This window comes from Salvelinus namaycush, chromosome 3 (genome assembly GCF_016432855.1).
Source record: "Salvelinus namaycush isolate Seneca chromosome 3, SaNama_1.0, whole genome shotgun sequence".
NCBI lineage: Eukaryota > Metazoa > Chordata > Actinopteri > Salmoniformes > Salmonidae > Salvelinus > Salvelinus namaycush.
The window spans coordinates 60,437,127-60,725,484 of record NC_052309.1 but is presented as its reverse complement, the minus strand read 5'-3'; the positions used below and the strand labels follow the sequence as shown (position 1 = coordinate 60,725,484).

Here is a 288,358-nt window from a genome sequence, read left to right as displayed (position 1 = left end):
CCCCGGGACTCCCTCCAGTCCTCCCGGGAAGAGCTGAAGCTCTCCTCTTCCAACAGCATCATGTCTGTGTGACGCCCCCTCGCCCCTATCCCCCACCATTACCCCTTCCTGCCCACCGTATCCCACCCACCACTGGCATTTACCATACACAAATAAATCCACTACTGTATGTCCCAGAAGAAATCCCATATGCATATATAAATTTCTATATTTCTTATTGCATCTGCAAGGGTGATTGTATTATTATTTTCTGACTGTGTTAGTAGAAGGGAAGATTGACTGTACTGAATGTGTTACTGTATTTGGCTCATGCCCAATGACTCTGTGCATAGTACAGTTTGATGTCCACGTGTATGTATGTAGCTTAGTTCCATAGAAAATGATAGAGGCCTCTAGTGGCCAAAAGACTGTTTTAGCATTGGCAGCAACATTGAGGGCTTCCAACATTTTGATGTTGTCAACTGGGTGGGACTTCCAAATTTATTGGCTGATCCCTCATGGTCATCAGGAGGGATCAGCCAATTGCGAAGAAGAAAATGGATTACTTCAAAATGGAGATTGCCTCAATGACACTGCCAATGCTCTCACAGATGCCATAATGGGAACTATATAGGGATGCTTTCTCTATCATTCTCTATGCTTTGTAAATAGAGTTGTTTATAGAGCTAGTCTTGAAAACTGACCAATAATATTGGCCAAAATGACATTCAGAATTTAGATAACCCCTTACACAAGATAGATGGGAAACCAAGGTTATATAAAAAAAATTGACATTTTAATTGCAAATGATGACATCAGCAATATATATTTTTTTACATCCAATATATTGACACAATGCCAGACTGCCACATGCAAAGCAAAATATATATTGCCGACATATGTCAATAATATTATTTCAAATGCTATGCAAGAGAAACAAAACTGAGGAAATACACTTGCATTGCATTCTCAAAATCATAGTGCTTTATGTTATAAATTAGCTTCAGGGATAGTGCTTATAACAATCAATGAACTCTTGAAGTCAATGGCAACACATTCACCTTGATATGGTCATTCCGCTCAGTAACATAAGGATACCCTCTAGTCTATACCAGTGGTTCACAACCTTTTTTGGTTACCGTACCACCAACTGAATTTTGCTCTGCCTGGAGTACCCCTGAAGTACCCCCCCCCCATGTGCATTTTACCACTAACCCTATGGACTCAGTCTTTTCAAGTACCCACTGTGGATAGGCCAAGTACCCCCCAGGGGTCTTAGTTCCCCTGGTTGGGAACCACTGGTCTATACATCTGACTGTCTTTGGAGGGTGAGGAGAACATGCAACTGGATCTCTCAGATGAACCCCTGAATAAGCCTGAGGTACAGCAACAGGGCTCCCTCACACTTCACATTCATTTTCGATTACTAAGCAAATCACTGCAGTGTACATATTTTCTCACATGGGAACAGAATAGATTATCGGCTGGAGTTGGATTAAATTATAGATTAAAAGAAAAAATAAGAAAAATTGGCCAAATATGACAGGTAAACCCACTCGGACATAAATATTACTAACTGATTAGCGGTAGACAAGTGCACTACTAGGCATGCTTTTCACCAGCTTTGCCAAGCATTCTTACCCTACTCAAGACACACACGTTAGCAAGTCCTCCACTGGAACTACACCCCTCCAGCCATTAAACTCAATAAAACCAATGCAGACAAAATAAGAAGAGAAACATTCACAAACTCCCACCTAAGTCCTTCTACACAATGTTTCCTACCAACAGGAATGTGACGAGCAGAAGACTGAAGAATAATTCAATGGTTGATGGAATTTCAAAATGATCAATGGAATGTTACCATGTTAAGACTGTTTCCTTAAGGGGCCTCCCGAGTGGTGCTGTGGTCTAAGGCACTGCATCGCAGTGCTAGCCGTGCCACTAGAGATTCTGGGTTCGAGTCCAGGCTCTGTCGCAAGTTGTCCACTCTTGGACCGTAGATCTGATAATAAATATGAATGAGACTATTCTCCTTTCATTCATGTTGAGCTACTGTATCAAAACTATAATAACAAGAAGCAGAGCCATTCAGAAGAAGCTAATATAAAGCACACCAAAGCCATCAGGCATTGGTAAGGGTTTGATCCGACTGACTGGTAGGGCCAGCATGACACCAGGATCGTAATACTTTCTCCATGGAAAAAATGAAAACACTGCTGCATGTAAAATAGTGTGTGCTATAGCCTGGAAAAATAAACGTGACTCCGGATGAAAACATGAAGTGTTTGTTTTCCTGAAGAAGTTAAATCTGCTCCGTGTTACGTTCACTTGCCACGACACTTTACAAGTATCGCGATACTGGTATTGTCCCGACCCTACAGCTGGACAGAGTGTGTGTATGTAAGTGTGTGTGTCTGTGATATTTGCATGGAGAGACTGTCACGTGTCCTGATGGAATGTCATGGAGAGCGACTGACTTCACTAAGCACATTGGATTGGAGGAATGTAAATTCTGCCGTACTTAAGTGTCACATTGCCTACATCATATAAGCATAAAAAGGGGGACACAAAATATTTATATATAATAAAAGTATACATATACAACTATATACTATATGCATGTATAAAAAGACAAACATCACCTGTGCCTGACGTACATACGTAGTGTAGTCCGATGTTGGTCACTGTACAACACTCTATTCACAATTGTAACATTCAGCCTGTCCTCCCCACATAGACAAACACCTGGTCAGAGTCACATCATTCCCACACCTCCCAGCCTTGAACACCACAGTCACTACTAACACCAATATCTCAACCTGATGATCTGGCACAGAGTTCTCTTGACAAAGAACCAGCATGAGAGCAACATAGGAGCCACTGCTACAGCAGGTTATGGGTGGGGGTTGATGACGATGGCTGCCAGGGGATGTTTGGGGCTTGGAGCTGGACTGGGCTGCTCCCCCTCTGGGGCGGATGTGATGGACAGACAGGGGTTGCGATAGCTCAGCACTCGATCTGAGACTGTAGCTGCCTGCGCAGGGTGAGGGTGCGCCGGTGTAGCTGCTGCATCTGCTGCATGCGGTCCCGCTGGCGGGCCAGGTTCTGGGGCATGGGGTAGCGCTGGCAGCCGTACAGGAAGCGGTAGGGGATGCGCACGTGGCAGGCGGTGGCGCGGCAGCGCGGCTGGGGCATGGGCGGCAGCAACATCCAGCGCTTCCTTTCGGCAGAGTAGCGGTAGGCCTCTTTGCGGTACTGCTTGTCCACGTCGTCGCTGTTCTTCCAGCCGCCGATCACAAAGACGTCCTCGTCGAAGTGGCAGATGGCGGCGCCCTCGACGCTGGTGACCTCGGGCGGCAAGCTCTCCAGGATCTCGTCTGATATGTGGGCGCTGATCTTCTGCTTGGCGGCCTCGTCCCGCACCGTGTAGCTCTTAGGGCAGCAGGAGGCTGTGTGGTAGAAGTTGGTGGGGGCCACGGCCATCTGGAACACACAGTAGTTGTCTATGAGCGGCAGGGAGTCCACGTCCTGCCACTGGCGGCTCTCTGTGTCGTAACGCGTGGTGACCGTCTTCAGCCCGTCCTCGTTGTCCGTGTCCACCGGCGTGCGCGCCGTCACGTATACGTAGCGGTCCTCCACGCTCACCGCCTTCACGTCCCGCAGGATCTTGGGCGCCGACTCCAGGTTGTGCCACTTGTCCGGCTCAGGCTCGTACACGCTCACGTCCTTGAAGCCGGGGCTGAAGTTGCCGTGGCCACCGATGCTATACAGGATGTCTTTGATACAGGTGAGACCAAAGGAGTGTTTACGTGTGGTCAGGTTGCTCACCTGTTCCCAGGTGTTGCGGTTGGGGTTATAGCGCTCCACGGTCTTGGCGAAGCCCGGTTCCATGGATCCCGCTACGTAGATGTGGGACTCTGTGGTGGCGATGGCGTGGCCATCCAGGTGGTTGTGGATGTGGGGCAGGTTAACCCAGCGGTCCTCGTAGATGAAGTAACCCACACATTCACTCAGGTAGTCACCCCCCTCCGACACCCCGCCCACCACCATGATCACGTCCATGTTCTGGCCGAAGCGCGGCTGGAAGGAGGCCATGTAGGACGACCAGAACTCCAGGTCAGCTGACTTGAGGTTCTCACAGCGGATGGCGTGGCCCTCCACGGCATCGGACACCAGGCGGAGACAGGCCTCGCTGGCCGCCACCAGTGCCTCGTTCTTCACCACGCGCGTCAGAAAGGTGGGCTTAATCTGGGGTAGCCGGAGGAGACGGAACAACTCCTCAAAGTACCTCCCCCGCTGTTCTGTGTTCCTCTGGACCCACTTCACCACAGCCTCAAACAGCACCTCTTCCGCGTCCACGGTGATCTCTGCGTCAGACAGCCAGTCCCTCACCAGGTGGAAGGGCAGGGTGTAGAACTCCTCATCCTGGATGACCTTGTGGAAATTGCGTCGGATCATGTCTGCGGCCCGCAGAGCCAGCTGGTCCAGGGTGTACATGTGGGCCAGGCTGTGCACCGCCACACAGTTGGCCAGGCTCAGCTTCTTCTTCAAGAACTCCCCACAGAACTCCTTCAGATGCAGCAGCAGGAACCTGCAGGCAACACACACAATCAATAACAGAACATGAGAAACAAACATTGGCAAGGCCATTTATGACACCCATGAACTCACCACACTCAAATGCAGGTTTGACAGGTTACAGGATGGTCGGTGCTATCAGGGATCCATGGGACGTCCCGACCCTAAACCCTAAACCCTAACTCTTACCAATATGCTTCAGTGACACCTCCAGTAAGCCAAAACAACATTGTTATGTCACTGAACTACATACAAATAATCAAGTACTAGCAAGTGGCGATTAAATGGATTATGTACATTAAAAGGAACACTAATTAAATTGTAAACAAACCTGTCAGCAAGCTCTAACACTTCATGCACATTGCAGGTGCTCACACGTATTTCTCCCGTGTACATGTACTGAATGACACTCTCCACCGTCTCCGGGTCTGGTCCCAATTCAGCGCTCCATTCCTTCATCTCAACCCGACCCGACAGCGACTCGGAGAACTGCCCTCCCAGTAACGGCGTGAAATAGTCCGTAGCCGCGGCCAGTACAGAACGGTGAGCGGAAAACTCACAGCTCTGAACATTCCCGGTTGCCGCCCCACTGCTGAAGGCCAGCGTCACGTCGCAGAACAATCCCTGCTTCCTCTGTTCGTTCTGCCGCCGAGACAGCTCTGTGCAGTGGGAGGAGGAGGTGAAATCCTCGGCCTCTTCCGTATCCCCGTCCCCGACAAGGACGCTGGGCGTGCTGCTACCGCTACTACCCCGACTAGAGTCATCTGGGTTCGGGGGTGCAGCTGCCATTCTGGCGGTGGTTGTGAGAATTCGGAATTGCAGTAAACTCGTGTGGGAAAGAACACACACGCAGACACACATACATAAACTCAAAACACAGACGGAATTACTGACATGCGCAGTGGACGCGAGGCGTTACTGCTCGGCGTGTGACGTAAAGCCCCTCCCACTCACTTGTGGCTGACAAGCTTTTGTGCTTCTTCAACCTCAGCTTTCTCTGCCGAAGCAGGGTATCATCAATTCACCTTCTCTGAGTGGGTGTCTTTGAATGACCTGAATGGAAGCTACACATGGATGTTTCCATTCATTTCATGTGCTGGATGTTGTTTCATATAAGGGAAAGGTCAATACATAGTCCCACTCTGTTACATAAGTGAGTAGAATCACTTTGCCATGAATGTACAGAAATGACACCCCCAGAGCATAGAACAGGTGGACTGAGGTCTGAAGAATAAGCTCTATAGTCGTCTAGTAGACCCTCATATGCACTGGCTGTTTGATAAAAAACAAAGATAGCGCCTAATAGGCCACTACGTCCTCTGTTGTTATTGGATATGATATCATAAATGTATCCGTTTTAAAACCAATGATTTCATAAACTGATGGATGGAGCATGACATAGTGAAACAATTCAAATTATAGCACATTTATTTTATGATCCGCGACACCGGAAGAACCAGACAGAGCTGTGTTCCAATGGGTCATCTTTAATATACTCAGTCACAACTTTCTGAAAATATATTACAACACATCTCTACAGAGGCACGTTCAGTTCACTAATCACTTTAGGTCAAACAAATTGTGTTGACATGACAACACAAATAGTACGGGCAGATACATCTTACGAGAAATAGCCGGTCACAATGGAGCTAGTCTAGCTAGTAACGTTCAGATAAATAATGCTGCATTCTATGGTACCTTTGCCATACTGGACACCGTCCTGTTTGGGACACAGGATGAGCTTTTCACTGTATTTACAGCCCAATGTGCTTGGTCAGCTGCATATCTTACGGTTTAAACAACCGTTTCATGGGAATTTACAGTACATCAAAAATGTACGCTAATACTATCTATTACATTTATTTACTCGGCTGTTAAAACATCTATACATAAAGTTATAATCTATATAACTGTAAAGCAGTAGCTAGTATTATTGCGCTACGGCTCACCCCTGATAGAAAGCGTATGATTTTAATATGGCACCGACACACTTGAGGAAAGAGAACTGCACAGCGACACACAGGAAGTCTGTGATACATAGACACATGCTTGGTTTACGGAGAGATGAAAGTGGGAGATACAGTCTCATCAACGTACTTCACTGTAGGCATATGTATAGTATAAAAGTTTTAGTAGTAGTATTGGCAGTAAATAGGAAGACGATCATCTGTATCTCTACTGGTAATCTTGGGAAGAGAATTGCATTAACTGCACTCCCACACTATTAAGGGTCAACCAATGAATGAGCTTCTTTTCACACTCTCTGCAGCTTGCTTGATCTCTCTAGCAGACTCAGACACACCGTATGGGAGCAGCTTCACAGTTTTGCAGGCCTTGCTATTATTAACTGGGTTGCAGCATGTTTGATCAGCCAACTGATTTTTAAAAACTGAAACTGTATTAATTTAAAAAGGGTTGTCCTTATTACTGTTGCAAAACCACATCTATAATAATATCAGTCCTCATTGTTGCTCTCCCACCACTTGGGGCTGACAGAACACAGTACAGGTGGGGGTGGAGGTTAGGGTGCGGTGGTGAGGTAACTGGGGGGAGGGGAGGGGGGGGGGTCCATGGCCTGGTTTCCGTGGTTACATGGACATGTGTTCGGGAAGAACGTAGGAGATGTCGTCCCAAGGGTGGCGGTACAGACCCTGTTTCAGCCTCTTCTGATCCAGGTAGTGTCCTGAGGGAGAAGTAGAAATGTAGGTAAGGCTCCAATTTTAGCAATATCATATTGCGTATCCTCCGCTCCTTACACCATAGCCCGTTTCCTATGACCATTTCTAGGGGTCAAACTCATCAGGGTCATGACCCCTGACCCCCAACTCACCGATGAAGCCCATGCTCCGCCCCAGGACAAAGATTCCATTCAGCGCTCCGATCTCCACAAACTCATCAGCCTCGTCCCTGAGGGGGAAGACAAACACCAGGGGGCAATGGTGAGTTGATGCAACACTGAACGTATGCTAAGGCCAACAAAGGGACAGCCGGATGACCCAGACACAGTAGTATAGTTACATTGTATAGAATGTAATTGACTGGAGTTAAATAGCATAGGATTTACCGTGTAAATCCACCACAGTTCCTGAGCAGGTCTACAAAGGCTACTCCGATGAAACCGTCCACATTCAGGATCAGGTTGGGTTTCTGAAACCGCAGCAGAGAGGAGAAGACATGGTTTAGAACAGATGATCTCAGTGGGGTGATCGAGGGTGCAGGAGAGGACGACAGGGTTATTACCTTGGCGGTGGTGATCTTCTCTACATCCATGGCGTAATCCAACAGCTGGGTGGAGGGGAAGTTCTTCTTCACAAAGTCCTTCAGGATCTTCACCCGCATGTCTGGGTTGTTGATCTGAAGCCCACGCACACACACACAGTAAAAAATATGAAAGACACATGGCATCCAAACAGAGACACAGGGACAGTGCTCACCGACTTGACTCTGTGTCCGATACCCATGATCAGGTTGCCCTCCTTCTTCATCTTATTGACAAACTCCATGGGCAGCATGCCGCTGTCAAACGCCTTGCTGAACTGCTTGGCTGCAGCGTCCAGGGCCCCTCCGAACCGGTCCCCCTGGAAATCACACACACAAAAAGAAACATTCAAAGAGACACACTTCGACTACCAAAGCTCAATTAATTAATTATTTAAAACAGAGGCATTGTCTCCGGAAGAGGCTACTCTGCTGGTTTGAGTGGACCTAAGAATGTCGAGGTTGACTTGACTATGGTCTTACGATGGTGAGCAGGCCAGAGGTGAGGCTAGAGATGAGGTCTTTGCCAGCACGGGCACAGACGATGGTGTTGTGGGCACCGGAGACGGCAGGACCATGGTCAGCAGTCACCATCAGACACATCTCAATGAACTTGGCAGCATAACTGGGTAGCCTTGGGGCAAGGAGGAGGGAGGACACAGAGACATAGAATTGGAATCAAATTCAATTATGATAGTGTATGTTTAATGTGAACAATGGCAGTATTTGTATTATTGACTGTTTCCCGGTTTCATGTTTTGGGGGACAGAAGCGTACCTCCTCTGGAACCAGAGCAGTCCCAGGGTTCCTCCCAGGCCCATCTCCGACTTGAACACCTCAGTGATGGGCATTCCGGCGTAGATGAGCTCCTGGCCCCTCTCATCACAGATACTGGTCATAAAGGAGGCTGGCTTACGGATCAGACCCAGCTCCTACAGCACAGAGGGATAGAGAGAGGGGGAGAGGGAGGGAGAGAGAGTCACCACACCCTCCCATTGCTCTCCATCTGTTTCAGTTTAACACAGTCTGATGCGGTTCGTGAAGTTTGCCTTATATGGAAGTCAATAGCATTGTCCAGAGCTAATAAGAGATCCTGATTCAGCGCTAACTCATAGCTACTGTTTACAGGCCTCCTAGGCCATATAGAGTGTTCCTCACTGAGTTCCTATCAGACCTTGTAGTCATGGCAGATAAAATTCAAATTTTTGGTGACTTTAATATTCACATGGCAAAGTCCACAGAACCACTCCAAAAGGCTTTCGGAGTCATCATCGACCCAGTGGGTTTTGTCCAACATGTCTCCGGACCTACTCACTGCCACAGTCATACTCTGGACCTAGTTTTGTCCCATGGAATAAATATTGTGGAGCTTAATGTTTTTCCTCATAATCCTGGACTATCAGACCACCATTTTATTACGTTTGCAATCGCAACAAACAATCTGCTCAGACCCCAACCAAGGATCATCAAAAGTCATGCTATAAATTCTTGGACAACCCAAAGATTCCTAGATGCCCTTCCAGACTCCCTCCTCCTACCCAAGGACGTCAGAGTACAAAAATCGGTTAACCACCTAACTGAGGAACTAAATTTAACCTTGCGTAATACCCTAGATGCAGTCGCACCCCTAAAAACAAAAAACATTTGTCATAAGAAACTAGCTCCCTGGTATACAGAAAATACCCGAGCCCTGAAGCAAGCTTCCAGATAATTGGAACGGAAATGGCTCTACACCAAACTGGAAGTCTTCTGACAAGCTTGGAAAGACAGTACCGTGCAGTATCGAAGAGCCCTCACTGCTGCTCGATCATCCTAATTTTCCAACTTAATTGAGAAGAACAATCCCAAATTCATTTTTGATACTATCACAAAAAGAACTAAAAAGCAGCATTCTACAAGAGAGGATGGCTTTCACTTCAGCAGTGATAAATTCATGAACTTCTTTGACGAAAAGTTCATGATCATTAGAAAGCAAATTACGGACTTTTTAAGTCTGCCTATTTCTCCAAAGCTCAGTTGTCCTGAGTCTGCACAACACTGCCAGGACCTAGGATCAAAGGGAGACACTCAAGTTTTTTAATACTATATCTCTTGACACATTGATGAAAATAGTCTCGGCCTCTAAACCTTCAAGCTGCATACTGGACCCTATGCTTGGCCCTCCTATGTTGAACATAATAAACGTCTCCCTATCCACTGAATGTGTGCCAAACTCACTAAAAGTGGCAGTAATAAAGCCTCTCTTGAAAAAACCTTAACCCAGAAAATATATTAAAAAAAAATAAAAAAAAAATAATAATAATAATAAAAAATAATAAATAAAATGTTAATTAAATTAAAAATCGGCCTATATCGAATCTCTCGTTCCTCTCAATTTTTTTTGAAAAAGCTGTTGCGCAGCAACCTACTGCCTTCCTAAAGACAAACAGACTGATTCTAGACCCCATCATAGCATTGAGACTGCACTCGTGAAGGTGGTAAATTACATTTTAATAGCGTCAGTCCAAGGCTCTGCATCTGTCCTCGTGCTCTTACACCTTAGTGCTGCTTTTGATACCATCGATCACCACATTCTTTTGGAGAGATTGGAAACCCAATTTGGTCTACACGGACAAGTTCTGGCCTGGTTTAAATCTTATCTGTCGGAAAGATATCAGTTTGTCTCTGTGAATGGTTTGTCTTCTGAAAAATCAACTGTACATGTCGGTGTTCCTCAAGGTTCCGTTTTAGGACCACTGATAGTTTCACTATATATTTTACCTCTTGGTGATGTCATTCGGAAACAATGTTAACTGTCACTGCTATGCGGACGATACACAGCTGTACATTTCGATGAAACATGGCGAAGCCCCAAAATTGCCTCCCTGGAAGCCTTTGTTTCAGACATACAGTTGAAGTCGGAAGTTTACATACACTTAGGTTGGACTCCACAAATTTCTTGTTAACAATCTATAGTTTTAGCAAGTCGGTTAGGACATCTACTTTGTGCATGACACAAGTAATTTTTCCAACAATTGTTTACAGACAGATTATTTCATTTATAATTCCCTGTATCACAATTCCAGTGGGTCAGAAGTTTACATACACTAAGTTGACTGTGCCATTAAACAGCTTGGAGAATTCCAGAAAATTATGTCATGGCTTTAGAAGCTTCTGATAGGCTAATTGACATAATTTGAGTCAATTGGAGGTGTACCTGTGGATATGTTTCAAGGCCTACCTTCAAACTCAGTGCTTCTTTGCTTGACATCATGGGAAAATCAAAAGAAATCAGCCAAGACCTCCACAAGTCTGGTTCATCCTTGGGAGGAATTTCCAAAAGCCTGAAGGTACCACGATCATCTGTACAAACAATAGTACGCAAGTATAAACACCATGGGACCACGCAGCCGTCATACCGCTCAGGACGGAGACGCGTTCAGTCTCCTAGAGATGAACGTACTTTGTGGCAAAAAGTGCAAATCAATCCCAGAACAGCAAAGGACCTTGTGAAGATGCTGGAGGAAACAGGTACAAAAGTATCTATATCCACAGTAAAACGAGTCCTATATTGACATAACCTGAAAGGCCGCTCAGCAAGGAAGAAGCCACTGCTCCAAAACCGCCATAAAAAAGCCAGACTACGGTTTGCAACTGCAGATGGGGACAAAGATTGTACTTTTTGGAGAAATGTCCTCTGGTCAGATGAAACAAACATAGAACTGTTTGGCAATAATTACCATTGTTATGTTTGGAGGAAAAAGGGGGAGGCCTGCAAGCCGAAGAACACAATCCCAACTGTGAAGCACGGAGGTGGCAGCATCATGTTGTGGGGGTGCTTTGCTGCAGGTGGGACTGGTGCACTTCACAAAATAGATGGCATCATGAGGACAGAAAATTATGTGGATATATTGAAGCAACATCAAGACATCAGACAGGAAGTTAAAGCTTGGTCGCAAATGGGTCTTCCAAATGGACAATGACCCCAAGCATAATTCCAAAGTTGTGGCAAAATGGCTTAAGGACAACAAAGTCAAGGTATTGGAGTGGCCATCACAAAGCCCTGATCTCAATCCTATAGAAAACTTGTGGGCAGAACTGAAAAAGCGTGTGCGAGCAAGGAGGCCTACAAACCTGACTCAGTTACACCAGCGCTGTCAGGAGGAATGGGCCAAAATTTACCCAATTTATTGTGGGAAGCTTGTGGAAGGCTACCCGAAATGTTTGACCCAAGTTAAACAATTTAAAGGCAATGCTACCAAATACTAATTGAGTGCATGTAAACTTCTGACCCACTGGGAATGTGATGAAAGAAATAAAAGCTGAAATAAATCATTCGCTCTACTATTATTCTGACATTTCACATTCTTAAAATAAAGTGGTGATCCTAACTGACCTAAGACAGGGAATTGGGATTAAATGTCAGGAATTGTGAAAAAATGAGTTTAAATGTATTTGGCTAAATTGTATGTAAACTTCCGACCTCAACTAAGTGGATGGCGGCACATTTTTTACTTTAAAACTCGGACAAAACAGTGATGCTAGTTCTAGGTCCCAGGTAACAAAGAGATCTTCTGTTGGATCTGACAATTAATCTTGATGGTTGTACAGTCATCTCAAATAAAACTGAAAGACCTCTGCGTTACTCTGGAGCCTGATCTCTCTTTTGACGAACATATCAAGAATATTTCAAGGACAGCTTTTTTCCATCTTCGTAACATTGCAAAAATCATAAACTTTGTCCAAAAATGAAGCTGAAAAATGTATCCATGCTTTTGTCACTTCTAGATTAGACTTCTGCAATGCTCTACTTTCCGGCTACCCGGATAAAGCACTAAAACTTCAGTTAGTGCTAAACACGGCTGCTAGAATCTTGACTAGAACCAAAACATTCGATCATATTAATCCAGTGCTAGGCTCTGTGCACTGGCTTCCTGTTAAGGCTAGGGCTGATTTCAAGGTTTTACTGCTAACCTACAAAGCATTACATGGGCTTGCTCCTACCTATCTTTCCGATTTGGTCCTGCCGTACATACCTACACGTACGCTACGGTCACAAGACGCAGGCCTCCTTACTGTCCCTAGAATTTCTAAGCAAACAGCTGGAGGCAGGGCTTTCTCCTATAGAGCTCCATTTTTATGGAATGGTCTGCCTATCCATGTGAGAGAAGCAGACTCGGTCTTGACCGTTAAGTCTTTATTAAGTCTTTATTGAAGACTCATCTCTTCAGTAGGTCCTATGATTGAGTGTAGTCTGGCCCAGGAGTGTGAAGGTGAACGGAAAGGCACTGGAGCGACGAACCACCCTTGCTGTCTCTGCCTGGCCGGTTCCCCTCTCTCCACCGGGATTCTCTGCCTCTAACCCTATTACGGAGGCTGAGTCACTGGCTTACTTGTGCTCTTCCATGCCATCCCTAGGAGGGGTGCGTCACCTGAGTCACTGACGTGATCTTCCTGTCCTGGTTGGCGCCCCCCTCGGGTTTGTGCCGTGGGGGAGATCTTTGTGGGCTATACTCGGCCTTGTCTCAGGATAGTAGGTTAGTGGTTGAAGATATCCCTCTAGTGGTATGGGGCTGTGCTTTGGCATATGGGTGGGGTTATATCATGCCTGTTTGGCCCTGTCCGGGGATATCGTCGGACAGGGCCACAGTGTCTCCCGACCCCTCCTGTCTCAGCCTCCAGTATTTATGCCGCAATAGTTTGTGTGTCAGGGGGCTAATGTCAGTCTGTTATATCTGGAGTATTTTGCCTGTGTGAAGTGAATGAATTGATCTCTCTCTCTAACTCTGAATGATCGGCTATGAAAAGCCAACTGACATTTACTCCTGAGGTGCTGACCTGTTGCACTCTCTACAACCACTGTGATTATTATTATCTGACCCAGATTTGGCAAGACTCCAGCCACCCTAGTCATAGACTGTTCTCTCTGCTACCACACGGCAAGCGGTACAGGAGCGCCAAATCTAGGTCCAAGTGGCTTCTAAACAGCTTCAACCCCCAAGCCATAAGACTCCTGAACATCTAGTCAAATGGCTACCCAGACTATTTGCATCCCCCCCCCCCCCCCCCCACACCACTGCCACTCTATGCATAGTCACTTTAATTAAATCTACCTACATGTACATACTACCTCAACTAACCGGTGCCCCCACACATTGACTCTGTACCGGCACCCCCCTGTATATATTGTTAGCTTTTACTGCTGCTCTTTAATTACTTGTTACTTTTATCTCCTATTCTTGAAACTGCACTGTTGGTTAGGTGCTCGTAAGGAAGCATTTCATTGTAAGGTCTACACCTGTTGTATTTGGCGCATGTGACTAATAAAATGTTATTTGATTTTGCTGGTCATCTATGAAAGTTTGAACATCTTGGCCATGTTCTGTTATAATCTCCACCTGGCACAGCCAGAAGAGGACTGGCCACCCCTCAGAGCCTGGTTCCTCTCTAGGTTTCTTCCTAGGGAGTTTTTCCTAGCCACCGTACTTCCACATCTGCATTGCTTGCTGTTTGGGGTTTTAGGCTGGGTTTCTGTACAGCACTTTGTGACATCGGCTGATGTAAAAAGGGCTTCATAAATACATTTGATTGATGGATTGATTGAGGAGACATGAGCCAGCGTGGCACTGACTGGTTGTCATTACTCACCCGGGCCCAGGAGTAATCCATTGGCACCGTGGGAGGGGGCACCTCCATAGCTGGAACGATGACTCCTTTGCCAACGAGGTCGTCATACACTGATCTGTACATGAGGATGGGAAACTTCAATTTTCAAAACAGTGCTTTTGTACATTTATTAAAACGGTCAATTTTACATTGTGGCTTTGAAGTATGTTTTTCTAAATCATATCAGTGTGTTATTTTCTGCACTGACTTGATGACATCTCCCAGCTCGTCGAAGCTCTTGGGTACGAAGGCTCCGGCCTCCTTCAGAGCCAGGTTCTTGGCCACGGCTGTCTCCGAGGCCTGGTTGGCACACGCTCCAGCATGACCAAACTGGACCTACAGGTGACATCATAGGAAACAGTCACCAACCCCATAACCAGACCCTTTCTTCCAGTATGCCTACCCTGTAAGTCTCTGTGATATCAACCCAATGACCTTTAACCCCTCCATCCCAAACGCGTCCCATCACACTCACCTCTGAGGAGAACATGGTGGCACAGGTCCCGATGCACCAGCTCACCACAGGCTTGGTGATCCTGCCTGACTTGATGCCCTGGCAGATCGTATACTCCTCTGTGCCGCCAATCTAGAAGGGAGACCAACAGTGCTTTTAAAAGGAAGTCCACACACACTTGCAGAGGCGAGTATCCAAGCATGAAATTAGTCTGGTCATAAATGTTGACGTTAATTAGCCATGCTTGATGAAAATAAATGAATTGTGTTAAAATGATACGCTTTATTTTTCTATGGTTAGTCTAATCAGTGGAGGGTGCCATTAGCAGCAATGATGTAGATGTATGTGTGTGTGTGTGTGTCTTTCAAATCCTCACCTCTCCCAGTATTACGATCATCTCTACCCCTGGGGTGTCCTGGTACCTCAGCACATGGTCTGTGTAGATTGAGCCTGGGTATCTAATGAAAAAAATAAGCATTAATTAATTATACACACACAGACATACATCAGTCATCTTATCCACCCCATTCACACACACACACACACACACACACACACACACACACACACACACACACACACACACACACACACACACACGCCAGCCACTCTCTTACCGGTCTCCTCCAATGGCCACTCCCTCGTAGACTCCGTCGGTGGTGCGGGAGATGATGTTGTTGAGCTCGTTGGACATGCCTCCAGAGCGGGACACGTAGGCCACACTGCCTGGACGGTACAGCTTAGAGGCCAGGATGTTATCCAGCATGCCCCCTGTGTTCCCGATCTTAAAACAGCCAGGCTTGATCCCTCCAACCTGGCCAAGCGCACACAGAGTTAGATAAGACACTCTACACCTTTAAAAGCAGGCCTCACATACTGCAAGTGAGGGGTGTAGAGTAAGAGGGGCCTACCGTTGCCGGGCCGATGATAGTGATACCCTTCTCGTCCGCCCTCTTAATGATCTTCCTGGTCTGGGCTTCAGGGATGCCCTCGGCTATGATGGCGATGGTGTGGATCTGAAGGGGTGGGGATATGAAGTATAACAGTCGGTCAGACCTACTGCTCTCGCACCATTAGATGACACCCTCTGGATGGCATGGAGGCACTACCAACCTGCGGGTACTGCATGGTCTCCATGGTGCTGTCGAAGGCAGAGCGGAGCGACGCAAAGCTGATGAGCACGTCCACCTCCGGGTGTTTCTTCATGGCGTCGCCCATGTTCTTATAGACAGGCAACAGGATCTCCTTATGGCCCCAGTAGAACTTCTGCTTGTGGTCCCCACTGGAACACACAGACAGTCACAACGTTGAGTATCGAAAGATGAACCAGACAAATAGATAAGCACGTGTGATCGCACAAGCACACACAGACCGCTTGTTATTTCAACACCTCTCTTGTGGTCTCGGGGCACGACAGTTGGAGTGGTATACAGGAAGTAGAGAGACAGGAAGTAAAGAAAGAGACACCTACGTGAATGGGTAGACCATGGCAGACACAGAGGGCTCATCCCTGGAGCAGGTGTAGTCAAAGTCCAGCATGCCCTGCACGGCCCGAGTCTGCATGCCCCACACGATGGACTTGGTCTGCTTGCTGAAGAGGGTTGACGCCTTGACTGCAGGGACAGGAACAGGAACACACAGGGGACAAGGAAGGGAGAGGGAAAGGAGGAAAGGTGGAGGGAGAGAGATGGAGGGGAAGGTTAACTACAAAATGCAAAGTCACTCAGACAATGAACAGAGGTTTGGCATGCACACACACACACACACACACACACACACACACAGAGGGAGAAAAATAGCTTGATCGCCTTATTACCGCACCAGGAGAGAAAGGGGCTTTTAACTCACTACAGAGAGGTACGAGCTTTAAAGAAGTCATATCCTGCTCTGCTAAGAGGTGTGATAGAGCAGGGCACACAACATCAACAGAAGACACATGGCAGGGCAAACAGTTACTAGACAGTGAATGAACCGAACACTGACAGCCAGCCGCTGACTGAGACATCACGGCCGACAGGAAACCACAGGGGTTAGTGAGACAGAAGCTGAACCCGCAACCATCCAAAACAACATGTTATCACTGTATATTTCTGGATGTCAGAAACTCCCCTCTAAGGACTACAAATGTGATCAGAAATGTAGCCGTCTATACGTCAATATTGTCTTAGTTGTTCCCATGGATGAACCATTAGAACACCATAGAAGTAAAAGCCACTTCTAGCGCAGGCACATGAGAGAGGAGAGGACAGGAGCACATGACCCAGCTCGAGGGCTTCACAGGGGGGCTAGGAGGAGAGCCATGTCCCAGGCCCACCCTAGTCAGCCTGTCTGACAGGGGAGTGTCCTACCTCCTGTACTGTCTGACGACGCCTGTCGCTCTGTGGCGCCACAACAATTAAAAAAACAATTAAAAAAACAGAAACAATATAATCAATGTTATTACATTCAGAATTTACTTAGATAATGCCCTCCGAAAGGGAAGGCTTTTCACAACAGATGCTGGGCTGTGAGACGCCTAATGGCCACCAGGGGAAGCTGGGACACAAACTCACATTTTATGAGAGCAGGGGCTCTCAAGGAAGCCTCTTGTTACCAGGGTTGGGGTCAATACCATTTCAATTCTAGTCAATTCGGAAAATAAACAAAATTCCACATATTCCTAATTAAAAAGCATTGAAGAGAATTGAAATGTTAGTGTACTTCCTGAATTGACTGGAATTTAAATGGAATTGTCCCCAACCCGGCTTGTAAAACTACATTCCATTAAAACGTGGCAAGACTTTTACATAAATACTTGAGAAGCATCATTCTTACGTTTCATGTGTGTGTGTGTGTGTGTGTGTGTGTGGTCTCGTCGAGGAGCTCACCTGGAGGGGCCCCTGACTTGGCCTTCTTGGCAGCAGAGGCCCCAGGGCCAGCCTTGTTCTCAGAGAAGGAGGCTGTCCTGCTGGAGGCTGGGGTCTGGAGAGGACAGGAGAAGAAGTGTAACATTCTGTTGAGGAGCTAATCAGGTCAACACCAGCCCTGATGCACACATGCCTTCCTAGAACAGCCTTGATTTGAATGACTTGCCTAAAAACGGTCATGTTTTATTTGTGACAGCGCCACATTACCTTCAAAGAGAGAGAGAGCGAGAGAGTAGCATGGTGCGAGCTTTACAATGAAGCCTTGTGTGATAAACCTGCAGTGATGCCAGCTGCACAGTAGAGCCCTATGTACAGACAACGTCTGTGGCACAGTGGCCTCGTGTTGAACTTGCTTTAAAAAACAATCTACATGCTGTGCCCCCGCAGTTTAAATTCATTCAAATTCACTAAATGACATTCAGTTGAGCTCAGAGTGAGATTTGGGCTTCCTGGGGAATGCACCATCGGCACTTTTGCAAACCTGTGCATGTGTCTTTGCTGCTTTCATATTTTTTTGTCCTTTTGCCCTGACATCCTCCATCATCAAATGGACGTAGGCCCCCTTCCCATGACCACGGACGCATCTCCCTGAAAGCCCTGGTGCAGCACATTATTAATGGAGCCCTGCAGGCTACAGCACAGGCCTAGTGTATTGTCTCCTGGCTGCTATTTAAAACCACAGCAGCATACAAAGCCAGGCAATGCTCTACACACAAAGACGCACCTCAGATGACCTCAACGTGCCAGCATGGGAAACACGTCACCGCCAATCTCAGTGTTTGAAAATCACTATTTTTAAAATGTTTACATTTTTGAGGTCATCGAGTATAACAGTCTTATTTTTTATATTATCAATGTTTGTCTAATAAAATCACCGTGTGTGTGTTTATTTCGTGAAAAGAACTAGAGATAAAATGATAATTTATTTCCCTGAGCCTCCTTTTGCCATTGAAATGCTCTGTCTGGTCGTGTGGTCGTGCTGAAACAAATGTTAATATATTTACATACAGTCCTGATTAGCAGATAGGATCATCTAGACGCGAGAGCCCACCCCGCTTACCCCTTCAAAGTGGGAGGATACATATATGCAAATAACTGGTGACTGGTCATTGGTCAGAATAATCCAATCAGATTATCCCACCTGAACAGGCTGAAATTCCAGGCATTTTTTTCTCTCCAAAATCTTATATTAAAAAGGCATTATCATAATTTTCACAATTTCAGAGTGTTATTTTGAGCTCAGTGTGGAAATATCATAAAAAACAGCAACATCACATTTTTGACCGCATTGAAAAGTGATAGAATTGCCCTGTAACTAATTATAGGCCCAGTGTAACCTACCGATGAACTGGCACTGGAGTTGAGCAGGAAGTTGGCGGTGTGGGCGGCGACGGGAGGCTCTTTGGGTATTGGTCGGTGGCCCAGCGCCATGCCGACAATGGCAGTCATGTGAGTCTCTGTGCCGAAGACATGGATGGGGATGCCAGTAGTCTTACCTGTGGAAACATGGCACACACAGAATGTCCTCAGAAGGTTGAGTGTGTCAATCAAAGCTAAAAATAGCATTGGCTTGACATTCATCACAGAGGAAATTAGGCAGAAATACAAGACCATGAACATCTCTTGCTAAAGGTACTTTTATTTACTGTGGAGCTACTCACCCACTTCGCCCATGACCCTGAGGCCTTCCTGGTAGTTGGGGCCCCCACGGCGGACAAATATGGTGATCTCATGCTCCTTTATGGGGCCCTGGTAGTCCCTGATGGCTCGGACAATGCCCTGGAACAGAGACAGGAGAGGATCTCAGAGTAGCCTAACCCTAAGGGGAATCTAAATCACAATTGCTTCAGATATCGTGTTCAGCTCTGTGGATACATTTTTACATCTACCTTAAATGTGGCTGCAACGTTAGTGAAGTTTGCAATGCTTCCTCCGATGATCAGGACTTTTCCGTCAGGGTGTTTCTCGCGGGTCATCAGAGACAGGATGGTCTTGGCATAGTCATAGGTCTGCTGTTCGCTGGGCGCTCCTGAATACTCCCCGTAATTGGCCAGCTCGTCAACTCCGCCCAGGTCACAGATGGTGTCACTGTGTAGGAGGGATCCCATTGGATAAAAAACACACAAACACAGGGGTGCAGGGACAATACACACAATCACCTGAAGAAAACATCTCCAGTATACTGTACATTCAGTATAGTAGTGCATTGTGAAAGTTGAATTATATCAACCAAGTCTCTCTCTCCCAGTCTGTACACACTGTTAAAACAATCTATACAAACAGACACTACTCCAATCCACAGAAGCATTCAGTCACAGTAGGTGTGTCTGTGTACGTTACGCCTAATGCCCCTGACAGACAGAAGGCTCCTCATTTCTCCAGGCTCTCGTTAAGATGATCTCATGTAGCTCTCTGCAGAACAAGCAGCAGCGTCTGGTCTCGGCTGCGCCATCAATCTGATTGTTGCGTCACTAGCTGGTGCAGTCTCCTAATGCTGAACCCAATTACAACCGCAGCAGCGTAGCCTAGGAGCCAGCCAGAAACTAAGCTAACAGGGCCATGAAAGAATATGGGAGTGTTGAGAGAAACTCCAAACATGTTGTTAGTAACATTGTTTGGCATGCTGAGGTGACGACGCATGGCTGAGGTTGAGACATTGTGATTGGTGACTCTACCTGTAGACAACGGAAGCCCCTCCTCCTGCCACCATGGTCCAGATTCTTCCCCGGGGGTTGAGCAGGGTGAGTTTGAGACTGGCACCACTCTTGGCATCCAGGTCTGCAATATAGGCCTCCTGCAAGAGCCAAAGGGGAGGTTAGCTGAAGGTCCAGTGGTATTGGGAGTGCAGGGTTTCCTGATTGCAGCGGTAATCAGGCCAGACATCAGTTTGAGCACCACTTCATTAGGCTGTAATAATCCACTCATGTCGTTTCCCTTTCAAACTCATTTTATCCTGGTTCAACGACAGAGGATAAACATCTCTGGTAGCCCAGGTCCACACTTTCAAATATGAGTATTTCTCCTCAGGTTATTTTTTAATTATGTGCACCTGCTCATGTGGGATGTTCCTGTGTGGTGAAACACACATTTCTGATACTATTGGGAAAAGAAGATAGAATGTCCAGGCAGTAAGCCTGCTGCCAATCAGAGCTGGTTGTTTGCGACAGCGAGGGACACAGCTGGGGACACACCCAATCAAAGGCCCCCGCTGGTAACGTGGCTCCACCCCAGACTGACAGCAGCCCAATTAAAACGGGCCCGTCTGGTGCCGACAGCACCCAGACAGACCGTCGGTCTCAAAGCAGCTCAGACCCACCAGAGCCACACACACACACACACACACACACAGAGACCATTAACCATACTGCCAAAAACAACTATCAAAACACAAGCCAATTAAATCAATAAAGACACAAAACACTGGTCTAACATTTTAAATCTAGACTGGGCCATAGAAACGGAGACAAATTACAGAATATCTAAGCATAGAATCATAACATCTAATGAGGTCACTACATCCCTGTTGTCCCTGTAGCCCTCCACCCTGACGACCGTCGCTACTGGGGTGTGCTATGGTATCGCCATGGAGATAAGGTACTAACTCAGTATGAGTCAAGGCTGATTATTCGCTGTGCTAGTCACCTCCCCCAGTCCCTTTCCTGATCAACATCCCTCTCCGTAGCTGGGACAGCCAGAGGACTCATAAAATAGTCACGGAAGGAACGGAAACCTTTATCACTGTACAGGTGTGCATCTAGTCAGCAAAAATAACTCATGAGGAAACCGATACAGCATGTACATCTGTGATTTTTCTGCAGATTAACTTAGGTGGAGGCTTATTTGAAAAGATATGTCAAGTCTTTATCAGGGTTAGTGTCAAATCCATTTCAATTCCAGAAGTACACTGAAATTCAAATTCTCATTTTCAATGAGGAAAATGTTGAATTGGACTTACTTTCCGAATTGACCCAAACTCAGGTACACAATTACTTGTAAAGCGATTGTATAATATATTATGACTTCCTTGGAACTGACCTTATCCTTCTAGTTCCTTCTATGTAACAAAATGGACATAGCAGCCTCTGGCTAGCAGTCAGGTGATTGTCCTCACCTCAGGGTAGGCCTCCCTGCCAAAGGGTGGAGGGAACTCCACGTCGCCCCACTTGGCCTTACAGAGGTAGTCCGCCGTGGCATCGATCTTAGCCGCCATGTCCAGCACAAACACGCCATCCTTCGTGACCACTGAGAGAAGGAAACGGAGAGAGAGACACAACGTGGAAGGCAAATGAAGCACGTTAGCCCGGGGCATTGTAGGGTTAAATACAGAAGGCAAAGAACCACATCCTCTTATTGATATTCACTTGGGTTCTTCCACTGTGATTGAGTCAGAGTACTGCTCTCCATCTGTACCTCACTGCTTCCATCCTACCTAAGTGGATTTGTTCTGAGATCAGGTATGGTTGGAAACGGCACGGTTTTGTTTAGATAAACACTGACACTGTGTGTTCGTTCGTTTAGTTTCCACAGAAACCTGCTCGTCTCCAGCAGTGCCACTGCGGGGGTGATCTCTAAAATAGAACACAGGGGGAATGAGAGAGGACCATGTACACCCCCAGGGGGCGTCCTAACCTCCCTAGTCCCTACTCACACTGCAGGAGGGGGAGATTGGAGAGGCAGGGGGTGTGGGGGAGACATCAAAGCAGGAGGGGAGGTCTCAGCAGCCCCAGTCCTCTCCCCTCCACAGGAACAGCTGCCACGGGGCATATAACCTGGTACTGAGGACCAATTACACCCTGATAAACACACTGCAGTCATCAAACAGCAGGAACATGAATTATTGAACCAGTTCCCCCCCTCAGAATTAGAATGGTGTAATGAACTTCGGCTCCTCTATACGTTTTCCTACAAGGAGATGTTTTTAGATTCCGTTAGATCTTTATTCCCCCCCCCCCCCCCCCTCAAACTTCTTAGTTCTCTGACAAAATGACGAGGCTGTGAGTGTATGTCTGGATGAGGGAGCTGTTCAGAGCATCATGTTCAGGCTGTGGTAGGAGGTTGGTAGGAGTGCTGGTTGTGGTAGGATTGGATGACAGGACCTACCCAGTGGGTTGATCTCAAGGTAGGTGAAGTACAGGTCTTCGTACAGGTTGAACAGTCCAACGATGAAGCTGGCCAGAACCCTGCAGGAAGAAATAACCAGCCAACAAGTTCAACTGTTTTACAGCTACACCTTGACCTTTTAACTTTCCCTAAAAACGCAGACAGACCCTTTCTCGTCCTTATTATGTGCAGGGAAATAACTGTGGTTCAGTGGAAGATCTGCCAACTGACTGTTCATTCTAATTCATTTCCCTGAGTGATAACACTTTCCTTTTAAACAGTGAGTCACACCCTTTATATAGCACTAAATCCATAAAAACCAGAGCCAACATTAACAACGAAGAAGTGAGGGAAAGAGGGAGGGGTGGAGGCAGTGTTGGAGGAGGAGCCAGCTCTTTTCCACTGCACCTGCAAATTAGCCGGTGAGCCTCGCTACAATGAAGGAAACATCTAATTTACTCCCGCCTCCTCCTGTCAAAACAGATGGGTGAAGGGCTGTGATGGGGGCAGTATTTATTCCTCTCTCCCTGCCTGTGTCTGTCTGTCAGCTGTGCAGGCAGCTCTGTGGCCTTGTGACCACGTCAGTCTCCTGTCTGTCAGCTGTGCAGGCAGCTCTGTGGCCTTGTGACCACGTCAGTCTCCTGTCTGTCAGGAGGGCTACTCTAGCTGCCAGCAGAACCCTGGCCTCTGGGAGTGAGGGGGTCAGGCCCGACACATTGCACCCACAGTGACTAAGCTCATCTCCTACCGACAGGTTCTGATGGGGCTAGGCCCACTGCTCCGTTCGTGGATCCAAAGGAGGGAAGAGGGTGAGGGTGGGTGAACAGTGCAGAGCCATCTTCCTCAATGTCAGCCGAGACCGTGGTGAGCCCAGCCAGGCCCTGCCTGCCTTCACAGAGAGCTGTTTCAAGCGAAGGGAGGGGGGAGTTGGGAGGGTCACTGTATCACACCCATCAAAATAAACGTCAGGCTCCAGGAACGTGCTCAGAATAAGGCTAAGGGGGATGAAAGGAGGGGGATGATCGAACAAAGGCGAGCTCGTGGTGGAGGGAGTTTGTCATTTCTCTAATGGAACTCACCTCCCTCCTCCTCTTTCTCCCTCCAGCATTACTGCATTATCACAGAGTACCTCCCCATCGCTTTCCCCTCTCTGTGTTTTGTAGTGAGTGGTGCTGCCATTGCTTGCCAGCCAGCTTTAGTTTTACACAACAACATCATGTTCTTTCTCTAACCCTCCACTTCACTACCTCAGAATGAATGAGGTTCTCACCCATAAATATTAATAAAATTGATCCAGTATCCTGTTATTGTAGCGTGCAAATTCTCTCTCTCTTACAAAGTAGAAATCCGTTTTGAAATGAATGCACTGTCTCGCGCCACTCACTCTTTTTTGTCCGCAGTGACATGGGTCAGGAGCTGTTTCTTCACTGCGTCTTCAGTCAGCTTCTCGTCCACTCCTACCAGAAGCTTACTGGCCTTAGCGTCCACATCCCCCACGTCTACCCCTCCTTCATGGTGGAACAACAGGTAGTCGCCCTCCCGTGTGGCGTAGATACACATGTAGAACTCCTCTTCCTGAGGGATAGGGAGACAAACAGGTCAGTTATAGACAACCAGAGACGTGTACGTCATAGAAGCCAAAACTATCTTCATCACAGTTTTTGGTTCTGTACTTAAAGTGCTCAATCTTGACAACTTGTCTGCTGACATGCATCACTGTTTGGGATGGCATTAACAGTGGACTAATGAATAAAATACTAAAGTATCGTTTTTTTTGGGCGAACTATCCCTTTAAAGCCGCTCCTTGAGATTTGACGTACTGTTTAGCGAAGGTGCAGTATCTCACACAACTCATGAATAAAATTAAAGTAAGTTGGAAAACCTGTTCGGCTGCAGTCCTCTGTGAGGTAGCTAGACTAGAGAAATCGCATCACGTAGATAGTTCACCTGCTTGTGGGCTACGAATGGCTCGATGAGGAAGTTCTTCAGGATCCCCTTTGCTTTTCCCACCTGAGAAAACACATACAGCACTTATTTAGAAGCTCACAGACAGACAATTGTGTTGGGGGAGAAATAGAGAATTGATGGAGCGAAAAGGCAGCATTTAATTTGGCAAAACCATCATTAATTCCCACAGGAGACTACAATGCTATAATGACTATTACTCTGAGCCAGCTGTAGCGAGTCTGGAGGATCCATCACAACGTAACAATGCACTTGTTTACAGGTACGCCCTCAGGACTAATCGAGGGAGAGAAGCAGAGAGAGAGGGAGAAAACGAGAGAGGGAGGTATGAAGGAACACACCGCAAGGCCCCAAAGTGAACACAAAGTGGCCACAGAGCAGACACAAACTAAATAATCAGGCCACGGGACAAGAAAGTGTCGTTGAATAAAGCCTGAAAAAAGGGAGGCCCAAACTGACAGAGGATGACGTCCACACAGAGCAGCAGTCTAGTATAGTCCTAGGTGAAATGAGAGCTCATTTAGCTGGCTGTCACACTGCCTGTGTTAAAAGGTCCCCACGCATAAAACAACCAGAGACTGCCCGGGAGAAGGTTGCCATTTCCGAGAGATGGAATAAAAAGGGAGGGACGATGAAGGGAGAAAAGAGGCCATCTGATTAAAGACGAGCTGAGGCCAAACTAAACTGAAATAATCTCCATACCGATTCTCTCACTGCTCCCTAGAGAACGAGGGAGGAGACGGCGGAAGAGAGGGACGAAAAGGTTGGAGGAATATATTGATTAAGAAGCTCAAAAAATTAAAAAACTAATAATAATAATAAAGTAGGAAGGTGAAACATGATTGATGTTTTACACAAACTTAAAGTAGTGACCAAAAAAGGGGTCAATTCAACTGATATGATGCATAATAACCACTGACATTTTCACACCCATTCGCCTGGAAACACATGAACTATCCTGGTTACACCCTATCACTGAGGGAAGCCATGGCGTCAAAGACTGGGGGAAATAGCCAGACGAGGAGTCATCTCAACCTCTGGGAATAGTGATTTGGTAAACTGCCGAGAAACAGAGTGATGGGTTGTGAGAGGAGAGCGAGAACAAAAAGTCGAGCCGACAGCCTAAATTGCTCACAGTTACTGAACTCTACCCCACCTCTTCTCTCTAGTCCGGACACAACCCTGTCTCTTTCAGACACACACACACACACACTACAGAATGTCATTCACTTACACAAATAACTAACACATACTGTAGCATAATACCCAGTACCACCCTCTAATCTCAATATCCAGCTACTGCACAAGCACCTTCCTGCACAAGCACCTTCCTACACACACACAGATTCTGTGTTGTAGATATGTGGTAGTAGAGTAGGGGCCTGAAAGAACACACTTAATGTGTTGTGAAATCTGTTGTGAATGTATTGTACTGTTTTTTTAAATTGTATAACTGCCTTCATTTTGCTGGACCCTAGGAAGAGTAGCTGCTGCTAAGGGCGATCCGTAATAAATACAAACACACTAACTATCCCATATACAGCTACCCAAAAACACATTTAAGCAATGAAAACACACAGCATATTGTGAAACATGTCCTATAACTGTAACAAGTTAACCAGATTCTAAATTAACAGCAACAGCTGTTCAAGCCAGTCGAAAGAAAATGATTAATCCAGATAGACGCCATCTTAAAAACGGTGAATTCATGTATTTCTCATTGATGGTCTCCAGCAGCGACTGACGTTTTCATCTAAAATGTCTGGCCAGTGATCTACCCAGCAGCCCACAGCTGCCTACCTCTAACGCAAGCACGCACACACGCGCGCACACACACTCACTCCCTCGCATAGCCCATGGTTTATGAAGCACACAAACATCTAAGTGGCACACAGAGTGACGGACCTACTGTAGCGTGCTCGGCTTACACTGAAACCCGTTTACTCACAGGCAGGACTCTCCGTTCTCGGCTGACTGGCTTGATTGACTAGCACCTGACCGAGAGCTCATTAGCAATCTGTGCAGCTCTGGAGGCAGAGTTTAACATGCATCAAAACAAACACACTTAACTTGGATGGGTAGTACGAGTGGGCATGGGAAAGAGGGGATGAAGAGAGAAATAAGAGAAAAGGGAGGGCTGAGTGGAACCAGATGTTCTGCAGGAGACAGCGTAAACAGTGAGCAGAGTGAAAGAGTTCACTACGGTGCCGACTGAAGAGCCTTGCGGGAGATGGGTTTCAACGTGCATGACCAGGAATGGGCCTGAACCTAGCTGTAGTCACTGTATTTTGGAGGATCCACTTCAGGATGACTTGGTGTGTGTGTTTTTGTATTATATCTATCTATCTATCTATCTATCTATCTATCTATCTATCTATATGTGTGTGTGTGTGTGGGGGGGGGGGGGGACAATAACCTACCATGGTCTCGCTCATGAGGCGGGTCTTCAGCCACTCTTGGACACCTTTCAGGTCCAGGTTGACACCTACCAGTCCCAGCTTCCCCCGACGCTTGATCAGCTGGTCTGGCTTCACTACCAGCCGCTAGGGAACAGACAACACGGTCAAACTGTTAGCATCACAACACCAGGGTAATGGACATAAGTGACTGATTCAGTGATCATCCTTAGACTAGACTACCCATGACAGGATAACGTAGTTAGCCTCACATTAACAAATTGCTCATTTGTTGTTTATGATAACAGGTTATATGCCGACGATGACATTTGTGTGTGGCACATATGGGCGAGTTCACTTCAGGTACCATTTACACACTTCACATCCTCAGCATTTGAGGCCCATCTTGATCAGAACTAGATCTGTAGATCAGGAGGTAGGTTTCCGGGTCGTCCCTCACATCAACGTTTATTGGTAGCGTACACAGATTTGCAGATGTTGTCGCAGGTGCTGCGAAAATGCTTGTGTTTGTAGCTCCAGCAGTGCAGTAACACACACATATTGCAAAAAAAGTAAAAATAAATAAATATCAGAACGAGTCTGGAATATTTTATATATAGTGCATTCGGGAAAGTATTCAGACCCCTTGACTTCTTCCACATTTTGTTACAGCCTTATTCTAAAATGTATCAAATAAAAACATTTCCTCAATCAACATACAATATCCCATAATGACAAAGTGAAAACAGGTATTTTGACATTTTTACAAATGTATTCTTTTTTTCTTTTTTTAAACACACAAATATCTTATTTACATAAGTATTCAGACTCTTCGCTATGAGACTCAATTTTGCTCAGGTGCATCCTGTTTCCATTGATCATCCTTGAGATGTTTCTAAAGCTTGATTGGAGTCCATCAGTGGTAAATTCAATTGATTGGACATGATTTGGAAAGGCACACACCTGTCTATATAAACTCAGCAAAAAAAGAAACGTCCTCTCACTGTCAACTGCGTTTATTTTCAGCAAACTTAACATGTGTAAATATTTGTATGAAAATAACAAGATTCAACAACTGAGACATCAACTGAACAAGTTCCACCGACATGTGACTAACATAAATTTAATAATGTGTCCCTGAACAAAGGGGGGTTCAAAATCAAAAGTAACAGTCAGTATCTGGTGTGGCCACCAGGTGCATTAAGTACTGCAGTGCATCCCTCCTCATGGACTGCACCAGATTTGCCAGTTCTTGCTATGAGATGTTACCTCACTCTTTCACCTAGACACCTGCAAGTTCCCAGACATTTCTGGGGGGGAATGGCCCTAGCCCTCACCCTCCGATCCAACAGGTCCCAGACGTGCTCAATGGGATTGAGATCCGGGCTCTTCACTGGCCATGGCAGAACACGGACAATTCTGTCTTGCAGGAAATCACACACAGAACGAGCAGAATAGCTGGTGGCATTGTCATGCTGGAGGGTCATGTCAGGATGAGCCTGCAGGAAGGGTACCACATGAGGGAGGAGGATGTTTCCCTGTAACACACAGCGTTGAGATTGCCTGCAATGACAACAAGCTCAGGCCGATGATGCTGTGACACACCGCCCCAGACCATGACGGACCCTCCACCTCCAAATCGATCCCGCTCCAGAGTACAGGCCTCGGTGTAACACTCATTCCTTCGACGATAAACGCAAATCCGACCATCACCTCTGGTGAACCGTGACTCGTCAGTGAAGAGCACTTTTTGCCTGTCCTGTCTGGTCCAGCGGAGTCAAAAGTCATGTAGTAACCAAAAAACAAATCAAAATCTATTTGAGATTCTTCAAAGTAGCCAAGAGTGTGCAAAGCTGTCATCAAGGCAAAGGGTGGCTACTTTGAAGAATCTCAAATATAAAATATATTTAGATTAACACTTTTTTGCTTACTACATGATTCCATATGTGTTATTTCATAGTTTTGATGTCTTCACTATTATTCTACCATGTAGAAAATAGTCAAATTAAAGAAAAACCCTGGAACGAATAGGTGTGTCCAAACTTTTGACTGGTACTGTATATATTTTTATTTAACCAGGCAAGTCAGTTAAGAACAAATTCTTATTTACAATGACGGCCTACCCTGGCCAAACCCTAACCCGGACAACGTTGGGCCAATTGTGTGCCACCCTATGGGACTCCCAATCACAGCCGGTTGTGATACAGCCTGGAATTGAACCAGGGTCTGTAGTGATGCCTCTAGCACTGAGATGTAGTGCCTTAGACCGCTGCGCCACTCGGGAGCCCACTATATAGACAGTATATGAATAGAAAAGGTGTGTACAGCAGTAGTTATAGGGGATAAGCCTTGACTAGAAAACAGTATATACATATGATGTGGGTAAAACAGTATGTAAACATTATTGAAGTGACCAGTGTTCAATCAATCTATGTACATAGGGCAGGAGTCACTAAGGTGCAGGGTAGAGTACCGGGTGGTAACCGGCTAGTAACAGTGACTATGGTAGTGGTGACTGTTCAACACTGTTGGCCTGGATATAGAAGCTGTTTATCATCAGTCTCTCAGTCCCTCCTTCCATTCCTCCATCCTCCCCCCTCCCCCTGGCTGCTACCTCTCTTGGGTCAATCAGAGATCAAGAGAGAAGTGACCTATGAGACTTGAGCCATTATCCTCTGGAGTGCTGCCAGTAAAACCAGGCAGAGAGGGCCCAGGGTGAACGGTAATGTAATTTCCTAATCAATCCTGTCACATCGGTTCATGTGTATCGGGGCCTACACCTGCCCTCCTCTATCCTTCTCCTCATCCTCCTCCACCCTTCCATACCTCACTGCATTCGACTTGATGAAGCACCAAAACAGCCTCCCAGCTGAGTGAGACAGGCAGACTGCCCGGGAGACAGGAGGAGAGAGAGAGATATATTTTACCCTGGGAGATGAGTCATCCTGTAATTCTATTAGACCCCTCTTTCTCCCACTCCTCCTCCTCCATCCTCCATCTCTGAGGTAATTATGATTGCTCTTAAAGAGAGTGTCTCCTCCCATTGTGGATGTCACTTTTTATTCCTCCTGATACATTCCGATGACGATGCGGATATTCATTCTCCTCTACATTGACTTCACGTTTTACAGCCAGAAGAGTGGCTAGAATGAAGATGGGCCTGCTAGCCAGGACGTTAGGGTCCTAACGAGAGCCAGGAGACCACTCTACTCTTCCATTACCCTAAGTGATTGTGTCCGCAAAAAAAAAAAAATGGAGCATTTCACACAGGCTGCAGTCAGGAAAGGTGGCTGCTGTGATAGTCATGGAGACAGATTTATGACTATAAATGTGGCCAAACAATCTACTGACTGCAATGTAATATAATCCTTGTTTTGAGCAAACATTTAACCTTGCATGGGTCAGTCATCCTTATGAAGAAATAGTTGATGTCTGAAAAGACAGTCGTGCCATTGACCATTGGTGATTGAATGACATAAGAGCTGCTGTTAAGACCTAGGTACTAGGTCGGTATTTGGTTCTAAAAATGGGCCTTCGATGGGTCAGTTATTCCTTACCTCAGTGAGCAGCCAGGGGTGGTCCTGTGCCAGCCGGTCAAAGTCGGTCTCAGTCGTCACGTTGGCATAGCGGAACCTGTTCTGGACAGCTGCAGATGTACAGATGTACTTATAGAGGAACTCCTTCCCTGTCTGCTCCGAGATGGCTTTGGCCGACATGGTAGATCAGAGAACAGTGGTCTGAGAGGAGAGAGAGAGAGAGAGAGAGAGAGAGAGAGAGAGAGAGAGACAGGTCAAAAGCAAGAGAGAGAGAGATTAGGTAAACCCGATTATAACCACAAGTGCATACCAGTACAGGGTGACTAGCTTAAGTATAATATATTCTAGTTATGTACCCAAATATGACACATCAGAGAGGATAGGCCTACCTTTAACAACAGCAGCCTCTTACATGATAATTATGGTATATAGTGAGCTATTCATTTACACACAAACTGCAGATCAGAGGCCTCTATCTATGTTGTAGGATCTGCCCCGTCATCTCTTCAGTATGCGATCCTTTATTGGCCCAGCTAAAAAAAATACCTTGTCCATGCAGGCAGTGATGCTGAGGCTAAGTTGATTAGCCCAGGTCTAGGATCGGCACTCTAATGGAGTAACGAGCCCTCATCTGGCTGCCACTCAAACAAAATCAGGTGAACCCTGAGACAGGCACACAGCTTTAATCACCAGAGACAGCACAGAGAGGGGGCCTGGAGTTTGTGTAGAGGACAAAAACCAGACACACGAAACACCCTCAATCATTCAGACGACTAAACAACCTTTAGAGAGGCTGATGCATTGCCGTCTCAAACACAGAGAAACAATCACCCACACATATAGACACGCCTTGAACCTACTGCTACTGAATAAAGGGTGTGGTCACTGTTTGTAGAGGAATAAACCGCTGGTAAAGGACATCACTCCCGAAGGAGAGGACTCTCTACTATGAACTACACATTGTGAGACGTGTCAGTGTCAGACGTGCAGTCTCATACACAAACAAGATAAGCCTGATTGTCAGACTGCTATGATGTCATGGTCGCGTGTATAAACCCTGTAACGGGTGAAGGGTCGTCCTGGTATGACGTAGTGACCCGGAACGCCATACTAGGGATATTCCCAAGAGACTATCAAAGGCAGCTGTCTGTCAGCACACATGTATAAAAATCATAAATGAGATATTTAGAGAGGGTCAGGACAAAGGATTTGATCATTCTTTAATGAACATTTAATTATTGTGAAAACGCTGAAGTTTGAGGGGGAAATTTGCACATAGAATTTAAGCAAAAACACCAAAACCCAATCGGATGTGTAAATCGAATGTTGTTTTCCTTTCATGGCAAAGACAAGGGTTGTGACCCTTTCGGGCATCCTCCTGCTGGCTTAAAATGAAGCCATATGCTAAATGGGACAAACTCAGTTTCAAATGCCTAGTCTACTGGGACCACGTCAGTCAGTCAACCTAGAAAGGCCTTTAAATCACTCACTATGTTGCCTCTGCAACAGAACAGTCAATATATTGGGATTTGAAAATTAAATGTTCATTAATCATGAAGACATGATTCTGGTCATTATACAGCAGAATGTGGTACTTTGATGTCCAGACTCACAGTACCAAACGTGACCAACCCCCATCCTCCACCACACCCCCTGCCCCCTCATTATCCCCCAGCCCCCCCCCCTCACTTTCCTTCCGCCAGCACAATGTGGCAATTATTTTGTTATTGATCTGGCCTTGGTTTCCTGCTACACTCACTAGGCAGAGCTTTATCATTGTTTTTACCACAGACCAGATGGATATCAATGATGAGAAATGTGTCCTATTACTGTGCTGATACAAACCCACTCAGTCACTAGTCTCCGTAATATTACTACTAAGAAATTGACAATAAAACAACAAAGTTGCTCTTCAGTATTCTTGCACTGATGGACCACCCAGTCAACTTGCTCTCTGTGTCCTTCATCAGATAAAGAGCCCTGTGGCCTCCCGAGTGGCGCAGTGGTCTAATGCACTGCATCCCAGTGTTGCGGCGTCACTACAGCCTGGGGTCCGGTCCCAAGTGGGTGTTAAGAAGCGTAGCTTGGCGGGTCATGTTTCGGCGGACACATGACCCGACCTTCGCCTCTCCAGAGCCCGTTGGGGAGTTGGAGCAACGAGACAAGATCGTATTTGGATGTCACAAAAAAGGGGGTAAAATACAATTAAATTCCGATAAAGAGCCCTGGTATCTACCAGAGAAGGCTTTGCTCTGGGTTGCTGCCCTGCTAGCCCTTGATTAGATAAATGAATGGAGGTGGTGTTGGAGCATCTTCAGTATTGATCACTCTTCTCTTCTTCCTGAGTCACTATAGCTCTGGTCCCAGGCCAATATAAACACTGGATGGGAGGAGAGACCGACTCACTACAGTAGATCTGTCTACTTCCTCTCTGCTAGCGGCTTGTCAGCGCTATGAAATATCACCCCTCCTCGCCAACATAAATGATCCAGCACGGATAACATTGATCAAGAGCGGTTGAAGCGCAACGCTTGTAGACTGCTAGATGAGGCACACGAACACACACGGATGAAGGCACACACACCAGAAAATATGCCTATCACACACACTTATCAAAACCACTGACACCTACAGCAGAAACACAGGCTTCTTCTCATCAGAAATTCTGATCAATTCTGTTTCGGTGAAAAGCACTGTCTTTCACAGCACTGAAGTCAGAATGCAATTAACCTTAACCTGGCCAGGTCCCCTACACCTCCAGATTGCCTTCCTTTATACGACAACACCACCAAAACATCTGCACCTGGGTCTGACAGGTAGAAATTACAAAAACACTTCAGTGCTTCAAAAATTTAAAGAAGCATCTGTCTGCCTGCTAGAGAAGATATCCGTCGGGACTAATGAACTTGGGGAAAGCAAGGAAGTGCTTTCAAAAAAGCAAGAGCTGTGTTTTGAGAGTGGACTAATAATGCATGATTTGTGTCAATTAAAATTCTCTATGAATCTGATTCCAAGTTTATTAAAAAGCATGATCACTTGAACATTGACTTAAAAAGAAAACCTCAGGCAAAGGTAGCTGAACTAAATGACTATCGCCCCGTAACACTCACTTCTGTCATCATGAAGTGCTTTGAGAGAATCTTCAAGGATCATATCACCTCCACCTTACCGGTCACCCTAGACCCACTTCAATTTGCGTACTGCCCCAATAGGTCCACAGACGATGCAATTGCCATCACACTGCACACTGACCTGTCTCACCTGGACAAGAGGAATACATATGTAAGAATGCTGTTCATTGACTACAGCTCAGCATTCAACACCATAATAGCCTCCAAGCTCATCATTAAGCTTGAGGCCCTGGGTCTGAACCCCGCCCTGTGCAACTGGGTCCTGGACTTCCTGACGGGCGGCCCCCAGGTGGTGAAGGTAGGAAAGAACATCTCCACTTCGCTGATCCTCAACACTGGGGCCCCACAAGGGTGCATGCTCAGCCACCTCTTGTACTCCCTGTTCCCCCATGACTGCGTGGCCATGCACGCCTCCAACTCAATCATCAAGTTTGCAGACGACACAACAGTAGTAGGCTTGATTACCAACAACGATGAGATAGCCTACAGGGAGGAGGTGAGGGCACTCGGAGTGTGGTTTCAGGAAAACAACCTCTCACTCAACGTCAACAAAAAAAAGGAGATGATTGTGGACTTCAGGAAACAGCAGAGGGAGCACCCCCCTATCCACATCGACGGGACAGCAGTGGAGAAGGTGGAAAGTTTTAAGTTCCTCGGCGTACACATCACGGACAAACTGAAATGGTCCACCCACACCGACAGTGTGGTGAAGAAGGCGCAACAGCGCCTCTTCAACCTCAGGAGGCTGAAGAAATTTGGCTTGTCACCTAAAACTCTTAAACTTTTACAGATGCACAATTGAGATCATCCTGTCGGGCTACATCACCGCCTGGTAAGGCAACTGCACAGCCCATAACCGCAGGGCTGTCCAGAGGGTGGTGCGGTCTGCACAACGCATCACCGGTGGGCAAACTACCTGCCCTCCAGGACACCTACAGCACCCGATGTCACAGGAAGGCCAAAAAGATCATCAAGGACAACAACCACCCAAGCCACTGCCTGTTCACCCCACTACCATCCAGAAGGCGAGGTCAGTACAGGTGCGCCAAAGCTGGGACCGAGAGACTGAAAAACAGCTTCTATCTCAAGGCCATCAGACTGTTAAACAGCCATCACTAACACAGAGAGGCTGCTGCCAACATACAGACTTGAAATCATTGGCCACTTTAATAATGTTTACATATCTTGCATTACTCATCTCATATGTATATACTGTATTTTATACCATCTATTGCATCTTGCCGATGCCGCTCGGTCATTGCTCATCCATATATTTATATGTATATATTCCATTCCTTTACTTAGATTTGTGTGTATTAGGTAGTTCGTGTGGAATTGTTAGATTATTTGTTAGATATTGCTGCACTGTCAGAACTAGAAGCAGAAGCATTTCACTACACTCACAATAACATCTGCTAACCATATGTATGTGACCAATCAAATTTGATTTGATTTAGTCAAAGACATGCCATGCCAAAGACATGACTTGCCTAGTTAAATGAAGGTTAAATATAAATGATTCATTCATTATGATTTCCATTCTAACAGAATGAAATAGGTGAAAATGATTAAATGGCAATAAATAACTACATTAAGGGTAATACGGACATTTTCGAAAACAAATAAACATGCCACGGCCCATGAGTCGACACATTTTAAAAGAAACTATAGTAAACTAAGCCGTGGCCACAATAACACTTTTCATAATGTCTTCATTCTTTATGAAGCCAAGACTGCTACTGTTGATTGACCAGTTCAACTCGTTCTCTCTCTCTTTCCCTTACTCTCTCTCACACACACACACACACACACACACACACACACACACACACACACACACACACACACACACACACACACACACACACACACACACACACACACACACACACACACACACACACACACACACACACACACACACACACACACACACTTTATTTGTGTCAGCTTTTTAATTTTATTTACTGCGCATGTTACACTACTTTATGTAACTTTCAAGTCAGCTTTCAATTACTCTTTGCAATCTGTAAACATCCAAATAAATCTAGATATAGATTTATCTCACCTTTATATCTTGAGAGTTGTGGAAAAGATCTCCCAGGTTTTCTGTTGAGAAGATTTGGATCGTTTCGGGTTGTGAAACGATATGAGCCGGCAATAATTCTGCTAACTGCTCCTTCTATCTGTCGTTTGGCTGTCGGCGTGGACCACTGATTTTCACTTCTGGGTTCTCAGTTTTCTTCCCTCTTCCTATCTGACGATAGACTTGGCTGATATCCCTGCTCTCTGATTGGGTCACACCACCCCGTGGCTGTTGCTTCATAACGCTCACGCCCACCTGTCGTTAAAAGAAACGACTACACTGTTCAACTGTAGGACACTGATTGGCTGGTATTGTCTGTTTAGTACTGTAGCCAATCAGAATAGAATAACACGATCATGTATAAAAGACAGTAAAATTGTCTCCCTTTTTCAATTAGACTAAACGTTTATAATCTGAGTACATTCTGGCACCAGTGAACTGAAGTCCATCTACATTAAGGCTATTTATATTTTCCTGTTTCTCTTGGCCTTGACATATATAGATAAATACATAAACATGTAGCCAATGATTCACCAAAGGCATTTTCATTCAGTGGCCTTCAAGTAAATTGTACAAACTGCAGTAGTGTGCATTTTTTTACCCCTGGTATTTTTATTTGTGTGAATCCCAAACTATTTGCTTCTGAGTTTGATTAATCAGGATACCATTTTGTTTGTTTATTTTGTTCGAGTAATATCGGAAAGGGGGAGGTGCCTTATGCACCTCGGAGTTTTTTGGAGCTCTGTGGAATCTGACATCCTTGAGACGTCCAATGATGCATTTAAAGCGAACCATGGATTGCTGATGCTATGTCTTTGGCCATTGAGAGGCGTTGAAGCCGCCGGTCAGTCATATTGGCACTCCCTAGTAGGAGCAGTCCTCCATAGGAATACATTGAATTCTTTTTCAATTAAGTGTTTTAAAGGAAGAGAATAGAATGTATTTAAGTATATGTTTTAGTTGTAGTGGGGACAGTAACATTAGTCATTAAAAAAAAATACTTTAAGGAAATGTTTATATATATATTTTGTATGTTTAGCTCACATAATATCATTTAAAAGTATGCATTAAGGTGTCTTTAATAGAATAAATGTGGCAAAACGAGTGTAGACATTAATAAATGCATTTTATAGCTTCCAAAATATATTTTAAAACCGTGGGGGAGTGCCAAGATGGAGGCAAGGTGGCTTCAAAACAACGCCCAAAATGTATCATCTAGTGTATATATAAACCCGATTTTAGTTGAATTTGAAAATGGTTAAGGGTTAAGGTTAGGTAAGGGTTATGGTTATGGTTAGGGTAAGGGGTTAATGTTAGAGTTTAGGGTAGGGAAGTCCAAAGGATCCCAGGTCATAATCATTTTTTACCTATCCTGCACATGCACATATCGCTTGCCTTTTTAACTCTCATCACATTGTTTTGTATTGTCTTGTGCACAAATAAACAAATTCCAAATAAAATAACGCTAACAATTTTTTTTTGTAAACACCAGCAGAATGGCTGTCTAACCAATGCAATATATTTTCTAGGATAGATAGTTCATTATAGTATGACGAACAGAACCCGGGTGATACATTCAAATGTGTAATAAAATCAGACCGTTTCAAGGTGGAGCAATTTCATTTGGAAGGAGCCAGACTCATTTGCATCATATTAGTCAGATGAGCCAAGTGCCCTGTACAGTCAGTGTGTGTAATCCTCAGTCTAGTGCAGCTGGCAATACAGACCTTGGTAAGAGTTGCAATTCTTTCTCTCATACACACCGGTGTGTAAATGATTGATATCAAAACTTGCACAGTGGTGGTGCAATATGGTGCAATGGGAGGTGATGGCGCACCACTAGACAGTCTGACAATTGGGTCATTCAACTCAGAGCCTCTCCAGAATCAAATGTAACGAAGGTAGGATTGTGTGTGTTGTAGTGGGGTGTTCGAGAGCCTTTGGCCTTGGATACACTTCTTCAAAAGTGGATCCAACCAGTACGCCACTTCAGTTTTGGGAGATTCAAACATTGACTGGCCTGATGAGAAATATACTTCAGATCATGTTCTCTTCATACATTGTACTAATAGTATCCGGAGGCTGAGTGCCATCTGCTGGTCAACTTTTCCATCTACAAACAAAATGGCTGAGTCTTACTGTACAGTGTCAATAGTCAATAGCTTCCTAACTGTTAAAATGGGTGTGCAGCAGTGGCGACCCGTCATTCAGGGCAGCCCCACATTTTTAGCACCTAGCACCAAAAAAATATATATCTTTTGGGGGGGGCTTGCCTGTTTTGCATGTTATTTTGGCATTAATACATGTCACATATCAGTTTGCAAACAATGTAAAAAAAAATATATATCATTGAGTTAATAAAGTCGCATACAAACATGGTCTCTTTTTTCTTTTCTTGAGTAAGGCGGCTCCAAAATGCAGGTGTTTCAGCCTAGCTCAGTGCTTTCTGTGGTGGTGGGGCAAGCCAGCAGAAAATACGGAGCGTTGCGCCGTGATTGGCTCAGTATGCTGTCACTCATGTGGACACTACGTCACCGCCATGTCTAAGGGTAGAGCTCTAAAATTCTAGCCCCTTGGATGCTGCCATAGAGTTACATTAGAAGTGCCCATCCAAGAAGGCTCAAGCTCATTGGCCACAGATAAAATTATGTCAAATCATGTTATATCTACAGTAGCTTTGATTGGACTGATCATCATTCAACTTCATACTTTCAAAATCTTAGCTAGCAGTCATCATGAATCAAGTCGACAATCTACTGGCATATCCTTTTAATCCTTGTCATATGAAGAGAAATAATGAAGAGAAATTATAGATACAACGTATCGTTACTCATCGGCCATTGGACATAAATGGCCGATGGAAATCGCAAATTCAACAATGAGTGGTTTGGAAGGAATCAGTGGCTAACTGCAAGCATTGCTAAGCAATCATTCGCCTGCTATTCAGTGGAGTGGCTGTAGTTGTGTGGTCCCAAGTCTAAGATTAAGGGTCTCTTTTCCTAGTTCAAAATTATAAACATTCAACATTGGCCATGCTGTCAATCAAGCATGATTTATGCCATGCTCAAAACTGCAAAATCCGACTTTAGTGAGTTCAAGACAATTGGGAACTCTGGAAAAACGAGCTACGACTGGGAAAACACGTTTTGAATTTTCATCCAACTTCGAATTGTAAATCGGGAACTCGGGCCTCTTTCTGGAGCTACGACCTGAAGATCCCTGACGTCATCATGATTCAACTATTTTTTCTTCCCCTGAGTTCCCAGTTGTCTTGAAAGCACCATAAATCCAGAGAACGCCAGACTTTGATGACAAAATTTGCCCACGAAGGACCGCCGCTCCACCTTCCTGTTCAAGTGAGCACAGCACAAAGCGAGTCCAAAAATGTCTTGTATGCTGCTGCATAAATGTAATATGCCAGGGAGATATGTATACTGTAGCTAAGAAAGTAATACTAAGTGTATGTTGTGTAGTAAGCTGTTAGTAGCCCATGTGCCTCACCCTAATAATGGTCTATTTTCACCTCCTGTTCTGACTTGGTGCACATGTAGCCTATAACCTGTTGAGAAATGTAATCAAATATTGTAAGAGCTTTCATTGTCTGCTTATATGCAGTCTTTATTTATGCTACAGTTCTGACTGTGTACAGGGAGAGCACTGGCCCATGTTCTGAATTGTCACTGTACATTTCAAAAGTGCTGAACAAATAGTTGATGTCCGTCCTAGCTTGCGCATGTCTTTATCGAAATGACGGCTTGCCTCTAATCTTCTTGTCGTCCCCTTATGCCATAGTTTGTACATCTCAATTATCAGTAGAAACCACATTTGTTTATTAAATAAGTCACTCATTACAGTTTAGTTTTTTTTAAAGGCAGTAAATGAGGGTGAAGGAACTGTTTCGCTGCCAGACAAGGCTCCGCTGACAGCCAGGTGTAGCAGTGGTATAGTGCAAATAATGTATTGTTTAGTGTTGTGGCTTTGCTGGCATGAATCCCACCTGCCCCACCAAGATTTACATGCCACACAACTGGTGTACAGACAAGGGAACAGTCTTGAACAGGGTATAACAGTACACAATGCATTAGACAATATTTGGCGCAAAGCAAATTATTTTATTAAGTGTACAAAACATGTGCAAAAATAGTGACTCATTGGAAGAACTAAACAAGCATGGCTTTGCCCTAAGAAACCTACACATCAGTCATGAACAGACAGTGGATACATACAAGTTGACATGCAAAAACTAACGGACAGAAAGAGGGATGATCCCAGGCTGCAGTCTCCTATACTACAGAATTGTGGCCTTGGTTTCACAGCATTTGATAAGTACCAAGTAAGTGCCAGCTAATGAAACAAACTGCACATTCATCAGCATTCTCCCTTTGATTTCTGCAGCATCGTGCAAAAAGAGTTAATTAGGAATGGCCTCTAAGAATGACATTCACAGTTCAGCACATCCAATCAAGCATACAGACACCCTTTTTGGCCCATGAGCTACTTATGAAGTTACCCAGCTCTTTCCTTCGTACCAAACATACTAATGCACAAACACATGGCAGGGCTAAACCACAGGAAATGACTGAAATAGATGCGCAACTTATTTTGCGAACAAGCTAAGTCATGACTAGAACTGCATCTGCTAAACCTGGCATGCAATGAACACACTATTTGAGCCACTCACACAAAACATGAAAACACCTAAATGCTTAACACTGACATATGCGGAAGGGGTTGTATATAGTGTTAGACGTGAATTGAGTAGGGAAAATAGTGGTCAAACGGGGAGAAGCGGTACTAGGAGAAGCAGTACTACATCTGCCAAAACCGCAGCTGAGCCATGAAATCAGGCCTTGTCTTCAGAAATCCTATCCAATTGCATCTATGGCACTAAAACGCATGACAAGACACCGAACAAGATGCTAAGCTTGACCTAAACTGTGGTTTAAAGGCCTCTTGGGTTGTGCAGCAAAGCAAGAGAGAAAGGCACACAGCTTGTGAATTTGGGGTGGGATATCCAAGACGCCTCCCAAACCCCAAAAGTAGCACAAACACACAAACTTCCCCACAGACAAATCAGAACACTAGTACGCCACTCATCCCGAGCCATCCATCACCACCTTCCACCTCTCCTTTACAGTATGGTGCACTTTTGCTTCTTCTTCTTGTCCCCGTCTTTCTTGGTCGAGTCGGCCTTCTTGGGCCCGTAGAGGCTGGAGAAGCAGGCCTGGGCGGAGACGGGCTCCCTCAGACTGAGCAGCCACCTCCCCTTGCCGTAGTAGGTCAGGGAGCCGAGCTCCATCTCCTCCACCAGCTCTCCCTCCTGACCCTCTTGCTGCAGCGCTAGGATCTCCAGCAGGTCGAAGCCCGTCTGCTGTGGCTCAACGCCCTCCGCACAGCCCAGGGTGATGTGGGCACGGCTGCCAGCGGGCAGGGTGGCGGCGGCCGGGACTACAGACACTGCCTCCTTCTCAGCGTCGGCAGGCCACAGGGTCAACTGATCCTCAGAGAGTGAAACCCGGGCACCAACAGTGCGAGGTGTGACGAAGAGGGCACTGAGGGACAGCTCAAACGCAGAGCCATACAACTCTTTAATGGCCTAGAGTTGGAAAAGAAGAGGGGTTATTTCAAAATGGATCCCCTGAAAAGTGAAAATACATTATTTAAACAATGCACTGGTCATCAGATTTTAAATTAATAAAACAAGGCCAATATGAGTTGTGTGGTAAATAATGGGTTAATAGGATGAGGTTGCATTTGACAAATAATTCCCATCAACAATATACACGACACAAAAATATAAATGCAACATGCAAAGTTTGTCCCATGTTTCATGAGTTGTATAAAAGATCCATATGCATTTTGTGCAAACATTTGTTTATATCCCTGTTAGTGAGCATGTCTCCTTTACCAAGACAATCCATCCACCTGACAGGTGTGACAGATCAGGAAGCTGATTAAACAGCATGATCATTACACAGGTGCACCTTGTGCTGGAGACAAAAGGCCACTATAATTTGCAGTTGTATCACAACAATGCCACAGATGTTTCGAGGGAGCATGCAATTGGCATGTTGACTACAATAATGTCCACCAGAGCTGTTGCAAGAGAATTTAAAGTTAATTTCTCTAGCATAAGCCACCAACATCATTTTAGAGAATCTTGCAGTACGTCCAACCGGCCTCGCAACCGCTGACCACATGTAACTATGGCAGCCCAGGAACTTCACAGCCGGCTTCTTCACCTGCGAGATTGTATGAGACCAGCCACCTGGACAGCTGATGAAACGGAAAAGTATTTTTCTGTAACAAAGCCATTTTATGGGGGGAAACATTCTGATTGGCTGGGCCTGGCTCCCAAGTGGGTGGGCCCACCGCTCCACCCCTGCCCAGTCATGTGAAATCCATCGATTAGGGATTAAATTAATATATTTCAATTGAGTGATTATCTTATATGAACTGTAACTCAGTAAAATCATTGAAATTGTTGCATGTTGACTTTATATTTTTGTTCAATATTCTTTCAGACTTACTGGTTTATCTGCATATTCCTTGGCTCCCTCAGCCTTGCCATAGTCACAGAATTTGGTAGTGCAATGAAGAGTGCCATTGGCTTGGAAATACTGCTCCAGGTCCACCTCTTTCTCAGCCTCAACAGTGACTGAAAAAAAAACAAAGCAAGCTCAGTTGTCGCAGTCAAGCTCAAGAGACTAAAATCAGATTCAGATAAACAATGGAAGTGTGTGCATCACAAGACCGTTGTGCTGTACTCACAGTCAGGCAAGTGCTTCTTGAAGGCCTCAAGAGTGTCCAGTGTCTTCAGGAAATCCATGGACGTGCACCTGACCTTGTCCTGGATGCCAGGGAGAAGGAACCAGCCAAAGAAAAGGGGCAGGGACGTCTCCTCAAGAGGAACTTTCATGGCCTGGATCTGGGCCTCCTCTAGCCCCCGCTGAGTTTTCTTGACCAGCTGTGGCAAGTCTCTGCTCCACTCAGTGCGGGGCTCCAGAAACATGGCCACCAGCCGGTGCTGCTCTGCCACCTCCCCCAGGCGGGCCAGCCGATCATGGGTATGGTTGGTGTCATCCACCACTATCACTTGAGCAGATGTTCCTACACTGCAGCAGGCTACCACAGCATCGTCAAAAGCCTTGTACCCATCTGCCGATGCTTCTGGACTCTCCGGTTTCACACCATGGTCATCAGCACAGCAGACAGTGCAGAGACCCTGGTAGCTATCTGCAATAGCACGTGCCAAGAGGCTCTTGCCGCTGCCGGGGAGGCCTCTGAGGATGATTAGAGTGCGAGAGGTGCGAAGTGTGGCTTTGGTCAGCTCATGCTCCAGGAAGGCGAAAGACAGGGTGCCAGGAGCGGGAATCTGCTCGACAACTTCGGCCTTCTGCTGCTCCACTGCATCACCTTCTGCCCGTTTCTCTGACTCTACTTCTTTTACAATTTCAGCTTCTACCAGTTTCTCTTCCATCACAGTCTCAGCCTCTACTGGTTTCTTTGGCTCTGGTTCCAGTACAATTTCGGTCTGCTTGTCTGCCTCCACTTCTTTTACAGTTTTAGGCTCCGCTGACATCTCTGGCACCACCGCCAACACAATCCCAGATTCTGCCTGCTTCTCAGATTCCTCAGGCTCTTTCTCTTCTGGTTTGAGCAGTTTCACGTCCTCAGATTCTGGCTGTGTGACAGGCTCGGGTGCTGCCTGCTCAGACAGTTTAACAGCCTCTGGGACGGGTTCAGCCATTTTCTCTGGCGCAGTTTCAATGTTATTCTCTGCTAGAGGCTCATCTAAAGGCAGAGGCTCTGGTGTTTTCTCTGGCATTGGCTGCTTGTCAGGCTCTGTGGTCTGGATTTTTTCTGGTTCCAAGTACAATGCTGTAGCTGACTCAGAGACCTTTGTTGAGCTCTCTAGTTCTGGTTGTTTTTCTGGGTACTTCTCTGCTTTAGTCACAACTTCTGTAGATGTCTCTGGAACCTTCTCAGGAGATTCAGACATTTTCTTTGGTGATTTTTCTGCTTTGGGCGCCGTCTCTTGCATTTCTTCTGACATTCCTGATTCTGTCACCATATCTGGCAAACGCTCCACTTCTTGCACATTCACTGGTGATTCTGCAGGATCTATTGGAGAGGCGAGTTGTGACTGGGGGCAGTCTCCTGCTCCAGTCTCCTGTTGCTCTCGAGTCTCTGATGCGGTGTCCAACACCTGGTTCTGCTCAGCATCCATATCTGGGTTCCTCAATGGACCTAATGATAAACACTGGTTTAGACAAAAGATTTGCATCCTGAAAATACATGCAATAATAATGATACAAATGAAACTCATACAAATTCAATACTTGGAAAACAGGAACTTAATATTTGAAACTGTACAGCATAAACAATGAAATGGTGCTGGAATTCCTTTAAACTCCAAGCTGTAAAAAAAAATTAAAAAAAAGTATAAATCTGACAAATCTTCCCTTGTGCAAAGATTTGGGATACCACCTTTCACTTTCTGAGGGAGGGAGTCAAATTATCTATTTTGGAATTTCTAATAAGAGAGGTATAGGGAGCAGCAGACTCTCCTTATATAATTACTGTACTGCAGCGGTTTCTCTGTGTCTCCTCTGTGGAGTCCTGCCGAATCAGAGCTCATTGTGGGCAAGGCCTCCGCCGGTTTGCGGCCTGGACATCAGATTATTCGGAGTAATAAATCAAAGTGATAAAGGCATTGGGTGGTTGGCTTGGCTCTATCGACCTGACTACTAAATGGTTTAAGCACAGCTGGCATCTTTGGAGTGGTATGTGAGACGAGGATGTGTGTGTAATGCACGCCTTCATGGGCTCTGAATCCTCAAAACATCCACATAATCGGCTTGAACTATCTGCATGATACATGTAGGTGGGGAAAACGTAATTGGGAAACGAGAGTCAATTAGAATGCATTAACATTCATCCATAAAACCAATAAATAAAAAAATATGCATCAGCAATTTGGTACTGAATTAGGTCGATTAATGAGCGAGATTCAGATATAGGCTATGCAGGATTGCCTAACAAAAAGTAGCGGCGTGTGCTCAGCCTCTGACGACTAGGCCGGGGTGAGAAATTAACACCTGCGACTGATTATACCAGCCTTTTGTGTGGACAAGGACTCGTATATCCGCTTTAAAAACGCACTTGAATAAAAATAAATTTGTAAAAACCGCCAAGGAAAGTATGTAGAAGTTATATATTTTTTAGTAACAGACGGTCAGTGGCGCAATAGCCTATATGTTCGTGAAATTCGATTTAAAAAATATTTTCTTAAAGCGTGGTCATCCCGATACAGGCTAGACAAGTTTACCAAGAAACAAACGACATTCGAAACAGCACATCAAAAAGCCAATATTTATGGTGAGTGAATCTTCAGTAATAGGTGGTCAGATGAGAATGTTTTTAGTGCGACGGTGTAAACTCGGCTACTACCATGTAACAATGAAATGATGAAACTGGGAGTGGCTGCAATGCAATCACCACTCTACAGACAAAACAAATCAGCGTGTCAATGTCATGTACAAACTCAGATGCCACGTTTGAACAACAGCGATAGCCTATTTCAGAACTAAAGAAATTTGATTTGTCTGAAAAGCGAGATTTTGATAACTTCTGTCAAGTTCCAAGATCGTACTATATGACAGCAGCTTCTAATCGGGCTATTTAGGCTAACTATCATATTGATATGAATGGGGCGAGATTACCGACGGAGGTTTCTTACCGTGCCTGTTGTGTCAGGAGTATGCCGCTGACTCTGCAATTTAAGCGTTTTCAAAGCTGGAAAGCAGAGGACAGTCGGCGCTCCGCGCAGAAATCTGCCCCCAACACTAGGAAAGAAAACGGAAACTACGGGCTCTTGAGCACGCGCAAGGCTTAGTGCTCTTGAGGGTGGGGTGCTTCCTATCGTTTGCGCGCCCCCGCTCTTATCAACGCGAACGTCCCAGCAATGACAACGTAGACCTGGCTCCTGGCTGAGAAGAAAATTACATATGAGTTTTGTTGAATTTAAATTCCATAAGCCATGGATGCCAGGAAGTCTGATAATTCATGGCATAAGTGACAACGAGTAATTTTGTATTTTGGCAGTTAATGATTTTAGGTCCTCATCCACAACACAAACTCCTTGAAAAATAAAGCTCTGTATAAGAATGTTTCCAGAAATGCATGTTCTGTAAAGGAAATTTGCTCAACAGTCTGTGGACTTTATGAGATCAGATGTGTCTGATCAATGTCTGATCTGATAACATGGCAGGATTTCTTAATACCCATATAAAAGGGAATCAGCTGCTTAGTGAATCACAGCATTGTCAGCATGCCAGTCTGAATCAATGATGTCAGAGTGCAGAAGTAAAGGGAACTAGCCTTGTAATCAGATAGAAAAACACTACAGGGAAACGTGTACACAGTTCTAAAGAATTGTAGATGATTTTTGACTGGGTGCATTGTGCCAGTCAGTACATGTCTGTTTGTCTCCAATGGCCTGCTTACATGTACATAGGCAATTAAACCCAAGTTACCCAACATCTGCTAACAGGCTCTGCCGAAAAATGTGCCAGATCAGCAAGATTTCATGAGTTTCATAAGGCAATCCAAACACATCTTAACCGTCTTTCTAACCTATATTTCCTTGTATAAAGCTTCTGGGTCGTTCTCTCTGTCTCTCAGATAGTTTTAATTAGATTAACAATACCATGTGTGCCAAGTGCCAACGACTCAACACACAGTAATTGCTTTCTGGATCATTAGTCGGTGGCACGTTACACTGCAAACAAAGATGACTCCGAAACACTAGGCAAGGCTTAACAAAACGCTTTATTAATGAGACACTACAAACAATACACTGGAAACATGCATTTATTGCAATACTACAGGAAACAAATGAAAAGACATCAACTTATACTACATAGCTGTAATGATTGAATTCCTGTGTAGATGAATAATACATTTTCAAAGTAATACATCATAGCATAATTCAATTTTGTTCCCATCCGAGTCAAGCCCTTTCCTCAGCTGTATCTCCTACGTTTATTCTGTAAGGGGTATGTACATTTTGCATGTGTGCAATTTTTCTATACATAAATAAACAAAAGAAAAGAAAAGTATACAAAAAAACTCAAGTGGAGGTCAGAGAAGCATGTTTAAAAGACCGTTTTTATTACATTGTCCTTGAACATCTGTCCGTGGCTACTCTTCAGTCATCTTCTGATGAGCACTCATAGACGCTGCCTTGCCTCACGGACAGCCTACATAAGGGCATGAAATATTGTATCAGTGAGCCATTGTGATTTGACAATAGGAAAGAAGTGACATGAATTGACAAGGATGTTCAGGTAACCTTCTGGATGGCATCCCTCGCAGGGTCATCCTGGAGAACCTTAGCCTTGTCCAAAGCTCTTTCAAAGTGGGCAACACTGGATTTAAAAGTTGCCAAGCTTCACTGGGAGGGGACACAGAAGGAAAGGACTGTTAGGACCAGTTCAATGCTTTGACCAAGATCAAGTAGACCAAGACTAATCACAGTTTCCATGAAATCATCACTTGTGTCCGTCCCCAGGTTGTAATTCAAAAGAATCACCATTGATATGCATCCGATCAGAATTGTATGGATATTTTCCCATTCAATCCCATAAACGTCAAGGGAAAAGGGATACCTAGTCAGTTGCACAACTGAAAGCATTCAACCGAAATGTGTCTTCCGCATTTAACCCAACCCCTCAATCAGACGTCCACGGCATCGGCGCCAGGTGAGCAGTTGTGGGGGTTTACTGCCTTGCTCAAGTGCAGAACGGCAGATATTTCCACCTTGCCGGCTCAGTGATTCGAACAACACTGTCCCAACACTCGAACCTCTAGGCTACCTGCCGCCCCTCAATGGAACCACAGTACATAAAAAATACATTATATTAATTAGATCAAGCTCAGACATGAGATAATGGCATTTTCTTTAAGAGTCTGTAAAGATGAACTTAAAATACAAGCCAGGGGGCCATTGCTATTGCTATACACATCACAACTTATCAACGACTCAAACAAGGGGTTTCTCCACAATTCTACCTGCACTTACTCTCTGACAGTGCCAACAACACACAGCCGTTCAGTTGCCACTTCTCATCAGCCATTTCATCGGCTACAGCGAGTGAGCGAACACCGTAGTCCCGGGCCTTGGTGTGACGCTTCAGCTCCAGGTAGCAGCGACCTATCTCATGGAACAGCCAGGTCCTCTCCAGACCGCCACAGGCCAGAGGGATCTTTTCCTCCCAGCTGAGGATGGAGAAGCAAATACACAAACACAGTGAATAGAATGACACAGTGAATACATACATTAGGAGTCCTTTGTATTAAACAAAACTATTTGCTTCATCACACAATCCAAACGTATAAAAACACAGATGTGATGCCATATACTTTGAGTTTCCACTTCCGCATCGATAGCCTGTGGGAACTTCCCTATTCTGGCGTACACTCGGCAGTGCCCTTGACTTTGCGTCTGGGAGTTTGCTGTTGGACAACAAAGAAAGCGAAAGAACACTTAAAACAATAAGATGCAGTGTGTGAAAAGCACTTGATTTGAAATGTGGGACGTTAGAAAATCATATACTCTCCCCTACGTATGTATTTGGATAGTGAAGCTAAAACTCTTAATTTGGCTCTATACTAAAGCATTTTAGACTTGAGATCAAATGTTTTATGAGGCGACAGTACAGAATGTCAGCTTTTATTTGAGGTTATTTTCATACATATGTTTTACCTTTTAGATATGAATGCACTTTATGTATCTAGTCCCCTCATTTGAAGGTGTCAACTATTTGGACAAATTCACTTAGTGTATTAAATGGAGTCAAAAGTGTAGTATTTGGTCCGATATTCCTAGTACGCAATGACTACATCAAGCTTGTGACTCTACAAACTTGTCGGATGCATTTGCTGTTTGTTTTGGTTGTGTTTTGGAATATGTTGTGCCCAATAGAAATGAATGGTAAATAATGTATTATGTAATTTGAGTCACTTTGATTGTAAATAAGAACAGAATGTTTCTGAACACTTCTACATTACTGTGAATGCTACCATGATTAAGGATAATCATGAATGAATCGTGAATAATGATGATTGAGAAAGATGTACAAAGACCATGCCCCCAATACATGCTAACCTTTCAACATTACCAATAAGAGAGGAAGTTAGCATTTGATCTACAAAATCCTGGCCGTACAGAGCCAAATTAAACGTTTTAGCCTCACTATCCAAATAAATGCGTAGTTGAGTGTACCTTTCAAACTGAAATTAAGTGTCCACTCCACAGCACTCACCATTATCTGGCCAGGTCCAAGTCCTTCTGATGGTTGTCTAGTGCTCTGTCCATTTCCCACAGGTCAATCAGGGCATTCCCAATGCAGCTGTGAAGGTTCCCCAGCACCTCTTTCTTATTGGGAACCACCTCCTCTGACCAGCATTGAACTGACTTCAGGACCTCCAGAGCTTTCTTCGGGCTGCTCTCTGCATTGCCTGCGGTCAAAGCTTAGAGGGGAAGAAAAAAATAAAGAGTTTACCATTGACCAAGATGTATTGATAAGCATCAAACTGCCATATTCATCCTTGGTTCTGTTCTGTCTTACCTGCATCGATCTCTTCCAGGCTCTTGCGTACAAAACGGGTGGGATCAGAGGGAGGGTTCTGCCGGGTCTTGTTCCACTTCTGCTGCATGAGATTGCGGTCTCTCACCCGCGCATAGATGGGCTTCTGCTGGCGCCAGAACTCAGTGCGTGTGTCCAGATAGGTGATGCAGTTGAGGATGAGGTGCTGCAGTCTCTCCCCTCCCCGCATTTTACCTTTCACCAAGTCTGGAGGCCATTTATGACTTTGACTTTAATGGAATATTTGCCCTTTACCACACACTGGGCTCTGTAATTCATGCTGATAATAATGAATGTGTAAAGGGAATCAAAAGACACGTAGAGGTCAATTCTCCAGATAGGGTACGTGATAAAAGAGCATCTTCCCAAGTGTGACAGTGTATTGATTGTGTACTGAAACGAAGATAAGAGTGAAAACACAGGAACATGCTAAGTAAAAGATTTCTGGCTGCCCTACCTTCATCTTTCAGTAGCTTCTCTAGGTACTCCTTATCGCTGTAGAGCTCTCCCAGAAACTGCTTGGCCGTCTTCTCACTCTTAGGCGTCTTCTTGTTCTGCTGCCTCATCTCCCTTCTCAGGGGGTGAATCAGCCCCCTTCGGCCGTCCCTTCTTCACCTGCCAATCAATCCCACACACAGAACTCATCATGAGGATGACACACGTGCAGAGGTGGGAGGAATTATGAAAAAGATGCAGCTCATCATATCAAGGCTTTACCATTGACTCACCTCATCTGCCTTGTGGAAGAAGGACAGGTCCCCCTTGTTTTCCAGTTTCACAGATGAGGGGCCTGCGGTGGTAGAAAGATAAGCGATTTAGAAAACCATATGGAAAATTTACAAAAACTGCATTATGAGAACAATGAGGTACTCAATCTGTTGGTCTTTTACAAAAATATGTTGACCCAGTACTTACTGCCCACAGAGTTGTCGATAGCCTCTTGGGCCTTCTGGATTCCCAGTCTAAATTCCTGCAGCTCTGGCCACAGTTTGTTCCCCCCCGTGGTAAAACACCAGGGTAAACTCAAAGTTGCCCATGGTGTATAAAGCTTCAGCTTTCTAATACAAACCCTGGGAAATGAGGAATACAAATAAATCAATGGATTTTACTTGGGAAATTATGACAAATCAGAAACAACAGTGTGCCCTAGTGGTCATTGAAAAGAAAAAATCTTTGACTTTCAGTACAGTAGCTGGCCAACAGGGGGATACAGCTGTTCCGTTCCAAACAAAACAGACAATACAAAACTTCCCTCAATAACGGCAAACACTGGCTGAGAGATAATACAATGACAGCTACACAATAAAGCCAAAGGCTGAACATAGAACAGGGCTGAATAATGATGCCGAATGTTTAAACTGCACCTTTAAGAATTATTTGTCCTTGAGAGAGGCCTCTGCGTCCCTCAATGCGTTATCAGAATCTCCCATCTTTACATAACATTTGGATCTGGCAACCAGACCATTTTTGTAATCTGGCTGAAGAATCAATGCCTGAAAGAAATGTATAAACTGTCATTAGCTACAAATACAAACTTGACATACATGTAGTGTAGACTTGTGTAGCAAAAAAAGTCACTGACTGAGAAGACAGCCCAAACGACTTGGCAACCAGTGCATACGTTTTCGATTGACAGCTGTGTAACAGAAGAAATTGCCTAAATGCATATACAGAGATTGCATTCAACCACAAGCATAACGTTAACACTCAGCAAACATATTAAATGGTCATAGCTAAATAGCTAGCTATAAGTGGCTAAATGTTTATTGTTTAGCTATCATTAGAGCTACCCCACATATCATCTATGCTACTAGTCGGTTCCTGGACACCCGCGATTCAATCAGATCACTCATTACACAAACTCCACAGCATGGAGAGGTAATGCATCTTTTGTCATGCCACTCAGTCAATAAACGAGCATGCACACACTGCATTGTTAACCTGTGCTGCTCAGTCCCCAAGAGGGCACGTTCGAGCGGATCACTTTTGTCGCCCTTTCAAAGTGTGTTGCATTATGGGGATAATAATTGTCCGACTTGCGCCTACATGTCAACAGCATGAACATTACAAAAATCATGTGATCAAAAGTCATCTTCAATGACTTCAGTTCATCTTCATGACTTCATCCTGCAGCCATCGTTTGTATTGTGGGAGGCTCTATTGCCAACCAATCATTAGGTTATGATTTCAGTTTGTGAGTGTGTGACATGGGGTTTGGAGAGATGTTTTTTTTCAACATTATAATGAAAACATTTTATAAACAATGGCAACACTGCCATGTTGATCTGAGCCTTGCGGTTGGAAAACCACATTAGTGTCTGACTTTTGGCTGTCTGAGATATACCTCCCCAGTCGGTTGCTTTAGCCTTACCACTCAAACGCGCCCACTCTTTTCACCATTTCTCCCAGTGGGCGGTGCGATACATCATGGTGGGCGTGGGTTTCAAAGTGCAAATGTAACGGATGTGAAATGGCTAGCTAGTTAGCGGGGGTGCGCGCTAATAGCGTTTCAATCGGTTACGTCACTTGCTCTGAGACTTGAAGTAGGGTTTCCCCTTGCTCTGCAAGGGCCGCGGCTTTTTTGGAGCGATGGGTAACGACGCTTCGTGGGTGACTGTTGTTGTGTGCAGAGGTTCGCGCCCGAGGTCGGGGCGAGGGGACGTACTAAAGTTATACTGTTACACAAAGACTGCCCGATGAGCGTCCACGTTCACGTTCAACCGAGAACACTCCGAAAGGGACCTCTTTCATAAATTTCAGCCAGACTCGACCCTCGGGACCCAAAAGATGCACATTTTGGTTTTTAACGTAGCACTACACAGCTGATTTAAATAATCAACTAATCCTCAAACTGTGATTATTTGAATCAGCTGTGTAGTGCTAGGGCAAAAACAAAAATGTGCACCCATTGGGTTTACAATTGCACTTTCATATCAGTACATCATTTTGCTTTATTTGAACTAACGATAGCTAGCTATCAGTGGAGGCTGGTGGGAGGAGCTATAGGAGGATGGGCTCATTGTAATGGCTGGAATGGAATAAATTAAACGGCATCAAACATACGGAAACCACGTTTGACTCCGTTCCATTAATTCCAATCCAGACATTACACAGAGCCCGTCCTCCTATAGCTCCTCCCACCAGCCTCCACTGCTAGCTACCAAGTGGGTGGACCAGTTTTCCAAAATGTGAACAGTGTGTAAATTAACGTCAAGTTTTGCTTGCTAGCCAACCAACAACGTCAACAATATCAAGACAATATACTATGAAGTATATGAAACTGATCATGACTAGATTTAATTTCACTGCGATTGGTTAGTATACATGCAATAATACCTATATACCTAATACCTACATATAATAATACCTGTATAGAAACACACACGCCACATAACAAATTGTGATCTTATAACAAAATGTCTAAATGGCATCCTATCAAATATAAATGTGTTTTTAGTGAAAATATTGTTTAACATGTTTATTTACCACAGTGTGAAACTTGAGTTAAAAATAAAATTTTCGGCCCATTAGAAAGAAAAGGCGACTAATTTCTTCAATATAATTATTCATTCAGTTAAACCCATAAAACTGTCTTGTGGTCTTACTGTAGGCCCGCAGTATTTATTTCAGGCTGGAGTAGATGTGCTCAAAGATGCCCTCTGGTGGTCTGAATGAGCATTAATGGCAACAATGGCTGACAGTAAAATACTATGAATTCACACTTTAATTTGCCTTATCATACCCCACTGCAGCACAATGCAACTACTAAATGAGGACACACTTCACACTATATACGCAGCAGTGCCGGTTGGTGCCGTTGAAGATTATGGAGGATTTGCCCTATACCAATCAAGAGATTGCTACAACCTATAGCCTAGAAATGAAAGTTTATACCGTAGGTGCACAGGTCGAGAGACAAATTGGAGTGATCAAGGTGACAGGCGGAGACACATTCAATACCGCCTTGCACACTCTCGCCTGCATCTAGCTGATCTGGGGTGTAATTTTTAGTCCAAACAGTTTCAAAACGTTTCGAAAGGTTCTATTGGACAAATTCAGGTAGGTCCCGCCCCATTTTGTTCTATTGAAGAAACATTTTGCAACATAATCGTCAGAATGAATACACCCCTGATCACCCCCACACACAGTTCAATTTCATAGCAGCCACATAGAGCATTATGACTTTACTTGTTGTAACATTCCTTCTCGCATCTACAAGCTTTCCTCCTCTCACCTTTTCCCTTCACTTGTGGACTTCAGTACACAACACAACAGCTGTCTGTGACTAGGCACAAAAACCTCTCCATGCCAAACCTTCACACCATAACCACTAACCGCTACACAACCTACATCGTCACCATATCAAGGTTATAGTAAAACAAAACAAAATGGAACCAACATATTGGTAAACCCACAATCAAATCCCAAGTGTACAATCACACATTACAGTGTACAGCAAGTAGTTTAGCAGTTAAACCAGCGGGCCCGGTGTCAATACATTTATAAAACCAAAAGCTTACATTGACTTGGAAGAGTTGCAGTGTTGGATAGCCTTAGCCAGCTAGCTAACATAAATATCATTCCTCTCTGTTTGAGTCTGGTTCTTTGGGTAGGCTAAATTAGCTGCAATAGCTAAGTGAAAGGTAGACTAAGAAGAAGAAAAAATAAAATGAAATATAGCTAGCTCTCTCTCTCTCTCTATGCTGCTTCAACTATTGCCTTTCTCTCTTTGAGTCAACTACTCACTGCAGTGCTAGCTAGCTGTAGCTTATGCTTTCAGTACTAAATTAATTATCAGCTCCTATGGATGGAAAACTTGTTAGTTCATACTGCAAGAGCTCTGATAGGTTGGAGGATGTCCTCCAGGTGTAGTCATAATTATTGTGTACGTCTATGGAATGGGGTGAGAACCACGAGGCTCCTAGGTTTTGAATTATTGAAGTCAATGTACCCAACGAATTCGCCAGACATAGGCTATTTGTTTTACAAAACAACGCGCAACTGCGACTCAAACTGGCCATTGTTTAATTAGAAAAAATATGGCCCTTTATAATGTCCACTTATGTACATATGCTGAATATAGCATCTTAACGTTTTAAAACAAAATAGATAAATAATTTGTCCAGCCTTTGCTGCTACGCTTGCAGATGTGCATAATATGCTGTGACCCTAATCAAAAAGTATTTATCACCAAATAACAACAACTTAGCTATAGGTTGTTGTAACATTTTAACTTAAAACATCTTTTTCATGTAATGAAATAATACTTTTATGGGTGAACACCTTATAGTTTTATTGTATTGACATTCCCAGCCTTATTTACAGTCGTCCGTTTTTGTTCAAAAAATGAAGTCATTGAAACTGAAACAGTGCATCCCGAATGGGTGGCGGCAGCAAACAATGTACCAGGCCAGCCATAATTTACAACCTGATAGAAATATTTTTTGGACTACCAAGAAATGTATTAGCGAAATATATTAAATCATGCATTGAACTGCATCTATCTATTCTGCCAACAATGCCTTACTGTACAACATGTAATTTTGAGTCAAATAGAACCTATTTTTAAAACCTCTTATCAAGTTGGTTTTGAAGCATAAACTGGGAATTTGATATGTTTTACTGATTTTATGATTGTCCGTTTGTTTCATATCTGCAAAGTAGTTCAAATGCTGTCAGTTCCACTTGAAATACTCCAAAATCAGTCGAAAATACAGTATTTGGTTCTTTGAGCTTGACACCAATAAGCACAAAGTAAGGAAAAATGTGACCTGTAATTGTTTTTTTAATATGTGCCAGAATGTATTTGTGCCTCTTTTTCCAAGAAGGACCATAGTGATTGTATCAGATGTTAACGCAGAATAAAGAGTTGATAAGCTAAACATTGTGGCCATTAGGGTGTCTTCACTTGTTCTTCTATCTCTGGTGGTTTAGCTGTCTATCAAAGTTTTGTTTACAATATTTCATGGTATTGTGTAAAAAATATTATAAAAATTTGAATAATCAATGTGTTATGATGAGAAGGAATTCTAGAAAACAGCCAACAGACCAAGAAACATATTTAAATACATTTTATTTGCAATGTCCAGCAATGCAATATGGTATGAAACAAAAGATGTACAGTGTGTTTTTTATAAGTACAAAGTATTTCCTGAATAGCAAATTGTATGCAGTGATACTAATGCATTTTGAAAAGTCCTTTATACAAGTCCCTCACTTTAGTCAATCTCTTCAATGGTTGGGCCTTGGGAGCTGGCACCAGAGCTGGTCCGTGCCTGATCTCCACAGCAACCTGTGGGCATCCCTCCCTGCTGGTACAGCTTGGTAATGATAGGCTGGCATACTTTCTCCAGCTCCTTTAGCTGATGCTCATACTCCTCTTTGTCGCCCAGCTGGTTGTTCTCCAACCAGGAAATGGTCTGGTCGCACCTGTCCACCACTTTCTTTTTGTCCTCCTCGCTGATCTTGCCTTTCATGTTGTCGTCCTCCACGCTGCTCTTCATATTGAAGGCGTACGACTCCAGGGAGTTCTTGGCTGCTATCTTCTCCCTCTGTGCGTCATCCTCAGCTTTGTATTTGTCAGCGTCCTGCACCATCCTCTCAATGTCCTCTTTGCTGAGCCGGCCCTTGTCGTTGGTGATGGTGATCTTGTTCTCTTTGCCCGTGCTCTTGTCCACCGCTGATACGTTCAGAATGCCGTTGGCGTCGATGTCAAAGGTCACCTCGATCTGAGGGACTCCTCGTGGGGCAGGGGGGATCCCAGAGAGCTCAAACTTCCCCAGGAGGTTGTTGTCCTTGGTCAGGGCTCTCTCTCCCTCGTAGACCTGGATCATGACCCCGGGCTGGTTGTCGGAGTAAGTGGTGAAGGTCTGGGTCTGTTTGGATGGGATGGTGGTGTTGCGTTTGATCAGGGCGGTCATGACCCCTCCGGCGGTTTCGATGCCCAGGGACAGGGGAGCCACATCCAGCAGCAGCAGGTCCTGGACGTTCTCAGACTTGTCGCCAGACAAGATGGCCGCCTGGATGGCAGCGCCGTAGGCCACCGCCTCGTCTGGGTTGATGCTCTTGTTTAGCTCTCGGCCGTTGAAAAAGTCCTGCAGGAGCTTCTGAACCTTGGGGATCCGGGTGGAGCCTCCGACCAGGACGACGTCGTGGATTTGGGCCTTGTCCATCTTGGCATCCCTCAGGGCTTTCTCCACAGGCTCCAGGGTTCCCCTGAAGAGGTCGGAACACATCTCCTCAAAACGAGCCCTGGTGATGGAGGTGTAGAAGTCGATGCCCTCAAAGAGAGAGTCAATCTCAATGCTGGCCTGGGAGCTGGAGGACAGTGTTCTCTTGGCCCTCTCGCAGGCTGTCCTCAGCCTCCTCAGAGCCCGCTTGTTCTGGCTGATGTCCTTCTTGTGTTTCCTCTTGAACTCCTCCACAAAGTGACTAACCAGGCGGTTGTCAAAGTCCTCCCCGCCCAGGTGAGTGTCTCCAGCCGTGGCCTTCACCTCAAAGATCCCATCCTCGATGGTCAGGATGGACACGTCAAAGGTGCCCCCACCCAGGTCAAAAATCAGGACGTTGCGTTCCCTGGACTTGCCTTTGTCCATGCCGTAGGCGATGGCTGCCGCCGTGGGCTCGTTGATGATCCTCAGCACATTCAGCCCAGCGATCACTCCAGCGTCCTTAGTGGCCTGTCTCTGTGAGTCGTTGAAGTAGGCAGGGACTGTGATGACTGCATTGGACACCTTCTGGCCCAGGTAGGCCTCAGCGATCTCCCTCATCTTCACCAGGACCATGGAGGAGATCTCCTCTGGGTTGAAGGATTTGTTCTCACCTTTGTAATCTACCTGAACTTTAGGCTTTCCTCCGTCGCTGACCACCTTGAAGGGCCAGTGCTTCATGTCGGCTTGCACGACCTGATCGTTGAACTTTCGGCCAATCAGGCGTTTGGCGTCGAAAACAGTGTTGTTGGGGTTCATGGCCACCTGGTTCTTTGCTGCGTCTCCGATGAGTCTCTCAGTGTCTGTGAAGGCCACATAGCTGGGCGTGGTCCTGTTGCCCTGGTCGTTGGCGATGATCTCCACTTTGCCATGCTGGAACACCCCCACACAGGAGTAGGTGGTGCCCAGGTCAATGCCGATAGACGGGCCTTTAGCTGATGACATCTTGATGGTTTGGAGTTAGTTGCCTACAAATGAATGAAATAATATTTTAGAAATCGTTATTATTCTACGAAAACCTAGCTGCAAGTAATGTCAATCTCCACCAACAGAGATGTTAGCCTAAATATACTTGAATAACAACCAAACCTGGGTTCAAATACATGTGTATTTAAGTATTTGTATTCTTATTTTCTGTGTATTTGAATATTTTCAAATAATGTGGCAAATTCTATTTAAAATATTTGAAACAATTTTCAAATACTTGTCTCCAAATACATTTCAAATGCACCTAGGAACAAACAATCCTGGGTTCAAATGCATGGAATATTTTAATTTTAAAATACACTTGTCTGTGTATTTGAGAATTTTCAAATACATGGTAATACTTTCCAAATGTATTTCCAAACACATTCCAATATTCAACTACTTATATTTCAAAATGTACTGGTATTTTAAAGTCCTTGAAAAACAATACTAAGCATTTGAACCCAGGTCTGAAAACAACACTGTTGTCAACGTTTGTGTTATATATTAGTGTTATACACATATATATATATATATATATTAGTGTTATATATTAGTGTTATACATATATATATATATATATATATATATTAGTGTTACATATTAGTGTTATACATATATATATATATATATATATATATATATTAGTGTTATATATTAGTGTTATACATATATATATATATATATATATATTAGTGTTATATATTAGTGTTATACATATATATATATATATATATATATATATTAGTGTTATATATTAGTGTTATACATATATATATATATATATTAGTGTTATATATTAGTGTTATACACATATATATATATATATATTAGTGTTATATATTAGTGTTATACATATATATATATATATATTAGTGTTATATATATATATATATATATATTAGTGTTATATATTAGTGTTATACACATATATATATATATATATATATATATTAGTGTTATATATTAGTGTTATACATATATATATATATATATATTAGTGTTATATATTACTGTTATACATATATATATATATATATTAGTGTTATATATTAGTGTTATACATATATATATATATATATTAGTGTTATATATTAGTGTTATACATATATATATATATATATATTAGTGTTATATATTAGTGTTATACACATATATATATATATATATATATATATATATTAGTGTTATATATTAGTGTTATACATATATATATATATTAGTGTTATATATTAGTGTTATACATATATATATATATATATATTAGTGTTATATATTAGTGTTATACATATATATATATATATATATATATATTAGTGTTATATATTAGTGTTATATATTAGTGTTATACATATATATATATATATATATTAGTGTTATATATTAGTGTTATACACATATATATATATATATATATATATATTAGTGTTAGACACAATCATTTCTGCTAATCTATTACAGAGAAACTCTTTTCACAACAGGCCTACATTTTTTCTATGAACACAACTGAATAATATTGTGTTATCTTCACAGCATTAGAGCAGGTCTTCTTAAAATGAAGAAATAACTAATTATAATAAATAATAATATGCAACAAAAAAATAAAGTAGGCCTAGTCTGTCCAATGAAATAACATAATAAATGCTTTTATAATATATTTTTAAAATATTATTTCTTTATTAGTTAACCAAATATTCTGGCATAATGTTATAGCTAAATCGTCTATGTTCACACAACCAACATAGCATACTTTTTTATTTTATCAAGTTTATAACTGTCACAGCCATTATGAAAATAGGGTACTGAATTAATTTCCCTGTACTTACAGTTTATGAATGTAGAGGTCTGTTGAAAGTGTCTCTTCTCTTTTCTTGCTTTCTTTTCCCTTTAGTATTCTCGTTGAGTCGATGTTTGACTCTGAATGTACGTCACCAGAATATATACCATCCCCATTACCTAAAAAAGATCACTCGTGATTTCTAGCCATTTCTCGAACTCTCCGACTACATTGCTCATGAGAGCGCAGCATTCCTGTGCAATGACGCAGGCTGCGAGGCGCACGCATCGGAAGCGCAACAAATGAAAGTTCTCGTTATTCCAGAGCGTTCGAGAGGCGCGGAGACCTGTCCAGAACGCACACACACAGCACACTAATAGTGAAACCATTATTTGTATTGATTAAAATGATCAAAAACTGTTAATGACTCAAATTTCAACATAAATGAAACAGCATCCGGTTCAACCTTATTCAGTCGACATTTCAGTCTATCGGCAACACTGCAGTTCCTCAACAGTTCACGAGATGTCAGTCTATACATTTTTTCTCACTAATGAATAATAGACCTGTATTGTAAGAGAATTGAGTGCCTACTGCACAAGTGGTAAGTGCCTCCAGGGAAGATCCTTTTTTTAAATATTAAAGCCAGAGTATTTAAGATATCCAGTATTATTTGTTAAATGAAAGACAAATGATGAACACACCGGCTAATCCTTCTAATCTCTTCTCTATTCCCCTTGACTTTCTCCACATTTTGTTACGTTACAGCCTTATTCTAAAAATGTATGAAATTATTTTTTTCATCATCAATCAACACACAATACCTCAAAATGACAAAGCAAAAACTGTTTTTTTGAAATTGTTGCATATTTATTAAAAATAAAAACAGAAATACCTTATTTACATAAGTATTCAGCCCTGGATACTTATGAGAGAAGATGTGCTCAAAGATGCCCTCTGGTGGTCTGAATGAGCATTAAAGGCAACAATGGTTGACAGTAAAATACTATGATTTCACGCACTTTAAGTTGCCTTACCAGACCGCACTGCAGCAGAATGCAACTACTAAATGAGGACACACTTCACACTATATACACAGCAGTGCCGGTTGGTGCCGTTGAAGATTATGGAGGATTTTGTTTTATTACCACGGCCTTATTTCGATTTCAGAATATCGGATGACTGTCATTCATATTCCCATTCACCCAGCTCAATGTGACATCAATAGGTTTGGCTACTACATGATACTCAAATTTGCCCTATACCAATCAAGAGATTGCTACAACCTATAGCCTAGAAATGAAAGTTTATACCGTAGGTATAATATCTCACTGATCATCCCAAAAGCCAACACCTCATTTGGCCGCCTTTCCTTCCAGTTCTCTGCTGCCTGTGACTGGAATGAATTGCAAAAATTGCTGAAGTTGGAGACTTTTATTTCCCTCACCAACTTTAAACATCTGCTATCTGAGCAGCTAACCGATCGCTGTAGCTGTACATAGTCCATCTGTAAACAGCCCACCCAATTTAGCTACCTCATCCCCTTACTGTTTTTATTTATTTACTTTTCTGCTCTTTTGCACACCAGTATCTCTACTTGCACATGATCCTCTGATGATTTATCACTCCAGTGTTAATCTGCTAAATTGTAATTATTCGCTCCTATGGCCTATTTATTGCCTGCCTCCTCATGCCTTTTGCACACAATGTATATAGACTAATTTCCCCCCCCCCTACTGTGTTATTTACTTGTTTATTGTTTACTCCATGTGTAACTCTGTGTTGTTGTCTGTTCACACTGCTATGCTTTATCTTGGCCAGGTCGCAGTTGTAAATGAGAACTTGTTCTCAACTAGCCTACCTGGTTAAATAAAGGTGAAATAAATAAAAAAAATAAAAAAAGGTGCACAGGTCGAGAGACAAATTGGAGTGATCAAGGTGACAGGCAGAGACACATTCAATACCGCCTTGCACACTCTCGCCTGCATCTAGCTGATCTGGGGTGTAATTTTTAGTCCAAACAGTTTCAAAATGTTTCGAAAGGTTCTATTGGACAAATTCAGGTAGGTCCCGCCCCATTTCGTTCTGTTGAAGAAACATTTTGCAACATAATCGTCAGAATGAATACACCCCTGATCACCCACACACACAGTTCAATTTCATAGCAGCCACATAAAGCATTATGACTTTACTTGTTGTAACATTCCTTCTCGCATCTACAAGCTTTCCTCCTCTCACCTTTTCCCTTCACTTGTGGACTTCAGTACACAACACAACAGCTGTCTGTGACTAGGCACAAAAACCTCTCCATGCCAAACCTTCACACCATAACCACTAACCGCTACACAACCTACATCGTCACCATATCAAGGTTATATTAAAACAAAACTAAATGGAACCAACACATTAGTAAACCCACAATCGAATCCCAAGTGTACAATCACACATTACAGTGTACAGCAAGTAGTTTAGCAGTTAAACCAGCGGGCCCCGGTGTCAATACATTTATAAAACCAAAAGCTTACATTGACTTGGAAGAGTTGCAGTGTTGGATAGCCTTAGCCAGCTAGCTAACATAAATAGCATTCCTCTCTGTTTGAGTCCGGTTCTTTGGGTAGGCAAAATTAGCTGCAATAGCTAAGTGAAAGGTAGACTAAGAAGAAGAGAAAATAAAATGAAATATAGCTAGCTCTCTCTCTCTCTATGCTGCTTCAACTATTACCTTTCTCTCTTTGAGTCAACTACTCACTGCAGTGCTAGCTAGCTGTAGCTTATGCTTTCAGTACTAAATTAATTATCAGATCCTTTGGATGGAAAACTTGTTAGTTCATACTGAAAGAGCTCTGATAGGTTGGAGGATGTCCTCCAGGTGTAGTCATAATTATTGTGTCAGTCTATGGAAGGGGGTGAGAACCATGAGCCTCCTAGGTTTTAAATCATTGAAGTCAATTTACCCAACGAATTCGCCAGACATAGGCTATTTGTTTTACAAAACAAGAAGGACAAGCTACACTTGCAGATGTGCATAATATGCTGTGACCCGAATCAAAAAGTATTTATCACCAAATAACAACAACTTAGCTATAGGTTGTTGTAAAATTTTAATTTAAAACCGGTTCTTATGGGTGAACACCTTATAGTTTCATTGTATTGACATTCCCAGCCTTATTTACAGTCGTCCGTTTTTGTTCAAAATATGAAGTCATTGAAACTGAAACAGTGCATCCCGAATGGGTGGCGGCAGCAAACAATGTACCAGGCCAGCCATAATTTACAACCTGATAGAAATATTTTTTGGACTACCAAGAAATGTATTGGCGAATTATATTAATCATGCATTGAACTGCATCTATCTATTCTGCCAACAATGCCTTACTGTACAACATGTAATTTTGAGTCAAATAGAACCTATTTTTAAAACCTCTTATCAAGTTGGTTTTGAAGCATAAACTGGGAATTTGATATGTTTTACTGATATTATGATTGTCCGTTTGTTTCATATCTGCAAAGTAGTTCAAATGCTGTCAGTTCCACTTGAAATACTCCAAAATCAGTCAAATATACAGTATTTGGTTCTTTGAGCTTGACACCAATAAGCACAAAGTAAGGAAAAATGTGACCTGTAATTGTTTTTTTAATATGTGCCAGAATGTATTTGTGCCTCTTTTTCCAAGAAGTACCATAGTGATTGTATCAGATGTTATCGCAGAATAAAGAGTTGATAAGCTAAACATTGTGGCCATTAGGGTGTCTTCACTTGTTCTCCTATCTCTGGTGGTTTAGCTGTCTATCAAAGTTTTGTTTACAATATTTCATGGTATTGTGTAAAAATTATTATAAATATGTGAATAATCAATGTGTTATGATGAGAAGGAATTCTAGAAAACAGCCAACAGACCAAGAAACATATTTAAATACATTTTATTTGCAATGTCCAGCAATGCAATATGGTATGAAACAAAAGATGTACAGTGTGTTTTTTATAAGTACAAAGTATTTCCTGAATAGCAAATTGTATGCAGTGATACTAATGCATTTTGAAAAGTCCTTTATACAAGTCCCTCACTTTAGTCAATCTCTTCAATGGTTGGGCCTTGGGAGCTGGCACCAGAGCTGGTCCGTGCCTGATCTCCACAGCAACCTGTGGGCATCCCTCCCTGCTGGTACAGCTTGGTAATGATAGGCTGGCATACTTTCTCCAGATCCTTTAGCTGATGCTCATAGTCCTCTTTGTCGCCCAGCTGGTTGTTCTCCAACCAGGAAATGGTCTGGTCGCACCTGTCCACCACTTTCTTTTTGTCCTCCTCGCTGATCTTGCCTTTCATGTTGTCGTCCTCCACGCTGCTCTTCATATTGAAGGCGTACGACTCCAGGGAGTTCTTGGCTGCTATCTTCTCCCTCTGTGCGTCATCCTCAGCTTTGTATTTGTCAGCGTCCTGCACCATCCTCTCAATGTCCTCTTTGCTGAGCCGGCCCTTGTCGTTGGTGATGGTGATCTTGTTCTCTTTGCCCGTGCTCTTGTCCACCGCTGATACGTTCAGAATGCCGTTGGCGTCGATGTCAAAGGTCACCTCGATCTGAGGGACTCCTCGTGGGGCAGGGGGGATCCCAGAGAGCTCAAACTTCCCCAGGAGGTTGTTGTCCTTGGTCAGGGCTCTCTCTCCCTCGTAGACCTGGATCATGACCCCGGGCTGGTTGTCGGAGTAAGTGGTGAAGGTCTGGGTCTGTTTGGATGGGATGGTGGTGTTGCGTTTGATCAGGGCGGTCATGACCCCTCCGGCGGTTTCGATGCCCAGGGACAGGGGAGCCACATCCAGCAGCAGCAGGTCCTGGACGTTCTCAGACTTGTCGCCAGACAAGATGGCCGCCTGGATGGCAGCGCCGTAGGCCACCGCCTCGTCTGGGTTGATGCTCTTGTTTAGCTCTCGGCCGTTGAAAAGGTCCTGCAGGAGCTTCTGGACCTTGGGGATCCGGGTGGAGCCTCCGACCAGGACGACGTCGTGGATTTGGGCCTTGTCCATCTTGGCATCCCTCAGGGCTTTCTCCACAGGCTCCAGGGTTCCCCTGAAGAGGTCGGAACACATCTCCTCAAAACGAGCCCTGGTGATGGAGGTGTAGAAGTCGATGCCCTCAAAGAGAGAGTCAATCTCAATGCTGGCCTGGGAGCTGGAGGACAGTGTTCTCTTGGCCCTCTCGCAGGCTGTCCTCAGCCTCCTCAGAGCCCGCTTGTTCTGGCTGATGTCCTTCTTGTGTTTCCTCTTGAACTCCTCCACAAAGTGACTAACCAGGCGGTTGTCAAAGTCCTCCCCGCCCAGGTGAGTGTCTCCAGCCGTGGCTTTCACCTCAAAGATCCCATCCTCGATGGTCAGGATGGACACGTCAAAGGTGCCCCCACCCAGGTCAAAAATCAGGACGTTGCGTTCCCTGGACTTGCCTTTGTCCATGCCGTAGGCGATGGCTGCCGCCGTGGGCTCGTTGATGATCCTCAGCACATTCAGCCCAGCGATCACTCCAGCGTCCTTAGTGGCCTGTCTCTGTGAGTCGTTGAAGTAGGCAGGGACTGTGATGACTGCATTGGACACCTTCTGGCCCAGGTAAGCCTCAGCGATCTCCCTCATCTTCACCAGGACCATGGAGGAGATCTCCTCTGGGTTGAAGGATTTGTTCTCACCTTTGTAATCTACCTGAACTTTAGGCTTTCCTCCGTCACTGACCACCTTGAAGGGCCAGTGCTTCATGTCGGCTTGCACGACCTGATCGTTGAACTTTCGGCCAATCAGGCGTTTGGCGTCGAAAACGGTGTTGTTGGGGTTCATGGCCACCTGGTTCTTTGCTGCGTCTCCGATGAGTCTCTCAGTGTCTGTGAAGGCCACATAGCTGGGCGTGGTCCTGTTGCCCTGGTCGTTGGCGATGATCTCCACTTTGCCATGCTGGAACACCCCCACACAGGAGTAGGTGGTGCCCAGGTCAATGCCGATAGACGGGCCTTTAGCTGATGACATCTTGATGGTTTGGAGTTAGTTGCCTACAAATGAATGAAATAATATTTTAGAAATCGTTATTATTCTACGAAAACCTAGCTGCAAGTAATGTCAATCTCCACCAACAGAGATGTTAGCCTAAATATACTTGAATAACAACCAAACCTGGGTTCAAATACATGCGTATTTAAGTATTTGTATTCTTATTTTCTGTGTATTTGAATATTTTCAAATAATGTGGCCAATTCTATTTAAAATATTTGAAACAATTTTCAAATACTTGTCTCCAAATACATTTCAAATGCACCTAGGAACAAACAATCCTGGGTTCAAATGCATGGAATATTTTAATTTTAAAATACACTTGTCTGTGTATTTGAGAATTTTCAAATACATGGTAATACTTTCCAAATGTATTTCCAAACACATTCCAATATTCAACTACTTATATTTCAAAATGTACTGGTATTTTAAAGTCATTGAAAAACAATACTAAGCATTTGAACTCAGGTCTGAAAACAACACTGTTGTCAATGTTTGTGTTATATATTAGTGTTATACATATATTAGTGTTAGACACAATCAGTTCTGCTAATCTATTACAGAGAAACTCTTTTCACAACAGGCCTACATTTTTTCTATGAACACAACTGAATAATATTGTGTTATCTTCACAGAATTAGAGCAGGTCTTCTTAAAATGAAGAAATAACTAATTATAATAAATAATAATATGCAACAAAAAAATAAAGTAGGCCTAGTCTGTCCAATGAAATAACATAATAAATGCTTTTATAATATATTTTTATAATATTATTTCTTTATTAGTTAACCAAATATTCTGGCATAATGTTATAGCTAAATCGTCTATGTTCACACAACCAACATAGCATAATTTTTTATTTTATCAAGTTTATAACTTTCACAGCCATTATGAAAGTAGGGTACTGAATTAATTTCCCTTTACTTACAGTTTATGAATGTAGAGGTCTGTTGAAAGTGTCTCTTCTCGTTTCTTGCTTTCTTTTCCCTTTAGTATTCTCGTTGAGTCGATGTTTGAATCTGAATGTACTTCACCAGAATATATACCATCCCCATTGCCTAAAAAATATCCCTCATGATTTCTAGCCATTTCTCGAACTCTCCGACTACATTGCTCATGAGAGCGCAGCATTCCTGTGCAATGACGCAGGCTGCGAGGCGCACGCATTGGAAGCGCAGCAAAGGAAAGTTCTCGTTATTCCAGAGCTTTCGAGAGGCGCGGAGACCTGTCCAGAACGCACACACACAGCACACTAATAGTGAAACCATTATTTGTATTGATTAAAATGATCAAAAACCGTTAATGTTTCAAATTTCAACACAAATGAAACAGCATCCGGTTCAACCTTATTCAGTCGACATTTCAGTCTATCGGCAACACTGCAGTTCCTCAACAGTTCACGAGATGTCAGTCTATACATTTTCTCTCACTAATGAATAATAGACCTGTATTGTAAGAGAATTGAGTGCCTACTGCACAAGTGGTAAGTGCAACTCACCACAAGTTAATGTGCCTTTTTTATATTAAAGCCAGAGTATTTAAGATATCCAGTATTAATTGTTAAATGAAAGACAAATGATGAACACACCGGCTAATCCTTCTCTATTCTATTCTAGTCAATGCTATTCTGTTCTATACCATTCTAGTCTAGCCTATTCCGTACTGATGGCCCATCAGTTCACATTTGCTTACCGCAAACAAGATATCTCCATCATATCCCCATCATGGTAGCTAAAGTATTTGCTAATATACATTGCATTCGGAAAGTATTCAGACCCCTTGACTTTCTCCACATTTTGTTACGTTACAGCCTTATTCTAAAAATGTATGAAATTATTTTTTTCATCATCAATCAACACACAATACCTCAAAATGACAAAGCAAAAACTGTTTAAAAAAAAAATTTGTTGCATATTTATTAAAAATAAAAACAGAAATACCTTATTTACATAAGTATTCAGCCCTGGATACTTATGAGAGAAGATGTGCTCAAAGATGCCCTCTGGTGGTCTGAATGAGCATTAAAGGCAACAATGGTTGACAGTAAAATACTATGATTTCACGCACTTTAAGTTGCCTTATCATACCCCACTGCAGCAGAATGCAACTACTAAATGAGGACACACTTCACACTATATACACAGCAGTGCCGGTTGGTGCTGTTGAAGATTATGGAGGATTTTGTTTTATTACCACGGCCTTATTTCGATTACAGAATATCGGATGACTGTCATTCATATTCCCATTCACCCAGCTCAATGTGACATCAATAGGTTTGGCTACTACATGATACTCAAATTTGCCCTATACCAATCAAGAGATTGCTACAACCTATAGCCTAGAAATGAAAGTTTATACCTGTCACGCCCTGGCCTTAGTTATCTTTGTTTTCTGTATTATTTTGGTTAGGTCAGGGTGTGACAGGGGGGATGTTTGTGTGTATTTGTCTCGTCTTGGGTGGTTGTATTGTATAGGGGGTTTTGTAGAGTTTATGGGGTTGTGTTTAGTGTAGGTGTCTAGGTATGTCTATGGTTGCCTGAATTGTTCTCACCCAGAGACAGCTGTCTATCATTGTCTCTGATTGGGATCCATATTTAAGGCAGCCATAGGCATTAGGCTATTGTGGGTAATTGTCTATGTGTAAGTTGCCAGTGTCTGCACTTATTGTTTGAATAGCTTCACGGTCGTCTGTTTGTTGTTTTGTTTAGTTTGTATAGTGTTCGTTTCGTTTTCGTCTTCTCGTCAATAAAGAAGTATGTATTGTTATCACGCTGCGCCTTGGTCCACTCTTCCTCATCAAGACGATCGTGACAGAATTACCCACCATACCAGGACCAAGCAGCGTGTTAAGCAGCAGCAGGAGCAACCTACACAGGATTTATGGCAATGGGAGCAGAGTCTGGACTATACTACGTGGGAGGAGATCGACAGGTGGGCGATCGACCCAGGGAGAATGCCGGAGCCCGCCTGGGATTCTCTGGAGCAGTGTGAGGAGGGTTACCGGCGAATGGAGGCAGCACGACGACGCGGTAGGAAGCCTGTGAGTCAGCCCAAAAAATTTATTGGGGGGGGGGGGCTACAATGGAGTGTGGCGAAGTCAGGTAGGAGACCTGCGCCAACTCCCTATGCTTATCGTGGAGTGCGAGAGTACGGGCAGACACCGTGTTATGTGGTAGAGCGCATGGTGTCTCCTGTACGTGTGCATAGCCCGGTGCGGGTTATTCCACCTCCCCGCACTGGCAGGGCTAGATTGGGCATTGAGCCAGGTGCCATGAAGCCGGCTCAACGCGTCTGGTCTCCAGTGCGTCTCCTCGGGCCGGTATACATGGCACCAGCCTTACGCATGGTGTCCCCGGTTCGCCAACACAGCCCAGTGCGGGTTATTCCACCTCCCCGCACTGGTCGGGCTACGGGGAGCATTCAACCAGGTAAGGTTGGGCAGGCTCAGTGCTCAAGGGAGCCAGTACGCCTGCACGGTCCGGTATATCCGGCGCCATCTCCTCGCCCCAGCCCAGTACCACCAGTGCCAACACCACGCACCAGGCTTCCAGTGTGTCTCCAGAGCCCTGTTCCTCCTCCACGCACTCGCCCTATGGTGCGTGTCTCCAGCCCGGTACCACCAGTTCCGGCACCACGCACCAAGCCTCCTGTGCGTCTCCAGAGTCCTGTGCGTCCTGTTGCTGCTCCCCGCACTAGCCTTGAGGTGCGTGTCCTTAGCCCGGTACCTCCAATTCCGGTACCACGCACCAGGCCTACTGTGCGCCTCAGCCGGCCAGAGTCTGCCGTCTGCCCAGTGCCGCCTGCACTGTCCGTCTGCCCAGAGCCGCCTGCGCTATCCGTCTGTCCCGAGCCGTCAGAGCTGCCCGTCTGTCCCGAGCCGTCAGAGCTGCCCGTCTGTCCCGAGCCGTCAGAGCAGCCCGTCTGTCCCGAGCCGTCAGAGCCGCCCGTCTGTCCCGAGCCGTCAGAGCCGCCCGTCTGTCCCGAGCCGTCAGAGCCGCCCGTCTGTCCCGAGCCGTCAGAGCCGCCCGTCTGTCCCGAGCCGTCAGAGCCGCCCGTCTGTCCCGAGCCGTCAGAGCCGCCCGTCTGTCCCGAGCCGTCAGAGCCGCCCGCCAGACAGGAGCAGCCAGAGCCGCCCGCCAGACAGGAGCAGCCAGAGCCGCCCGCCAGCCAGGAGCAGCCAGAGCCGCCCGCCAGCCAGGAGCAGCCAGAGCCGCCCGCCAGCCAGGAGCAGCCAGAGCCGCCCGCCAGCCAGGAGCAGCCAGAGCCGCCCGCCAGCCAGGAGCAGGCAGAGCCGCCCGCCAGCCAGGATCTGCCAGAGCCGCCAGTCAGCCAGGATCTGCCAGAGCCACCAAAGCGGGTATTAACTATGGTGGAGTGGGGGCCATGTCCCGCACCCGAGCCGCCGCCGTAGGAAGGCCCACCCGGACCCTCCCCTTCTGTGTCAGGTTTTGCGGCCGGAGTCCGCACCTTTGGGGGGGGGGGGGGGTACTGTCACGCCCTGGCCTTAGTTATCTTTGTTTTCTGTATTATTTTGGTTAGGTCAGGGTGTGACAGGGGGGATGTTTGTGTGTATTTGTCTCGTCTTGGGTGGTTGTATTGTATAGGGGGTTTTGTAGAGTTTATGGGGTTGTGTTTAGTGTAGGTGTCTAGGTATGTCTATGGTTGCCTGAATGGTTCTCAATCAGAGACAGCTGTCTATCATTGTCTCTGATTGGGAGCCATATTTAAGGCAGCCATAGGCATTAGGCTATTGTGGGTAATTGTCTATGTGTAAGTTGCCAGTGTCTGCACTTATTGTTTGAATAGCTTCACGGTCGTCTGTTTGTTGTTTTGTTTAGTTTGTATAGTGTTCGTTTCATTTTCGTCTTCTCGTCCATAAAGAAGTATGTATTGTTATCACGCTGCGCCTTGGTCCACTCTTCCTCAAGACGATCGTGACAATACCGTAGGTGCACAGGTCGAGAGACAAATTGGAGTGATCAAGGTGACAGGCGGAGACACATTCAATACCGCCTTGCACACTCTCGCCTGCATCTAGCTGATCTGGGGTGTAATTTTTAGTCCAAACAGTTTCAAAACGTTTCGAAAGGTTCTATTGGACAAATTCAGGTAGGTCCCGCCCCATTTTGTTCTATTGAAGAAACATTTTGCAACATAATCGTCAGAATGAATACACCCCTGATCACCCCCACACACAGTTCAATTTCATAGCAGCCACATAGAGCATTATGACTTTACTTGTTGTAACATTCCTTCTCGCATCTACAAGCTTTCCTCCTCTCACCTTTTCCCTTCACTTGTGGACTTCAGTACACAACACAACAGCTGTCTGTGACTAGGCACAAAAACCTCTCCATGCCAAACCTTCACACCATAACCACTAACCGCTACACAACCTACATCGTCACCATATCAAGGTTATAGTAAAACAAAACAAAATGGAACCAACATATTGGTAAACCCACAATCAAATCCCAAGTGTACAATCACACATTACAGTGTACAGCAAGTAGTTTAGCAGTTAAACCAGCGGGCCCGGTGTCAATACATTTATAAAACCAAAAGCTTACATTGACTTGGAAGAGTTGCAGTGTTGGATAGCCTTAGCCAGCTAGCTAACATAAATATCATTCCTCTCTGTTTGAGTCTGGTTCTTTGGGTAGGCTAAATTAGCTGCAATAGCTAAGTGAAAGGTAGACTAAGAAGAAGAAAAAATAAAATGAAATATAGCTAGCTCTCTCTCTCTCTCTATGCTGCTTCAACTATTGCCTTTCTCTCTTTGAGTCAACTACTCACTGCAGTGCTAGCTAGCTGTAGCTTATGCTTTCAGTACTAAATTAATTATCAGCTCCTATGGATGGAAAACTTGTTAGTTCATACTGCAAGAGCTCTGATAGGTTGGAGGATGTCCTCCAGGTGTAGTCATAATTATTGTGTACGTCTATGGAATGGGGTGAGAACCACGAGGCTCCTAGGTTTTGAATTATTGAAGTCAATGTACCCAACGAATTCGCCAGACATAGGCTATTTGTTTTACAAAACAACGCGCAACTGCGACTCAAACTGGCCATTGTTTAATTAGAAAAAATATGGCCCTTTATAATGTCCACTTATGTACATATGCTGAATATAGCATCTTAACGTTTTAAAACAAAATAGATAAATAATTTGTCCAGCCTTTGCTGCTACGCTTGCAGATGTGCATAATATGCTGTGACCCTAATCAAAAAGTATTTATCACCAAATAACAACAACTTAGCTATAGGTTGTTGTAACATTTTAATTTGAAACTGGTTTTTCATGTAATTAGATAATAATCTTATGGGTGAACACCTTATAGTTTCATTGTATTAACATTCCCAGCCTTATTTACAGTCGTCCGTTTTTGTTCAAAATATGAAGTCATTGAAACTGAAACAGTGCATCCCGAATGGGTGGCGGCAGCAAACAATGTACCAGGCCAGCCATAATTTACAACCTGATAGAAATATTTTTTGGACTACCAAGAAATGTATTGGCGAAATATATTAAATCATGCATTGAACTGCATCTATCTATTCTGCCAACAATGCCTTACTGTACAACATGTAATTTTGAGTCAAATAGAACCTATTTTTAAAACCTCTTATCAAGTTGGTTTTGAAGCATAAACTGGGAATTTGATATGTTTTACTGATTTTATGATTGTCCGTTTGTTTCATATCTGCAAAGTAGTTCAAATGCTGTCAGTTCCACTTGAAATACTCCAAAATCAGTCGAAAATACAGTATTTGGTTCTTTGAGCTTGACACCAATAAGCACAAAGTAAGGAAAAATGTGACCTGTAATTGTTTTTTTAATATGTGCCAGAATGTATTTGTGCCTCTTTTTCCAAGAAGGACCATAGTTCTTGTGTCATGTTTTGTCTTTGATCTTCATGTCTTGTCCCTGTGCTTCCCTCTGCTGGTCTTATTAGGTTCTTTCCCTCTTTCTCTCTCTATCGTTCCGTTCCTGCTCCCAGCTGTTTCTCATTCTCCTAACGACCTCATTTACTCTTTCACACCTGTCCCCTATTTTGCCCTCTGATTAGAGTCCCTATTTCTCCCTCTGTTTTCCGCTTCTGCCTGGTCGGATTCTTGTTTGATGTTTGCTGTTCCTGTGTCCTTGTTCCGCCCTGTCGTGTTCTTTGCCTTCTTCAGATGCTGCGTGTGAGCAGGTGTCTATGTCAGCTACGGCCAGTGCCTTCCTGAAGCGACCTGCAGTCTGTGGTCGCGTCTCCAGTCGTTCCTCTCTATTGACGAGAGGATTTGACCATTGATAATATCCAGGAGAATCATTATTTGTTTATTACTGGAATAAAGACTCTGTTACTATTACGTCGCTTTTGGGTCCTCATTCATCAGCATAACAGAAGAATCCGACCAAGATGGACCCAGCGACTATGGATTCTCTCAACACTGACGTCGAGTTCCAGGGAGCAATGCTCGGCAGACACGAGCAGGAATTGTTTGCTGCTCGTCATGCCGTTGAGACCCTGGCCGCTCAGGTCTCCGATCTCTCTGGACAGTTTCAGAGTCTTCATCTCGTGCCACCAGCTACTTCCTGGTCTTCCGAGTCTCCGGAACCTAGGGTTAATAACCCACCATGTTACTCTGGGCAGCCCACTGAGTGTCGCTCCTTTCTCACCCAGTGTGATATTGTGTTCTCTCTCCAGCCCAACACTTACTCAAGAGAGAGAGCTCGGATCGCTTACGTCATATCACTCCTTACTGGTCGGGCTCGGGAGTGGGGCACAGCTATCTGGGAGGCAAGGGCTGAGTGTTCTAACGATTATCAGAACTTTAAAGAGGAGATGATACGGGTTTTTGATCGTTCAGTTTTTGGGAAGGAGGCTTCCAGGGCCCTGGCTTCCCTATGTCAAGGTGATCGATCCATAACGGATTACTCTATAGAGTTTCGCACTCTTGCTGCCTCCAGTGACTGGAACGAGCCGGCGTTGCTCGCTCGTTTTCTGGAGGGACTTCACGCTGAGGTTAAGGATGAGATTCTCTCCCGGGAGGTTCCTTCCAGCGTGGACTCTTTGATTGCACTCGCCATCCGCATAGAACGACGGGTAGATCTTCGTCACCGAGCTCGTGGAAGAGAGCTCGCGTTAACGGTGTTTCCCCTCTCCGCATCTCAACCATCTCCTCCCACCGGCTCAGAGACTGAGCCCATGCAGCTGGGAGGTATTCGCATCTCGACTAAGGAGAGGGAACGGAGAATCACCAACCGCCTTTGCCTCTATTGCGGTTCTGCGGGACATTTTGTCATGTCATGTCCAGTAAAAGCCAGAGCTCATCAGTAAGCGGAGGGCTACTGGTGAGCGCTACTACTCCTGTCTCTCCATCAAGATCCTGTACTACCTTGTCGGTCCATCTACGCTGGACCGGTTCAGCTGCTTCCTGCAGTGCCTTGATAGACTCTGGGGCTGAGGGTTGTTTTATGGACGAAGCATGGGCTCGGAAACATGACATTCCTCTCAGACAGTTAGGGAAGCCCACGCCCATGTTCGCCTTAGATGGTAGTCTTCTCCCCAGTATCAGATGTGAGACACTACCTTTAACCCTCACAGTATCTGGTAACCACAGTGAGACCATTTCCTTTTTGATTTTTCGTTCACCTTTTACACCTGTTGTTTTGGGTCATCCCTGGCTAGTATGTCATAATCCTTCTATTGATTGGTCTAGTAATTCTATCCTATCCTGGAACGTTTCTTGTCATGTGAAGTGTTTAATGTCTGCTATCCCTCCTGTGTCTTCTGTCCCCTCTACTCAGGAGGAACCTGGTGATTTGACAGGAGTGCCGGAGGAATATCATGATCTGCGCACGGTCTTCAGTCGGTCCAGAGCCAGCTCCCTTCCTCCTCACCGGTCGTATGATTGTTGTATTGATCTCCTTCCGGGGACCACTCCCCCTCGGGGTAGACTATACTCTCTGTCGGCTCCCGAACGTAAGGCTCTCGAGGATTATCTGTCTGTTTCTCTCAACGCCGGTACCGTGGTGCCTTCTTCCTCTCCCGCCGGAGCGGGATTTTTCTTTGTTAAGAAGAAGGACGGTACTCTGCGCCCCTGCGTGGATTATCGAGGGCTGAATGACATAACGGTTAAGAATCGTTATCCGCTTCCCCTTATGTCGTCAGCCTTCGAGATTTTGCAGGGAGCCAGGTTCTTTACTAAGTTGGACCTTCGTAACGCTTACCATCTCGTACGCATCAGAGAGGGGGACGAGTGGAAAACGGCGTTTAACACTCCGTTAGGGCATTTTGAATACCGGGTTCTGCCGTTCGGTCTCGCTAATGCTCCAGCTGTCTTTCAGGCATTAGTTAATGATGTACTGAGAGACATGCTGAACATTTTTGTTTTCGTTTACCTTGACGATATCCTGATTTTTTCACCGTCACTCGAGATTCATGTTCAGCACGTTCGACGTGTACTCCAGCGCCTTTTAGAGAATTGTCTCTACGTGAAGGCTGAGAAGTGCGCCTTTCATGTCTCCTCTGTCACATTTCTCGGTTCTGTTATTTCCGCTGAAGGCATTCAGATGGATCCCGCTAAGGTCCAGGCAGTCAGCGATTGGCCCGTTCCTAAGTCACGTGTCGAGTTGCAGCGCTTTCTTGGTTTCGCTAATTTCTATCGGCGTTTCATTCGTAATTTCGGTCAAGTGGCTGCCCCTCTCACAGCTCTGACTTCTGTCAAGACTTGCTTTAAGTGGTCCGGTTCCGCCCAGGGAGCTTTTGATATCCTCAAGAAGCGTTTTACATCCGCCCCTATCCTTGTTACTCCTGACGTCACTAAACAATTCATTGTCGAGGTTGACGCTTCAGAGGTGGGCGTGGGAGCCATTCTGTCTCAGCGCTTCCAGTCTGACGATAAGGTCCATCCTTGCGCTTACTTTTCTCATCGCCTGTCGCCATCGGAACGCAACTATGATGTGGGTAACCGCGAACTGCTCGCCATCCGCTTAGCCATAGGCGAATGGCGACAGTGGTTGGAGGGGGCGACCGTTCCTTTTGTCGTTTGGACTGACCATAAGAACCTTGAGTACATCCGTTCTGCCAAACGACTTAATGCACGTCAGGCTCGTTGGGCGTTGTTTTTCGCTCGTTTCGAGTTCGTGATTTCCTATCGTCCGGGAAATAAGAACACCAAGCCTGATGCCTTATCCCGTCTCTTTAGTTCTTCTGTGGCTTCTACCGACCCCGAGGGGATTCTCCCTGAAGGGCGTGTTGTCGGGTTGACTGTCTGGGGAATTGAGAGACAGGTAAAGCAAGCACTCACTCACACTGCGTCGCCGCACGCTTGTCCTAGTAACCTTCTGTTCGTTCCTGTCTCTACTCGTCTGGCTGTTCTTCAGTGGGCTCACTCTGCCAAGTTAGCTGGCCATCCCGGCGTTCGGGGTACGCTTGCTTCTATTCGCCAGCGGTTTTGGTGGCCTACTCAGGAGCGGGACACGCGCCGTTTCGTGGCTGCTTGTTCGGACTGCGCGCAGACTAAGTCAGGTAACTCTCCTCCTGCCGGTCGTCTCAGACCGCTTCCCATTCCTTCTCGACCATGGTCTCACATCGCCTTAGACTTTATTACCGGTCTGCCTTCGTCTGCGGGGAAGACTGTGATTCTTACGGTTATCGATAGGTTCTCTAAGGCGGCACATTTCATTCCCCTCGCTAAGCTTCCTTCCGCTAAGGAGACGGCACAAATCATCATTGAGAATGTGTTCAGAATTCATGGCCTCCCGTTAGACGCCGTTTCAGACAGAGGTCCGCAATTCACGTCACAGTTGGAGGGAGTTCTGTCGTTTGATTGGTGCTTCTGTCAGTCTCTCTTCCGGGTTTCATCCCCAGTCTAACGGTCAAGCAGAAAGGGCCAATCAGTCGATTGGTCGCATATTACGCAGCCTTTCGTTTCGAAACCCTGCGTCTTGGGCAGAACAGCTCCCCTGGGCTGAGTACGCTCACAACTCGCTTCCTTCGTCTGCTACCGGGCTATCTCCGTTTCAGAGTAGTCTTGGGTACCAGCCTCCTCTGTTCTCGTCCCAGCTCGCCGAGTCCAGCGTTCCCTCCGCTCAGGCTTTTGTCCAACGTTGTGAGCGCACCTGGAGGAGGGTCAGGTCTGCACTTTGCCGTTACAGGGCGCAGACTGTGAGAGCCGCCAATAGACGTAGGATTAGGAGTCCTAGGTATTGTCGCGGTCAGAGAGTGTGGCTTTCCACTCGTAACCTTCCCCTTACGACAGCTTCTCGCAAGTTGACTCCGCGGTTCATTGGTCCGTTCCGTGTCTCTCAGGTCGTCAATCCTGTCGCTGTGCGACTGCTTCTTCCGCGACATCTTCGTCGCGTCCACCCTGTCTTCCATGTCTCTTGTGTCAAGCCTTTTCTTCGCGCCCCCGTTCGTCTTCCCTCCCCCCCCCCCGTCCTTGTCGAGGGCGCTCCTATTTACAAGGTACGAAAGATCATGGACATGCGTTCTCGGGGACGTGGTCACCAGTACTTAGTGGATTGGGAGGGTTACGGTCCTGAGGAGAGGAGTTGGGTTCCATCTCGGGACGTGCTGGACCGTTCGTTGATTGATGATTTCCTTCGTTGCCGCCAGGGTTCCTCCTCGAGTGCGCCAGGAGGCGCTCGGTGAGTGGGGGGGTACTGTCATGTTTTGTCTTTGATCTTCATGTCTTGTCCCTGTGCTTCCCTCTGCTGGTCTTATTAGGTTCTTTCCCTCTTTCTCTCTCTATCGTTCCGTTCCTGCTCCCAGCTGTTTCTCATTCTCCTAACGACCTCATTTACTCTTTCACACCTGTCCCCTATTTTGCCCTCTGATTAGAGTCCCTATTTCTCCCTCTGTTTTCCGCTTCTGCCTGGTCGGATTCTTGTTTGATGTTTGCTGTTCCTGTGTCCTTGTTCCGCCCTGTCGTGTTCTTTGCCTTCTTCAGATGCTGCGTGTGAGCAGGTGTCTATGTCAGCTACGGCCAGTGCCTTCCTGAAGCGACCTGCAGTCTGTGGTCGCGTCTCCAGTCGTTCCTCTCTATTGACGAGAGGATTTGACCATTGATAATATCCAGGAGAATCATTATTTGTTTATTACTGGAATAAAGACTCTGTTACTATTACGTCGCTTTTGGGTCCTCATTCATCAGCATAACAGATTGTATCAGATGTTAACGCAGAATAAAGAGTTGATAAGCTAAACATTGTGGCCATTAGGGTGTCTTCACTTGTTCTTCTATCTCTGGTGGTTTAGCTGTCTATCAAAGTTTTGTTTACAATATTTCATGGTATTGTGTAAAAAATATTATAAAAATTTGAATAATCAATGTGTTATGATGAGAAGGAATTCTAGAAAACAGCCAACAGACCAAGAAACATATTTAAATACATTTTATTTGCAATGTCCAGCAATGCAATATGGTATGAAACAAAAGATGTACAGTGTGTTTTTTATAAGTACAAAGTATTTCCTGAATAGCAAATTGTATGCAGTGATACTAATGCATTTTGAAAAGTCCTTTATACAAGTCCCTCACTTTAGTCAATCTCTTCAATGGTTGGGCCTTGGGAGCTGGCACCAGAGCTGGTCCGTGCCTGATCTCCACAGCAACCTGTGGGCATCCCTCCCTGCTGGTACAGCTTGGTAATGATAGGCTGGCATACTTTCTCCAGCTCCTTTAGCTGATGCTCATACTCCTCTTTGTCGCCCAGCTGGTTGTTCTCCAACCAGGAAATGGTCTGGTCGCACCTGTCCACCACTTTCTTTTTGTCCTCCTCGCTGATCTTGCCTTTCATGTTGTCGTCCTCCACGCTGCTCTTCATATTGAAGGCGTACGACTCCAGGGAGTTCTTGGCTGCTATCTTCTCCCTCTGTGCGTCATCCTCAGCTTTGTATTTGTCAGCGTCCTGCACCATCCTCTCAATGTCCTCTTTGCTGAGCCGGCCCTTGTCGTTGGTGATGGTGATCTTGTTCTCTTTGCCCGTGCTCTTGTCCACCGCTGATACGTTCAGAATGCCGTTGGCGTCGATGTCAAAGGTCACCTCGATCTGAGGGACTCCTCGTGGGGCAGGGGGGATCCCAGAGAGCTCAAACTTCCCCAGGAGGTTGTTGTCCTTGGTCAGGGCTCTCTCTCCCTCGTAGACCTGGATCATGACCCCGGGCTGGTTGTCGGAGTAAGTGGTGAAGGTCTGGGTCTGTTTGGATGGGATGGTGGTGTTGCGTTTGATCAGGGCGGTCATGACCCCTCCGGCGGTTTCGATGCCCAGGGACAGGGGAGCCACATCCAGCAGCAGCAGGTCCTGGACGTTCTCAGACTTGTCGCCAGACAAGATGGCCGCCTGGATGGCAGCGCCGTAGGCCACCGCCTCGTCTGGGTTGATGCTCTTGTTTAGCTCTCGGCCGTTGAAAAAGTCCTGCAGGAGCTTCTGAACCTTGGGGATCCGGGTGGAGCCTCCGACCAGGACGACGTCGTGGATTTGGGCCTTGTCCATCTTGGCATCCCTCAGGGCTTTCTCCACAGGCTCCAGGGTTCCCCTGAAGAGGTCGGAACACATCTCCTCAAAACGAGCCCTGGTGATGGAGGTGTAGAAGTCGATGCCCTCAAAGAGAGAGTCAATCTCAATGCTGGCCTGGGAGCTGGAGGACAGTGTTCTCTTGGCCCTCTCGCAGGCTGTCCTCAGCCTCCTCAGAGCCCGCTTGTTCTGGCTGATGTCCTTCTTGTGTTTCCTCTTGAACTCCTCCACAAAGTGACTAACCAGGCGGTTGTCAAAGTCCTCCCCGCCCAGGTGAGTGTCTCCAGCCGTGGCCTTCACCTCAAAGATCCCATCCTCGATGGTCAGGATGGACACGTCAAAGGTGCCCCCACCCAGGTCAAAAATCAGGACGTTGCGTTCCCTGGACTTGCCTTTGTCCATGCCGTAGGCGATGGCTGCCGCCGTGGGCTCGTTGATGATCCTCAGCACATTCAGCCCAGCGATCACTCCAGCGTCCTTAGTGGCCTGTCTCTGTGAGTCGTTGAAGTAGGCAGGGACTGTTATGACTGCATTGGACACCTTCTGGCCCAGGTAGGCCTCAGCGATCTCCCTCATCTTCACCAGGACCATGGAGGAGATCTCCTCTGGGTTGAAGGATTTGTTCTCACCTTTGTAATCTACCTGAACTTTAGGCTTTCCTCCGTCGCTGACCACCTTGAAGGGCCAGTGCTTCATGTCGGCTTGCACGACCTGATCGTTGAACTTTCGGCCAATCAGGCGTTTGGCGTCGAAAACAGTGTTGTTGGGGTTCATGGCCACCTGGTTCTTTGCTGCGTCTCCGATGAGTCTCTCAGTGTCTGTGAAGGCCACATAGCTGGGCGTGGTCCTGTTGCCCTGGTCGTTGGCGATGATCTCCACTTTGCCATGCTGGAACACCCCCACACAGGAGTAGGTGGTGCCCAGGTCAATGCCGATAGACGGGCCTTTAGCTGATGACATCTTGATGGTTTGGAGTTAGTTGCCTACAAATGAATGAAATAATATTTTAGAAATCGTTATTATTCTACGAAAACCTAGCTGCAAGTAATGTCAATCTCCACCAACAGAGATGTTAGCCTAAATATACTTGAATAACAACCAAACCTGGGTTCAAATAAATGCGTATTTAAGTATTTGTATTCTTATTTTCTGTGTATTTGAATATTTCCAAATAATGTGGCCACTTCTATTTAAAATATTTGAAACAATTTTCAAATACTTGTCTCCAAATACATTTCAAATACACCTAGGAACAAACAATCCTGGGTTCAAATGCATGGAATATTTTAATTTTAAAATACACTTGTCTGTGTATTTGAGAATTTTCAAATACATGGTAATACTTTCCAAATGTATTTCCAAACACATTCCAATATTCAACTACTTATATTTCAAAATGTACTGGTATTTTAAAGTCCTTGAAAAACAATACTAAGCATTTGAACCCAGGTCTGAAAACAACACTGTTGTCAACGTTTGTGTTACATATTAGTGTTATACACATATATATATATATATATATATATATTAGTGTTATATATTAGTGTTATACATATATATATATATATTAGTGTTATATATTAGTGTTATACACATATATATATATATATATATATATATTAGTGTTATATATTAGTGTTATACACATATATATATATATATTAGTGTTATATATTAGTGTTATACACATATATATATATATATATATTAGTGTTATATATTAGTGTTATACACATATATATATATATATATTAGTGTTATATATTAGTGTTATACATATATATATATTAGTGTTATATATTAGTGTTATACACATATATATATATATATATATATATTAGTGTTATATATTAGTGTTATACACATATATATATATTAGTGTTATATATTAGTGTTATACATATATATATATATATATATATATATATTAGTGTTATATATTAGTGTTATACATATATATATATATATATATTAGTGTTATATATTAGTGTTATACACACATATATATATTAGTGTTATATATTAGTGTTATACACACATATATATATATATATTAGTGTTATATATTAGTGTTATACATATATATATATATATTAGTGTTATATATTAGTGTTATACATGCATATATATATATTAGTGTTATATATTAGTGTTATACACATATATATATATATTAGTGTTATATATTAGTGTTATACATATATATATATATATATTAGTGTTATACACATATATATATATATTAGTGTTATACATACATATATATATATATTAGTGTTATATATTAGTGTTATACACACATATATATATATATATTAGTGTTATATATTAGTGTTATACATATATATATATATATATATTAGTGTTATATATTAGTGTTATACATATATATATATATATTAGTGTTATATATTAGTGTTATACATATATATATATTAGTGTTATATATTAGTGTTATACATATATATATATATATATTAGTGTTAGACACAATCAGTTCTGCTAATCTATTACAGAGAAACTCTTTTCACAACAGGCCTACATTTTTTCTATGAACACAACTGAATAATATTGTGTTATCTTCACAGAATTAGAGCAGATTTTCTTAAAATTAAGAAATAACTAATTATAATAAATAATAATATGCAACAAAAAAATAAAGTAGGCCTAGTCTGTCCAATGAAATAACATAATAATTGCTTTTATAATATATTTTTATAATATTATTTATTTATTAGTTAACTAAATATTCTGGCATAATGTTATAGCTAAATCGTCTATGTTCACACAACCAACATAGCATACTTTTTTATTCTATCAAGTTTATAACTTTCACAGCCATTATGAAAATAGGGTACTGAATTAATTTCCCTTTACTTACAGTTTATGAATGTAGAGGTATGTTGAAAGTGTCTCTTCTCGTTTCTTGCTTTATTTTCCCTTTAGTATTCTCGTTGAGTCGATGTTTGAATCTGAATGTACTTCACCAGAATATATACCATCCCCATTACCTAAAAAAGATCACTCGTGATTTCTCGCCATTTCTCGAACTCTCCGACTACATTGCTCATGAGAGCGCAGCATTCCTGTGCAATGACGCAGGCTGCGAGGCGCACGCATTGGAAGCGCAGCAAAGGAAAGTTCTCGTTATTCCAGAGCTTTCGAGAGGCGCGGAGACCTGTCCAGAACGCACACACACAGCACACTAATAGTGAAACCATTATTTGTATTGATTAAAATGATCAAAAACCGTTAATGATTCAAATTTCAACACAAATGAAACAGCATCCGGTTCAACCTTATTCAGTCGACATTTCAGTCTATCGGCAACACTGCAGTTCCTCAACAGTTCACGAGATGTCAGTCTATACATTTTCTCTCACTAATGAATAATAGACCTGTATTGTAAGAGAATTGAGTGCCTACTGCACAAGTGGTAAGTGCAACTCACCACAAGTTAATGTGCCTTTTTTATATTAAAGCCAGAGTATTTAAGATATCCAGTATTAATTGTTAAATGAAAGACAAATGATGAACACACCGGCTAATCCTTCTCTATTCTATTCTAGTCAATGCTATTCTGTTCTATAACATTCTAGTCTAGCCTATTCCGTACTGATGGCCCATCAGTTCACATTTGCTTACCGCAAACAAGATATCTCCATCATATCCCCATCATGGTAGCTAAAGTATTTGCTAATATACATTGCATTCGGAAAGTATTCATACCCCTTGACTTTCTCCACATTTTGTTACGTTACAGCCTTATTCTAAAAATGTATGAAATTATTTTTTTCATCATCAATCAACACACAATACCTCAAAATGACAAAGCAAAAACTGTTTAAAAAAAAAAAATGTTGCATATTTATTAAAAATAAAAACAGAAATACCTTATTTACATAAGTATTCAGCCCTGGATACTTATGAGAGAAGATGTGCTCAAAGATGCCCTCTGGTGGTCTGAATGAGCATTAAAGGCAACAATGGTTGACAGTAAAATACTATGATTTCACGCACTTTAAGTTGCCTTACCAGACCGCACTGCAGCAGAATGCAACTACTAAATGAGGACACACTTCACACTATATACACAGCAGTGCCGGTTGGTGCCGTTGAAGATTATGGAGGATTTTGTTTTATTACCACGGCCTTATTTCGATTACAGAATATCGGATGACTGTCATTCATATTCCCATTCACCCAGCTCAATGTGACATCAATAGGTTTGGCTACTACATGATACTCAAATTTGCCCTCTACCAATCAAGAGATTGCTACAACCTATAGCCTAGAAATGAAAGTTTATACCGTTGGTGCACAGGTCGAGAGACAAATTGGAGTGATCAAGGTGACAGGCAGAGACACATTCAATACCGCCTTGCACACTCTCGCCTGCTTCTAGCTGATCTGGGGTGTAATTTTTAGTCCAAACAGTTGCAAAACGTTTCGAAAGGTTCTATTGGACAAATTCAGGTAGGTCCCGCCCCATTTTGTTCTATTGAAGAAACATTTTGCAACATAATCGTCAGAATGAATACACCCCTGATCACCCACACACACAGTTCAATTTCATAGCAGCCACATAGAGCATTATGACTTTACTTGTTGTAACATTCCTTCTCGCATCTACAAGCTTTCCTCCTCTCACCGTTTCCCTTCACTTGTGGACTTCAGTACACAACACAACAGCTGTCTGTGACTAGGCACAAAAACCTCTCCATGCCAAACCTTCACACCATAACCACTAACCGCTACACAACCTACATCGTCACCATATCAAGGTTATAGTAAAACAAAACTAAATGGAACCAACACATTGGTAAACCCACAATCCAATCCCAAGTGTACAATCACACATTACAGTGTACAGCAAGTAGTTTAGCAGTTAAACCAGCGGGCCCGGTGTTAATACATTTATAAAACCAAAAGCTTACATTGACTTGGAAGAGTTGCAGTGTTGGATAGCCTTAGCCAGCTAGCTAACATAAATAGCATTCCTCTCTGTTTGAGTCCGGTTCTTTGGGTAGGCTAAATTAGCTGCAATAGCTAAGTGAAAGGTAGACTAAGAAGAAGAAAAAATAAAATGAAATATAGCTAGCTCTCTCTCTCTCTATGCTGCTTCAACCATTGCCTTTCTCTCTTTGAGTCAACTACTCACTGCAGTGCTAGCTAGCTGTAGCTTATGCTTTCAGTACTAAATTAATTATCAGCTCCTATGGATGGAAAACTTGTTAGTTCATACTGCAAGAGCTCTGATAGGTTGGAGGATGTCCTCCAGGTGTAGTCATAATTATTGTGTACGTCTATGGAATGGGGTGAGAACCACGAGGCTCCTAGGTTTTGAATTATTGAAGTCAATTTACCCAACGAATTCGCCAGACATAGGCTATTTGTTTTACAAAACAACGCGCAACTGCGACTCAAACTGGCCATTGTTTAATTAGAAAAAATATGGCCCTTTATAATGTCCACTTATGTACATATGCTGAATATAGCATCTTAACGTTTTAAAACAAAATAGATAAATAATTTGTCCAGCCTTTGCTGCTACGCTTGCAGATGTGCATAATATGCTGCGACCCTAATCAAAAAGTATTTATCACCAAATAACAACAACTTAGCTATAGGTTGTTGTAACATTTTAACTTAAAACATATTTTTAATTTAATGAAATAATACTTTTATGGGTGAACACCTTATAGTTTCATTGTATTGACATTCCCAGCCTTATTTACAGTCGTCCGTTTTTGTTCAAAAAATGAAGTCATTGAAACTGAAACAGTGCATCCCGAATGGGTGGCGGCAGCAAACAATGTACCAGGCCAGCCATAATTTACAACCTGATAGAAATATTTTTTGGACTACCAAGAAATGTATTGGCGAAATATATTAAATCATGCATTGAACTGCATCTATCTATTCTGCCAACAATGCCTTACTGTACAACATGTAATTTTGAGTCAAATAGAACCTATTTTTAAAACCTCTTATCAAGTTGGTTTTGAAGCATAAACAGTGAATTTGATATGTTTTTTTGATATTATGATTGTCCGTTTGTTTCATATCTGCAAAGTAGTTAAAACGCTGTCAGTTCCACTTGAAATACTCCAAAATCAGTCAAATATACAGTATTTGGTTCTTTGAGCTTGACACCAATAAGCACAAAGTAAGGAAAAATGTGACCTGTAATTGTTTTTTTAATATGTGCCAGAATGTATTTGTGCCTCTTTTTCCAAGAAGGACCATAGTGATTGTATCAGATGTTATCGCAGAATAAAGAGTTGATAAGCTAAACATTGTGGCCATTAGGGTGTCTTCACTTGTTCTCCTATCTCTGGTGGTTTAGCCGTATATCAAAGTTTTGTTTACAATATTTCATGGTATTGTGTAAAAATTATTATAAATATGTGAATAATCAATGTGTTATGATGAGAAGGAATTCTAGAAAACAGCCAACAGACCTAGAAACATATTTAAATACATTTTATTTGCAATGTCCAGCAATGCAATATGGTATGAAACAAAAGATGTACAGTGTGTTTTTATAAGTACAAAGTATTTCCTGAATAGCAAATTGTATGCAGTGATACTAATGCATTTTGAAAAGTCCTTTATACAAGTCCCTCACTTTAGTCAATCTCTTCAATGGTTGGGCCTTGGGAGCTGGCACCAGAGCTGGTCCGTGCCTGATCTCCACAGTAGCCTGTGGGCATCCCTCCCTGCTGGTACAGCTTGGTAATGATAGGCTGGCATACTTTCTCCAGCTCCTTTAACTGATGCTCATACTCCTCTTTGTCGCCCAGCTGGTTGTTCTCCAACCAGGAAATGGTCTGGTCGCACCTGTCCACCACTTTCTTTTTGTCCTCCTCGCTGATCTTGCCTTTCATGTTGTCGTCCTCCACGCTGCTCTTCATATTGAAGGCGTACGACTCCAGGGAGTTCTTGGCTGCTATCTTCTCCCTCTGTGCGTCATCCTCAGCTTTGTATTTGTCAGCGTCCTGCACCATCCTCTCAATGTCCTCTTTGCTGAGCCGGCCCTTGTCGTTGGTGATGGTGATCTTGTTCTCTTTGCCCGTGCTCTTGTCCACCGCTGATACGTTCAGAATGCCGTTGGCGTCGATGTCAAAGGTCACCTCGATCTGAGGGACTCCTCGTGGGGCAGGGGGGATCCCAGAGAGCTCAAACCTCCCCAGGAGGTTGTTGTCCTTGGTCAGGGCTCTCTCTCCCTCGTAGACCTGGATCATGACCCCGGGCTGGTTGTCGGAGTAAGTGGTGAAGGTCTGGGTCTGTTTGGATGGGATGGTGGTGTTGCGTTTGATCAGGGCGGTCATGACCCCTCCGGCGGTTTCGATGCCCAGGGACAGGGGAGCCACATCCAGCAGCAGCAGGTCCTGGACATTCTCAGACTTGTCGCCAGACAAGATGGCCGCCTGGATGGCAGCGCCGTAGGCCACCGCCTCGTCTGGGTTGATGCTCTTGTTTAGCTCTCGGCCGTTGAAAAAGTCCTGCAGGAGCTTCTGGACCTTGGGGATCCGGGTGGAGCCTCCGACCAGGACGACGTCGTGGATTTGGGCCTTGTCCATCTTGGCATCCCTCAGGGCTTTCTCCACAGGCTCCAGGGTTCCCCTGAAGAGGTCGGAACACATCTCCTCAAAACGAGCCCTGGTGATGGAGGTGTAGAAGTCGATGCCCTCAAAGAGGGAGTCAATCTCAATGCTGGCCTGGGAGCTGGAGGACAGTGTTCTCTTGGCCCTCTCGCAGGCTGTCCTCAGCCTCCTCAGAGCCCGCTTGTTCTGGCTGATGTCCTTCTTGTGTTTCCTCTTGAACTCCTCCACAAAGTGACTAACCAGGCGGTTGTCAAAGTCCTCCCCGCCCAGGTGAGTGTCTCCAGCCGTGGCCTTCACCTCAAAGATCCCATCCTCGATGGTCAGGATGGACACGTCAAAGGTGCCCCCACCCAGGTCAAAAATCAGGACGTTGCGTTCCCTGGACTTGCCTTTGTCCATGCCGTAGGCGATGGCTGCCGCCGTGGGCTCGTTGATGATCCTCAGCACATTCAGCCCAGCGATCACTCCAGCGTCCTTAGTGGCCTGTCTCTGTGAGTCGTTGAAGTAGGCAGGGACTGTGATGACTGCATTGGACACCTTCTGGCCCAGGTAAGCCTCAGCGATCTCCCTCATCTTCACCAGGACCATGGAGGAGATCTCCTCTGGGTTGAAGGATTTGTTCTCACCTTTGTAATCTACCTGAACTTTAGGCTTTCCTCCGTCGCTGACCACCTTGAAGGGCCAGTGCTTCATGTCGGCTTGCACGACCTGATCGTTGAACTTTCGGCCAATCAGGCGTTTGGCGTCGAAAACGGTGTTGTTGGGGTTCATGGCCACCTGGTTCTTTGCTGCGTCTCCGATGAGTCTCTCAGTGTCTGTGAAGGCCACATAGCTGGGCGTGGTCCTGTTGCCCTGGTCGTTGGCGATGATCTCCACTTTGCCATGCTGGAACACCCCCACACAGGAGTAGGTGGTGCCCAGGTCAATGCCGATAGACGGGCCTTTAGCTGATGACATCTTGATGGTTTGGAGTTAGTTGCCTACAAATGAATGAAATAATATTTTAGAAATCGTTATTATTCTACGAAAACCTAGCTGCAAGTAATGTCAATCTCCACCAACAGAGATGTTAGCCTAAATATACTTGAATAACAACCAAACCTGGGTTCAAATACATGCGTATTTAAGTATTTGTATTCTTATTTTCTGTGTATTTGAATATTTTCAAATAATGTGGCCAATTCTATTTAAAATATTTGAAACAATTTTCAAATACTTGTCTCCAAATACATTTCAAATACACCTAGGAACAAACAATCCTGGGTTCAAATGCATGGAATATTTTAATTTTAAAATACACTTGTCTGTGTATTTGAGAATTTTCAAATACATGGTAATACTTTCCAAATGTATTTCCAAACACATTCCAATATTCAACTACTTATATTTCAAAATGTACTGGTATTTTAAAGTCCTTGAAAAACAATACTAAGCATTTGAACCCAGGTCTGAAAACAACACTGTTGTCAGCGTTTGTGTTATATATTAGTGTTATACATATATATATATATATATATATATATATATATATATATATATATATATATATTAGTGTTATACATATATATATATATATATATATATATATATATATATTAGTGTTAGACACAATCAGTTCTGCTAATCTATTACAGAGAAACTCTTTTCACAACAGGCCTACATTTTTTCTATGAACACAACTGAATAATATTGTGTTATCTTCACAGAATTAGAGCAGATTTTCTTAAAATTAAGAAATAACTAATTATAATAAATAATAATATGCAACAAAAAAATAAAGTAGGCCTAGTCTGTCCAATGAAATAACATAATAAATGCTTTTATAATATTATATTTTTATAATATTATTTCTTTATTAGTTAACCAAATATTCTGGCATAATGTTATAGCTAAATCGTCTATGTCCACACAACCAACATAGCATACTTTTTTATTCTATCAAGTTTATAACTGTCACAGCCATTATGAAAATAGGGTACTGAATAAATTTCCCTGTACTTACAGTTTATGAATGTAGAGGTCTGTTGAACGTGTCTCTTCTCTTTTCTTGCTTTCTTTTCCCTTTAGTATTCTCGTTGAGTCGATGTTTGACTCTGAATGTACTTCACCAGAATATATACCATCCCCATTACCTAAAAAATATCACTCGTGATTTCTAGCCATTTCTCGAACTCTCCGACTACATTGCTCATGAGAGCGCAGCATTCCTGTGCAATGACGCAGGCTGCGAGGCGCACGCATTGGAAGCGCAACAAATGAAAGTTCTCGTTATTCCAGAGCGTTCGAGAGGCGCGGAGACCTGTCCAGAACGCACACACACAGCACACTAATAGTGAAACCATTATTTGTATTGATTAAAATGATCAAAAACCGTTAATGATTCAAATTTCAAAACAAATGAAACAGCATCCGGTTCAACCTTATTCAGTCGACATTTCAGTCTATCGGCAACACTGCAGTTCCTCAACAGTTCATGAGATGTCAGTCTATACATTTTCTCTCACTAATGAATAATAGACATGTATTGTTAGAGAATTGAGTGCCTACTGCACAAGTGGTAAGTGCAACTCACCACAAGTTAATGTGCCTCCAGGGAAGATCCTTTTTTTATATTAAAGCCAGAGTATTTAAGATATCCAGTATTAATTGTTAAATGAAAGACAAATGATGAACACACCGGCTAATCCTTCTCTATTCTATTCTAGTCAATGCTATTCTGTTCTATACCATTCTAGTCTAGCCTATTCCGTACTGATGGCCCATCAGTTCACATTTGCTTACCGCAAACAAGATATCTCCATCATATCCCCATCATGGGGATATCTTGTTTACCCTAAGCAAATGTGAACTCCCTGTGACATTCTTTTCTGAATTTTAATTACAAAAAACACAAATGGTAGCTAAAGTATTTGCTAATATTCATTGCATTCGGAAACCGTATTCAGACCCCTTGACTTTCTCCACATTTTGTTACGTTACAGCCTTATTCTAAAAATGTATGAAATTATTTTTTTCATCATCAATCAACACACAATACCTCAAAATGACAAAGCAAAAACTGTTTAAAAAAAAAAAATGTTGCATATTTATTAAAAATAAAAACAGAAATACCTTATTTACATAAGTATTCAGCCCTGGATACTTATGAGAGAAGATGTGCTCAAAGATGCCCTCTGGTGGTCTGAATGAGCATTAAAGGCAACAATGGTTGACAGTAAAATACTATGATTTCACGCACTTTAAGTTGCCTTATCATACCCCACTGCAGCAGAATGCAACTACTAAATGAGGACACACTTCACACTATATACACAGCAGTGCCGGTTGGTGCCGTTGAAGATTATGGAGGATTTTGTTTTATTACCACGGCCTTATTTCGATTACAGAATATCGGATGACTGTCATTCATATTCCCATTCACCCAGCTCAATGTGACATCAATAGGTTTGGCTACTACATGATACTCAAATTTGCCCTATACCAATCAAGAGATTGCTACAACCTATAGCCTAGAAATGAAAGTTTATACCTGTCACGCCCTGGCCTTAGTTATCTTTGTTTTCTGTATTATTTTGGTTAGGTCAGGGTGTGACAGGGGGGATGTTTGTGTGTATTTGTCTCGTCTTGGGTGGTTGTATTGTATAGGGGGTTTTGTAGAGTTTATGGGGTTGTGTTTAGTGTAGGTGTCTAGGTATGTCTATGGTTGCCTGAATTGTTCTCACCCAGAGACAGCTGTCTATCATTGTCTCTGATTGGGATCCATATTTAAGGCAGCCATAGGCATTAGGCTATTGTGGGTAATTGTCTATGTGTAAGTTGCCAGTGTCTGCACTTATTGTTTGAATAGCTTCACGGTCGTCTGTTTGTTGTTTTGTTTAGTTTGTATAGTGTTCGTTTCGTTTTCGTCTTCTCATCAATAAAGAAGTATGTATTGTTATCACGCTGCGCCTTGGTCCACTCTTCCTCATCAAGACGATCGTGACAGAATAACCCACCATACCAGGACCAAGCAGCGTGTTAAGCAGCAGCAGGAGCAACCTACACAGGATTTATGGCAATGGGAGCAGAGTCTGGACTATACTACGTGGGAGGAGATCGACAGGTGGGCGATCGACCCAGGGAGAATGCCGGAGCCCGCCTGGGATTCTCTGGAGCAGTGTGAGGAGGGATACCGGCGAATGGAGGCAGCACGACGACGCGGTAGGAAGCCTGTGAGTCAGCCCAAATTTTTTTGGGTGGGGGGGGGGGGGCTACAACGGAGTGTGGCGAAGTCAGGTAGGAGACCTGCGCCAACTCCCTATGCTTATCGTGGAGTGCGAGAGTACGGGCAGACACCGTGTTATGCGGTAGAGCGCATGGTGTCTCCTGTACGTGTGCATAGCCCGGTGCGGGTTATTCCACCTCCCCGCACTGGCAGGGCTAGATTGGGCATTGAGCCAGGTGCCATGAAGCCGGCTCAATGCGTCTGGTCTCCAATGCGTCTCCTCGGGCCGGTATACATGGCACCAGCCTTACGCATGGTGTCCCCGGTTCGCCAACACAGCCCAGTGCGGGTTATTCCACCTCCCCGCACTGGTCGGGCTACGGGGAGCATTCAACCAGGTAAGGTTGGGCAGGCTCAGTGCTCAAGGGAGCCAGTACGCCTGCACGGTCCGGTATATCCGGCGCCACCTCCTCGCCCCAGCCCAGTACCACCAGTGCCAACACCACGCACCAGGCTTCCAGTGTGTCTCCAGAGCCCTGTTCCTCCTCCACGCACTCGCCCTATGGTGCGTGTCTCCAGCCCGGTACCACCAGTTCCGGCACCACGCACCAAGCCTCCTGTGCGTCTCCAGAGTCCTGTGCGTCCTGTTGCTGCTCCCCGCACTAGCCTTGAGGTGCGTGTCCTTAGCCCGGTACCTCCAATTCCGGTACCACGCACCAGGCCTACTGTGCGCCTCAGCCGGCCAGAGTCTGCCGTCTGCCCAGTGCCGCCTGCGCTATCCGTCTGTCCCGAGCCGTCAGAGCTGCCCGTCTGTCCCGAGCCGTCAGAGCTGCCCGTCTGTCCCGAGCCGTCAGAGCTGCCCGTCTGTCCCGAGCCGTCAGAGCAGCCCGTCTGTCCCGAGCCGTCAGAGCCGCCCGTCTGTCCCGAGCCGTCAGAGCCGCCCGTCTGTCCCGAGCCGTCAGAGCCGCCCGTCTGTCCCGAGCCGTCAGAGCCGCCCGTCTGTCCCGAGCCGTCAGAGCCGCCCGTCTGTCCCGAGCCGTCAGAGCCGCCCGCCAGACAGGAGCAGCCAGAGCCGCCCGCCAGACAGGAGCAGCCAGAGCCGCCCGCCAGACAGGAGCAGGCAGAGCCGCCCGCCAGCCAGGAGCAGGCAGAGCCGCCCGCCAGCCAGGAGCAGGCAGAGCCGCCCGCCAGCCAGGAGCAGGCAGAGCCGCCCGCCAGCCAGGAGCAGGCAGAGCCGCCCGCCAGTCAGGAGCAGGCAGAGCCGCCCGCCAGCCAGGATCTGCCAGAGCCGCCCGCCAGCCAGGATCTGCCAGAGCCGCCAGTCAGCCAGGATCTGCCAGAGCCACCAAAGCGGGTATTAACTATGGTGGAGTGGGGGCCATGTCCCGCACCCGAGCCGCCGCCGTAGGAAGGCCCACCCGGACCCTCCCCTTCTGTGTCAGGTTTTGCGGCCGGAGTCCGCACCTTTGGGGGGGGGGGGGTACTGTCACGCCCTGGCCTTAGTTATCTTTGTTTTCTGTATTATTTTGGTTAGGTCAGGGTGTGACAGGGGGGATGTTTGTGTGTATTTGTCTCGTCTTGGGTGGTTGTATTGTATAGGGGGTTTTGTAGAGTTTATGGGGTTGTGTTTAGTGTAGGTGTCTAGGTATGTCTATGGTTGCCTGAATGGTTCTCAATCAGAGACAGCTGTCTATCATTGTCTCTGATTGGGAGCCATATTTAAGGCAGCCATAGGCATTAGGCTATTGTGGGTAATTGTCTATGTGTAAGTTGCCAGTGTCTGCACTTATTGTTTGAATAGCTTCACGGTCGTCTGTTTGTTGTTTTGTTTAGTTTGTATAGTGTTCGTTTCATTTTCGTCTTCTCGTCCATAAAGAAGTATGTATTGTTATCACGCTGCGCCTTGGTCCACTCTTCCTCAAGACGATCGTGACAATACCGTAGGTGCACAGGTCGAGAGACAAATTGGAGTGATCAAGGTGACAGGCGGAGACACATTCAATACCGCCTTGCACACTCTCGCCTGCATCTAGCTGATCTGGGGTGTAATTTTTAGTCCAAACAGTTTCAAAACGTTTCGAAAGGTTCTATTGGACAAATTCAGGTAGGTCCCGCCCCATTTTGTTCTATTGAAGAAACATTTTGCAACATAATCGTCAGAATGAATACACCCCTGATCACCCCCACACACAGTTCAATTTCATAGCAGCCACATAGAGCATTATGACTTTACTTGTTGTAACATTCCTTCTCGCATCTACAAGCTTTCCTCCTCTCACCTTTTCCCTTCACTTGTGGACTTCAGTACACAACACAACAGCTGTCTGTGACTAGGCACAAAAACCTCTCCATGCCAAACCTTCACACCATAACCACTAACCGCTACACAACCTACATCGTCACCATATCAAGGTTATAGTAAAACAAAACAAAATGGAACCAACATATTGGTAAACCCACAATCAAATCCCAAGTGTACAATCACACATTACAGTGTACAGCAAGTAGTTTAGCAGTTAAACCAGCGGGCCCGGTGTCAATACATTTATAAAACCAAAAGCTTACATTGACTTGGAAGAGTTGCAGTGTTGGATAGCCTTAGCCAGCTAGTTAACATAAATATCATTCCTCTCTGTTTGAGTCTGGTTCTTTGGGTAGGCTAAATTAGCTGCAATAGCTAAGTGAAAGGTAGACTAAGAAGAAGAAAAAATAAAATGAAATATAGCTAGCTCTCTCTCTCTCTCTATGCTGCTTCAACTATTGCCTTTCTCTCTTTGAGTCAACTACTCACTGCAGTGCTAGCTAGCTGTAGCTTATGCTTTCAGTACTAAATTAATTATCAGCTCCTATGGATGGAAAACTTGTTAGTTCATACTGCAAGAGCTCTGATAGGTTGGAGGATGTCCTCCAGGTGTAGTCATAATTATTGTGTACGTCTATGGAATGGGGTGAGAACCACGAGGCTCCTAGGTTTTGAATTATTGAAGTCAATGTACCCAACGAATTCGCCAGACATAGGCTATTTGTTTTACAAAACAACGCGCAACTGCGACTCAAACTGGCCATTGTTTAATTAGAAAAAATATGGCCCTTTATAATGTCCACTTATGTACATATGCTGAATATAGCATCTTAACGTTTTAAAACAAAATAGATAAATAATTTGTCCAGCCTTTGCTGCTACGCTTGCAGATGTGCATAATATGCTGTGACCCTAATCAAAAAGTATTTATCACCAAATAACAACAACTTAGCTATAGGTTGTTGTAACATTTTAACTTAAAACATCTTTTTCATGTAATGAAATAATACTTTTATGGGTGAACACCTTATAGTTTTATTGTATTGACATTCCCAGCCTTATTTACAGTCGTCCGTTTTTGTTCAAAAAATGAAGTCATTGAAACTGAAACAGTGCATCCCGAATGGGTGGCGGCAGCAAACAATGTACCAGGCCAGCCATAATTTACAACCTGATAGAAATATTTTTTGGACTACCAAGAAATGTATTAGCGAAATATATTAAATCATGCATTGAACTGCATCTATCTATTCTGCCAACAATGCCTTACTGTACAACATGTAATTTTGAGTCAAATAGAACCTATTTTTAAAACCTCTTATCAAGTTGGTTTTGAAGCATAAACTGGGAATTTGATATGTTTTACTGATTTTATGATTGTCCGTTTGTTTCATATCTGCAAAGTAGTTCAAATGCTGTCAGTTCCACTTGAAATACTCCAAAATCAGTCGAAAATACAGTATTTGGTTCTTTGAGCTTGACACCAATAAGCACAAAGTAAGGAAAAATGTGACCTGTAATTGTTTTTTTAATATGTGCCAGAATGTATTTGTGCCTCTTTTTCCAAGAAGGACCATAGTGATTGTATCAGATGTTAACGCAGAATAAAGAGTTGATAAGCTAAACATTGTGGCCATTAGGGTGTCTTCACTTGTTCTTCTATCTCTGGTGGTTTAGCTGTCTATCAAAGTTTTGTTTACAATATTTCATGGTATTGTGTAAAAAATATTATAAAAATTTGAATAATCAATGTGTTATGATGAGAAGGAATTCTAGAAAACAGCCAACAGACCAAGAAACATATTTAAATACATTTTATTTGCAATGTCCAGCAATGCAATATGGTATGAAACAAAAGATGTACAGTGTGTTTTTTATAAGTACAAAGTATTTCCTGAATAGCAAATTGTATGCAGTGATACTAATGCATTTTGAAAAGTCCTTTATACAAGTCCCTCACTTTAGTCAATCTCTTCAATGGTTGGGCCTTGGGAGCTGGCACCAGAGCTGGTCCGTGCCTGATCTCCACAGCAACCTGTGGGCATCCCTCCCTGCTGGTACAGCTTGGTAATGATAGGCTGGCATACTTTCTCCAGCTCCTTTAGCTGATGCTCATACTCCTCTTTGTCGCCCAGCTGGTTGTTCTCCAACCAGGAAATGGTCTGGTCGCACCTGTCCACCACTTTCTTTTTGTCCTCCTCGCTGATCTTGCCTTTCATGTTGTCGTCCTCCACGCTGCTCTTCATATTGAAGGCGTACGACTCCAGGGAGTTCTTGGCTGCTATCTTCTCCCTCTGTGCGTCATCCTCAGCTTTGTATTTGTCAGCGTCCTGCACCATCCTCTCAATGTCCTCTTTGCTGAGCCGGCCCTTGTCGTTGGTGATGGTGATCTTGTTCTCTTTGCCCGTGCTCTTGTCCACCGCTGATACGTTCAGAATGCCGTTGGCGTCGATGTCAAAGGTCACCTCGATCTGAGGGACTCCTCGTGGGGCAGGGGGGATCCCAGAGAGCTCAAACTTCCCCAGGAGGTTGTTGTCCTTGGTCAGGGCTCTCTCTCCCTCGTAGACCTGGATCATGACCCCGGGCTGGTTGTCGGAGTAAGTGGTGAAGGTCTGGGTCTGTTTGGATGGGATGGTGGTGTTGCGTTTGATCAGGGCGGTCATGACCCCTCCGGCGGTTTCGATGCCCAGGGACAGGGGAGCCACATCCAGCAGCAGCAGGTCCTGGACGTTCTCAGACTTGTCGCCAGACAAGATGGCCGCCTGGATGGCAGCGCCGTAGGCCACCGCCTCGTCTGGGTTGATGCTCTTGTTTAGCTCTCGGCCGTTGAAAAAGTCCTGCAGGAGCTTCTGAACCTTGGGGATCCGGGTGGAGCCTCCGACCAGGACGACGTCGTGGATTTGGGCCTTGTCCATCTTGGCATCCCTCAGGGCTTTCTCCACAGGCTCCAGGGTTCCCCTGAAGAGGTCGGAACACATCTCCTCAAAACGAGCCCTGGTGATGGAGGTGTAGAAGTCGATGCCCTCAAAGAGAGAGTCAATCTCAATGCTGGCCTGGGAGCTGGAGGACAGTGTTCTCTTGGCCCTCTCGCAGGCTGTCCTCAGCCTCCTCAGAGCCCGCTTGTTCTGGCTGATGTCCTTCTTGTGTTTCCTCTTGAACTCCTCCACAAAGTGACTAACCAGGCGGTTGTCAAAGTCCTCCCCGCCCAGGTGAGTGTCTCCAGCCGTGGCCTTCACCTCAAAGATCCCATCCTCGATGGTCAGGATGGACACGTCAAAGGTGCCCCCACCCAGGTCAAAAATCAGGACGTTGCGTTCCCTGGACTTGCCTTTGTCCATGCCGTAGGCGATGGCTGCCGCCGTGGGCTCGTTGATGATCCTCAGCACATTCAGCCCAGCGATCACTCCAGCGTCCTTAGTGGCCTGTCTCTGTGAGTCGTTGAAGTAGGCAGGGACTGTGATGACTGCATTGGACACCTTCTGGCCCAGGTAGGCCTCAGCGATCTCCCTCATCTTCACCAGGACCATGGAGGAGATCTCCTCTGGGTTGAAGGATTTGTTCTCACCTTTGTAATCTACCTGAACTTTAGGCTTTCCTCCGTCGCTGACCACCTTGAAGGGCCAGTGCTTCATGTCGGCTTGCACGACCTGATCGTTGAACTTTCGGCCAATCAGGCGTTTGGCGTCGAAAACAGTGTTGTTGGGGTTCATGGCCACCTGGTTCTTTGCTGCGTCTCCGATGAGTCTCTCAGTGTCTGTGAAGGCCACATAGCTGGGCGTGGTCCTGTTGCCCTGGTCGTTGGCGATGATCTCCACTTTGCCATGCTGGAACACCCCCACACAGGAGTAGGTGGTGCCCAGGTCAATGCCGATAGACGGGCCTTTAGCTGATGACATCTTGATGGTTTGGAGTTAGTTGCCTACAAATGAATGAAATAATATTTTAGAAATCGTTATTATTCTACGAAAACCTAGCTGCAAGTAATGTCAATCTCCACCAACAGAGATGTTAGCCTAAATATACTTGAATAACAACCAAACCTGGGTTCAAATAAATGCGTATTTAAGTATTTGTATTCTTATTTTCTGTGTATTTGAATATTTCCAAATAATGTGGCCACTTCTATTTAAAATATTTGAAACAATTTTCAAATACTTGTCTCCAAATACATTTCAAATACACCTAGGAACAAACAATCCTGGGTTCAAATGCATGGAATATTTTAATTTTAAAATACACTTGTCTGTGTATTTGAGAATTTTCAAATACATGGTAATACTTTCCAAATGTATTTCCAAACACATTCCAATATTCAACTACTTATATTTCAAAATGTACTGGTATTTTAAAGTCCTTGAAAAACAATACTAAGCATTTGAACCCAGGTCTGAAAACAACACTGTTGTCAACGTTTGTGTTACATATTAGTGTTATACACATATATATATATATATATTAGTGTTATATATTAGTGTTATACACATATATATATATATATATTAGTGTTATATATTAGTGTTATACATATATATATATTAGTGTTATATATTAGTGTTATACACATATATATATATATATATATTAGTGTTATATATTAGTGTTATACACATATATATATATATTAGTGTTATATATTAGTGTTATACATATATATATATATATATATATTAGTGTTATATATTAGTGTTATACATATATATATATATATATATATATATTAGTGTTATATATTAGTGTTATACACACATATATATATTAGTGTTATATATTAGTGTTATACACACATATATATATATATATATTAGTGTTATATATTAGTGTTATATATATATATTAGTGTTATATATTAGTGTTATACATGCATATATATATATATTAGTGTTATATATTAGTGTTATACACATATATATATATATTAGTGTTATATATTAGTGTTATACATATATATATATATATATATTAGTGTTATACACATATATATATATATTAGTGTTATACATACATATATATATATATTAGTGTTATATATTAGTGTTATACACACATATATATATATATATATTAGTGTTATATATTAGTGTTATACATATATATATATATATTAGTGTTATATATTAGTGTTATACATATATATATATATATTAGTGTTATATATTAGTGTTATACATATATATATATATTAGTGTTATATATTAGTGTTATACATATATATATATATATTAGTGTTAGACACAATCAGTTCTGCTAATCTATTACAGAGAAACTCTTTTCACAACAGGCCTACATTTTTTCTATGAACACAACTGAATAATATTGTGTTATCTTCACAGAATTAGAGCAGATTTTCTTAAAATTAAGAAATAACTAATTATAATAAATAATAATATGCAACAAAAAAATAAAGTAGGCCTAGTCTGTCCAATGAAATAACATAATAATTGCTTTTATAATATATTTTTATAATATTATTTATTTATTAGTTAACTAAATATTCTGGCATAATGTTATAGCTAAATCGTCTATGTTCACACAACCAACATAGCATACTTTTTTATTCTATCAAGTTTATAACTTTCACAGCCATTATGAAAATAGGGTACTGAATTAATTTCCCTTTACTTACAGTTTATGAATGTAGAGGTATGTTGAAAGTGTCTCTTCTCGTTTCTTGCTTTATTTTCCCTTTAGTATTCTCGTTGAGTCGATGTTTGAATCTGAATGTACTTCACCAGAATATATACCATCCCCATTACCTAAAAAAGATCACTCGTGATTTCTCGCCATTTCTCGAACTCTCCGACTACATTGCTCATGAGAGCGCAGCATTCCTGTGCAATGACGCAGGCTGCGAGGCGCACGCATTGGAAGCGCAGCAAAGGAAAGTTCTCGTTATTCCAGAGCTTTCGAGAGGCGCGGAGACCTGTCCAGAACGCACACACACAGCACACTAATAGTGAAACCATTATTTGTATTGATTAAAATGATCAAAAAACGTTAATGTTTCAAATTTCAACACAAATGAAACAGCATCCGGTTCAACCTTATTCAGTCGACATTTCAGTCTATCGGCAACACTGCAGTTCCTCAACAGTTCACGAGATGTCAGTCTATACATTTTCTCTCACTAATGAATAATAGACCTGTATTGTAAGAGAATTGAGTGCCTACTGCACAAGTGGTAAGTGCAACTCACCACAAGTTAATGTGCCTTTTTTATATTAAAGCCAGAGTATTTAAGATATCCAGTATTAATTGTTAAATGAAAGACAAATGATGAACACACCGGCTAATCCTTCTCTATTCTATTCTAGTCAATGCTATTCTGTTCTATAACATTCTAGTCTAGCCTATTCCGTACTGATGGCCCATCAGTTCACATTTGCTTACCGCAAACAAGATATCTCCATCATATCCCCATCATGGTAGCTAAAGTATTTGCTAATATACATTGCATTCGGAAAGTATTCATACCCCTTGACTTTCTCCACATTTTGTTACGTTACAGCCTTATTCTAAAAATGTATGAAATTATTTTTTTCATCATCAATCAACACACAATACCTCAAAATGACAAAGCAAAAACTGTTTAAAAAAAAAAAATGTTGCATATTTATTAAAAATAAAAACAGAAATACCTTATTTACATAAGTATTCAGCCCTGGATACTTATGAGAGAAGATGTGCTCAAAGATGGTCTGAATGAGCATTAAAGGCAACAATGGTTGACAGTAAAATACTATGATTTCACGCACTTTAAGTTGCCTTACCAGACCGCACTGCAGCAGAATGCAACTACTAAATGAGGACACACTTCACACTATATACACAGCAGTGCCGGTTGGTGCCGTTGAAGATTATGGAGGATTTTGTTTTATTACCACGGCCTTATTTCGATTTCAGAATATCGGATGACTGTCATTCATATTCCCATTCACCCAGCTCAATGTGACATCAATAGGTTTGGCTACTACATGATACTCAAATTTGCCCTATACCAATCAAGAGATTGCTACAACCTATAGCCTAGAAATGAAAGTTTATACCTGTCACGCCCTGGCCTTAGTTATCTTTGTTTTCTGTATTATTTTGGTTAGGTCAGGGTGTGACAGGGGGGATGTTTGTGTGTATTTGTCTCGTCTTGGGTGGTTGTATTGTATAGGGGGTTTTGTAGAGTTTATGGGGTTGTGTTTAGTGTAGGTGTCTAGGTATGTCTATGGTTGCCTGAATTGTTCTCACCCAGAGACAGCTGTCTATCATTGTCTCTGATTGGGATCCATATTTAAGGCAGCCATAGGCATTAGGCTATTGTGGGTAATTGTCTATGTGTAAGTTGCCAGTGTCTGCACTTATTGTTTGAATAGCTTCACGGTCGTCTGTTTGTTGTTTTGTTTAGTTTGTATAGTGTTCGTTTCGTTTTCGTCTTCTCATCAATAAAGAAGTATGTATTGTTATCACGCTGCGCCTTGGTCCACTCTTCCTCATCAAGACGATCGTGACAGAATAACCCACCATACCAGGACCAAGCAGCGTGTTAAGCAGCAGCAGGAGCAACCTACACAGGATTTATGGCAATGGGAGCAGAGTCTGGACTATACTACGTGGGAGGAGATCGACAGGTGGGCGATCGACCCAGGGAGAATGCCGGAGCCCGCCTGGGATTCTCTGGAGCAGTGTGAGGAGGGATACCGGCGAATGGAGGCAGCACGACGACGCGGTAGGAAGCCTGTGAGTCAGCCCAAATTTTTTTGGGTGGGGGGGGGGGCTACAACGGAGTGTGGCGAAGTCAGGTAGGAGACCTGCGCCAACTCCCTATGCTTATCGTGGAGTGCGAGAGTACGGGCAGACACCGTGTTATGCGGTAGAGCGCATGGTGTCTCCTGTACGTGTGCATAGCCCGGTGCGGGTTATTCCACCTCCCCGCACTGGCAGGGCTAGATTGGGCATTGAGCCAGGTGCCATGAAGCCGGCTCAATGCGTCTGGTCTCCAATGCGTCTCCTCGGGCCGGTATACATGGCACCAGCCTTACGCATGGTGTCCCCGGTTCGCCAACACAGCCCAGTGCGGGTTATTCCACCTCCCCGCACTGGTCGGGCTACGGGGAGCATTCAACCAGGTAAGGTTGAGCAGGCTCAGTGCTCAAGGGAGCCAGTACGCCTGCACGGTCCGGTATATCCGGCGCCACCTCCTCGCCCCAGCCCAGTACCACCAGTGCCAACACCACGCACCAGGCTTCCAGTGTGTCTCCAGAGCCCTGTTCCTCCTCCACGCACTCGCCCTATGGTGCGTGTCTCCAGCCCGGTACCACCAGTTCCGGCACCACGCACCAAGCCTCCTGTGCGTCTCCAGAGTCCTGTGCGTCCTGTTGCTGCTCCCCGCACTAGCCTTGAGGTGCGTGTCCTTAGCCCGGTACCTCCAATTCCGGTACCACGCACCAGGCCTACTGTGCGCCTCAGCCGGCCAGAGTCTGCCGTCTGCCCAGTGCCGCCTGCGCTATCCGTCTGTCCCGAGCCGTCAGAGCTGCCCGTCTGTCCCGAGCCGTCAGAGCTGCCCGTCTGTCCCGAGCCGTCAGAGCTGCCCGTCTGTCCCGAGCCGTCAGAGCTGCCCGTCTGTCCCGAGCCGTCAGAGCAGCCCGTCTGTCCCGAGCCGTCAGAGCCGCCCGTCTGTCCCGAGCCGTCAGAGCCGCCCGTCTGTCCCGAGCCGTCAGAGCCGCCCGTCTGTCCCGAGCCGTCAGAGCCGCCCGTCTGTCCCGAGCCGTCAGAGCCGCCCGTCTGTCCCGAGCCGTCAGAGCCGCCCGCCAGCCAGGAGCAGGCAGAGCCGCCCGCCAGCCAGGAGCAGGCAGAGCCGCCCGCCAGCCAGGAGCAGGCAGAGCCGCCCGCCAGCCAGGAGCAGGCAGAGCCGCCCGCCAGCCAGGAGCAGGCAGAGCCGCCCGCCAGTCAGGAGCAGGCAGAGCCGCCCGCCAGCCAGGATCTGCCAGAGCCGCCCGCCAGCCAGGATCTGCCAGAGCCGCCAGTCAGCCAGGATCTGCCAGAGCCACCAAAGCGGGTATTAACTATGGTGGAGTGGGGGCCATGTCCCGCACCCGAGCCGCCGCCGTAGGAAGGCCCACCCGGACCCTCCCCTTCTGTGTCAGGTTTTGCGGCCGGAGTCCGCACCTTTGGGGGGGGGGGGGGTACAGTCACGCCCTGGCCTTAGTTATCTTTGTTTTCTGTATTATTTTGGTTAGGTCAGGGTGTGACAGGGGGGATGTTTGTGTGTATTTGTCTCGTCTTGGGTGGTTGTATTGTATAGGGGGTTTTGTAGAGTTTATGGGGTTGTGTTTAGTGTAGGTGTCTAGGTATGTCTATGGTTGCCTGAATGGTTCTCAATCAGAGACAGCTGTCTATCATTGTCTCTGATTGGGAGCCATATTTAAGGCAGCCATAGGCATTAGGCTATTGTGGGTAATTGTCTATGTGTAAGTTGCCAGTGTCTGCACTTATTGTTTGAATAGCTTCACGGTCGTCTGTTTGTTGTTTTGTTTAGTTTGTATAGTGTTCGTTTCATTTTCGTCTTCTCGTCCATAAAGAAGTATGTATTGTTATCACGCTGCGCCTTGGTCCACTCTTCCTCAAGACGATCGTGACAATACCGTAGGTGCACAGGTCGAGAGACAAATTGGAGTGATCAAGGTGACAGGCGGAGACACATTCAATACCGCCTTGCACACTCTCGCCTGCATCTAGCTGATCTGGGGTGTAATTTTTAGTCCAAACAGTTTCAAAACGTTTCGAAAGGTTCTATTGGACAAATTCAGGTAGGTCCCGCCCCATTTTGTTCTATTGAAGAAACATTTTGCAACATAATCGTCAGAATGAATACACCCCTGATCACCCCCACACACAGTTCAATTTCATAGCAGCCACATAGAGCATTATGACTTTACTTGTTGTAACATTCCTTCTCGCATCTACAAGCTTTCCTCCTCTCACCTTTTCCCTTCACTTGTGGACTTCAGTACACAACACAACAGCTGTCTGTGACTAGGCACAAAAACCTCTCCATGCCAAACCTTCACACCATAACCACTAACCGCTACACAACCTACATCGTCACCATATCAAGGTTATAGTAAAACAAAACAAAATGGAACCAACATATTGGTAAACCCACAATCAAATCCCAAGTGTACAATCACACATTACAGTGTACAGCAAGTAGTTTAGCAGTTAAACCAGCGGGCCCGGTGTCAATACATTTATAAAACCAAAAGCTTACATTGACTTGGAAGAGTTGCAGTGTTGGATAGCCTTAGCCAGCTAGCTAACATAAATATCATTCCTCTCTGTTTGAGTCTGGTTCTTTGGGTAGGCTAAATTAGCTGCAATAGCTAAGTGAAAGGTAGACTAAGAAGAAGAAAAAATAAAATGAAATATAGCTAGCTCTCTCTCTCTCTCTATGCTGCTTCAACTATTGCCTTTCTCTCTTTGAGTCAACTACTCACTGCAGTGCTAGCTAGCTGTAGCTTATGCTTTCAGTACTAAATTAATTATCAGCTCCTATGGATGGAAAACTTGTTAGTTCATACTGCAAGAGCTCTGATAGGTTGGAGGATGTCCTCCAGGTGTAGTCATAATTATTGTGTACGTCTATGGAATGGGGTGAGAACCACGAGGCTCCTAGGTTTTGAATTATTGAAGTCAATGTACCCAACGAATTCGCCAGACATAGGCTATTTGTTTTACAAAACAACGCGCAACTGCGACTCAAACTGGCCATTGTTTAATTAGAAAAAATATGGCCCTTTATAATGTCCACTTATGTACATATGCTGAATATAGCATCTTAACGTTTTAAAACAAAATAGATAAATAATTTGTCCAGCCTTTGCTGCTACGCTTGCAGATGTGCATAATATGCTGTGACCCTAATCAAAAAGTATTTATCACCAAATAACAACAACTTAGCTATAGGTTGTTGTAACATTTTAATTTGAAACTGGTTTTTCATGTAATTAGATAATAATCTTATGGGTGAACACCTTATAGTTTCATTGTATTAACATTCCCAGCCTTATTTACAGTCGTCCGTTTTTGTTCAAAATATGAAGTCATTGAAACTGAAACAGTGCATCCCGAATGGGTGGCGGCAGCAAACAATGTACCAGGCCAGCCATAATTTACAACCTGATAGAAATATTTTTTGGACTACCAAGAAATGTATTGGCGAAATATATTAAATCATGCATTGAACTGCATCTATCTATTCTGCCAACAATGCCTTACTGTACAACATGTAATTTTGAGTCAAATAGAACCTATTTTTAAAACCTCTTATCAAGTTGGTTTTGAAGCATAAACTGGGAATTTGATATGTTTTACTGATTTTATGATTGTCCGTTTGTTTCATATCTGCAAAGTAGTTCAAATGCTGTCAGTTCCACTTGAAATACTCCAAAATCAGTCGAAAATACAGTATTTGGTTCTTTGAGCTTGACACCAATAAGCACAAAGTAAGGAAAAATGTGACCTGTAATTGTTTTTTTAATATGTGCCAGAATGTATTTGTGCCTCTTTTTCCAAGAAGGACCATAGTGATTGTATCAGATGTTATCGCAGAATAAAGAGTTGATAAGCTAAACATTGTGGCCATTAGGGTGTCTTCACTTGTTCTTCTATCTCTGGTGGTTTAGCTGTCTATCAAAGTTTTGTTTACAATATTTCATGGTATTGTGTAAAAAATATTATAAAAATTTGAATAATCAATGTGTTATGATGAGAAGGAATTCTAGAAAACAGCCAACAGACCAAGAAACATATTTAAATACATTTTATTTGCAATGTCCAGCAATGCAATATGGTATGAAACAAAAGATGTACAGTGTGTTTTTTATAAGTACAAAGTATTTCCTGAATAGCAAATTGTATGCAGTGATACTAATGCATTTTGAAAAGTCCTTTATACAAGTCCCTCACTTTAGTCAATCTCTTCAATGGTTGGGCCTTGGGAGCTGGCACCAGAGCTGGTCCGTGCCTGATCTCCACAGCAACCTGTGGGCATCCCTCCCTGCTGGTACAGCTTGGTAATGATAGGCTGGCATACTTTCTCCAGCTCCTTTAGCTGATGCTCATACTCCTCTTTGTCGCCCAGCTGGTTGTTCTCCAACCAGGAAATGGTCTGGTCGCACCTGTCCACCACTTTCTTTTTGTCCTCCTCGCTGATCTTGCCTTTCATGTTGTCGTCCTCCACGCTGCTCTTCATATTGAAGGCGTACGACTCCAGGGAGTTCTTGGCTGCTATCTTCTCCCTCTGTGCGTCATCCTCAGCTTTGTATTTGTCAGCGTCCTGCACCATCCTCTCAATGTCCTCTTTGCTGAGCCGGCCCTTGTCGTTGGTGATGGTGATCTTGTTCTCTTTGCCCGTGCTCTTGTCCACCGCTGATACGTTCAGAATGCCGTTGGCGTCGATGTCAAAGGTCACCTCGATCTGAGGGACTCCTCGTGGGGCAGGGGGGATCCCAGAGAGCTCAAACTTCCCCAGGAGGTTGTTGTCCTTGGTCAGGGCTCTCTCTCCCTCGTAGACCTGGATCATGACCCCGGGCTGGTTGTCGGAGTAAGTGGTGAAGGTCTGGGTCTGTTTGGATGGGATGGTGGTGTTGCGTTTGATCAGGGCGGTCATGACCCCTCCGGCGGTTTCGATGCCCAGGGACAGGGGAGCCACATCCAGCAGCAGCAGGTCCTGGACGTTCTCAGACTTGTCGCCAGACAAGATGGCCGCCTGGATGGCAGCGCCGTAGGCCACCGCCTCGTCTGGGTTGATGCTCTTGTTTAGCTCTCGGCCGTTGAAAAAGTCCTGCAGGAGCTTCTGAACCTTGGGGATCCGGGTGGAGCCTCCGACCAGGACGACGTCGTGGATTTGGGCCTTGTCCATCTTGGCATCCCTCAGGGCTTTCTCCACAGGCTCCAGGGTTCCCCTGAAGAGGTCGGAACACATCTCCTCAAAACGAGCCCTGGTGATGGAGGTGTAGAAGTCGATGCCCTCAAAGAGAGAGTCAATCTCAATGCTGGCCTGGGAGCTGGAGGACAGTGTTCTCTTGGCCCTCTCGCAGGCTGTCCTCAGCCTCCTCAGAGCCCGCTTGTTCTGGCTGATGTCCTTCTTGTGTTTCCTCTTGAACTCCTCCACAAAGTGACTAACCAGGCGGTTGTCAAAGTCCTCCCCGCCCAGGTGAGTGTCTCCAGCCGTGGCCTTCACCTCAAAGATCCCATCCTCGATGGTCAGGATGGACACGTCAAAGGTGCCCCCACCCAGGTCAAAAATCAGGACGTTGCGTTCCCTGGACTTGCCTTTGTCCATGCCGTAGGCGATGGCTGCCGCCGTGGGCTCGTTGATGATCCTCAGCACATTCAGCCCAGCGATCACTCCAGCGTCCTTAGTGGCCTGTCTCTGTGAGTCGTTGAAGTAGGCAGGGACTGTTATGACTGCATTGGACACCTTCTGGCCCAGGTAGGCCTCAGCGATCTCCCTCATCTTCACCAGGACCATGGAGGAGATCTCCTCTGGGTTGAAGGATTTGTTCTCACCTTTGTAATCTACCTGAACTTTAGGCTTTCCTCCGTCGCTGACCACCTTGAAGGGCCAGTGCTTCATGTCGGCTTGCACGACCTGATCGTTGAACTTTCGGCCAATCAGGCGTTTGGCGTCGAAAACAGTGTTGTTGGGGTTCATGGCCACCTGGTTCTTTGCTGCGTCTCCGATGAGTCTCTCAGTGTCTGTGAAGGCCACATAGCTGGGCGTGGTCCTGTTGCCCTGGTCGTTGGCGATGATCTCCACTTTGCCATGCTGGAACACCCCCACACAGGAGTAGGTGGTGCCCAGGTCAATGCCGATAGACGGGCCTTTAGCTGATGACATCTTGATGGTTTGGAGTTAGTTGCCTACAAATGAATGAAATAATATTTTAGAAATCGTTATTATTCTACGAAAACCTAGCTGCAAGTAATGTCAATCTCCACCAACAGAGATGTTAGCCTAAATATACTTGAATAACAACCAAACCTGGGTTCAAATAAATGCGTATTTAAGTATTTGTATTCTTATTTTCTGTGTATTTGAATATTTCCAAATAATGTGGCCACTTCTATTTAAAATATTTGAAACAATTTTCAAATACTTGTCTCCAAATACATTTCAAATACACCTAGGAACAAACAATCCTGGGTTCAAATGCATGGAATATTTTAATTTTAAAATACACTTGTCTGTGTATTTGAGAATTTTCAAATACATGGTAATACTTTCCAAATGTATTTCCAAACACATTCCAATATTCAACTACTTATATTTCAAAATGTACTGGTATTTTAAAGTCCTTGAAAAACAATACTAAGCATTTGAACCCAGGTCTGAAAACAACACTGTTGTCAACGTTTGTGTTACATATTAGTGTTATACACATATATATATATATATATATATATATATATTAGTGTTATATATTAGTGTTATACATATATATATATATATTAGTGTTATATATTAGTGTTATACACATATATATATATATATATATTAGTGTTATATATTAGTGTTATACACATATATATATATATATATTAGTGTTATATATTAGTGTTATACACATATATATATATATATATATATTAGTGTTATATATTAGTGTTATACACATATATATATATATATATTAGTGTTATATATTAGTGTTATACATATATATATTAGTGTTATATATTAGTGTTATACACATATATATATATATATATATATATTAGTGTTATATATTAGTGTTATACACATATATATATATATTAGTGTTATATATTAGTGTTATACATATATATATATATATATATATATATATTAGTGTTATATATTAGTGTTATACATATATATATATATATATATTAGTGTTATATATTAGTGTTATACACACATATATATATTAGTGTTATATATTAGTGTTATACACACATATATATATATATATTAGTGTTATATATTAGTGTTATACATATATATATATATATTAGTGTTATATATTAGTGTTATACATGCATATATATATATTAGTGTTATATATTAGTGTTATACACATATATATATATATTAGTGTTATATATTAGTGTTATACATATATATATATATATATTAGTGTTATACACATATATATATATATTAGTGTTATACATACATATATATATATATTAGTGTTATATATTAGTGTTATACACACATATATATATATATATTAGTGTTATATATTAGTGTTATACATATATATATATATATATATTAGTGTTATATATTAGTGTTATACATATATATATATATATTAGTGTTATATATTAGTGTTATACATATATATATATTAGTGTTATATATTAGTGTTATACATATATATATATATATATTAGTGTTAGACACAATCAGTTCTGCTAATCTATTACAGAGAAACTCTTTTCACAACAGGCCTACATTTTTTCTATGAACACAACTGAATAATATTGTGTTATCTTCACAGAATTAGAGCAGATTTTCTTAAAATTAAGAAATAACTAATTATAATAAATAATAATATGCAACAAAAAAATAAAGTAGGCCTAGTCTGTCCAATGAAATAACATAATAATTGCTTTTATAATATATTTTTATAATATTATTTATTTATTAGTTAACTAAATATTCTGGCATAATGTTATAGCTAAATCGTCTATGTTCACACAACCAACATAGCATACTTTTTTATTCTATCAAGTTTATAACTTTCACAGCCATTATGAAAATAGGGTACTGAATTAATTTCCCTTTACTTACAGTTTATGAATGTAGAGGTATGTTGAAAGTGTCTCTTCTCGTTTCTTGCTTTATTTTCCCTTTAGTATTCTCGTTGAGTCGATGTTTGAATCTGAATGTACTTCACCAGAATATATACCATCCCCATTACCTAAAAAAGATCACTCGTGATTTCTCGCCATTTCTCGAACTCTCCGACTACATTGCTCATGAGAGCGCAGCATTCCTGTGCAATGACGCAGGCTGCGAGGCGCACGCATTGGAAGCGCAGCAAAGGAAAGTTCTCGTTATTCCAGAGCTTTCGAGAGGCGCGGAGACCTGTCCAGAACGCACACACACAGCACACTAATAGTGAAACCATTATTTGTATTGATTAAAATGATCAAAAACCGTTAATGATTCAAATTTCAACACAAATGAAACAGCATCCGGTTCAACCTTATTCAGTCGACATTTCAGTCTATCGGCAACACTGCAGTTCCTCAACAGTTCACGAGATGTCAGTCTATACATTTTCTCTCACTAATGAATAATAGACCTGTATTGTAAGAGAATTGAGTGCCTACTGCACAAGTGGTAAGTGCAACTCACCACAAGTTAATGTGCCTTTTTTATATTAAAGCCAGAGTATTTAAGATATCCCGTATTAATTGTTAAATGAAAGACAAATGATGAACACACCGGCTAATCCTTCTCTATTCTATTCTAGTCAATGCTATTCTGTTCTATAACATTCTAGTCTAGCCTATTCCGTACTGATGGCCCATCAGTTCACATTTGCTTACCGCAAACAAGATATCTCCATCATATCCCCATCATGGTAGCTAAAGTATTTGCTAATATACATTGCATTCGGAAAGTATTCATACCCCTTGACTTTCTCCACATTTTGTTACGTTACAGCCTTATTCTAAAAATGTATGAAATTATTTTTTTCATCATCAATCAACACACAATACCTCAAAATGACAAAGCAAAAACTGTTTAAAAAAAAATAAATGTTGCATATTTATTAAAAATAAAAACAGAAATACCTTATTTACATAAGTATTCAGCCCTGGATACTTATGAGAGAAGATGTGCTCAAAGATGCACTCTGGTGGTCTGAATGAGCATTAAAGGCAACAATGGTTGACAGTAAAATACTATGATTTCACGCACTTTAAGTTGCCTTACCAGACCGCACTGCAGCAGAATGCAACTACTAAATGAGGACACACTTCACACTATATACACAGCAGTGCCGGTTGGTGCCGTTGAAGATTATGGAGGATTTTGTTTTATTACCACGGCCTTATTTCGATTTCAGAATATCGGATGACTGTCATTCATATTCCCATTCACCCAGCTCAATGTGACATCAATAGGTTTGGCTACTACATGATACTCAAATTTGCCCTCTACCAATCAAGAGATTGCTACAACCTATAGCCTAGAAATGAAAGTTTATACCGTTGGTGCACAGGTCGAGAGACAAATTGGAGTGATCAAGGTGACAGGCAGAGACACATTCAATACCGCCTTGCACACTCTCGCCTGCTTCTAGCTGATCTGGGGTGTAATTTTTAGTCCAAACAGTTGCAAAACGTTTCGAAAGGTTCTATTGGACAAATTCAGGTAGGTCCCGCCCCATTTTGTTCTATTGAAGAAACATTTTGCAACATAATCGTCAGAATGAATACACCCCTGATCACCCACACACACAGTTCAATTTCATAGCAGCCACATAGAGCATTATGACTTTACTTGTTGTAACATTCCTTCTCGCATCTACAAGCTTTCCTCCTCTCACCGTTTCCCTTCACTTGTGGACTTCAGTACACAACACAACAGCTGTCTGTGACTAGGCACAAAAACCTCTCCATGCCAAACCTTCACACCATAACCACTAACCGCTACACAACCTACATCGTCACCATATCAAGGTTATAGTAAAACAAAACTAAATGGAACCAACACATTGGTAAACCCACAATCCAATCCCAAGTGTACAATCACACATTACAGTGTACAGCAAGTAGTTTAGCAGTTAAACCAGCGGGCCCGGTGTTAATACATTTATAAAACCAAAAGCTTACATTGACTTGGAAGAGTTGCAGTGTTGGATAGCCTTAGCCAGCTAGCTAACATAAATAGCATTCCTCTCTGTTTGAGTCCGGTTCTTTGGGTAGGCTAAATTAGCTGCAATAGCTAAGTGAAAGGTAGACTAAGAAGAAGAAAAAATAAAATGAAATATAGCTAGCTCTCTCTCTCTCTATGCTGCTTCAACCATTGCCTTTCTCTCTTTGAGTCAACTACTCACTGCAGTGCTAGCTAGCTGTAGCTTATGCTTTCAGTACTAAATTAATTATCAGCTCCTATGGATGGAAAACTTGTTAGTTCATACTGCAAGAGCTCTGATAGGTTGGAGGATGTCCTCCAGGTGTAGTCATAATTATTGTGTACGTCTATGGAATGGGGTGAGAACCACGAGGCTCCTAGGTTTTGAATTATTGAAGTCAATTTACCCAACGAATTCGCCAGACATAGGCTATTTGTTTTACAAAACAACGCGCAACTGCGACTCAAACTGGCCATTGTTTAATTAGAAAAAATATGGCCCTTTATAATGTCCACTTATGTACATATGCTGAATATAGCATCTTAACGTTTTAAAACAAAATAGATAAATAATTTGTCCAGCCTTTGCTGCTACGCTTGCAGATGTGCATAATATGCTGCGACCCTAATCAAAAAGTATTTATCACCAAATAACAACAACTTAGCTATAGGTTGTTGTAACATTTTAACTTAAAACATATTTTTAATTTAATGAAATAATACTTTTATGGGTGAACACCTTATAGTTTCATTGTATTGACATTCCCAGCCTTATTTACAGTCGTCCGTTTTTGTTCAAAAAATGAAGTCATTGAAACTGAAACAGTGCATCCCGAATGGGTGGCGGCAGCAAACAATGTACCAGGCCAGCCATAATTTACAACCTGATAGAAATATTTTTTGGACTACCAAGAAATGTATTGGCGAAATATATTAAATCATGCATTGAACTGCATCTATCTATTCTGCCAACAATGCCTTACTGTACAACATGTAATTTTGAGTCAAATAGAACCTATTTTTAAAACCTCTTATCAAGTTGGTTTTGAAGCATAAACAGTGAATTTGATATGTTTTTTTGATATTATGATTGTCCGTTTGTTTCATATCTGCAAAGTAGTTAAAACGCTGTCAGTTCCACTTGAAATACTCCAAAATCAGTCAAATATACAGTATTTGGTTCTTTGAGCTTGACACCAATAAGCACAAAGTAAGGAAAAATGTGACCTGTAATTGTTTTTTTAATATGTGCCAGAATGTATTTGTGCCTCTTTTTCCAAGAAGGACCATAGTGATTGTATCAGATGTTATCGCAGAATAAAGAGTTGATAAGCTAAACATTGTGGCCATTAGGGTGTCTTCACTTGTTCTCCTATCTCTGGTGGTTTAGCCGTATATCAAAGTTTTGTTTACAATATTTCATGGTATTGTGTAAAAATTATTATAAATATGTGAATAATCAATGTGTTATGATGAGAAGGAATTCTAGAAAACAGCCAACAGACCTAGAAACATATTTAAATACATTTTATTTGCAATGTCCAGCAATGCAATATGGTATGAAACAAAAGATGTACAGTGTGTTTTTATAAGTACAAAGTATTTCCTGAATAGCAAATTGTATGCAGTGATACTAATGCATTTTGAAAAGTCCTTTATACAAGTCCCTCACTTTAGTCAATCTCTTCAATGGTTGGGCCTTGGGAGCTGGCACCAGAGCTGGTCCGTGCCTGATCTCCACAGTAGCCTGTGGGCATCCCTCCCTGCTGGTACAGCTTGGTAATGATAGGCTGGCATACTTTCTCCAGCTCCTTTAGCTGATGCTCATACTCCTCTTTGTCGCCCAGCTGGTTGTTCTCCAACCAGGAAATGGTCTGGTCGCACCTGTCCACCACTTTCTTTTTGTCCTCCTCGCTGATCTTGCCTTTCATGTTGTCGTCCTCCACGCTGCTCTTCATATTGAAGGCGTACGACTCCAGGGAGTTCTTGGCTGCTATCTTCTCCCTCTGTGCGTCATCCTCAGCTTTGTATTTGTCAGCGTCCTGCACCATCCTCTCAATGTCCTCTTTGCTGAGCCGGCCCTTGTCGTTGGTGATGGTGATCTTGTTCTCTTTGCCCGTGCTCTTGTCCACCGCTGATACGTTCAGAATGCCGTTGGCGTCGATGTCAAAGGTCACCTCGATCTGAGGGACTCCTCGTGGGGCAGGGGGGATCCCAGAGAGCTCAAACCTCCCCAGGAGGTTGTTGTCCTTGGTCAGGGCTCTCTCTCCCTCGTAGACCTGGATCATGACCCCGGGCTGGTTGTCGGAGTAAGTGGTGAAGGTCTGGGTCTGTTTGGATGGGATGGTGGTGTTGCGTTTGATCAGGGCGGTCATGACCCCTCCGGCGGTTTCGATGCCCAGGGACAGGGGAGCCACATCCAGCAGCAGCAGGTCCTGGACATTCTCAGACTTGTCGCCAGACAAGATGGCCGCCTGGATGGCAGCGCCGTAGGCCACCGCCTCGTCTGGGTTGATGCTCTTGTTTAGCTCTCGGCCGTTGAAAAAGTCCTGCAGGAGCTTCTGGACCTTGGGGATCCGGGTGGAGCCTCCGACCAGGACGACGTCGTGGATTTGGGCCTTGTCCATCTTGGCATCCCTCAGGGCTTTCTCCACAGGCTCCAGGGTTCCCCTGAAGAGGTCGGAACACATCTCCTCAAAACGAGCCCTGGTGATGGAGGTGTAGAAGTCGATGCCCTCAAAGAGGGAGTCAATCTCAATGCTGGCCTGGGAGCTGGAGGACAGTGTTCTCTTGGCCCTCTCGCAGGCTGTCCTCAGCCTCCTCAGAGCCCGCTTGTTCTGGCTGATGTCCTTCTTGTGTTTCCTCTTGAACTCCTCCACAAAGTGACTAACCAGGCGGTTGTCAAAGTCCTCCCCGCCCAGGTGAGTGTCTCCAGCCGTGGCCTTCACCTCAAAGATCCCATCCTCGATGGTCAGGATGGACACGTCAAAGGTGCCCCCACCCAGGTCAAAAATCAGGACGTTGCGTTCCCTGGACTTGCCTTTGTCCATGCCGTAGGCGATGGCTGCCGCCGTGGGCTCGTTGATGATCCTCAGCACATTCAGCCCAGCGATCACTCCAGCGTCCTTAGTGGCCTGTCTCTGTGAGTCGTTGAAGTAGGCAGGGACTGTGATGACTGCATTGGACACCTTCTGGCCCAGGTAAGCCTCAGCGATCTCCCTCATCTTCACCAGGACCATGGAGGAGATCTCCTCTGGGTTGAAGGATTTGTTCTCACCTTTGTAATCTACCTGAACTTTAGGCTTTCCTCCGTCGCTGACCACCTTGAAGGGCCAGTGCTTCATGTCGGCTTGCACGACCTGATCGTTGAACTTTCGGCCAATCAGGCGTTTGGCGTCGAAAACGGTGTTGTTGGGGTTCATGGCCACCTGGTTCTTTGCTGCGTCTCCGATGAGTCTCTCAGTGTCTGTGAAGGCCACATAGCTGGGCGTGGTCCTGTTGCCCTGGTCGTTGGCGATGATCTCCACTTTGCCATGCTGGAACACCCCCACACAGGAGTAGGTGGTGCCCAGGTCAATGCCGATAGACGGGCCTTTAGCTGATGACATCTTGATGGTTTGGAGTTAGTTGCCTACAAATGAATGAAATAATATTTTAGAAATCGTTATTATTCTACGAAAACCTAGCTGCAAGTAATGTCAATCTCCACCAACAGAGATGTTAGCCTAAATATACTTGAATAACAACCAAACCTGGGTTCAAATACATGCGTATTTAAGTATTTGTATTCTTATTTTCTGTGTATTTGAATATTTTCAAATAATGTGGCCAATTCTATTTAAAATATTTGAAACAATTTTCAAATACTTGTCTCCAAATACATTTCAAATGCACCTAGGAACAAACAATCCTGGGTTCAAATGCATGGAATATTTTAATTTTAAAATACACTTGTCTGTGTATTTGAGAATTTTCAAATACATGGTAATACTTTCCAAATGTATTTCCAAACACATTCCAATATTCAACTACTTATATTTCAAAATGTACTGGTATTTTAAAGTCCTTGAAAAACAATACTAAGCATTTGAACCCAGGTCTGAAAACAACACTGTTGTCAGCGTTTGTGTTATATATTAGTGTTATACATATATATATATATATATATATATATATATATATATATATATTAGTGTTATACATATATATATATATATATATATATATATATATATATATATATATATATATATATTAGTGTTAGACACAATCAGTTCTGCTAATCTATTACAGAGAAACTCTTTTCACAACAGGCCTACATTTTTTCTATGAACACAACTGAATAATATTGTGTTATCTTCACAGAATTAGAGCAGATTTTCTTAAAATTAAGAAATAACTAATTATAATAAATAATAATATGCAACAAAAAAATAAAGTAGGCCTAGTCTGTCCAATGAAATAACATAATAAATGCTTTTATAATATTATATTTTTATAATATTATTTCTTTATTAGTTAACCAAATATTCTGGCATAATGTTATAGCTAAATCGTCTATGTCCACACAACCAACATAGCATACTTTTTTATTCTATCAAGTTTATAACTGTCACAGCCATTATGAAAATAGGGTACTGAATAAATTTCCCTGTACTTACAGTTTATGAATGTAGAGGTCTGTTGAACGTGTCTCTTCTCTTTTCTTGCTTTCTTTTCCCTTTAGTATTCTCGTTGAGTCGATGTTTGACTCTGAATGTACTTCACCAGAATATATACCATCCCCATTACCTAAAAAATATCACTCGTGATTTCTAGCCATTTCTCGAACTCTCCGACTACATTGCTCATGAGAGCGCAGCATTCCTGTGCAATGACGCAGGCTGCGAGGCGCACGCATTGGAAGCGCAACAAATGAAAGTTCTCGTTATTCCAGAGCGTTCGAGAGGCGCGGAGACCTGTCCAGAACGCACACACACAGCACACTAATAGTGAAACCATTATTTGTATTGATTAAAATGATCAAAAACCGTTAATGATTCAAATTTCAAAACAAATGAAACAGCATCCGGTTCAACCTTATTCAGTCGACATTTCAGTCTATCGGCAACACTGCAGTTCCTCAACAGTTCATGAGATGTCAGTCTATACATTTTCTCTCACTAATGAATAATAGACATGTATTGTTAGAGAATTGAGTGCCTACTGCACAAGTGGTAAGTGCAACTCACCACAAGTTAATGTGCCTCCAGGGAAGATCCTTTTTTTATATTAAAGCCAGAGTATTTAAGATATCCAGTATTAATTGTTAAATGAAAGACAAATGATGAACACACCGGCTAATCCTTCTCTATTCTATTCTAGTCAATGCTATTCTGTTCTATACCATTCTAGTCTAGCCTATTCCGTACTGATGGCCCATCAGTTCACATTTGCTTACCGCAAACAAGATATCTCCATCATATCCCCATCATGGGGATATCTTGTTTACCCTAAGCAAATGTGAACTCCCTGTGACATTCTTTTCTGAATTTTAATTACAAAAAACACAAATGGTAGCTAAAGTATTTGCTAATATTCATTGCATTCGGAAACCGTATTCAGACCCCTTGACTTTCTCCACATTTTGTTACGTTACAGCCTTATTCTAAAAATGTATGAAATTATTTTTTTCATCATCAATCAACACACAATACCTCAAAATGACAAAGCAAGAACTTTATTTGTATTTTTAATTGTTGCATATTTATTAAAAATAAAAACAGAAATACCTTATTTACATAAGTATTCAGCCCTGGATACTTATGAGAGAAGATGTGCTCAAAGATGCCCTCTGGTGGTCTGAATGAGCATTAAAGGCAACAATGGTTGACAGTAAAATACTATGATTTCACGCACTTTAAGTTGCCTTATCATACCCCACTGCAGCAGAATGCAACTACTAAATGAGGACACACTTCACACTATATACACAGCAGTGCCGGTTGGTGCCGTTGAAGATTATGGAGGATTTTGTTTTATTACCACGGCCTTATTTCGATTACAGAATATCGGATGACTGTCATTCATATTCCCATTCACCCAGCTCAATGTGACATCAATAGGTTTGGCTACTACATGATACTCAAATTTGCCCTATACCAATCAAGAGATTGCTACAACCTATAGCCTAGAAATGAAAGTTTATACCTGTCACGCCCTGGCCTTAGTTATCTTTGTTTTCTGTATTATTTTGGTTAGGTCAGGGTGTGACAGGGGGGATGTTTGTGTGTATTTGTCTCGTCTTGGGTGGTTGTATTGTATAGGGGGTTTTGTAGAGTTTATGGGGTTGTGTTTAGTGTAGGTGTCTAGGTATGTCTATGGTTGCCTGAATTGTTCTCACCCAGAGACAGCTGTCTATCATTGTCTCTGATTGGGATCCATATTTAAGGCAGCCATAGGCATTAGGCTATTGTGGGTAATTGTCTATGTGTAAGTTGCCAGTGTCTGCACTTATTGTTTGAATAGCTTCACGGTCGTCTGTTTGTTGTTTTGTTTAGTTTGTATAGTGTTCGTTTCGTTTTCGTCTTCTCATCAATAAAGAAGTATGTATTGTTATCACGCTGCGCCTTGGTCCACTCTTCCTCATCAAGACGATCGTGACAGAATAACCCACCATACCAGGACCAAGCAGCGTGTTAAGCAGCAGCAGGAGCAACCTACACAGGATTTATGGCAATGGGAGCAGAGTCTGGACTATACTACGTGGGAGGAGATCGACAGGTGGGCGATCGACCCAGGGAGAATGCCGGAGCCCGCCTGGGATTCTCTGGAGCAGTGTGAGGAGGGATACCGGCGAATGGAGGCAGCACGACGACGCGGTAGGAAGCCTGTGAGTCAGCCCAAATTTTTTTGGGTGGGGGGGGGGGGCTACAACGGAGTGTGGCGAAGTCAGGTAGGAGACCTGCGCCAACTCCCTATGCTTATCGTGGAGTGCGAGAGTACGGGCAGACACCGTGTTATGCGGTAGAGCGCATGGTGTCTCCTGTACGTGTGCATAGCCCGGTGCGGGTTATTCCACCTCCCCGCACTGGCAGGGCTAGATTGGGCATTGAGCCAGGTGCCATGAAGCCGGCTCAATGCGTCTGGTCTCCAATGCGTCTCCTCGGGCCGGTATACATGGCACCAGCCTTACGCATGGTGTCCCCGGTTCGCCAACACAGCCCAGTGCGGGTTATTCCACCTCCCCGCACTGGTCGGGCTACGGGGAGCATTCAACCAGGTAAGGTTGGGCAGGCTCAGTGCTCAAGGGAGCCAGTACGCCTGCACGGTCCGGTATATCCGGCGCCACCTCCTCGCCCCAGCCCAGTACCACCAGTGCCAACACCACGCACCAGGCTTCCAGTGTGTCTCCAGAGCCCTGTTCCTCCTCCACGCACTCGCCCTATGGTGCGTGTCTCCAGCCCGGTACCACCAGTTCCGGCACCACGCACCAAGCCTCCTGTGCGTCTCCAGAGTCCTGTGCGTCCTGTTGCTGCTCCCCGCACTAGCCTTGAGGTGCGTGTCCTTAGCCCGGTACCTCCAATTCCGGTACCACGCACCAGGCCTACTGTGCGCCTCAGCCGGCCAGAGTCTGCCGTCTGCCCAGTGCCGCCTGCGCTATCCGTCTGTCCCGAGCCGTCAGAGCTGCCCGTCTGTCCCGAGCCGTCAGAGCTGCCCGTCTGTCCCGAGCCGTCAGAGCTGCCCGTCTGTCCCGAGCCGTCAGAGCAGCCCGTCTGTCCCGAGCCGTCAGAGCCGCCCGTCTGTCCCGAGCCGTCAGAGCCGCCCGTCTGTCCCGAGCCGTCAGAGCCGCCCGTCTGTCCCGAGCCGTCAGAGCCGCCCGTCTGTCCCGAGCCGTCAGAGCCGCCCGTCTGTCCCGAGCCGTCAGAGCCGCCCGCCAGACAGGAGCAGCCAGAGCCGCCCGCCAGACAGGAGCAGCCAGAGCCGCCCGCCAGACAGGAGCAGGCAGAGCCGCCCGCCAGCCAGGAGCAGGCAGAGCCGCCCGCCAGCCAGGAGCAGGCAGAGCCGCCCGCCAGCCAGGAGCAGGCAGAGCCGCCCGCCAGTCAGGAGCAGGCAGAGCCGCCCGCCAGCCAGGATCTGCCAGAGCCGCCCGCCAGCCAGGATCTGCCAGAGCCGCCAGTCAGCCAGGATCTGCCAGAGCCACCAAAGCGGGTATTAACTATGGTGGAGTGGGGGCCATGTCCCGCACCCGAGCCGCCGCCGTAGGAAGGCCCACCCGGACCCTCCCCTTCTGTGTCAGGTTTTGCGGCCGGAGTCCGCACCTTTGGGGGGGGGGGGGGTACTGTCACGCCCTGGCCTTAGTTATCTTTGTTTTCTGTATTATTTTGGTTAGGTCAGGGTGTGACAGGGGGGATGTTTGTGTGTATTTGTCTCGTCTTGGGTGGTTGTATTGTATAGGGGGTTTTGTAGAGTTTATGGGGTTGTGTTTAGTGTAGGTGTCTAGGTATGTCTATGGTTGCCTGAATGGTTCTCAATCAGAGACAGCTGTCTATCATTGTCTCTGATTGGGAGCCATATTTAAGGCAGCCATAGGCATTAGGCTATTGTGGGTAATTGTCTATGTGTAAGTTGCCAGTGTCTGCACTTATTGTTTGAATAGCTTCACGGTCGTCTGTTTGTTGTTTTGTTTAGTTTGTATAGTGTTCGTTTCATTTTCGTCTTCTCGTCCATAAAGAAGTATGTATTGTTATCACGCTGCGCCTTGGTCCACTCTTCCTCAAGACGATCGTGACAATACCGTAGGTGCACAGGTCGAGAGACAAATTGGAGTGATCAAGGTGACAGGCGGAGACACATTCAATACCGCCTTGCACACTCTCGCCTGCATCTAGCTGATCTGGGGTGTAATTTTTAGTCCAAACAGTTTCAAAACGTTTCGAAAGGTTCTATTGGACAAATTCAGGTAGGTCCCGCCCCATTTTGTTCTATTGAAGAAACATTTTGCAACATAATCGTCAGAATGAATACACCCCTGATCACCCCCACACACAGTTCAATTTCATAGCAGCCACATAGAGCATTATGACTTTACTTGTTGTAACATTCCTTCTCGCATCTACAAGCTTTCCTCCTCTCACCTTTTCCCTTCACTTGTGGACTTCAGTACACAACACAACAGCTGTCTGTGACTAGGCACAAAAACCTCTCCATGCCAAACCTTCACACCATAACCACTAACCGCTACACAACCTACATCGTCACCATATCAAGGTTATAGTAAAACAAAACAAAATGGAACCAACATATTGGTAAACCCACAATCAAATCCCAAGTGTACAATCACACATTACAGTGTACAGCAAGTAGTTTAGCAGTTAAACCAGCGGGCCCGGTGTCAATACATTTATAAAACCAAAAGCTTACATTGACTTGGAAGAGTTGCAGTGTTGGATAGCCTTAGCCAGCTAGCTAACATAAATATCATTCCTCTCTGTTTGAGTCTGGTTCTTTGGGTAGGCTAAATTAGCTGCAATAGCTAAGTGAAAGGTAGACTAAGAAGAAGAAAAAATAAAATGAAATATAGCTAGCTCTCTCTCTCTCTCTATGCTGCTTCAACTATTGCCTTTCTCTCTTTGAGTCAACTACTCACTGCAGTGCTAGCTAGCTGTAGCTTATGCTTTCAGTACTAAATTAATTATCAGCTCCTATGGATGGAAAACTTGTTAGTTCATACTGCAAGAGCTCTGATAGGTTGGAGGATGTCCTCCAGGTGTAGTCATAATTATTGTGTACGTCTATGGAATGGGGTGAGAACCACGAGGCTCCTAGGTTTTGAATTATTGAAGTCAATGTACCCAACGAATTCGCCAGACATAGGCTATTTGTTTTACAAAACAACGCGCAACTGCGACTCAAACTGGCCATTGTTTAATTAGAAAAAATATGGCCCTTTATAATGTCCACTTATGTACATATGCTGAATATAGCATCTTAACGTTTTAAAACAAAATAGATAAATAATTTGTCCAGCCTTTGCTGCTACGCTTGCAGATGTGCATAATATGCTGTGACCCTAATCAAAAAGTATTTATCACCAAATAACAACAACTTAGCTATAGGTTGTTGTAACATTTTAACTTAAAACATCTTTTTCATGTAATGAAATAATACTTTTATGGGTGAACACCTTATAGTTTTATTGTATTGACATTCCCAGCCTTATTTACAGTCGTCCGTTTTTGTTCAAAAAATGAAGTCATTGAAACTGAAACAGTGCATCCCGAATGGGTGGCGGCAGCAAACAATGTACCAGGCCAGCCATAATTTACAACCTGATAGAAATATTTTTTGGACTACCAAGAAATGTATTAGCGAAATATATTAAATCATGCATTGAACTGCATCTATCTATTCTGCCAACAATGCCTTACTGTACAACATGTAATTTTGAGTCAAATAGAACCTATTTTTAAAACCTCTTATCAAGTTGGTTTTGAAGCATAAACTGGGAATTTGATATGTTTTACTGATTTTATGATTGTCCGTTTGTTTCATATCTGCAAAGTAGTTCAAATGCTGTCAGTTCCACTTGAAATACTCCAAAATCAGTCGAAAATACAGTATTTGGTTCTTTGAGCTTGACACCAATAAGCACAAAGTAAGGAAAAATGTGACCTGTAATTGTTTTTTTAATATGTGCCAGAATGTATTTGTGCCTCTTTTTCCAAGAAGGACCATAGTGATTGTATCAGATGTTAACGCAGAATAAAGAGTTGATAAGCTAAACATTGTGGCCATTAGGGTGTCTTCACTTGTTCTTCTATCTCTGGTGGTTTAGCTGTCTATCAAAGTTTTGTTTACAATATTTCATGGTATTGTGTAAAAAATATTATAAAAATTTGAATAATCAATGTGTTATGATGAGAAGGAATTCTAGAAAACAGCCAACAGACCAAGAAACATATTTAAATACATTTTATTTGCAATGTCCAGCAATGCAATATGGTATGAAACAAAAGATGTACAGTGTGTTTTTTATAAGTACAAAGTATTTCCTGAATAGCAAATTGTATGCAGTGATACTAATGCATTTTGAAAAGTCCTTTATACAAGTCCCTCACTTTAGTCAATCTCTTCAATGGTTGGGCCTTGGGAGCTGGCACCAGAGCTGGTCCGTGCCTGATCTCCACAGCAACCTGTGGGCATCCCTCCCTGCTGGTACAGCTTGGTAATGATAGGCTGGCATACTTTCTCCAGCTCCTTTAGCTGATGCTCATACTCCTCTTTGTCGCCCAGCTGGTTGTTCTCCAACCAGGAAATGGTCTGGTCGCACCTGTCCACCACTTTCTTTTTGTCCTCCTCGCTGATCTTGCCTTTCATGTTGTCGTCCTCCACGCTGCTCTTCATATTGAAGGCGTACGACTCCAGGGAGTTCTTGGCTGCTATCTTCTCCCTCTGTGCGTCATCCTCAGCTTTGTATTTGTCAGCGTCCTGCACCATCCTCTCAATGTCCTCTTTGCTGAGCCGGCCCTTGTCGTTGGTGATGGTGATCTTGTTCTCTTTGCCCGTGCTCTTGTCCACCGCTGATACGTTCAGAATGCCGTTGGCGTCGATGTCAAAGGTCACCTCGATCTGAGGGACTCCTCGTGGGGCAGGGGGGATCCCAGAGAGCTCAAACTTCCCCAGGAGGTTGTTGTCCTTGGTCAGGGCTCTCTCTCCCTCGTAGACCTGGATCATGACCCCGGGCTGGTTGTCGGAGTAAGTGGTGAAGGTCTGGGTCTGTTTGGATGGGATGGTGGTGTTGCGTTTGATCAGGGCGGTCATGACCCCTCCGGCGGTTTCGATGCCCAGGGACAGGGGAGCCACATCCAGCAGCAGCAGGTCCTGGACGTTCTCAGACTTGTCGCCAGACAAGATGGCCGCCTGGATGGCAGCGCCGTAGGCCACCGCCTCGTCTGGGTTGATGCTCTTGTTTAGCTCTCGGCCGTTGAAAAAGTCCTGCAGGAGCTTCTGAACCTTGGGGATCCGGGTGGAGCCTCCGACCAGGACGACGTCGTGGATTTGGGCCTTGTCCATCTTGGCATCCCTCAGGGCTTTCTCCACAGGCTCCAGGGTTCCCCTGAAGAGGTCGGAACACATCTCCTCAAAACGAGCCCTGGTGATGGAGGTGTAGAAGTCGATGCCCTCAAAGAGAGAGTCAATCTCAATGCTGGCCTGGGAGCTGGAGGACAGTGTTCTCTTGGCCCTCTCGCAGGCTGTCCTCAGCCTCCTCAGAGCCCGCTTGTTCTGGCTGATGTCCTTCTTGTGTTTCCTCTTGAACTCCTCCACAAAGTGACTAACCAGGCGGTTGTCAAAGTCCTCCCCGCCCAGGTGAGTGTCTCCAGCCGTGGCCTTCACCTCAAAGATCCCATCCTCGATGGTCAGGATGGACACGTCAAAGGTGCCCCCACCCAGGTCAAAAATCAGGACGTTGCGTTCCCTGGACTTGCCTTTGTCCATGCCGTAGGCGATGGCTGCCGCCGTGGGCTCGTTGATGATCCTCAGCACATTCAGCCCAGCGATCACTCCAGCGTCCTTAGTGGCCTGTCTCTGTGAGTCGTTGAAGTAGGCAGGGACTGTGATGACTGCATTGGACACCTTCTGGCCCAGGTAGGCCTCAGCGATCTCCCTCATCTTCACCAGGACCATGGAGGAGATCTCCTCTGGGTTGAAGGATTTGTTCTCACCTTTGTAATCTACCTGAACTTTAGGCTTTCCTCCGTCGCTGACCACCTTGAAGGGCCAGTGCTTCATGTCGGCTTGCACGACCTGATCGTTGAACTTTCGGCCAATCAGGCGTTTGGCGTCGAAAACAGTGTTGTTGGGGTTCATGGCCACCTGGTTCTTTGCTGCGTCTCCGATGAGTCTCTCAGTGTCTGTGAAGGCCACATAGCTGGGCGTGGTCCTGTTGCCCTGGTCGTTGGCGATGATCTCCACTTTGCCATGCTGGAACACCCCCACACAGGAGTAGGTGGTGCCCAGGTCAATGCCGATAGACGGGCCTTTAGCTGATGACATCTTGATGGTTTGGAGTTAGTTGCCTACAAATGAATGAAATAATATTTTAGAAATCGTTATTATTCTACGAAAACCTAGCTGCAAGTAATGTCAATCTCCACCAACAGAGATGTTAGCCTAAATATACTTGAATAACAACCAAACCTGGGTTCAAATAAATGCGTATTTAAGTATTTGTATTCTTATTTTCTGTGTATTTGAATATTTCCAAATAATGTGGCCACTTCTATTTAAAATATTTGAAACAATTTTCAAATACTTGTCTCCAAATACATTTCAAATACACCTAGGAACAAACAATCCTGGGTTCAAATGCATGGAATATTTTAATTTTAAAATACACTTGTCTGTGTATTTGAGAATTTTCAAATACATGGTAATACTTTCCAAATGTATTTCCAAACACATTCCAATATTCAACTACTTATATTTCAAAATGTACTGGTATTTTAAAGTCCTTGAAAAACAATACTAAGCATTTGAACCCAGGTCTGAAAACAACACTGTTGTCAACGTTTGTGTTACATATTAGTGTTATACACATATATATATATATATATATATTAGTGTTATATATTAGTGTTATACATATATATATATATATATATATTAGTGTTATATATTAGTGTTATACACATATATATATATATATATATATATATTAGTGTTATATATTAGTGTTATACACATATATATATATATATATTAGTGTTATATATTAGTGTTATACACATATATATATATATATTAGTGTTATATATTAGTGTTATACACATATATATATATATATATTAGTGTTATATATTAGTGTTATACATATATATATATTAGTGTTATATATTAGTGTTATACACATATATATATATATATATTAGTGTTATATATTAGTGTTATACACATATATATATATATTAGTGTTATATATTAGTGTTATACATATATATATATATATATATATATTAGTGTTATATATTAGTGTTATACATATATATATATATATATATATATATATTAGTGTTATATATTAGTGTTATACACACATATATATATTAGTGTTATATATTAGTGTTATACACACATATATATATATATATATTAGTGTTATATATTAGTGTTATATATATATATTAGTGTTATATATTAGTGTTATACATGCATATATATATATATTAGTGTTATATATTAGTGTTATACACATATATATATATATTAGTGTTATATATTAGTGTTATATATTAGTGTTATACATATATATATATATATATATTAGTGTTATACACATATATATATATATTAGTGTTATACATACATATATATATATATTAGTGTTATATATTAGTGTTATACACACATATATATATATATATTAGTGTTATATATTAGTGTTATACATATATATATATATATTAGTGTTATATATTAGTGTTATACATATATATATATATATATTAGTGTTATATATTAGTGTTATACATATATATATATATTAGTGTTATATATTAGTGTTATACATATATATATATATATTAGTGTTAGACACAATCAGTTCTGCTAATCTATTACAGAGAAACTCTTTTCACAACAGGCCTACATTTTTTCTATGAACACAACTGAATAATATTGTGTTATCTTCACAGAATTAGAGCAGATTTTCTTAAAATTAAGAAATAACTAATTATAATAAATAATAATATGCAACAAAAAAATAAAGTAGGCCTAGTCTGTCCAATGAAATAACATAATAATTGCTTTTATAATATATTTTTATAATATTATTTATTTATTAGTTAACTAAATATTCTGGCATAATGTTATAGCTAAATCGTCTATGTTCACACAACCAACATAGCATACTTTTTTATTCTATCAAGTTTATAACTTTCACAGCCATTATGAAAATAGGGTACTGAATTAATTTCCCTTTACTTACAGTTTATGAATGTAGAGGTATGTTGAAAGTGTCTCTTCTCGTTTCTTGCTTTATTTTCCCTTTAGTATTCTCGTTGAGTCGATGTTTGAATCTGAATGTACTTCACCAGAATATATACCATCCCCATTACCTAAAAAAGATCACTCGTGATTTCTCGCCATTTCTCGAACTCTCCGACTACATTGCTCATGAGAGCGCAGCATTCCTGTGCAATGACGCAGGCTGCGAGGCGCACGCATTGGAAGCGCAGCAAAGGAAAGTTCTCGTTATTCCAGAGCTTTCGAGAGGCGCGGAGACCTGTCCAGAACGCACACACACAGCACACTAATAGTGAAACCATTATTTGTATTGATTAAAATGATCAAAAAACGTTAATGTTTCAAATTTCAACACAAATGAAACAGCATCCGGTTCAACCTTATTCAGTCGACATTTCAGTCTATCGGCAACACTGCAGTTCCTCAACAGTTCACGAGATGTCAGTCTATACATTTTCTCTCACTAATGAATAATAGACCTGTATTGTAAGAGAATTGAGTGCCTACTGCACAAGTGGTAAGTGCAACTCACCACAAGTTAATGTGCCTTTTTTATATTAAAGCCAGAGTATTTAAGATATCCAGTATTAATTGTTAAATGAAAGACAAATGATGAACACACCGGCTAATCCTTCTCTATTCTATTCTAGTCAATGCTATTCTGTTCTATAACATTCTAGTCTAGCCTATTCCGTACTGATGGCCCATCAGTTCACATTTGCTTACCGCAAACAAGATATCTCCATCATATCCCCATCATGGTAGCTAAAGTATTTGCTAATATACATTGCATTCGGAAAGTATTCATACCCCTTGACTTTCTCCACATTTTGTTACGTTACAGCCTTATTCTAAAAATGTATGAAATTATTTTTTTCATCATCAATCAACACACAATACCTCAAAATGACAAAGCAAAAACTGTTTAAAAAAAAAAAATGTTGCATATTTATTAAAAATAAAAACAGAAATACCTTATTTACATAAGTATTCAGCCCTGGATACTTATGAGAGAAGATGTGCTCAAAGATGGTCTGAATGAGCATTAAAGGCAACAATGGTTGACAGTAAAATACTATGATTTCACGCACTTTAAGTTGCCTTACCAGACCGCACTGCAGCAGAATGCAACTACTAAATGAGGACACACTTCACACTATATACACAGCAGTGCCGGTTGGTGCCGTTGAAGATTATGGAGGATTTTGTTTTATTACCACGGCCTTATTTCGATTTCAGAATATCGGATGACTGTCATTCATATTCCCATTCACCCAGCTCAATGTGACATCAATAGGTTTGGCTACTACATGATACTCAAATTTGCCCTATACCAATCAAGAGATTGCTACAACCTATAGCCTAGAAATGAAAGTTTATACCTGTCACGCCCTGGCCTTAGTTATCTTTGTTTTCTGTATTATTTTGGTTAGGTCAGGGTGTGACAGGGGGGATGTTTGTGTGTATTTGTCTCGTCTTGGGTGGTTGTATTGTATAGGGGGTTTTGTAGAGTTTATGGGGTTGTGTTTAGTGTAGGTGTCTAGGTATGTCTATGGTTGCCTGAATTGTTCTCACCCAGAGACAGCTGTCTATCATTGTCTCTGATTGGGATCCATATTTAAGGCAGCCATAGGCATTAGGCTATTGTGGGTAATTGTCTATGTGTAAGTTGCCAGTGTCTGCACTTATTGTTTGAATAGCTTCACGGTCGTCTGTTTGTTGTTTTGTTTAGTTTGTATAGTGTTCGTTTCGTTTTCGTCTTCTCATCAATAAAGAAGTATGTATTGTTATCACGCTGCGCCTTGGTCCACTCTTCCTCATCAAGACGATCGTGACAGAATAACCCACCATACCAGGACCAAGCAGCGTGTTAAGCAGCAGCAGGAGCAACCTACACAGGATTTATGGCAATGGGAGCAGAGTCTGGACTATACTACGTGGGAGGAGATCGACAGGTGGGCGATCGACCCAGGGAGAATGCCGGAGCCCGCCTGGGATTCTCTGGAGCAGTGTGAGGAGGGATACCGGCGAATGGAGGCAGCACGACGACGCGGTAGGAAGCCTGTGAGTCAGCCCAAATTTTTTTGGGTGGGGGGGGGGGCTACAACGGAGTGTGGCGAAGTCAGGTAGGAGACCTGCGCCAACTCCCTATGCTTATCGTGGAGTGCGAGAGTACGGGCAGACACCGTGTTATGCGGTAGAGCGCATGGTGTCTCCTGTACGTGTGCATAGCCCGGTGCGGGTTATTCCACCTCCCCGCACTGGCAGGGCTAGATTGGGCATTGAGCCAGGTGCCATGAAGCCGGCTCAATGCGTCTGGTCTCCAATGCGTCTCCTCGGGCCGGTATACATGGCACCAGCCTTACGCATGGTGTCCCCGGTTCGCCAACACAGCCCAGTGCGGGTTATTCCACCTCCCCGCACTGGTCGGGCTACGGGGAGCATTCAACCAGGTAAGGTTGGGCAGGCTCAGTGCTCAAGGGAGCCAGTACGCCTGCACGGTCCGGTATATCCGGCGCCACCTCCTCGCCCCAGCCCAGTACCACCAGTGCCAACACCACGCACCAGGCTTCCAGTGTGTCTCCAGAGCCCTGTTCCTCCTCCACGCACTCGCCCTATGGTGCGTGTCTCCAGCCCGGTACCACCAGTTCCGGCACCACGCACCAAGCCTCCTGTGCGTCTCCAGAGTCCTGTGCGTCCTGTTGCTGCTCCCCGCACTAGCCTTGAGGTGCGTGTCCTTAGCCCGGTACCTCCAATTCCGGTACCACGCACCAGGCCTACTGTGCGCCTCAGCCGGCCAGAGTCTGCCGTCTGCCCAGTGCCGCCTGCGCTATCCGTCTGTCCCGAGCCGTCAGAGCTGCCCGTCTGTCCCGAGCCGTCAGAGCTGCCCGTCTGTCCCGAGCCGTCAGAGCTGCCCGTCTGTCCCGAGCCGTCAGAGCTGCCCGTCTGTCCCGAGCCGTCAGAGCAGCCCGTCTGTCCCGAGCCGTCAGAGCCGCCCGTCTGTCCCGAGCCGTCAGAGCCGCCCGTCTGTCCCGAGCCGTCAGAGCCGCCCGTCTGTCCCGAGCCGTCAGAGCCGCCCGTCTGTCCCGAGCCGTCAGAGCCGCCCGTCTGTCCCGAGCCGTCAGAGCCGCCCGCCAGCCAGGAGCAGGCAGAGCCGCCCGCCAGCCAGGAGCAGGCAGAGCCGCCCGCCAGCCAGGAGCAGGCAGAGCCGCCCGCCAGCCAGGAGCAGGCAGAGCCGCCCGCCAGTCAGGAGCAGGCAGAGCCGCCCGCCAGCCAGGATCTGCCAGAGCCGCCCGCCAGCCAGGATCTGCCAGAGCCGCCAGTCAGCCAGGATCTGCCAGAGCCACCAAAGCGGGTATTAACTATGGTGGAGTGGGGGCCATGTCCCGCACCCGAGCCGCCGCCGTAGGAAGGCCCACCCGGACCCTCCCCTTCTGTGTCAGGTTTTGCGGCCGGAGTCCGCACCTTTGGGGGGGGGGGGGGTACTGTCACGCCCTGGCCTTAGTTATCTTTGTTTTCTGTATTATTTTGGTTAGGTCAGGGTGTGACAGGGGGGATGTTTGTGTGTATTTGTCTCGTCTTGGGTGGTTGTATTGTATAGGGGGTTTTGTAGAGTTTATGGGCCACTTCTATTTAAAATATTTGAAACAATTTTCAAATACTTGTCTCCAAATACATTTCAAATACACCTAGGAACAAACAATCCTGGGTTCAAATGCATGGAATATTTTAATTTTAAAATACACTTGTCTGTGTATTTGAGAATTTTCAAATACATGGTAATACTTTCCAAATGTATTTCCAAACACATTCCAATATTCAACTACTTATATTTCAAAATGTACTGGTATTTTAAAGTCCTTGAAAAACAATACTAAGCATTTGAACCCAGGTCTGAAAACAACACTGTTGTCAACGTTTGTGTTACATATTAGTGTTATACACATATATATATATATATATATATTAGTGTTATATATTAGTGTTATACATATATATATATATATATATATTAGTGTTATATATTAGTGTTATACACATATATATATATATATATTAGTGTTATATATTAGTGTTATACACATATATATATATATATATTAGTGTTATATATTAGTGTTATACACATATATATATATATATTAGTGTTATATATTAGTGTTATACACATATATATATATATATATTAGTGTTATATATTAGTGTTATACATATATATATATTAGTGTTATATATTAGTGTTATACACATATATATATATATATATTAGTGTTATATATTAGTGTTATACACATATATATATATATTAGTGTTATATATTAGTGTTATACATATATATATATATATATATTAGTGTTATATATTAGTGTTATACATATATATATATATATATATATATATTAGTGTTATATATTAGTGTTATACACACATATATATATTAGTGTTATATATTAGTGTTATACACACATATATATATATATATATTAGTGTTATATATTAGTGTTATATATATATATTAGTGTTATATATTAGTGTTATACATGCATATATATATATATTAGTGTTATATATTAGTGTTATACACATATATATATATATTAGTGTTATATATTAGTGTTATATATTAGTGTTATACATATATATATATATATATATTAGTGTTATACACATATATATATATATTAGTGTTATACATACATATATATATATATTAGTGTTATATATTAGTGTTATACACACATATATATATATATATTAGTGTTATACATATATATATATATATTAGTGTTATATATTAGTGTTATACATATATATATATATATTAGTGTTATATATTAGTGTTATACATATATATATATATTAGTGTTATATATTAGTGTTATACATATATATATATATATTAGTGTTAGACACAATCAGTTCTGCTAATCTATTACAGAGAAACTCTTTTCACAACAGGCCTACATTTTTTCTATGAACACAACTGAATAATATTGTGTTATCTTCACAGAATTAGAGCAGATTTTCTTAAAATTAAGAAATAACTAATTATAATAAATAATAATATGCAACAAAAAAATAAAGTAGGCCTAGTCTGTCCAATGAAATAACATAATAATTGCTTTTATAATATATTTTTATAATATTATTTATTTATTAGTTAACTAAATATTCTGGCATAATGTTATAGCTAAATCGTCTATGTTCACACAACCAACATAGCATACTTTTTTATTCTATCAAGTTTATAACTTTCACAGCCATTATGAAAATAGGGTACTGAATTAATTTCCCTTTACTTACAGTTTATGAATGTAGAGGTATGTTGAAAGTGTCTCTTCTCGTTTCTTGCTTTATTTTCCCTTTAGTATTCTCGTTGAGTCGATGTTTGAATCTGAATGTACTTCACCAGAATATATACCATCCCCATTACCTAAAAAAGATCACTCGTGATTTCTCGCCATTTCTCGAACTCTCCGACTACATTGCTCATGAGAGCGCAGCATTCCTGTGCAATGACGCAGGCTGCGAGGCGCACGCATTGGAAGCGCAGCAAAGGAAAGTTCTCGTTATTCCAGAGCTTTCGAGAGGCGCGGAGACCTGTCCAGAACGCACACACACAGCACACTAATAGTGAAACCATTATTTGTATTGATTAAAATGATCAAAAAACGTTAATGTTTCAAATTTCAACACAAATGAAACAGCATCCGGTTCAACCTTATTCAGTCGACATTTCAGTCTATCGGCAACACTGCAGTTCCTCAACAGTTCACGAGATGTCAGTCTATACATTTTCTCTCACTAATGAATAATAGACCTGTATTGTAAGAGAATTGAGTGCCTACTGCACAAGTGGTAAGTGCAACTCACCACAAGTTAATGTGCCTTTTTTATATTAAAGCCAGAGTATTTAAGATATCCAGTATTAATTGTTAAATGAAAGACAAATGATGAACACACCGGCTAATCCTTCTCTATTCTATTCTAGTCAATGCTATTCTGTTCTATAACATTCTAGTCTAGCCTATTCCGTACTGATGGCCCATCAGTTCACATTTGCTTACCGCAAACAAGATATCTCCATCATATCCCCATCATGGTAGCTAAAGTATTTGCTAATATACATTGCATTCGGAAAGTATTCATACCCCTTGACTTTCTCCACATTTTGTTACGTTACAGCCTTATTCTAAAAATGTATGAAATTATTTTTTTCATCATCAATCAACACACAATACCTCAAAATGACAAAGCAAAAACTGTTTAAAAAAAAAAAATGTTGCATATTTATTAAAAATAAAAACAGAAATACCTTATTTACATAAGTATTCAGCCCTGGATACTTATGAGAGAAGATGTGCTCAAAGATGGTCTGAATGAGCATTAAAGGCAACAATGGTTGACAGTAAAATACTATGATTTCACGCACTTTAAGTTGCCTTACCAGACCGCACTGCAGCAGAATGCAACTACTAAATGAGGACACACTTCACACTATATACACAGCAGTGCCGGTTGGTGCCGTTGAAGATTATGGAGGATTTTGTTTTATTACCACGGCCTTATTTCGATTTCAGAATATCGGATGACTGTCATTCATATTCCCATTCACCCAGCTCAATGTGACATCAATAGGTTTGGCTACTACATGATACTCAAATTTGCCCTATACCAATCAAGAGATTGCTACAACCTATAGCCTAGAAATGAAAGTTTATACCTGTCACGCCCTGGCCTTAGTTATCTTTGTTTTCTGTATTATTTTGGTTAGGTCAGGGTGTGACAGGGGGGATGTTTGTGTGTATTTGTCTCGTCTTGGGTGGTTGTATTGTATAGGGGGTTTTGTAGAGTTTATGGGGTTGTGTTTAGTGTAGGTGTCTAGGTATGTCTATGGTTGCCTGAATTGTTCTCACCCAGAGACAGCTGTCTATCATTGTCTCTGATTGGGATCCATATTTAAGGCAGCCATAGGCATTAGGCTATTGTGGGTAATTGTCTATGTGTAAGTTGCCAGTGTCTGCACTTATTGTTTGAATAGCTTCACGGTCGTCTGTTTGTTGTTTTGTTTAGTTTGTATAGTGTTCGTTTCGTTTTCGTCTTCTCATCAATAAAGAAGTATGTATTGTTATCACGCTGCGCCTTGGTCCACTCTTCCTCATCAAGACGATCGTGACAGAATAACCCACCATACCAGGACCAAGCAGCGTGTTAAGCAGCAGCAGGAGCAACCTACACAGGATTTATGGCAATGGGAGCAGAGTCTGGACTATACTACGTGGGAGGAGATCGACAGGTGGGCGATCGACCCAGGGAGAATGCCGGAGCCCGCCTGGGATTCTCTGGAGCAGTGTGAGGAGGGATACCGGCGAATGGAGGCAGCACGACGACGCGGTAGGAAGCCTGTGAGTCAGCCCAAATTTTTTTGGGTGGGGGGGGGGGCTACAACGGAGTGTGGCGAAGTCAGGTAGGAGACCTGCGCCAACTCCCTATGCTTATCGTGGAGTGCGAGAGTACGGGCAGACACCGTGTTATGCGGTAGAGCGCATGGTGTCTCCTGTACGTGTGCATAGCCCGGTGCGGGTTATTCCACCTCCCCGCACTGGCAGGGCTAGATTGGGCATTGAGCCAGGTGCCATGAAGCCGGCTCAATGCGTCTGGTCTCCAATGCGTCTCCTCGGGCCGGTATACATGGCACCAGCCTTATGCATGGTGTCCCCGGTTCGCCAACACAGCCCAGTGCGGGTTATTCCACCTCCCCGCACTGGTCGGGCTACGGGGAGCATTCAACCAGGTAAGGTTGGGCAGGCTCAGTGCTCAAGGGAGCCAGTACGCCTGCACGGTCCGGTATATCCGGCGCCACCTCCTCGCCCCAGCCCAGTACCACCAGTGCCAACACCACGCACCAGGCTTCCAGTGTGTCTCCAGAGCCCTGTTCCTCCTCCACGCACTCGCCCTATGGTGCGTGTCTCCAGCCCGGTACCACCAGTTCCGGCACCACGCACCAAGCCTCCTGTGCGTCTCCAGAGTCCTGTGCGTCCTGTTGCTGCTCCCCGCACTAGCCTTGAGGTGTGTGTCCTTAGCCCGGTACCTCCAATTCCGGTACCACGCACCAGGCCTACTGTGCGCCTCAGCCGGCCAGAGTCTGCCGTCTGCCCAGTGCCGCCTGCGCTATCCGTCTGTCCCGAGCCGTCAGAGCTGCCCGTCTGTCCCGAGCCGTCAGAGCTGCCCGTCTGTCCCGAGCCGTCAGAGCTGCCCGTCTGTCCCGAGCCGTCAGAGCTGCCCGTCTGTCCCGAGCCGTCAGAGCAGCCCGTCTGTCCCGAGCCGTCAGAGCCGCCCGTCTGTCCCGAGCCGTCAGAGCCGCCCGTCTGTCCCGAGCCGTCAGAGCCGCCCGTCTGTCCCGAGCCGTCAGAGCCGCCCGTCTGTCCCGAGCCGTCAGAGCCGCCCGTCTGTCCCGAGCCGTCAGAGCCGCCCGCCAGCCAGGAGCAGGCAGAGCCGCCCGCCAGCCAGGAGCAGGCAGAGCCGCCCGCCAGCCAGGAGCAGGCAGAGCCGCCCGCCAGCCAGGAGCAGGCAGAGCCGCCCGCCAGCCAGGAGCAGGCAGAGCCGCCCGCCAGTCAGGAGCAGGCAGAGCCGCCCGCCAGCCAGGATCTGCCAGAGCCGCCCGCCAGCCAGGATCTGCCAGAGCCGCCAGTCAGCCAGGATCTGCCAGAGCCACCAAAGCGGGTATTAACTATGGTGGAGTGGGGGCCATGTCCCGCACCCGAGCCGCCGCCGTAGGAAGGCCCACCCGGACCCTCCCCTTCTGTGTCAGGTTTTGCGGCCGGAGTCCGCACCTTTGGGGGGGGGGGGGGGGTACTGTCACGCCCTGGCCTTAGTTATCTTTGTTTTCTGTATTATTTTGGTTAGGTCAGGGTGTGACAGGGGGGATGTTTGTGTGTATTTGTCTCGTCTTGGGTGGTTGTATTGTATAGGGGGTTTTGTAGAGTTTATGGGGTTGTGTTTAGTGTAGGTGTCTAGGTATGTCTATGGTTGCCTGAATGGTTCTCAATCAGAGACAGCTGTCTATCATTGTCTCTGATTGGGAGCCATATTTAAGGCAGCCATAGGCATTAGGCTATTGTGGGTAATTGTCTATGTGTAAGTTGCCAGTGTCTGCACTTATTGTTTGAATAGCTTCACGGTCGTCTGTTTGTTGTTTTGTTTAGTTTGTATAGTGTTCGTTTCATTTTCGTCTTCTCGTCCATAAAGAAGTATGTATTGTTATCACGCTGCGCCTTGGTCCACTCTTCCTCAAGACGATCGTGACAATACCGTAGGTGCACAGGTCGAGAGACAAATTGGAGTGATCAAGGTGACAGGCGGAGACACATTCAATACCGCCTTGCACACTCTCGCCTGCATCTAGCTGATCTGGGGTGTAATTTTTAGTCCAAACAGTTTCAAAACGTTTCGAAAGGTTCTATTGGACAAATTCAGGTAGGTCCCGCCCCATTTTGTTCTATTGAAGAAACATTTTGCAACATAATCGTCAGAATGAATACACCCCTGATCACCCCCACACACAGTTCAATTTCATAGCAGCCACATAGAGCATTATGACTTTACTTGTTGTAACATTCCTTCTCGCATCTACAAGCTTTCCTCCTCTCACCTTTTCCCTTCACTTGTGGACTTCAGTACACAACACAACAGCTGTCTGTGACTAGGCACAAAAACCTCTCCATGCCAAACCTTCACACCATAACCACTAACCGCTACACAACCTACATCGTCACCATATCAAGGTTATAGTAAAACAAAACAAAATGGAACCAACATATTGGTAAACCCACAATCAAATCCCAAGTGTACAATCACACATTACAGTGTACAGCAAGTAGTTTAGCAGTTAAACCAGCGGGCCCGGTGTCAATACATTTATAAAACCAAAAGCTTACATTGACTTGGAAGAGTTGCAGTGTTGGATAGCCTTAGCCAGCTAGCTAACATAAATATCATTCCTCTCTGTTTGAGTCTGGTTCTTTGGGTAGGCTAAATTAGCTGCAATAGCTAAGTGAAAGGTAGACTAAGAAGAAGAAAAAATAAAATGAAATATAGCTAGCTCTCTCTCTCTCTCTATGCTGCTTCAACTATTGCCTTTCTCTCTTTGAGTCAACTACTCACTGCAGTGCTAGCTAGCTGTAGCTTATGCTTTCAGTACTAAATTAATTATCAGCTCCTATGGATGGAAAACTTGTTAGTTCATACTGCAAGAGCTCTGATAGGTTGGAGGATGTCCTCCAGGTGTAGTCATAATTATTGTGTACGTCTATGGAATGGGGTGAGAACCACGAGGCTCCTAGGTTTTGAATTATTGAAGTCAATGTACCCAACGAATTCGCCAGACATAGGCTATTTGTTTTACAAAACAACGCGCAACTGCGACTCAAACTGGCCATTGTTTAATTAGAAAAAATATGGCCCTTTATAATGTCCACTTATGTACATATGCTGAATATAGCATCTTAACGTTTTAAAACAAAATAGATAAATAATTTGTCCAGCCTTTGCTGCTACGCTTGCAGATGTGCATAATATGCTGTGACCCTAATCAAAAAGTATTTATCACCAAATAACAACAACTTAGCTATAGGTTGTTGTAACATTTTAACTTAAAACATCTTTTTCATGTAATGAAATAATACTTTTATGGGTGAACACCTTATACTTTTATTGTATTGACATTCCCAGCCTTATTTACAGTCGTCCGTTTTTGTTCAAAAAATGAAGTCATTGAAACTGAAACAGTGCATCCCGAATGGGTGGTGGCAGCAAACAATGTACCAGGCCGGCCATAATTTACAACCTGATAGAAATATTTTTTGCATTGAACTGCATCTATCTATTCTGCCAACAATGCCTTACTGTACAACATGTAATTTTGAGTCAAATAGAACCTATTTTTAAAACCTCTTATCAAGTTGGTTTTGAAGCATAAACTGGGAATTTGATATGTTTTACTGATTTTATGATTGTCCGTTTGTTTCATATCTGCAAAGTAGTTCAAATGCTGTCAGTTCCACTTGAAATACTCCAAAATCAGTCGAAAATACAGTATTTGGTTCTTTGAGCTTGACACCAATAAGCACAAAGTAAGGAAAAATGTGACCTGTAATTGTTTTTTTAATATGTGCCAGAATGTATTTGTGCCTCTTTTTCCAAGAAGGACCATAGTGATTGTATCAGATGTTATCGCAGAATAAAGAGTTGATAAGCTAAACATTGTGGCCATTAGGGTGTCTTCACTTGTTCTTCTATCTCTGGTGGTTTAGCTGTCTATCAAAGTTTTGTTTACAATATTTCATGGTATTGTGTAAAAAATATTATAAAAATTTGAATAATCAATGTGTTATGATGAGAAGGAATTCTAGAAAACAGCCAACAGACCAAGAAACATATTTAAATACATTTTATTTGCAATGTCCAGCAATGCAATATGGTATGAAACAAAAGATGTACAGTGTGTTTTTTATAAGTACAAAGTATTTCCTGAATAGCAAATTGTATGCAGTGATACTAATGCATTTTGAAAAGTCCTTTATACAAGTCCCTCACTTTAGTCAATCTCTTCAATGGTTGGGCCTTGGGAGCTGGCACCAGAGCTGGTCCGTGCCTGATCTCCACAGCAACCTGTGGGCATCCCTCCCTGCTGGTACAGCTTGGTAATGATAGGCTGGCATACTTTCTCCAGCTCCTTTAGCTGATGCTCATACTCCTCTTTGTCGCCCAGCTGGTTGTTCTCCAACCAGGAAATGGTCTGGTCGCACCTGTCCACCACTTTCTTTTTGTCCTCCTCGCTGATCTTGCCTTTCATGTTGTCGTCCTCCACGCTGCTCTTCATATTGAAGGCGTACGACTCCAGGGAGTTCTTGGCTGCTATCTTCTCCCTCTGTGCGTCATCCTCAGCTTTGTATTTGTCAGCGTCCTGCACCATCCTCTCAATGTCCTCTTTGCTGAGCCGGCCCTTGTCGTTGGTGATGGTGATCTTGTTCTCTTTGCCCGTGCTCTTGTCCACCGCTGATACGTTCAGAATGCCGTTGGCGTCGATGTCAAAGGTCACCTCGATCTGAGGGACTCCTCGTGGGGCAGGGGGGATCCCAGAGAGCTCAAACTTCCCCAGGAGGTTGTTGTCCTTGGTCAGGGCTCTCTCTCCCTCGTAGACCTGGATCATGACCCCGGGCTGGTTGTCGGAGTAAGTGGTGAAGGTCTGGGTCTGTTTGGATGGGATGGTGGTGTTGCGTTTGATCAGGGCGGTCATGACCCCTCCGGCGGTTTCGATGCCCAGGGACAGGGGAGCCACATCCAGCAGCAGCAGGTCCTGGACGTTCTCAGACTTGTCGCCAGACAAGATGGCCGCCTGGATGGCAGCGCCGTAGGCCACCGCCTCGTCTGGGTTGATGCTCTTGTTTAGCTCTCGGCCGTTGAAAAAGTCCTGCAGGAGCTTCTGAACCTTGGGGATCCGGGTGGAGCCTCCGACCAGGACGACGTCGTGGATTTGGGCCTTGTCCATCTTGGCATCCCTCAGGGCTTTCTCCACAGGCTCCAGGGTTCCCCTGAAGAGGTCGGAACACATCTCCTCAAAACGAGCCCTGGTGATGGAGGTGTAGAAGTCGATGCCCTCAAAGAGAGAGTCAATCTCAATGCTGGCCTGGGAGCTGGAGGACAGTGTTCTCTTGGCCCTCTCGCAGGCTGTCCTCAGCCTCCTCAGAGCCCGCTTGTTCTGGCTGATGTCCTTCTTGTGTTTCCTCTTGAACTCCTCCACAAAGTGACTAACCAGGCGGTTGTCAAAGTCCTCCCCGCCCAGGTGAGTGTCTCCAGCCGTGGCCTTCACCTCAAAGATCCCATCCTCGATGGTCAGGATGGACACGTCAAAGGTGCCCCCACCCAGGTCAAAAATCAGGACGTTGCGTTCCCTGGACTTGCCTTTGTCCATGCCGTAGGCGATGGCTGCCGCCGTGGGCTCGTTGATGATCCTCAGCACATTCAGCCCAGCGATCACTCCAGCGTCCTTAGTGGCCTGTCTCTGTGAGTCGTTGAAGTAGGCAGGGACTGTGATGACTGCATTGGACACCTTCTGGCCCAGGTAGGCCTCAGCGATCTCCCTCATCTTCACCAGGACCATGGAGGAGATCTCCTCTGGGTTGAAGGATTTGTTCTCACCTTTGTAATCTACCTGAACTTTAGGCTTTCCTCCGTCGCTGACCACCTTGAAGGGCCAGTGCTTCATGTCGGCTTGCACGACCTGATCGTTGAACTTTCGGCCAATCAGGCGTTTGGCGTCGAAAACAGTGTTGTTGGGGTTCATGGCCACCTGGTTCTTTGCTGCGTCTCCGATGAGTCTCTCAGTGTCTGTGAAGGCCACATAGCTGGGCGTGGTCCTGTTGCCCTGGTCGTTGGCGATGATCTCCACTTTGCCATGCTGGAACACCCCCACACAGGAGTAGGTGGTGCCCAGGTCAATGCCGATAGACGGGCCTTTAGCTGATGACATCTTGATGGTTTGGAGTTAGTTGCCTACAAATGAATGAAATAATATTTTAGAAATCGTTATTATTCTACGAAAACCTAGCTGCAAGTAATGTCAATCTCCACCAACAGAGATGTTAGCCTAAATATACTTGAATAACAACCAAACCTGGGTTCAAATACATGTGTATTTAAGTATTTGTATTCTTATTTTCTGTGTATTTGAATATTTTCAAATAATGTGGCAAATTCTATTTAAAATATTTGAAACAATTTTCAAATACTTGTCTCCAAATACATTTCAAATGCACCTAGGAACAAACAATCCTGGGTTCAAATGCATGGAATATTTTAATTTTAAAATACACTTGTCTGTGTATTTGAGAATTTTCAAATACATGGTAATACTTTCCAAATGTATTTCCAAACACATTCCAATATTCAACTACTTATATTTCAAAATGTACTGGTATTTTAAAGTCCTTGAAAAACAATACTAAGCATTTGAACCCAGGTCTGAAAACAACACTGTTGTCAACGTTTGTGTTATATATTAGTGTTATACACATATATATATATATATATTAGTGTTATATATTAGTGTTATACATATATATATATATATATATATATATTAGTGTTACATATTAGTGTTATACATATATATATATATATATATATATATATATATATTAGTGTTATATATTAGTGTTATACATATATATATATATATATATATATATATATATTAGTGTTATATATTAGTGTTATACATATATATATATATATATATATATATATTAGTGTTATATATTAGTGTTATACATATATATATATATATATTAGTGTTATATATTAGTGTTATACACATATATATATATATATTAGTGTTATATATTAGTGTTATACATATATATATATATATATTAGTGTTATATATATATATATATATATATTAGTGTTATATATTAGTGTTATACACATATATATATATATATATATATATATATTAGTGTTATATATTAGTGTTATACATATATATATATATATATATATTAGTGTTATATATTACTGTTATACATATATATATATATATATTAGTGTTATATATTAGTGTTATACATATATATATATATATATTAGTGTTATATATTAGTGTTATACATATATATATATATATATATTAGTGTTATATATTAGTGTTATACACATATATATATATATATATATATATATATATATATATTAGTGTTATATATTAGTGTTATACATATATATATATATTAGTGTTATATATTAGTGTTATACATATATATATATATATATATTAGTGTTATATATTAGTGTTATACATATATATATATATATATATATATATATTAGTGTTATATATTAGTGTTATATATTAGTGTTATACATATATATATATATATATATTAGTGTTATATATTAGTGTTATACACATATATATATATATATATATATTAGTGTTAGACACAATCATTTCTGCTAATCTATTACAGAGAAACTCTTTTCACAACAGGCCTACATTTTTTCTATGAACACAACTGAATAATATTGTGTTATCTTCACAGCATTAGAGCAGGTCTTCTTAAAATGAAGAAATAACTAATTATAATAAATAATAATATGCAACAAAAAAATAAAGTAGGCCTAGTCTGTCCAATGAAATAACATAATAAATGCTTTTATAATATATTTTTAAAATATTATTTCTTTATTAGTTAACCAAATATTCTGGCATAATGTTATAGCTAAATCGTCTATGTTCACACAACCAACATAGCATACTTTTTTATTTTATCAAGTTTATAACTGTCACAGCCATTATGAAAATAGGGTACTGAATTAATTTCCCTGTACTTACAGTTTATGAATGTAGAGGTCTGTTGAAAGTGTCTCTTCTCTTTTCTTGCTTTCTTTTCCCTTTAGTATTCTCGTTGAGTCGATGTTTGACTCTGAATGTACGTCACCAGAATATATACCATCCCCATTACCTAAAAAAGATCACTCGTGATTTCTAGCCATTTCTCGAACTCTCCGACTACATTGCTCATGAGAGCGCAGCATTCCTGTGCAATGACGCAGGCTGCGAGGAGCACGCATCGGAAGCGCAACAAATGAAAGTTCTCGTTATTCCAGAGCGTTCGAGAGGCGCGGAGACCTGTCCAGAACGCACACACACAGCACACTAATAGTGAAACCATTATTTGTATTGATTAAAATGATCAAAAACTGTTAATGACTCAAATTTCAACATAAATGAAACAGCATCCGGTTCAACCTTATTCAGTCGACATTTCAGTCTATCGGCAACACTGCAGTTCCTCAACAGTTCACGAGATGTCAGTCTATACATTTTTTCTCACTAATGAATAATAGACCTGTATTGTAAGAGAATTGAGTGCCTACTGCACAAGTGGTAAGTGCCTCCAGGGAAGATCCTTTTTTTAAATATTAAAGCCAGAGTATTTAAGATATCCAGTATTATTTGTTAAATGAAAGACAAATGATGAACACACCGGCTAATCCTTCTAATCTCTTCTCTATTCCCCTTGACTTTCTCCACATTTTGTTACGTTACAGCCTTATTCTAAAAATGTATGAAATTATTTTTTTCATCATCAATCAACACACAATACCTCAAAATGACAAAGCAAAAACTGTTTTTTTGAAATTGTTGCATATTTATTAAAAATAAAAACAGAAATACCTTATTTACATAAGTATTCAGCCCTGGATACTTATGAGAGAAGATGTGCTCAAAGATGCCCTCTGGTGGTCTGAATGAGCATTAAAGGCAACAATGGTTGACAGTAAAATACTATGATTTCACGCACTTTAAGTTGCCTTATCATACCCCACTGCAGCAGAATGCAACTACTAAATGAGGACACACTTCACACTATATACACAGCAGTGCCGGTTGGTGCCGTTGAAGATTATGGAGGATTTTGTTTTATTACCACGGCCTTATTTCGATTTCAGAATATCGGATGACTGTCATTCATATTCCCATTCACCCAGCTCAATGTGACATCAATAGGTTTGGCTACTACATGATACTCAAATTTGCCCTATACCAATCAAGAGATTGCTACAACCTATAGCCTAGAAATGAAAGTTTATACCGTAGGTATAATATCTCACTGATCATCCCAAAAGCCAACACCTCATTTGGCCGCCTTTCCTTCCAGTTCTCTGCTGCCTGTGACTGGAATGAATTGCAAAAATTGCTGAAGTTGGAGACTTTTATTTCCCTCACCAACTTTAAACATCTGCTATCTGAGCAGCTAACCGATCGCTGTAGCTGTACATAGTCCATCTGTAAACAGCCCACCCAATTTAGCTACCTCATCCCCTTACTGTTTTTATTTATTTACTTTTCTGCTCTTTTGCACACCAGTATCTCTACTTGCACATGATCCTCTGATGATTTATCACTCCAGTGTTAATCTGCTAAATTGTAATTATTCGCTCCTATGGCCTATTTATTGCCTGCCTCCTCATGCCTTTTGCACACAATGTATATAGACTAATTTCCCCCCCCCCCTACTGTGTTATTTACTTGTTTATTGTTTACTCCATGTGTAACTCTGTGTTGTTGTCTGTTCACACTGCTATGCTTTATCTTGGCCAGGTCGCAGTTGTAAATGAGAACTTGTTCTCAACTAGCCTACCTGGTTAAATAAAGGTGAAATAAATAAAAAAAATAAAAAAAGGTGCACAGGTCGAGAGACAAATTGGAGTGATCAAGGTGACAGGCAGAGACACATTCAATACCGCCTTGCACACTCTCGCCTGCATCTAGCTGATCTGGGGTGTAATTTTTAGTCCAAACAGTTTCAAAATGTTTCGAAAGGTTCTATTGGACAAATTCAGGTAGGTCCCGCCCCATTTCGTTCTGTTGAAGAAACATTTTGCAACATAATCGTCAGAATGAATACACCCCTGATCACCCACACACACAGTTCAATTTCATAGCAGCCACATAAAGCATTATGACTTTACTTGTTGTAACATTCCTTCTCGCATCTACAAGCTTTCCTCCTCTCACCTTTTCCCTTCACTTGTGGACTTCAGTACACAACACAACAGCTGTCTGTGACTAGGCACAAAAACCTCTCCATGCCAAACCTTCACACCATAACCACTAACCGCTACACAACCTACATCGTCACCATATCAAGGTTATATTAAAACAAAACTAAATGGAACCAACACATTAGTAAACCCACAATCGAATCCCAAGTGTACAATCACACATTACAGTGTACAGCAAGTAGTTTAGCAGTTAAACCAGCGGGCCCCGGTGTCAATACATTTATAAAACCAAAAGCTTACATTGACTTGGAAGAGTTGCAGTGTTGGATAGCCTTAGCCAGCTAGCTAACATAAATAGCATTCCTCTCTGTTTGAGTCCGGTTCTTTGGGTAGGCAAAATTAGCTGCAATAGCTAAGTGAAAGGTAGACTAAGAAGAAGAGAAAATAAAATGAAATATAGCTAGCTCTCTCTCTCTCTATGCTGCTTCAACTATTACCTTTCTCTCTTTGAGTCAACTACTCACTGCAGTGCTAGCTAGCTGTAGCTTATGCTTTCAGTACTAAATTAATTATCAGATCCTTTGGATGGAAAACTTGTTAGTTCATACTGAAAGAGCTCTGATAGGTTGGAGGATGTCCTCCAGGTGTAGTCATAATTATTGTGTCAGTCTATGGAAGGGGGTGAGAACCATGAGCCTCCTAGGTTTTAAATCATTGAAGTCAATTTACCCAACGAATTCGCCAGACATAGGCTATTTGTTTTACAAAACAAGAAGGACAAGCTACACTTGCAGATGTGCATAATATGCTGTGACCCGAATCAAAAAGTATTTATCACCAAATAACAACAACTTAGCTATAGGTTGTTGTAAAATTTTAATTTAAAACCGGTTCTTATGGGTGAACACCTTATAGTTTCATTGTATTGACATTCCCAGCCTTATTTACAGTCGTCCGTTTTTGTTCAAAATATGAAGTCATTGAAACTGAAACAGTGCATCCCGAATGGGTGGCGGCAGCAAACAATGTACCAGGCCAGCCATAATTTACAACCTGATAGAAATATTTTTTGGACTACCAAGAAATGTATTGGCGAATTATATTAATCATGCATTGAACTGCATCTATCTATTCTGCCAACAATGCCTTACTGTACAACATGTAATTTTGAGTCAAATAGAACCTATTTTTAAAACCTCTTATCAAGTTGGTTTTGAAGCATAAACTGGGAATTTGATATGTTTTACTGATATTATGATTGTCCGTTTGTTTCATATCTGCAAAGTAGTTCAAATGCTGTCAGTTCCACTTGAAATACTCCAAAATCAGTCAAATATACAGTATTTGGTTCTTTGAGCTTGACACCAATAAGCACAAAGTAAGGAAAAATGTGACCTGTAATTGTTTTTTTAATATGTGCCAGAATGTATTTGTGCCTCTTTTTCCAAGAAGTACCATAGTGATTGTATCAGATGTTATCGCAGAATAAAGAGTTGATAAGCTAAACATTGTGGCCATTAGGGTGTCTTCACTTGTTCTCCTATCTCTGGTGGTTTAGCTGTCTATCAAAGTTTTGTTTACAATATTTCATGGTATTGTGTAAAAATTATTATAAATATGTGAATAATCAATGTGTTATGATGAGAAGGAATTCTAGAAAACAGCCAACAGACCAAGAAACATATTTAAATACATTTTATTTGCAATGTCCAGCAATGCAATATGGTATGAAACAAAAGATGTACAGTGTGTTTTTTATAAGTACAAAGTATTTCCTGAATAGCAAATTGTATGCAGTGATACTAATGCATTTTGAAAAGTCCTTTATACAAGTCCCTCACTTTAGTCAATCTCTTCAATGGTTGGGCCTTGGGAGCTGGCACCAGAGCTGGTCCGTGCCTGATCTCCACAGCAACCTGTGGGCATCCCTCCCTGCTGGTACAGCTTGGTAATGATAGGCTGGCATACTTTCTCCAGATCCTTTAGCTGATGCTCATAGTCCTCTTTGTCGCCCAGCTGGTTGTTCTCCAACCAGGAAATGGTCTGGTCGCACCTGTCCACCACTTTCTTTTTGTCCTCCTCGCTGATCTTGCCTTTCATGTTGTCGTCCTCCACGCTGCTCTTCATATTGAAGGCGTACGACTCCAGGGAGTTCTTGGCTGCTATCTTCTCCCTCTGTGCGTCATCCTCAGCTTTGTATTTGTCAGCGTCCTGCACCATCCTCTCAATGTCCTCTTTGCTGAGCCGGCCCTTGTCGTTGGTGATGGTGATCTTGTTCTCTTTGCCCGTGCTCTTGTCCACCGCTGATACGTTCAGAATGCCGTTGGCGTCGATGTCAAAGGTCACCTCGATCTGAGGGACTCCTCGTGGGGCAGGGGGGATCCCAGAGAGCTCAAACTTCCCCAGGAGGTTGTTGTCCTTGGTCAGGGCTCTCTCTCCCTCGTAGACCTGGATCATGACCCCGGGCTGGTTGTCGGAGTAAGTGGTGAAGGTCTGGGTCTGTTTGGATGGGATGGTGGTGTTGCGTTTGATCAGGGCGGTCATGACCCCTCCGGCGGTTTCGATGCCCAGGGACAGGGGAGCCACATCCAGCAGCAGCAGGTCCTGGACGTTCTCAGACTTGTCGCCAGACAAGATGGCCGCCTGGATGGCAGCGCCGTAGGCCACCGCCTCGTCTGGGTTGATGCTCTTGTTTAGCTCTCGGCCGTTGAAAAAGTCCTGCAGGAGCTTCTGGACCTTGGGGATCCGGGTGGAGCCTCCGACCAGGACGACGTCGTGGATTTGGGCCTTGTCCATCTTGGCATCCCTCAGGGCTTTCTCCACAGGCTCCAGGGTTCCCCTGAAGAGGTCGGAACACATCTCCTCAAAACGAGCCCTGGTGATGGAGGTGTAGAAGTCGATGCCCTCAAAGAGGGAGTCAATCTCAATGCTGGCCTGGGAGCTGGAGGACAGTGTTCTCTTGGCCCTCTCGCAGGCTGTCCTCAGCCTCCTCAGAGCCCGCTTGTTCTGGCTGATGTCCTTCTTGTGTTTCCTCTTGAACTCCTCCACAAAGTGACTAACCAGGCGGTTGTCAAAGTCCTCCCCGCCCAGGTGAGTGTCTCCAGCCGTGGCCTTCACCTCAAAGATCCCATCCTCGATGGTCAGGATGGACACGTCAAAGGTGCCCCCACCCAGGTCAAAAATCAGGACGTTGCGTTCCCTGGACTTGCCTTTGTCCATGCCGTAGGCGATGGCTGCCGCCGTGGGCTCGTTGATGATCCTCAGCACATTCAGCCCAGCGATCACTCCAGCGTCCTTAGTGGCCTGTCTCTGTGAGTCGTTGAAGTAGGCAGGGACTGTGATGACTGCATTGGACACCTTCTGGCCCAGGTAAGCCTCAGCGATCTCCCTCATCTTCACCAGGACCATGGAGGAGATCTCCTCTGGGTTGAAGGATTTGTTCTCCCCTTTGTAATCTACCTGAACTTTAGGCTTTCCTCCGTCGCTGACCACCTTGAAGGGCCAGTGCTTCATGTCGGCTTGCACGACCTGATCGTTGAACTTTCGGCCAATCAGGCGTTTGGCGTCGAAAACAGTGTTGTTGGGGTTCATGGCCACCTGGTTCTTTGCTGCGTCTCCGATGAGTCTCTCAGTGTCTGTGAAGGCCACATAGCTGGGCGTGGTCCTGTTGCCCTGGTCGTTGGCGATGATCTCCACTTTGCCATGCTGGAACACCCCCACACAGGAGTAGGTGGTGCCCAAGTCAATGCCGATAGACGGGCCTTTAGCTGATGACATCTTGATGGTTTGGAGTTAGTTGCCTACAAATGAATGAAATAATATTTTAGAAATCGTTATTATTCTACGAAAACCTAGCTGCAAGTAATGTCAATCTCCACCAACAGAGATGTTAGCCTAAATATACTTGAATAACAACCAAACCTGGGTTCAAATACATGCGTATTTAAGTATTTGTATTCTTATTTTCTGTGTATTTGAATATTTTCAAATAATGTGGCCACTTCTATTTAAAATATTTGAAACAATTTTCAAATACTTGTCTCCAAATACATTTCAAATGCACCTAGGAACAAACAATCCTGGGTTCAAATGCATGGAATATTTTAATTTTAAAATACACTTGTCTGTGTATTTGAGAATTTTCAAATACATGGTAATACTTTCCAAATGTATTTCCAAACACATTCCAATATTCAACTACTTATATTTCAAAATGTACTGGTATTTTAAAGTCCTTGAAAAACAATACTAAGCATTTGAACTCAGGTCTGAAAACAACACTGTTGTCAACGTTTGTGTTACATATTAGTGTTATACACATATATATATATATATTAGTGTTATATATTAGTGTTATACATATATATATATATATATATTAGTGTTATATATTAGTGTTATACATATATATATATATATATTAGTGTTATATATTAGTGTTATACACATATATATATATATATTAGTGTTATATATTAGTGTTATACACATATATATATATATATATTAGTGTTATATATTAGTGTTATACATATATATATATATATTAGTGTTATATATTAGTGTTATATATTAGTGTTATACATAAATATATATATATTAGTGTTATATATTAGTGTTATACACATATATATATATATATATTAGTGTTATATATTAGTGTTATACATATATATATATATATATATATATTAGTGTTATATATTAGTGTTATACACATATATATATATATATATATATTAGTGTTATATATTAGTGTTATACACATATATATATATATTAGTGTTATACATACATATATATATATATATATTAGTGTTATATATTAGTGTTATACACATATATATATATATTAGTGTTATATATTAGTGTTATACATATATATATATATTAGTGTTATACACATATATATATATATATATTAGTGTTATATATTAGTGTTATACATATATATATATATATTAGTGTTATATATTAGTGTTATATATTAGTGTTATACATAAATATATATATATTAGTGTTATATATTAGTGTTATACACATATATATATATATATTAGTGTTATATATTAGTGTTATACATATATATATATATATTAGTGTTATATATTAGTGTTATACACATATATATATATATATATTAGTGTTATATATTAGTGTTATACACATATATATATATATTAGTGTTATACATACATATATATATATATATATTAGTGTTATATATTAGTGTTATACACATATATATATATATATTAGTGTTATATATTAGTGTTATACATATATATATATATATTAGTGTTATATATTAGTGTTATACACATATATATATATATATATTAGTGTTATATATTAGTGTTATACACATATATATATATATATATATTAGTGTTATATATTAGTGTTATACATATATATATATATATATATTAGTGTTATATATTAGTGTTATACACATATATATATATATATATTTATATTAGTGTTAGACACAATCATTTCTGCTAATCTATTACAGAGAAACTCTTTTCACAACAGGCCTACATTTTTTCTATGAACACAAATGAATAATATTGTGTTATCTTCACAGCATTAGAGCAGGTCTTCTTAAAATGAAGAAATAACTAATTATAATAAATAATAATATGCAACAAAAAAATAAAGTAGGCCTAGTCTGTCCAATGAAATAACATAATAAATGCTTTTATAATATTATATTTTTATAATATTATTTCTTTATTAGTTAACCAAATATTCTGGCATAATGTTATAGCTAAATCGTCTATGTCCACACAACCAACATAGCATACTTTTTTATTCTATCAAGTTTATAACTGTCACAGCCATTATGAAAATAGGGTACTGAATTAATTTCCCTTTACTTACAGTTTATGAATGTAGAGGTCTGTTGAAAGTGTCTCTTCTCGTTTCTTGCTTTCTTTTCCCTTTAGTATTCTCGTTGAGTCGATGTTTGAATCTGAATGTACTTCACCAGAATATATACCATCCCCATTACCTAAAAAATATCACTCGTGATTTCTAGCCATTTCTCGAACTCTCCGACTACATTGCTCATGAGAGCGCAGCATTCCTGTGCAATGACGCAGGCTGCGAGGCGCACGCATTGGAAGCGCAGCAAAGGAAAGTTCTCGTTATTCCAGAGCTTTCGAGAGGCGCGGAGACCTGTCCAGAACGCACACACACAGCACACTAATAGTGAAACCATTATTTGTATTGATTAAAATGATCAAAAACCGTTAATGTTTCAAATTTCAACACAAATGAAACAGCATCCGGTTCAACCTTATTCAGTCGACATTTCAGTCTATCGGCAACACTGCAGTTCCTCAACAGTTCACGAGATGTCAGTCTATACATTTTCTCTCACTAATGAATAATAGACCTGTATTGTAAGAGAATTGAGTGCCTACTGCACAAGTGGTAAGTGCAACTCACCACAAGTTAATGTGCCTTTTTTTATATTAAAGCCAGAGTATTTAAGATATCCAGTATTAATTGTTAAATGAAAGTCAAATGATGAACACACCGGCTAATCCTTCTCTATTCTAGTCAATGCTATTCTGTTCTATACCATTCTAGTCTAGCCTATTCCGCACTGATGGCCCATCAGCTCACATTTGCTTACCGCAAACAAGATATCTCCATCATATCCCCATCATGGTAGCTAAAGTATTTGCTAATATACATTGCATTCGGAAAGTATTCAGACCCCTTGACTTTCTCCACATTTTGTTACGTTACAGCCTTATTCTAAAAATGTATGAAATTATTTTTTTCATCATCAATCAACACACAATACCTCAAAATGACAAAGCAAAAACTGTTTAAAAAAAAAAAATGTTGCATATTTATTAAAAATAAAAACAGAAATACCTTATTTACATAAGTATTCAGCCCTGGATACTTATGAGAGAAGATGTGCTCAAAGATGCCCTCTGGTGGTCTGAATGAGCATTAAAGGCAACAATGGTTGACAGTAAAATACTATGATTTCACGCACTTTAAGTTGCCTTACCAGACCGCACTGCAGCAGAATGCAACTACTAAATGAGGACACACTTCACACTATATACACAGCAGTGCCGGTTGGTGCTGTTGAAGATTATGGAGGATTTTGTTTTATTACCACGGCCTTATTTCGATTTCAGAATATCGGATGACTGTCATTCATATTCCCATTCACCCAGCTCAATGTGACATCAATAGGTTTGGCTACTACATGATACTCAAATTTGCCCTATACCAATCAAGAGATTGCTACAACCTATAGCCTAGAAATGAAAGTTTATACCTGTCACGCCCTGGCCTTAGTTATCTTTGTTTTCTGTATTATTTTGGTTAGGTCAGGGTGTGACAGGGGGGATGTTTGTGTGTATTTGTCTCGTCTTGGGTGGTTGTATTGTATAGGGGGTTTTGTAGAGTTTATGGGGTTGTGTTTAGTGTAGGTGTCTAGGTATGTCTATGGTTGCCTGAATTGTTCTCACCCAGAGACAGCTGTCTATCATTGTCTCTGATTGGGATCCATATTTAAGGCAGCCATAGGCATTAGGCTATTGTGGGTAATTGTCTATGTGTAAGTTGCCAGTGTCTGCACTTATTGTTTGAATAGCTTCACGGTCGTCTGTTTGTTGTTTTGTTTAGTTTGTATAGTGTTCGTTTCGTTTTCGTCTTCTCATCAATAAAGAAATATGTATTGTTATCACGCTGCGCCTTGGTCCACTCTTCCTCATCAAGACGATCGTGACAGAATTACCCACCATACCAGGACCAAGCAGCGTGTTAAGCAGCAGCAGGAGCAACCTACACAGGATTTATGGCAATGGGAGCAGAGTCTGGACTATACTACGTGGGAGGAGATCGACAGGTGGGCGATCGACCCAGGGAGAATGCCGGAGCCTGCCTGGGATTCTCTGGAGCAGTGTGAGGAGGGATACCGGCGAATGGAGGCAGCACGACGACGCGGTAGGAAGCCTGTGAGTCAGCCCAACATTTTTTGGGTGGGGGGGGCTACAACGGAGTGTGGCGAAGTCAGGTAGGAGACCTGCGCCAACTCCCTATGCTTATCGTGGAGTGCGAGAGTACGGGCAGACACCGTGTTATGCGGTAGAGCGCATGGTGTCTCCTGTACGTGTGCATAGCCATAGCCATAGTCAAATCGGAGGGCCTGTTGTCCGGGACTCTGGCAGTCTATGGGGGTGCCACAGGGTTCAATTCTCAGGCCGACTCTTTTCTCTGTATACATCAATGATGTCGCTCTTGCTGCTGGTGATTCTCTGATCCACCTATACGCAGACGACACCATTCTGTATTCTTCTGGCCCTTCTTTGGACACTGTGTTAACAAACCTCCAGACGAGCTTCAATGCCATACAACTCTCCTTCTGAGGCCTCCAACTGCTCTTAAATGCAAGTAAAACGAAATGCATGCTCTTCAACCGATCGCTGCCCGCACCCGCCCGCCTAGCATCAGTACTCTGGACGGTTCTGACTTAGAACAAATACCTAGGTAGCCGGCTAGGTATCTGGTTAGACTGTAAACTCTCCTTCCAGACTCACATTAAGCATCTCCAATCCAAAATTAAATCTAGAATCGGCTTCCTATTTCGCAACAAAGCATCCTTCACTCATGCTGCCAAACATACCCTCGTAAAACTGACTATCCTGCCGATCCCTGACTTCGGCGATGACATTTACAAAATAGCCTCCAACACTCTCCTCAGCAAATTGGATGTAGTCTATCACAGTGCCATCCGTTTTGTCACCAAAGCCGCATATACTACCCACCACTGCGACCTGTATGCTCTCATTGGCTGGCCCTTGCTTCATATTCGTCGCCAAACCCACTGGCTCCAGGTCATCTATAAGTCTTTGCGAGGTAAAGCCCTGCCTTATCTCAGTTCACTGGTCACCATAGCAGCACCCACCCGTAGCACACGCTCCAGCAGGTATATTTCACTGGTCACCCCAGTGAAGCTGGAGTCATATCTCCCTCACTAACTTTAAGCATCAGCTGTCAGAGTAGCTTACCGATCATTGCACCTGTACATAGCCCACCCAACTACCCCGTCCCCATATCGTTAGTCATTTTTTTGCTCCTTTGCACCCCAGCACATTCATCTTCTGCACATCTATCACTCCAGTGTTTAATTACATTTGCACACACTGTATATAGATTTTTCTATTGTGTTATTGACTGTACGTTTGTTTATCCCATGTAACTCTGTGTTGTTTGTGTCCCACTGCTTTGCTTTATCTTGGCCAGGTCACAGTTGTAAATGAGAACTTGTTCTCAACTGATCTACCTGGTTAAATAAAAGGTGAAATAAAATAAAAAACAAAATAACGTACAGCGTTGAGATTGCCTGCAATGACAACAAGCTCAGTCCGATGATGCTGTGACACACCGCCCCAGACCATGACGGACCCTCCACCTCCAAATCGATCCCGCTCCAGAGTACAGACCTCGGTGTAATACTCATTCCTTCGACGATAAACGTGAATCCGACCACCACTTCTGGTGAGACAAAACCGCGACTCATCAGTGAAGAGCACTTTTTGCCTGTCCTGTTTCGTCCAGCGATGGTGGATTTGTGTCCATAGGCGACGTTGTTGAAGGTGATGTTTGGCGAGGACCTGCCTTTACAACAGGCCTACAAGCCCTCAGTCCAGCCTCTCTCAGCCTATTGCGGACAGTCTGGGCACTGATGGAGGGATTGTGCATTTCTGGTGTAACTCAGGCCGTTGTTGTTGCCATCCTGTACCTGTCCCGCAGGTGTGATGTTCAGATGTACCGATCCTGTGCAGGTGTTGTTACGCGTGGTCTGCCACTGCGAGGACGATCAGCTGTTCGTCCTGTCCCCCTGTAGCTCTGTCTTAGGCGTCTCACAGTACGGACATTGCAATTTATTGCCCTGGCCACATCTGTAGTCCTCATGCCTCCTTGCAGCATCACACAGATGAGCAGGGACCCTGGGAATCTTTCTTTTGGTGTTTTTCAGAGTCAATAGAAAGGTCTCTTTAATGTCCTACCTTTTCATAACTGTGGCCTTAATTGCCTACCGTCTGTAAGCTGTTAGTGTCTTAATGACCTTTCCACAGGTGCATGTTCATTAATTGTTTATGGTTCATTGAACAAGCATAAACCCTTTACAATGAAGATCTGTGAAGTTATTTGCATTTTTAAGAGTTATCTTTGAAAGACAGGGTCCTGAAAAAGGGACGTTTCTTTTTTTGCTGAGTTTGCATATGAGATGAGTAATGCAAAATATGTAAACATTATTAAAGTGACTCGTGTTCCATTATTAAAGTGGCCAATGATTTGAAGTCTATGTATATAGGGCAGCAGCCTCAAATGTGCTAGTAATGGCTATTTAACAGTCTGATCGCCTTGAGATAGAAGCTGTTTTTCAGTCTCTCCGTCCCAGCTTTGATGCACCTGTACTGACCTCGCATTCTGGATGATAGCGGGGTGAACAGGCAGTGACTTGGATGGTTGTTGTCCTTGATGATCTTTTTGGCCTTCCTGTGACATTGGGTGCTGTAGGTGTCCTGGAGGGAAGGTAGTTTGCCCACCGGTGATGTGTTGGGCAGACCGCACCACCCTCTGGAGAGTCCTGCGGTTGCGAGCGGTGGAGTTGACGTACACGGCGGTGATACAGCCTGACAGGATGCTCTCAATTGTGCATCTGTAAAAGTTTGTGAGGGATTTAGGTGCCAAGCCAAATCTCTTCAGCCTCCTCAGGTTGAAGAGGCGCTGTTACGCCTTCTTCACCACACTATCTGTGTAGGTGGGCCATTTCAGTTTGTCAGTGATGTGTACACCGAGGAACTTTCCACCTTCTCCACTGCGGTCCCGTCGATGTGGATAGGGGGGTGTTCCTTCTGCTGTTTCCTGAAGTTCACGATCAGCTCCTTCATTTTGTTGATGTTGAGTTAGAGGTTATTTTCCGGCACCACACTCCCAGGGCCCTCACCTCCTCCCTATAGGCTGTCTACTGGCCTACTACTGTTGTGTCGTCTGCAAACGTGATTAGAGGCGTGCGTGGCCACACAGTCATAGGTGAACAGGGAGTACAGAAGGGGGCTGAGCATGCACCCTTGTGGGGCCCCAGTGTTGAGGATCGGCGAAGTGGAGGTGTTGTTTTCTACCTTCACCACTTGGGGGGCGGCCCGTCAGGAAGTCCAGCACCCAGTTGCACAGGGCAGGGTTCAGACCCAGGGCCTCGAGATTAATGATGAGCTTGAAGGGTACTATGGTGTTGAATGCTGAGTTATAGTCAATGAACAGCATTCTTACATTGGTATTCCTCTTGTCCAGATGGAATAGAGCAGTGTGCAGTGCAAAGGCGATTGTATCGTCTGTGGATCTATTGGGGGCGGTAAGCAAATTGAAGTGGGTCTAGGGTGTCAGTTAAGGTGGAAGTGATATGATCCTTGACTAGTTTCTCAAAGCACTTCATGAAGACAGAAGTGAGTGCTATGGGGCGATAATCATTTAGTTCAGTTAGCATTGCTTTCTTGGGTACAGGAACAATGGTGGCCATCTTGAAGCATGTGGGGATAGCAGACTGGGATAGGGAGATTCCGGACATATTCAAACACTCCAGCCAGTTGGTCTGCACATGCTCTGAGGACTTGGCTAGGGATGCTGTCTGGGCCGGCAGCCTTGCGAAGGTTAACACGCTTAAATGTCTTACTCACGTCGGCCACGGAAAAGGAGAGCCCACAGTCCTTGGTAGCGGGCCGCGTCGGTGGCACTGTGTTATCCACAAAGCGGGTGAAGGTGTTTAGCTTGTCTGGAAGCAAGACGTCAGTGTCCGTGACGTGGCTGGTTTTCCCTTTTGTAGTCCGTGATCGTCTGTAGACCATGCCACATACGTCTAGTGTCTGAGCCTTTATCTCTATACTGGAATTTTGCCTGTTTGATTACCTTACGGAGGGAATAACTACACTGTTTGTATCCGGACATATTCCCAGTCACCTTGCCATGGTTAAATGCAGTGGTTCGTGCGAATGCTGCCATCTATCCACGGTTTCTGGTTAGGGTAGGTTTTAATAGTCACAGTGGGTACAACATCTCTTATACACTTCATGATAAACTCAGTCATCGTATTCGTCGATGTTATTGCCAGAGGCTACCCGGAACATATCCCAGTCCGTGTGATCAAAACAATCAGTTCAATTGCCCTGGAGGGTATGAACAAAGGATCCGATTCGGGTGAGTCGTATTCCTGGTTGTAATGCTGGTGAGTTACCGCCGCTCTGATATCCAAAAATTCTTCCCGGCAGTATGTAATAACACAAATCTGGGCTAATAATGTAAGAAATACCACATAAAAAATATATATATTGCAAAGTTGCCAAGGGGCTAGAAGCACGGCTGCCCTATCCTTATGTCCCTCCCTGCCAATCCTCTCCCACTAACTTTACTAGCTACTGTACTGTAGCTGCTAGTTACCAACACACAGAGTTAAGTTAAAGCCATACCCTAGAGTAGCTTTCACTGTCTTTGACATACTCTCCTTTGTGGTACAACTGGTCCCCCTCGGCCATGTAAGTAGAAAATGTGCTTTTGGGTCCTTGGTCTCCTTCATTGTCAGACATTTTTGCAACAAAGTCCCATTAGTGGTATCCTAGCAACCCTCTAGAGGAGTCATTCTATGTCGTCACTAGTTACCACAGCCACAAAGGAATAAACCCTGCTCATTTATACAATTTAACTCCTTAAAATTGTATTTTTTTACCTAACCCACACTGTTAATCTATGTCTAACTCTAACCTTGATGACCCCAAAAAAAGCTGATGTTTGTGTTCATGAATTTTTACGATATAGACAATTTTGACTTTGTGGCTGTGCTATTTAGTGGAAACTGTCCGGTAATTTAGAGTGGCCCTGTCTGGACTTGAAAAATATGGATACGGTGGTGATTAATCTTATTACCACCGAACAGTTAAATATATTAATTTTTTTACTCATTCACCACCTGCCATCTCTCCAAAACACCACAAACAATTAGTCTGTCTTGGATCCCAAAATATTTAGTTTTTAGTACTTTCTTTGAGCTTGGGGTACACCTCGAAAAGAATAAGGCCAAAGGAAATCAAATAAATACCAAATACAAACATTGACAAACGGGACATTTGAAGGGGGAAACAAGAGGCCTACTTTATTTACATGGCTGTTGGATAAAGACTCCATAGTCAAGACTGTTGAGGGCTTCTTGAGAGCGAGTCCAGGATGGGGATGCCTTCCTCTTAAAAGTGCACCAAGAGATCTTAAATAAAAAATAAAATAAGAACCTCTACCATCCATAATGTCATAGCAATTGTATAAGCTCTTTTTTTATATTAGCTGCATAATTTACACAGGGCAGTGGAACTCAGGCCTGAATAGTTTAATACTGCTAGGGGCATAGCCCATAGACAACCTACATTATACTAGGGTATACTTTTAAACAGCATGGGCAAAATAAGATGTTAACTAATTTGACAGTTTGCCTAGACACATTCTAGATAACCCCAATCATAGACTGTATACATAGTGTGCTGTAAGTGAGACGGTACTTACTGTACTAGTTGACTTAGCGGTTGCTCACATTCAGCATACTAGGGTACACAGCCAGTAAAATATATAGATGTCTACACAGTATCTTATAAAATGGCAAGCACAACCAAATTCATTTCCTGAGTTTGTGCCAAAAGGATGTTGTTCGTTGGTGCCCCTTTTCAGTCTTTTCCATAATAGAGGAGCATCCTCATCTCCTGGTAGTGGCTCTGAGACAGCCAACTTACAATAAATATACATAAAAAAAGAAAATAAGAAAACAGTCAAACTATCAACACAAATAAACACTTTACATTCCAGTAAAATGTACAATGTAGCAACCGGTGAATGGCAACATCAAACATAAAACCTGTGGTGAGGAAGCTGACCACAAGATGGCAACAGGCCTGGCATAGTACACCAGCACAGCCATCTTCTGACTCTACTTAAGCAGTAGTTTATGGATTTAACTCTATTTACCCCAGGCTGTTATGGAAAATAATTAACTGTTCATATAACATGATGGAATGGAGACCACTTTCATTAAGCAATCATCCACCGCTGCTAAGTCATCTTTTGGTTGTTGGGTATAAAGTAGGCTGCCACACAACATGCAAGTTGTTCAGTTGCCCATGGTATTTTGCACCATTAAATACTGGGCAAGATATGCATGCTTTGAATACTGCTTGGACAGTAGGTCAAGTGTAGGCGGTTAAAGGAGGTTTGTAGGTCCCTAGGTTTTTCTCAGATTTCCCCATCTTGAAGTCACATCTTGGCCTGAGCCTTGAGAAGGCCAGATATCTGCACAGTCCCGTTTAAAAGTTCCATTATGAGTCATACTTTTTTGGGCCAACATTGTTTTTATACAAATTCAATTTCAATGTTTTTATTGTTTGACAAAATGAAACCAAATATCAAAATAGTATTAGTCTTCAATGGATGCTTGCGTCATTCGTTTGTTGCATGATGTGATTTGACAGCATTATTCGTTCAGGTAATGACAGAATCCAACTGAGGAACAGCCAGACTAATTAAAATTGAGGGGGGGGGGGGTGAATCCATTCGAATAGAGTCCATGATTGAGCTACTGTATAAGTACTAGGATTCTCCAATTAACCAAACTGGAAGAAGAAATTTCCTGGTCCGGATGCTACAAAACAAATGTAAATTATTCAACAGAATCTGAAATATGCTGAACTGTGAATTTATTATTATTATTTTTTTTAATACTGTTTCCTACAGCTGTTTGTATACATACATTGATTAGCTTCGAAACTGTAGCCCTGGCCGCCTCCGCCACCAAAGAATGCCTTGAAAATGTTGTTGGCGTCAAAATCTGCTAGGGACAGAAACACATTATGAGGATCAACATCACAGCTGAGGGAAGCAGCCAGTACAATCTCACCACAAATTCACAAAACTAACCGTGTAAAATGAATGTGGTAAACACCCATTTACAGCTCTGAAATACAAATGGCTGAAACCAGTTGGTGTTTAAATCAAGTCAAGTAACAGTCATTTAGTCCCTGTTAAAGCCAAAATATGTAAAGAGGGGGGGGGGGGAGCGGCACTTTTCGCCCCCAGCACCTTTATTGTTTTGTTGATGAAACAGAGCAGAGGAGCAGCCAGCATCATAGTAAAAAAAATGCCAGTAGATATTCTGCTATTCTATTGTGTGTGAAATGATGTCCCGGGGGGTAAGAGAGACAGTTTGTTATTTTTTCGCAAACAGACACGGCAGTTTCAGCCCCTTTCCCTTCCATCCTCCCTTGAAAGGGGTTCCCCTGCTGATCTCCAGCCCTCACCTCCCATGTTGCCTGTGTCGTCCTCCAGATCGTGACCACTGTCGTAGCGGGATTTCTTCTTAGGGTCAGACAGCACGGTGAACGCCTCACCCACCTCCTTAAACTTCTTCTCCTCTTCCTTCTGAACCTCAGCACTGGCCGAGCTGTGACGGTCTGAGAGAGAGAGAGAGAGAGAGAGACAAACCAGGGCCGTCAGTCAGGGGAAATGAGAGAAGGTACAGGAGCAGCTAAGTTAAATGTTTTGTTTCCACTTTGCATTGAAATACATCTCCTGACACACTGCTTTTTTTTTATATCAGTAAAATAGACTGGATAGTTGAACTGAGAAATGGCCTCTCTTAGCTACCTGGATGGTGCATGAGGGCCCGTTTACGGTAAGCCTTCTTGATCTCGTCCTCTGTGGCGTTCTTGTCCACTCCCAGCACCTTGTAGTAATCTTTCCGCTTGCTCTTCTTCAGCTCCAACTGTGCATTCTTCAGGAGGTGCTTGTGTTCTAAGGAAAGGAGTTAAGAGAGAGACGACAAAGATAGTATTAATAATAAAGAGCAGTTAGGGCGCCGTAACAGCAGGAGGAGCTATACAGAAATTCCACCCCTCAGAGACCGACACCTGAGACATTGCGTCAAAACAGGGTGTGGGGGAGAAAACAGGAGTGTGAAGCAACAGGACCCAGACAGAGGTAGCGTGGTAGACTGGGATGGAGAGAGGGGTGGTCGAGTCACACCAATGAGACACAGACATACCTTTGGTTTTCTCTGTCTGGTAGACCTTCTCATAATCCCTCACAGCCTCATCGTACTCCTCCTTGTCCATGTAACTGAACACAGAGATGTATAGAAACAAGCTTGAGGGATCATAACCATATCCGATGAATATCCATATTCTTGCATGCTCTCTAACCACCACCACCACGGACATATTGCTAGGAAACTAAGGTTGATTGACGTACCACTGTGCTCTCCGTAAATAGGCCTTGATGTAGGTCTCATCCAGCTTAACTGCCTTTGTGCAGTCTTCAATGGCCTGGTCTATTTTTTTCAGCTTTGAAAAAAAAAAAAAAAAAGGAAATAAAAGAGAAAAAGAGTAAGGGGACTGTGGAATGTGCAAGGAAGCGTGTGACAGAAGAAGAAAGAGGTGGCCTAGTTCTAGATAGAGAAAATGAAGCAAAGTGCGGAGCACTGCTAAAAATACACACGGTAAGATGAGCCACACTGTATGAGAGGTGTGTGAGTTTGTGGCACGCATCTGTGAGCGAGAGAGTATGCGGGTGCCCATGCAGAAGGCCACCTTCACAGCCAGTACAGTAGCGCTAAGTTGGTCCATATGAGTGACTTCCTGGAGGATTTACAATCTAACAGCTACATGCTGCCAGGAGACATTTTGAGCAGAGTTATACAGGTATAAGGCACTTTAAAATCCGTTTTGCAGAGAATTCGGATGGAACCACAGGATCCAGACATAAAAAATTCAACACTCAAATATATTTTACTTAGTAGGAAATCAACTAATTAGAAAATGCATTGATTTGTCCAAGATTATTACAAGACATGCATCAGCGATTCATATTTTCCTTGAACTTTCTGAAGAGGCGACGGCTCAGGAATGCCCGTGTGTGTGCATGCTTGTCTACCACTCTGTGTAGCCGTTAGTGATGATGCTAATGTCATGACAACCGTCTTCTGCGAGATGGAAAGGCTTTCCCAAAAACATACAATGAATTATTAAACACAAAGTAGCCTATGCCTGCCTACCTGGCAGAATGATATCATGGATTATCAATCCAGTGGCCATTCGTTTTACAAACTCTGAAATCACATGAGCACTACAGAAACATCAGAACCAAAAAAGGTCCCTAGCTCGTGCAGTTGAATTAAAGGGTAAGTACACCCAAAAACCTACATTTCTTACATTTTTCAAAATAAATAAAAATGTGGATAAAACAGATTCAGACAACAAAAAAGGCACAGATTTTATAGGGACCTACAGGTATCAAATATCAGCTGCCTGGCTGAAAAGGCAAAAACAACCACTGTAATTGAAAACAGCAATACCTCATTTGCAAGCAAACGGAGAGCCTTCCAATGAAGACTAAGATGATAATAATAATAGGCCGAATCGAACTGGGGACCAAAATGGCAGAAACGCCATGGCTGCATAAGACAAGATAACATGGTATGGCAGATGAGGGGTTCTCCTCCTGGTGCTGTGTGTTTGAGCCTCACCTTAGATCCCACGGTGCCCCTGTTACAGAAGAGCTTAGCATTGGTTTTGATGTTGTTGGGGTCTATGGTCAGGGCCTCAGAGTACAGCTCGTAGGCTGCATCATAGTTCCCGTCCTTGAAGGCTTTGTTCCCATCCTCCTTCTTGGCTTTGAGTGCTTTGGCATTCTGGGTGGAAAAGAGAGAGCACTTAGCAACCTCTGCAAACTTAAAGTGTGTCAGCAAGCCAGTAGTGGAGACAGAATTGGTTATAGTGTTCTGTGGCTACCTCTTACAAAAGGATGGAGGCAATTTGTCCACATTAGCATAATTATTAGGCAGGTTAGCTGCGCCTAATTGCAGGGCTAGAGTCCTGGTGGAGGGTGGATGGAGGACTCACTCTGCAGGCCAGGCGAGCCTTCTCATGGTCAGGGGCCATGCGCAGGGCCTGGACAAAGAACTGGACGGCCTTGTCAATACAGTCCTCATAGTACAGACAGAGACCACGGACATACAGGGCATCGCCATTAGTAGCGTCCATCCGCAGGATATCACTGAGAGAGGAAGACAAAGAAACAAGTCTTACATGACAAGATACATTTCCAATGGTGCGCATCAGCTAGGGAAATTGCCTTTATTTAATGGTTTTCCAGGCTCCAACAATGTCTTGTTTACCTGGCTACTGACTGGGCCTCTGGGTAACGCCCCAGCATGGCCAGACACTCTGCTTTCAGCACCTTGAACCGATGGCAGGCCGAGGCTGACTCCAAGGCACGGTCCATGCAGAACACAACCTGCACAGTCCAGAGAGAAACATTGGTGCTAGATTTGATATGACAATATGCCCATTCCCCCAAATAAGGATAACAATTTGCTTGATAAGACAACATGCAGCCAACAGCCTACCATCCTGAAGTCATGCTTTTCAAATCCTAGTTCAGCCATCTTTTCATACTCCAGGACAGAATCTGCATTCTTTACCTGAAAACAGATTCAAACTTATGCTTTTACGTAACGAAGCCGCTACGCTGCCTGATGTTTTCCTCAATCTAAGCAAAACTCATAGAATATCTGTCACCGTTAACAAAGGATTTCAATTACTGTAGAGCAATTAGCTCTTTACAATGCATTGCTGTTAGGACCTAGTCTGCCAGACAAACTGTCTGACCCACCTCCTGCTGTGCCTGGCTGTTGTCGGGCTCCAGTTCTAGAACCCTGTGGAAACAGCGGCTGGCTGCCATGGCGTTGCCCAGGGACAAGTGGCACTTCCCCTCCCGTAGATGACCCTGTGGGAGAGTTGACTCACAGTTAACAGGCAGAAACACTGACACAGGCAGGGAGGAGACCAACACACAAACCATGACTCAGATCTTTCCATTACCTTACTGTTGTACTCATCCAACTGCTAGACGTATTCACGTATTATGAGATGAGACAAACAGGAAGGTCTGACTAACTTGTCTGCCTAGGAGCTAGCTGGGTATTCAAGGCTTGCAACGCCTGGTGGTGGACCCTACCTTCATGAAAGTATCGTCGAGCCGCACTGCCTGCTGGGAGTCCTCCAGCGCCTCTCTGTGCCGGCTCAGCATCATCAGTGTGGCCGCCCGGTTTCCATAGTAACTGGCATTTTTAGGACACATGTCTGTCGAGAACACAGTAAAAAATAAAATAAATTGTATTTACTCACCGTCGTTAACAAGAATAAACGATCCTCTCACCCACAGAAAACAAAGATGTTTCCCCTCTATAAAGAGGATATCCTTTGCAGTTGATATCACTGATGGAATTCTTACCTATGGCCTTGGTGTAGTAGTTGAATGCTTCAGAGTAATCCTTCTTGATGTAGTAGGCATTACCTTGCTCCTTGAAGCTCTCCGCTTCCCTGGATGACACATAGAGAAATTTAAAAAAAGACAGAAAGAGCTTGAGAATGAGGCTATTTATTGACATTACCCAAGAGAGAGTTCTGAGTAAAACTGCATAATGACGGGATGTGCATGACTAATTGAGTACTCAAACTGATGTCAAAACTCCATCTTTAACCAGAGATCACATTTTTTTCAAATACTGTTAAACTATTTGGTCAATTTCATCTTGAAGACAATATTACATTTGCTTTGACTCTAGTGTTCCATTTGTACATGTGCATTTGCGGGACACAACAAAAAAGAAACCAAGCATTACACAGTTCTGCTCCCTAACGTCCCTTTCCCCTCCGCGCCTCACTCACTCAATTGTGTTCCGACCGCTCACTCTACACGCGCGTTTTGGAATAATTGCATAATTTTCCGAGTAGGCTACTTTGTGGTTGACACCAGTTACCAGTCAGTCAAAATTGGCTATATTGTAAAAATTCATAAATAAAAAAACTAGTTATTTGGTCTTAATTTAAGGTTAGGCATACTGTGAACAGTGTGGCCTTTTCCCCTTTACTCTCACTTTCGGTTATTTGAAAATGAAATGAACTCCAAAATATTGCTATTTTTAAAACAATCCATAGAAAGTTGTTTGCAATTTTAGTTTAATCCACCAGAAAAGACAGAACAAATATGGTTCAACTCAAATATACTAATTTATAAAAAAAATATATATAAACAATGTTTAAAAAAATATATAATTATTGTAAATTATATCATAAATAGTAGTGGTGGAGTTGTCACACATGCAGCTAGCAAAAATAATGAAACGTCTGCTCTACCCAAAATTACAACCAACTAATTGTGGCCTTGCCTCTTCTGTTTTTTTTGCGGTAAGTGGAAGGGGGAAAAAATAAGGTACTTGTCTTTTGCCCTAGATTGCAAAATAGTTGGGGAAAGATTTGATGTACCGATTCCATGGCACATGGTGTATGAACTCATACACAAAACGACATTGGATTCAAAACTTAGAATGTTTTTATTAAAATTATTATAAAAATGTATTGCAACCTAATATATATATATATATATATATATATAAATAAAACAACAATCCCAGCTGTGCAAATTTCACATCGAAGAGACAGAAACATTAGATCATTTGTATTGGTACTGTCCACATGTAGCTTGTTTTTGGTCGCAGGTCCAGGCATGGCTGAAGAATTGCAACATTTACCCGGAGCTAACTCTGCAAATAGCACTACTAGGTGAATTTGAAAAGTCAGTCAATCGATCAATAATACTTATAGGAAAAATATATATATTTCATTTACAATCTGTAGAAACTGAGAATAGAAAGGTTCGGAACTTCTGTGAAACATCACAGTTGAAAAATATATGGCAAATAGAAATAAAAATGGATGGTGTTAAGAGACAGATGGGAGGGGCTAAAAAACAAGATAACACTGTAAAATAGAATGTCTGCAAAATGTATATAGGTTCAGAATTCTTTTGAAACAGCACAGTTACAAATATATGGCAAATAGAAATCAAATTGGATGGTCTTCAGGGATAGATGGGAGCGGCTGAGGGTAGCTGAAGGATGTGATTAAAAACAAACAAAAGATAACCATTGTAAAATACAATGTGTACGCTGGAAGTAGAAGCCTAACGCTTCGAACACACCGACAGCGTCATTGCGCAAAATAGTATGCAGCATCATCTGGATGTGTGTGCAACAAAAGTTCAACATTCACCTTCTGCTACCATTTCTGTGAAGACGTCTACGCATACAGTTTGACTCATAAATGAGAAATCCAACGTATGCACCACACCAAACGCACTACAACTGCCTCTGCAACGCTGCAAGGCAAACGCAGCGTTTCATTGGAAATTAATGTAATTCTGGTGTACCAAAATGGTAGGGTTAGGAGAAAATATTAAAGTAAAATATATTTTAAAAAGATAGACATTTACAAAAAATTGGGGGGATTGGAAATGATGCAGACAATTACATTGATGGAAGTTACAATCTATATGCAATATTAAAGCTGAGCGATTCCCTAAAAAAACTGTGGTTAAGGGTTAGGGTTAAAATCTGATTTTAAGAAGCAGAATTGTTGTAATTGGCAGGGTTTGACTTTGTGTCTGTGGTAACTAACGTTAGTGATGACCCTACTTTGCAATTAGAAGTGGTTAGGCTATTACCCCCCTAAACATAGAGAGGTTCCACACTGAAAATATGCAAAAACATTTGTTTGATTAAGACAAAAAGCATATTTTTATCATAATCATTAAGCCTAGGCCTCTCACCAAACAGATGCCCATGCCATAATCCATCCACATGCAGTGTTCAATGTAGAATTGTTCATCCATTTAGAAAATTCCAAGGAACAGGCATAATAAACTAAAAAGTAGACATATTTTGGTTTGTAACCCTGAATGATTGTTTCTCAACTTGCCAAATTGAGCCCTGTTTCAAATTATCATTGAGAATAACGGTTCCAGAGGCGAGATGCAAATCACTTTGCATTTTTCTGTTCCGTGAGTAATCGAGTAATCAAGTAATCAATTACTTTATCCCAGCCCGTATCGCAGACTGCAAGGAGGTAGGTTATTACATGATATTGCATATTATACGTAACCGCTGACAAGCAAAACAGACAAGGGACAATACTAGGATTAAAGGTCTTCTTTAATCATAATTAACTTTGGTGGTAGACCAGGGCTAATCTAGTTCTAAAAAATAGCCTATCAGATTGCTTCCTGAACACTGCTATTGCTGTTTCCAAACATGTATGCTGGTCGAGTTAACCTTGGTGTGGGAGAGGACAGGGAAGGAGCTGCGCAAAATCATCTAAACATAGAAAGAGCCATACCAGCAGGCAGTGAGGGGTCTCATCCAATGGAAATAGAGGACCTGAGAGGTAGTGGCCACGTGGGTATTTTCTGGGTACAGCTCACAAACAGAGCAGCTATTTGAGCTCAGTGGGAAATACACAGAGGCAGATCACCAGGAACCACATGGCAAGTCAAGCCAGGGAGAGGGCAACTGCCATAGCTTTTTCTTGGAATCTCGTCATGCTTCAGTTCAGATCACAATCGGAGCAAGAAAGCAGACAATGAAGCGAAACTGAAAATAAAGGCAATTTTCCAAGACAATGCCTTGCCCTTGTAATGTTTCATGTTCTTGAGGAAACAGGACAGTTACCACTATCACCTGATCATAACAAATTGGTTGGTTGTTGAACTTGTGGCCCCCACTTTTGCCAAGACAAAAGTTATGACATAATTACTAGGGGTGGGAATATATAAGCTAGGCCCAACGTCATTTATATATGGATCTGGCTAGGCCTAGTTGACAACCTCGGAAAACATTACAGTAAAAAACTGGATCACCCTTCAGGCATACTAAGAAGACCATGTCAGTCAATAGTATTGTAATGAAACAGGCAGGGAGCAGGTCTCGAACCCTCGACCTCCTAGCCCGAGGTCCGGCGCGCTATCGACTGTGCCGCAAAAGCATGCTCAAGCGGCAGAGTCGATTTCCGCGCTTATAAACCCAGGGTCGTTACACTACTCCCTCCTTTCAAAGAGCGCGTCCTCGCGCTAGCTTGCGACTTTACGTCTTACAGGAACGCGCTCACCGGCCAAGCACACGCACTGTCGTGGATGCGAGGTCCGATCACTTCCGACACCAATGTAATGAAACAGCAGGGAGCAGGTCTCGAACCCTCGACCTCCTAGCCCGAGGTCCGGCGCGCTATCGACTGTGCCGCAAAAGCATGCTCAAGCGGCAGAGTCGATTTCCGCGCTTATAAACCCAGGGTCGTTACAGTATGTTACCTCATGCAAAGCCTAATTTATTGCCATCTCGTTCAGGTCATCAAGACCTGAGAATGTTCTGGAAGAACGTCACTCAGCGAGGACAATCAGTGGGTTGAGTGGGGCAAGATTTTGGGGACTTTTCTGGCTCGTGCGTGGGTACATGGCAATATGGCAGTACTAACAACAGTTATCTACGTTACCTAGCTAAGTAACTAGTTAGCGAAATACATTTGGTAAAAATTATAGAACAAAAACATTAACCATAGGCTTTGCGACCGTCATTGCTAGGTACTAACGTTAGCCAACTAGCTAGTACAATAGCTAGCTAACGTTAGCTAGCCATAACACACGTTGATGCAAACTGTGACTAACTTTGTTGGTTAGGTAACATTAACACAACAGATAAAGTCCACTTTATCTTTGTTGGTATGGATTTTTGAAAAAGAGAAAAATGGCTAACGTTAGTTAGCTAACCGGTTAGCAAGGCCTACTTGCCGTGTGACACAAAGCAAAAGCAAACCAACACTAGCCAGACCAAGATTATAATAACATGACAATGGCACGAGAACAATCTTAAATCTAATGTGTAACATTTGTTGTACATTTTCCGCAACGTACCTCTCCAATTCTTCATCGCTTAGTATTTCCATTTCAGGATCCATGGTCACATCGCAGTCATCAACCGTCGCCATTTTGCTGGGACTGAGGAGGGGGGAGGAATCAGTGAGGGGGGTGATTGACAGCCAGACAAGACGATCGATCACTGAAAGTTAGTCCTGAACAAAACCTTTTTGTTCCACCAGCATCTACTAAGCTAACATATGGAATTGTTTTAAGATGGTCATACCAAGGATCATTTAGATATTTGATTTGGAATTTTAGGACCAATTTAGGTATCAAAAATATATATAAAAATGTTTTTTGATAACATTGAATTTGGCCTTTCTGCTATTAGCCAATATAAACACAATGGATAACAGATGTATACATGGAAAAACATAGGCCAAAATGACGTTTGTTTTGAAGTGTCTGTCCTTAAGATATTAGAAAGATCAGGCAACTTTTTTATTTAATTTTTTTACACACATATTTAACCCAGTTTTTTAGGCACTATACGACTTCCATACATTCTGCCATAAAATGTTTGAATTAACTGGTACCAGGCTACCTTCTGGCGAGTCTTGTGAGGCTTACGTCCTAAATCAAAACAACCGACACGTATGAGTTCGTGAGAGACTCACCTTCATCATATCAGTGTGAAGCCCAAATTCTTCGGAAGCTACAGACAGAAGTTGGCAGATTGGCCGTACCGTCTCACTTTAATTCCTCCGTAGTTTTTGGCCCACCAGGAGTTGGCATTGGCAAGAGAGCAGAAACAGACACCCAGCCAGGGTAAAACAATGTATGGTCGGACAGACTATTTTGTCAGTAAAAATAGAGTAACATTGAAGCTAGCTCGCTCTATTAAAATAAAACATGTTAATGTCTTCCATACTCTGTGGTTGTGACTCAAACAAGTCTTACGACCATCGGACGCTAGAGGTCGCAGTTACTAAAGATAGTGAGGGAGACGTTACGTATGCATTGTAAACAGGAAGTATTTTTGGATAGTGGTGTCTGGAATTTACGGGAGCGGTGTAGTTACATTTTATAGGTAAAAAGTTTGCAAGGAAATCAAATGTTGAATTGAGTTGTTATCTGGAAGAACATAACAACGGCCATTATCACTTAAATAGAATCGTTAGCTAACTAAATAGATGCTAAATGTTAGCATGTAGCTAGCTAGCAAACGTTTGCTACGGTCATGATAATATCATGTTTTGCGTGCGCGTGTGTGTCTGTCTGTCTGTCTCTTTTTTTCATGCTAGCTGCAGAGACAAGACTGTCATCTGACTTGTTATTCAATTACAGAGTTGCCAAGAGACTGATCATCATCATGGGCAAGAGTTGTAAAGTGGTGGTGTGTGGTCTGGCTGCGGTTGGCAAGACTGCTGTCCTGGAGCAACTGCTGTATGCCAATCATATTGCGGGTAAACAATTCATTTGTAGGACCTAGGAGATCAAGGACAATGTTGATGTTTTGACTACACAGATCCTCTGGTCCCATTTATATCCCAAAGTGCTCCCCTCTTCCCCCCCCCCCCCCCCCCCCCCTAGGCTCAGAGCCCATGGAAACCCTGGAGGATATCTATATTGGCTCCATAGAAACGGACCGTGGCACTCGAGAGCAAGTGCGCTTCTACGACACCCGGGGTCTTCGTGATGGTCTGGAGTTCCCTCGCCACTACTTCTCCTTTGCAGACGGTTTTGTCCTGGTCTACAGCATCGACAGTAAGGAGTCCTTCAAACGCATGGAGGCCCTCAAGAAAGACATTGACCGCTTCCGTGATAAGAAAGAGGTAAGAACTTGCATCGATTTCAATGGTAGTTGTAAAGCACAGTGTCGTGTAGGCTAGTTAAATAACACCGCAGACTTCAGGACAAAACAGACCCTGCTGATGAACGGCCGTCCTATCGCCACTGACTGCAGACCATCAGTGGTAGGGTTAGGAGAAAATAATAACGTAAAATATATTTTAAAAAGATGTCCTAAAGTTCTTATCTACCCACCACACTTCACTTGCTGATATCCAGGTGATGTGAGGCTGTGCTAAATGGATGAGATGATCTGTCCACAGGTGACCATAGTGGTGCTGGGCAACAAGCTGGACATGCAGGAGCAGAGGAGTGTGGACTCTGAGGTGGCCCAGCACTGGGCCAAGACAGAAAAGGTGCGTCTGTGGGAGGTGTCTGTGGCAGACCGGAGGACCCTCATCGAGCCTTTTGTCCACCTGGCCAGCAAGATGACCCAGCCCCAGAGCAAATCATCCTTCCCCCTCAGCCGCAATAAGAACAAGGGGAGTGGCTCTGTCGATAGCTGAGGGAGCAGGGGGATGGATGCGGGAGGGAGCGAGGGTTGATGAAGAATGAGAAAGATTTCAGGAGACAGGGAGTGAAAGAGTAGGAGAGGAGAAACACAGTAGGCTGATTATTAGCCTATTACAAATACAGGCAATTTTAGGTCTGAATGAATGTACACTGACTGAATTAGAAACCAATGGTTTCTTGGAGATTTTGACTGATATTTAGACTCATATTTTACCATTTAGACTGATCTTTGACGACAAGTAAATGACATCAAAAGTAACACAAATTGATAATCAAGAGGGTTGTTTGTATCATGGAGGATACATAAGGGATTCTATTACTGTTAGTTAATCAGGAGATTTGTTACACTACTGGCATGCCATCTACTCAGATGAAATATGGCAACTATTTTAGCATGGATGATCTGCATTTTATTTTAAGTTACAGCACATGAAACAAATCCATATTTTGAAGAATTAAAAAAACATTCCTCTATTCTTTTAGAGATGTCAGAAAACATGTTACTGTCTTTTGAGATCGCTTTGAGTTTTAAAATGACGTTGTCTAAAGATTTTAATTGTTGTGACAGACTAGTAGTCTTATGTGATGTCTCTTGGTGAGCAGCGTGTTTGATGAGCTTCCTGCCTGCTGGACAGGCCCTGATGTGGCGACTGAGAGAAAGAGGCTTCCCCTGACTGTTATATCTATGGAGCTCTTGACCACAGCCTAAGCATGCTGAATTATCTGTACTTTATCAGAAACTCCTTACTGTCCTTGAAAACCATGGGGCGTCCTTGATCTTTGTTACTGAGCTGTTAAACACAATGTTGGTCAGACGAAATGCAAATGTATTTCATTTTCAAATTGTTTATCTGACTGAAGCCCTTTAATGCCATATCAGGGTCCATAGTTATTGTGCAACATTTCATGTGTGTGTCACTGAACAAGAAAGATGCATTGGCCTAGTTTGGATGTAGTTTTTTGCTTTGTGATTATTCACAGATCTTTATATTTGTATTATGTTTTGACGTTGTGAATTTGCATCTTTATGTCTGTATTATTGAAGTGCATATTATTTTCATGATAAATATTGGGGCATTTATACTGATGCAATATAGAGCACAGTATTAATCTTTTAAAATGTTCTGGAGACTGGATAATCATTTGCATGCCGTGTAAACAAATTAAAAGATTCCCTCTGCATCTAAGTTGAGGCTGTTGTGTATATCTTTGATTTGCACGATTTATGAAGTAATTAAACATAATACAAACATTTTAATGTCTTTATTAAAATATTCCTACATTGCACTGCCATCGCCACAGATCATCCCTGTGAGCTAGGATAAAGATCTACAGAGATCTCTAAACTTTGCTCAAATCCATCCAAACTCTGCCTCCATGTCAGAAATGTGGAGAAGGAGAGAGAAGTCCGAGTAGTGTCACAGAATAACTCATGCATTTTCAAAGGGCAACATTTTAAAGCAACTGGGATGACCAACGATTCAACTTCTTTTCTCTCACTGCTGTGTAGAAGCTCCCTGGGGGGCGGGCAGGTTTGGTTTGAGATGTGAGCCAGCAACTGAAGGGTTGCCAGTTCAAATCCTGGGTCCAACAGGGGAAAATCGTGCGGGAAGTGAGCTGGCAACCGGAGGGTTTCTGGTATCAAATCCTAGATTCCTTCTGTTGTGCCCATAAGCAAAGCCCTTAACCCCCCACAACAACAGCCCCCTGGTTGCTCAGTGTGGCAGCCCCCAACACCTCTCCAACAAACCTGTATGTGTGTCCCTCGGAGGGGTTGGGTTAAGAGCGGAAGTCAAATTTTGGTTGGACCTTGTGTGCAATTGGCCTTTTGTTCTTTAGTGGTAATTGCTGTGAGTACATCTGTACAAATCCATTATAAAGGCTTCATCTCTGCCTTTGATGTAAGATACTTCAGGCGAGATTCTTTGTAGTCTATATTTAACCTGACTTTGACAACAGTCAGGTTAGTTATGATTCCTCTCCCCAGTAATGAATGGCATTGGTTCTGAGGAATAGGTTGCTGAAACATCTATTCTATACCGTTGGAACTATACATCTAAATATTTCAGGCACAAAAAAAACATATTTGAAGTGGCCTTTTTACATTGAAACAGTGTTGTAGTAGGGATAAGTCCCCGTGGTGATGAGAATTCCGCCCTACATAAACTGAGACAAGGTCAGACATGTTTATGTAGAGCAAATGAAGCTGCCAACAGTTCCACATGGACCAGCTGACTGGAAAGGTTAATCTAAGCTAATGAGAAAACCTCAAGTGGAACGTCTCTGAATTGATACTATACTCACCTTCAGAGCACAGCAGGTTGTTTTTAATGACGAGCCAGTGTGCTGATGATGTTTACTAAGAAATTGTGCATTTATTGAGTCACATGTATGGATCATTATAAACTAGCATAGTATTACAACCCATATTTATTGTCTTGTTACACAGTACATAAGGTAAAATAACTTTAACACAAAACAACCTCAGGACCCTATATAACCCGCCACACTCTCATACATTTTCTTATCTACATTTAACAGAGGGCAATGAACAATAAAACATCTCACTCTCTATATTGATCTCCTGTTAAAATGTGACATTTACCACACGGCTTGAAATACACACTGTGAATACTGTGAGACAAGGGGGGCGAGAGGAGCAGTAGATTTGTGACTTGTCCCCGATGTGATTTATGAACGCACCTCTTCAACTAGACTACTGCCAAAACCCATTTCCCCAAGGATGACACTAAGACAAAAAATACAGAGGTAATGTCCTTTTATCTCTACTCCAATACTGTTTTACTGTCATAGCAAAAAAAACACCAGATCCTTCCTCAGTGCTGCAGCTGAGCATCTAGCTAGCTTCCCCCAGGGACATACAGAGGACCAATGGGATTTCTCCCCCTTTCTTTTTACAGTGGAGATTATTTATCTCAACCCTGGCAGTTGCTATAGTGACCTTCTAATCGCAGCCTTTCCCTCCCGACACTATGTCTTCAAGAGGTAGTGTGAGATTTAAGGGTTTGGATAGAGAGAGGACAGCACACAGGTTGAACAATGGACTCGTGATTTGGCATGATTATGTGCCCCATGGGGCCATTCTAACTGTTTGACCCCAGCCTCTGGACCAACACAACCCAGGTTCCAAACAGGTTCCCTGTTATAAGGCCAGATCTTTTTTATATGAAATCCCTCCAGAAAGCTACAGCTACCGTGGCCTGCTGCAAAGCTAAAACTGTCACAGAAGAGATGATTTCTTCCTCTTTACAAGAGAGGTATGAATTTATGGCCATGATTTGGTGGCAAGGGAAAGGTCAAATGTTTATGAAATAATGATTTTGATGCTCTGTGACAGATCAACATTAACCGGGCCCCAAAGCAGTTGGTGCAGCTCATTCCACCTGAATACACAGAGGGCGAGTTTACATAATCTGCTATAGGACAATATCTAATGAATGTAAACACACAACATGTCATTTTGAATAATTTGATCATGCTGCAAAGCAATATGCTGTGGTGTGTGTGTGTGTGTGTGTGTGTGTGTGTGTGTGTGTGTGTGTGTGTGTGTGTGTGTGTGTGTGTGTGTGTGTGTGTGTGTGTGTGTGTGTGTGTGTGTGTGTGTGTGTGTGTGTGTGTGTGTGTGTGTGTAGAGAGGATCTAACACCTTTCACATTAGAAAGCGGGACATGTTGACAAGTCGTCTGGTTCCAGTCAATAGCCGGACACTTAAAGGTCAATAAAATACAAAGTGAAGCTGAGGAAGTGAAAGATCTAATCGATTTATTTCACTATCCAACTTCTCCCTCTGTCTATTTCTCTCTCCCCCATTTATTTCTCTGTCATTCATATTCAACCTGGCATTATCTATACAGACGGAAAAAACAAACATTTAAAGCAAAGACTCAATAGCTTATCAAAATATCTTACTCTATATTCCACCTTATAATTCCTATTGTACATCATGAAGATCATTGTAATCAAATGTACTGTGAACACAGTGACAAAGGTGTTACAATAAATACGGGTCATGTCCCCTCATAGAATATCTTCTACATCGTAGTATATGTTTTGTAATGTACCATTGGCTTTAAATGGAACACAAGGGCTGCATTTACACAGGCAGCCAATTCAGTTTTTTTTTCTCCGACTAATTGGTCTTTTGGCCAATCAGAACTTTTTACATCAGATCTTTTTCAGAGCTGATCTGATTGGGCAAAAGACCAATTAGTGAAAAATAATATCAGAATTGGGCTGCCTGTCTAAACGTAGCCAAGCAGTCACAGATATTGATATGTACTGTACAACTTGACGTACACACTGAACTGACTCCATGTCCTTGTAGGGTTGGAGGAACCAGGGACTGACAGACTGACCACCACAGCAAAAGAAATGGGTGTTACTTCACAGCATTCAGGCAGAGATCAATATATCAGTGTTGTGGATATGTAGGGGTTTGTGGAGAGGTCTTGCAAGGTTCCATGTTTCTTCTGTCATCCCGAGACTGGCTTCAGACATGGATATGATCACTTGACTTGAACTTCCCTTGTTTTGGCAATGGGAGAGGTGTGTTTGTGCTTACCTAACGTTTCCACACGGGGAGAGCTGGCATAAGGACCTACAGTGGTAGTGAGAACAACAATGCTGTCCAACTACATTATGAGTACGTGCTCCACTTCCAATAAACAAGGACATGAGTGGGAAGCTAACAAATGAATAGCTGATTGAACAAAATTCACATCATTATGGTATGCTTGTTACAGTTCATTACAGTCCAGAAGAGTCTCCAGACAGGCTTTGATGATTGGCGTCATTATGGCAAGAGACTGACTCTGGCTTCAGTTCAGAGAGCACAACAAGAGCACATGACACAGGACCCGCTCTGTACACGAAGGACAGAGAAAAGCTGTGAAGAACAGCGCTGAGCTGAGCTGTGGTGGTGGTCCAGAATCCAGTACCGTTCCATGATATTGTTCAGAACCTAATCTCTCTCCATTATCTGGAGCCGCTCCAGAGTATGACTTTATGATGCTCTGCCCACTGAAACCATCTGGGTGTGAATACTGTGCAGATAATCCAGATTATCATCCAGACTGTTGATCCTCAGCATGCCACTCCTTTCTCTGTCAATAGCCCTGTTTATACCTGCTGTTAATATGCGATCTTCGTCCTGATCTTGTCTGTTTACACTTATAAGATCTGATCACAATGCGTCTTTTAATTGTCAACACTTGTCTAAAAATGTGGGCACAATCAGAATGTGAACAAGATCAGGACAAAGGCAGCAGGTTGGAACCAGGTATAGACAGGGCTAATGAGGCAGGACTCGGATGGGGGCAGACACCTTTCTCCATTCACCTTCATGCAATTATCTTTGCAGCGTTGAATGCCTGCTGTGTAGACTCATTTCTAAAATAGGGGGAAATGAGAGCTGTGCTTTGACATCAGTGATATGCAGATCCTATACCAGGAAACTCAGTTTTGAGAAACGCCAGCTCCTCCCACCTCACCGGCAGTAGCCTCAGTCAACATGGCTGCCTTGTAGTTTCATAGCCTGCCATTACATACAGCACATGTTCTTTTACTGAAAGAAATGGGTCACTAGTAGACTGATAGATAATTGACATTTCACCACACTGCAATTGAAGAGAATGTGATCATAGTGCTTTGTTTTATCCATGGTGTCTCTTTCTATAATAAGGGGACAGATCCCTTATTATACCCAGGACTGAGCTCTGTATCTGGGCTGGTCTATCCATGGTTCCCTTGGCTGTGCACAGGGACGGAGGAGTGAAAAAGAGAGGAGTGAAAAAGAGAGACACGGACACACCCCAATGTCCTCCTATATGATCGTCATATTCCGTGTATGGACATTTTACATCAAAACGTCTTCAATCCTGTTCTGTATGGCTATTATTTCACGTCATCCACAAGTACAGTGTATGACCCGTCTCTATGGTGATGACGTTTGAGAGGCTTTGATTGTGTGGATGATTGTATGGTATTCATGTAGCTGAAACTGTAAGCCCTGAGAAAGCCAGAAACTGACCAGCGGTTGACACTCTTGGGATATACTGGATAATTACATCTGAAAGGCATTTTTTGTTCCACATCTATTGTGTGGCGTTAATAATTCAATTCCATAATTCAGTTCAACATTGAACAAGAAGAAGAAGAAAAAAATCACTCAACCATTTTTCGATTCAACATTTGTCTCTTTTGTAGGTTAGAAAACAAGTACAGTAAAACCATGTAAATAAAACAAACAGAAAAAAACAAGCAAAGTATTTCTCCTTTCCATGTACAGCATGTGTCTGCTGTAGGCTACATCAACAGTCTACCCTCAGATAAGATAGCGTTTCATCAAGATAAAGATAACAATAGCAACTTTGATAAAATGTCTATATTTACTCTATATTTTCTACATAGATAATTTGCCTATATGCATTTATTTATTAAAAATGTACTTAAATGTCTGAATACCATAGAGTTCCCATGTAATGACAGACACAGACAGACAGACAGACAGACAGACAGACAGACAGACAGACAGACAGACAGACAGACAGACAGACAGACAGACAGACAGACAGACAGACAGACAGAACACTGGAGATCAATAGGCTGGCTGGTTCACTGAGTAACTTACTGTGACTGGAGAGAATCACATTGGTATGGCAAAGAGACCTGACGGCTTGGTTTCATATTCCCAAAGACAAAGGCCTCAGAAACATGTACAGAATCAAAGAGATTTAAAGAGATGGAGGAGAGAAAGTGCTGGGTTTGATCTAGAAGGGCAATAACAAGGTCTTCACTGCAGGTGGCGCTGCTGCGTCACACACATGGAAATACTATTGCACTGACTGAAGTGACAGGAACAACAACTGCATAGGATTTACCCCATTTTGCTGTTGCTAAAGTAGATTGGTTGGGTGTAAGTGTTGGGTTTGGTAATAAACCAGCAAAGAGAGTTGGTGTTGGGATAAATCAGGAGCCCCAAGTATTGGGTCTGGTCTGGTGGGGGCTATTGAGTGTTCGTTTCAAGGTGGGTCTACTTGTTTAGGAGAGAGGGGTATGGGAATATGATTATGTGTTCTACTGCACTTGAGACATCAATAACACGGGCTGTTCTGTGTAATCCATATAAAAGCTGTGTCCTGCTCCTCTGTGAGGTGAAAGCCCAGCAATGTCAACACAGAGAGAGGGCTGCAGCGTCCGTCCCACAGTATGAGAGCTGCTATTTATAGCTTAGCTCAACACACAGTCACAACATGAGAACGAGATTGACCATCAAGGAAAATCACATCACAACAACCCATCAGTTCAAATGACTATTAGCACTGGCCACTTGGAATTGGCCTTTCAAATACAGTACGGTAGGCTGTAGAGCATCTCTGTAGAGGTACAGATACACATTGTTCAGAATCAGATAAAGCCATCTCCCCACATCCTATATTCTCCTACTGTATAACCATTCTAAACATAGACACATTGATTGAACGTATTGCTTTAAAAATGTAACTAGATCTGAGATTTAGATTCAGACCGGTCTCATGGATAATAACAACAATCAAATTGAATCGTTATAAGTTGATTGTTTGTGTGATTGAAAAATGCTAAATCAAACTGGCATGAGTTTATGAAAAATCACACCAGGAATAACAACAAAAAACTAGAACATATTTTCATTGCTTTTGCAAGTAAATCTGTTTAAGGTGCTTTTAATGTGGTTGCCATGGCACTGTGCTTTGTTTCTTTCCCTCCATTCCTGATGATCCAATCAGTGATCTGGGAAATGTGTTCTCCCCCCCCCCCCCCCCCCATCATCCACACATCTCTCTGCACAGTGGAAACCTTTAATTGAGGATTGTAAACCCATCAAGTAATTTCCACCCCTTAGTGTCTTTTTTGAGCAAGGGGAAATTGTCATTCACTGCCACCCATCAGCTCCTGCTGAGATAGCTCAAGAGAAAATTAAGGACTATGGCTCAGGGAGTACAATTGGGGGATCAAACACTATAAAATCACTGGGATACAGGGAACCATGGCAGATTACAATATAAGACAGCCAGGCTTTTAAAAATTATTTTGTGCTGCCCGTTCCGCAACGGGAGAAATAGAGACAGTCATAACCAATGCACCAGCGCTGCTACGGAGCAAAGATCTTTAATGAGGCAGATCTGCAACTTGAGACAAAATCAAGTTGACAAGCTGACTTTTTCAGGACCTTAATGAGTGCTTAATTCTGGGGATGCAGGGTAAAAAATGAATCATGAAAGGCCATGTTGGGCTGTGACTCAAAGAGAGTGAGAGAAAGAGAAAGAGAGAGAGAGAGGAGAGAGAGAGAGAAAGGGCTTCAGCATCTATTCTGCACATCAATTCAGAGCTCTGGGTTCCAATGACAAGAGCCCAGTAACATGGTTTGGGAGATAGGGGCTTGGTGGAAGGGTGTTGGTGGAAAAATATGAGTTCATATAATTCTGACAGATCCCACTCATAGACTTGGGTCCGTAGGACTGCAGATCTGCAGCTCCACATATGGCTGAAGACAGTCACAAGCTCAGAGAGCATTGGGCTCACCTGCTAGCATCCCCTATATCGACCCATAACAACAAAAAGCAAGCCAACCAATAATAGAAACAAAGTTCTGAGGAGTAGCATGACGTAAAGGGACCTTATTTGTGGCAACCACACTAAACAGATACATCTATTTTTGTTCTCTAATAAATTACACAATAATATTAAGAATCCAAACCAAATCGACCCGTGAAATGGCTGTGTAAGAGAGAGGCCTCCTGGCTGCACCAGTCTGTCCCTGGAGGTGTGTCCTGTTCCTCAGGCCACCAACCACAGGAGAAGGAGCAGACAGATGGGGCGTGGTGGAGAGGAGGCGTGGCCTTGGCCTTGGGGGTGTGTCCTCCATGACAGGAGCAGTTGTTAGCCTCGTTCTCTCTGTTCTCTCCATCCTGGCTCCTGTGGTCTGCATAGTTTGTGCGTGGCGTGGCCCTCGTCATGTGGGTCACAGTAATGGAGGCAGGGCAAGAGGGTTGGTAGAGGGGGACAGAGGGACGGGGGGCTGTACTGTGTCATTAATAAGGGGAGAAGATGATGGAGGGGTGCGTGGCCCTCAGGGGCCCCGGGGCGGGCCGGAACAAGGTGGGGCTCAGGAAGGGCGTCTGAAAGAAGGTGGTGCCCGCCGGGTGGCGCAGAGCCAGAGGATTGGTTGCCATGGTGCACAAGGTGGGCTGGGTGAGGGGGCTAGGCAGGAAGCCAGTGGTCAGGCTCTTGGTCAGCTGCTTCTGGAAGGCCAGTTTGGTCTGAAGGAGAGGAGGAGAGAGCGAAGGAGGGAAGGAAAGTAGAGAGGAGAGCAGAGACGGAGAGCGCATGTCACTTCTTGAAGCGCACATATTTACTCAAAGTAGAGCACACATTTGCTCAGCAAACAGGGAACATTGCTCTTTTAGCACACATCGTTACCTTGGATTAACATGCTCGTACATTTCTCCATACTAATATCCTTTCTCTCACCACAACTACCCGTCCCTCTAGGGGACTTGCCTTATGAAGACTCTCACACAGTCAAGACAAAAGAACAAAAGACCGAACCACAGACATGCTTAAACTTCAAACCCTTTATAAAGTTTACAGTAGAGCATTCTCTTCTGGAGCTGTTCAATCCCCTGCACCTAGCCAGTTCCAGTGGTTAAGCCAGCTGTATCCCTGACAGCCCACTTCTCCCCTGTCCCTGCCTGCCCTGGGCCCTGCCACTCACCTGAGTAGAGAGAGAGGTGAAGTTGTACTGGCTGAACATTTTCTTCATGGCAGACACGGCCCCGCCTGCATACCCAGCCCATCTCATAGTCTGCAGGGGGGAGGGGCAGGATGGGAAGAGGGGGAGGTGGAGGAGATGCGGAGGAGGGAGAAATAGGGAGGTGGAGGTGGGGTGGAGCGGAGGAGATGGGGAGAAGGAGAGGTTCGAGGGGAGGTGCGCACATGACACGAGCACAAAAGTGATTAATACAGAGTGCTGATTCAGGCTGCAGGCTTTGTCAGTAGGGGTAGTGCTGGGGGTAGTGCTGGGGGTACTTCAGCCTTGAATGTCTCAGGTACAGGGGACCCATTCACTACCACAAAGCAGTGTCCTTAACCTCTCTGACAGCACAGGCACACAGGCAGGCATGCTGCTTCACTGGAGAGACAACCACCTAGGAAGGAGCAATGAGGTGTGTGTGTGTGTGTGTGTGTGTGTGTGTGTGTGTGTGTGTGTGTGTGTGTGTGTGTGTGTGTGTGTGTGTGTCAGGGTTGGGGACAATTTCATTAAAGTTCAATCAATTCAGGAGATAAATATCACTTTTATTCAGAGATTGAACATTATTGGCCAATATTTTCTTCGACGATTTTCCAAATATATGGGTTTCAAACTTTAACTAACCTCCAACCTCATGCAATGGAGCGTGTGTGTGTGTATCTGTGTGTGTGCCCTGTCTCACCGATAAGCTGGAGGTGGGCTGGCTCTTGTTGTGGGGGCTGAACTTGGGTTTGGGGGGCTTTCCTGCCAGACGGTCCTTGTGTCTCCTGCTGTTCATGTGCTGAGGAGATCAGAGGAGAAACATTAGTTTTTAAACACTAGTTTATATTAGTTTTTAAACACTAGTTTATATTGTTGGATTTATCTAGTAGACCATGCCTGATCTACACCGAGTGAACAAAACATTAGGAACACCATCCTAATATTAAGCTGCCCCCCCCCCCCCCCCCTTTCCCTCAGAACAGACTCAATTTGTCAGGGCATGGACTTTAGAATGTGTATAAAGCGTTCCACAGGGATGCTGGCCCATTTTGACTCCAATGCTTCCCTGAGTTATGTCAAGTTGGCTGGATGTCCTTTGGGTGGTGGACCATTCTTGATACACACAGGAAACTGTTGAGCGTGAAAAACCAAGCAACATTGAAGTTCTTGACACACTCAAACCGGTGCGCCTGGCACATACTACCATACCCCGTTCAAAAGCACTTAAATCTTTTGTCTTGCTCATTCACCCTCTGAATGGCACACATACACAGTCTACACTCAATTGTCTCAAGGCTTAAAAATCATTTTTTAACCTGTCTCCTCCCTTTCATCTACACTGATTGAAGTGGATTTAACAAGTGACATCAATAAGGGATCATAGATTTCACCTGGTCAGTCTATGTCATGGAAAGAGCAGGTGTTCTTAAGGTTTTGTACACTCAGTGTACAATATTTAGAGGACACAAAAACCACAAAGAAAACCACTCCTTCCCTCTATCTACAGTATGCACGTCTATTTCTCTCTCCTCTGTTCTACTACCAACTGGCTAATCCTAGTTCATCACAGGAGCTTTTAACAGTGCCATTGGAATGCACCACTAAGGCTTGTTGTAGGCAAGGTTGCTACACATGCCCATATATACTGTATCTTTTCCATGACCAGCTAGTCTGAGAGAGCTGCAAAACGTTCCAGAACCATCCCACCATACGATTACATGTACGACTTAATAAACATCACCAGGGAAACAATTTATCCCTGAAACAGCCTAGAAAAGAAGTTCAATAAAACCATATGCCTAGATTACCACACCAGAAACACGTCAATATCCTGCATGAACATACTGCTAACAGCTCTTACAGGCTCAAATAGACAGTTCTGAGTGGATCACCATACCATCTGATACACATCTGCGTAGTGTGGGAAAACAATCACAGCATAAAAATATAAAATGCTCATCCGATGCTTTTTCCAGAATGGCTTTATTGTAATAAAAATGCAGCCGCTGCCGCTGTGCCCGGTGAATTCAAACACACATTTCCACTGCTAGCATCACCTTAGGAATTGTAAACCTTCCACTGTAACATGTGCAAAGAGCATTTAATACGTTTATCATTACATCATGGGTCCTGTGCTACCTTTAAAAGTGGGAGGGCTGAGGTAGTGATGTCATAGGTACAGTCCAGTCGGAAAGTATTCAGACCCTTCCCTTTTACCACATTTTGTTACGCTGCAGCCTTATTCTAAAATGGATTAAATATTTTTTCCCCCTGATCAATCTACACACAATACCCCATCATGACAAAGCAAAAACAGGTTTTTAGAAATGTTTGCTAATTTATTTAAAAAATCGGAGGAGAAGGGCCTTGGTAAGGGAGGTGACCAAGAGCCTGATGGTCACTCTGAAAGAGCTCCAGAGTTCCTCTGTGTAGATGGAAGAACCTTCTAGAAGGACAACCATCTCTGCAGCACTCCACCAATCAGGCCTTTATGGTAGAGTGGCCACTCCTCAGTAAAAGGCACATGACAGCCCGCTTGGAGTTTGCCAAAAGGCACCTAAAGGACTCTCAGAACATGAGAAACAAGATCCTCTAGTCTGATGAAACGCAGGAGTGGCTTCGGAACAAGTCTCTGAATGTCCTTGAGGGGCCCAGCCAGAGCCCGGACTTCAACCCGATCGAACATCTCTGGAGAGACCTGAAAATATCTGTGCACCGACGCTCCCCATCCAACCTGACAGAGCTTGAGAGGATCTTCAGAGAAGAATGGGAGAAACTCCCCAAATACAGGTGTTCCAAGCTTGTAGCGTCATACCCAAGAAGACTCCAGACTGTAATCACTGCTAAAGGTGCTTCAACAAAGTATTGAGTAAAAGGTCTGAATACTTACGTAAAATGTAATATTTGAGTTTTTTATTTTTAATAAATTTGCTAAAAAACTATTTAATCAATTTTAAAATAAGACTGTAATGTAACAAAATGTGGAAAAAGTCCCTGAAAATAATTAGTCCAACCAAGAAATCACGTGTTAAGTTTGTTTGAAGAGGTAGTTCTATAGTCTGTCCCTTCAACATCTATTGTAGAGTGACATCATCAATCTGTCTGCTCGTGTCAAATAAAAACCTATTCATCATGTGACAGGATACACTTGAAAAAGAGATTTAAATCTCAATGTGACTTTCTCTGGTTAAATAAAGGATAAATGAAAATAACTAATAACCCCACAGAGCCAAAAACACTGCAGGACCAGAGGCATTTGAATGAGAGTCTTATTAGGTTAGCACTCTCTATCAAGCACCTCTCAGGGTGTGCAACATTACCCACAACCCCCCTCTCTTTCCTCTTCTCACCTTTCATGTCACGCAAACAGCGCCAGGAGTCCTGAGTAGCCCAGAGGGTCATATCTCTCCCTGTCTATCTCCCATACCCCATGGCTACATTCACAATATTTTCCACTCTTTCCAGCTTATTTCGGGTAATTTTGAGCTCCATCAATTCAGAACACTGTCAGGACACGTTTAGTGGAGGTGGAAAGAGACCCAGTGTGTCAGATCTCCACATAGACTAGTGGCTCAATGGCCTCACTGTAAGAGAACATGAAACCAGATCTTGTCCAGTCCAATCACCTCAGATCCACTCAGGAAGTCAACACACGAAATTATACCCCAGCTGTTTCACTTCTCTCCCCATTGCTGAACCCTCCACACCCTGTGCAACCCCCAGCCCTCCCCTGCCACCATCCCCTCGACCCCCAGCCCTCCCCTGCCACCATCCCCTCGACCCCCAGCCCTCCCCTGCCACAATCCCCTCGACCCCCAGCCCTCCCCTGCCACCATCCCCTCGACCCCCAGCCCTCCCCTGCCACCATCCCCTCGACCCCCAGCCCTCCCCTGCCACCATCCCCTCGACCCCCAGCCCTCCCCTGCCACCATCCCCTCGACCCCCAGCCCTCCCCTGCCACCATCCCCTCGACCCCCAGCCCTCCCCTGCCACCATCCCCTCGACCCCCAGCCCTCCCCTGCCACCATCCCCTCGACCCCCAGCCCTCCACTGCCACCATCCCCTCGACCCCCAGCCCTCCCCTGCCACCATCCCCTCGACCCCCAGCCCTCCCCTGCCACCATCCCCTCGACCCCCAGCCCTCCCCTGCCACCATCCCCTCGACCCCCAGCCCTCCCCTGCCACCATCCCCTCGACCCCCAGCCCTCCCCTGCCACCATCCCCTCGACCCCCAGCCCTCCCCTGCCACCATCCCCTCGACCCCCAGCCCTCCCCTGCCACCATCCCCTCGACCCCCAGCCTCCTCACCTGGCTGAGCTGGGTCTCCGAGTTGACATAGATCTCACACACCTCGCAGTGGAAGTTCTTGCTGGGCACCCCTACGCTGCCCTTGGTGCCCAGGCGCTTGCTCTTGCAGGCCGAGCGCCCCCCAGCCCCCGCCACCTTCCCCCGGCGCCGCGGCTGGACGCTCTGGCCCTCCAGCATCTGCTTGTGCTTCGTACCTGGAGGAGTGGATTGGGAGGAAGAGAATGTCAGATACACTCTGGAGCAGGTACAGTATATATATATATTTTTGTCATTGGGGCAGAGAGAGCAAATTTTATAGCTAATTTCCTGCTATTCTACACATTTTCTGTAAAAAAATAATATTCTCAGTTTTAAAGCTAATAGCCTGTAATAAAAATAAATAAATCATGCCTTATGACGTGTTCCTATGCTATCTGAGGGGGCTGCAGGGTGTGCTACGCCAGAGACTGTCGTGTTCGTACCACTGTTGTGTGCCTCCAGCTGGGATGTAGAGTTGACCGTGACCTTGCACACGGGACAGTGGAGGTGTGGCTTGATCCTCTTGGGGTCCTTGACCTCCTCACCCCCCTCTGTTCTGGAGGTGTCCGGCTGGCTGCCTGACTCCAGGGCTGTTCCAGGGGCCTCAGGGCCCTGCTCGTGGCCACTGGTATCTGAGGCTCCGCTCTCTGAGGCCTGTGAAGAGGGGGACACCTCTCCCTGGGGCCCGGGGGACAGGGTGGCCAGCTCCATGGAGGACACCTCAGATACAGGAGTCAGCATCACAGAGCTGCTGCTGCCAGGACTCTCGCCCAGCTTCACAGCCTCACAATTCACCCCTCGCTCCAGGTCAGCAGGCAGCAGATCTGGGGAGGGGAAGGAGAGGAGGCAGTGGTCAGTCACTGAACATTACACTGGGTGGTAAGGGAAGAGTGAAGAGCTCAGTGCCTGAACAAAGCCAACGAGGTCTACAGTTGATCACTGCAGTATGACGTTCAGTGACCCATAGGCCACTTCACTTAAAACCTCTCTAGGGTATGTGGCACGCTACCGTCCCACCTGGCCAACATCCAGTGAAATTGCAGAGCGCCAAATTCAAAAACAGAACATCGGCTTAAAGATGAACTTCTTGTTAATCCAACCGTTGTGTCAGGTTTCAAAAAGGCTTTACGGTGAAAGCATACCATGCGATTATCTGAGGATAGCGCCCAGCTCACAAAACATTACAAACAGTTACCAGCCAAGTAGAGGAGTAACAAAAGTCAGAAATAGCGATAAAATTAATCACTTACCTTTGATGATCTTCATATGGTTGCACTCAAAAGACTCCCAGTTACACAATACATGTTCGTTTTGTTCGAAAAAGTCCCTCTTTATATCCAAAAACCTCTGTTTTGTTGGCACGTTTTGTTCAGTAATCCATTGGCTCAAAGGCAGTCACAACATGCAGACGGAAAATCCAAAAAGTATCAGTAAAGTTCATAGAAACATGTCAAACGATGTTTATAATCAATCCTCAGGTTGTTTTTAGTCATAATAATCAATAATATTTCAACCGGACAATAGCTTCGTCAATATAAAAGAAAAACAAGAAAGGTGCGCTCTTGGTCGCACGCAGAAAACAGCTCTGGGACTTCCCAGGGTCCACTCACTCAGAGTGGTCTTACTCCCTCATTTTTCAGAATACAAGCCTGAAACAATTTCTAAAGACTGTTGACATCTAGTGGAAGCCATAGGAAGTGCAATCTGAGTCCTAAGTCATTGGATACTGTATAGGCAGTCAATGGAAAACTACAAACATTTAAAAAATCCCACTTCCGGGATGGATTTTTCTCAGGTTTTTGCCTGCCATATCAGTTCTGTTATACTCACAGACATTATTGTAACAGTTTTGGAAACTTTAGAGTGTTTTCTATCCAAATCTACCAATTATATGCATATCCTAGCTTCTGGGCACGAGTAACAGACAGTTTACTTTGGACACGCTTTTCATCCGGATGTCAAAATACTGCCCCCTACCCCAGAGAGGTTTAAACATACCACTGTATTCTCTCACAGGAAACATTATGTTCAGAGACAGAGCTGTGTTAATCTAGTCTGTCCCTTTGGGTTAAAATCAAATGCTGATAGTATAGCTGAAATGCTAACACATGAAATGCATTGGTAAATGCTCATTCCAATGTACTGCCTTCAAACGCTTCATATTTGAGAATGTGTTTATAGATTATGGAAACAGATTGTAAAAGCAGCATTGCAAGCAATACATTTGTGAGTGAAAAGGGACATCAAATAATGGTTGTTCTCATTTGAGGCTAACGTGGAGAATTTGCTCCTTTCTATTTAGTCATTTATCTACAAATGACCGTGAAGCGTTTGAACATTGGAATGAGCATTTACCAATGCATTTCATGTGTTAGCTTTGTGGCATTTCAGCTATACTATCAGCCTTTGTTATTAACCCCGAGGGACAGACTAGACTAACACAGGGTAGATTCAATCTCTCCGTCTCTCTCTCGCTATCTCGCTCTTCAAATAGCAACTGAAGGTCCTAAGGCTCAGTCAATATAAACAAATGCATCGACTGCACACACACACACACACACACACACACACACACACACACACACACACACACACACACACACACACACACACACACACACACACACACACACACACACACACACACACACACACACAATGACGACATTTTGTGACGTTTTGGACTCCGGTGAGGGGTTTTTCGGCTGTTCAGGCACAGAATTTTTTTTCTGGAGGCAAGCTGAAGTTCGTAGCCGGAATCTACACACCTTCATCTGTGATTGTTTAACAGTAGGTATTCTTTAATAAAGTCTTTGTTGTCATTCAAAGAGAAATGACTCGTTTTCATGCAAATTTTTCAATTTAAAAATACTGCACCAAACATCTTAGTTAGATGTAAAATTCCGCGACTAAGACCTCTTCGGCAAAAACTTCAAAATGAATGACATATTTCTTGAGATATCTTTGATTAATTCGGACTATTTTGAGGAAATGTATACTGGCTACGGCATCTCAAAATGGAAAAACAGTACTATTGCCGTTATTTCTCATTTTTAAAGAGAAGGCCTTTTAAGAGAGTATGAGAGCACACTCGTTCAGTTCGGCTAGCTAGTTTGGATAGGCGCCAGCCGAACTGAAGCACACTCTCAAACACCCTCCACAATCCTACTGGCCCCATTGATTTTTTCTTCCAAGTCCCAGAGTAAATTCATCATGGAGATAAGGGCTCTTCCTTATCGTTCTCCTTCCGGAGGAGAAGGAACCCTATAAGGCTGAGATTAGACAATCCTTCCTCTCTGTAATGTAATGCGAGACTGAACCCTGGGAGATTCAGGTCCCCCCTCCAGCAGGGGATTGGTATGATCCTGGGCTTATGTGAAAGACAAGGATTGGGCCACCTGAGAAGACTCTGGGGGGGAGGGATAGTGATCAATGGATTTAGCAGGAGGCCCAGAGAGGAGGACAGAGGCTTGTGGGAATTAGTCGCTCCTCAGATGCCAGACGCCTTAAACTCATGAAGAGTTTTATTCTGAGCAGGAATGTTTAAGGTATCATACCGCTGTTCACTTACAGTGCCTTCAGAAAGTATTCACACCCCTTAACTTTTTCCACATTTTGTTGTGTTACAGCCTGAATTTAAAATGGATTACATTTAGATTGTGTCACAATAACCCATACTTTCTCAGTTGAATTGTGCTTTGCGAAATGTTTACAAATGTATTAAAAATGAAAAGTAAAAATGTCTTGAGTCAATAGGTATTCAATCCCTTTGTTATGGCAAGTCTAAATAAGCTCATGAGTAAAAATGTGCTTAACAAGTCACATAATAAGTTGCATGGATTCACTCTGTGTGCAATAATAGTGTTTAACATGATTTTTTAATGACTACCTCATCTCTGTACCCCACAATTATCTGTAAGGTCCCTTTCCAATGCCTCGCAAAGAAGGGCACCTACTGGTAGATGGGTACAAAAAAGCAAACATTGAATATCCCTTTGAGCATTGTGACATTATTAATTACACTTTGGATGATGTATCAATACACCCAGTCACTACAAAAATACAGGCATCCTTCCTAACTCAGTTGCCGGAGAGGAAGGAAACCGCTCAGATTTCACCATGAATCCAATGGTGACATTAAAACAGTTACAGAGTTTAATGACTGTGATAGGAGAAAACTGAGGATGGATCAACAAAATTGTAGTTACTCCACAATACTAAATGACAAAGTGAAAAGAAGGAAGCCTGTACAGAATAAAAATATTCCAAAACATGCATCCTGTTTGCAATAAGGCACTAAAGTAAAACTGAAAAACATGTGGCAAAGAAATTAACTTTATGTCCTGAATACAAAGCGTTGTCCCGTTGTCCGTGAGAGATTTACATGGTTATCAAAACGCCACGACAAGGTAAGCCTACACGAAACACAGCCCTTATTTTAAGTGTTTCTAAAATTCCCTATGGGAAAATGAATGGTGGGAAAACGATTGGAACCATTTCCCTGTTTGACCACTAGGTTTTATAGACACCTCCACTGTGGGGCTCTATAAATACTTTCTGAATGCACTGTATACGGACTAACTCTGGAGGAACTTCTGGTAAGTTCTTCCCACATTGGTGCACATTATACAGATAGATGTAAAACATGATACAGCTTGACTTTGAAACATCCAATAACTCAAAATCAAATAGTACCCTTACTTCCTAGACCTCAAATGTCTTAAAAAGAAAAACAACCATGGCAGTGATGTTGCAGAGTAGCACGACACAGATGCATCTTTGGGTAAGCACAAGGATTCCCTTTGGGCAACACCCTTTGTCAATCAGTGTCCTCCTCACTCATTCCAAACGTTCCCTGACTGACTGAAGTGACTGTCACCCCAACCCTGGCTGCCAGCTCTAAGGCCAGTGTATTGGCAGTGAAGAGCCCCACACTGTCTGAGGAGCGGAGGGCTAAAAATCCCTCTCCTGCAAAGAATCGATGTTCAGATCGATGTCTGGTTGCGAGTCACTCGCTTATTTGACCATGGAAAGGCAGAACAGTCCAATTAAATCAGTGTGTAGGGCTTAGACTGTAAACAGTGCAGTATCTGAATACCGTATCTGTAAACTGTAGCGTCAGAGGGTATTGACTACATGACAGAGCTGACTGTTGTCATAGAGCTAGTAGCTATATTAATATTCTGATTAGAAGACTGTTAAAACAAGCTCACTCACTAGCGGAGCAGTGGTGAGACCTCATCACCATGTTCATTAAACCAGCAGTGTGGAAGCCACACACACACACACACACACACACACACACACACACACACACACACACACACACACACACACACACACACACACACACACACACACACACACACACACACACACACACACACACACACACACACACACACACACACACACACAAGCTTGTCTAGAATCACTAGTCCGTGACACTCTTAAAGAAAATGGACAACTTCCTCAAGGGAAATCCACGCTATATTTCATCATTACAGAGACGTCTGAGTCCTGTTCCCCTTGGAGACAGCTTCAACAAAAGAGTCAATCAAACGCTGAGGTGATTGATGGTTGTCATTGACGATGCCGGGCCCAGTGTCTCTAGGCACCAGTATGCCAATCTCTCTCTCTCTCTCTCGCTCTCTCTCTCTTTTTCAAATGGAAAATCATTCAACAAAATAATAATCATAATTTATATCAGTCTAATCGAGGTGTAGATTACATGACACATGCCAGTGTTCTAACTTGTAACACAGCTGCATGGGATTTCTACTAATGCGACTCAGTGCATCCAATGGCAATGTCTGTAAAGTCGGCTAGTGTGGATATGATGGAATCTATCCCTTGATTGGTTCTCAATGGGTGACATGGGCATTTTGGTCCGATTGGCACCTGCCATGCTGAGTTAGATGACAGACAGAGATAATTTCAGTGTTAATTTTGAGTGTTCCCCAATTACAGTTTGGCATTGTCGAGCTCACCGCCACTGGCTCGCTTGGCTGCATTTCAATTTCACATCGGGCCAAACACACAATGTGGCTTATTAAAGAGCGTACCTCATTGCAAAATTGACTCAGAACTGTAAAATGATTTACAACATAAAAAAAACAGGCACAGCTTATCTACTTTCTCTTTCCACCGCCTCTCTTGTTCCCCCTCTCCTCTACCCCATCTCTCTCTCTACCTTTCATTCATTTCATCTTATCTCTCGTTTTCTACTCTTTTCGTCCTCGCCGCTGCAACCCTCTTTCAGACCTTTCTCTACGACGACAGAATATTTATATTAGATTTGATGAGTGAGAGCGTTATCTCGGTCCCAGTCCTTTGTCCAGTTTCTCCTCTCAGAGAAAGAGAGAGAGAGAGAGAGAGAGAGAGAGAGAGAGAAGAGAGAGAGAGAGAAGAGAGAGAGAGAGAGAGAGAGAGAGAGTCAGTCAGTGAGCGCTGGTGGAAAGTAAAGTGTAGACTCTCTCCCAACCCCCACCTCACTTCACCCTGATACCTTCCTATCTCTCCTCACTAATATTCCCTCTAACATCAGAAAGAAACTAGTTTGAAATTCAGGTCTTAACAGTAATATTTTTCAGGCCAGAGTGGTGGAGGGATAGATAGGAGGGAGGGAGGGATGAAGGAGGGATATACAGGATAGAGGAGGAAACTAGTCTAGCAGACAGATCCTCGAGTCCCATCGCTACAGATGGATTAACAGGGCTTCTGAATCTAAATGGGATCAATCATGTAATGTAATGGAGTAATGGATGCTCTCTACTGACTTCATCAAAAGAGCACGGCTACATTTACATGTATTGGTCCCAGACTCAGGAGATACATCCATAGTCTAGTCAGGTCCATTGTGGGGGATTTCTCTCATGTCACAAACAGTACGCCTACGTCCTAAATAGCACCCTATTCCCTATGTGGTGTGCTACTTTTGACCAGTCAAAAATAGTGCACTACATAGAGAATAGGGTGCCGTTTGGGACACAGATTATATAAGTGTGCTGCAGTCAGATCATTCCTTGACTTCACAGAACTCTTTAGGAACTCCTGTACAGGGACCAGGCGTTTCTCTACAAGCAGGGCAAACAGAGGGGAAGGGTGCAGGGAGAGTAAATTGAGAACGTTGGGGGTAAGCAAACAATCCCCCAGGCTCAGAGCCACCATCCACCACCACCACGGGGGACAGATTGGATATAAGGCCCAGCTGGGAGGGGCCTGGGGACCACGGGGGTTACGATTGGATGTTTGGGGGTACCGCCGTTCTATCCTCTCATACCCATGTTCCTGATCATGGTGTATGTGTGGGACAGGCCCTCCTGTTGTTAGACTTTAAACAGCAGACATTAAATAACACAGTAGAGAGGAGGGAGGGAGGGTGGGGGAGAGAGAGGGGGGGAGACAGGGTAGCATCAAGAAATAATAATGACAAAGTACCGGAAGAGATGAGAGAGGGATGGAGGGAAAGGGATGAGATGAAGGGAGAGGGATGGAGGAGGAGGAAGATGGGAGGACCGGAGAGAAATGGGGAGAGAGAAGACGGATGAAAGGAAGAAAGAGGGATTGAAAGGGGTGGAAAGTGATGGAAAGAGAGTAGATGGATAAGAGGTAGGATGGAGAAGAGTAAAGGGGGAAAGAGAGGGATGAGGGAAGATAAGTGAGCAAAGGGGAAAAGCAGAAAACATCAACAGAAAAAGGAGAGAAAAATTGAAAGAAAGATCATCTACACAGAGTGAATATAGATAGGTTTCTGTTGTTCCCTTTTCTCCCTCTCACTATCAGTTAACTTACTCGTTGCCTCCATCGGGCCTGTGTCCATGAGTGCGGGGAGGGTCTCAGTGGGAAGTGTAACAGTCGCAGCAGTCTTAGCCCTCTCTCTGTCCCGCTCTCGGTCTCGTTCCCGGTCTCTCTCCCTGCCTGTGGACGTGGCTTCCCCAAGTCGACGCTGACGGTTCTTCTGGGCCTCCATGGCTTTCAGCTTCCGGGCATGTTTATGCCCCTTATAGTGCGCTTCTGCCTGGTTCTGGAAGGGACCCCACAGAGAGCAGAAACACCACAGGAAGGTTAGCAGTAGCACTTATCCATAAATTGCTGTAAGACATGCACATTTAAAACACTCAAATATACAGTACCTCTGCAAAAATAGAGATGACATTTTCATCTTTACACACACACAAGACCTGGGTTCAAATACTATTTAGGACATTTCAGTTACTTTCAAAGACACTTGGAAGTGAATATTTAGATATTTTTTATTTGAAAAGACAAGTAGTTGAAAATTGGAATGTATTTGGAAATACCCTTGGAAAGTATTTGAAAATACTCCAATACACTGACTCAAATACACTCCCATGCATTTAACCCAGGCATTTGTAATAGGCTATTTATAGAACATTATTTGAAAATACTTTTAAATAGAAGTAGTTGATTCGGGCCACATTATTTGAAAATATTCAAATACGCAGAAAACAATTATTTAAATAACAAATATTCAAATACGTATTTGAACCCAGGTCTGACACATGTACACACACACACACACACACACACACACACACACACACACACACACACACACACACACACACACACACACACACACACACACACACACACACACACACACACACACACACACACACACACACACACACACACACACACACTGCTGCCTGTGTGAAGGAGAGAGTCTGTTCCTACCTGATAAGAGCACTGGCACAGTGGGAGGCCAGAGGTATAATTGCATGTGGAATGTGCAAAAAGAGACAGGATTCTATCTCTAAATCAGAATACTAAATAGGCACGCTGAGACAGACACTGCAAACAGCACGCACGCACACACCACACTAACACAACATACCAAGCATACTGTACACACGTGCACATTTTGTCACATTCTCAGACACACTCAAAACACACACATACATTCTCCAAAAAGGACATACACACCCCGCAGCACATTTTACCTTCACATTTGAATAATTCTCATGACCCAGCTCAGTCCATGGGCAAATCCCCCGTTATCAGAGCAAATAGAAATAGCAGATGAATCGATGAAGAGATCTCTCATTAAAATGTAAACAGATTAAGCTGAGACCTGTATTGGACTAATATCAATTCAGTCTTGTTGGAGTGATGGATGACTACAAAGAAGGATAAATGAATAACAAGCATTACATGCCCCCACAAACACATACATATCCCCCACAGACAGTGACACATGCGCTCTCTCTCTCTCTCTCTCTCTAACACACAAACAGAACCTCACCATACATGACATTATGTTTGTTTTGACAAACTGCATTAGGACTGGGTGGAGTGGTGTCAGTAGTCCAAGCTGTCATCTAGACTAATGTTAATTACTGTAAGAATACAGTTCAGTACCATTTTCACAAGTATGTGGTGAATTTAAAACTCTCAGTACAAAACTCCCAACCTGGTAACACTTGTAACACATCCAGTCTTACATTCAAAACCTTTCATTGTGCATTCATTTTGTTTGGAGACATCTTTCACCACACAACCTTTGATCCAAAATAGAAGTTTACTGTGAAATATATTGAGTACATTAGTTTAATCACCAAAACACAACATAATGATATCTTCTCAATTTAGTTATTTTAACAACCCGTTAGCAATAGATAAAAATGCTATTTGAATGTAGTTACACTGTTTTCACATTAGGCAATACACTTGCACTACTGATTAAAATTGACTGAACATCAAATTTCCATCATTTCTATCCCATGTGTGATCAAAGGTGTGATCATTAAAGACATATTTCACAATGTAACAAATTAAATAAACGTCAGAAACATCATGTTTAGCAGGCACTAGTTTGCATGAAGACTGTCTTGAGCATTTGGCCATAGGTTCTCATCGAAATCGTAGTAAATATCCTTATTATTCACACACCTGGTGAAAAACCTTTCGGTATGGCGAATCGAAGCCTGGTCTGGATTGATGTTATTGCATGCCTCTTCGATGCCCTGAAGGAGGGTGGTACACTTAGGCAGATGGCAATCATACATTTCCACCTGTATTGTAATCGTGTATTGTACTTTACAGTAATGCATTTTTTACATGTATTGTAGTGTTCCTGGACATGGCTCAGTTCGTAAGAGCATGGCACTAGCAACACCAGAGTTGTGGGTTCGATTCCCACTGGAGTGTTACAGAACTGTGTCAGCCAGTGTCAAGAAGACCCGAGCAACTTCATTCTGGGGATGCATTTCGTTCTTGTTTTGGACTTTGCGGATGATTTGTGTATTGGTATTGTATTGCTATTGTATTACTGCACTGTAGGAGCTAGAAACACAAGCATTTCACTTCACCTGCTGTAACATCTGCTTATATGTGCACGCGACCAATAAACTTTGATTTGATTTCTTTACAAACAGTATTTCTCTTGATCTTGTCAATACTGGATCAGATTTCTTTTTTAAACTTATTGTGATGTGAAATCATTAGTCATCATCATAGCAGTACATTTGAGTATATATCATACTATTTATGTTTCTACTTTAGAGACATACATTTTTATTATCTATTGTAGTTCTCTAAATCTGTAGCAGACAAGCGGATTAAGTAATAGTAAAATATATTTTTACAAAAGAGAAGAGAATCATATCAAAAGTAATGTGAGCATTGCATTGTGAAATGACTTTATATGTGGGTGTATTGAAATGTGAAACATGTATTTCTAGATGAAACATTAAGTTTGGCGAAAAAGTGACTGTATGATTTTGTGTGTTGTACTTTTTGATGAACTTTTGTACTAAGAGTTATGAAAATTGCACCAAAGCGATAAAAAAAAAAAAGTATAATATTTTTGCTCCTGGGTGCTGATTGGCTGAAACCATGGTGACTGTGAAATATCAAGGCTACTGCACAAACAGCAAGACAAATAGTGAGCTCAGAATTGATCAAGTAAATGCATTCCTCACTCTTGCTGTTCTGCTCTGTCGTGAACTCATAATGATGAACTCACAGCCGTCTCTCAATCCAGCTCCTCTTTAGAATTCGAAGAATTTCCTATCTCGCAATATAAATGCAAATAAGTCATAAAATAACCCAAGCCGCAAATAGTCCTGAAATGAATTGTGGGGAAGAAATTAGAATGAAGAGAAAGAGTGGGTTCTACTTTGATGGGCAAGCCAATGAAGGAATCCTAAGTGTTAGAGAGAAGCGTGGAAGTGACTCACCCTGTTCAATTAAGCTTCTCTCACACAATGAGACCTTCTCATTAGAATGAATACAACACACTGATGCTCCTTTTGGGTTTTGTATCTTCTCTCAACTGCCTCAGCCTCCATAATAACCTTAATAGCCATGCTACCAGACAGACAGACAGACAGACAGACAGACAGACAGACAGACAGACAGACAGACAGACAGACAGACAGACAGACAGACAGACAGACAGACAGACAGACAGACAGACAGACAGACAGACAGACAGACAGACAGACAGACAAACAGACAGACAGACAGACAGACAGACAGACAGACAGACAGACACAGACACGTCTCATATGACAACAAAGCAATGTGGGTCAAAGTAAAAACCAAGGCAGATCAGATCCATCAGAACCATGGTCTATGGCTATATGCAGTTAAATGTGTCCACTGTGTACAGTAATAACAAACCAAATGATGTACCTACTGTTCTGTGTCGGGAGCTCTGGCTATAAATAAACCAACAGCAGCCATCAACACTTCTTTAAACACTACATGGACTATAATATTTCACCATGTCGTCTGACTGATCGGCCGTGAAAATGCTTATGAGATTATTGTGCTGTGACAAATCAGCTCTGCTCTCTTTCAGCCCCCGTTACGTTCTCCGTTCTCCAGTCCAACTCCGAGCCATACAGGACGAGACACACAGAGAGACAGGGAGACACAGGGAGTGTGAAATGAACATTAGCATGAGCACTTAGCTTTTTAAAGGCACTGACTGTCACGTCACACCACCAGACATGAATGCAGGCTTTGAGACTCCTTCTGTAATGAAAAGCGCTATAGAAGTTGAATACATTTCTTATTACACGTTCTCTAAATAAGGCTTCTGTCTCGATCACTATCTGACTATTCAATGTGCTACATCGAATGTACGTTCACAACGAATATTCTTTATATTTCAAATAAACATTACAGAACGTGGAGCTAATGTACAATATCTAATAATAGATAGTATACAATATACCGCAAATAAATACTTATATAGAGATCTCCTCATTTTCCATTTGAAGTTTATTTACAGCATGACTGAGGAAGTTATCCTCCTCCCTATAATGGGCTGTTTAAAGCTCAGTGCCCCCCTCCCTCCTCAGACCCCCAGACCTGACACCTCTCTCCAACTGTAGCTGGCGCTGTGCGGAGGGAGGGTGGGAATGGGATTTGCTCTACCGTGTGAAGCCTGGAGAGAACGCCTGCCACTGTCTACTCTGCTTTCCTTTCCCCCTCAGCCTCTTCTGTGTCTCTGCTCCTCTTTGAAGATCAAGTCTCAAGAGGATGTGTGTGTGTGTGTGTGTGAAACAGTATTTGTGTGTTCCTCTGTGCGTATGCGTAAGTGAGAGAGCGAGAGAGAGGGACAGGGAGAAAGAGTTTTTTAAAATTTTAAAATCAGCCTTTGCCCAACTCTTAGGTGCTTGTGTGTTCAAGACATTCCATTTCATTGGTTGTTTGTTTATGTGACTGTGTGTATGTGACTGTGACTGTGACTGTGTGCGTGTGTGTGTGTGTGTGTGTTTGAGGTGGCAGGAATGGGAGAAATCAAAAGAGCAGTTGAGAATGTTGGCTCCTGCCTGGGCTCGTGATTGTTTCTGCTCTTTGCTGATAAACGGAAGCTTTCCCTGCTGTCTAATCCCTCGCACCAATACAACCTACCGCAGTACACCAACACATGCACACACACACCACTTCCGATATCCAGGAATACAGAAAAGCAAATGAATACCTTCCGATTGAATAATAAGAACATTTTACACAGAGGAACACACATGCATGAGCATTTGGATGCACACACACAAACACACGCACGCACGCTCAGAGCCCGACTGGAAACCCTATCAGCCGCCACAGACAAGCTGCTGTGAGTCAGTGAGGATGATAAGAGCTCAGGTCATTTGGAACGGCTTTTTTTTCTTAAAACATTAAAGAAGATAGAAGGAAGGAACAAATACATTTTAATTTATTCTAACTGTCAAATCTACCAACTAAAGTCTGCAACTCACTTTCCTTCTCTCTTAATCACTCTCTCCCTCTCGCAGTCATGCAGACACACACACACACACACACACACACACACACACACACACACACACACACACACACACACACACACACACACACACACACACACACACACACACACACACACACACACACACACACACACACACACACACACACAGCATTCTCTTACCGGTGAGTTGAAGCGCAGGTGACAGATGTTACAGGAGATGATCTGTTTCTTCTTGAGTGGCTGAGGGACGCCAAACGTGTGGTTGATCACCGCCTTCTGCACCGGGTCCATCTGCAGGACAGACAGGAGACCAGGGGTTAAATCTATCAGTCCATCCGTGACCTCTGACCCCTGATACCCCTATAAATCCACTGGGTTTGACCACAACAAAACTGCATGGAGAATTGGAGACACAGCTAACGTCAGCCTGAGGATGCAATGGCATGCGAGCTCTGATCCAGGGCAGTATAGTGAGAAGTAGCTCGAGAATGGTACTTTGACCAGACAATATAGACGACAGGTCACATGACTTTTACTGTCTATGTGCCTAAAGCCTCCAGACATTCCTGAGAGAGGGAAGATATTCTCTCCCCATCACAGCTTATAGGGGCTGTGAGGCCAGAGCCAGGGTGACTGCTCTGGGTTTGATTAGAATGGCTGGATTGCATAACGACAGCTGATTTCAGTGTGGCACCCATCAGCACGGTATCAAATATAACAATCACCCTGGATCCTTCCCCAGCCTGGCGTCTGGCTCGCCCCGCGCTGCCCTCTCCTCAGAGACAGAGAGGGAGGTGGGGGGGTGGCTGTCCCCGCTGTGGAGGGCTGGGTTGGAACAATGTACTGGGCAAGCCATGTTACACTCAGTGTAACCAGATAGACGTCTTCCCTGGCATCACTTCACAACAGTGGCTGTGTGTGTGGATGGCACTGGCTATTGTCTGATACACAACACTAAACAATGGCTGCCCCTCAATACACACACAGGCATGAACACACACACACACACACACACACACACACACACACACACACACACACACACACACACACACACACACACACACACACACACACACACACACACACACACACACACACACACACACACACACACACACACACACTCAAAGAAAACAGCTCTGTTTCTGTGTTGACTCTAAATGATCTGTTTTCAAAGGCCAGGTGTGGTGGGGTGTGGAATCGAAACAACCTTAAACACACCGGTCTTACAACCCTCATCCTGTGCAACACTGCTTGCCTGCTGTTCCCTCAAGGGTAACCCTACGCCCCTCTATTCCGGCTCCTTAAACAACGCGGTGCAGTGCTGCTACCTCGGGGAGTAACTAACCTTTCCCTTCCGAAGCCAAACCTGTGTCATGGAAACAGAGCTCCTCTACACTGTGCCCTCTGGCCACCTTCACAGGGTACGCCGCACACAACTATTTGTTTTAGGGAGCTGAGAGAATGTGGCCATTGTTCGCCCGCAGCCATCCTGAACATGCCGGTATAAATGCACCTATTGTCCGGCCCACTTCCTCTCTCCCCCCTCCCCTCTGCAGACAGGAGCTATCTCACGGCGGGCCGCAGCTGAAACGATGATTGAGGTGCAGGGGGGGGGGGGGGGGTGCAGGGGGAGACTGGGGTCTATTTAGCTCGTGAGACAGGTGCATTCATCTTTCCCCTGCACACACCCCGAACAACGTGTGCCTCTGCCTCCCCGGGCCCCAGAGAACTGGAATGTCACCATTGAGACTGGGGCTGGAGTCCCAAATTAGACTCTATTCCCTATGTAGTGCACTACTTTTGACCAGGGCCGGTAGTGCACTAAACTGGGAATAGGGTGCCATTTAGGACACAGCCCAGGAAAGAGGAAAGGTGAGACTGGAAGAGGGGGAAGGGTCCTAGTGATTAATGCCATAGCTGTATTGGTCTGCTGTGTGTTATATTAGCTAGGTCACATAGCCGCTATAGGCTAATTATTCTGTGCCAGAAGTCTCAGGTGGGCGTTATTTGCTGTTATTAACTCTTGAAGGCTGGTTTAATTCTAGGGAGTTGGTGGCAAGCGAAAGGCTACGTAGCACATCTGCTAGCTGTATGCTAGAGAAGTAGTGGTTCACAGATGACTTCATAGTGTGGTGATACTGTCGTTTTCTGGCGGTGTGTTTTTTTCTGTGCTGGAAGGCAGGTTGTATGAATAATGCAGCTGTTACTACTACTAATACTGCTGCTCTGACTGGTTGGCTAGTTTACTCCCTGGCTTTGTGATTGGCTAGGCAGGGTTTCTCACCGGGCTTCCTGGGTGACCGGTGGCTGTGGGTGGTGGTCTGCCGGTGATCACACACAGAGGGAGCCTTTCACTTGGAAAGTCTGTACCCCTCCATCCGATACAAGACACGTGCACGCTCCCAGATGACCATCCAATAAAGGACACGTGAACGCTCCCAGATGACCATCTGATGCAGGACACGCGCACGCACCCAGATGACCATCCGATACAGGACACGTGCACGCTCCCAGACAACCATCTGATACAGGACACGCGCACGCTCCCAGACATCCATCCGACACAGGACACGTGCACGCTCCCAGACGACCATCCGATACAGGACACGTGCACGCTCCCAGACCACCATCCGATACAGGACACGTGCCCCCTCCCAGACAACCATCCGATACAGGACACGTGCACGCTCCCAGACCACCATCCGATACAGGACACGTGCCCCCTCCCAGACAACCATCTGATACAGGACACGCGCACGCTCCCAGACATCCATCCGACACAGGACACGTGCCCCCTCCCAGACGACCATCCGATACAGGACACGTGCACGCTCCCAGACCACCATCCGATACAGGACACACTCCCAGATGACCATCCGATACAGGACACGTGCACGCTCCCAGACCACCATCTGATACAGGACACGTGCACACTCCCAGACGACCATCTGATACAGGACACGTGCACACTCCCAGATGACCATCTGATACAGGACACGTGCACACTCCCAGACGACCATCTGATACAGGACACGTGCACACTCCCAGACGACCATCAGATGCAGGACACGTGCACGCTCTTAGACCCTCCACTTCTCCCCATGCTCCTCATCCTTCCACTGTGTGAATCAGACACACAGATCTCTGTGGCTCACCTCTCCCACAGTTTTCAGCTGTGCTAACATAATTGCAAAAGGGTTTTCTAATGATCAATTAGCCTTTTAAAATGATAAACTTGGATTAGCTAATACAACGTGCCATTGGAACACAGGAGTGATGACTGCTGATAATGGGCTTCTGTATGCAGTAGAATGGCCTGTACTGAAGAGCTCAGTGACTTTCAATGTGGCACCGTCATAGGACGCCACCTTTCCAACAAGTCAGTTTGTCATATTTCTGCCCTGCTAGAGCTGCCCCGGTCAACTGTAAGGGCTGGAGCAACAATGGCTCAGCCGCTAAGTGGAAACACTTACTACCGAGTTCCAAACTGCCACTGGAAGCAACATCAGCACAATAACTGTTAGTCGGGAGCTTCATGAAATGGGTTTCCATGGCCGAGCAGCCGCACACAAGACAAAGATCACCATGCCCAATACCAAGCGTCAGCTGGAACAGTGGAAATTCGTTCTCTGGAGTGATGAATCACACTTCATCAACTGGCAGTCTGACAGATGAATCTGAGTTTGGCAGCTGCCTGGAGAACGCTACCTGCCCCAATGCATAGTGCCAACTGTAAAATTTGGTGGAGGAGGAATAATGGTCTGGGGCTATTTTTCATGGTTTGGGCTAGGCCCCTTAGTTCCAGTAAAGGGAAATCTTAACGATACAGCATACAATGACATTCTAAATGATTTCCTGCTTCCAAAGTTGTGGCAACAGTTTGGGTAAGGCCCTTTCCTGTTTCATGACAATGCCCCCGGGCACAAATCGAGGTCCATACAGAAATGGTTTGTAGAGATCGGTGTGGAAGAACTTGACTGGCCTGCACAGAGCCCTGACCTCAACCCCATCAAACACCTTTGAGATTAATTGGAACGTCGATTGCGAGCCAGGCCTAATCGCCCAACATCGGTGCCCAACCTCACTATTGCTCTTGTGGCTGAATGGAAGCAAGTCCCCACAGAAATGTTAAAAAATCTTGTGGAAAACCTTCTCAGAAGAGTGGAGGCTGTTGTAGCAGCAAAGGGAGGACCAATTCCATATTATTGCCCATGATTTTGGAATGAGATGTTTGACAAGCAGATGTCCACATACTCTTGGTCATGTAGTGAACGCACGCACACAGTCTGTAAGAGAAGGATCAAAGACTCACAATTTCTTAATTCTAGACACAGAAGCATCTGAAGAAATGTAACCAGCAGACTGCAGGTGTGTAAAGCTGTGTGGCTTATAGGTCTGTTTGAAAACAAAAGATATGTGGGCTTGTCTCTGGGATGCTGGTATTAAATCTTCTACGATGCTGAGGGGGAAAACACTCTAGGAATAACAATTATACCTCAAAGCCCAGGAGAAATGAAAAGTTCCAACTACTACAGACTGTAACAAGCGTTGGTGGGACCGGGAGACAAGTCTAGCACCGTAAGGGGCTGAGGGGTCAGCGGTCAATAAAGCGGTCATTAAAACAGTAGTATGGTTGTTGAATATCACATCATCAGAATCCCTGGATGCCCAGTCAGCAGCTCAGTGTGAGCTCACTCAACCCCTCCTCCCCTGTACGGCATTCTTTCTTTCTAACAGTTTATTTAACATTTTCAAAACACAGTCAACAACATATATACAAAACAGCGATGTCGAGGTCTTCCAAAAGTAGAACATGTGTCACGTTCGTCATAATGATAGGACCAAGGCGCAGCGTGCGTAGAGTTCCACATATTTTAATAAATTTAAACAAAACAATAAAGCACAAGCGAAACATGACGCTACTGGTGTGCACACAGGCAACTATCTGTAGACAAGATCCCACGAAGCACAATGAGGAAATGGCTGCCTAAATATGATCCCCAATCAGAGACAACGATAAACAGCTGTCTCTGATTGGGAAACATACCAGGCCAACATAAACCATTAATCACCTAGATGACCCACCCTAGTCACTATCACGCCCCAACCAACAGAGAATAAACAGCTCTCTATGGTCAGGGCGTGACAGAACCGCCCCCCAAAGTTGCGGACTCCGACCGCAAAACCTGACTCAATAGGGGAGGGTCTGGGTGTGCATCTACGATGGATGACACAGGGCGTTGGGGGCGGCTCCGGTGTGGGGCGAAGTACCCACTCCACTCGCAGATACGTCATCCTCCATGGCGGCTCTGGTGCGGGGATCGTCGCCGGAGGCTCCGGACCGTGGATCGTCGCCGGAGGAACCGGACCGTGGCAGGAGGCTCTGGACTGAGAACCCCTGCTGAAGGCTCCGGACTGAGAACCCCTGCTGAAGGCTCCGGACTGAGAACCCCTGCTGAAGGCTCCGGACCGCGGACCGTGTCAGGAGGCTCCGGACCGTCTCAGGAGGTTCCGGACCGCGGACCGTCTCAGGAGGTTCCGGACTGTGGACCGTCGTTGGAGATTCCTGACTGTGGACCGTCGTTGGAGATTCCTGACTGTCGACCGTCACCAGAAACTCTGGACTGGGAACTGTCGCCGGAAGCTCTGGACTGGGAACTGTCGCCGGAAGCTTGGTGCGTGGGGCCGGCACTGGTGGTACCGGGCTGATGACACGCACCTCAGGCCGAGTGCGGGGAGGAGGCACAGGACGTGCTGGACTGTGGACACGCACTCCAAGGAGAGTGCGAGGAGCAGGCACAGGATGCACCTGACTGGGAACACGCACTTGAGGGAGAGTGCGAGGAGCAGGCACAGGATGCACCTGACTGGGAACACGCACTTGAGGGAGAGTGCGAGGAGCAGGCACAGGATGCACCTGACTGGGAACACGCACTTGAGGGAGAGTGCGAGGAGCAGGCACAGGATGCACCTGACTGGGAACACGCACTTGAGGGAGAGTGCGAGGAGCAGGCACAGGATGCACCTGACTGGGAACACGCACTTGAGGGAGAGTGCGAGGAGCAGGCACAGGATGCACCTGACTGGGAACACGCACTTGAGGGAGAGTGCGAGGAGCAGGCACAGGATGCACCTGACTGGGAACACGCACTTGAGGGAGAGTGCGAGGAGCAGGCACAGGATGCACCTGACTGGGAACACGCACTTGAGGGAGAGTGCGAGGAGCAGGCACAGGATGCACCTGACTGGGAACACGCACTTGAGGGAGAGTGCGAGGAGCAGGCACAGGATGCACCTGACTGGGAACACGCACTTGAGGGAGAGTACGAGGAGCAGGCACAGGATGCACCTGACTGGGAACACGCACTTGAGGGAGAGTGCGAGGAGCAGGCACAGGACGTACCGGGCTGGGGAGACGTACTGGAGACCTGGTGCGTATAGCCGGCATCAATGGTACCGGAACTTTAACACACTTCACACGGCAAGTGCGAGGAGCAGGAACAGGACGTAGTGGGTTGTGAAGGCGCACTGGAGACCTGGTGTGTATAGCCGGCATCAACTGTTCCGGAACTTTAACACACTACTCAGGACGAGTACGGGGAGCTGACTCAGGTGGCACCAAACTGACAACACGTTCCTTTATTCCAAATCCGTGCATCCTCCACCAACTCAACAACTCTCCCATTTCTCTCTCCTCCAAATTCTCCTTCTCCCAGACTGGCTCTGGTTCACTCCTCGGCTCCGCCGACTGCTCCATGTGCCCCCCCCAAAATAATTATTGGGATTTCTGTGGCCTACCTCCCCGACTTCGTCGTTGTCCCTCCTTCGCTGCTTCCGCTTGCCTCCATGGCAGGCTCTTCTCTCCTGCTATTATGTCGTCCCAAGTCCATGATGTTCTCTCCCTAATCTCCTCTATCGACCAGGATGCCATTATCTCCCGGGCATGCTGCTTGGTCCGTTGTTGGTGGGATCTTCTGTTACGTTCGTCATAATGATCGGACCAAGGCGCAGCGTGCGTAGAGTTCCACATATTTTAATAAATTTAAACTCACCAAACAAAACAATAAAGCACAGGCACAAACGAAACATGACGCTACTGGTGTGCACACAGGTAACTACCTGTAGACAAGATCCCACAAAGCACAATGAGGAAATGGTTGCCTAAATATGATCCCCAATCAGAGACAACGATAAACAGCTGTCTCTGATTGGGAAACATACCAGGCCAACATAAACCATTAATCACCTAGATGACCCACCCTAGTCACTATCACGCCCCAACCAACAGTGAATAAACAGCGTTCTATGGTCAGGGCGTGACAACATGTTAGAATATGCAAATAAGAAAATTATGTAATTGTATTCTACTCAACTCATTACTAAATTTTTTACAGTTATTTTTCAATTATATTTGTTCGTATCATTTTTCCATGGTAGATAATCAAGCATATTTCAATTTCATACATTGTCTATATATCCCCTTCCCACCCCCTCCATACTCCCCTTCCCACCCTCTCAAATTATTATATGTGCTTATTTCTATTTGGAGTACATTTAATTTAGAGTACAGTTCAAATACATGAACTATATTTAAATTTGCAGATCTCTTCACAATTTCACTCTTACTTCTCTTCTCCTAAATCCCCCAAGAACCGATACTGTACTCTTCTGGTCACCTTGGTTCCCTACCTGTCTAGTGGGAGGAGCCTTTGACAATGTCCGCACAAAGGTGGGCGTGACTCTATAATACTAACAGATATATTGGAATTTAAGGTAATGGCATCAGGCACTTTGAGTAGCCAATTTTTTCAAACATCTTAAGCTCATGAAAATAACAGAATATTTTACAGACCAAAAGGTATTTTGAGTTCACACCAGCAGTGTGGTAGTTACGTAGATATGACTAGGTGATGTTGATGTGTCATGCCGTGCTGTGTGACTCACTGTGCTGAAGTTAGGGAAGAGGCTGAGGGGGGACGATCCATTGAGCCTGAAAGGCAGGAAGTGCTTGAGGTCAAGGTGGGGCTGCAGGGGCCGTCCCGGGACAGGCAGGGAGGCCAGGAGGGGGTTGCCCTGGGCAGAGGTGCCTGGATGGAACACAACAACACAACAGGGTTAGACAAACACTCAGAACAATCATGAGAGACGCTTTGATGTCTCTTTTCTGTCTCTTCTCACTACCAGTGAGTTTGGTAGGTAAGGCATGACATTTTTACATTTACATTTTAGTCATTTAGCAGACGCTCTTATCCAGAGCGACTTACAGTAGAGTGCATACATTTTTTTACATTTACATACTGAGACAAGGATATCCCTACCGGCCAAACCCTCCCTAACCCGGACGACGCTATGCCAATTGTGCGTCGCCCCACGGACCTCCCGGTTGCGGCCGGCTGCGACAGAGCCTGGGCGTGAACCCAGAGACTCTGGTGGCACAGCTAGCACTGCGATGCAGTGCCCTAGACCACTGCGCCACCCGGGAGGCTGGTGTGAGGTGTGGAAGGTGAGGTGTGAAGTGTGGGAGGTAAGGTGTGAGGTGTGGGAGGTGTGGGGTAAGGTGGGAGGTAAGGTGGGATGTGTGGAAGGTGGGAGGTAACGTGTGAGGTAAGGTGTGAGGTAAAGTGGGAGGTAAGTTGGGAGGTAGGTTGGGAGGTGTGAGGTAAGGTGTGAGTTGTGAGGTAAGGTGTGAAGTAAGGTGGGCGGTGTGAGGTGGGAGGTAAGGTGTGAAGTAAGGTGTGAGGTAAGGTGTGAGGTAAGGTGGGAGAAAAGTTGTGAGGTAAGCTGTGAGGTAAGGTGGGAGGTGTGCGGTAAGGTGTGAGATGGGAGGTAAGGTGTGAGGTATGGTGGATGTAAGCTGTGAGGTAAGGTGTGAGATGGGAGGTAAGGTGTGAGGTAAGGTGGGAGGTGGGGGTAAGGTGTGAGGTAAGGTGTGTGTGTGGGGGGGGGGGGGCTTTGACATTTGAGCAACCCCCCTTCACGACCCCCCTACATCCTATCACCCCACTGCCAGAGGTAATCCTTCAAGGACGTGCACCGGGCACTCACGTATACACACACACATATCATTTAATTACAGATTTATTGGCTGTGAGAGGGGAGTGCCTGGCCTGCACCGTACGAGCTGGGAAGATGATACCGGATATCAAATGGACCAGGGATGAAGAGATTTCTAATTTTCCGGCTGGCTGCGTTTCAGTGGGCCGGTGCTGAGCTGGGTACTTATCCCACCGCCAGGATCAATCATCAGTATCATCTCTGGGTCGCCAGACCTGTCCTGAGCATGCGCACTGCAACACACCGTTACAACACACACCGTGGATATGATAGGAGGATGAGGAGATATCAGGACACAATAACACACACCTTAGACAGAGAAGAGATTGACCTCGTAATAACACACACCTTAAAAAGAGAAGAGACTGACCTCGTAATAACACACACCTTAGAAAAAAAGGAAATTGATCCCATAACAACGGTCACCTCTGAAAGAGGAGATTGTCTGGTACATTACGACCCATTAGACATATCTACGCTAAGTCACAGCTGATCTTGGTAAAGTAGTAGATGCTAAAACATGGGTGGTTCTAGGTGGTTGCTATACAGTACGTCATAACAAACAGCAGATCAAGAGGTGAGACCTTATACATAGTACCACTGTCCTCACAAAGCCAAGGACCTGCAATATAATATAGCCATATAACACAGCGAGTGAAGACTAGCTATTCAGTATATATTACACAAGACAGGTATGATGACAGTTGAAGTCGGAAGTTTACATACACTTAGGTTGGAGTCATTAAAACTCGTTTTTCAACCACTCCGCCAATGGATTGTTAACGAACTATAGTTTTGGGAAGTCGGTTAGGACATCTACTGTGTGCATGACACAAGTCATTTTTCCAACAATTGTTTACAGACAGTTTATTTTACTTATAATTCACCGTATCACAATTCCAGTGGGTCAGAAGTTTACATACACTAAATTGACTGTGCCATTAAACAGCATGGAAAATTCCAGAAAAAGATGTCATGGCTTTAGAAGCTTCTGATAGGCTAATTGACATCATTTGAGTCAATTGGAGGTGTACCTGTGGATGTATTTCAAGGCCTACCTTCAAACTCAGTGCCTCTTTGCTTGACATCATGGGAAAATCAAAATAAATCAGCCAAGACCTCAGAAGAAAATTGCAGACCTCCACAAGTCTGATTCGTCCTTGGGAGCAATTTCCAAACGCCTGAAGGTACCACGTTCATCTGTACAAACAATAGTACGCAAGTATAAACACCATGGGACCACGCAGCCGACATACCGCTCAGGAAGGAGACGTGTTCTGTCTCCTAGAGATTAACGTACTTTGGTGTGAAAAGTGCAAATCAATCCCAGAACAATAGCAAAGGACCTTGTGAAGATGCTGGAGGAAACAGGTACAAAGGCATCTATATCCACAGTAAAACGAGTCCTATATCGACATAACCTGACAGGCCGCTAAGCAAGGAAGAAGCCCCTGCTCCAAAACTGCCATAAAAAAGACAGACTACGGTTTGCAACTGCACACAGGGACAAAGATCGTACTTTTTGGAGAAATGTCCTCTGGTCTGATGAAACAAAAATTGAACTGTTTGGCCATAATGACCATCGTTATGTTTGGAGGAAAAATGGTGAGGCTTGCAAGCCGAAGAACACCATCCCAGCCGTGAAGCATGGGGGTGGCAGCATCATGTTGTGGGGGTGCTTTGCTGCAGGAGGGACTGGTGCACTCCACAAAATAGATGGCATCATGAGGAAGGGAAAGTATGTGGATATATTGAAGCAACATCTCAAGACATCAGTCAGGAAGTTAAAGCTTGGTCGCAAAGGGGTCTTCCAAATGGACAATGACCCCAAGCATACTTCCAAAGTTTTGGCAAAATGGTTTAAGGACAACAAAGTCAAGGTATTGGAGTGGCCATCACAAAGCCCTGACATCAATCCTATAGAAAATCTGTGGGCAGAACTGAAAAAGTGTGTACGAGCAAGGAGGTCTACAAACCTGACTCAGTTACACCAGCTCTGTCATGCGGCATGGGCCAAAATTCACCCAATTTACTGTGGGAAGCTTGTGGAAGGCTACCCGAAACATTTGATCCAAGTTAAACAATTTAAAGGCAATGCTACCAAATACTAATTGAATGTATGTAAACTTCTGATTCACTGGGAATGTGATGAAAGAATTAAAGCTGAAATAATCATTCTCTTTACTATTATTTGGACATTTCACATTATTAAAATAAAGTGGTGATCCTAACTGACCTAAGACAGGGAATTTTTACTAGGATTAAATGTCAGAAATCATGAAAAACTGAGTTTAAATGTATTTGGCGAGGGTGTATGTATGTAAACGTCCAACTTCAACTGTATGTATGTATGTATGTATGTATGTATGTATGTATGTATGTATGTATGTATGTATGTATGTATGTATGTATGTATGTATGTATGTATGTATGGGGCATCTGTGATGGACGTGACAGAATAACAATGGGGAAGGCAGCAGTCCTGACAGCCGTCTGCCTCACGGTTTGATATCAGATTGACAACCGGCCCCTCCCCCTCCTCCTCTCTAAGATGAGTGTTGTGGCTCCATCCCAAATGGCACCCTATTCCCTACATAGTGCACTACTTTTGACCAGGGAAAAGGGTACCATTTGAGATGCAGCCTAGTTTTATGATTGGTCGGTGGAGCTGAGGAGTAAAGGGGCAACGCTGAAGCCCCAGGCATATGTTCACCGTGCTGGGTAGAGGCCTGGCTGTGTCTGCCCCCAGCTGGGTGCTGGGTGAGGACGGCCCACTGCTGTCTGTCTTTCGCCCACAGAGACGGCATGGAGGGCGGACATCAACTCCAGTCACGTGGGCCCCAGCCTTCCACCACGAGATGTCACACGCGCGAGAAGGAGCAGGGTTAGCCTAGCTTGGAGGACAGTTATCAGCTGATAGTGCATCCCTCCCTCCTTCTTTCTCTGTGGCTCCCAATACAGTTGATTAAATCAGAGGCTGGCTATTTGCCTGTTTGGATGATAAGACTAGCGCCGCGCTGAGGCACACGCATAGGAATCAAGGAATGTACAACAGCCAGCCACTGACAACTGAGTGGTTGCTCTCTGTGCACTGGAGACACATGTGGAAGGTGAGTACCACATAAAAACTATACTAACATACCTCCGCACTCGCACCTCCAGGAAACAAATGACACTCGGGGGGGAATAAACACACACACGCACGGATGCATGCACGCACAGACACGTTCTCAAAGCCTATGTGAATGCACTAGGTGTACGCCACCGAAATCTATATTACGGTGTAGAGGGACACAACAACAAACACATCATACATACAACAGAAGGGAAGGAGGAAATAAAAGGTGTGTGTGTGTGTGTGTGTGTGTGTGTGTGTGTGTGTGTGTGTGTGTGTGTGTGTGTGTGTGTGTGTGTGTGTGTGTGTGTGTGTGTGTGTGTGTGTGTGTGTGTGTGTGTGTGTGTGTGTGTGTGTGTGGACATGTGTTAGGGAGGAGGGGTAGCCTGATTCGGCCCTGAAGCCACAGCTAACCTCCTTCTATCACATTGCGTCATTCTCATTTAATGAGTGTGTGTGTGTGTTGTCTGTCCAAAGACACTCCGGTGTGCAGGCTCTGATGTGTTGATGCATCAGTGGCTGTCCAGACAACAAGACTTCTGTGATAAAACAGAATGTCCAGTCCAGACTGTGGGAGAGGACTCTGCTTACTGCGCTGACTGTCTCTAGAACTTAATCCACACTCCTCTTCCTCCACTGACCATCACAACAACACATATCGCCTTAACACATGACTCAGTTACACAACATCTACCATCATCAGGCACAGCATGATGTTCATCAACACATTATGTGAATACATTAAGAACACTATTTCCACATTGACTGTGTTACATTTTTTTTTAATTTGATTTTTTGTCACTTTTTCTCCCCAATTTTGTGATATCCAATTACGATCTTGTCTCATCGCTGCAACTCCCCAACAGGCTCGGGAGAGGCGAAGGTCGAGTTATACGTCCTCCGAAACATGACTCGCCAAACCACACTTCTTAACACCCACCCGCACCATTGTGCTGGAGGAAACACTGTTCAACTGACGACCGAAGTCAGCCTGCAAGCGCCCGGCCCGCCACAAGGAATCGATAGATCGCGACGAGCCAAACCCTCCCCTAACCCAGACGACGCTAGGCCAATTGTACGCCGCCCTATGGGACTCCCAGTCACGGCCAGTTGTGACACAGCCTTCAAATAGCCACCCTTTTCCTTGATGACAGCTTTGCACACACTTGGCATTCTCTCAACCAGCTTCATGAGGTAGTCACCTGGAATGCACTTCAATTAACAGGTGTGCCTTGTTAAAAGTTAATTTGTGGAATTTCTTTCCTTCTTAATACGTTTGAGCCAATCAGTTGTGTTGTGACAAGGTAGGGGTGGTATACAGAAGATAGACCTATTTGGTAAAAGACCAAGTCCATATTATGGCAAGAAAAGCTTAAATAAGCAAAGAGAAATGACAGTCCATCATTAATTGAAGACATGAAGGTCAGTCAATCCGGAACATTTCAAGAACTTTGAAAGTTTCTTCAAGTGCAGTCACGAACACCATCAAGCGCTATGATGAAACTAGCTCTCATGAGGACCGCCACAGGAAAGGAAAACCAAGAGTTTTCTGCTGCAGAGGATAAATTCATTAGAGTTACCAGCCTCAGAAATTGCAGTCCAAATAAATGTTTCACAGAGTTCAAGTAAAAGACACATCTCAACATCAACTGTTCAGAGGGGACTGTGTGAATCAGGCCTTCATGGTCAAATTGCTGCAAATAAACTACTGCTAAAGGACACCAATAAGAAGAGACTTTCTTGGGCCAAGAAACACGAGCAATAGACATTAGGCCGGTGGAAATCTGTCCTTTGGTCTGATGAGTCCAAATTTGCGATTTTTGGTTCCAACCACTGTGTCTTTGTGAGACGCAGAGTAAGTGAGCGGATGATCTCCGCATGTATGGTTCCCACCGTGAACCTCAACCCAATTGAGATGGTTTGGGATGAGTTGGACTGCAGAGTGAAGGAAAAGCAGCCAACAAGTGCTCAGCATATGTGGGAACTCCTTCAAGACTGTTGGAAAAGCATTCCAGGTGAAGCTGGTTGAGAGAATGCCAAGAGTGTGCAAAGCTGTCATCAAGGCAAAGGGTGGCTACTTTGAAGAATCTAAAATCGAAAATATATTTTGATTTGTTTAACTCTTTTTTGTTTACTACATGATTCCATATGTGTTATTTCATAGTGTTGATGTCTTCACTATTATTCTACAATGTAGAAAATAGTAAAAATAAAGAAAAACCCTTGAATGAGTAGGTGTGTCCAAACTTTAGACTGGTTCTGTATTTCTGGCCTTTTGTGTAAGCCCCTCCCCTTTTGCCTTTCTAATGATTTACATTGACATTTTAGTCATTTAGCAGGCACTCTTATTCAGTGCAACTTACAGGATCAATTAGGGTAAAGTGCCTTGCTCAAGGGCAGGTCGACAGTTTTTTCACCTAGGGGATTCTAACCAATGACTTTTCAGTTACTGGTCCAACGCTCATAACCGCTAGACTACCTATTCCCCATCTTTACTCTCCCACCACCCCTCAAACCTCCCTTACCCCCATTGAGTGGTGGAGGATGGAGGGAGGGAAGGAGAGAGGAAAGGCTGCATGTCTATTTACAGCCCTTTGTAATTATCTGTGTTGGTTGGCACATTGGGCTTGGTTCAGAACTAGCTGATTGGATCTCTAACAAACAGAGATGGACAAGGGGCTGCAGGACAACATAAAGAAGAGAGCAGGCTCCTAAAGATGCGTCCGCCGGCTATAGAGGACCTTCATGTGGTAGTGGTGATGTGGTGCAGAGCAGAGTGGGGGAGTGGACAGGGAGACAGAGACCTGAGGGTGGCAGGGTGGCATAATGCCCTATGGACATCACTACTGCTGCTGTGTCCTTCAGTAAGGTTGACAGGAAGCCCTAGAGCCACATAGGACATAAAGGACATAAAATGACTTCCTTTCTATTTCGGTAGTCTGAATGTTCAACATTAATGTCCTGTATTGTACTGTAAGAGAGGGAAGGCAAATCATTCAGATCCTGAGCTGGATGTGTCTTTTGTTTATGGCTTTGTCACTGAGACTCGTCACTGTGGTGAAAGACATGGGCTCCCGACTGATTGCCAAACGCCCCAAGGACAATCACAGCCACATGAATACACCGCTGACACTAACTCAGGTTTAAAATGTTTCAGCGCTATTGACTGCTGAGCAATGTAATGTATTCTGTCAGATAAACTGTCATATCCAGCTGGGTAAACGGAACTCATGTAGGAATGTAGGCCCGGTGCTTGTCCATGGATTCCATTAAAGGGAGAAAACATGCTCCTTTAGTGAAGGGCCAGTATCACAATAAGAGCATGTGAGTGCGAGCCCAGTTCGTTTTATGCTAATAAGATAATACCATTTTTGTTTTATAACACCAAACATCCCCACCACTACTTCCGCCGTCTGTATGCGTGTTCTCTTGAGATGCTCCTCTTACACAACCCCTGAATGCCTGACGGAGCTCTTCATCATAGCTTACCAAATGTGCACACTAAGGGACGACGAGTGACATGCTCAGTCCCAGTCAGTCACAAGGCTGTTGCTCATGCTAGGCTCTGTCCCCCCTGAGCCTCTAATAGGCAGCCATAGCCTGCCTCAGACCATGCACTGATAGGACAGGATGTGACATGGTAGGATCAGCCCAGAACTACAATTCCTAGGTTATAAATAGAACTGGTAGCCAACTCTTAGATTGCAACCATATACGTATAGGGCACTACTTGAGAAACGCAACGGACTCTAGTCAAAAGTGCACTAAATAGAGTGCCATTTTGGATGCAACCGTTAGAAGCCATAAAATACCTAATATTTTAGCCCATGAACTGTATTGGATGTGAAAGTGGCTCTGAGCCCAGTGAGACAGTTTGGAGATGTTCTCATAGATTACAACCGTAGCGTCAATTAAAATACTGAAAAGCCACAGGCGGTCATTCGCTCCGATTCCTCTGAAGGAGAGAAAGAGGGGGGGAGAAGACGGTCTGAGAGGGAAAAGAAAGGGAGCGTCTTAACAGCCAATTAACTTCCGCTTGATCCCGAGGTTGTGTGAGGACTACCACGGGAGCCATTACTGCATGGACGGAGAACATTAAGCATAATCAGCTTTAATTAAAGACTCCCACCGACGCTCTCTCTATCCCTCTATCTCTCCGTTTCTCTCTCTATCTCTCTGTCCATACTCTCCTTCAAGCATCATGACAATATGAAAACCTGAGTTTAAAATGTGATCTGAAGTTGATTAGATGGAACAGCGCACGGTCCATGGATAATGAAGGAAATAGTAGCTCGGTGTTCAGGCCAATTGATTCTCTTTTCCTGCATGAAATTAACAGAAGTGTATTTGTTTCTTTTAACGATGCCTAGTTAATGATCTCACCCATACTATTCTATTACAGTGAAGTCTGACAGAGGAAGGCTGGTATTTCATCCTGTTTGTGTCTGATACAGAAGAACACAAGGAGACAAGGAGAGTAAACATGGCGTGTAAACGCCCTGAATGACATGCAATCTGAAATCCCGTTTGAGTCATAGAGAGTCAAAGGGAATCTCTCCCTGCTGCTGTGCTGTCAGAGAGTATTGAACAGACCGTTCCCACCCTCCTTTAAAGCTGTTTGGAACGTATTTTTCTCGTATTTTTCTGGGTCACTTGTGTTGTGTTGGTAGTGCAGACAGTGTACGTATGATTAAGTGTATAACTGTGTGTGTATGTGTGCTATAACAGTGTATGACTATTTGTGTATTTTGTCTATGACTGTGTGTGTGTGTGTGTGTGTGTGTGTGTGTGTGTGTGTGTGTGTGTGTGTGTGTGTGTGTGTGTGTGTGTGTGTGTGTGTGTGTGTGTGTGTGTGTGTGTGTGTGGGAGGGGTTTATGGCTTATGTGACAGCACTGCAGAGTTTATTTGTGCGGAACTGATCTCCCGTCCTCACCTCCCTCTCTGAAATGGCTGTTTAATCAAGTGTGTGATTGTCCGTTGTTAACAGAACTACGTTCTCTCACTACTTTGTTAAGTGACACTCCCTGTTTAGTGTCAAAGCTGGAAGAGACCCTGAAACACCACAAGATAGGCAACTGAAGTGCAGATAAATAGCACATTTCCTGTTTTTCAACAAGGAGAAACACATTTACACAACCACTTCCACCAACCAAACTAGGTTAGTGCACTTTCTCCAGGAAACCAGTGAGGTAATTGGTTGTTGAAAACTACTCCCCCCTGCTTCGTTTTGTCCTCCTTTCACCTTCTATCTCCTTCCCCTTCATCTCCAAAAACTCTTTCTCCTGCTAGTGGGAGGTGACAGAAGCCTCCATGTGACCTGATTTAACACATGGCTAGGCACAGTTTGACCTGCCATTGGAAAATAGGGTACACTCAGGAGGGAGGAAAACGCACCCTTCCCTGTGACAGGGTCTTTCAGAGAAAATGTTCAAAGTCAGATAGTCGTCCGTGTGAATATGAACTCCACTAACACTGTCCGTCTGCCGCTCAGGCTACTTTTGATGCTCCCTAAAGGAATATGTTGAGGTGGGGATGGGACTGGCACAGTTGGAGTGCCCTTCAATGAAGGAGAAGGGTGTACAGTAGGATGCAGCTAATGTTGGGAAATTCGTTTTTTTTATTTTTTTTATTTAACTTGGCAAGTCAGTTAACAACAAATTCTTATTTTACAATGACAGCCTACCCCAGCCAAACCCTACCCTAACCCGGACAGCGCTGGGCCAATTGTGCTCCTTGGGCTCCTCGGGAGCCCAAGGAGTAGCTCCCTGACTGGGAATCGAACCCGTGCCGTGGCGGTGAGAGCGCCGAATCCTAACCATTGGGTTGGAAAAATTGATACTCGACCAGCACCTGCACCATGGGGTAACACTTTATTTGGATAGTCCATCTGTCGATGCTCTACAGCAGGGTTTCCCAAATGGCAGGCCGAAGGGCCGAATTTGGCCCCCGGGTCATTTCATTTGCCCCCCCAAGTTTTCAGATTAAAATATTTTACATTTTTATTGTCAGACATAAAAGACTGTAAAAACATCATATAATCAAATCAGTTCAATGTGATTTAAATATAAATCTGTTCCAAAGTATTCTCACGCATAATAGAGAGATACTGTATATGTGATCTTATACAAATGTAAGCAAGGTTTGGAATGATTATGTTTTAGTCAAATATTATATCTGTTTGGGCTTCTTGCAGTCAATTTGCAGTCTACAAGTTATTTGTAATTATATTCTAGATGTTAGCCCAGAACTACATGTTGGAACATTGCTGGGGACACTTGCTTCCATTCAGCCACAAGAGCATTTGTGAGTTCGTGCACTGATGTTGGGCGATTAGGTTTGGCTCGCCATATGCGTTCCAATCCCTCCCAAAGGTGTTTGATGGGGTTGAGGTCAGGGTTCTGGCAAGGCCAGTCAAGTTCTTCCACAATGATATCGCCAGACCATTTCTGTATGGACCTCGCTTTGAGCAATGGGGGAATTGTCATGCTAAAACAGGAAAGGTCCTTCCCCAAACTGTTGCAACAAAGTTGGAAGCACAGAATTGTCTAGAATGACATTGTATGCTGTAGTGTTAAGATGTCCCTTCACTGGAACTAAGGGGCCTAGCTTGAACCATGAAAAACAGCCCCAGACCATCCACCAAACTTTACATTTGTCACTATGCATTGGGGAAGGTAGCGTTCTCCTGGCATCTGCCAAACCCAGATTCATCCATCGGACTGCCAGATGGTGAAGCGTGATTCATCACTCTAGAGAACGCGTTTCCACTGCTCCAGAGTCCAATGGCGGCGAGCTTTACATTACTCCAGCTGACACTTGTCATTGCGCATGGTGATCTTAGGCTTGTGTGCGTCTGCTCAGCCATGGAAATTAATTTCATGAAGCTCCCAATGAACAGTTATTGTGCTGATGTTGCTTCCAGAGGCAGTTTGGAACTCGGTAGGGAGTGTTGCAACCGAGGACAGACAATTTTTATGTGCTATGAGCTTCAGCACTCGGCGGTCCCGTTCTGTGAGCTTGTGTGGCCTACCACTTCACGGCTGTGCCGTTGTTGCTCCTGGACGTTTCCACTTCACAATAACAGCAGTTACAGTTGACCGAGACAGCACTAGCAGGGCAGAAATTTGACAAACATCCTATGATGGTGCCACGCTGAACGTAATTTATCTCTTCAGTACGGGCCATTCTACTGCCAATGTGTGTCTATGGAGATTGCATGGCTGTGAGCTCGATTTTATACACCTGTGTAGTTTGTTGATAGTATGAACATCTGTAGAGAATCTACAGGTGGACTACCCAGACTATCCTAATAAAATGTCACCCAACATGGTCATGGTCCTCATAAGAAACCCCAATAAAGACAGGATAAACAAAGCCTTAGTGCCACAGTGTTTAAAGAAATACTATATTCCCCAACAGCAATTACAGATTCCCTTGGTTTCTCAAATGACCGCCTCGCCTGGTTCACCAACTACTTCTCAGACAGAGGTCAGTGTGTCAAATCGGAGGGCCTGTTGTCCGGACCTCTGACAGTCTCTATGGGGGTGCCACAGGGTTCAATTCTCGGGCCGACTCTCTTCTCTGTATACATCAATGATGTCGCTCTTGCTGCTGGTGATTATCTGATCAACCTCTACGCAGACGATACCATTCTGTATACTTCTGGCCCTTCTTTGGACACTGTGTTAACTAACCTCCAGACGAGCTTCAATGCCATACAACTCTCCTTCCGTGGCCTCCAACTGCTCTTAAATGCAAGTTAAAATAATTGCATGCTCTTCAACCGATCGCTACCAGCACCTGCCCGCCCGTCCAGCCTCACTACTCTGGACAGTTCTGACTTAGGTATTTGTAGATGTCCACATATTCTATGTGTCTGGTTAGACTGTAAACTCTCCTCCCAGACTCACATTAAGCATCTCCAATCCAAAATGAAATCTAGAATCGGCTTCCTGTTTCGCAACAAAGCATCCTTCACTCATGCTACAAAACATACCCTCGTAAAACTGACCATCCTACCGATCCTTGACTTCGGCGATGTCATTTACAAAATAGCCTCCAACACTCTACTCAGCAAATTGGATGTAGTCTATCACAGTGCCATCCGTTTTGTCACCAAAGCCCCATATACTACGCACCACTGCGACCTGTATGCTCTCGTTGGCTGGCCCTCGCTTCATATTCATCGCCAAACTCACTGTCTCCAGGTCATCTATAAGTCTTTGCTAGGTAAAGCCCCGCCTTATCTCAGCTCACTGGTCACCATAGCAGCACCCACCCGTAGCACGCGCTCCAGTAGGTATATTTCACTGGTCACAACCAAAGCCAATTCCTCTTTGGCCGCCTTTCCTTCCAGTTCTCTGCTGCCAATGACTGGAACGACTCATATCTCCCTCACTAAGTTTAAGCACCAGCTGTCAGAGCAGCTCACAGATCACTGCACCTGTACATAGCCCATCTGTAAATTGCCCATCCAACTACACCGTTCCCATACTGTTATTTATTTATTTTTGCTCCTTTGCACCCCAGTATCTCTATTTGCACATTCATCTTCTGCACATCTACCACTCCAGTGTTTAATTGCTAAATTGTAATTACTTCGTCACTATGGCTTATTTATAGCCTTACCTCCCGTATCTTACCTCATTTGCACACACCGTATATAGACATTTTTTTTCTATTGTGTTATTGACTGTATGTTTGTTTGTTCCATGTGTAACTCTGTGTTGTTGTTTGTGTCACACTGCTTTGCTTTACCTTGGCCAGGTCGCAGTTGTAAATGAGAACTTGTCTCAACTTGCCTACCTGGTTAAATAAAGGTGGGGGGGGAAAAAAAATGCTATGCTTTATAAATAGACATCACACAGTCTTCATCCCATTACAATCGTCCCTATCTGAGAATCTGAGAAGCCCTGAGCAGAAGGGATGATAAGAGCAGAAGAGTGGAGAATCAGAGTGAAACAACACCTCGGGCTGCTCAGCATTACTCCATGTTTTAAGGTGCATAAGTAAATGAACCAAAGCCAATGAAAAAAAGATGAAGCGAGACAGCAGTTTAAATAGGATCAATAACAGCCCCTGGCCTGAGACGCTACCACTCTGCCACGTTGGCGTTATCACACGCAAACATCAGCTTCTGCTTGTGCTGCTGCTATTGACTAAACACAAGGTTATAGCTTAAATTCAATTACGAGGAGAAACGCAGGCAGGTCTCTTCAAACACGACCCAGAGATATAGTCAGTTCATGTTTCGCGAAGCCGTTGATTTGAACATTTATTGATGGAAAATATCATTAAGATGAATGAATAGCCTATATGAAGCATACCGTGAAGGCCATCACTGTAAATAAGAATTTGTTCTTAACTGACTTGCCTAATTAAATAAAGGTTAAATAATATATATATTTTTTAAATGTATCGGCGCCTTATTAACTTCTTTGTTAAATGCGGCTTTTACTTAGTAGAAATCCTCAGAATCCTCTTCCTCATATCTGCTAGTTGTTCACTGGTGTTTTGTCGTTGTAGACGAGGCCTTCCCTCACTATGTGTCTGTAACCTGTGAGCCTTGAGAATGTGAGTCCAGAATCACTCAACCATACTGAAACTCCCAAATGGGTTTTGTCTCTTTGGCTACGGGTCGGCGGCACTCCGCGGCGACGCGGGGTTCGGCAAGGGTAACGGGACCTCGTGGAGACATCGTCTCTCCTGGGAAGCACCTGTAATGAGTTTTGTCAGGCGCAGCAAAGAGAGCAGCGCGCGCCTACCCCCAACGAACCTGAGGAGAGGAGAGAAGGCAGGCACGCGGCCCATCTGTCGAGCAGAGCCGATAAGCCTGGAGCCATCCAGAAACAAATTGCCCAGCTCCCCCCTGCACAGCTCCATGAGGGGAGAGCAAAGCCCCAGCCACAGAGAGGAGACAGTTATGATTTCTAGCACTAAACCAGGAGGAAAACTGGAGGAGGAGGACATATCAAATGCATTAATCTATGCAGAAGGGTGCCCACGGCTGGCTATAGCTCTGTAGAGGCAGCTGTACACGGAAATTCAGCGTGTCGATAAACAGAAAAACATCCTCAGAATAAGAAATGTTTCTTTCCTTTTTTGAGGGCAAGAATTTTAAGTAAGTATTCCTGCAGTTTCTTATCTGCTCTCCCCCTTTTTGAGAGATAGTGACAGGCCCTACCTCCAGGCAGGAGCAGATGCCTATAAGTATAAAATAGTGGTGCTTTTTAAAGGTACTACACGTAGGATAAAAAAAAAAAAAGAATTAGCATTTTAGTTTCAGAAAATGTCCATATCAGGTGCTAATAGCGGAATGATCGTGTTTCACAGTATTACTTGCCTGCCAGTGTTTGGCTGTGACATTCGCCTATTGATGTCTCAAGCTGGAGCAACATCGGTTGTCAAACTAGGAAAGCTGTTCTGACTTGGTGTCTGGGTTATCTAGTCTGTCCTTTCCTGGCTGCTAAAATTCTACACTATTTGCTAAATTTCAGTTTATGTGAGAAAACAAGCACTGTACAGTGTAGGGAATCATTATACCATCTAAAATCGCTGTTAAATATATTTTCAGTAACAAAATATATTGTTTTTACAAGCTGTTAGAAGCTGGTATAATATTATGGACATTTTCTGAAATGACAATGCAAAAATTCTATCAAATCCTATGTGTAGCACCTTTAAAGGGCCTCCAAGTCACCAGAGGTAATGTGCATACACAGCTTTAACATTCATAAAGGAAGTGGTTAACGTATAGCTTATATCATCATTACCTAACCATCATTACCATCATACATTGCACACATTATTGGTGTGTCAAAACGAATTCAAAATACGTTTCACAGAGTCTACTACTTGATGATGGATTATGTTTAGCATGAGCCCATCACACAAATTTAATGGATAGGAACGGTAAATGTGCTACTCATACAGATTGGCTACACTCCAGACCCAGGGATTGGGAATCCCTGTAGGATTGACAGGAGCTCAGATTAGGTTCATTTCCTCAGCAAATTGAGTCATTTGTGGAAGTGGCATTAACTGCTTCGTGTTTTTTTAAATTTTTTACATGAATACATTTCAGGCTGAGCGGCCGACCATCACTCTGCCGTCATGCCAACTGTGACATCTCATTATAGACTGATTAGCCACGGTGGGCCAGCCGAGGGTCCCCGATTGGAGGACGAGTAGGATTTGAGGTTGGTGAAAATAAGTATGAGGAAGAGGTTGCTTGCTAAATATATCTCTATGCTGATGAGAGAGAAGTGAGAGAGAGAGAAAGAGTAAAGAGTCACAGACACACACTAGTGGTGCGCGGGTCAGCTGTTTGTCCACCCGCAAACACCCGCAATTGCCAATAACCGCCCAACTATATGCAATAAAGTGAAGGTTTTTGTCGTTGTACATTTTGGGGCCTGATTTAGATATGTTTCTGCTTATAATATCCAACATTTTGGTAGGCTATTTGTTAGTCAACTTTTCGATAGTTAGATACATGCACCCCTCCTCCCGACCCCTCAGGGACGCACCCCACAGTTTGGCATCCACTGTGGGGTCAGTCCTGCTTTCAACATACTCTTGAAAGTTGTAATGGTAGAATGTACAAGGTGCAATTTGGAAACTGGGTAGTACATCATCAGTTTTCCTCTTGTCATGTCAGTCATCGCGTACATTAGAGAGCTATTTATAACTTGTCAGAAATGTCCAGATCAACTAGCCCATGTCAGCTAACGTTTTTTTCTTTGCCCATAGATTTTGTTATAATGTTTGAATCACATGAATACACATTAGACATGGCACAATGTATTGCAAGAAAATGAGCTTGAAAACTGAAATGTTTTCTGCACCCCGTGGCAAAATGTGTAGAATTGCAGGAAATATGCTTTAAATCTGCTAAATGTTCTCTCCGCCAACAAGAGGGGGGGTGAACAGTTTGTGTCATGAACAGTGCTTGTGGCCATAGAAATAGACGGGGTGCACAGAACACTGCCCTAGAAGACTAAATCAACCCCTGCTCACCAGAATAGTGTCAGAAATCGACAAAAGGAAAAAAGTTCTCTCTGTCATCTTCTTTCACAGAGCAAATACGGTTAGGGCCCCGGGCAAAATGATTTTCTGTGCAAAACGTCCAAATGACATCAGCTTGAAGTGTTGTAAGGAAATAGAAGGCTGTGAAAACGACATTCTGATAAGATTTCAGTTCGGCTTGAATGCCTCTTTTATGTGGTTGAAATACTATCAGCTTTTATGATGCTGATAAAGAGAGCACCTCTACAGATCGTATCCAACTGAGCATTCGCATTGTCTCAAGAGGCTGAAAGAAAGAAATCATATTTAGTAAAAATGTTGCCTACATTTGGTGTGTCATTTTACTGCAAGAAATGCTTAATTCTGCAGGAGTTAATATTAAGTCTATGTGAGAGGTTATGGACATAGAGTCAGTGTCCAGATTTCAGTTTCCATTTATCCCATCTGAACAGGAGGCTACAATTCCCTTGACATTCCATACCCCTATTTGAAGTCCCGTCTTGTGACAGTGGAATTTGTATAGCGCCTCACAATCACCACACAGAACATAGCCGGTACTGCTATCATCCTCTTTTACCACTTCACCAAATCTTCCCCAAACATTACTTTCCTGGCCCTCCCTTCTCTTTATTTTCAACTCTCCATTTTGCAGTTTATTGAATTATACTCCAACATTGTCCTTTTTGCCTCCTTGGATTGACGTTAGCTTTTTTTGCCCGTTCCCAAAAGCATTTGGCGATTGACATGTAGGCTATTTGGCGCGCGTACAGTTAGACCCCTAGGCTAATGCACTAATGCATGATAGTATAAAATGATTAAAGAAAAACCTCAATGTAGCCAATAGATATAAATTGCACCAGAATTATACATTTATGGATAAAAAAAATATATATATTGTTTTCTCTTTATTCAAACCGCCCGCCACCCACCTGCCCTTCATCCACCCGCCCTTCATCCACCCGCCCTTCATCTACACAATATGTAATGACCCTAAACCTGTCCGCCCGCAGATATAACCGTAGGGACTGTGGCTTATAAGTCAACCCACGCATAACTAACACATGCGCACACACACACATACTGTACACATAGACTTCAGACATCAAAGGATATGAACAAGACAATAATATGACTAAGTCCAACCTCTGTGCCATTCTTTGCAAGTGATCTCAGAACACTAAGGAAACAAACGGGAGAAAAGTACTTCAAAATTAATGAACAATTACACACATTGCCACAGCATTCTGCGTGCGAGAAGAAAGCATATTCAAAGTGTTTATTTAGATGGGCTATATGACCTTCTGGTAATGAATCACAGTAAATGGGACAGAATACCTTTTTTTTTACTTAAAAATTGCACTGTTGGTTAGGGCCTGTAAGTAAGCATTTCACTGTAAGGTCTACACCTGTTGTATTCGGCGCACGTGACAAATAGACTTTGATTGGATTTGATTTGAGTCGCTAAGAAGCACAAATACCTATCTATTGTATAGCTTACAATAGATAGGTATTTGTATAGCTTAAATGGCATAGGAAACTAGGGAACACCGTTTGTTGCTGTCGTGGCGTCTGCTGTTTGTTTCAGAAAGGTTCTAAACCGGAGCCGACTGAAAGAACCTGAAGGCACAGATACCTTGCCTTTGTCATGAAATGACTCACTGATTATTAGTCTCCATGCCCATTTGCCTCTCTTCTTAAATCTCACCCCATTTCCAGGCTCTTTGTTTTCCCCCTTTCCGTTTAACACTCAATTTGAATTCCTCTCTTAGGCGTACATCTACGGCCAATTATAAGTCTTAATGGAAATCTGTACTTGCTATAAAAAGGCAAAGCTTTGTTCTTGTTAAGTCCTAGCTGCAGGCTGAGTGGGGTTTTCTTCACTTTTCCAACTCAACATGAAGCTATCAAGGCAAGGCAAGCCAGAAACACCGGGCACTGTTCTCTTCACCTAGCCTACTGTGGCCTTAGTGCTGCTCTGAAGGTTCCTTTAAAACCTTTTCTCAATAGGGGGTGCTGTTTTCACTTTGTAAAAATTTTGTTCCCAAATTAACTTCTTATGGCTGCAAGGCAAAGTGTTGAGTAGCCAGTGAAATCGTGCCCATTTCAAACGGCCTCCTACTCAAATCTTGCTCGTAAAATATGAATATTATTATTCTATTTGGATAGAAAACACTTTCTAGTTTCTAAAACAGTTGGAATTATTTCTCTGAGTGAAACAGAAGCCCTTCTGCAGCACTTTTCCTGACCAGGAAGTGAAATGTCAGAAATCTATGCTCTTTTCAATCTGATGCCTATACATGGTCTTAACATCTAGGAGTCTGCTGACAGTCTATACGCCTTCCTATTGGTGTAAAGAGGATGTCAGAGAAGAATTTTTTTTGCTCCTCTTGGTCTGTGGTGGAAAAAAACCTATTTCTTTGACCTGAGCGCCCACTTCCGGTATTCTGAAGGAAGTGGGATGGACTTCTGTTTTGCCTTCCTAACGAACGGCTAACGTCTCCGGCTCGAATTTTTTTGGATATATGTGACCATATCATCGTAATGTATGTTTTTTCAATATAGTTTAATCAGATTATTGAAACTTTATTCGGGAGTTTTGCCGTGTTCCGTCGTATGACTGTGTTTACGTTGGGCCACGGCTACTGGAAATGGTAAATGAACAGGGATATTTCTCATTCTGAAACGAAACAACGACTCATCTGGACAGAGGACGCCTGTTTCAACATTCTGATGAAAGATCAGCCAAAGTAAGACTCATTTTATGATGTTATTTCATATATCTGTCGTGCATGTGAACGGGTCGTGGGCGCCCAAATGTGTCTCTCTATTGTGGCTACGCTAATATAGCGATACATTTTGTTTTCGCTGTAAAACATTTAATAAATCGGAAATATTGTTTGGAATCACAAGTTGCCTATCTTTCAATTGCTGCAAACTATATATTTTTCGGAAATGTTTTATGATGAATAATAAGCTATTTGACGTTGGTGTCTGTTGGTGTCTGTAAATATTATGGCTGCTTTCGGTGCACTTTCTGATTTGTAGCTGAAATGTAAAATATGATTTATACCTGAAATATGCACATTTTTCGAAAAAAAATATGCTATACAATAAATATGTTATCAGACTGTCATCTGATGAATTTGTTTCTTGGTTAGTGGCTATTTATATCTTTATTTGGTCGAATTTGTGATAGCACCTGATGGAGTAAGAAACTGATGGAGTTAGAAAAGTCGTGTCATTTGCTAACGTGGTTAGCTAATAGATTTACATATTTTGTCTTCCCTGTAAAACATTTTAAAAATCGGACATGTTGGTTTGATTCACAAGAAGTTTATCTTTCATCTGGTGTCTTGGACTTGTTAATGTGTGAAAGTTAAATATTTTTAAAAACTAGCTTTTGAATGTCGCGCCCTGCACTTTGAGCTGGATGTTGTCATAGTGTGGGCGGTGTCGGGCTTGCAGCCCAAACAGGTTAAACTGCCTCGTACTCAATTCTTGCTCGTACAATATGCATATTATTATTACTATTGGATAGAAAACACTCTCTAGTTTCTAAAACCGTTTGAATTATATCTGTGAGTAAAACAGAACTCAAGTTGGAGCAATTTTCCTGTGAGGAAGTGAGAAATCTGAAATCAGGCAGGCTGTTCTGAGGTCAGTTTATTCATTTGCATGTCTTCTATTGGTCGAGATGCACTGCATACGCCTTCCCCTAGATGTCAGCAAATAGTGAGAATTGGAATGGTGTTGCTAGGCAGATCTGAGGCCATATAAAGGGTTTTGGAACGTGTGGTGCAGTCTTTTCAACATTCGCCATGACGCAAGACAGACCTCAGGATGGCGTTCTGGAAAGCTACCGTTATAGGCCTTAGATATATCCGGCTCTGATTTTATTCGATATAGGTGTTAAAGACATCATAATGTTGTTATTTTAAACCGAGTTATATCAGTTTATATCAGTATATTGCGATTTTCGGATATTTCTTTGTGCTGCATTCTAGTGAGTTGGGCACGTCTGGGCCACATGGCTAATGTTTACTGCTAATTCCAAAGTTGAAGGCGACAATCTACAACCGAGCAACGATTCTTTTGGACAAAGGACAACTTGCCCAAGATTCTGATGAAAGCTCATCAAAAAGTAAGAACTATTTATGATGTTAATTCGTTGTTCTGTTGAAAAATGTAAAACTCATATTCCGCCATTAATTTCGGTGCGGTCTCGCTTTAACGCACGCTGTATGTCGTAGTAACGTTAATTTAAAAAATCTAACACAGCGGTTGCATTAAGAACTAATGTATCTTTCATTTGCTGTCCAACCTGTATTTTTTAGTCAGGTTTATGATTAGTTAATGATTAGATTAGGTGCCTCTCCCAAGATTTCTCCCGACATTTTGTTGGCAGCTTGGCTACTATTCTCATTGTATAACCACGATTTGTGCCGCTAAATATGCACATTTTCGAACAAACTCTATATGTATTGTGTAATATGATGTTATAGGACTGTCATCTGAAGAAGTTTGAGAAGGTTAGTGAAAAAATTAATATCTTTTGCTGGTTTATTCGTTATCGCTATTGTTGGCTTGAATCAATGCTGTTGTGTGGTTGGCTATTGTAGTAAGCTAATATAATGCTATATTGTATTTTTGCTGTAAAACACTTAAAAAATCTGAAATATTGGCTGGATTCACAAGATCTTTGTCTTTCATTTGCTGTACGCTGTGTATTTTTCATAAATGTTTTATGATGAGTATTTAGGTAATTCACGTTGGTCTCTGTAGTTATTCTAGTTGCTTTGGTGAGAGTTGTGATGGTGGCTGCAATGTAAAACTATGATTTATACCTGAAATATGCAAATTTTTCTAACAAAACATATGCTATACAATAAATATGTTATCAGACTGTCATCTGATGAAGTTGTTTCTTGGTTAGTGACTATTTATATCTTTATTTGGTCGAAATTGTGATAGCTACCTATGCAGGAAAAAAATGGTGGAAAAAAAAGTTGTGTCTTTTGCTATCGTGGTTAGCTAATAGAAATACATATTGTGTCTTCCCTGTAAAACATTTTAAAAATCAGAAATGATGGCTGGATTCACAAGATGTGTATCTTTCATCTGGTGTCTTGGACTTGTGATTTAATGATATTTAGATGCTAGTATTTACTTGTGACGCTATGCTAGGCTATGCTAGTCAGCTTTTTTACTGATGGGGGTGCTCCCGGATCCGGAATTGTGATGAAGTAGAAGTTTTAACTGGGCCCAATGTGGTACCAGGAGATGGAATGAGGTTTTCTGTATTCCTACAGACTTACTACAGTATAAGCCTGGGAACAATCAACCAGCACAGTACTGTTGTGGAAAACTCCACATTCTGCCACCACAGTACTACGTGTCCTACATATTTGGGAGGAGACTTGATGATAACCCACTGACTTCTAAAATGTTCCAAAATCGAAACTTTTTTGTCAATTAAAATTCCAGTTTGTTTGCCAAGAAATTCATTGCAGCAGTTGGATGGTTAGTTGACAGTTGTCCACAGCTAAACCTCAGCCATCAGTGTCCAAACTGAAACCTGAAATAACGACATGTAAATCAATACCAGCCTCATCAACTGTAAACCGTGTCAAGTGTCTTGTCTGGTCACACCTCATGTATTTATGACATGCTTGAAGGACATGCTGCAGCGGTAGGAAACCAATTATGTGACTATAGCTCTTTAAAATGCCTTCGCTCGCAATCACCGACCGAGGTTGGAAAATGAACGAGTTCATTTTGACCGAACTGGGCTCTAATTGTTTCAAATAAGTCTCATGTCTCAGCGTCGCTGGCAGAATAATTGCTCATGAGCGCCAAGATTAATCTACAGAAGCACATCTGGGGGACTTAATTTGAAACGAGCGGTGCCGTGCCTTATGGACGCCAGATAGATTGATTAGGCTCATTTTGGTTTCACCTCCAACAGCATATGCAGCTGAACAAAGGTGAGAGTCTGGCTTGGACAAATGGAGGGGGCCTAGCCAGGAAACAAACAACTACACAGATGCACACACACAGTGTACACAATTCAATGTCAAACACATAATTACACATATGCTATCAGTTCCTGAGCGGACATGTTTCTTCCACACTACAGTAAAGCCTGTCTTGACACAGTACAGGACAGCTGACAGCCCAGCAGTGGAGGCGGCTGTGTAGATATCTTCTGTCTCTCTCTATTTCTATGCTTCTCCCTTATCACGTCGGTGTCTGAAACACCTGTTAACGGCTCACAACAACAGCGCTCCGCCCAGCTGACAGACAGACGACGCTGTAGAAGTGAAGACAACAGAAGTGTCATCCTCGTCCCCTGCCAAAACACCAGCCCCCCAATCAGCAGCCAGCCCCGGCTAGCGAGAGATGTCCTAGAAACAATCCCTAGCTGTCTGGATGAGGGGAGAGAAAACAGCCTATCCACATGCTCGCTCTCAGAAGAGAAACAGCTGCAAGCTGCAAATTGGCATGTCTTTGTGAGGAGGCTTTCTGATCTCTGTTGTCTTTTCTCCCCTTCCTCAAAGCGCTGGCTTGGCTACCTCTCCTCTCATTCCTCGTGTGTAATTACAAAGACCGGCGATGAAACAGAAGGAGGATTGTACATGCGAGACATCATTCCAACAGAGTACACACACCCAGGCTAGGCTGGACCGCCATCTTGCTTTATGATTTATACAACCAAAACACACGCACCCACCCACCCACCTACCCACACACACGGCAGAATAATCACCCCCCAAAGCCTTCACGGGCTGCCTTAAGATGCTCATATGGTTTAGATCCGCACTATAAAGAATACACATTAACCATTACATTTGAAAAGCAATCAATGAAAGACCATGTAGTCCTTCTCAGCTCTTCCACTCCAGTTTAAGGCCTTTCTTTCCCCTGCCTGGTCTCAGAGTGGGAGACAGACATAGGGGCAGCAGGATTCTTATCAGGGTCTGTGCAGGTGTTTGGTGCAGTAGGGGCCATAACAGGACTCCTGAGCTGTGATTGGCTAGCAGGGTGGTGGGGTGTGGGGGGTAATGGGTGAGCTGTGGTCGCCGCGGCAGCAGCTATGTAATTGTGCATCCTTTCAGAAGGAGTAGAGTGGGCCCCAGCCACCTGCCGGCGTGGCGATAAGGACAGATACCCAATCACTTGAGCAGCAGGAAAGTACACCGCCTCCTGGCACTCTGATGTCTCTCATTCGCCTGCTCAGATACCTCTCCCTCTCTCTCTCTCTCTCTCTCTCTCTCTCTAACACTACATTAACCCACCGTAAAGGGTTTTCTGCTTTAGGTTAACCATCAACAGTTTGGTTAAAAGAACCTGAAGAGAAAACAATATCAAACAGTTTCTCTTCTAGGTAATATGACAGTGAAAAGCAGTGGCGATGAAACCCTAGTAATCAGTTAGAGGGCTTTGGATATGATGCCATGAGTGAGGAATATATTATGGATGGATATCTTACAGGAAACAGGCATCTCACAGGTTTAGGACGCCCAACCATCCAGGAAGTCCTGTGACTCAAAGTGGGTCTGAGTTTTTTTTCATTAGCTTGATATTGTGAGTGGATCTAGCCAGAGATAATCTAGGATGGATCTGTGATCATCATGAGGGTTCTCAGCTGATCCAGTTAACCATCATACCTGGTGAATTATTCAGTTCCTGTTTACACGTAGTGACAGGTGTGTGACCTCCATGACAAGACGATAGCTGGGGGTGTTTGGAAGAGGAGAGGGTTTGACAGGAGAGGGGTGGAGGGCTGCCTCAGAGGGACAAGGCTGGGCAGAGGGAGATGGAGGAGCGGGTACACCATGTCAGAGGATGAGGAGGGAACCACTGGTCTGTGTCTCTTGTCAAAAGAGCTGGTGGGGGCTATGAGGGTTGGGGTGCGGGAAAATGCAGGGAGAGAGGGCCATGTGCCTGGGGAGATGGGGTGCAGGGCAGAGGGGGGAAGATGGAGGGAGTGAGAGCCTTGCTCATCAGCCCAACACTGAGTGACATTTGCAGTAACCTTTCCCCTGGCTTTTATGAGCCGGCGCAGAAAGAGCAGAAGCACCAGGAATTTCAAACACATTTCGCCATTTCCCCTCAGCAAAGCCCCAGAGACCACTGATAAACACTCACTTCTGTATTAAACCAAAGAACTCCATAAACTCCTATCAGCCGTATAGCCACGGTCTGTATCAACAACAGAGTGCAGAGAATAACTTTAGGAACTGTTTAAGGACACAGCGGAGCGGATATGTAGTGTAGGAACAGAGAGATAAGAGGGTGGGGAAAAGAAAAAGAGTAAGAGAAAGAGAGACACACAAGAGACAGAAATAACCGACTGCCTAATGGTTCTTAAGTCTCGTCAAACATAGAACACCACATGGGATTTGTTTGCTTTAACACGGCTGGAGTAGAAAAGTGAATCACAGGAATTCAGTCTGGTTCAGTTCAGCCAGCTTGAACAATGGCCCCCGACACCTGATAGCCGAGGAACAAACCTCACGCGCACACACATTAGAGAGAGAGAGAGCGAGAGAGAGCGAGAGAGAGAGAGAGAGAGAGAGAGAGAGAGAGAGAGAGAGAGAGAGAGAGAGAGAGAGAGAGAGAGAGAGGGAGAGAGAGAGAGGGAGAGGGAGAGAGAGAGAGAGAGGGAGAGAGAGAGAGCATGAGATGGGGAGCGGGAGAGAGAGAGAGGGAGAGAGAGAGAGAGCGAGAGAGGGAGAGAGAGAGGGGGAGACAGAGAGGGAGAGAGAGAGAGAGAGAGAGAGAGGGAGAGAGAGAGAGAGAGCATGAGATGGGGAGCGGGAGAGAGAGAGAGGGAGAGAGAGGGAGAGAGAGAGAGAGAGAGAGAGGGAGAGAGAGAGAGAGAGCATGAGATGGGGAGCGGGAGAGAGAGAGAGGGAGAGAGAGAGAGAGCGAGAGAGGGAGAGAGAGAGAGACACACACTCCGAGTGATGCATGGGATTCACCTTCAGGCAGTGGGGGAGGTAGATCGACACGTTGTCCCTTCGGCAGCCCACTCCTGGGTTAGACAAAATAAGAAACAGCTGAATGATATAGTGAGCTGTCCCCTCAGATTCCGGAGGTAGAGAGTGGAACCACAGAGCTGAGAAACCAACTGCAAAACGCTCCATCTCTCGCCGTTCCTTCTCCATCTCTCGCTCTCGCTCTCCTTTTCTATTCTCCCTCTCTCCTGTTCAGCCACGGAGGCCTTTGCAGATTTCAAAGGGACATATAAATCCCAATTGAAAGCCACTGGAGTGTTCGCAAGCGTCAAATCGTGCCACCTACCAAGAGAGCGAGGGAATACGATGGAATAAAGAGATGGAGAATGAGCTTGGGGGTCATTGGACACACACACACACACGGTAGATTAAGTCCTCATCCTGTGTAATCTTAGACTGTGACTCCCTAGGGGACAGACAGAGGGACACGGTAACAGAGCTAAAGGCTACAGACAGATACAGGACATGTAACTATGTGGCAGTATGTTCTCCTTTAACAAGGCACACACTACCATGATACAGATACAGTGTGATAAAGAAGATGACATAACACTGGAGTGTCACAGCACAGCCAATCGTCCATAACCTTTGACCCCAAGATAACATATGCCAGTAAACTTCACCTAATCTAGACTAAACAGTTCTGCCTGCGGCTATGGAACCCTGACCTGTTCACCGGACGTGCTACCTGTCCCAGACCTGCTGTTTTCAACTCTCTAGAGACCGCAGGAGCGGTAGAGATACTCTTAATGATTGGCTATGAAAGCCAACTGACATTTACTCCTGAGGTGCTGACTTGTTGCACCCTCGACAACTACTGTGATTATTATTATTTGACCATGCTGGTCATTTATGAACATTTGAACATCTTGGCCATGTTCTGTTATAATCTCCACCCGGCACAGCCAGAAGAGGACTGGCCACCCTTCATAGCCTGGTTCCTCTCTAGATTTCTTCCTAGGTTTTGGCCTCTCTAGGGAGTTTTTCCTAGCCACCGTGCTTCTACACCTGCATTGCTTGCTGTTTGGGGTTTTAGGCTGGATTTCTGTACAGCACTTTGAGATATCAGCTGATGTAAGAAGGGCTATATAAATACATTTGATTTGATTTGATTTAAACCTGATCGGACTGGCCCCGCCCGGTGGTCTCCCGAGACAAAGAGGATTTTAATCTGGACTGGACTAAATGGCTGGGGGTCAGACGCACGCACGCACGCACGCACATACGTACACACACACACACACACACACACACACACACACACACACACACACACACACACACACACACACACACACACACACACACACACACACACACACACACACACACACACACACACACACACACACACAGAGATACTACTATAAAGCCCAGGTTCACTCTGCAATCTCTATAGGACTAGCACGGCAACGACATCTATTAACTTCAACATCCTATTACTACAGTCCACTTCTTGGAACGTCCTTCTCTGTTTGTCTTGACCCAACCCTTAATGATTACCCCTGTCATGACCTCTGACTCACTCTGTTGATTCATCTGAAGAGAGGGAGAGCGGTGGTCAATGGGTTGAACTGACTGATCGTCTGGGATGATGCCCGGGTCGAGACGGATACTAAGCCAGCTGTCTCCGAGCACAAACACAATATTCTAAGGTGTGATCTGGGTCCGGAACCATGTGGTCATCTATACCACTGTATCTCCTTAAATACACCCCCCCCCCCCCCCCCCCACCCACCAATTCAAACCCAAACACGCACACACACAAACACACACACCAAAAGCACAAAGCCACAGCAGCCTGGCACAATTTTGATATTGCAGAAAGAACAAACCGTGGATTTGATTGTAATAATGAGCTGCTGATTTGAACTGGTGGGTGGGGGATGGGAGGGACGCATGGGGTTTGTATGATCACAATCTCCCCTCACTGATGAATTCACTCCTCTCTCTCTGTTAGATGTTCTGTCTGGGTAAATGTCTGCTGGGGTCAAACCACCAGAGGTTGAACAGATGCAACATTGTACAACACTTCACCCTCGTTGAGTTCTATCAGCCCCTTTCTACTGTTCTACCATCCTCCTGAATAGAATCATCAGCCTCATGGAAGAAACACAGTGTGATTCGGGTGGGAGGTAGAAGGGGCGGGGGAGGATTTTTTGTGTTACACCGGGTCCAACAACTCTCGCAGTTTCCCTAATGTTCTCCTCGGGCTGCAGGTACAGTGGTGCAACTGTGCCTAGGGCTCTGTGGGGGTTCAGCGCTGGAGGTGTGCCGGCGGTGGGGTGTCGGAGCAGAGTGGGCACACTCAGGGGCAGCTGGCTGGGCAGGGTTCGGGGGGCCGGGAGGTGTGGGCGACGGCGGGGACGATGTGCTCGGTTGCACTGCTAGACGGAGAGTTAGGGCCGGGCTGTAGCCTACGTCTCATTCCTCCAGATTTCCCTTCAGAGGGGGAAATGAAGTGGAACGGTACCACACAGAGCAGACCTCCAACCAGGCCAGAGCAGAGCTCGAACCAGGCCAGAGCAGAGCTCGAACCTATTACATGATATTATATTGCATTACCAGGCTCTGCCCTGCTCTCTGTCACAGACAGACAGTCACACAGAGAGCAAGACCCCAGTACACAACGCAACACAACACAATGCATTCATCCTGGGGCCAAGGACACAGGACACCATGAGAATCACTACACTGAGACTGACCCAGGAACTGTAGGATGAAAAAAAGCTACTTAGAAATGAATGTCTCAGAGAAAAAAGGAAATATACATGAGGAAACAGGGGAGATGCTGCATTAGTTTATGTGTCGGGGGGCTAGGGTCAGTTTGTTATATCTGGAGTACTTCTCCTGTCTTATCCGGTGTCCTGTGTGAATTTAAGTATGCTCTCTCTAATTCTCTCTCTCTTTCTCTCTTTCTTTCTCTCTCTCGGAGGACCTGAGCCCTAGGACCATGCCTCAGGACGACCTGACATGATGACTCCTTGCTGTCCCCAGTCCACCTAGCCGTGCTGCTGCTCCAGTTTCAACTGTTCTGCCTGCGGCTATGGAACCCTGACCTGTTTACCGGACGTGCTACCTGTTCCAGACCTGCTGTTTTCAACTCTCTAGAGACCGCAGGAGCGGTAGAGATACTCTTAATAATGATCGGCTATGAAAAGCCAACTGACATTTACTCCTGAGGTGCTGCACCCTCGACAACTACTGTGATTATTATTATTTGACCATGCTGGTCATTTATGAACATTTGAACATCTTGGCCATGTTCTGTTATAATCTCCACCCGGCACAGGCAGAAGAGGACTGGCCACCCCTCATAGCCTGGTTCCTCTCTAGGTTTCTTCCTAGGTTTTGGCCTTTCTAGGGAGCTTTTCCTAGCCACCGTGCTTCTACACCTGCATTGCTTCCTGTTTGGGGTTTTAGGCTGTGTTTCTGTACAGCACTTTGAGATATCAGCTGATGTAAGAAGGGCTTTATAAATACATTTGATTTGATTTGATTTGAGAGCCAATAAAGGCTGACCTGTCAAACCTAAAATCAGTAAAAAAGGAAAGTCTTACCGCAAGACATGTGTTGTTGTTCAATTGAATCATCACACCTCATCAGAGGCCATCCAACACCTGTCAACATCTTTGCTGTGGGAGAGAGGACATGCTACCAGGGGTCTCTTCACAGTCCCCAAATCCAGAACGAATTCAAGGCAACGCATTGTATTATACAGAGCCATGATCACATGGAACTCCCATCTCAAATTACTCAAGCAAACAGCAACATTAGCTTTAAAAAACAAATAAAACAAGACGCCTCTACCCTAGCTGACCGAGTTGTAATGTCTACGTTCATGTTCTTAAATGTATGTAAATTGTAAAGTATTTTTGTCTGTAATGTCTTTTTCGTTATGTGTCTGACCCCATGAAGACTAGCAGCTGACGTCGGCTAATGGGGATCCTAATTGAATCTAAAAAAGCTGTGGGAGAGAGGAGACAGGAGTCTGTAGGTTGGACAGGGCTTAGTTTACACAGCTACTGAGTCAAACACAGCCAAGGATAATCTACTGTGCCCGCCAACAAATCCACTCCACAGTCTTAATCAATTCCCTAGACAACCTCCTTCACAACACACACGCAAGCATGAGCAATCATACACACACAGACACACATATGCATGCATACACACACACACACACACACACACACACACACACACACACACACACACACACACACACACACACACACACACACACACACACACACACACACACACACACACACACACACACACACACACACACACACACACACACACACACACACACACACACACACACCAGAAGTGAGGGAGCGAGATGATTACCTTGTCACACTTAATCGCAACTGTCCTCATAGGATTATGTGTAATCACAGAAATGTCACGTTAAAATTGCAAGAAGCAGAAGAAACCAGTAAGGTTTCAGCCGCCCTGAGTTGCCTGTTTTTCTTCTGTGTGTGTGTCTACGTGATCTAGACACATGCATGAGATAATCTCACATAAATGGCATTAAAAAAAACTGTCACATGCTTAAATAAACTCTGCATGTTTGAACACAATATGCACACACACACACACACACACACACACACACACACACACACACACACACACACACACACACACACACACACACACACACACACACACACACACACACACACACACACACACACACACACACACAGTGTTGAAAAAAGCCTATATGCTTTGGATAAAAGGCATTCCTTATCAGCTTGCTCATAAAGGAGCTGGGATAAAGGCATTTACTCCAATGAAAGAAGCAGCTTTACTACGCCTTCAGATTGGACTATAGAGAGATAGGAGCGGGGGAGAGAGAGAGAGGAGTGGGGGACAGAGAGAGAGGAGTGGGGGAGAGAGAGAGAGGAGTGGGGGACAGAGAGAGAGGAGTGGGGGGAGAGAGAGCAAGAGAGAGAGAGAGAGAAGACAGAGCCAGACAGAGAGAAAGATGGATGGAGTGTTGATAGAGGAACTGATGGATGGGAGTGGCTCTTATCTGGCACAGAATGTGTGTGTGTCCCTGTGTTGAGGATGTGTGTAGCACACATAGAAAATGGGTATGTGTGTGGGGTGTGCACATGAGGTGATACAGTGTGTGTGTGTGTGTGTGTGTGTGTGTGTGTGTGTGTGTGTGTGTGTGTGTGTGTGTGTGTGTGTGTGCGCGTGCACGTGTACAGTGCATTGTCTGCCAGTGCCCATGCTAACAGCTGGCCCTGTCTGCATAGTGAGTTGGCTGGCACATTTCTGCAGCAGGCAGACAGCAGCGCTGGGCTGGACTGGGAGGCTGGGAGCCGCACTAGGCGCTAGGATAATCCACTTCAAAGAGAACCATTGTCACACGCTAATGTGCAGAATGGCAGCCAGCGCTGCAGAAATCAGCATACACAGAGACTGGATATTTCCTCTGAGCCCCTCACTGTGCAAGAGAGGGGGAGAAAGTGGGAGGGGGAGCATAGTCACGGGAAAAAGGGATTCTGAGGGGGCTGCAGGACCTCCTGAAAACTAGGAATTTAAAAAAATATGAATATTAAAAAAGTTATATACATTCGTTTTTTGTTTCTCACAAAAAGTAATGCAATGGGCCTTTAATAGTCCTGTATTAGTGGACCGATATAGCCATCTGCAGCACAGGCAAAAATATTTGTCCAGGCCCTCTCACCCCTGTCGTCTAAAAAGAAAATCGCAGCACGCCCACCCCAAACTACTTCCCTCGGTTATGAGGGGCAGAGAGAGAGAGAGAGACACACAGAGTGGCTTGGAGATAGATAGAGGAGATGTTGGAGATAGAGGGGAAGGGATACAGGGTGAAAATGAGAGACAGAAAGAAAAAGAGGAGAGAGAGACAGGTAGTTTGAAGGAGGAAAGATACATGAAGAGTGTTGGGACTGGTGAGGGACTGGTTGCTCAGGAGGAATAATAGACATCCAACACTAGTCTCCATGTCGTCATGAGGCCTTTTCAACGCCGTTGAGTCACCAGGCTCTCCAGACCTGAGAGGTATAGAAGGAAGGTGGAGAAACTCCTCGAGCAAAGACACTCGCGTCAGCCTTACAGTGGCTGACGTAGGCTCTTTCTATTGCTATTTATATAGCTCAATAATAACAAAGGAGAAATGTGGATCACAATGAGAGCCTACTGTACATCCACACTGTTCCCCTACAGTACACCCTTTATTTTTTACCATCTGCATGATTTTCTCCGTTCCCTCTTTCGCTCTTCTTCATTTGAACCTGCGGCTGAGAGCCACTGAGATTGAGACAGATAAGTTCAAAGCCTCTCACACGGACTGCTTCTGTCCCTAATAGTGCTGCAGTAGGACTATATTTTACCTGGGTTGAAACAGTATGACTGATCATCATAGCAAGGTTGATAAACCTCCATGTACTGTTTATGTGTGTGAGTGTGTGTGTGTTTGTGTCACATCTGCTCCTGCTCCTCCTCCTCCCCCCCCCCCGGTGTACGACGTCGTCAGAATACTAACCACCGGCCCTGGGATTCATCATTACGCACACCTGGCACTCATCATTACGCACACCTGTGAATCATTACGATTCACACCTGGACTCCATTACCGTCATAATTTCCTCCCCTTTATGTCACTCTCCCATATCTGGTATTTTTCTTGTGTATCTGCGTTATGCCTCATGTTAATGTTGTGTTCTTGGTGTTTTATTAAAACGTTGCACCTGCTTCCGACTCACCGCCCCATCATTACAGAATAACTCAAAATATGGAAGCAGCCGGACAACCGGGCTTCTCCCAGACGATCAATGAACAAGATGACCTTCTTCGTCAACACCGTGATCAGCTGGCTCAACTGGGGACGGCCATGGAAGATGTTCTCCGCAGTCTACAATGTCTCAACAGCGGAGGATATTCTAGAGCCAGTCTACCCAATGAGTCAGCACACCAGCCCATCCAGCAACCCGCTCAGGTTAGCGACGCCTGTCTATCCCTCCTGGAGAAATATGCATCTAAATATACATCTAAATGCCGTGGCTTCCGTCTTCAGTGCTCCCTCTATTTCGCAGATCAGATGGGAGCCCCCACCACTGAGAGGTCTAAGGTTGCCACGGTTATTTCTCTGCTGACTGGGCGGGCATTGGAATGAGCTACGGCCGTCTGGGAGGGAGCAAGAGCTTGAGTCTTATGAGGGGTTCATGGCTCTGTTTAAATGTATTTTCAATCATCCCGCAGATGGCAGAGAGGGAGGTGAACGTCTGCTTCAGCTCCAGCAGGGGAATCAGATGGCTGCTGAGTATGTGCTTACCTTCCGGTGTAGCAGCTTCCAGTGGATGGAATGAGCCGGCGCTCCGCACGTTATTTAGAAGAGGTCTGCATGAGGAGGTCCAGATGGAACTGGCCTGCTGGGATGACAACCTCGCCCTAGGGGCATCACATTACGATGGCCATCCGTATGGATAACCTCCTCCGGAAACGTTGGCATTTCCATCGCTTCTCTCCCTCCTTTGGCAAGTGAACCCATGGAGGTAGGGGTCCCTCGCCTTCCCGCGGCGGAACGACGCAGACGGATGCAGCTGGGGCTCTGTCTGTACTGTGGCCAGGGAGGACACAAGTGCCAGCGGTGTCCGTTACTTCAGAATCCGGGATCCACTAGAGCAGAGGGACAGTCACGTGATGTTACATCCCCCGGACCAGGAGTGAGTATTCCATCTACTGCTCTTCCTGTTAGACTCTTTCTAGTACCCATCACTATGGTTGACTGTCCCTCATGCCCTGTGTCTACAGCTTTAGTGGATTCTGGCACCGCAGGGAACTTTATGGATCAAAACCTTGCCTCCTCTAGGATCCGGAACCGTCACACACATCACCCAACCACTCACCCTCACCGTGGAGCCCAATCACCAGGAAAAGATCCCCTTCATCACCAGTGCACCAGTTCACATGATCATCCTCGGCCTACCTTGGCTTCAGCGCCATAACCCTACCATCTCATGGTCGAGGATGAGAATCCCTGACTGGTCACCTGAATGCCAGAAGACCTGATTTCCTGTCTCCTGTGGTTCCACGTCGGTTGAGAGTCCTGTGGTTTCCCTCTAGCTCAACATCCCGGAGGAATATCAGGATTGTCCCTGTATCGATTACCGTGGACCCAATGACATGACCACGAAGTATCGGTACCCTCTCCTGCTGGTGCCGTCTGCCATCGAGCAGCTCCGCGGGGCCCGGTTCTTCACCAAACTGGACCTGCGGAGTGCCTACAATCTCATTCGCATCCGGGTGGGGGATGAGTGGAAGACAGCGTTCAGCACAACGTCTGGTCACTATGAGTACTTGGTTATGCCCTTTGGCTTAGCCAATGCTCCGTCAGTGTTCCAGGCATTCGTTAATGAGGTGTTCAGGGACATGCTCGGACGTCGGGTGATTGTGTACATCGATTACATCCTGATCTTCTCAACCAACCTGGAAGATCACATCACTCACGTTCGAGCAGTCCTGGAACACCTCTTGGCTAACCATCTGTTCGTCAAGGCCGAGAAGTGCCAATTCCACTAGAGGGCTGTCTCCTTTTTGGACTACCAAATCAACCTGCAGGGAGTGAGGATGGAGGACAAGAAGGTAGATGTGGTAAGGTCATGGCCAGTCCCAACCACCAAGGGGCTACAATGGTTTTTGGGATTTGCCAACTTTTACCGCCGCTTCATCAGGAAATTCAACACCGTAGCCGCCACCTTCACTTCGCTCCTCAAGGGTGGGCCTCGTAGGTTGGTTTGGTCTCCAGCAGCAAACGAGGCCTTTCATCTCCTCAAGGGGCGTTTCACCTCCGCCCCCTTGCTAAATCACCCACATCCCATGCTGCCTTTTGTGGTTGAGGTAGACACATCAGTGGTGGGTGTGGGGGCAGTTTTGTCACAAGGACACGGGGACCCACTGAAATGGTATCCTTGTGCTTTTTTCTCCAAGAAACTGTCCCCCGCAGGAATTACAACGTCGGCGTTCGGGAGCTCTTGGCGCTGAAGTTGGCATTCATTATGATTCACATCTGGACTCTATTAACTTCCATCATTTCCTCCCCTTTATGTCAATCTCCCATATCTGGTATTGTTCTTGTGTATCGGTGTTATGCCTCATGTTAGTGTTGTGTTCTTGGTTTTGTTTTTGTTTAATTTTATTAAAACGTTTCACTTGCACCTGCTTCTGACTCACCATCATTAGTGTGCGTGTGTGTCAGAGGATGTTTCCCGGCTAACACATTTGGTTCCTTGTAACTTATGGGAACGTATGTTGTTTTGTTTCCCATTGGTTCTGTGAACGAAGCCATAGGTTTCCTGACTGGTAAAACTACATTTAAAAAAAATATATTCTGAGAATGGAAGTGAAAATTTGGCCTGTTCTGGGAACACAAATGTTAAGTTGCAGGGAGGATTTGAGAATGTTTTCTTGGGAGGTTTGTTCATCGTTCTGAGAACAGAAATCATAAGTATTATTGAATTACCTTCAAATAACCTAACACAGTTAGCTTAGGTTAACTGTTTGGAACTCCAAGCACAAATTAATTTGCTTAGGCATTAATCATGTAACCTCATTTTTTTTATTGTAACCCAGAGACAGTGAGATTTGAACCAATGATTGTCTATTCTCTATCCATGGAATTAGTCCACTGCGCCACCAGGTTGGACCAGGTCCACTGCGCCACCAGGTTAACTCATACAAAGCTGTTCATTTTAGTCTATTCAAACAAACCCATTTCAAAGGAAACAAGCACTCATTAAGATCAGGTGTGTGGGCATAGCCAACACACCTGAACACATTTAACAAGAGTTTTGCTGAGAACGGAATCTATGTTTTAAATAACGTTCTTTGAACTTTAATGTTTTGTGGTTTTTATGGAAAGTTTTCTTAATGTTTTGACAACATGACTTTAAATAGAGCCATAAGGAAACCTTCAGAAAACATTACTGAAGTACTGACATTTTCCCACAACATTTTCTTAATGTTCTCTGAACGTTCTGACATGACTTTAAATAGAACACCGAGAACCTGAGAACGTTATGCTGAAGTACAAAACTTTTCCAACAGAATAACGTTTTCTTAATGTTCTCTGAACATTACTCTTAATAAAACCACGAGGAAACACGCAGAACAAAAAGTTATCCTTGAGTACTGAAACTCCCAAATAAGAACTATATGGTTCTCAGAACGTTATGTGCTAGCTGGATATCCTGGCACCATTCCCAGAACATTGTGGAAAGGTTGTATGCAAAATAACCATAGGACAACCATGCTCTCACCAAGCTCTAAGAAGCATATGGTTCTCAGAACATTGTGCGCTAGCTGGGTAGTGTGTGTGTTGGTAGAGGACCAGGGCAAAGCATTTAATTCACTGCAGGTCTAATTAATCCAGTGCGCAGCGGGCTGTTAAATAAATACTCCTGAGATTACAGAGCCAGTACAGGCAGGCTGAGGTGAGCAGCCAAACGGCTAACAAAGCTAACAGATCCACCCGTGGTTGCGTCCCAAACGGCACCCTATTCCCTATGTAGTGCACTACTTTTGACCAGGGACCATTAGGCTCTGGCCAAAAGTAGTGCACTATATCGGGAATATGATTCAATTTGGGACATATCCAGTGTGTCTATGCATACTGGTGGCTACCATCCTTTACACACGCTGCACTCTATTTTGTGAAGTGGACCCTGGAGTATTCCAGGTCAGTGCCTGGGAGAGAACCACATGGTTGTGATGGATGCCCTCCCTGGTTTTGATGGTAAAATCAATTACGTGTGTTGTTTTGTGAGCCACGACCCATTCTTTAAGGGTTAGGGAAGTTAGACTGCCTGGTGTGATGACCAGGATACACATTGGAAGAGAATGAAGGAGAAATGCTCTTTCCTTCTTTCACCTCTTTTTAAATCTCCCTTACCAACTCTCTCTCTCTCTCCTGTCCTTGTTTCTTCTCTTGGCTTGTGTCTGTTGTTAAGGTCTGTCCTCTCTGTTCCTCCTCTAACTAAAGGTCTCAAAGTCAAGTGGAGGACGAGTCACCCTCTTCACTTTAAAAGAGCAAGCTGCCTCCAGGAGACCGCAGCTGGCAAGAGGTTGTGCACACACAGAAACACACACACACACACACACACACACACACACACACACACACACACACACACACACACACACACACGCACACACACACACACACACACACACACACACACACACACACAGACACACACAGACACACACACACACACTAAGGCATATAACGCAAACGAAAATGTACATGCCACAGACACACACACAAGCTGACAACGCAAATGAAAACGTAGCCTATATGCACGACACACACACAATAATAGGCTGAGGTGTTTCTCATGTTTAGCCTTGGAGAATAAGGGGCTAAGTGGACTGGCTTTGGTGTTCAGCATCCAGCAGTGTTGTTCCAGGGAACACTTTTTATGTTGTCAGATCCCCTGCTGGGCTCCCCATATGCCTCCCAGAAGCCCTCCCTCCCAGCCTCCCCCGGCCCCTAACACAGTCATCATCACGTCACTTCAGCAAGCAGGCCAATCAAGCCCACACTGTCACTTCACTGTAATGACTGTCACTCCCCGCAGTGGACCCGGGCCAGAGAGGCTGACACACACACACACACACACACACACACACACACACACACACACACACACACACACACACACACACACACACACACACACACACACACACACACACACACACACACACACACACACACACACCAAGGGTGTACATACAGATGTATGACGCACTAAACAACACACTCAATAAGAAGAGAAAATGAGAGAGAGAACATGGCCTTAAAGCCCCTGCAGGACCAGGTAGACACATCTCATCATTAGTTGACTGAACTATACAACCCGTTAAGCCCACCACCATCCCCCCCAGATCCATCAGAGCATAGGAAAACATCACCTAGCATGCATCTCTGCTGGGACTAACAAGGTAAGTAACTCCGTGTCGTGTTAGGAGTGCTGACAGAGATGCAGCCAGGCAGTAGATACAGAGAGAGAGAGAGCAGCACCTGGGGGCTCTAACTGGATAAAGGGGGTTGGGAATCAGCTCCTACCCAGCTCACCCCCTGTCCATACACAACCATGAGGCATACAGAGCAGGGCAATGCCCCTGGGGTGAGGGAGGTAGGATAGCCAGGTTTATGTGTGTGTGAGAGAGAGAGAGATAAAGTGTGTGTGTGTGTGTGTGTGTGTGTGTGTGTGTGTGTGTGTGTGTGTGTGTGTGTGTGTGTGTGTGTGTGTGTGTGTGTGTGTGTGTGTGTGTGTGTAGGACGGCTGGGAGATCAGGAGGTGGAATAGCATAGGGGGTGAGGTAGGATGTTTCCTGTATATTTTGTCTCTCTGTGTGCATAGTGTGCTGGCCCTACAAGGCAGGTGGAGCTGGGTTAAGTCACAATGACCAGGAGAGTTGGAGAGCTGCCACTGCCAAGGCAACCATGAGGGATGGAGGAGGAGATGGGAGGTCCAGAAAATCCATCCATCACGCCCGTCTCTGCCTCTGTCCAGGAGCAGCAAACTAAATGTCTATGGCTGCCTTACTACACACACACACACACACACACACACACACACACACACACACACACACACACACACACACACACACACACACACACACACACACACACACACACACACACACACACACACACACACACACACACACACACACACACACTGACAGTCTCAAAGACATAGACACACAATCACGGACACAGCCATACATGCCACAAATACCACGTCACATACCCTGTGATGTTAGTATGTGAAGTATGACGATGTGAGAGCTCGGAGAGGGAAGTTGGTGAGCAGTGAACTATGGCATTCAGACAAACTTGTTTCTTTTTCTTCAGTCCAACTCCACAGCCTTTTAATTAGCTCCACTGATTTACACCATGAACACCTGGGGACATCAAACAGCCATCCAATTACTCAACGCTACAGGACAGACTGGCCTTCCACACAGCCTGCCTGGGAACAGAACAGAATGGCCTCAATACAGCAGAATGGACTGGACTATGGAACAGAAGTAGCCCGTGCCTGGAAGTGTCCATCATAGATCGTATCACTGTCTATAGCCATGATTGTGTAAAGCACATTCATAACACAAGGCTTTTAAATGCACTTATGAATGCACCAACTGTAAGTCATTCTGGATCAGAGCGTCTGCTAAATGACTCAAATGTAAATGTAAATGGGTGTACTGTGGATTACAATAACACTGAAAATGACATGGATTTGTGCTGGGGCACCGGTGTACATTGACTCTGTACCGGTACCCCCTGTATATAGCCCCACTATTGTTATTTACTGCTGCTCTTTAATTATTAGTTATTCTTATCTCTTACTTTTTTGTTGGTATTTTCTTAAAACTGCATTGTTGGTTAAGGGTTTATAAGTAAGCATTTCTACCTACCTACCTACCTACCTACCTACCTACCTACCTACCTACCTACCTACCTACCTACCTACCTACCTACCTACCTACCTACCTACCTACCTACCTACCTACCTACCTACCTACCTACCTACCTACCTACCTACCTACCTACCTACCTACCTACCCACCCACCCACCCACCCACCCATCCAACCATCCAGAGGGTAACCCTACCCCCCTGTAATTACCCCTAGCCTGGCCTAGCCCAGGTCTGGGCCCCAATCCCAATACCACAGATTAAGCCTGTCCTTTCAGCTCCCTCCCGTTTCCCTGATCCCACAGATAAGAGCAGCCGAGGAGAAGAAAGGAAAGAGTCTCCTCCCAAAGGCACAGACAGGCAGGGCTATAATCAGGCCTTCTGCCGCCTGGGGGTAAGGTGGGAGAACAGGGTAAGGGGTGGAGTGAGGGTCAGTTGTTAGAGGCAAGGTCCCCCCCCTCCCCCTCCAGCCACACAGTGACAGTCAGACCACAAACCTTTCCCCACTCACACAAGACCATGGTGATGTCATTGGACAGTCAGTATATCCACAAGGAACTGTGTGTGTGTAAGTGTGTATGTGTGTGTGTGTGTGTGTGTGTGTGTGTGTGCGTGCGTGCGTGCGTGTATGTGCGTGCGTGTGTGAGATCCCGCTGTCCCCCACCAAACTGTGTCTGGAAAGTGCCTGTGTTTTTATGCACCACAATCTGATGGGTGGGGTGATTTCAGTTTATGACTTGACCGATGCTAGAGGGTGAGGGTCTAGGTGAGAACAGAACAGTAAAATAGATCTCCTAAATACTCCACCCTACATCTCCTTGGCAGCTTTGTGCTCCACATGCATCTGTCTCGCCTGTAGGCCTGCCAGGAAGGCATTACGAACAGGAAGAAAGATCTGGAGAAATGCTAATGGAAACCATTTGCAGGAGTCATCAGCGCGTTTTACCGAAGCCATTTTAAGAGCTAGCTCTGGGATCTGTAAGCACCCCGCAATCTCAGTTAGAGACAGATCCATCATCCCTGGAGGGGGCCCTGTGTGTGTGTGTGTGTCTCTTGCTCTCTGTCTCTGTCTCTCTCTCTCTAAGTTTGAAAGATGTGCTCCATCTGATATATGCAGAGACAGGGTTGATGTCATTTAGGACACATACATTCCAGTAGTGACTCTGGCAGGGCAGTAAAATGGCAGCAGAGCAGTGTTAGGTTAGTGTAGTCTCGGCCATGCAGTACGTCTGTCTGTCTTCTCTCTCACACCCCTCTCAACCACACTACCAATACACAGACGGCCTCAACGTTGTCATGGGTTGCAGGATCATGTTTAGAGCCAACGGCAAAGTCCTCCATTTTAGAGTGGACTGATAGGGTCATAAATCTTGTTTCAGTTTCTCAGAGGCAACTGTGATGAGATCCAGAGGAGAGCAGTAAGACAACCAGTCAATGTTGCTGCAATGTTCCTGTAACCTTGGCCTATAAGGAAAATAAATCACAAGTACTGGTAGAAAATAGGCCTATACTATATAAGTTATCTATTGCATATTCTAATCATATTGTCATCCTTATCTCCTTGGCTCCTATGTATAGAGGGCAGGTGGCTCCTATGTAGAGGGCAGGCCATGGCTGATCTATAATAGGATTTAGTGATTTTGCTTAACGGTGTGATATAACCCATAATGCAAATTGACCAGTGTGTGTTGATCAATGAATTCCTGCCTATTGAGTAGCCTCTTTGTCTTTCTCAAAGTAAAAAAACTCAAATACTATGCAGACAATCGATAGATATGTACTAAATCTATATCTTAAATTACAAAACGTAAGATGACCATGAATTATTATTGACAATATAAACGAAATTGATTAACCTATTGCAATAGCCTATACCACAGAAAGTCTATCTATGAAGCGACTGTGAACCGTGAGTCGTCGAGACCCCCCCCCGTTATCATTGTAGAAGCAGAATCCCGGAGAGGACCGTGTTTTAATAAGGCAATCATTCACTTTCAGATTTCGTTTCTAAGGTCTAACATGAATAATGACGTTATTAGAGTTAACCAACAAGGAGCCGCGTGGTTTTTCAAATGCATTAGCGGAGCGCTTTCTGTAAATATTTAATTCAAGCTTTCACAGGTATGCGACCGATAGCCTACGCACCCGGCAAGTTGAGGAGAGATCAACTCAAGCTCAACATCAAAACAGCAGATAAATGAATATTTGTGGAATATAAAGTTTGGCATACACTGGATTCGTCCTTGAAGATAAATCACATGAGAAATGTTCAAATATGAATATCTCATAATTCCAAAAAGGGGATTCATTCTGCGGTAGCCTAAGATTTTGTCCCAAAAATGACCGGTAGCCTACCTTCGATAGCATGTAATATCTTAAAGAAAACTCACATTTGAACTGTTAATAGAAGGAATAAATATTATGCAGGCTTAACGTCATTGACGACCCACAACTCCGAACTTGAAGGAGATTTTACGGGATCATTGTGCGTAATCTTCGGGTCGCTGCGGTATCCTACACTTCCAATGGTCTGGCAAGACAAATATTCCACTTGTGCATTTCAGAAGAATAAACAAACAAATAAATGCCATAGGCTACAGTTACCACCCAACAATGCACATTAATAATCTGCGTCTGAATTTGACTGTCCCTCCATTCATATTTGAGAATTCAACTGCGCACGGGTCTTCCCGCTAGCGCGTACATCTTACAAAGCTATATTTCTATAAAACGTTGTCATATTTTATATAAAATTCACATATGTTTAAAAGGGCTAAACCGACCAGTGCTTGAGTCATGTGTTCTAGGCGCCCGACCGTGGGCTACACGTCTCCAGAAATGAAAGAACGGACAGCGGACCCTCGAAGCCACATCAGCGCGGTTTCTGAATAAAAGGTAAAAAGCTCGAGACTTACCGATCAGCATCGTGCGTCCAGGACCGAACAGACTTCGCTCCAGCTCGGTGTTTCACAGCGCGTAAATATTACGCGGTATCCCCAGAAAAGAAGTGCATGCAACGACGCACAAGTATCATATGCTCCGCTCCGGGAGTTTAAACAAACACAACTAAAAGAAGCGCCTGCTATATATTCTGTCCTATTTCCCAGTCTCTGTCGCTCTCTCTTTGCAATCCTTTTCTTCCTCGGGGACAAATCCCAACAGATCCCATCTACTACAACTCAGAAGAATGATGCACATGCTCCTCAATTAAAACCTATATTGATCTGCTGCTCTGCGTGGCCCGAAGGAGGCGAGGGAAGGGGAATGGAGAGATGAGGGGTTGCTTGCACCCCCCCTCTCTCTCGCTCTCTATTTCTTGCTCAGCTGGACGACGTTAAACCTGAGCGGACAGCGCAGATGGGAAAATAAGCTGGTGTTATTTTAACAGTCCTCATAGCGCATATTGTCTCTTAGATAACGGCTCCGTGATAACGGCTTTGTGAAACGGCTACAATAGTAATGTCACTCTCCCTGATGGGGGGAGGAGCCAGGTCGAGGTGATAATTGATATGCATCAATCACACATTTACAGCCACACCAGACAGCCCATTGAGTGGCTAAACGGTGAAAAATACAATAACGGAGCACTAGTTGGAATAGGTTGACTACTCCACCCCTGTGTAGTCCAACACTTCATGGGTACCTGGGTTGAACCGTGACCCTTAAATTGATGGACAAAGGTCACCCTAATGGAATTTGAGTATTGTCACCCAGCAGCATAGTGACAAGGCCCTGCTTGGTTACAGAGAAAAATAGGGAGATAGAGAGAGAAGGAGAGAGGAAGAGAAAGAGAGAGAGAGCACGAGAGAAAGAGAGAGATAGCGAGAGACTGAGAAAGAGAGAAGAGAGAGAGAGATGGACACACACACACACACACACACACACACACACACACACACACACACACACACACACACACACACACACACACACACACACACACACACACACACACACACACACACACACACACACACACACAGATAAGCGAGGAGTGATTCTGCTGCCAGCCAGCCAGCAGCAGCTAGAATAAAAGTAGACTGACTGACTGTACAAAGAGAGAGAGGCAGCAGAGGACTTTTAAAGCTATTAAAGATACGCTTTGAGGGAAACTGGCTGCTCTGTGAGTATGTGTGTGTGTGTGTGTGTGTGTGTGTGTGTGTGTGTGTGTGTGTGTGTGTGTGTGTGTGTGTGTGTGTGTGTGTGTGTGTGTGTGTGTGTGTGTGTGTGAGAGAGAGGGTGTGTGTGTAAAGGGGGTTTTCTGTGAGGTTTTAGAAGGAGTGAATGATATGCAATGTGTATGGGTGCTTGTATAAAAAAGAGCATGCAGCAGTGTGTGTGTAATGTGTGTACGTGTATGTCATTGCAGCAGCGTGTGTGTAATGTGTGTATGTCATTGCAACTGTGAGTGTTCCTGATCTGAGTGACAGTTGCTCATATTCATCCGTCGCTTCTCTCTCTCCTTTGTGTCTTTCGTCTTTTGCCTTAGCGCAATGTTGTGGAGCCTGCTAGCGCTGAGTGTGTGTCTCTCTGTGTGTTCAACTGTACTTGGACTGAGTGTGTTTAACATCGTGTGTGTGTGTATGTGTGTGTATGTGTGTGTATGTGTGTGTGTGTGTGTGTGTGTGTGTGTGTGTGTGTGTGTGTGTGTGTGTGTGTGTGTGTGTGTGTGTGTGTGTGTGTGTGTGTGTGTGTGTGTGTGTGTGTGTGTGTGTTCCTCTAAAGGCAGGAGAGGAGAGCAGGCTGAAGAGCCTTGGTATAGTGCTAAGCTCTACTGGAGCCTGGCCAAAGCACATCTCCCAGAGTGCTATCAGGAACTTAATTACACCATTCAATCGCTCCCTTGCTTTCCCTCTACCTCTTCCTCCATCTCTCCCTCTCTCTGCTCTGCTCACCTCCTTCCTTCCATCCTTCCTCATTCTGCTCTCTCTCCCCCCCAATCGGTGTCTCCATCTAATCTCTGACTTCCCTCTCTCTACCTCCATCTTGTTGCTCTTCCCCCTCTTTTTTCTACCTCCCTCCTTCTCTCTGTCCTCTTGTGTGGTGTGAGGCGGGCAGGCAGACTGGCGGTGAGTTGAAGAAGATGTTATTGGTGTGAACTGAGAGAGGGTGATGGTGAAGTGTGCTAGGAGCAGATAGACTATACGGGATACACACAGAACGTCAGAAACCACAGGAGGAGTTTGGAATCAAGTGCATTTCCTCCACAGACTAGGTGCTAGAGAAGAGTCTCCTCCGTCCCTCAGCTGCTCAGTAGAGGTTCCAGGGACGAGCACGGCTAGCCAAGGTGTCCTTGAGAGTAGTGTATAAACCACAGTAGCCATGGACCCCCAGTTCTCATGGCAGACTGTGGGTATGGAGGGCAGCTGTACCCGCCGACTAGCCCTGCCAACCACACGCCAACCACCGTGCCAACCATATAGCCCACACAGGCATGAGAGAGCCAGAGCTAATGAGAGAGGCTGGCTCTCCACTTTAGATTCACCAGCCATGACACAGCCCAATGCCCTTCAGCATGAGATAGAGAGCACTATGAAACAGGACTGCTAGTGAGATCAGTGTCTTCGCAGAGGAGAGCTGTTCAGTCAGAACGTGAGTCAAGGCATAACCACTACTCTACACAAGCACCCAGAACCAGGCGTCAGATTGTATGAGACCAACCCCTAGACGCAACATCATCAACATCCACAGCAAGCCTCACCCGGGACAGAGTTGAGTTAGTCTAACCCACGCTCGATGAAACTCCACAGGGCATAATGGCTCTCTGCGGCGCCTAGAGAGGTCACCATGGTGGAGTTGGCTTTGGGCTCCTCTTGACGTTGATGGGCAAATGAGTTCAACCGCGATTGTTTGATATCGGAGGGGGAGTATAGTAGTGATGGTGATGGTGTTGATAATAATGCGGCTATATGGGTGCAGCGCAGTGCCCGGCGGAGCCAGGTATCTATGGTGATGAGGATTGGGCCCTGGAGAGAGGAGAAGGTCAAGCTGTCACATTCCACTCCAGTGAAATTACATCCTCTGTAGCCCTCCACTCCGCTGCCGGGCCGCTGATAACTGGCCTCGGAGTGTGTGTGCGTGAGTGAGTGTGTGTGTAGGGTAGAGCAGCACACATGGGACCAGGGACGAGGAGGAGGACAGTCGCGGGCGGGCATTCATTAACATGCAGGATCTGTATGGTGGCATGCTGTCAGAGACAGAGTGGTGTAGTGGGCAGAAGTGGCGGGGGTGGCGTAAGAGGTGGGCACAATGGGACTGTGTGACAGGGAGGGCAGGAGACACGAGGCGGGAGGGGGAAGATGTCTGGAATATTGAGAAATGTGTCACCTGGGAGATAGAGCTCTGACATGCATTGAGATAGATAGTAATTCTCTATGACATTTGAACAAGCTTTTACATGACTAATGACTGGAGTCCTTTTTTTTACCGTGTCAGCCTAATACAACTAGCTATCAGAGAGAAGAACGCAAGCACACTGTTGTATTTGGATGAAGACATAGTAAAATCCAGAAACTTCTAAAGGGTGAAATCCATTTCTATCCATTAGCTACATATGCACAGCTATACACATCAACAAACTGCCCAAACTGCTACAAACACACATACTGTTAACTGGTAAACACAAACACAGTCTGTTGAGCGAGTCTTTATGTGAAGTTCCTCTTCTGTCTCTCTCCAGCATGCGGACAGCGGTGATCAATACATGTCTAGGTGTGACTGTCTTTTAATGTTCCCCTTTACTGTCCAATCAGTCCCAGGCAGGGGGCAGGGAGAAATCACACTGCTGGTTCGATTGGTGTGTGTGTTTTAAACTGCCACAAACTGTTACTTCTCTGGACCGATGGGTGTGTGTGTTCCTCGTATTCTCTTTGGTTACGTACTGTTGTGTATCACCAACCCTATTCTACTACAGTATGTGCTGGATATGTTTTCATTGGGAATATCATTGGACATTACCCAGTGGATATGAAATGTACTACACATCATCACACTGTAGAAGCATAGAACTTACATGATACTCAGTTTACTTGAAACTATACAGTAAAGTTTTATTCTCACTTTTGACAACTGATAGGGGATGACTGACAGGTGGAACAACACCAGTATGATTTATTAAAGCTACCTCCTTCTCCCCCTCTTCTTCCTCTTCTCTTCCAAGCAACTAGCGTCAATTAGGGGCAGGTCTGCCAACCTGCAGTGGAGTCTTCCCGCCCAGGTGATGACTGACAGCCAATGGAGATGAAAGCATGACGAGAAGCGGCTAGCTCTCGCTCTCTCCTCTTTTTTTTCCTCTCTCGCCATCTCTCTCTCTCTCTCTCTTTCTCTCGCCGCCTCTCTCTCTGTCTCTCTCTCTCTATCTATCTCTCTCTCTCTCTCTCTCTCTCGCTTTCTCTCTCTCTCTCTCTTTCGCTTTCTCTGTCTCTCTATCTCTCTATCTATCTATCTATCTATCTATTTTCAATTCAATTCAATTCAAGGGGCTTTATTGGCATGGGAAACGTGTTAACATTGCCAAAGCAAGTGAGGTAGATATTATACAAAAGTGAAATAAACAATACAAATTAACAGTAAACATTACACATACAGAAGTTTCAAAACAATAAAGACATTACAAATGTTATATTATATATATACAGTGTTGTAACAATGTACAAATGGTTAAAGCACACAAGTTAAAATAAATAAGCATAAATATGGGTTGTATTTACAATGGTGTTTGTTCTTCACTGGTTGCCCTTTTCTTGTGGCAACAGGTCACAAATCTTGCTGCTGTGATGGCACACTGTGGAATTTCTCCCAGTAGATATGGGAGTTTATCAAAATTGGATTTGTTTTCAAATTCTTTGTGGATCTGTGTAATCTGAGGGAAATATGTCTCTCTAATATGGTCATACATTGGGCAGGAGGTTAGGAAGTGCAGCTCAGTTTCCACCTCATTTTGTGGGCAGTGTGCACATAGCCTGTCTTCTCTTGAGAGCCATGTCTGCCTACGGCGGCCTTTCTCAATAGCAAGGCTATGCTCACTGAGTCTGTACATAGTCAAAGCTTTCCTTAAGTTTGGGTCAGTCACAGTGGTCAGGTATTCTGCCACTGTGTACTCTCTGTTTAGGGCCAAATAGCATTCTAGTTTGCTCTGTTTTTTTGTTAATTCTTTCCAATGTGTCAAGTAATTATCTTTTTGTTTTCTCATGATTTGGTTGGGTCTAATTGTGCTGTTGTCCTGGGGCTCTGTGGGGTGTGTTTGTGTTTGTGAACAGAGCCCTAGGACCAGCTTGCTTAGGGGACTCTTCTCCAGGTTCATCTCTCTGTAGGTGATGGCTTTGTTATGGAAGGTTTGGGAATCGCTTCCTTTTAGGTGGTTGTAGAATTTAACGGCTCTTTTCTGGATTTTGATAATTAGTGGGTATCGGCCTAATTCTGCTCTGCATGCATTATTTGGTGTTCTACGTTGTACACGGAGGATATTTTTGCAGAATTCTGCATGCAGAGTCTCAATTTGGTGTTTGTCCCATTTTGTGAAATCTTGGTTGGTGAGCGGACCCCAGACCTCACAACCATAAAGGGCAATGGGCTCTATGACTGATTCAAGTATTTTTAGCCAGATCCTAATTGGTATGTTGAAATTTATGTTCCTTTTGATGGCATAGAAGGCCCTTCTTGCCTTGTCTCTCAGATCGTTCACAGCTTTGTGGAAGTTACCTGTGGTGCTGATGTTTAGGCCGAGGTATGTATAGTTTTTTGTGTGCTCTAGGGCAACGGTGTCTAGATGGAATTTGTGGTCCTGGTGACTGGACCTTTTTTGGAACACCATTATTTTGGTCTTACTGAGATTTACTGTCAGGGCCCAGGTCTGACAGAATCTGTGCAGAAGATCTAGGTGCTGCTGTAGGCCCTCCTTGGTTGGTGACAGAAGCACCAGATCATCAGCAAACAGTAGACATTTGACTTCGGATTCTAGTAGGGTGAGACCGGGTGCTGCAGACTGTTCTAGTGCCCGCGCCAATTCGTTGATATATATGTTGAAGAGGGTGGGGCTTAAGCTGCATCCCTGTCTCACCCCACGACCCTGTGTGAAGAAATGTGTGTGTTTTTTGCCAATTTTAACCGCACACTTGTTGTTTGTGTACATGGATTTTATAATGTCGTATGTTTTACCCCCAACACCACTTTCCATCAATTTGTATAGCAGACCCTCATGCCAAATTGAGTCGAAGGCTTTTTTGAAATCAACAAAGCATGAGAAGACTTTGCCTTTGTTTTGGTTTGTTTGGTTGTCAATTAGGGTGTGTAGGGTGAATACATGGTCTGTTGTACGGTAATTTGGTAAAAAGCCAAATGTCTCTCTATCTATCTATCTCTCTCTCTCTCTCTCTCTCTCTCTCTCTCTCTCTCTCTCTCTCTCTCTCTCTCTCTCTCTCTCTCTCTCTCTCTCTCTCTCTCTCTCCGCCTCTCTCTCTCTCTCTCTCTCTCTTTCTCTCGCCGCCTCTCTCTCTCTCTCTCTCTCTCTCTCTCTATCTATCTCTCTCTCTCTCTCTCGCTTTCTCTCTCTCTATCTCTCTCTTTCGCTTTCTCTCTCTCTCTCTCTCTCTCTCTCTCTCTCTCTCTCTCTCTCTCTCTCTCTCTCTCTCTCTCTCTCCGCCTCTCTCTCTCTCTCTCTCTCTTTCTCTCGCCGCCTCTCTCTCTCTCTCTCTCTCTCTCTCTATCTATCTCTCTCTCTCTCTCTCGTTCTTTCTCTGTATCTCTCTCGTTCGCTTTCTCTCTCTCTCTCTCTCTCTCTCTCTCTCTCTCTCTCTCTCTCTCTCTCTCTCTCTCTCTCTCTCTCTCTCTCTCTCTCTCTCTCTCTCTCTCTCTCCGCCTCTCTCTCTCTCTCTCTCTCTTTCTCTCGCCGCCTCTCTCTCTCTCTCTCTCTCTCTCTCTCTCTCTCTCTCTCTCTCTCTCTCTCTCTCTCTCTCTCTCTCTCTCTCTCTCTATCTATCTCTCTCTCTCTCTCTCTCGCTTTCTCTCTCTCTATCTCTCTCTTTCGCTTTCTCTCTCTCTCTATCTCTCTCTCTCTCTCTCTCTCTCTCTCTCTCTCTCTCTCTCTCTCTCTCTCTCTTTCTCTCGCCGCCTCTCTCTCTCTCTTTCTCTCGCCGCCTCTCTCTCTCTCTTTCTCTCGCCGCCTCTCTCTTTCTCGCTCTCTCTGTATTTCTATCTATCTATCTCTCTCTCTCTCGCTCTCTCTCTCTCTCTCTCTCTCTCTCTCTCTCTCTATCTGTCTCTCTCTCTCTCGCTCTCTCTGTCTCTCTCTCTCTCTGTCAAACAAACAAATGAATAGGAGAGTACAGAACACCCTCAGAGCGGAACGGACTGACTGGTTTGACTGATGGACGGACAGAGAGAGGGAGGGTCCGGGAGCGAGGGAGATTGCTCTAGGGCAGGCTGACAGAGGGGAGAAGGAAGGTGCTGGCAAGGGAGCTGGAGTTTGCAAGTGGCTAAGGGTTGGTAGGATGCCGATGGAAGTGTCTAAAAAGGTGTTTTGGAGGTGACCAGAGGGTTACATTGTGAACTTGAGGCCACCGTGGAGCTGTGCTGGGCATGTGAAAGGGTTCAAATGGGAAGGAGAGGAGGCACATCTAAGAGGAGAAATCTCCTGCACCTGAGCCCTATGATGACCAGTGGGTTGGAGGCACCAGGTGCCCAGAGGCACATCAACAGCATCTGCTATCAGATCACTGTTCCTTAGGCCCCCTGATTATCATTATAATTACTGTATGGGAATAGCAATGATTGTGGCTTTGGAACAAATACCACCACTAAAACGAATACAAGTAGTACAGCTGCTACTAAGAATGGCAACAATGATAGAAGAGCATACTAGTTAGTTGTGACTCCCAGTGGAAACAACAGTAAAGCTCCTGAGACTGGAGCAGAGTAGCGGGCCAGGAGGCCAGTTCAGATGAGTCACAGTCTAGAAGAGTCAGAGAGAGGAAGAGAGGAAGCTGTCAACACAGTATGACAGAGGAAAGAGGGAGAGGAAGAGAGGGAGGATAGGGAGGGGCGGGGAGGGAGAGGGCGATGCTGTACTCTGACACCTGTACCCGACACCCTACAGGGGAGGCGACTCCTCAGATGTACTGTTTAGCATGTTTTTCACACTCAGTCACACACACAGAAAGACAGACACAGGGAAAGAGGGAGAGAGATGGATTCTCCAACATCAATAAAACATCTGTGTGTATGTTTCATCCTTGGAGCTGGGTTCAGACAGATGAGGAAGAGGGGGAGGGATGAGGAAGAAGAGGAGGAAGATACAGATCTAGGATCTAAATTTGATCATTCTTTTGTTGCTGATAATTTCCCTGCACGGCAGGAAATGCAAACTTGTAGTGTATTCAAGGTTTCAAAAGGCTTCTTACGTTCGTAATTTCCACTTTAAAATGTAAGACTGGATTTGCCCAAACAAAAAAACATAAACATATCAACCCCTACAAAAACTGTCCATGAATTATATAATCCACGTAATAATTCAAATTTCCTGTTGCTGCAGGATTATTTTCCTGTTGTAGCAAACTGGCTCAAATTAAGATCCTACATCTGTAGGGTGAAGGGGAGTGCCACAGATCAGACACGTGAGGTAGTCTACAGATTACTCTTCCTCTCCCATGAGGATGAGATGGATAAGGAGGAGAGACAGAGGGAGGATCTCTAACAATATTACCATTCACAGTACCATCCTCTCAACCTAGACTGATTCTCAATAAAGACTCCCCTTTATGTACCCTACCTCTCACCTCTAGTCTCTCATCCTCATCTCTCCTCAGTTATCCCTCCATCCATCCATCCCTCTCTCTCTCTCTCTCTCTCTCTGTCACGACTTCCACTGAAGTCGGTCCCTCTCCTTGTTCGGGCGGCGTTCGGCGGTCGACGTCCCCGGCTTTCTAGCCACCACCGATCCACTTTTCATTTTCCATTTGTTCTGTCTTGGTCTTATCACACCTGGCTTCACTCACCAATCACTTGTTTATTATTTAACCCTCTGTTCCCCATGTTGAATTTGTGAGTGAATGTTATTTTGTTACGTGGATTATTGTCAGGCGTTGCACATTTGTTTTAGACTGTGTTTTTGGCACTTGTATGTGTTATGTGCTGTCATTTGGTAACCGGTATTAAAGTAAGCCTGTTTATATTACTCCGCTCTCCTGCACTTGACTTCGCCTCCCATATACACGCATTACACTCTCTCTCTCTGTTGCTCTGTACATCTGTCCTGCTGCCTCTCACCATGGTCCCTCTCTCCCTGGGTTAGTAGAGGAATGAATTATACAAACTGCACCCAGACTTCTGTTACGAATAGGACTTCATTGTGGCTTGCATATGTTTAATACCATGGCTAGACACCAGTCAATACTGTCTCTGTGCAGTGGCCTGCTTTCACTATTTTGAACTGTGGTTTAGCAGATGAATCGTGCAGAGTTGGTCCAGCAGGATGGTGTAGAGCTTGAAGATATGGTTCTTGGTATTCTATAGCAAGGCATGCACATACTAACTAAATGTACATTATGTAGCCAAGCAATGACCTTCCAAGTCCTCAGTCACTCTCATTAAAACGTAAAAATAAACACAACTATTTTCCTTGGTTCCCGTCCTTAGATCTGTTAAGTTCATTTATGCCTCGAATAGAAGCGCAACCATTAAAGTGCCATAAGGATGTTGTTTTATATGTGTTAGGGAGTAGAGTTGTGTTCTCGTTACTGTAAAACGAATGGGGCAATCCTGTGGAAAGGACGAGAGGGACATCTCAGTGTTACAGCAGTGTATGTGTCTACAGAGCACGCACGCACGCACGCACGCACGCACGCACGCACGCACGCACGCACGCACGCACGCACGCACGCACGCACGCACGCACGCACACACACACACACTTTCTATGGGTGGAAAAACATACCAGTAAAAACAGATTTATATCAACAGGCCAAAGTGTTCCTGCGTGACACCACACCTGGGTTCAAATACTATTCAAAATCATTTCAAATACTTTATCTGGGATTGATTGAGCTACCCTCGCTTAATGGACCGATATAATGGTCTGAAAACTGTAAACCAAGCCCATCTGCACTCCAGGCAGGCTAGAGCAAACGCTATAAGTATTTGAAAAATGTCAAATAGTATTTGAACCCGGGTCTGCATGACACTAATGGAGCCATGTGTCTGAACAGAGAAAGAAAGGAGGGGGAATGACAGACGAAAGACGGGGAAAAAAGAGAAAAAGCAGTAAACGGAGAGGGTAAGGGAGAAAGTGTATCAATTCATGTGAAGAAGAGAAAGAGAGTGAGGGATATCGAAAGTGAAAGGAGAAAGGGGTAGAGTATGCCAGAAAGTATGCATTGAGGACGGAGCCAGTGGAAACATTGGAGTTTCTCTCTGGTCTGCAAATGTGACAGTCTCTGACACACCTGATGGTAAGCCTGGAAAATCTGTAAAACAAAGGGTCTATAAACCTGAGAGAGTGTGAGGTCAGCCCTGGAAAAACCCACCACACACACGGACACACACATACCTCCTCCCACAGAGGCCCTGTAACACACCTCACCACTAACCTTTAACCCCTAACCTCTGACCAGCAGCTCTGAAGGAGGGCCGTCAGCAGGAGATGCAGCCTACGCTATTTGGAATCTGTCTCTAGACTAGTCTGGAGACTAGAGCTGTGTGTGTGTGTGTGTGTGTGTGGCTCTGTTAAGAGTGGTAGTAGTGTGGAACAGTAGAACAATGGCACGGCTACAGGGATCTGGTGCCAGGCATGCTGGGATACATTTCACTGCCACTCAGCCAGAGCAAATATATCAGCAGCTGTGGCGTGTGTTTCGTTCTCTCTGTCTCTATGTCTTGTCAGTGTGTGTGTGTGTGTGTGTGTCTCATTGCCGTGCCAGGCAGGGCCATGGTTTCCGCCTCTGTAATCGTGAGGGCACACCGCCTCACTGGCTCCCTTCTCCTCCCTCCCTCTCCCCCTCTGACCACAGCGGGTCACATGGGTGCTTTGGGCGGCTTCACAGCGCATCATTTCCTGTGGCTGGCTGTCGGCGGTGATCAAGGCGGCGTGGGCACCTAATGCTGACGAGCTGAGACAGCTTCCTCCCCTCTGACTGGGGGGCAATCTGCCTGGCCCAAACACACACACACAAACACACACACACACACACACACACACACACACACACACACACACACACACACACACACACACACACACACACACACACACACACACACACACACACACACACACACACACACATACATACATAGCAACAGTGTGAGCAACAACGCATAAACAACCCGTGCGTGTGTGCATGCATGCGTGTGTGTGTCTGTAACTGTTTGTGCATGCGTGAGAGTGTGTCCGTATCTGTATGCATGAGTAATATCTTTGAAAAACGATGCTTTTATAAAAAGCACGACTGTGTTTTAGCAAGTGAAAGAAAGTGTTTTCCGCCATAAATGCATTTGTAATGCATGTCCTGTATTGCCTGGAATCATTGGTGGGACTTATGCAGTCTGTGCGTCTATCTGTCTGTAGACTACAGCATACTCTGTCTGTCTGTCTGCATAATCTTCCTCTCTATCTATCCGTCCGTCTGTCTATCTCTGTCTGTCTGTATGTTCCTGTGTTTCTGTAGTAGGAGGTTGTTGGTATTCTATAGCAAGGCATGCACATACTAACTAAATATACATTAAGAAGCCAAGTAATGACCTTCAAATAGTCCTCAGTCACTCTCATTATAGGTCACACAGTGTGACTACGTCTCACTTCATCTCTCCCTGTAGGCTCTGGTGGTAAGGAGATGTGGAAACAGAGAAAGGAACAGAGATGGCGAGAGATATGGAGAAGGAGAGAGAGATCTAGAGAGGGAGAAGGAGAGAGAGATATGGAGAAGGAGAAGGACAGAGAGATGTAGAGAGGGAGAAGGAGAGAGAGATATGGAGAAGGAGAAGGACAGAGAGATGTAGAGAGGGAGAAGGAGAGAGAGATATCGAGAAGGAGAAGGAGAGAGATATAGAGAGGGAGGAGAGAGAGATTTGGAGAAGGAGAAGGAGAGAGATATAGAGAGGGAGAAGGTGAGAGAGAGTTAGAAGGAGAAGGAGAGAGATATAGAGAGGGAGAAAGAGAGAGAGATTTGGAGAAGGAGAGAGAGATATAGAGAGGGAGAAGGAGGGAGAGATATGGAGAAGGAGAAGGAGAGAGAGATATGGAGAAGGAGAGAGAGATATGGAAAGGGAGAAGGAGAGAGAGCTATGGAATGGGACAGAGAGAGGGACAGAAAGAGTGGAATTTTGCTGCAGTTATATAGCCTGTAGCCTGGGCACAGCCTGTAACATCTTACACCTGCATACCATCTGTGTGAGTGTGTGTCAGTGCGTGGAGACTTGGACTAACCTAGACTGTAGGTCTGATTCTGAGCAGAGAGACAGATGCGGTCATATCATAAAACATCTGTTAAAAGGAGAGGGCCAGTGTCAGGACGAGGAGGAGGAGAGAGACGAAGATCGGGAATAAAACACATCTGACAGAGAAAGGATAACGGTGAGAAGAGAGATGGTGAAATTTGACAGAAGAAGGACAAGACCCAGGAGAGAATGCCAGACAGACAGACAGGCTGGGTAAAATGGAGGGGATGGACTGACAGACAGACAATCAATGTGATTGAGAGAACATAGAGAGTAAGAGGAAGATTGGTGAGGGAGAGAAAGAGAGACAGACTACGGACGGAGGGAGGGAAACAGCATATTTTTGTTCAAGTAACCAAACTGTGTGTGCTTGAATGCTCTGCTCTACGCTGCCCTCTCAACACTCTCTTCCCCTTGACTGGAGAAATCTGGGGCTCTAGAATGTCAAGCACCCTTGATCAGCGAAAGAACACGCTTCCTCTCCTGTTAAATCAAACAAAATCAGGTCAAATGACACACCAGTGTGCTTCTCTCTCTGTGTATCTGTGTGTTTGTAGTATACATCTCTCTCTCTCTCTCGGTGCTATGTTCTGAAGGCTTGTATATGTGTTTTCTCAGTGTGTGTGTGTGTATGGGGTTTTATGTGTGTGTGTGTGTGTGTGTGTACAGTATATGCCTTTATGTATGCATACAGTGTGTTTGTGTGTGTTTGTGTTGATATGTATGTGTTCCCTACAGTATATGTGTCTGTTGAGGAAGCTCCCCCGCCCCACAGTCAGGCCTGGCTGAGATTGGGAGGATGGGGGGTGGAGAAGAGATGAATCACTAGAAGCTCCACTTCTATCCTCCAGCTAGTTCCTCAGCGTACTGTACCCAGTCACTTCTGATACATGTTCTGCTCGTCCAATCACAGCACCGCTGCACTGCATGAGGACAGACAGGCACACTGTCAGCCATTTTAACAGCTTCGCACCGGCAGCCCTGGTGATGGGGAGAGAAACAGGAAATAGGAAAGGAGATTTTTCCCTTTGAACTAACTGGAATGACTTCAAGGGGATGGACATGTCAGATCAGCAGAACGAGGGAGGGATTGAGGAGGAAGGGAGGGGGGGGGGAGCGTTTTTGAAGTATGTCATGACTACCAAGAAGACAATAACAGTGTCGTTTTAACAGCTAGTGGGCCTTCCAGTGGTTGTGGTTACATAAGGAGAGCTTGGGGAGGGAATAGGTGATCTCCTGTCTGTTTAATGTACTGTTCTCCCCAGCTCGCCACTCTTACACTGTACCAACTGTGGTCTGACTGCCGTGTGTTAAATGTATGATGCAGTGATTGATTGAGAGTCGTTTTCCTAACGTCTAGCCTCGTATTATCAACACATATCACACACACACAGTGGAGCCAAACTGATCCGAGGGTCGGGAGATTGAGGAATGTCACAGGAGCATGGCTGCTTTTGAAAGCCTTTTTCCTTGGGAAGTCCGGAGGGGAAAGGGGATCTAGGGGGAAGTGGATGAGGCTTGGGAACGTTTTGCCATGCTCCTGAGAGATTCCCACTGGGCGGATGGATCGGGAACATACAAGCGCTGTTTAACCCCATATCCCACCTAGCCAAGGTGATTATGGATGTGTGAGTGTGTGTGTGTGTCTGTGTGTGTGTGAGACACATACCTCCCTCTGTCATATGTGAAAGTAAGGAAACAAGATGGAGGACACAGATATAATAGTAATGACATGACCTTGAACTGAATACTTACGAACGAAGAAGAAAGGGGACACAGAAAGCAGGAGAGTCAAGCTGTGTACTGTCGATATCAACTGATAGCCTCTCCCTCTCTCACTGTGTCTGGTGCTCTGATAGGGTATGGGCTGTGGGTTATAATTACCACACACACACACACACACACACACACACACACACACACACACACACACACACACACACACACACACACACACACACACACACACACACACACACACACACACACACACAGACAGACACACACACCATCCTAATCCAACCTAACTCCAGCGGGCCTATGGGGGGCTGGTCTAAGCCCTTTATCAGGCCCAACAGATGCTGTTGACAGAACAATAAGCAGACCAATATGGCTGGCAGGTCATGAGGAGCAGGACTCACCAGATCACAGCAGAGCAGACACACAGAGAGAGACAAATCACTGTCTAGTCAGGTGGCACTGGACACCACTTTGGATATCCATACTGGTCATCCATAATGGGTCTACTAGCCACCACACTGGATATCCATACTGGGTCTACTAGCCACCACACTGGATATCCATACTGGGTCTACTAGCCACCACACTGGGTGTCCATACTGGGTCTACTAGCCACCACACTGGATATCCATACTGGGTCTACTAGCCACCACACTGGATATCCATACTGGGTCTACTAGCCACCACACTGGATATCCATACAGGATCTACTAGCCACCACACTGGAAGTCCATACAGGGTCTACTAGCCACCACACTGGATATCCATACAGGGTCTACTAGCCACCACACTGGGTGTCCATACAGGGTCTACTAGCCACCACACTGGATATCCATACAGGGTCTACTAGCCACCACACTGGGAGTCCATACTGGGTCTACTAGCCACCACACTGGATATCCATACTGGGTCTACTAGCCACCACACTGGGTATCCATACGGGGTCTACTAGCCACCACACTGGATATCCATACTGGGCCTACTAGCCACCACACTGGATATCCATACTGGGTCTACTAGCCACCACACTGGATATCCATACTGGGTCTACTAGCCACCACACTGGATATCCATACAGGGTCTACTAGCCACCACAATGGATATCCATACTGGGTCTACTAGCCACCACACTGGATATGCATACAGGGTCTACTAGCCACCACACTGGATATCCATACAGGGTCTACTAGCCACCACACTGGGTGTCCATACTGGGTCTACTAGCCCCCACACTGGATATCCATACTGGGTCTACTAGCCACCACACTGGATATCCATACTGGGTCTACTAGCCACCACACTGGGTATCCATACTGGGTCTACTAGCCCCCACACTGGATATCCATACTGGGTCTACTAGCCACCACACTGGATATCCATACAGGGTCTACTAGCCACCACACTGGATATCCATACAGGGTCTACTAGCCACCACACTGGGTGTCCATACTGGGTCTACTAGCCCCCACACTGGATATCCATACTGGGTCTACTAGCCACCACACTGGGTATCCATACTGGGTCTACTAGCCACCACACTGGATATGCATACAGGGTCTACTAGCCACCACACTGGATATCCATACAGGGTCTACTAGCCACCACACTGGATATCCATACAGGGTCTACTAGCCACCACACTGGGTGTCCATACTGGGTCTACTAGCCACCACACTGGATATCCATACTGGGTCTACTAGCCACCACACTGGGTATCCATACTGGGTCTACTAGCCACCACACTGGATATCCATACTGGGTCTACTAGCCACCACACTGGATATCCATACAGGGTCTACTAGCCACCACACTGGATATCCATACTGGGTCTACTAGCCACCACACTGGATATCCATACAGGGTCTACTAGCCACCACACTGGATATCCATACAGGGTCTACTAGCCACCACACTGGGTGTCCATACTGGGTCTACTAGCCCCCACACTGGATATCCATACTGGGTCTACTAGCCAACACACTGGATATCCATACTGGGTCTACTAGGCACCACACTGGGTGTCCATACTGGGTCTACTAGCCCCCACACTGGATATCCATACTGGGTCTACTAGCCCCCACACTGGATATCCATACTGGGTCTACTAGCCACCACACTGGATATCCATACTGGGTCTACTAGCCCCCACACTGGATATCCATACTGGGTCTACTAGCCACCACACTGGATATCCATACTGGGTCTACTAGCCACCACACTGGATATCCATACTGGGTCTACTAGCCACCACACTGGGTATCCATACTGGGTCTACTAGCCCCCACACTGGATATCCATACTGGGTTTACTAGCCACCACACTGGATATCCATACTGGGTTTACTAGCCACCACACTGGATATCCATACAGGGTCTACTAGCCACCACACTGGATATCCATACAGGGTCTACTAGCCACCACACTGGGTGTCCATACTGGGTCTACTAGCCCCCACACTGGATATCCATACTGGGTCTACTAGCCACCACACTGGATATCCATACTGGGTCTACTAGCCACCACACTGGGTATCCATACTGGGTCTACTAGCCACCACACTGGATATCCATACAGGGTCTACTAGCCACCACACTGGGTGTCCATACTGGGTCTACTAGCCACCACACTGGATATCCATACTGGGTCTACTAGCCACCACACTGGATATCCATACTGGGTCTACTAGCCACCACACTGGGTATCCATACTGGGTCTACTAGCCACCACACTGGGTATCCATACTGGGTCTACTAGCCACCACACTGGGTATCCATACTGGGTCTACTAGCCACCACACTGGATATCCATACTGGGTCTACTAGCCACCACACTGGGTATCCATACTGGGTCTACTAGCCACCACACTGGATATCCATACTGGGTCTACTAGCCACCACACTGGATATCCATACTGGGTCTACTAGCCACCACACTGGGTATCCATACTGGGTCTACTAGCCACCACACTGGATATCCATACTGAGTCTACTAGCCACCACACTGGGTGTCCATACTGGGTCTACTAGCCACCACACTGGGTATCCATACAGGGTCTACTAGCCACCACACTGGATATCCATACTGGGTCTACTAGCCACCACACTGGATATCCATACTGGGTCTACTAGCCACCACACTGGGTATCCATACAGGGTCTACTAGCCTCCACCCTGGGTATCCATACAGGGTCTACTAGCCACCACACTGGATATCCATACTGGGTCTACTAGCCACCACACTGGGTGTCCATACTGGGTCTACTAGCCACCACTCTGGACATCCATACTGGATCTACTATGACTGTACTGTACTGAATGTACTGACTATGACTGTGATATGTGGTTGTCTCACCTAGCTATCTGGAGATGAATGTACTGACTATGACTGTGATATGTGGTTGTCTCACCTAGCTATCTGAAGATGAATGTACTGACTATGACTGTGATATGTGGTTGTCTCACCTAACTATCTGGAGATGAATGTACTGACTATGACTGTGATATGTGGTTGTCTCACCAAGCTATCTGAAGATGAATGTACTGACTATGACTGTGATATGTGGTTGTCTCACCAAGCTATCTGAAGATGAATGTACTGACTATGACTGTGACATGTGGTTGTCTCACCAAGCTATCTGGAGATGAATGTACTGACTATGACTGTGATATGTGGTTGTCTCACCAAGCTATCTGGAGATGAATGTACTGACTATGAATGTGACATGTGGTTGTTTCACCAAGCTATCTGGAGATGAATGTACTGACTATGACTGTGATATGTGGTTGTCCCACCTAGCTATCTGCAGATGAATGTACTGACTATGACTGTGACATGTGGTTGTCTCACCTAGCTATCTGGAGATGAATGTTATGACTGTAGTCACTCTGGATGAGAGCGTCTGCTAAATGATTCAAACGTAAAACATGTAAATGTGGACCATATGTAGTGTATACAGTATATGCATATTTTGTCTTTTGCAGTGTATAGTATAGTATAGTATACCTTCTATTAGAATTGTGGATGAGAGCGTCTGCTAAATAACTCAAACATAAATGCAAATGAGGTGTTGGTGTTTCTAGGTTGAGCACCAGGGTTCTGACAAGAGACAATACTGTCGTGTTTCTGTGGTGCAGATATGGACTCTCTGGTTTGGCATGCTGTGTGGCTGGTTCTGGACCACCAAGGGGAGCGCTGCATCTCCCCTATTATACACATGACTAATGTCCTGATGAAGGGCATAGAGAGCCTGGTTGTATCTGCACACAAACACACACACACACACACACACACACACACACACACACACACACACACACACACACACACACACACACACACACACTGTACACACACACACTGTACACACACACACTGTACACACACACACTGTACACACACACACTGTACACACACACACTGTACACACACACACACACACACACACACACACACACACACACACACACACACACACACACACACACACACACACACACACGCTGTATCCGGTCTATCTAACAGTGATACCAGAAGCCAAAGGGAACAGGACGTGCCTCCACACTAAGTAGAAGTGAGAGAGAAAGAGAAGAGAAACATGATGATGACGATGGTTATTATGATTGTGGCGTTAACCATGGCGATGGCGCTGTGTATGACGATAAGATATTTTCTCCGTCTCTCTGGAAGCTGTCCCAGTTCTAACTAAATCCCATTAAAAAGGGTTTTCATCTCACTGCTCTTCATTAACGACATAAAGAGTGTGACTCACCCCAGAGAGAGGCAGCAACAGACAGGATTAGGAACGACTAACTCATCTAAACGCTCCGCTCTCAACACCAAGCAGGCTTTTTAATAAGGAACCCACTTAAACAGGCCATGTTGGATTAGCCAAATCCCGCCTTCCTGCGAAATATGATGATGAGGAGGGAGGAAGGTCATTTTGTGTGCTGTACCAATAAGCTTGTTTCATCCAGCTGTATGTGTGTGTGTCTTTGTGTAGGGGTGGTATGTGTGTGTGTCTTTGTGTAGGGGTGGTATGTGTGTGTGTCTTTGTGTAGGGGTGGTATGTGTGTGTGTCTTTGTGTAGGGGTGGTATGTGTGTGTGTCTTTGTGTAGGGGTGGTATGTGTGTGTGTCTTTGTGTAGGGGTGGTATGTGTGTGTATATCTTTGTGTAGGGGTGGTATGTGTGTATCTTTGTGTAGGGGTGGTATGTGTGTATCTTTGTGTAGGGGTGGTATGTGTGTGTATATCTTTGTGTAGGGGTGGTATGTGTGTGTATATCTTTGTGTAGGGGTGGTATGTGTGTATCTTTGTGTAGGGGTGGTATGTGTGTGTATCTTTGTGTAGGGGTGGTATGTGTGTATCTTTGTGTAGGGGTGGTATGTGTGTATCTTTGTGTAGGGGTGGTATGTGTGTATCTTTGTGTAGGGGTGGTATGTGTCAGGGCTCTTTTCCTGCCAGGCCTGACTTGTGTGGATCCCCACGAGCGAAAGATGGAGAGAACGAGCGAGATGAAGAGAGAGAGAGAGCAAAGAAAAGTGAGAGATGGAAGGGAGGAGCGAGGAGAGGGTGAGAGAAACATGAAGGATGGAGAGGGAGAGAAAATTGAGAGAAGAAGAGAGGAAGAGGTTGAGGAAGAGTCTGCGGCCTCCTGTCTGTGGGTCTGTATGATTCGTTGCGACGGGTCAGAGGCTTTCACGCGCCTTTATGAATGCTTATTTTGCTGCCCTAATCTTTAGCGCTCGCCTGAATGAGAAAGCTGATTAAAACCCAATTATACGCTACAGATTTGGCCTCTAGTAAAGCCTTGGCTGATTGGACACGCTCAGAGTTTGGATTCAGGCCTGGGTGCATGGCATGCCTTGGGTCCCAGTGAACCATGTGTAAGCCCCAAATGGCACCCTATTACCTATATAGTGCACTACTTTTGACCAGAACCCTATGGGCCCTGTTCAAAAGTAGTGGCCTAAATAGGGAATAGGGTGTAATTTGGGATGCACCCCATGTGTTTCTGTGGTTGAGGACACAATGTCTTGACGTGCACTGTACTGTGTGAGGAGGTGTGTGTGTGTTGGGGTGTGTGTGTGTGTGTGTGTGTGTGTGTGTGTGTGTGTGTGTGTGTGTGTGTGTGTGTGTGTGTGTGTGTGTGTGTGTGTGTGTGTGTGTGTGTGTGTGTGTGTGTGTGTGTGTGTGTGTGTGTGTGTGTGGTGTATAACGGCTGTTGTAGGGACGCAAAAAGAAACCAGACTGTGTTCAGATTTGCGTTGCGACTGTGTTTGTTGAAATTCAAATAGAACAGAATAGAACACTTTAATCCACTGAAAGCTTTAGTTACTGTACTAGAGGAAGGAGACAGCTTGGTATAGTATGACTTATATCTTCGTCAATATATCTCTCTTCAAGGTCTTTTTATCCACGTCAGACTTTGATGCAATTGTATAGGTTTGACAATATTCACCTCCCTATGAAGTCCTACGGTATGTGATTGGTGTGTTTCTCTATCCTGACAGACAATACAGTGTGTGTGTGTGTGTGTGTGTGTGTGTGTGTGTGTGTGTGTGTGTGTGTGTGTGTGTGTGTGTGTGTGTGTGTGTGTGTGTGTGTGTGTGTGTGTGTGTGTGTGTGGGTCAGTCTCTTCCAGTCAGTAGGGGGTTATTATCTCATATAAATTCACTGGGGAGGTAGAGGAAGACAGAGGCAGGAAGTGGTGGCTGGTGTCACTTTGAATCAGAGGACAGGCTCATAATGACTAGCAATTAATGGAACAACATCAAACACATCAAACACATGTGTCCATGTGTTTGATACCGTTCCATTTACTGCATTCCGTTCATTAATATGAGAGAGGAGAGGAGAGGAGAAGAGAGGAGAAGAGAGGAGAGGAGAGGAGAAGAAAGGAGAAGAGAAGAGAGGAGAAGAGAGGAGAAGAGAGGAGAGGAGAAGAGAAGAGAGGAGAGGAGAGGAGAGGAGAGGAGAGGAGAGGAGAGGAGAGGAGAGGAGAGGAGAGGAGAGGAGAGGAGAGGAGAGGAGAGAGCTAGACTCCTGGTCTTTGTGACAAGGTTAAGGTCACTTCTGCTAGGACGATCGCACCTGGTCACTGTCTATCCGAGAGACGAGCTGTGTGTGTGCATACGTGTGGTGGCTCCGGAGGCATCCTGACAGGCATCTCCTCCCTCCCTCCTCCTTCCTCCTTTTCTCTCCATCTTGCCTCACTTTATTAATAGTGGCAGCTACAGGGGCAGCGTAGCGGAAAATTCCCATCGAGAAACAAACCGGCATCTGCATATTACAGCCCTGTTTCCCGTCTGCCATGAGCGAATAAATTAATACATGAATAACAATGAAAGTCACCGGCGAGTCGCCTCTAGCTCTCTAAGAGGCCGTGTGCTAGTCTGGAGGAGAAGAAAGTTGTCTCTTAAGAGGAGGAACAGTGAAGCAACGCGGTGGGAGGCTGAGCTCACTCCGATCAGTTAGGAGTCAAAGTCACCAGATCTTAGCCTGGGTACCAGTCTTTTTAACAAACATTCCACCAGCATCTTTGGCATATGACACGGAGGAGGCTACAAGGAGTGGAATGTTAGCTAAAAAGACAGCTACCCAGGCTAACCAGATCTGTGTGTGTGTGTGACGAGCGTGGCCATGTGGCTCAATTAAAGAGAGTCACAACCAGATCTGTGTGTGTTCATCCACAGGATCCACTGACAGAGAAACACGGCCTAACTGCCAGTAAGACACAACTCTCCTTCCGTGGCCTCCAACTGCTCTTAAATACAAGTCAAACTATATACATGCTCTTCAACCGATTGCTGCCCGCACCTGCCCGCCCGTCCAGCATCACTACTCTGGACGGTTCTGACTTAGAATATGTGGACAACTACAAATACCTAGGTGTCTGGTTAGACCGTAAACTCTCCTTCCAGACTCACATCAAACATCTCCAATCCAAAGTTAAATCTAGAATTGGCTTCCTGTTTCGCAACAAAGCATCCTTCACTCATGCTGCCAAACATACCCTCGTAAAACTGACCATCCTACCGATCCTCGACTTCGGCGATGTCATTTACAAAATAGCCTCCAATACCCTACTCAACAAATTGGATGCAGTCTATCACAGTGCCATCCGTTTTGTCACCAAAGCCCCACCACTGCGACCTGCACACTCTCGTTGGCTGGCCCTCGCTTCATACTCGTCGCCAAACCCACTGGCTCCAGGTCATCTACAAGACCCTGCTAGGTAAAGTCCCCCCTTATCTCAGTTCGCTGGTCACCATAGCAGCACCCACCTGTAGCACGCGCTCCAGCAGGTATATCTCTCTGGTCACCCCCAAAACCAATTCCTCATTTGGCCGCCTCTCCTTCCAGTTCTCTGCTGCCAATGACTGGAGCGAACTACAAAAATCTCTGAAACTGGAAACACTTATCTCCCTCACTAGCTTTAAGCACCAGCTGTCAGAGCAGCTCATATATTACGACACCTGTACATAGCCCATCTATAATTTAGCCCAATCAACTACCTCTTCCCCTACTGTATTTATTTATTTTGCTCCTTTGCACCCCATTATTTATATTTCTACTTTGCACATTCTTACACTGCACATCTACCATTCCAGTGTTTTACTTGCTATATTGTATTTACTTCGCCACCATGGCCTTTTTTTGCCTTTACCTCCCTTATCTAACCTCATTTGCTTACATTGTATATATACTTATTTTCTACTGTATTATTGACTGTATGTTTGTTTTATTCCATGTGTTACTCTGTGTTGTTGTATGTGTCGAACTGCTTTGCTTTATCTTGGCCAGGTCGCAATTGTAAATGAGAACTTGTTCTCAACTGGTCTACCTGATTAAATAAAGGTGAAATAAAGGTGAAATAAAGGTGGGGGAAAAAAAGAAAAAAAGATGAGATATCTATTTCATGGTTTGTTTTGTGCTTTACATGGCAGTCATCTTTGTCTGTCTGTGAGGCCTTCTCACCGTCTCTCTCTCTCTTACTGTCATCCTAGTCTCTCTCTCTCTCTTACTGTCATCCTAGTCTCTCTCTATCTCTTACTGTCATCCTAGTCTCTCTCTATCTCTTACTGTCATCCTAGTCTCTCTCTCTTACTGTCATCCTAGTCTCTCTCTCTTACTGTCATCCTAGTCTCTCTCTATCTCTTACTGTCATCCTAGTCTCTCTCTATCTCTTACTGTCATCCTAGTCTCTCGCTATCTCTTACTGTCATCCTAGTCTCTCTCTCTTACTGTCATCCTAGTCTCTCTCTATCTCTTACTGTCATCCTAGTCTCTCGCTATCTCTTGCTGTCATCCTAGTCTCTCTCTCTTACTGTCATCCTAGTCTCTCTCTCTTACTGTCATCCTAGTCTCTCTCTCTTACTGTCATCCTAGTCTCTCTCTCTTACTGTCATCCTAGTCTCTCGCTATCTCTTACTGTCATCCTAGTCTCTCTCTCTTACTGTCATCCTAGTCTCTCTCTCTCTTTCTGTCATCCTAGTCTCTCTCTCTCTTACTGTCATCCTAGTCTCTCTCTCTTACTGTCATCCTAGTCTCTCTCTCTCTTACTGTCATCCTAGTCTCTCTCTCTTACTGTCATCCTAGTCTCTCTCTCTCTTACTGTCATCCTAGTCTCTCTCTCTCTCTCTCTCTCTCTCTCTCTCTCTCTCTCTCTCTCTCTCTCTCTCTCTCTCTCTCTCTCTCTCTCTCTCTCTCTCTCTCTCTCTCTCTCTCTCTCTCTCTCTCTCTCTCTCTCTCTCTCTCTCTCTCTCTCTCTCTCTCTCTCTCTCTCTCTCTCTCTCTCTCTCTCTCTCTCTCTCTCTCTCTCTCTCTCTCTCTCTCTCACTCACCAATCCAATGTTTTCTATTCAAAGGGCTTTATCGGCATGGGAAACATATGTTTACATTGACAAATGGAATGGACAATAAACCAACGGGAAATAAACAAGATAAACATTGGTAAACATTACACTCACACATTCTTTTTCAAGAATATAGACATTTCAAATGTTCTCTCTCTCTCTCTCTCTCTCACCTCAATCTCTCCTCCACACCTCTATACCGTACCTCTGTTCATCCTGGGCTGTCTCAATATGAGTCCCCAGGGAGCAAAACACACACAGGGAACCAGGAATGAGACAAATGCACTAGTAAAATCACACGTCAGATGTGACGGATGGTAAGTGTGTGTGAACTTTGGGCTAGTACAAACTTACAATGGCCATCTATCATGTGTCCATTACTGGGGAGCCCATCTTCACTGGGTAAATGACAGTGTTTATCTGTGTGTCTCTCTGGGTAAATGACAGTCTCTCTCTCTCTCTCTCTCTCTCTCTCTCTCTCTCTCTCTCTCTCTCTCTCTCTCTCTCTCTCTCTCTTCTGCTCTCTTTCTCTCGCTCTCTCTCTCTCTCCCTCTTCCTCTCTCCTTCTCCCTCTCTACCTCTCTCTACCTCTCCCTTTCACTCGCTTGCTCAATCAGTCCTCTTTCTCTCATTCCCCTCTCACCACCTCTCTCCCCTTCCTCTCAATTTGGCTTTCGTGTTCACCCTTCCTCATCCATTTGCCTCCCCGTCTTTCCTTTACTCCTTCCCCCCTTTATCATCCTCTATCTCCCTCTCCCACCGCCCAGCACCTCTCTCCTCTACTATCCCTCTATCAGAGGTAATAAGCCACTCTGGTGTAATCTGGGTCTTCTTAGTTGACACATTTATCCCACCACACTCCTTCAAAAACATATTACCTGAGCTGCTATCTGATCAATGTACCTGCTCATCACTAAGTCTGCTGTGTTGCCTTTGTTAGCAGTTGATGTTACTCTTCAATAACACAAACCCCAAAGCAAATCAGGGACGAGGTGTTATGCTGAGACGTACAGTTAAAGTCGGAAGTTAACATACACTTATGTTGGAGTCACGTTTTTCAACCACTCCACAAATTTCTTGTTAACAAACTATAGTTTTGGCAAGTCGGTTAGGACATCTACTTTGTGCATGACACAAGTCATTTTCCCAACAATTGTTAACAGACAGATTATTTCACTTATAATTCACTGTATCACAATTCCAGTGTGTCAGAAGTTTACATACACTAAGTTGACTGTGCCTTTAAACAGCTTGGAAAATTCCAGAAAATTATGTCATGGCTTTAGAAGCTTCTGATAGAATCAAATCAAAGTTCATTTGTCACGTGCGCCGAATACAACAGGTGTAGACCTTACAGTAAAATGCTTACTTACATAATTACATGCTTACTTATAGTGCGAAAAAAAGGTATCTGTGTGTGTGTGTGTGTGTGTGTGTGTGTGTGTGTAGGTAAGTAAAGAAATAAAACAACAGTAAAAAGACATTTGAAAATAAGAGTAGCAAGGCTATATACAGACACCTGTTAGTCAGGCTTATTGAGGTAGTATGTACATGTAGGTATGGTTAAAGTGACTATGCATATATGATGAACAGAGAGTAGCAGTAGCGTAAAAAGAGGGGTTGGTGGGTGGTGTGACACAATGCAGATAGCCCGGTTAGCCAATGTGCGGGGGCACTGGTTGGTCGGGCCAATTGAGGTAGTATGTACATGAAAGTATAGTTAAAGTGACTATGCATATATGATAAACAGAGAGTAGCAGCAGCGTAAAAGAGGGGTTGGGGGGGGCACACAATGCAAATAGTCCGGGTAACCATTTGGATACCTGTTCAGGAGTCTTATGGCTTGGGGGTAAAAACTGTTGAAAAGCCTTTTTGTCCTAGACTTGGCACTCCGGTACCGCTTGCCATGCGGTAGTAGAGAGAACAGTCTATGACTGGGGTGGCTGGGGTCTTTGACAATTTTTAGGGCCTTCCTCTGCTTCCTCTGCTGCGGTGTGCCTGGTGTAGAGGTCCTGGATGGCAGGCAGCTTTGCCCCAGTGATGTACTGGGCCGTACGCACTACCCTCTGAAGTGCCTTGCGGTCGGAGGCCGAGCAATTTCCGTACCAGGCAGTGATGCAACCGGTCAGGATGCTCTCGATGTTGCAGCTGTAGAACTTTTTGAGGATCTCAGGACCCATGCCAAATCTTTTTAGTTTCCTGAGGGGGAATAGGCTTTGTTGTGTCCTCTTCACAACTGTCTTGGTGTGTTTGGACCATGTTAGTTTGTTAGTGATGTGGACACCAAGGAATTTGAAGCTCTCAACCTGCTCCACTACAGCTCCGTTGATGAGAATGGGGATGTGCTCGGTGCTCCTTTTCCTGTAGTCCACAATCATCTCCTTAGTCTTGGTTACGTTGAGGGAGAGGTTGTTGTTCTGGCACCACCCGGCCAGGTCTCTGACCTCCTCCCTATAGGCTGTCTTGTCGTTGTCGGTGATCAGGCCTACCACTGTTGTGTTGTCTGCAAACTTAATGATGGTGTTGGAGTCGTGCCTGGCCATGCAGTCGTGGGTGAACAGGGAGTACAGGAGGGGACTGAGCACGCACCCCTGGGGAGCTCCAGTGTTGAGGATCAGCGTGGCAGATGTGTTGCTACCTACCCTCATCACCTGGGGGCGGCCCGTCAGGAAGTCCAGGATCCAGTTGCAGAGGGAGGTGTTTAGTCCCAGGTTCCTTAGCTTAGTGATGAGCTTTGAGGGTACTATGGTGTTGAACGCTGAGCTGTAGTCAATGAACAGCATTCTCACATAGGTATTCCTTTTGTCCAGGTGGGAAAGGGCAGTGTGGAGTGCAATAGAGATTGCATCATCTGTGGATCTGCTTGGGCGGTATGCAAATTGGAGTGGGTCTAGGGTTTCTGGGATAATGGTGTTGATGTGAGCCATTATCAGCCTTTCAAAGCACTTCATGGCTACGGACGTCAGTGCTACGGGTCTGTAGTCATTTAGGCAGGTTGCCTTTGTGTTCTTGGGCACAGGGAGTATGGTGGTCTGCTGGAAACATCGGAACCGGTGTAGTATGATTCAATCTTAGCCCTGTATTGACTCTTCGCCTGTTTGATGGTTCGTCGCAGGGCATAGCGGGATTTCTTGTAAGCTTCCGGGTTAGAGTCCCGCACCTTGAAAGCGGCAGCTCTACCCTTTAGCTCAGTGCGAATGTTGCCTGTAATCCATGGCTGTCACGCCCTGACCTTAGTTATCTATGTTTTCTTTATTATTTTGGTTAGGTCAGGGTGTGACGAGGGTGGGTATGCTTGTTTTGTATTGTCTAGGGTTTTTGTATGTCATGGGGTCTAGACATATGTAGGTCTATGGTGGCCTGAATTGGTTCCCAATCAGAGGCAGCTGTTTATCGTTGTCTCTGATTGGGGATCATATTTAGGTTGCCATTTTCCCTTTTGGTTTGTGTGGGTTCTTGTCTATGTGTAGTTGCCTGTTCAGCCCTCTTTGTATAGCTTCACGGTTAGTTTTGTTGTTTTGTTAGTTTTGTTCAGTGTTCATTCTTATAATAAAGAGAATGTACGCATACCACGCTGCGCCTTGGTCTCCTCCTTACGACGGCCGTGACAATGGCTTCTGGTTGGGGTATGTACGTACAGTCACTGTGGGGACGACGTCCTCAATGGACTTATTGATAAAGCCACATCAGTATGTGGTGTATTCCTCAATGTCATCGGAAGAATCCCGAAACATGTTCCAGTCTGTGATAGCAAAACAGTCCTGTAGTTTAGCATCTGCTTCATCTGACCACTTTTTTATAGACCGAGTCACTGGTGCTTCCTGCTTTAATTTTTGCTTGTAAGCAGGAATCAGGAGGATAGAGTTGTGGTCGGATTTACCAAATGGAGGGCGAGGGAGAGCTTTGTACGCGTCTCTGTGTGTGGAGTACAGGTGATCTAGAATTTTTTTCCCTCTGGTTGCACATTTAACATGTTGATAGAGATTTGGTAGAACGGATTTAAGTTTCCCTGCATTAAAGTCTCCGGCCACTAGGAGCGCCGCCTCTGGGTGAGTGGTTTCCTGTTTGCTTACTTCTTTATAGACTAATTGACATCCTTTGAGTCAATTGGAGGTGTATCTGTGGATGTATTTCAAGTCCTACCTTCAAATTCAGTGCCTCTTTGCTTGACATCATGGGAAAATCAAAAGAAATCAGCCAAGACCTCAGAAAAAAATTGTACACCTCCACAAATCTGGATCATCCTTGGGAGCAATTTCCAAACGCCTGAAGGTACCACGTTCATCTGTACAAACAATAGTACGCAAGTATAAACACCATGGGACCACGCAGCCGCCATACCGCTCAGGAAGGAGACGCGTTCTGTCTCCTGGAGATGAACATACTTTGGTGCGAAGTGCAAATCAATCCCAGAATAACAGCAAAGGACCCTGTGAAGATGCTGGAGGAAACAGGTACAAAAGTATCTATATCCACAGTAAAACAAGTCCTACGTTGACATAACCTGAAAGGCCGCACAGCAAGGAAGAAGCCAAAACCGCCATAAAAAAACAGACTACAGTTTGCAACTGCACATGGGGACAAAGATGGTACTTTTTGGAGAAATGTCCTCTGGTCATAATGACCATCGTTATATTTGGAGGAAAAAGGGGGAGGCTTGCAAGCCGAAGAACACCATCCCAACCGTGAATCACGGCGGTGGCAGCATCATGTTGTGTGGTTGCTTTGCTGCAGGAGGGACTGGTGCACTTCACAAAATAGATAGCATCATGAGGATGGAAAATTATGTGGATATATTGAAGCAACATCTCAAGACATCAGTCAGGAAGTTAAAGCTTGGTCGCAAATGGGTCTTCCAAATGGACAATGACCCCAAGCATACTTCCAGTTGTGGCAAAATGGCATAAGGACAACAAAGTCAAGGTATTGGAGTGGCCATCACAATGCTCCCAAATGCTTCCAAATGCTAATTGAGTGTATGTAAACTTCTGACCCACTGGGAATGTGATGAAAAAAATAAAAGCTGAAATAAATCATTCTCTCTACTATTATTCTGACATTTCACATTCTTAAAATAAAGTGGTGATCCTAACTGACCTAAAACAGGGAATTTTTTACTTGGATTAAATATCAAGAATTGTGAAAAATTTAGTTTAAATGTATTTGTCTATGGTGTATGTAAACTTCCGACTTCAACTGTAGATGTTCATTCTCCCCTGTCCTCAGTGATTCTCTCCACAGAACAAAGAGACAGGATGTAGTTTTTATAACCCAGCCCTAGCCTGTGGTTGACCAATTAGAATTCCTTGCAATAAAACTGGGCCAATGGCCAAATAACAAGTATCCTATTTCAGGTTCAATGTATAAACAATTTGGACCAATGAGAACTTGCCATGTAGCTATGAGTCCCGGACTGAAATTCCTCCCATGTCTCTGACCCATTGATATTACAGAAAACAAATTCTCCCATTGACCGTTACTCTACTGACCTCTCGTCCTCTGCGTTGTGTATTATCTTTAAAATGTTCTTACACCTTGAATTGTTCTACTCAAACCCAGTGTGAATTTCTTATTGTAGTATATTTGACGAATTTGTACATTTCCTCTGTATAGTTTTATTCATTTGTTGTGTTGTCCTGTTCACTGTTGCAATGTTATGCCTCTTGGCCAGGTCGTTATTGTAAATGAGAATTGGTTCTCGATTGACTTATCTGGTTAAATAAAGGTGAAAAACAAATGGATGGAGTATGGATAATATGCTGCAGGGAGAGAGGGGGAAGTGAGGCTGTGCACTGCCCAGAAACACAGCCTTTCTTTGGGCTTTCTCACCAAGGGCCTGGGGTGGAGGCGGTGGAGGGCTGGACATCTCCCAATGGACTCCAGTAGTGGGGTGCAACCAAACAGACAAGGTGGTAATGATGACTAGACATCCATTACAAACTGTCACGCCCTGACCATAGAGAGCCCTCGGGGTTCTCTATGGCGTAATAGGTCAGAGCGTGACTAGGGGGGTTTTCTAGTTATTATAGTTCTATGTTGGTGTGTGAGTATGGTTCCCAATTGGAGGCAGCTGAATATCGTTGCCTCTAATTGGGGATCATACTTAGTGTGTCCCTTTTCCCACCTGCGTTGTGGGATATTGTTTTGTGTGAGTGCCTTTGTGCGCTACGTTTGGCACGATCGTTATATCTTTGTTGTTTTTTTAATTTTTAAAAGTTTCACGAGCAATAAAATGTACTCACGCTGCGCCTTGGTCCAGTTATTTAAACGACAGTCGTGACACAAACAGATAATGTAACAGGATGTTGAACACAAAGATATATAATTCTATGGTTGAACACTGCATGAGGTCGGTTTGATAAGCGAGAAAATGCATTAAAAAGGGAACTGAGGAAATGCAGGGATTGATATTCTGTGCCATTTAAGAAAGTGGCAGAATGTTCTATCAATTTGACAGAGCGCTGTGTGACAACAAAACCCTTGGATATGCTTTGGATATTTATACTAGATAATAACAGATAGTGAGTACAGCCTAGTCTCCACAGGCAGGCAGGCAAGCAGACAGACAGACATTGGTAAATAATAGACAGACAGACAGACATTGGTAAACAATAGACAGACACACAGACATTGGTAAACAACAAAGACAGACACACAGACAGACAGTGGTAAACAGTAAAGACAGACAGACAGACGTTTGGTGGTCTATTCCTTCTCCTCTCCCTACGGTCTCCCTGCTCCAGACTTTTCCCGCTCCACTGGGCCCTGCGTGCCGATCCAGAACACAACCTTTTCCCAGAGTCTAAACCGGTGGGACACGAAGGACCAAACCCCAGGGCGAGGGGGGCAGAGACAGAGTGCACAGCTAAACGACTACACAGCCAAAGTGTTTGCATATGCTATGAGGAGACAGGGACGGTTCCTGTATTAGAGATTATATTAGAGATAGTCTTTCACTGGAGTCTTCTACAGACAGCATAGGGATATATTATGCAGCTGACAGATTGACAGACACTTCAGATGGACCAATCAGGGACTGACTAGCCACATTTGGTGATACTCAGGGCTTAAGGTGTGCCTCGACGCTGCTGAAAACAACATGACACATGCACAAACGTCCACACACACAAGCACATGCACACACACACAAGCACACACTATGACACACACATGTCCAAAGGCACAGTGAGCGAGGAAAGTCATTTTCCTCCACAGGGAAGAAATAAAATGGGAAAATGGCGAGGCGGCACAAAAATAAAACGCAGATGCATTCATGCAGAAAATCCCAGCCTTTAATCCAATCCCTCACGCTTTATTAAAACAGAGCGAGAGAGAGAGAGATAGAGACAGACAGACAGACAGGGTCCATGAAGAGACACACACTGACTCACACACGCAGACACACACATCACAACAACAAGCTTTATCCTAGGCCGTGGAGATAGGAAAAAGATCAGAACCATGAAAGAGGTAGAGGCAGTCTCTCGCTCAGTCTCACACACACACACACACACACACACACACACACACACACACACACACACACACACACACACACACACACACACACACACACACACACACACACACACACACACACACACACACACACACACACACACACACACACACACACACACACCACAATAGCACGTTTTCTCAAAGCTCGAAGATATGAAAAGAGATGCCAAGCAGAAAATAACCAATAGTAACTCAGACACTGACACAGCCTTTACTGTGGTCTGAGCAGCCACACCCTCTAGTGACATCAGGTCAAATGAGACCAAGCCACACCCTCTAGGGACATCAGGTCAAATCAGATAAAGCCACACCCTCTAGTGACTTAAGGTTAAATCAGACCAAGCCACTGTCCCCCTCCTCCCTCCCTGCCTCACCCTAAATAAAGAAGAGGATGACCTATCCCACCATGCATCTCACCCACGAGTTCGTGGACCTGTCCCGCCCCGGCAGACTCTACGTCAAGGGAGCGGTATGTCCCCCAACACCCCCTGCCCCTTTTAATTAGCTCTCAAAATATTTTGGGAGGCGCTGGCTGGCTGGTGCTGCCGTCCTTGAGCGGGGCGATGGCCATGCTGATCCTAATTAGAGGGGATTATGGTCTGGCTCCCTCAATAGACGAATAGAGACCATGGTGGCTGGTACTTTATGGGGCAGTGGTGAACAGTAGGTCTGGGAATTGCCAAGGACCTACGATATGTATTGCGATTCTATATGTATTGCAATTCAATACTGCAATTGTACTGCAAATTCGATGTTCCAAACATATTGCTCACTATATATCTGCTGCAGAGAGACAAGAGAGAGCCAATACAAAATTAGTTTTGGAGATAAAAGTGCTCAGAACATGTTGGCTCACCATTTAAAACATTAAAAAAGAATATGGAGTACAAGCATCAGAATGAGAAACACCAGAGTTTTCAACAAAGACATCCTATTACAGTACATATTAAATGAACTCTATGGTTTTCACGGTGATCTATGGTGATCAGATTGGGCACATTCAACAAATCCGATCGAACAAAGTGGATATTCGTCAAACCCGTCATGATTTATGTGTTGTAACAGACCCACAATGTAGTTACTTAAATCCGATTTGCATATATTTGGCTGTTTTTGCTGCATACCATGTAGAAGTTGTCCCTTTTTAGGTTTAGAAGAAGTGACTGTTCAATGCTAACTCCCTTTCGTGTAAGCTGGTTAGCATACCTAGCATACAGAAATCACTGATGGTAGTCTGTCGTTTTTAACTGTAATGCAGTTGATTGGGAACGATGACTTTAACATGTGTTGGGGTTGACATCCATTCATGCATTATACCGTGATTTTTACCTCAACACAGTGTGAAAAACACATCTAAACAATAGCCTAAATTATAGTCATTTAGCAGACAATCTTACCGCATACATTTCCATCGTTTCCCCCCCCCGTACTGGTCCCCCGTGGGAATCGAACCCATATCCCTAGCGCCGCTAGCACCATGCTCTACCATTCCTTTGATTGGTTGAGTTCAATTGACCTTTTTACCGCATCTATATCGCAATGATGTCATAAAGGAGGGTGGGGTGACATGCTAGTTATCTTCAACCTAGGTAACATGTTGGATGCCCTCTGTGACATCATAGACCACTGTGGTACAACAGTCCAATCAAGCATTCTGAACACCACAACTCGCCTATCGCTGTAGAGAGTAGTTGCTTTTTGAATTTGCTCAGCCAGTTTATTGATTGAGAGATGGCTTTGTACTCTATCAGTATTCATTTGTTGGTGCATGTAATCTTGGCATTACAACATCTGGACGGCAAGGTTTTTCGGGATGCCCTGATGCCCCCCATCGGCATTAGGCGGTGGGCCAGCACGCCTCACATTGACCTGAACACCAGCACCATCAACTTCCATCAACAACCCTGGACCAAACAGAACACCAGCGAGACCACCGGACACAGTTTGTACAAGTGCCCCGGAGAGGCTTGTGTTATGGTCAGCTCGGAACCCACTGCGACCCGGGTAGCTACAAACAACACTAACCGACTCAGTGGCCTTGTGGTTAGAGTATCCGCCCTGAGATTGGAAGGTCGGGTGGTTTATCCACGGTCGAGTCCAACCAAAGACTCTGAAAATGGTCATCAATGCCTCTCAGCTTGGCACACATTAAGGAGATGGATTGGGGTTAAGGCCCTGCGACAGACTTGTGTCCTATCCAGGGGGGATACATCAAGCTGCCTCATGCTACAGAAACAGGAGATAGGCTCCTGCCCTGTGGGTCATTGTGGCTCGGACAAGGCCACTACCACCCAGACCAGAAACAGCATTGACCAGAAATACAGAGACGTTAGTGCTTTGCGCCAGACAACCAGTGATTCGACGGCCAGCCTCAGAACGCCTCGCACCCGAGTAGCTGAGCTCAGGACTAGGGAGAGAGCGGGAGCGAGTGAGCTTGTGTGGAAGAAGATGGTGGAAGTGATTACTGGGGCAGAAGAGAGGAGGATAGAGGCTGTAGACCGCATGTTTCTGGCTCTTTGCTGCTGGTTGTACGGCATGGGCCTGCTGCTCACTTTCAGTGTCAGAGGACTACTGCAGGTAATGTGATGTGAAGGAACGATTCGGGGTATGAGGGGGTCTGAGAAAGGCTTTGGGAACAACATTAGACTGGTCCAAATAGTGACATTTACCCATTGCAGTTATATATACTCCTGGCATTTTACCTTGGAGCATGAATGAAAATATGTATTTGTTTTCCTAATAAGACTAGGTTTATTTTCTTTCCGTAGACAATGGTTGCATTAGAGCTCCATGGAGATGAATACAAGGAGAGAGGAGCTGAGAGGGAGACAGGTGGCTGTAAAGATGCTCAAACCGCTCCCGTGTGGGTGACCCCCCGTGGTTCAACTAAGAAGAGAGCCCGCCGCCGCCGTCGGTCCAACAAGGGGAAACACTGAATAACGTGCCCATACAGGACATTGTTCATCCGCATTCCAAATAATACAATATCATATTTTCTAATAAATAATACTTGTTTTCGCATCATGTGTTTCTCAGTTGTTATTTTGTTATAGGAGTAGTTTGAAGAGGTTTGGAAATGACCACGAAATGACCACAAAAGGACCACGGAACGTAAAAAGTATAGTAGCCATTTAGAATATGTAAAGCAAAATAACACAGAAAGAAATAACACATTTCAGTTGACACAGTAGGGGCTTATACATGCTTATAACAAGTAACAATGCATTATTCCTGAATGCGGTAAGTAAAGTTGTATCATCATATACAGCTGAAACTGAAATTAAAGCCTGTTTAGATTCACTGTGGTTGCCCATCACCCTGTGTCGGGGTTTAGAGAGAGAGAGAGAGAGAGAGAGATTGTGTGTGTAAGAGAGGGAACGAGAGAGAGAGAAGAAAAGCCTGGACCCTCTGTCAGTTCAGTGAAGCAGAGAGGAAGGGTAACACAAGCTGACATGGAGAGGATTCTTTCGGACACACACACACACGAACGCACGCACGCACGCACGCACGCACGCACGCACGCACGCACGCACGCACGCACGCACGCACGCACGCACGCACGCACGCACGCACGCACGCACGCACGCACGCACGCACGCACGCACGCACGCGCACGCGCACACACACACACACACACACACACACACACACACACACACACACACACACACACTCACAGGAATATACGTTTACATACTGTAAACACACATCACGCACCCTTCAACATCCACACAGATTGCAAACATCCACACATGTTTGCAATGTGTGTGTGTGTGTGTGTGTGTGTGTGTGTGTGAGCTGAGGCCGTGGGCCTGTGGGAGTCAGCAGAAGGTGAGCACAGATAAGGCTGCATGATTGTGACTGTGTGTCAGAGGGAATCTGCACCATACACCACACACACTCACACACTCCCTCCCCTTCTCTCTCTCTCTCTCTCTCTCTCACCCCATCTCTCTCCGCTGCTGGAGCTGTGCCAGGGTGCTGGGGACAAAGCCTGCGTGCGTGTGTGTGTGTGTGTGTGTTGGTCTGAGTCAGACCATGCCCTAGCTGACCCGGGTCTTAGACAGTGACAGTCAGTGGCCACGTCAGGCCTCATTCTGCCCATCCTTCTTAAAGACTGACTGGCCACAAGGCACTGGACTGGGCTGGGCTCTGCGTGCTGGCTGGCTCACTGAAGCAATGAAGCAATCAGGAAAGGGAAAGGACGACGGTTGGGAGGACTGCAAAGAAGGACTTCCACATGAGCAACACACCTGCAGGCAGTACGGCTGCATTACTAAGCCAACTATTCCTTGTGTGACTACAGAGAGCGAGAGGGAAGGTGGAGGGTGAGAGAGAGAGGGGGAGAGAGGGAGGGTGAAGGGAGGGTGAGAGGGGAAGGGAGAGAGTGAGAGTAAGAGAGAGACGGGAGAAGAGAGGAGGAGAGGTGGTATGTTTGTATGGGTGTATCGTGATCTCTCTGCTTTCCAGATTACTGCTGCTACACTGTGTTTACACACAGCCATCACAGGTGTATACTAACTGCCAACGCCAGTTTTCTGAACGACCTAAGCGGGTGACTATTGACTGTTTGTGTACCTGCCTGTAGTGCTGAGTCAGATGTACCATGGTTCCCCAGGCAATCTCAAGGGTCTGGCCCCACTGCTGCCCCCTACAGGGTTGGAGTAGAAACACACTGCACCACCATGCCTACAGCAGCCTGCCAGCAGCCAATCAGGGCCAAATAATCTGTGGCCATGGCAAGCGTTGCCGTGCTCTCCGTTGCTATGTAATTATGTGCTGTTTGTACGAGATTTCTGCACCTGAAGTGGGTCAGACTAGTTTTCATGCGGAGATGTGTGTGTGTGCATGTGTGTGTGTGTGTGTGTGTGAGAGAGAGAGAAATAGAGATAGAGAATTCAAGAGTGAGTGATGAGTGTTTGAGAGCAGATTCTCCAGGTTGGTGAGAGTGTTTTCGAGCTGCGTAGGAGGGTTACAAGTAAAGAGAGAGTGGGAGACAGAAAGGAATAACCTCTGAACATGTAGCCAGTTTCACTATATATTCAAATCTACGGGGAAAACCTGCACCTGCACTGCAGCCACTGCTGTAGCTACCCAGGAGCGAGCAGGAACCAGAACGACCTAAAATAACCAGCAATTAATTAGTCAGCCAATGAATGACTTAACTCAGCTTTGTTCTCCTCCCTCTGTGTCCAGCCTCGGGCTAGGGAAGACTATATAGCACCATGCACACTTCTGCACTATACACACTTCCATACACACTTCAAACCACACTAGTACTCCTGTACGCAGCTGTACAGGTTGAGCCAGTTTGCTACAGCAGGAAAATGATCCTGCAGCAACAGGAAATGTGAATGATTATGTGGATTATAATTAATCAACATTTTTGTAGGGGTTGATATTAAAAATTAAAAATAAAAATAAAAAGGAAAGTCATGTCTGAAAATTCAATGTGGGAATTAAAAACTTCAGAAACCTTTTTAAACCTGAAATACAATTCCTGCATTGCAGGAAAGTTCTCCTGCAACAGAGCGATCAAATGAAGATCCCACATCTGTAGCAGCTCTCCATGTTCACTTGTCATACTCATTATCACAGCGTCCTCTTAGAAATGTACTGAAAGTATGATGGAACAGGTAGAACACAGTGCCGATGCACCTTATTAGGTTATATAATGCAGCTTGATGTGTCCTTGGGGGGGTAGAACTCATATTCACACTTTGTCAAAAGTGTGCACTCCATCATTTCTCTCATCAGCTGGTAAGGGATTACAGAGGTGAGCAGCCTCAGAGTGTTATAGTAGAGTAGGGTACTGTACACTCATAGAAAAAAGTTATTCTATCTTGAATTAAAATCGGTTCTTCGGCTGTGCCCATAGGAGAACCCTTTGAAGAACCTCTTTTGGTTCCAGGTAGAACCCTTTGTGGTTCCATGTAGAACCCTTTTGGGTTCCATGTAGAACCCCTTTCCACAGGGGGTTATACATGGAACCCAAAAGAGTTCTACTTGGAACCACAAAGGGTTCTACCTGGAACTGAAAAGAGTTATCCCATGGGGACAGCCGCAGAATAGCGCAGAAAGTGGGCGGGATGTCCTACCTGTGTTGCCGTGCTGGATCTTCCCGTTGCTTATCTGTTTGAGTCTCTTCTGGTGAGACTTGCCGTTGTAGTGTATCTGGGCCTGGGCTGGGGAGTTGAGCTGGATGTTACACACGTCACACAGTGTGTAACTGCGCTGCTTCCTCTCCCTCTTAGGCCTGCTGTGGTCAGAGGAGGGCAGGGCGCCCCCAACTGGACCTGGCTGCTCCCCCAGGACTACACCCTCCTCCTGCGGGTCACAGCACACCTCGCTGTCCCCAGTCAACCCCATCCCCACTCCTAACCCGTTCCTGTCCTCCTCCATCTGTAACACAGAGGGTGGGCTGAACGGACGCTTCATTCCTGAGAGAGGAGAGAAGGATTTGTTTATTTATTATGCCGTTAACCTTTGTTTTGACAGGTAACTTGACGGAGAACACATTCTCCTTTACTGCAATAACACGATGAAGAGTCGCAGGGAAGAGGAGAGCGAAGAGGGGAGAGAAGAGAGAGAACAGAAATGTGGAAAGAGAGGAGAAAAAGAAAAGAGATAGAGATGAGACAAAACAGAAAGGATGAGAAAGAAGGTATCGAGAACAGACCAGCGGGGGTAAGAGGTCAGAGGTGAAGGATCAGGACCAGTGGATTAGAGAGGCAGTGCTCTGTGAGTCTGAGGTGCCCAGTATCACAGTGATATAACGGTGCGTTAGAGCACGGACGTGTGCTGGGAACAATGGAGCCATCACCATATGATATCCCTTGCCCTCCGTGCCTTTGCGCGAAGCCCCCCGGTTAAAGCCAATAGCCCATAAAAGACAGGGACGCAAAAAGAGCCCTGATTCAGACGCTTCGGTGTAGGTGCGTGAGGCATCTGATCCTAGGCCTGCCTGAAGTAAGCCCTGGCTGTCAGTACCCACACACCCTCACAGAGACACACACTGAGTATACAAAACATTAAGAACACCTACTCTTTCCATGACACAGACTGACCAGGTGAATCCAGGTGAAAGCTACGATCTCTTATTGATGTAACTTGTTGAATCCACTTCAATCAGTGTAGATGAACGGGGTTTGAGCGAGGTATGGTAGTAGGTGCCAGGTGCACCGGTTTGAGTGTGTCAAGAACTGCAACGCTGCTGGGTTTTTCACGCTCAATAGTTTCCCGTGTGCATCAAGAATGGCACAACGCCTAACGGACATCCAGCCAACCTGACACAACTGTAGGAAGCATCGGAGTCAACATGGGCCAGCATCCCTGTTGAACCCTTTCAACACCTTGTAGAGTCCATGCCCTGATGAATTGATTCTGCTCTGAGGGCAAAAAGGTGGTGCTCTTAATGTGTTGTGTACATCACCACACACAGACACTGTACACATGGACAAACAACACACCCACGTGTGCAAACACATGAGCACGCACATGAAACACATGAAAACACCCTCGCACATACACACAATGACATACTGTACACACAGACACCCATACACACCCACATGGACACTCACTACCTATGGACTATCCAATCCCATACTAATCATAGATTGTATAACAACATAGGAGGCCATGCAGTTCAGTACGGCACCACTGGGGGGAGACAGAGTGCTACTCTCTGATTCTCTGAGGAGCGTGCTGTGCTATCTATCAGTCGAGCTGCTTCACTCAGAGTGACTACACGCCTGCTTGCTGTGCTAGCCTGCTATAACAAAGGCTCTAACAGTGGGTCTGTCTGTAGTCTGACTCTGTAGCACTGTCTGTCCACTCTGTGCTAAGGAATGAGAAAGGAGCAAATAAGGTCCCCACTGGGCAAAAGATGGTTGAATCAACATCGTTTCTAAGTCATTTCAACCCAAAAATGTCATGCGATGCCGTTGAATCAACGTGGAGAACTGATTGATTTGCAAAAAGTAATTAATTTAATATTTTTTTCAACAAATGTTTGACCTTTTAACCTAAATCCAATGGCAGGGTAAAAATGTTGGTTGGTTACACGTTGAATTCACTTTGCTTGACAACTCAACCAAATGTAAATCTAAACTAGACGTTGAACTGACTGTGCCCATTGGGACACTTTTTTGCATGGTTTTTATGTCATCCGTTCCCTGTTAAAAATAGCAGGTGTAAACTTAGCACAGGTAGTAAGTATTGGTACATCTGGCCCTGTATGAATGTATTTGTAAGACCAGTGCAGACCAAAGTTACAAAATTAGAACACAAACTGTCTTATGAAATGTGTGCGAACCCTTTTGGCTCTAGTGAAGAATGACATGATAAAAACCTAACATAAAAAGTACATTCCCAGACAGATGAGTGCTATGTGATTTAAATAGGCTGCCTGAACACGTCTCAACACTTACAGAACACGTGGGGGGGGGGTTTCTCTCCTTCAAAGTAGATCCACACAGAGAGAGAAAAGACCCGTGTTTGTTTATTCCCTCCCCTCCTACTCTCTCCTGCCATAAATACATGAAAAGGCAGCTCTATAGAATCCCTGTGATGGATTGAGACGTCAACATGTGAAAAAAACCCTGAAAGCCTTTTGCCTACGCGCAGATTTATTTACGTACTGGATACACACAAACCACTCACACACACACCCAAACCTTGGAGACACACACGCAGTTAAACCTCTAAAACACACACACCTCCCCCTCCCCCGCTCTCACATACACACACACATGTACACACATGTACACACATGTACACACATGTACACACATGTACACACATGTACACGCGCACGCACGCACGCACGCACGCACGCACGCACGCACGCACGCACGCACGCACGCACGCACGCACGCACGCACGCACGCACGCACGCACGCACGCACACACACACACACACACACACACACACACACACACACACACACACACACACACACACACACACACACACATTAGAGGAGGTATGAAAGCTGCTATTCACATTGCCATTCTGGGAGCACTCAAAGGCTCCATCAGATGTTTTCTCAAAAAGCTTTGAGCATTGCCCAATCGAGGCAGCCAATAAAGAAATCTCTGTGGTTCTTAAACCACACGACCCAACCACACCCTGCCAAACGACCAAGCATCCCTCACTCCAGCTCATTGAAAAAAATTACTTCAAAAAGCTATACATTATTCATTCATAAGCACATGGTACATACAGTACATTCTTTCCCACACCATCTATTCCTGCTAACATGACCATGTAACAAGAATTGGAGCATAAAGACAAGTGGGTTGATGCCTGAACACTGAACACCTCCAACAGCTGAATGTTAGAGGGCAGCTCTAACACAATCTGTGGCCCCTGAAAATAACCTACTGGGTGGTGGCCCTCAAGGACCAAAGGTATGTGTTTCAGTGTGAGGTATTAGGCGGGAGAGTCCTGAAGATGTTCTTACTGCAGCCCTATGCAGTGTGTGAGGCTGTAGCGCCTGCTGTGTATAGAGGGATGAATGCTGGCTGAGAGGGGCAGAGGGTGGCAGCGGGAACCCAGGGGGAGAACGGGCTGTGCCAGCCTTGACATGTACCCTGCTTCCGCTTTGTGGCATGCCATCTCGCCCCCCTCTCCCCCTGGCACTGGGGGATCATCAATCACGGAGCTGATCTCTCGCTGAATGACCAGGGTTCACCCGGCATAGCGGCTCAGAAATTAAACCTCTACTTACGAGCCTGTCCCTGCTGTCCAGTGAGCCTGAAATACTACCACCCTGGAGAAGGAGGAGGGAGGAGCAGCCCTCCCCACATCCAGAC

At 44.3% G+C, this 288,358-nt stretch overlaps 18 protein-coding genes across 22 annotated transcripts in view; 2 read left to right on the top strand and 16 right to left on the bottom strand.

Annotated features, from left to right (window-relative positions):
- LOC120034091 (kelch-like protein 10) overlaps positions 1–72 on the top strand; it is a 2,381-nt gene extending 2,309 nt beyond the window's left edge. The window contains exon 5 of the mRNA XM_038980525.1: positions 1–72. This exon is cut by the window's left edge and continues 297 nt beyond it. Coding sequence (XP_038836453.1) covers positions 1–72 — 72 coding nt within the window.
- A 680-nt stretch (positions 73–752) lies between these two features.
- On the bottom strand, positions 753–5,430 carry LOC120033937 (kelch-like protein 11). Its single transcript, XM_038980344.1, has 2 exons — positions 4,892–5,430; positions 753–4,573 (listed from the first exon to the last, which is right to left on the bottom strand). The coding sequence occupies exons 1-2, from the start codon at positions 5,419–5,421 to the stop codon at positions 2,989–2,991; spliced, it is 2,115 nt and encodes a 704-aa protein (XP_038836272.1). The 5' UTR covers positions 5,422–5,430; the 3' UTR covers positions 753–2,988.
- A 535-nt stretch (positions 5,431–5,965) lies between these two features.
- Positions 5,966–36,187, bottom strand: LOC120033928 (ATP-citrate synthase). The gene is made up of 27 exons (XM_038980334.1): positions 36,020–36,187; positions 30,842–31,021; positions 27,309–27,431; positions 24,871–24,933; positions 24,308–24,498; positions 22,924–23,003; positions 21,935–22,065; positions 20,499–20,617; positions 19,713–19,911; positions 19,485–19,602; positions 19,165–19,319; positions 17,785–17,878; positions 16,389–16,530; positions 16,031–16,199; positions 15,829–15,933; positions 15,535–15,731; positions 15,294–15,375; positions 14,939–15,049; positions 14,672–14,799; positions 14,446–14,539; positions 8,596–8,750; positions 8,302–8,452; positions 7,995–8,138; positions 7,801–7,914; positions 7,625–7,707; positions 7,391–7,467; positions 5,966–7,243 (listed from the first exon to the last, which is right to left on the bottom strand). Exons 2-27 carry the CDS (start codon positions 30,998–31,000, stop codon positions 7,149–7,151), a joined length of 3,279 nt encoding a protein of 1,092 aa, XP_038836262.1. The 5' UTR covers positions 31,001–31,021; positions 36,020–36,187; the 3' UTR covers positions 5,966–7,148.
- Positions 36,188–40,102: 3,915 nt separating this feature from the next.
- Positions 40,103–45,918, bottom strand: LOC120033958 (2',3'-cyclic-nucleotide 3'-phosphodiesterase-like). 2 transcript variants are annotated; one of them, XM_038980360.1, is made up of 4 exons: positions 45,780–45,917; positions 42,809–44,287; positions 42,568–42,695; positions 40,103–41,633 (listed from the first exon to the last, which is right to left on the bottom strand). In XM_038980360.1, the coding sequence occupies exons 2-4, from the start codon at positions 44,265–44,267 to the stop codon at positions 41,169–41,171; spliced, it is 2,052 nt and encodes a 683-aa protein (XP_038836288.1). In that variant the 5' UTR covers positions 44,268–44,287; positions 45,780–45,917; the 3' UTR covers positions 40,103–41,168. The 2 variants fall into 2 exon arrangements, with proteins under 2 accessions (XP_038836288.1, XP_038836296.1); XM_038980368.1 differs by having other exon boundaries at positions 40,129–41,633; positions 42,809–44,300; positions 45,780–45,918.
- A 2,408-nt stretch (positions 45,919–48,326) lies between these two features.
- Positions 48,327–51,654, bottom strand: LOC120034128 (tetratricopeptide repeat protein 25-like). Its single transcript, XM_038980575.1, has 7 exons — positions 51,054–51,654; positions 50,605–50,759; positions 50,418–50,479; positions 50,147–50,304; positions 49,672–49,896; positions 49,366–49,573; positions 48,327–48,556 (listed from the first exon to the last, which is right to left on the bottom strand). Exons 4-6 carry the CDS (start codon positions 50,253–50,255, stop codon positions 49,368–49,370), a joined length of 540 nt encoding a protein of 179 aa, XP_038836503.1. The 5' UTR covers positions 50,256–50,304; positions 50,418–50,479; positions 50,605–50,759; positions 51,054–51,654; the 3' UTR covers positions 48,327–48,556; positions 49,366–49,367.
- Positions 51,655–55,745: 4,091 nt separating this feature from the next.
- LOC120034028 (heat shock 70 kDa protein) lies at positions 55,746–59,823 on the bottom strand. Its single transcript, XM_038980423.1, has 2 exons — positions 59,690–59,823; positions 55,746–57,865 (listed from the first exon to the last, which is right to left on the bottom strand). The coding sequence occupies exon 2, from the start codon at positions 57,840–57,842 to the stop codon at positions 55,908–55,910; it is 1,935 nt and encodes a 644-aa protein (XP_038836351.1). The 5' UTR covers positions 57,843–57,865; positions 59,690–59,823; the 3' UTR covers positions 55,746–55,907.
- A 3,722-nt stretch (positions 59,824–63,545) lies between these two features.
- On the bottom strand, positions 63,546–66,718 carry LOC120033995 (heat shock 70 kDa protein-like). The gene is made up of 2 exons (XM_038980397.1): positions 66,592–66,718; positions 63,546–65,665 (listed from the first exon to the last, which is right to left on the bottom strand). The coding sequence occupies exon 2, from the start codon at positions 65,640–65,642 to the stop codon at positions 63,708–63,710; it is 1,935 nt and encodes a 644-aa protein (XP_038836325.1). The 5' UTR covers positions 65,643–65,665; positions 66,592–66,718; the 3' UTR covers positions 63,546–63,707.
- Positions 66,719–78,045: 11,327 nt separating this feature from the next.
- On the bottom strand, positions 78,046–82,177 carry LOC120033976 (heat shock 70 kDa protein). Its single transcript, XM_038980379.1, has 2 exons — positions 82,054–82,177; positions 78,046–80,155 (listed from the first exon to the last, which is right to left on the bottom strand). The coding sequence occupies exon 2, from the start codon at positions 80,130–80,132 to the stop codon at positions 78,198–78,200; it is 1,935 nt and encodes a 644-aa protein (XP_038836307.1). The 5' UTR covers positions 80,133–80,155; positions 82,054–82,177; the 3' UTR covers positions 78,046–78,197.
- Positions 82,178–85,643: 3,466 nt separating this feature from the next.
- LOC120034050 (heat shock 70 kDa protein-like) lies at positions 85,644–88,916 on the bottom strand. Its single transcript, XM_038980461.1, has 2 exons — positions 88,785–88,916; positions 85,644–87,762 (listed from the first exon to the last, which is right to left on the bottom strand). The coding sequence occupies exon 2, from the start codon at positions 87,737–87,739 to the stop codon at positions 85,805–85,807; it is 1,935 nt and encodes a 644-aa protein (XP_038836389.1). The 5' UTR covers positions 87,740–87,762; positions 88,785–88,916; the 3' UTR covers positions 85,644–85,804.
- Positions 88,917–95,100: 6,184 nt separating this feature from the next.
- LOC120033986 (heat shock 70 kDa protein) lies at positions 95,101–99,025 on the bottom strand. Its single transcript, XM_038980388.1, has 2 exons — positions 98,912–99,025; positions 95,101–97,207 (listed from the first exon to the last, which is right to left on the bottom strand). Exon 2 carries the CDS (start codon positions 97,182–97,184, stop codon positions 95,250–95,252), a length of 1,935 nt encoding a protein of 644 aa, XP_038836316.1. The 5' UTR covers positions 97,185–97,207; positions 98,912–99,025; the 3' UTR covers positions 95,101–95,249.
- Positions 99,026–105,089: 6,064 nt separating this feature from the next.
- Positions 105,090–109,213, bottom strand: LOC120034006 (heat shock 70 kDa protein). The gene is made up of 2 exons (XM_038980407.1): positions 109,100–109,213; positions 105,090–107,199 (listed from the first exon to the last, which is right to left on the bottom strand). The coding sequence occupies exon 2, from the start codon at positions 107,174–107,176 to the stop codon at positions 105,242–105,244; it is 1,935 nt and encodes a 644-aa protein (XP_038836335.1). The 5' UTR covers positions 107,177–107,199; positions 109,100–109,213; the 3' UTR covers positions 105,090–105,241.
- Positions 109,214–112,690: 3,477 nt separating this feature from the next.
- LOC120034045 (heat shock 70 kDa protein-like) lies at positions 112,691–115,971 on the bottom strand. The gene is made up of 2 exons (XM_038980449.1): positions 115,840–115,971; positions 112,691–114,809 (listed from the first exon to the last, which is right to left on the bottom strand). The coding sequence occupies exon 2, from the start codon at positions 114,784–114,786 to the stop codon at positions 112,852–112,854; it is 1,935 nt and encodes a 644-aa protein (XP_038836377.1). The 5' UTR covers positions 114,787–114,809; positions 115,840–115,971; the 3' UTR covers positions 112,691–112,851.
- A 6,158-nt stretch (positions 115,972–122,129) lies between these two features.
- Positions 122,130–126,257, bottom strand: LOC120034017 (heat shock 70 kDa protein). The gene is made up of 2 exons (XM_038980413.1): positions 126,144–126,257; positions 122,130–124,236 (listed from the first exon to the last, which is right to left on the bottom strand). Exon 2 carries the CDS (start codon positions 124,211–124,213, stop codon positions 122,279–122,281), a length of 1,935 nt encoding a protein of 644 aa, XP_038836341.1. The 5' UTR covers positions 124,214–124,236; positions 126,144–126,257; the 3' UTR covers positions 122,130–122,278.
- An 11,358-nt stretch (positions 126,258–137,615) lies between these two features.
- On the bottom strand, positions 137,616–141,709 carry LOC120034038 (heat shock 70 kDa protein). The gene is made up of 2 exons (XM_038980435.1): positions 141,576–141,709; positions 137,616–139,735 (listed from the first exon to the last, which is right to left on the bottom strand). Exon 2 carries the CDS (start codon positions 139,710–139,712, stop codon positions 137,778–137,780), a length of 1,935 nt encoding a protein of 644 aa, XP_038836363.1. The 5' UTR covers positions 139,713–139,735; positions 141,576–141,709; the 3' UTR covers positions 137,616–137,777.
- Positions 141,710–145,432: 3,723 nt separating this feature from the next.
- Positions 145,433–149,764, bottom strand: LOC120034057 (heat shock 70 kDa protein-like). Its single transcript, XM_038980473.1, has 2 exons — positions 149,639–149,764; positions 145,433–147,552 (listed from the first exon to the last, which is right to left on the bottom strand). The coding sequence occupies exon 2, from the start codon at positions 147,527–147,529 to the stop codon at positions 145,595–145,597; it is 1,935 nt and encodes a 644-aa protein (XP_038836401.1). The 5' UTR covers positions 147,530–147,552; positions 149,639–149,764; the 3' UTR covers positions 145,433–145,594.
- A 7,147-nt stretch (positions 149,765–156,911) lies between these two features.
- LOC120034073 (dnaJ homolog subfamily C member 7-like) lies at positions 156,912–168,506 on the bottom strand. Of its 2 annotated transcripts, none has more exons than XM_038980498.1 (15): positions 168,244–168,506; positions 167,621–167,704; positions 163,112–163,200; positions 162,836–162,960; positions 162,491–162,604; positions 162,225–162,299; positions 161,994–162,112; positions 161,719–161,872; positions 161,343–161,507; positions 160,070–160,161; positions 159,864–159,937; positions 159,467–159,613; positions 159,121–159,273; positions 158,574–158,654; positions 156,912–158,465 (listed from the first exon to the last, which is right to left on the bottom strand). In XM_038980498.1, exons 2-15 carry the CDS (start codon positions 167,692–167,694, stop codon positions 158,428–158,430), a joined length of 1,500 nt encoding a protein of 499 aa, XP_038836426.1. In that variant the 5' UTR covers positions 167,695–167,704; positions 168,244–168,506; the 3' UTR covers positions 156,912–158,427. The 2 variants fall into 2 exon arrangements, with proteins under 2 accessions (XP_038836426.1, XP_038836433.1); XM_038980505.1 differs by having other exon boundaries at positions 158,574–158,651; positions 168,244–168,504.
- Positions 167,145–171,117, top strand: LOC120034109 (NF-kappa-B inhibitor-interacting Ras-like protein 2). Of its 3 annotated transcripts, none has more exons than XM_038980563.1 (4): positions 167,145–167,771; positions 168,914–169,032; positions 169,160–169,401; positions 169,681–171,117. In XM_038980563.1, the coding sequence occupies exons 2-4, from the start codon at positions 168,939–168,941 to the stop codon at positions 169,921–169,923; spliced, it is 579 nt and encodes a 192-aa protein (XP_038836491.1). In that variant the 5' UTR covers positions 167,145–167,771; positions 168,914–168,938; the 3' UTR covers positions 169,924–171,117. The 3 variants fall into 3 exon arrangements, with proteins under 3 accessions (XP_038836491.1, XP_038836484.1, XP_038836475.1); XM_038980556.1 differs by lacking the exon at positions 167,145–167,771 and adding an exon at positions 168,421–168,656; XM_038980547.1 differs by lacking the exon at positions 167,145–167,771 and having other exon boundaries at positions 168,670–169,032.
- A 7,902-nt stretch (positions 171,118–179,019) lies between these two features.
- LOC120043956 (zinc finger protein 385C-like) lies at positions 179,020–284,977 on the bottom strand. Its single transcript, XM_038988552.1, has 8 exons — positions 284,638–284,977; positions 205,249–205,391; positions 197,479–197,589; positions 191,841–192,072; positions 184,490–184,870; positions 184,029–184,222; positions 180,416–180,519; positions 179,020–179,257 (listed from the first exon to the last, which is right to left on the bottom strand). Exons 1-8 carry the CDS (start codon positions 284,975–284,977, stop codon positions 179,020–179,022), a joined length of 1,743 nt encoding a protein of 580 aa, XP_038844480.1.
- Between the last annotated feature and the right edge of the window lie 3,381 nt (positions 284,978–288,358).

What these genes read in the sequence shown, in the direction of transcription:
- LOC120033937 (XM_038980344.1), bottom strand. Translation starts at nt 5,421, where the DNA reads ATGTGTGTCTGCGTGTGTGTTCTTTCCCACACGAGTTTACTGCAATTC. An exon ending in GTGTTAGAGCTTGCTGACAG is followed by an intron (nt 4,574 to 4,891) that starts GTTTGTTTACAA and finishes TGTTGCCTGCAG; the next exon opens with GTTCCTGCTGCTGCATCTGA.
- LOC120033928 (XM_038980334.1), bottom strand. Translation starts at nt 31,000, where the DNA reads ATGTCGGCCAAAGCCATCTCGGAGCAGACAGGGAAGGAGTTCCTCTAT. An exon ending in GCCTCATGAGCGAGACCATG is followed by an intron (nt 24,934 to 27,308) that starts GTAGGTTATTGT and finishes GTGTTTTCTCAG; the next exon opens with GTGGGAAAAGCAAAGGGGAT. An exon ending in GCAGGGAGGCCTACCCTGAG is followed by an intron (nt 20,618 to 21,934) that starts GTGAGGACAATC and finishes TGGCTCTTGCAG; the next exon opens with GAGGCCTATATTGCAGACCT.
- LOC120033958 (XM_038980368.1), bottom strand. Translation starts at nt 44,267, where the DNA reads ATGGATGCTGAGCAGAACCAGGTGTTGGACACCGCATCAGAGACTCGA. An exon ending in CAAGAAGCACTTGCCTGACT is followed by an intron (nt 42,696 to 42,808) that starts GTGAGTACAGCA and finishes TTTTTTTTTCAG; the next exon opens with TCACTGTTGAGGCTGAGAAA. An exon ending in AGGAATATGCAGATAAACCA is followed by an intron (nt 41,634 to 42,567) that starts GTAAGTCTGAAA and finishes TTCCAACTCTAG; the next exon opens with GCCATTAAAGAGTTGTATGG.
- LOC120034128 (XM_038980575.1), bottom strand. Translation starts at nt 50,255, where the DNA reads ATGAGGCAGCAGAACAAGAAGACGCCTAAGAGTGAGAAGACGGCCAAG. An exon ending in GAAGCTACTGAAAGATGAAG is followed by an intron (nt 49,897 to 50,146) that starts GTAGGGCAGCCA and finishes AATGGCCTCCAG; the next exon opens with ACTTGGTGAAAGGTAAAATG. An exon ending in CCTGGAAGAGATCGATGCAG is followed by an intron (nt 49,574 to 49,671) that starts GTAAGACAGAAC and finishes TTCCCCTCTAAG; the next exon opens with CTTTGACCGCAGGCAATGCA.
- LOC120034028 (XM_038980423.1), bottom strand. Translation starts at nt 57,842, where the DNA reads ATGTCATCAGCTAAAGGCCCGTCTATCGGCATTGACCTGGGCACCACC.
- LOC120033995 (XM_038980397.1), bottom strand. Translation starts at nt 65,642, where the DNA reads ATGTCATCAGCTAAAGGCCCGTCTATCGGCATTGACCTGGGCACCACC.
- LOC120033976 (XM_038980379.1), bottom strand. Translation starts at nt 80,132, where the DNA reads ATGTCATCAGCTAAAGGCCCGTCTATCGGCATTGACCTGGGCACCACC.
- LOC120034050 (XM_038980461.1), bottom strand. Translation starts at nt 87,739, where the DNA reads ATGTCATCAGCTAAAGGCCCGTCTATCGGCATTGACCTGGGCACCACC.
- LOC120033986 (XM_038980388.1), bottom strand. Translation starts at nt 97,184, where the DNA reads ATGTCATCAGCTAAAGGCCCGTCTATCGGCATTGACCTGGGCACCACC.
- LOC120034006 (XM_038980407.1), bottom strand. Translation starts at nt 107,176, where the DNA reads ATGTCATCAGCTAAAGGCCCGTCTATCGGCATTGACCTGGGCACCACC.
- LOC120034045 (XM_038980449.1), bottom strand. Translation starts at nt 114,786, where the DNA reads ATGTCATCAGCTAAAGGCCCGTCTATCGGCATTGACCTGGGCACCACC.
- LOC120034017 (XM_038980413.1), bottom strand. Translation starts at nt 124,213, where the DNA reads ATGTCATCAGCTAAAGGCCCGTCTATCGGCATTGACCTGGGCACCACC.
- LOC120034038 (XM_038980435.1), bottom strand. Translation starts at nt 139,712, where the DNA reads ATGTCATCAGCTAAAGGCCCGTCTATCGGCATTGACCTGGGCACCACC.
- LOC120034057 (XM_038980473.1), bottom strand. Translation starts at nt 147,529, where the DNA reads ATGTCATCAGCTAAAGGCCCGTCTATCGGCATTGACTTGGGCACCACC.
- LOC120034073 (XM_038980498.1), bottom strand. Translation starts at nt 167,694, where the DNA reads ATGGCGACGGTTGATGACTGCGATGTGACCATGGATCCTGAAATGGAA. An exon ending in CTACTACACCAAGGCCATAG is followed by an intron (nt 162,961 to 163,111) that starts GTAAGAATTCCA and finishes TGTTCTCGACAG; the next exon opens with ACATGTGTCCTAAAAATGCC. An exon ending in AGGCTCGCCTGGCCTGCAGA is followed by an intron (nt 161,508 to 161,718) that starts GTGAGTCCTCCA and finishes TTTTCCACCCAG; the next exon opens with AATGCCAAAGCACTCAAAGC.
- LOC120034109 (XM_038980547.1), top strand. Translation starts at nt 168,807, where the DNA reads ATGATAATATCATGTTTTGCGTGCGCGTGTGTGTCTGTCTGTCTGTCT. An exon ending in GTATGCCAATCATATTGCGG is followed by an intron (nt 169,033 to 169,159) that starts GTAAACAATTCA and finishes CCCCCCCCCTAG; the next exon opens with GCTCAGAGCCCATGGAAACC. An exon ending in GCTTCCGTGATAAGAAAGAG is followed by an intron (nt 169,402 to 169,680) that starts GTAAGAACTTGC and finishes ATCTGTCCACAG; the next exon opens with GTGACCATAGTGGTGCTGGG.
- LOC120043956 (XM_038988552.1), bottom strand. Translation starts at nt 284,977, where the DNA reads ATGAAGCGTCCGTTCAGCCCACCCTCTGTGTTACAGATGGAGGAGGAC. An exon ending in AGGCCCGATGGAGGCAACGA is followed by an intron (nt 184,871 to 191,840) that starts GTAAGTTAACTG and finishes TCCCCTCCCCAG; the next exon opens with ATCTGCTGCCTGCTGACCTG. An exon ending in ACCTCCAGCTTATCGGTGAG is followed by an intron (nt 179,258 to 180,415) that starts ACAGGGCACACA and finishes GCTCTCTCCTCC; the next exon opens with TCTCCTTCAGACCAAACTGG.